This window comes from Oncorhynchus mykiss, chromosome 12, assembly GCF_013265735.2.
Source record: "Oncorhynchus mykiss isolate Arlee chromosome 12, USDA_OmykA_1.1, whole genome shotgun sequence".
In the NCBI taxonomy this organism is placed as follows: domain Eukaryota; kingdom Metazoa; phylum Chordata; class Actinopteri; order Salmoniformes; family Salmonidae; genus Oncorhynchus; species Oncorhynchus mykiss.
Window position 1 is genome coordinate 34,774,416 of NC_048576.1, and position 246,179 is coordinate 35,020,594.

Genomic DNA, 246,179 nt, shown 5'->3' on the forward strand with positions numbered 1-246,179 from the left:
TTAATGTGCATTACAAGTCATTGAAATTACTTGGAAACAACGTTGATTCAACCAGTGTGTGCCCAGTGGGTTCTCACAAGGGAATGACCATAGCAGGTTGCAAAGGTATTGTTTATTATTGTTCTTCAAATTATATACGGAAAATATTAATATTGTTTCCAACTACCAATCAGCAACTGCACTGTAAATTCAGCTGCATATTGAACGTTGAGATTGCTGGAATGCCAGTCTCTTTGCCAAATGACATTAAGTGGAAAATAATGGAATGTTAGCTAAAAAGACTTGTCCCAAACTAGCACACTCCAACACTCAGACACAATTTACAAATGCAGTATTTGTGTTTAGTGAGTCAGCCACATCAGAGGCAATGCGTTATATTAATAGGTTTGGAATTGGAACATATTCAAATCAAGTCAAATCAAACTTGATTTGTCACATGCGCCAAATACAAGTGTAGACCTTACCATGAAATGCTTACTTACAAGCCCTTAACCAACAGTGCAGTTCAAGAGTTAAGAAAATATTTATCAAATAAACTAAAGTAAAAAATAAGAATAATAAAAAGTAACACAATAACATAACAATAACGAGGCTATATACATGGGGAACCGGTACCGAGTCAGTGTGCTATTATTAGCTAGTGCTAGTACATGTTATTTTGTAACTTGTACATGTAGGTAGGGGTGAAGTGACTGCATATACAATAAATAGTGAGTAGCAGCAGTGTACAAAACAAATGGGGGGGTCAATGTAATAGTCCGGTGGCCATTTGATTAATTGTCAACAGTCTTATGGCTTGGGGGTAGAAGCTGTTAAGGAGCCTTTTGGTCCGAGACTTGGTGCTCCGGTACCGCTTGCCGTGCGGTAGCAGAGAAAACAGTCTATGACTTGGGGGACTGGAGTCTCTGACAATTTTATGGGCTTTCCTCAGACACCTCCTATTATATAGGTCCTGGATGGCAGGAAACTTGGCCCCAGTGATGTACTGGACAGTACGCACGACCCTCTGTAGTGACTTACGGTCAGATGCCGAGCAGTTGCCATACCAGGCGGTGATGCAACCGGTCAGGATTGCTGTCTTGCCTGAGCATTCTAAATGTAATGAGTGGGTGTCAGGAAAACTGTATGGTAAAAAGTATATATTTTCTTTAGGAATGTACACTCTTAGAAAAAGGGTTCCAAAAGTGTTCTTCGGATGAAGAACCCTTTTAGGTTCTAGATAGCACCCTTTTTTCTAAGAGTGTAGTGGAGTAAAAATAAAGATACCCCAAAAGACGACTTAAGTAGTACTTAAAAGTATTTTTACTTTGTCACTTTACACCAGACTAGGCTATGTGGTGTTTTTTGAAATACACTACATGGCCAAGAGTATGTGGACACCTGTTCATTGAACATCTCATTCTAAAATCATGGGTATTAATATGGAGTTGGTCCCCCTTTTGCTACTTTAACAGACTCCACTGTTCTGGGAAGGCTTTCCACTAGATGTTGGAGCATTGCTGCGGGGACTTGCATCCATTCAGTCACAAGAGCATTAGTGAGGTCGGGCACTGATGTTGGGTGATTAGGCCTGTCTCGCAGTCGGTGTTCCAATTCATCCAAAAGTGTTCCATGCGGTTGAGGTCAGGGCTCTGTGCAGGCCAGTCAAGTTTTTCCACGCCTATCTCGACAAACCACGTCTGTATGGACCTCACTTTGTGCACGGGGGCATTGTCATGCTGAAACAGGTAAGGGCCTACCATGAAAAACAGCCCCAGTGTCACACCCTGATCTTTTTCACCTGTCCTTGTGATTGTCTCCACCCCCCTCCAAGTGTCGCCCATCTTCCCCATTATCCCCTGTGTATATATTCCTGAATTCTCTGCTTGTCCTTTGCCAATTTGTCAAGTCAACCAGCTTTAGTTTCTCAGCGCCTGCTTTTTCCCAGTCTCTCTTTTCTGGCCCTCCTGGTTTTGACCCTTGCCTGTCCTGACTCCGAGCCCGCCTGCCTGACCACTCTGCCTGAGCCTACCTACAGACCTGTACCTTTGCCCTCCGCTGGATTTTTGACCTCTGCTTAACCTGACCCTGAGCCTGACTGCCGTCCGGTACCGTTGCCTCACCTCTGGTTACTGATCCCTGCCTGCCTTGACCTGTCTATTACCTGTCCCTGTTGGATCATTAAATTATTGTTTATTCAACACGGTCTGCATCTGGGTCTTACCTTAAACCTGATACCCAGACCATTATTCCGCAAGCTTTATACCACTCCAACCGACGCTTGGCATTGTGCATGGTGATCTTAGGCTTGTGTGCGGCTGCTCGGAAATGGAAACCCACTTCATGAAGCTCCCTACAAACAGTTATTGTGCTGATGTTGCTTCCAGAGGCAGTTTGGAACTCAGTGGTGAGTGTTGCAACCGAGGACATACGAATTTATGCGTTACGTGCTTCCGCACTCGGTGGTCCTGTTCTGTGAGCTTGTGTGGCCTACCACTTCACAGCTGAGCTATTGTTGCTCCTAGACGTTTCCACTTCACAATAACAGTACTTAAAGTTGACTGGGAAGAAATTTGATGAACTGACTTGTAGGAAAGGTGGCATCCCATGACGATGCCACATTTAAAGTTACTGAGCTCTTCAGTACGGGCCATACTACTGCCAATGTTTGTCTATGGAGATTGCATGGCTGTGTGCTCAATTTTTTTTTATACACCTGTCAGCCATGGGTGTGGCTGAAATAGCCGAATCCACTAATTTGAAGAGGTGTCCACATCATTTTGGCCTTGTAGTGTAGGACTGTATTATCTTACACTTGAATCTGAAATAGGATTGCCTAAACTTCCATTCCCCTCATAAAACAGGATTACTACCACACAGAAATTAGCTGACACAAGCAGCCTGTATAAAAGCTTTTCAACATATGCAGTGACCTTTCCAGCTAAAGTAATCAATACAGTGTTGGCAACCTGAGGAGGAGCCCACATAGTCCATACATACTACAGAATGAGAATTGAACTCCTTAAATGTCTGTAGTACACTCATGAACTGAACCTGACCTCAAAACCTTCGCCCACAGAGCATGAGAAGAGCAGCCTGTGACCCCTAACATCTCCAACGGTCTACAGTATCTTTCAACCCCAGTCTGTGGAAGTAGTTGATTCTGAAATTAGTGTGGGACTGTCTGGGAGATTTACAATAGTATTTTGTGTGAGAAATATTGTTGTGAAAAGGATTATAGCCTATAAATAAAATGAGACTGATCGAGATGGTACTGCAATTCAGGTGACCCAGTCCAGCAGTCTGCAATATCATATTACACACACACACACACACACACACACACATGGGCTAGGCCTAATGAGCACAATGTTTTTGTATTAATTAGACCTAACACCATATTGCTTGTTAGAATATACATAATTTAGGTTATTACCCAGACTGGGCCAGCCCTATCCTGGCCCACATTTCAATCCAAGGTGTGAGGAAATAACTCTCACAACCCCACTCCACTCTAACCAGTGTCGGGTAACCTACCCAGGATCTATTTTTACTTTCGCTCTTATTAGCTACTCCATTTAAAATTTTATTTTACCAGCCCAGACCAGCAGAGTGCTGCTCTTGTTAATATTTGATAGCTTGTAGGAATTAATGTTGTTTTAGTCTATACCTAGAGATATTCTAAATGCTTATTGACAGAAATAAAGTGCATTAAAACAGCACTCTTTTAGCGATGAAGTCTAGAGATAGTAGTGGGTCATAGAGGGTCATGTTTGAGATAGGCAGTCATGAAATATATTAATTCCTAGAATAACCTGTTAATGTTAGCTGATCTGAGATCAGACCTATGAATTATAATTATAAATTATTTTTGCAGAAAAAGCAGAAACTTAAACAGCTTTCATGGTAGGTTATCCTAGGGCTAGGTCATTGGAATGGCAGTAGCCTCTTATAAATTGACTAATGATAGCCCATGCAATTGCCACTGACTTCAGTGCTGTCATTCTCACACGCGCAGTCACCCGGCTGTCGAAGTCTGGTGACAGGAATATGGGCGAATTGACTTGGAGAATCTTTTTCCTCGGTTTCCTTAATTTTAAAACAGAAAAATATGTCATCGCTGAAAACAGAAAATTGGGAATCTCATTTAGAGTTTTTCAGATCTGTGTGCTGCTATACGTGATCGGGTGAGGTGCATGTTTTATTTTATTGTATTGCATGCTCGCGACGTAAAAATAATGTACTAAATCATGTATTAAAAGTGCCAATCATTATTTAGATACAAAGTCGCAACTACAGTAGATTTAATTGTACATCTTGGGTGTCTTTGAGGTCGTTCAAACTGTCATCATGAAACAGAGGGCTAGGGAGTACATCTTTTTTATTTAACTGGGCAAGTCAGTTAAGAACAAATTCTTATTTACAATGATAGCCTACACCGGACAGAGCCGAACGACGCTGGGCCAAATGTGCGCCGCATGGGACTCCCAATCACGGCCGGTTGTGATACAGCATGGATTCGAACCAGGGTGTCTGTAGTGACGACTCTAGCACTGAGATGCAGTGGCTTTGACCGCTGCGCCGCTGACTGACGATTTTGAAGCTGTAATTTTCATAGTCATGGCACGCGTTCTGTAAGAGCTATTGAAACTCGATATAGAAAAACAAAAAAAAGGAAAACAACTTTCAATAGAAAAACCTGTGGGTTTGTGTCGATTCTCCCCCAATTCAGAATATATCATTTTCATAGTCATGGTAAGAGCTATTGAAAATTGAAAGCAAAAATAAATAAAATACATCTAAAAAAATAAAAGGTATAGATTTTTGTCCATCCTCCCCGATTCAGAATATATAATGTTCAAAGTCTTACACAAAGTGTGTAAGAGCTATTGAAGATTGAATGCTACAAGCTCGTGTCACACCTGTATTTGGGGAGTTTCTCCCATTCTTCTCTGCAGACGCTCTCAAGCTCTGTCGAGTTGGATATACAGTTATTTTCAGGTCTCTCTAGAGATGTTTGATTGAGTTCAAGTCTGGGCTCCGGCTGGGCCACTCAAGGACATTCATAGACTTGACTTGAAGCCACTCCTGTGTTATCTTGGCTGTGTGCTTAGGGTCGTTGTCCTGTTGGAAGGTGAACCATCGCCCCAGAGGTCCTGAGCGCACTGGAGCAGGTTTTCGTCAACGATCTCTCTGTACTTTGCTCTGTTCATCTTTCCCTTGATCCTGACTAGTCTCTCAGTCCCTGCTGCTGAAAAACATCCCCACAGCATGATGCTGCCACCACCATGCTTCACCGTAGGAATGGTGCCAGGTCATCTTCAGACGTGATGCTTGGCATTCGGTCCAAATAGTTCAATCTTGGTTTCATTAGACCAGATAATCTTGTTTCTCATGGTCGGAGAGTCTTTTACGTGACTTTTGGCAAACTCCAAGAGGGCTGTCATGTTACTGAGGAGTGGCTTCCATCTGGCCACACTACCATAAAGGCCTGATTGGTGCAGAGATGGTTGTTCTTCTGGAAGGTTCTCCCATCTCCACAGAGGAAGTCTGGAGCTCTGACAGATTGACCAACAGGTTCTTGGTCACCTCCCTGACCAAGGCCCTTCTCCCCCCATTGCTCAGTTTGGCCGGGCGGCCAGCTCTATGAAGAGTCTTGGTGGTTTCAAACTTCTTCCATTTAATAACGATGGAGGCCACTGAGTTCTTGGGGACCTTCAATGCTGCAGAAATGTTTTGGTACCTTTCCCAAAATCTGTGCCTCAACACAATCCTGTCTCGTAGCTCTACGGGCAATTCCTTCGACCTCATGGCTTGGTTTTTGCTCTGATATGCACTGTCAACGGTGGGACCTTATATAGACAGGTGTGTGCCTTTCCAAATCATGTCCAATTAGTTTTTTATTTGTAGTAAATGTAACCTTTATTTAACTTTTTATTTAATACATTTTATAATAAGGCTGTAACATAACAAAATGTGGGAAAGTGAAATTTTATACAAATATCAAAGTAATTGCAATTTGGGTAAATGGAAATAGTTCATAGTAAGGACGAGGTATTTTCTGCATATCCATTGTTCTTTCAAAGGCCAACCCTACCATTGGATTGCTTGGCCGAAAAACTTTTTTTTTTCATGTCATCTGACCATAGCACCGCCTGGAGTTTGCAAAATGACATTGGCACAGTGCCGATTTTAGCATGTCAGCAAAGCCACTACACAACACAACACTAAACAGAATTGTACTATAACGGTGACAAACGGTGCCCACAAACAGTTAGGCCCTACATAAAGCTGTCCCAACAGCAGAGCTTTCTTTTCAGCACCATGGAGTAAATCCTTACCACCGCCACACCTGGCTGTCAGCGGAGCCTTATCTGGCAGTGAAACAGTTCATTCAGCCTCATTTCAGCCTCTAAAAGCATCCAAGATGGTGTAGCAGACAGACGTCTTTTGTCTTCGTCTTGTCTTCGTCTATATATCTTTTTATATCTTTTTTCTTCGCTTATATTTTTAATATTTTTCTTAACCTCAACTTCAACATACCCTTCTGCAATCCGCCTCACCCAATGTGGTATGGATCTGCTATTTTCTTTACTTCAGAACCGGAAACCCCAACAGAAGCTGGCCAGCTAACTAGCTACTAGCTACTAGTCAGCTAACCACTGCTAGCGGACATCAGCTAACCTTTAGCCCAGACAACTCTTGCCAGTCTACACAGCGCAATTCAAACCAGAGTATATCAGACTTATTTTTCTCCATATCTCCGGATTCCTACCGCAAGCTCTGAACCTTTTCACCTGGATCATCACAGCTAGCTAGCTGCTATCTGAGTGTAAACTCATGGCTAACGTCTCTGTCCCGAAGCAAGCACCAATTAGCCTGGAGCTAGCCTATGCTACCGACGTAATCTGCTTGAGGGGTTTTTTCAACAGGCACCCCAATTGCGACATCCCCTGAATAGTCCATCTGCTAGCCTGATAGCCGTGGACCGCTGGCTGTCTAGAGCATATCGGACTGTTAGCTCAAGAGGCCCATTGGAGAATTTCTTGGGCCACTATACCTATTTTGCCAATTGGCCTGGACCCTTTTACTACACGGAGCCCCGCTGATCCATCTCGGCTGGTCTGCCGACGTAACTGCATGAGGGGGCTACAACAGACTTCTTTCGTCGCAACGTCCCTCTAAGGCCCTTCTGCTAGCTTGCTATCCCTGGCCTGCTAGCTGTCTGAATCGCCGTGTCTCCAGCCTGCTTAGCTACTCACTGGACCATAATGATCACTCAGCTACGCATGGTTTGTGATTATTGTCTTATTTCACTGTGGAGCCTTTAGCCCTGCTCAGTATGCCTTAGCTAACCCTTTAGTTCCACCCCCCCCCCCGCCAAAGGGGGCGGAGTTGCAATCTACTACAGAGATAGCCTGCAGAGTTCTGTCCTACTATCCAGGTCTGTGCCCAAACAATTTTACAAATCCATCTTTCCAGAAACAAGTCTCTCAACGTTGCCACTTGCTATAGACCACCTTCTGCCCCACCATATGTGAATTGATTGCCCCCCCATCTATCTTCAGACCTCGTGCTGTTAACACTGCTCTTAAATGCAAGTAAAACTAAATGCATGCTCTTCAACCGATCGCTGCCCGCACCTGCCCGCCTGTCCAGCATCACTACTCTGGATGGTTCTGACTTAGAATATGTGGACAATTACAAATACCTAGGTGTCTGGTTAGACTGTAAACTCTCCTTCCAGACTCACATTAAGCATCTCTAATCCCAAATTAAATCTAGAATCGGCTTCATATTTCGCAACAAAGCATCCTCCACTCATGCTGCCAAACATACCCTCGTAAAACTGACTATCTTACCGATCCTTGACTTCGGCGATGTCATTTACAAAATAGCCTCCAACACTCTACTCAGCAATTGGATGCAGTCTATCACAGTGCCATCCGTTTTGTCACCAAAGCCCCATACACTACCCACCACTGTGACCTGTATGCTCTCGTTGGCTGGCCCTCGCTTCAGATTCGTCGCCAAACCCATTGGCTCCAGGTCATCTATAAGACTTTGCTCGGTAAAGCCCCGCCTTATCTCAGCTCACTGGTCACCATAGCAGCACCCACCCGTAGTTTGCGCTCCAGCAGGTATATTTCACTGGTCACCCCCAAAGCCAATTCCTCCTTTGGCCACCTTTCCTTCCAGTTCTCTGCTGCCAATGACTGGAACGAACTGCAAAAATCACTGAAGCTGGAGACTCATATGTCCCTCATTAACTTTAAGCATCAGCTGTCAGAGCAGCTCACAGATCACTGCACCTGTACATAGCCCATCTGTAAATTGCCCTTCCAACTACCTCATCCCCATACTGTTATTTATTTATTTTGCTCCTTTGCACCCCAGCATCTCTACTTGCACATTCATCTTCTGCACATCTATCACCCTAGTGTTTAATTTCTTTATTGTCATTATTTTGACACTATGACCTATTTTTTGCCTTACCTCCCTTATCCTACCTCATTTGCACACACTGTATATATAATTTTACATTTTTAATGTATTTATTATTATTAATATAATTGTTATTTATTTTTCTATTGTATTATTAACTGTATGTTTGTTTATTCCATGTGTAACTATGTGTTGCTGTTTGTGTCGCACTGCTTTGCTTTATCTTGGCCAGGTCGCAGTTGTAAATGAGAACTTATTCTCAACTAGTCTACCTGGTTAAATAAAGGTGAAATAAAAACATTTATTTTTATTTTTACTGCCTTTTTAAAAAATATAGCTGATATTGGTGACCAATAGGGTTTCTACTGACAATTTAGATGTACAAACTATGGCATAATGGAATGATGAGCAGGTAAGAGGCAATTCATAATTTTGATTAATTCATTAATGAGCAAGCTAAGATGGACGCAGTCAATATAACTATTTGTTCAGCACTTTTCAAAGGTACAGCGACAGAATTCATAACTTTGGGCTGTTCTGACAGTACTCTCCCTGTACACCAAGTAGGAACCGTAGGATAAATAAAGGGGGCAGATAAGCAGACAATGAAAGCTCTTACAATATTCGATGATGTAATTTCTATAAAACAGGCTATAGGCTACATGTGCACCACCAAGTCAGAACAGTAGGCTAAGTTATGTGGGGGAAAATGACCAAGTTATTAGGGTGAGGCACATGGGAAACTTACTATACAACATACACTTAGTATTACTTTCTTAGCTACAATATACATATCTCCCTGGCATATTACATAATTTATGCATCAGCATACAATATGTTTTTGAAATCACCTTGTTGTGCTGTGCTCACTTGAACAGGAAGGTGGTGCGGCAGTCTTTCTGTGGGCAAATTTTGTCATCAAACTTTGTCATCAAAGTCTGGCATTATTTTGATTTATGGTGCTTTCAAGACAACTGGGAACTCGAGAAAAAAAACAAGGTTGAATCATGACGTCAGTGATCTCCAGAAAGAGGCTAGAGTTCCCGACTTGGAACTCCGAGTTGGATTACTGTTCAAAACGTATTTTCCCTTTCGGAGCTCGTTTTTTTTTGTTCCCAGTTGTCTTGAACTCACTGAAGTCTGAGATTGCCAATTTCCGAGTTTCCTGTTGTTTTGAGCACGGCAGAAGTCATGCTGGATTGACAGCATAGCCAATGTATTCAACATTTTCTGGCCCATGGCGTTGAATGTGAATGTTTATCCTTTTAAGCTTGGAAAAGAGACCCCAGACTTGGACCACACACCCTCTCCACTGAATAGCAGGCTAGTGATTGCTTTGCAACACTTGCAGTTAGCCACTGATTCCTTCCTAACCACTCATTGTTGAATTAGCAATTTCAAACTTGTTGTGTAATGTTTATGTCCAATGGCCGATGAGTATATTTAATTTATAATTTCTCTTTATATGACAAGGTTTGAAAAGGATTTGCCGGTAGATTATCGACTTGATTCATGACGATGACTGCTTGTCTAGTTTGCTAGCTAAGATTGTGAAAGTATGATGTTGACATGTCCAATCAAAGCTACATAACGTGATTTGACATAATTTTATCTGTGGCCATTGACCTTGAGCCTTCTTGGATGGACACTTTTAATGTAAATCTATGGCAGCACCCAAGGGGCTTGAATTTTCGAGCTCTACCCGTAGATTTTGCCGTGATGAAGTGTCCCCATGAGTGACAGAACACTGAGCCAATCATGGCGCAACTAGAGAACATTATCAACCCCTTTGCTCTGTATTTTCTGCTGGCTGCCCCACCACTACAGAAAGCATTGAGCTAGGCTGAAACACCTGCATTTTGGAGCTTTCTTACAAAAAGAGACCATGTTTGTATGCAGCTTTATTGACTCAAATTTGTTTTTTATTACATTGTTTGCAAACAGATTTGTTTTCTTTTGCTAAACAGGTGGGGCTCAAAACTCCCTAAATGACGGGTTGCCACTGCATTGGCACTTTGATTGGAACCAGTGCTATGGTCATGTGACACGAATATCGAGCTCTTTGGCCACGCTTATCAGTGGTGGGTTTTTGCACACACCAGAAATCCACAAAAAAAAATTTTATTGACCACAAAATCAGCATTTTGCAATGGCCATCTCAGTCTCCCCAGCTAGCACATTTGGGTCCTTGGAAGTTGTCAGAAGGTCCATTTTTGGTTTCCCATTGGTTCTGGTAAAATACACCTCTTCTGGGAATGTACATCTTTAGGTAGCAGGGAGGTTCTGAGAATGTTTTACTATGATTCCCTGAAAGTTTTCCTGGGATGCTTAGGTTAACTGTTTTGAACAGATAGGACACATAAATTAATTTGCTCCATGGCATTAGTCCACTGCACCACCAGGATGGAGCAAGCATGCTATCTTTTTTAACTCATACAAAGCTGTTCATTTCAGTCTATTCAAATGGAAACTTCAAAAGGAAACAATCACTCATTAAGATCAAGTGTGGCCAATTAGTGTTTTTTTAACATGGATTTTTAAGGAACTCAGTCCGGCTTTCAACAGACTCTTGAAAGTTGTAATAGTAGATTGCATTTGGTGCAATTTAGAAATTGGGTAGTGCATCATCAGTTTTCCTCATGTAATGTCAGTCATTGCATACCAGATCATCTAGTCCATGTTAGCTAACATTTTTTAAGTGAGTTTTTAGCCCATAGATTTTGTTGTAGTGTTTGAGTCACTCAAATATCCCATGAATACACTTTAGACATGGTAAAATGTATAGAATTAAAAATGCAAGAAAATTAGCTTTGAAACTGCAAAATTGTCTCTGCCCCCATAACAAAATGTGTAGAATTGCAGGAAATAAACTTGAAATCTGATGATTCACAATTCTGAATGGGGGGGCTGAGTGAAAAAGTTAGAGAACCCCTGAGATAGAGAGAGTTTTGTTGACACTTTTAGCAGTTGATGTTATTCTTTAATAACACAGACCCCAAAGCAAAATAGGGGAGGAAAATAGGTTTATTCAAATAGGACAAATCATGATTGGAAGTAGATGGTCGTTCTCCCCTGTCCTCAGTGATGCTCTCCAGTGATCCTTTTAAAATGTTTTATTTAACCTTTATTTAACCAGGAAAAGCCTGGCCTGATAGCTTCTTTCTAGCCATTCTCTCCTGTGGTTCTTTCCTGTGATTATCTCCACAGAACAAAGGGACAGGATCTAGTTTTATAACCCAGCCCTAGCCTGTGGTTGACCAATTAGAAGTCAGTGCGACTGGGCCAATGGCCGTGCAGTGCGACTGGGCCAATGGCCAAATAACAAGTATCCTATTTCAGGTTCATTGTGTAGACAAATTCCTCCTATGTCTCTGACCCATTAAAAAATAATTCCCTATTGCAGAAAAAACACTATTTCCATTGATCGTTAATTCTATTGACTTCTCATCCTCTTGACCTCTCGTACTCTGTCTCTGCGTTGGGTATTTATCTTTAAAATATTCTTATAACGCTGAGAAAGGGGGATACCTAGTCAGTTGTCCAACTGTGTTTTCCACATTTAACCCAACCCCTCTGAATCAGAGAAGTGCAGGGGGCTGCCTTAATCAACATCCACATCTTCGACGCCTGGGGAACACTGGGTTAACTGCCTTGCCCAGGGGCAGAATGGCAGATTTTTACCTTGTCAGCTTAGGGATTCAGTCCAGCATCCTTCCGGTTACTGGCCCAATGCTCTAGCCACTAGGCTAGAACAGAATGTTTATGTTTTTAAATAACATTCTTAGGATGTTCTTTGAACGTTACTAATGTTTTATTGTGGTTTTTATGGAACATTTTCATAATGTTCTGAGAACTTGACTTTAAATAGAACCATTAGGAAACCTGCAGAAAAGGTTATGCGGAAGTACTGAAATTCCCACAGAAGAACATTGTTTCTTAATGTTCTGGGAACGTGACTTTAAATAGAACCATGAGGAAACCTGCGTAAAACATCACCTACTGGGCACAGATGTCAATTCATCGTCTATTTCACATTGGTACAATGTAATTTTATTGAAATTACGTGGATGTAACATTGATTGAATGAGTGTGTTCCCAGCAGGTATGCCTCAGTGTTGAAATCCCCACATCGTTTCTTAACGTTCTCTGAATATTCGGAGAAAATAACTTTAAATAAAACCATTAGGAAACCTACAGAAAACGGTATGCTGAAGTACTGAAATTCCCACAGAAGAACGTTGTTTCTTAACGTTCTCTTGATATTCAGAGAAAATTACTTTAAATAGAACCATTAGGAAACCTACAGAAAACGGTATGCTGAAGTACTGAAATTCCCACAGAAGAACATTGTTTCTTAACGTTCTCGGAACATTCTGAGAACTTGACTTTAAATAGAACCATGAGGAAACCTGTAGGAAACGTTATTCTGTAGTACTGAAATTCCCACAGAAGAACATTGTTTCTTAACATTCTCTGAATGTTCTGAGAACATGACTTTAAATAGAACCATGAGGAAACCTACAGAAAATCTTATGCTAAAGTAATGAAATTGTGGAAAGCTTGTATGCAAAATAACCCTGGGACAACCACGATCTGGCCATGCTTTAAGAAACATGGTTTCAGAATGTTATGGACTAACTGGGTCTGGACTTGAACCCCATTGTGTTTGAATTGAAGAGGACAGTCCATAAGGCTTAAGTGCAGATGAAGGATTTCAAGGATCTGGAAATATTCTGTATGGAGGAATGGTCTAAGACCCCTCCCAATGTGTTTTCTAATCTCATAAAACATTTTAGAAAAAGGCTCAGTGTCGTTATCCTCGCAAGGGCCCTGCTGGAGTATTTAAAACAGGGGATACTATCTTTTTGAGACTTCTTTTATATTATTTGTTAAACAAATACCCTTTCTCTGAACAATTGTATTAGTATAAAATAATATATTTATATATTTTTTTTTTTATCATACAATATAGACAGTGTTATAGAGTGCACTTGACATTTCTATGTCTTATGACTCAGCACATGAATGAAAGCTTTAATATTTCCAGGGCACTAGGCCCAAACTGTAATTTGTTCAAAGTTTGTTCAAATTACCATCAATGTAATTTCTATATGCGACTGACAACGGCTCAACATTTTCAAATGTGACCGAGTTAGAACGATATAAAAATATATATATTTTTAAAGTTGCGGCTTAGACTAAATGTAAGAAATCAATCAATCAATAACCGGTGCATTTAAATTCTCAGGTGGGTCTTAGTGTATAAGAAGGGGTACCAATCGAGGGAAGAGACCGTCCAGAGCTCTGTCATCACCAAGCTGAAAGGAGTGGTCATGACCAACAGCACAGAATCTGGACTTTACCTATGGGGGGCTGAGGATTATGTCATACCTCCAACGGTGAGATCCGGGAACTTTTGGGGAGATTTTAAAGCTGGCGCAGTACACAGCTTTACTGCTAGATGATTCATTCAATTCTATTTGTGTTGAAGCTGAAGCTCATCAGTGATACAGCAAGTCATTGGTTGTATATTTCAAGTACAATGAGTCACATTTTTACGGGGTCTTAACTCACTTTCATCAGTTTTCAATCACACCAAAATAGTTTTTTAAATAGCATGACACCACATGCAGATTTATATCACATCAATAGAGACAGTATATCTGACCATGCCATGAGAATAGTACACTTTTACAAACACTGGCATAAAGCATGTCTGTCAGCTATTTTGAACATACAGTTTTAGAATATGATAAGTTGCCATGTATTTAGTGTGCTCTTCAATTATTATCAAGAACACGTCTGATGTCTTTAAATAATGTGCATTTTGTAAGGTCATGGAAAAGGCAATGATTGGGGTCATTGGACATTATACTTTGCAGGCTATAGAGCAATAGGAAAATCACACCTTTCGCTATATACTGTACATTTTAACTACAAACTACTGAGTCTTTTTTTCTCCTCAAGGGACAAACCATTTCATCTGTCCTGTTAAATAAAAGAGAGAGGGTTGTTCCCCAAGTCTAATTCCTATAATTCTCTTAACCTTTAGCGACTCAGTGATAAACAGATTACATAGAAAGGTCTGCTCTTGTCCACATGGTGAGCCCAGTCAGATCTCCTTCATTTTGTAAGGCTATATTAATATGGAGTGAGAAGCTGTGCTATTTACATTTAAGCATGCGGCATTAAAAGCTTTGATAAATTAATATGTATTTAGGGCTTTGATTTTGTACAATTAATACACAGTCCCCTAACTAACCTGACCGAGGAAAGTATAGTGTCCAACATTTTAGCTTGTTGTTGATTTTCAGGGTGAACAAGTCTTCTTCATTGTTACAAACTACCTCGAGACTCCAAATCAGAGGCTTGGGTTCTGTGCTGAGGTGAGTGAAAGCAATATTGTATTACTGTAATCGAGACAAAAATCTTGTTAATTGACTTTATTTTGAAAGATCCTCCAATTCTGAGATAGAGATTGGATGACTGTGCAGCTGAGATAGGAATACTTTAATGATCCAATCGAACAAGGAAATTAAACTCTGCATTGATGATGCAAGTATTCTCACCATATATGGCAAAGTAAACAGAAAATCGACTGGTAATTTGGGGCGGATGTCAGAATCCAAACTGCTTATAGCAGGTAATTATGATGCCTTAGTAGGCCCAACAGTTTTTTCCCCAGAGAGAGATGGCTTGACCTTGACCTTGACCTTGCTTATTTGATATTATAGTAGGCTTTCGGTGCCGTTATGATGATTTTCAGAAAAGTTATGAAAAATGTATTAATTATATTTAAAATGATAAAAATGTTCATAGTATGAAGGGGGCGATGTGGCACTGTTCACTGGTCCAATAACATTGTGTATACTAAATAGCTTTAGTATTCAAATGATACTCCCTATTGTGTTCACCATGCTATTGTATGTTGCCGTCGTCTCTAGGCTCTTCAATACACAGCTTTGAATACAGGTTTGCATTTTGAACTACAGCAACGTGTCCTTTTTTTCTCCAGAGCCCTAAGGTGCCAGATGGCCAATGTGTAAACAATGAGGATTGTGCCGAGGGTGAAGTGGTAATAGCTGGCAATGGTAAGGACTAATATGGTCAACTGGGGCAGTCTATCTCATTTCAATTTCAATTTCCAAGATAACATTTATTTACAGATTAACACTGGTTATGGTCACATTTCTCTTAAATGCACATTACCACACATTTTTAGGAAGTGTATAAGAATCACCAGGGTTGGAATTGGACACGTCTCTCTTAAAAAATTCCTTGATATTGACATTTAAAAAAATCTATTTTGCATGTTAAAATGATTCAACTCTGGGATCTCCTACGTGTTACCATTCCCCTTAATTTCCACCCAGAATATTATGTCTTTCCAGGATGTTGACAGGGATCTTTGCTTTTCCCTGCAGGGGTAAAGACTGGATTGTGTTTAAACTCTACAGGGACCTGTGAGATACATGGCTGGTGTCCCGTTGAGACGGTCCGGAAACCCTCGTGAGAATTCATCCTCTTTTGCTTTGAAAATAATGAAATACTCACTTTTGCATTGACACTCCACTAAAGATTGAGGATCTTAATTTGAGCCAATTTGCTACAGCAGGAATATAATCCTGCAGCAACAGGACATGTGAATTATTATGTGGATTAGAACTAATGGACATTTTTGTAGTGGTTGATACATTATTTTGTAAGGGCAAATCAAGTCTGAAATTTCAAAGTAGAAATGACAAACTTTAGAAGCCTTTTTAAAACTCAAATACCCTACAAGTTTGCATTTCCTGCTTTGGAGGAAAATTCTCAGCAACAAAAGATTAAGATCCTATGTACTTCAGCATGAAGTACCTTGTCCTGATTATCTACCATTAGGTAGTCACTCTGGATTAACACTTTTCCACTTCATTTCCAGGGAGGCTTTATTAAGCAAGGCAGAAAACTTCACAATTTACATCAAGAACTTTGTCAGGTTTCCGAAGTTTGAATTCTCCAAGTAAGTGGTTATGAGTGGTGCTAAGTGGTGCTTGTTCATACAGACCTCAACGTAGTCCCTAGAGACTGTCTGTCTCTACAGACACAGTCAGTGTCAGTGACATAGATCAGTAAGTATGTGTGAGTTGGGCAGTGGGGGATACATGTCCTAGCACTGCTTTGAATAGCTATGAGGGTGCACAGTCCCTTCTATTTATATACCCCCAAAGCCATATATGTGTGTGTGTGTGTGTGTGTGTGTGTGTGTGTGTGTGTGTGTGTGTGTGTGTGTGTGTGTGTGTGTGTGTGGTGAGGTCATCTGAGACGTCCTTGACAGCAGAGCAGGACCCTGGACAGGTGTTAGAACAGATCTGATTGGCTCACTGGGCTCTCATGCCAATAAGGCTGTTGTAGAAGGTTTAATCAGCTAGAACATTGGTATTGTCTTTCTAAACCTAACCTGGAAATTACAGAGACGTCAGACCTCTGCCAATTGATAATTTCAGTTGTAGATATTTTGATTACGTTGTGTGTATTGAATGTAAAATGTCTAAACTATGAAGTAATTGATCTATAAAGTTACTTGATATGATATGTAGCTCTGTGCTATTCCTTATCTAAGTAAGGGTCAAAGAGAAAGCTTGTTATTTGAAGCTGATAAGATAACTTCACTGCTCAGTTTATTATGTTTTAGGCCTATGACCTTTTTGGGATTTAGACAAGGAGAAGTATGATACTGAACTACTAAGCACATAGCTAAAAGCTACATGTCCTGTTCTGTCTTCTTTCTCCTCAGGTCAAATGTTCTGGACACCGGTAATGACTCCTATCTAAAGAGATGTTCCTATGACAACGTCCTCCAACCCTACTGCCCCATCTTTCGTCTGGGAGACCTGGTCAGCAGGACTGGACACGACTTTCAGGACATGGCTGTAGTGGTACAGATTTACAATCTTTTTGTTTTGAAATGTACACTTTATTTAACCAAGTAGTCACATTGAGGTTAGGTGACCTTTTTCCCTGGCAGAGCTGGCATAGAGGGGCAGCAATGTTGTATAAAAACAAAGGTTTATCAGCATACAGTACGTTGCTACCCAGGAAAGACACTCAATACAATGCATTAAACAGTCAGTAATCAGGGTTGGGTTTCTAGTTTAACAGTGCATCCGAATGATGTTTTTCAGGCCTTCGTCATGCTATCCAAGCAGTGTGGGAGGGATGTAGGTCTCTCTTCCTTCAGTCCATTTCATAATGATGCTTGCTTTCAGGCAGTTAGGTAATTACCATTATTTTGAAGACCTTTAATTAGACTTTTGCCATGTAGGCTGCGGTCATTAGGCATGAAATTGAAATGAATAACAACTATGGTTGCATAATAACAACATTATGAAACATAACAGTTGTTAGATCTCTATTAAGTGGCTTGACACAGAGCCCTGTATAACGTACCCTCACCTCAACTTCCCAGCAAGGTCAGGTTAGACATTTACAAGTAAATACTACCTCTGGTTGTTAGTGTAGCAGGACACCCAGCATAGAAGAAAACAATAGTTAACCAGAGACATTCTTACCATATGTCAAATCAAATCTATTTGTCACATGTGTCGAATACAACAAGTGTAGACCTTACCGTGAAATGCTTAGTTACAAGCCCTTAACCAACAATGCAGTTCAAGAAGAGTTAAAGAAAATATTTACCAAATAAACTGAAGTAAAAAATAAAACACAAAAATAATACAAAGTAACACAATAACATAACAATAATGAGGCTATATACAGGGGTACCAGTACCGAGTCAGTGTGCGGGGGTACAGTTTAGTTGAGGTAATTTGTACATGTAGGTAGGGGTGAAGTGACTATGCATAGATAATAAACAGCGAGCAGAAGCAGTGTACAAAACAAATTGGGGGATGTCGATGTAAATAGTCAACATTAATTGTCAACAGTCTTATGGCTTGGTGGTAGAAGCTGTTAAGGAGCCTTTTGGTCCGAGACTTGGCACTCTGGTACCGCTTGCTGTACGGTAGCAGAGAAAACAGTCTATGACACCGCCTATTACATAGGTCCTGGATGGCAGGAAGCTTGGCCCTAGTGATGTACTGGGCCGTACGCACGACCCTCTGTAGCGCCTTACGGTCAGATGCCGAGCAGTTGCCATACCAGGCGGTGATACAACTGGTCAGGATGCTCTCAGTGGTGCAGCTGTATAACTTTTTGAGGATCTGGGGACCCATGCCAAATCTTTTCAGTCTCCTGAAGGGGAAAGGTTTTGTTGTGCCCTCTTCACGACTGTCTTAGTGTGTTTGGACCATGATAGTTTGTTGGTGATGTGGACACCAAGGAACTTGAAACTCTCGACCCGCTCCACTACAGCCCCTTTGATGTTATAATGGGGGCCTGTTCGGCCTGCCTTTTCCTGTGGTCCACGATCAGCTCCTTTGTCTTGCTCCCATTGAGGGAGAGGTTGTTGTCCTGGCACCACACTGACAGTTCTCTGACCACCTCCCTATAGGCTGTCTCATCGTTGTCGGTGATCAGGCCTACCGCTGTTGTGTCGTCAGAAAACTTAATGATAGTGTTTGAGTCGTGTTAGGCCACGCAGTCGTGGGTGAACAGGGAGTACAAGAGTGGACTAAGTACAAATCCCTGAGGGGCCCCAGTGTTGAGGATCAGCATGGCATACGTGTAGTTGCCTACCCTTACCACCTGCGGGCGGCCCGTCAGGAAGTCCAGGATTCAGTTGCAGAGGGATGTGTTTAGTCCTAGGGTCCTTAGCTTAGTGATGAGCTTCGTGGGCACTATGGTGTTGAATGCTGAGCTGTAGTCAATGAACAGCATTCTCACATAGGTGTTCCTTCTGTCCAGGCAGGAAAGGGAAGTGTGGAGTGCGATTGAGATTGTGTCATCTATGGATTTGTTGGGGCGGTATGCGAATTGGAGTGGGTCTAGGGTATCCGGGAGGATGCTGTTGATGTTTATTTAAATAATCGTAGATTAACAAGAAGTTTGTCTTTCATTTGGTGTATTGCACTTGTGAATGTATGAAAGTTACATATTTCCGCTAGCGGAACCCCTAGCCATAAGAAGATAAGGGGCTTGGTAACAAAACGGATGGCACTGTGATAGACTACATCCAGTTTGCTAAGTAGAGTATTGGAAGCTATTTTGTAGATGATATCGCCGAAGTCGAGGATCGGTAGGAGAGTCAGTTTTACTAGGGTAAGTGTTGTATAGCATTGAAGCTCGTTTGGAGGTTAGTTAAGACAGTGTCCAAAGAAGAGCCAGAAGTTTACAGAATGGTGTCGTCTGCGTAGAGGTGGATCAGGGAATTACCCGCCGCAAGAGTGACATCATGGATATATACAGAGAAGAGAGTCGGCCTGAGAATTGAACCCTGTGGCACCCCCATAGAGACTGCCAGAGGTCCGGACAACAGGCCCTCCGATTTGACATACTGAACTCTGTCTGCAAAGTAGTTGGTGAACCAGGCGAGGTAGTCATTTGACAAACCAAGGCTATTGAGTCTGCCGATAAGAATACGGTGATTGAAAGAGTCGAAAGCCTTGGCCAGGTTGAAGAAGACGGCTGCACAGTACTGTCTTCTATCGATGGTGGTTATGATATCGTTTAGTACCTTGAACGTGCCTGAGGTGCACCCGTGACCAGCTCGGAAACCAGATTGCACAGCGGAGAAGGTACTGTGGGATTCGAAATGGTCAGTGATCTGTTTATTAACGTGGCTTTCGAAGACTTTAGAAAGGCAGGGCAGGATGGATATAGGGAGGAGGCTTCTGATGTTAACATGCATGAATCCAAGGCCTTTTCGGTTACAGAAGTCAACAAATGAGAGTGCCTGGGGGCACGCAGGGCCTGGGTTAACCTCCACATCACCTGAGAAACAGAGGAGGAGTAGGATGAGGGTACGGCTAAAGGCTATCAAAACTGGCCGTCAAGTGCGTTGGTGACAGAGAATTAAAGGAGCAGATTTCTGGGCGTGGTAGAATAGATTCAGGGCATAATGTGCAGACAGGGGTATGGTGGGGTGTGGGTACAGTGGAGGTAAGTCCAGGCACTGAGTGATGATAAGAGAGGTTGTATCTCTGGACATGTGGTTATAATGGGTGAGGTCACCGCATGTGTGGGAGGTGGGACAAAGGAGGTATCTGAGGCATGTAAAGTGGGACTAGGGGCTCCGCAGTAAACTAAAACAATGATAACTATCCTAAACAACAGTATTCAAGGCATATTGACATTTGAGAGATTTAAAGCAAACACAGGTGTTGATTGGGAGAGCGAGCTAAGACATCAACGGGTAAGACAACAACAGCTAATCAGCTAAGACAACAACAACAGGTAAAATGGTGATGAATTGGCAGAGAGGGTAAGTTAACTACACACAGGGGCTGAGTTCGGGGCTAGGGCCGATAGATAACGGCGGGATGCCGTGTCGACAAAGGATCCGGGCCAGATGGCGAAAGAGGTATTGTAGTTGTAGTAATTTCGTTTGCTAGCCGGGAGATGCACCTGGCTCGCGGCTAACTGGTGCTAGCTTCGGGGCAGGAGCGTTAGCCACTATAGCCACTCGGTAGCAGCTAGCTTGCAGCAATGATCCGATGCAAAGGTCCAGCGCTTACGGCAAGTATACGGTGGAGTAGTGGATTCTAGCCGTGTTGAGTCCGGGAGGCAACGGCTGAGTAGCCGGGTGATCACAGAGTAGGCCGGGAGGTGGGCCTGTCTCAGGGCTAGCTTCGGGGCTGTGTCACTCGGTGGCAGCTAGCTAGCTGTGATGATCAGGAGTAATGGTTCAGGGTTTACGGCAGGAATCTGGCATTGTAGTGGAGAAAAACAGTCCGAGGCTGGCAGGTATTATCCAGGCTAAAAAAACGGCTGGTGCCTGTGCAGAAGGTAATGGCCGCTAGCAGTGGCTAACAATGACTAAATAGTTAGTAGCTAATTTGCTGGTTAGCTTCTGATGGCTAGCTTCTGAAGGAGGTTCTGGCTATAAGGTCTTAAAAAAATAGCGGATCCGTGTCACATTGAGTGTGGCGGGTTACCGGAAGGTATATTTAATTTAAAAATGGAAAAGGGATTGAAAAATAAATTGATATATTGATATAATTGATATATACAAAAAAAGACGAAAAACACAAAAAGTAAACGAGAGGACGACAAACCACGTCTGCATGTGAGCCAAGACTAGCCTTTCAAAGCACTTCATGGCTACCGACGTAGGCACTAATCATTTAGGCAGGTTACCTTCGCTTCCTTGGGCACAGGGACTATGGTGGTCTGCTTGAAACATGTAGACTCAGTAAGGGAGAGGTTGAAAATATCAGTGAAGACACTTGCCAGTTGGTCCGTGCATGCTTTGAATACACATCCTGGTAATCCATCTGGCCCTGCGGGTTTGTGAATGTTGACCTGTTTAAAGGTCTTGCTCAAATCGGCTACCGAGAGCGTTATCACACATCCAGAACAGCAGGTGCTCTCGTGCATGCTTCAGTGTTTCTTGCCTCCAAGCGAGCATAAAAGGCATTTAGCTCGTCTGGTAGGCTCGTGTCACTGGGCAGCTTGCGTCTGGGTTTCCCTTTGTAGTCCGTAATAGTTTTCAACCCCTACCACATCCGACGAGCGCCAGAGCCAGTGTAGTAGGATTCAATCTACTCCTGTATTGATGCTTTGCTTGTTTGATGGTTCGTCTGAGGGCATAGCGGGATTTCTTATAAACGTCCGGATTAGTGACCCGCTCCTTGAAAGCAGCAGCACTAGCCTTTAACTCGATGCGGATGTTGCCTGTAATCCATAGCTTCTGGTTGGGATATGTACGTACGGTCACTGTGGGGACGATGTCGTCGATGCACTTATTGATGAAGCCAATGACTGAGGTGGTATTCTCCTCAAAACCATTGGATGAATCCCGGAACATATTCCAGTCTGTGCTAGCAAAACAGTCCTGTAGCGTAGCATCCGCGTCATCTGACCACTTCCGTATTGAGCGAGTCCTTGGTACTTCCTGTTTAATGTTTGGTCGGTAGGGATCTCCTTGTCTCATCGCGCACCAGCGACTCCTGTGGCGGGCCGGGCACAGTGCGCGCTAGCCAAGGTTGCCAGGTGCACGGTGTAGCCTCCAACATTGGTGCGGCTGGCTTCCAGGTTGGATGCGTGTTAAGAAGCAGTAGGGCTGGTTGGGTTGTGTATCGGAGGACGCATGACATTCAGCCTTCGTCTCTCCCGAGCCCGTACGGGAGTTGTAGCAATGAGACAAGATAGTAGCTACTACAACAATTGGATACCACGAAATTGGGGAGAAAAAGGGGTAAGAAATTTTTAAAAAATTAAAAAATTAAGTACATCTTGGGGGGCGGAGTTAGCATGTTGGAGTGAACGGCTGTGCGTGAGAGGCTCCTGCAACTTTTTTGCGAAATAATCTAATTTAACCTACTTTATGGCACTTTTTACAACAAACGTTTCTTTCTAATTCAAGATTGTAACTTTTTATATGAAAATGCCGAGTAATAAGCGACCAAAGGACAATAAATCCACAGCGGAGCCCTACTCCCCACTAAACAACGAGACAGACATGGTCCTCGCCCAGTAATCATCTGTTGTCACAGTTTCAAGACCAAGGATCTTATCCTCCGTGAAGCTCGAATGAGGGGCAACCTGTCACATAAAGTGCACCCATTCCGTGTCTATGAGGATTATGTGCCCGATGTGGCAAAGCATCGCGCCGACTACAGAGATGTCATGACCAAACTCTACAAACTCCATCTTCACCCAGCCTTGCTCTTCCCTGCAAGACCAAGAATTACCCCGCCTTCCGGTGAGAAGATTTGGCTCTCCTCGGTTTTGGACACAGATAAGTTTATCCGGGGATGTACAACAATCCCCCGTACAGGTTAGAGTGCCTTGTCATTGTGTGTTAGGGTCTGCTCATGGACTCGAATCCATCCCGTATTAAACGGGCTCAACAAGGGCTACCGAACATGTAAGACGCTGAGCCGACCAATGGATGGCGGTCAGAGCTCTCATTTAACGTTAAATTCACTTTCATCCCGGCTGTGCTCAGAGCGATGCATATTTTTACTTCCAGGTTTGATCACTGACACCTTCGGATGGATATACTTACATTCCCCCATTTTTGTTTTGTTTCGTTATTTATTTTACAATCCTTACATTATTCTTACTACCATTCCATTTATTTATTGCTTGCAGGGGAATGGGGGTGATGGTTGGGAAGGGGCAGACGCAGACACCTGATTAGCAAGTTGATGTTTTGTGCCGTTCTGCCTTTGTCTAGCCGTAGGCCGCTCTCCCGACTAGAGTCCCACCAGCCCTCTGTAGTGCTTATGGCTGTGTAGGTGTGCGTACATATAATTACTTTTTGTACTTTATTACTATTTTCTCTTAGCATTTTAGTATTATGTATGTGTATATTTTAAATCAGTGTAGATTGTTATTCTGGGGTATGAATGTTTGTATGTGTATATGTGCATATGGATGTATATACATATTTTTATATATGATTTTTTTGTGTGGGTATGTATGTATTTATGTATGCATGTATGTGTGTGTATGTATGTGTATTTGTGTATGTATATGTATGTGTATGTATGTACAGTGCCTTGCGAAAGTATTCGGCCCCCTTGAACTTTGCGACCTTTTGCCACATTTCAGGCTTCAAACATAAAGATATAAAACTGTATTTTTTTGTGAAGAATCAACAACAAGTGGGACACAATCATGAAGTGGAACGACATTTATTGGATATTTCAAACTTTTTTAACAAATCAAAAACTGAAAAATTGGGCGTGCAAAATTATTATATATATATATATATATTTTAAATGTTTTATATTTTAAAAAAATAAAAAATATTGGGGGGAACGTTTAATTTAGCAAATCCTTGTTCCGATCTCCTGACCCACAGTATGTAAAGGTACGGCTGACTATGTCGGTTGCGGATGGTTTATTTTTTGACCGGCAGTGCTTAGAAATATAATCTTGTGAGGCTATATCTTGCTTATCTCTGGGATTGACCCAGGATGACGCTTAAATGCGCAATATGTTTAAGTTGCAACTTATTCTGTTTAGGTTTATTAGATGCTAACTGAACACTTTATTCGCGGGAGCCTCCTCAGTTCATATGTTAGTAGAAGTTCTAGGATAGTGAGAGGTGAACGTATAGTTGGGATTTTATTTATGTTTTACCTCTTGTTCGAGGTCGCGCCGTGCTTCTTTGGCCTGTTAAATGTGGGTTGATGGGGGGGGGGGGGTAAGTGTTGGGGAAATTAGGGGTACAGGGTGGGAAGTAAAGGTGCTTGCTGGGGGGGAGGGGTGGGTTGGATACTGCTCGGGTGTAGGTGCTACTTATGCTGATTGTGGTGGTTTGGTGCACTTTCTTACCTTTTTATCAAGTTACATGTTATGCAGGCCACCATAGGAACTACAAACGAAATGGAAGGCGGGGCTTACATTCACTTCCTGGAATGTCAAGGGTTTAAACGAACTAATTAAGAGAGGCAAGGTCCTAGCCCACTTGAAAGCACTCTCGTCTGATATTATATTTTTGCAAGAAACCCATCTGAAAAATAACTCTCATAGCAGACTTAAGTGTAGGTGGGTGGGGCAAGTGTATCACTCTAACTCTGCCAAAACGAGAGGCACAGTGATTCTGGTACGGAAAGGAATTCCCTTTCTACATAAAACCACTATTGCGGATAAAGAGGGTCGGTATGTGATCGTAATAGGAGAAATCCACTCTACCGCAGTAACTCTACTAAATATCTATGGGCCAAACATTTTATAACCCCTATTTTTTCAAAAGAGTCCTTGCCCTGATTCCAGATATCTCCCATACTAACCTGGTCATTGGAGGGGTCCTTAACTGTGTGCTAGACCAATATTTGGATAGATCCTCTACCCGGCGAACCCCTACCTCCTATTCAAGCGAATTCTTGAATACCTACATAAAAAATTCTAACTTATTTGATATATGGAGGATCGCTAACCCTACGGGTAGGGAATACTCCTTTTACTCTCATGTTCACAATGTTTACACTCGAATTGACTACTTTTTGTTGGATGCTAGACTACTCCCCTATACCTGTAATGTGAGGTATCATGATATTATAATCTCGGACCACAGTCCACTCACCTTCTCCCTGAGATTGGGTGACATTGTACCAAACGAGAGGGTCTGGAGGTTGAATCCTCAGCTCCTCACAGAACCAAAATTCTGTGAATATCTTAAAGACCAAATTAAATTTTTCTTTGATACCAACGACAACACAGAGACTTCCCCAGCATTATTGTGGAAAACACTGAAGGCTTATCTGAGAGGCTGTATCATCTCATTTCAGGCTGCCAGGAGTAGGCAAAACAGAGGAAAACTGGAAGAACTGGAGGGACAAATTCACTTACTGGATAGGGAGAATGCTAGCCATCCATCTATGGAGAAACATAAAAAAATCACCTCTTTAAAATTGGAATATAATCAGATTCTCTCAGCTAAAATTGCTAAATCTTTTATCTATGCCAAGCAAAAATATTTAGAGTTTGGTGACAAACCACACAAATTACTCGCCAGACAACTTCGAAAAAATGTGAGTGACCGAATGATTCACAAAGTTAAATCTGCATCTGGGGAATTACTCTCTTCCCCCAAAGACATCAATGACAGATTCCGGCAGTTTTATGAGACTCTATATACATCTAAAGCGGATCCTAACACCTTAATTATGCAAACATTTTTGGAGGACTGTAATCTTCCTGCCCTGAACCAGGAAGATTCTAACTTCCTGAATAAGGAAATATCTCTTGATGAAATTCGAGAAACAATTAAACCTCTAAAGAGTGGCAAGACCCCGGGCCCAGATGGATACCCTGGTGAATTCTATAAAACATTCAGCAACATGCTCTCTCCCTACCTGCACAAAATGTTGGTTCAGGCCAATGAGGATGGAGCTCTCCCTTCTACTTTGGACGAAGCGTTCATTACAGTTATACATAAGAAGGGTAAGGATCCAGAAGAGGTAGGGTCATACAGACCAATATCTCTCCTTAGTACAGACCAAAAGATTTTAGCAATAACTCTGGCTAACAGGCTTAGCACTTTAATTGGCAAATTGGTCCTTTTGGATCAGACCGTCTTTATCCCTAACAGAAACTCATTCTTCAATCTCAGGCGCCTCTTCAATATTATGTATTCTCAGAGGTTACCCAACGTGGACCTTGCCGTCATATCACTTGACGCCGAAAAGGCCTTTGACCAAGTTGAGTGGCCCTATCTATTCAAGGTCCTACAGAAATTTAATATTGGAGATGGGTTCATAAATTGGATCCAGCTTTTATATAGGAACCCCTGTGCCAGAATACTCACTAACCAATCATTGTCGCCCCGATTTAACCTTTACAGGGGGACAAGGCAGGGTTGTGCGCTGTTGCCTATGCTCTTCGCCCTAATTATCGAACCGCTCGCGCAGACGATTAGATCTCATGCAGCAATACACGGCTATAATACTAAAGATACTCTAAATAAGATTTCCCTATACGCAGATTACATCCTCCTCTATGTAACAGAACTCCAGGCTAGTATCCCAGCTATTCTTGATGTGATCAATTTGTTTGGTACCTTCTCGGGATACAGAATAAATTGGAACAAGAGTGAATTAATGCCCAAGAGTGAATTAATGTTGTATGCTCTTTTATGTTTAGATAAGAATTGTATACCTGTCTTGTATACCTATACACCATTCTTGTGTGTGTTTAATAAAACATATTTGAAACAAGAAAGTACATCTTGAATAGCACTGCAATAGAGTCATCCTCCATATTTAGAGCAACACTTATCTCTCTCTCTCTCTGTCTCTCTCTCTATCTCTAACTCTCTCTCTCTGTCTCTCTATCTCTAACCCTCTCTCTTTCTCTCAGGGTGGGTCAGTTGGAATTCTGATTGAGTGGAACTGTGATTTGGATAAGGACTACTCACAGTGTAACCCAAAGTACAGCTTTACTCGTTTGGATATCAACTTAAACAGCACTGTCACGTCAGGCTACAACTTCAGGTACATCTTGACATGCATTAATAAGCAGATTGTACTTCAAGCAGATATAATAATCCATGCCCTCATTCTGAAAAGGTATTAGCTTCAACTAATAAGGCTTGAGCTCTCTCCAACTACTGCATTTAATCTCAGATCTATCTCTACCAGGCAGTTGTTGACATTTCTGTTCCAAACAGCTGATTTGTTTGTTTTCCAGATATGCCCGGTATTACAAAGATGAAGCTGGAGAGAGCTTCCGGACTTTATATAAAGTCTATGGGATTCGCTTTGATATCATGGTGAATGGACGGGTATGAGAGTGATTCTTGCTACACTTACTTGAATGTGTTGATAGTTTTCATATTACAGTCTGTCAGATCAAATGTTCTTTATTGTGTTTTTCAGGCTGGAAAATTCAACATCATTCCCACAGTAATAGCTATTGGGACTGGGTTCGCTATTATGGGCATGGTAAGTTTTTTTAATAGATTTGTGTATTCATTTGTTTCCAATAGACATACTGGTCCCCCAAAATATATTCCTCTGGGATTCTATGTCATGTAGCATGGCCAGATTGGATGTTATCAAATTATTTTGATATATCACCATAAGAGAGCGATCCCCTGTCATTGTTCAATGAAAGAGTAATCTTCTTAATTCCAAATCGATCTCTAGCTCATATCCCCTTGCTTAGGCACTCCTGTAGATCTGAAACAATTGGGTAGGCCTAAGCAATATGCAGTGTTGGGGAGTAATGAACTACATGTAAATCAACTAGTAATTTAACTACATTTTGCAGTACCTTGGTGGTCGTTGAACTAAATCAAAGATTGCCTATTATATTGACAAGATATTCGGTGACCGCTCTAACAATAGAATACTCCTCAAAGATGGAAGTTATGCAGGAGGATGAGAGATCAGGTGGGACCATTCTAGCCGATGAGAGGGCAGATATGTGTGAATAACAGGTCATAGAGCTAGATAGAGGACTCATCTTTGTATCTGTGCCATTATAGCGTGACAGCATGGGCAGCGCCATTGAAGCTCTATTTTAAAGTAGTCAATTTTCTTCTTCATTGGCTCCTCGCTCCCAACTCATAGCAATCGCCACCCAGTTGTCTACTTTAAAATGGTGGAAGGCCTCAATAGCAATGTCCACGCTGAAATGGGTTATATCCATGATGAGTCCTCTATTTCTATAACAGGCACAACTCCGATATAGTCGTTTTATCAAAGTTGCCGAAATGCCATGTGCCTGCCTTCACTTATATTAGTGCATTTGTAACAACCTAACCATTACGAAACGTATATTCAATCAAATGAGCCCCACGTAACAAATCAGCAATACATTTTTTTTGTTGACCAAATTCGACACTGACTTCCATAAAAAATGTTGACAGATTTTGGGCCGAGTAAAACCAATCGCTTCGCCTTTTCCTCTCTGACTAAATTCAAATCTAAGTAGTGTTTTCAGTAGTTAATTACTTTTGTTATTGGAACTACACACCAAAAAATGGGTGAAGTAGGGAATCATTTCCTCTCGTTTTTGGCATTAGTCCTGCCTAATTCTCACTTGAGACATGTTTTTTTGTTTAATAGGCTAAATAACACATGTTAACAAAGTGATCTGTTCTTGCAATTTGTGGTCTATGAAATGTAAGATTTATATGAACATTTTTCACCAAGTAGTTTGGATGAAGTGAACTACTTTTAAAAATTAACTTAGTTAAGTAAACTATATTTATCTTAAGGGCTTTATTAAGGGGTTTATTTCTTAAGTAGCTTTATTGTATCTTAACTTCATCCAGTGTGAAGTAATTGGTAGTTTATTATGTTGTTAAAATATACTTTCAGAGTAGCTTCCCCAACACTGGCAAGATGACTACATTTTCTTTTGCCTATCTAATTCTGTCAGACCTACAGGAGTACCTTGGGTGTATAGGGGTTCATTTGGGATTCAGAAACCCTCTGCCCCCTTGTATAAGATTTTAGTGCCCTATTTTAGTCATATTATTTATCAGAGAAGACAGCTCTTTGAAGTCTGCTGTTTACATTCACAGGACACTTAGTGTTTTTTTGTTTTTGCTATGGCCTAAGAAGTTACCTCAAACCTTGTGTTTTTTAAAATTGTTATTTATATCATACTGATTACTGTGATCTATTGTATGTCTTGACCTAAACCTGGGCTTTGTGTTTGTTTTTCGTTTCAGGGAAAATTTGCGTGCGATATGATATTCATCTACATGATGAGCACGAGTTCCTACTTCCGAGACAGGAAATTTGAGATTCTCAAGTAAGACACCATGACATGGTATTACTATTAAATAGAGAATTTACACTTTGTAGTTTAATCAATTAAAGTATGTATTTGAAGTCTGGGATTGCTTGCTCTGTAAAACATACCTTTAACAGGAAAGAACGGATTAAGAAGCACAAAGAGAGTGCGAAGACAGTGGTGAACCGAGACACAAGAAAACACAGGACACATGCTGGGGAACAACATGAGCTCACCACACTCTCTACGAAAAAAGAGGAGAAACCAGAGCCCACCACTCAGGACACAGAGAAACAGGACCTTAAAACTGGGGAGAAAAAGGAGGTTCATATTCTCTCTCCGCGAACTGTGGGGCAACGGTATAATACTCACCCTCCACGACCACGACACTAACCAATTAATTCAGAGTGAGACACATTTTTATTTACCCTTTATTAACACAGGTTGGCCGATTGAGGTCAGAAGACTTGTTTTTCAAGGAAGACGTGAGACAAAGAAAGAGGTGCTGCTATCGTCAAGACGGCTAGACTGGGTCCTCTAGCAGGTGGAAAGGGAAACGAGGGTGGGTGAGGTGGTGATCCTGATGCCCACCCTCCTTCTTCTCTACCAGCGGAGGTTGCTGATGCTGACACTTGGCTTTGGTTTTCCAATGTCTCAAGAGTGATGTGTGTGCTGATTGGAAATGATGGTGACTGATAGGCTAGCAAAGAGAAATGGCAATGCTCTCCTCTCCTTACACTTTACTGGCGCAATGACAATGCAGATGTTCTATGTAGCGAGATATTTATCAAAGAGAAAAAGCACTATTGCATTTCTGTGGTATTATATTTGTTTAAGATGGAAGCATAATGCATCTGGTGTCAATTAGGCCATGCAATCATACCATGGTAGAGGAGGTTATGCTGGCTGTGGTGTTTCTTCACACCTAAAGAAACAGATTGTAGTATAATTAAATCCTTGTGAGTCATATTATGGAATTCCACATATTGTGAGATTAGGCCTACAATTGCTTTCTCACGTCATTGGAAAATACACTGGGTGTGAGGTTGTCTATCATAAATACTTTGCATTTAATGTGATTACTTGTAATTTCCATCATGTATTGACTGGGGACTTATTTGTGAAGGAATGTAACTGTTTTTCTGAGTGATTTGTGATGTTTTTTTTGTGCTTCCCATGACTGTGTTTTTGTATTAAAAAAAAAATATATATATATATATTAGTGCATATCTATGTTGTACTATACAGGGCGCATTTGAAAAAGAGACCTAGATCTCAAAATGTCTTCCCTGTTAAAATAAAGGTCAAATAAAATATAAATGTCCTGTGACTAAAGGAGTGGTTTGTAATGTATTGGCTTGATCCATTCAAAACATTTTTGTATTGGTAATGCATTTTTATGGGCAATAGCTATACAAATATTTAGTATCAGGCCCATCACTCTGTAGCCTACTACTTATCACAATGTTTATAACCTAGATATGCTTATTATAAAACATGTCAACTGCTAGATGAGAACTTGGAAAATTCAGTTATCCTATAGATGCAATAGAGCATAGAAACAATAACATACTGCAGCAGTTCAGTGCATGAGATATATTTTATTAGTATACAAATAGAGTTGCTGACTTATACACTACATGACCAAATTTATGTGGACACTTGCTTGTCCAACATCTCATTTCAAAAACATGGGCATTAATATGGAGTTGGTCCCCCCCCTTCGTGTCTATAACAGCCACCACTCTTCTGGGAAGGCTTTCCACTAGACGTTGGAACATTGCTGCGGGGACCTGCTTCCATTCAGCCACAAGAGCATTAGTAAGGTCAGGCACCGATGTCGGGTGATTAGATCTGACCTGCAGTCGGCATTCCAATTCATCCCAAAGGTGTTTGATTTGGTTGAGGTCAGGGCTCTGTGTAGGGCAGTCAAATTCAATCCACACCAATCTCAACAAACCATTTCTGTTTGGACCGTGCACAGGGGGCATTGTCAAGCTGAAACAGGAAAGGGCCTTTCCCAAACTGTTGCCACAAAGTTCAAAGCACAGAATCATTAAGATTTCCCTTCACTGGAACTAAGGGGCCTAGCCCGAACCCCCCCAAAAAAACCCAGACTATTATTACTCCTCCACCAAACTTTACAGTTGGCACTATGCCTGTGTGCAGCTGCTCGGCCATGGAAACCCATTTCATGAAGCTCCCGGCAAACAGTTTGTGCTGATGTTGCTTCCGGAGGCAGTCTGGAACTCTGTAGTGAGTGTTGCAACTGAGGGCACCTGATTTTTACATGTTACAGCACTCGACGGTCCCGTTCTGTGAGTTTGTGTGGCCTACCACTTCACAGCTGAGCAGTTGTTGCTCCTAGACGTTTCCACTTCACAAAAACAGCACTTACAGTTGACCGGGGCAGCGCTAGCAGGGCAGAAATTTGACTAACTGACTTGTTGGAAAGGAGGCATCCTATGACAGAGCTACATTTAAAGTCACAGAGCTCTTCAGTAAGGCTATTCTACTGCTAATGTTTGTCTATGGAGATTCCATGGCTGTGTGCTCAGTTGTATACCTGTCAGCAACGGGTGTGGCTGAAATTGCCAAATACACTAATTTGAAGGGGTGTCCACATACTTTTGCATATATATTGTACTTCACATAGCTGTATAAACAGTTAATCTAACATATTTCATCAATCACCTATATCTACAAACAGTGTGTGGGCAGTTAATATTAATTTCTCTGACATTAGGGTTAAAACCAAAATCATTCTGGTCAACTATATTAGTACACATGCACCATTCCGTAGAGGAAGGTCCAGAACAGGACGTAGGTAAAAAGACCTCCAACGAGCCCTCCTGTGAAGAGCATCCTCCGAGACTTGAAGCACTTGTTCCACCTGCGACTAGCCTTGAGGATTAGAAGAAGGGAGAGTAGAAACGAGGCGAGGAAATAGAAGATAAATCCGTACAGTCCTGTGAGCCCAAGGATGCCGGCTGTTGCCCCGGACAGAGCCGACACAGACGTCCGACAGTAGTCCAGCATGGCGGCGTTTCCCCTCACAGCGACCTCGCTGATGAACTGTGGTCCCTCTCGTTTTGCTACGATGACTGAGGACATGTCTGCACTTGATTTGATTGCCAACGTAAAAGCTGCTGCTGCTGCAAAAAAAATGCATTACTGATTACATGTTGCCTAATACTTTCATGATCTTGAACAAATTGTGAATCATTTGTCAATCTAGCCTATTTTGTTACTAACGAAAGTGCTAGCTAAATTGACATCTGGACTGTAGCTAGCTGGTAACTCACCGAATGAAAAAATAATATACAGTGCTTCGTTTACTTCACAAACACATCAAATGGACATCGTTTGTGACACGTAATATTCCTACAGAATGTATTTACTAACGGCTTCGCTGCTGGAATGTAATTACAGAAATAAAGAAAATTCAACCTAGCTAGCACAGCAGATGCGACCCGTCATTCTGAATCGGCCATTTTCTTGTTAAATGCATTCTGGGACATTTGTTTTTGTCTCAACTGCTCGCTTTTTATGAAGTCAGTGGACGAATGTGTTCAGTTATCTACTTTTAATCACCCAAATATTTTATTTTATTAAATTACCTTCACATTTTGTGATATTTTTAAGATGTATTTGTTGTGACCTTTGTAATGAACTTTGGTCTCTACGGTGACTGCCTGAGATCAAAATAGTAGAGCACTGTTTATAAACACTGCGCTCTGGATAAAACGTACAGTTATTAATTGGATAAGGAGCCTAATGCTATCCGGGGAGCAACCATGGCGAAATATGTACTCGGCATAGACATAGGAACTACTTCAATCAAGGTCGTGTTACTTGATATTAACTCAAAAACAGTAACGGATAGCTTCTCTTTGCCAACCAAGGCATATATCGTCAGCGACGAAACGCATGTATGTGACAGGTGACAGGCACCTCTCTCTGAATCACCGCACATAATGAGCTTTCACTCTTTCAAATGTACAGCCTTTTAAGCCTTTCAAGCTGTTGTGCATTTGTATCTCAAATTGGTCGTAATCCTGTAATTTATAGACCTCTTCTTAACTATATATTATATTATTGGTTTTCCTTTGCAGGCCAAAGAGCAGGACTCTGTACAAATCATAACGACTCTGAATGAGTGCATTGCCTCTCTGCCCATAGACAAGCTCCAGAATGTCAGTAGAATTGGGGTGTCTGGACAAATGCATGGGGTTGTATTCTGGAAAGCACAAACAGGTAAAACCATAAAGCGTGTCACCCACTATTATGTGGTATACATTTTTTATGTAGAAATCACAACACTTTATTCAAACAAGTCCTGTACCATCACTGTCTACCCTCAGGCTGTAATTGGTCAGGTGGAGACAGCCGCCACCACTTCAGCCCTAGAGACACCAGTCATCTAATCACCTGGCAGGATGGGCGCTGCAACAGTGATTTCCTGTCTACTCTTCCAAACCCAGACTCACATCTCAGCATAGCCACAGGCTTTGGTTGTGCCACTATCTTCTGGTACATGAAATACAGGTACATAGGCCTATTATATTATGCCTACATGACTTGGCTGATTTTGAGGAATAGGTTTACTTCATATACAGCCAGTCGACTCCTGATAAGTACACATGTAGGATAAGTGTATGTCTATTACACCCAGTTTACACTTATCCTATGTGCACTTATCAGCAGTTTACTCTATAGACTAATAGATTCAGAAAGCTTGTCATTATTCTTTTCACTGTGTGTTTGAATGCAGGCCGGAGTTCCTGTCTGACTTCATGGTGGCAGGAACCATCCATGACTATGTGGTGTCCATGCTGTGTGGCTTGGATAGCTGTGTCATGACTGGCCAGAATGCAGCCAGCTGGGGCTACTTCAACACTGCCACCAACCAGTGGAACATAGACATGTGAACACAATATCCTGGCCTTCTTCCTCTTCTAGCACCAATTGTTTGCTTTTTAGTACAAAATATGTTATTACTAACACACTACATACTGAACATAATATGAATGCATGTGTTGTGTTGTGTGTTAGCTAACATGTACAGGTAACTGCCAAAATAGAGGAAACACAAGCATAAAGTGTCTTAATAGGGCACCTTGGCATAGATTCTAAGTGTCTGGAACTCTATTGGAGAGGACACCATTCTTCTTCGACAAATCCATAATTTGCTGTTTTGTAGATGGTGGTGGAAATCCTTGTCTTAGGTGCCGCTCCAGAATCTCCCATAAGTGTTCAATTGGGTTTACATCGTTTTCATGTTCATCAAACCATTCAGTGACCACTCATGCCCTGTGGATGGGGCATTGTCATTGTATGGGGTCATAGCCATGGGAGCCAAAATAATGGCCTGCCCAGCATTTTATTTATCTAGGCAAGTCAGTTAAGAACAAATTCTTATTTACAATGACCGCCTACCCCGGCCAAACCCGGACAACGCTGGGCCAATTGTGCGCCGCCCTATGGGACTCCCAACCACGTCCGGTTGTGATACAGCCTGGAATCGAACCAGGGTCTGTAGCGACGCCTCAAACACTGAGATGCAGGGCCTTAGACCACTGCGCCATGATGGGATGTTAATTGCTTAAAGGCCCAGTGCAATCAAAATCTAGATTTTTCTGTGTTTTGTATATACTTCCACACTATGGTGTTGGAAGAATACTGTGAAATTGTGAAAATTATGATAATGCCCTTTTAGTGTAAGAGCTGTTTTAAAAGACAGCCTGTGGTGGGATGGAGTTTTGGCCTGCCTGGTGATATCACCATGCGATAAATTAGTCAATAGAACAAAAAGAAAGACTGTTCTAAACCTCTCTGCCAATAGCAGCTAGTTTTCAGTTTCCCCTCCCTACTCAGACCACTCCCAGACAGTCCTAGCAAAATTCTTGCTTGAGAAATTGCTCTTGCTAAAAAGCAATTTTTTGTTTCTTTTTGACCATTTTGATCGAAAACAATCACAGGAAATTATTTATTGTTACCTAGAAATTATTTGATATTGAGATAAAAACGTCTGCATAGGGACTTTAATCAACTCAAGTGTTTCCGTTATTTTGGCAGTTACCTGTATCTTTGTGTGTGTGTGTGTGTGTGTGTGTGTGTGTGTGTGTGTGTGTGTGTGTGTGTGTGTGTGTGTGTGTGTGTGTGTGTGTGTGTGTGTGTGTGTGCGTGCATGCTCTAGTCTGAAGGATGCTGGCTTTCCTGTGCACCTGCTCCCTGAGTGTGTGCCGTCTGGCTGCATGGCTGGTCAGACGTGCTGTGAGTGGCATGGCGTCCCTGCCAGCACACCTGTAGGGGCAGCCCTGGGGGACTTCCAGTGTTCTGTCTACTCCAGCATGACTGACAGGACGGAAGCAGGTGAAGTTTGGTGAAGAAGGGCAGTTTGACCTTTGAATGTCAATATTATTGCTGAATGAGGATTGAATAGGTGTAAGCTATATATGGTAACAGCTCGATTTTAAACTTTCCAATAGACTAGGTGGGAAATTCAGAATTCTGTGCTTACACCTATTCATCTTTCAGATCTACTGGAGTGCCTAAATGCTAATGATAGGAACTAGGGATTGATTAAGCTTTTGCTTTTGAAATTAAACTTTATCATTGATTATAATAAGGTAACTGTTTCTGTGCCTCTTTGCAGTTCTCAATATAAGCACTTCAGCCCAGCTGACCTATGCCATGCCACTTGACTTCACTCCGCCAAATATCCCTGATCCCACCTCTTCCATCTCCTACTTCCCTTACTTTGATGGCTCCTACTTGGCGGTGGCAGCATCACTCAACGGAGGGAACGTGATGGCCACTCTTGTAGGCATGCTGAGTGGCTGGATGAACGAGCTAGGTAAATTAATCCATAAACTTTAACCTACTGTCATTGACTTAGTCACAAACCCTGTACGTTTGTGTCACTTGCAGAAGGCATGTTAAGTCCATGAGAGCTACTTAGTCATTACACCTATTTCATCTTTTTACCTAATAGAGGTGGAAGTGAGCGACTCCAGCTTGTATGAGAAGCTGATCAGATGTGCCCTTGGAGTGGACAGTAGTGACCTGAGGGTTAGTCCTACCATCCTGGGGGAAAGACATGACCCGCTCAGCCTGGGCCAGGTGTCCAACATACACCCTTCCAACCTCTCCCTGGGCCACATGACCAGAGCGGTGTGCCGTGGTGTTCTGGACAATATCACCTGCATGATGCACCCGGTCTTCCTGCTGGAGGCCGGAGTGCAAAGGATCAAGGGCAGTGGGAGTGCCTTATCCCGTAACGCAGTACTCAGACAGGAAGCAGAAAGGGCGTTTCCTCTGCCTGTGGAATATGGACAGGATGTGGACTCAGCTGTGGGTGTGGCGATAGTCTTTCATGACAGAATGTGAGTTATGATTCACACAGAGGGACTATTTGTTTACTTGCATATTTGAATACTTGAATTGTAGTTTTTCTGAATGGCTAACAGAGACTATTACAATAAACATCATGCTTATTTTACATTCCAGGGATATCCTCAGACATGTTTATTAATGAATACTATTGGAAATTCATAGTGCAATCTCCAATCAAGATGATGTCTCACATTTATAGTATGAACTAAAAGTTTAATTAGGCCTATAGTAAGTGGTAATTGGTAATGTATAGTTAACTACAGTAAAAAAAAGTACTTTATTAATGTTTGCATTAGTGCACTTGAAATTTCAACTAAAACATTGTTCTGCTACTGCTAGCTTACATATCAGTGTTATTAGAAATAATTACTTAGGTACGATTTTAGTATTGATAATGATTACAACTGTTTTTACTTAATGATTCAATTGTTATGTTATAATGGCATGTAAATAAATCCTAAATCTTGTTGATGCCTCTAACTATATATCAGTCTATTCTAATCAGCAGAGGTTTTCTGACCACAATATTAGTCACAGGAACAGACTCACCAACAACAAAGCATGTTGGTAGAGCTGAGAAAAGGCAGACTCTCGGGAAGCTCTGCAAAGTGGTTCTGAAAGAAAGAAGAACTGAATGTTATATGTCATATGAAAGGAGAAGTAAACCCCCTGTGATGAGACATTCAAAACAATAAGTAAGTAATGATTTTTTTTTTAACCTTTATTTAACTAGGCAAGTCAGTTAAGAACAAATTCTTATTTTCAATGACAGGCTAGGAACAGTGGGTTAACTGCCTTGTTGAGGGGCAGAACGACAGATTTTGTACCTTGTCAACTCGGGGATTCGATCTTGCAACCTTTCGGTTACTTGTCCAACGCCCTAACCACTAGGCTACACTGCCACCGCTGTATAATTACACTGAACAAAAATATAAATGCAACATGCAATTTCATTTTTTTTTTACCGAGGTACAGTTCATATAAGAAAATCAGTCAATGGAAATCTGTGGATTTCACATGACTGGGAATACAGATATGCAGCTGTTGGTCACAGATACCTTAAAAAAAAGGTAGGGCCGTGGATCAGAAAACCAGTCTGTATCTGGTGTGATCAACATTTACCAACATGTTGGTGGATATTGGCGGGAACTGGAACACGCTGTCGTACACACGTTGATCCAGAGTATCCTCAATGATTGACATGTCTGGTGCGTACAGTATGCAGGCCATGGAAGAACTGGGAAATTCAGTTTACAGGAATTGTGTACAAATCCTTGCGACACGGGACTTTGTCTTGCTGAAACATGATATGATGGCGGTGGATGAATGGCATGACAATGGATCTCAGTATCTCATCATGGTGTCTTTGTGCATTACAATTGCCATCAATAAAATGAAATTGTGTTCGTTGTCCGTAGCTTATGCCTGCCTATACCCTAACCCCACCACCATCATGAGGTTCTCATCAGAAACCCTCTCATCCACACGACGCCATACATGCTGTCTGCCATCTGTCCAGTACAGTTGAAACGAGGATTCATCCGTGAAGGGCACGCTTCTCCAGCGTGTCAGTGGCCATTGAAGGTGAGCGTTTTCCCACTGAAGTCTATGCCGAACTGCAGTCAGGTCAAGACCCTGGTGAGGAGAACGAGCATACAGACGAGCTTCCCTGAGACAGTTTCTGACAGTTTGTGCAAATTTTGGTCTCAGACGATCGCGCAGGTGAAGAAGCCGGATGTGGAGGTCCTGGGTTGGTGGGGTTACATGTGGTCTGAGGTTGTGAGACCAGTTGGACGTACTGCCAAATTCTCTAAAACGACGTAGTAGAGAAATGAACATTAAATTCTCTGGCAACAGTTCTGGTGGACATTCCTGCAGTCATCATGTCAATTGCACGCGCCCTCAAAACTTGTGGCACATTTTAGAGTGGCCTTTTATTGTCCCCAGCACAAGGTGCATCTGTGCAATGATCATACTGTTTAATCAGCTTCTTGATATGCAACACCTAACAGGTGGATGGATTATTTTTTCAAAGAAGAAATGCTCACTAACTGGGATGTAAAACAGAGAAATAAGCTTTTTGTGTGTATGGAACATTTCTGGGATCTTTTATTTCAGTTCATGAAGCACTTTTACTTTTATGTTGCGTTTATATTTTTTGGTTCATTGTAGATTAATCATCTACTTTTGTGTTATTACATTGTTTTGACGTATACAAAGTATTCAAGAAGATAGATAGATGCCTGTGCCTCTAACTAACTAGACAGTACCATTAGGTCTTATAGGGACATTAGAAAACCTCTGGTCAGTTGTGCAAAATGTTGTAGGCTACTAAATGTGTGAAGTAATGAGAAGGGGATGATATTTTGGCTAAGCATTTGCAACATAATGTTGTACAACAAGGGGCAAATCAGGACACTGAAATTAACTTTTGAAGCAGAGATTGTGAAATGCTGAATTAGCTAATTTTACCTTGCCATCCAACTTTGAGGATTTACTAACAATGTTGGTCCAACACCTTATCAACTATCAAATCAAATCAAATTTATTTATATAGCCCTTCGTACATCAGCTGATATCTCAAAGTGCTGTACAGAAACCCAGCCTAAAACCCCAAACAGCAAGCAATGCAGGTGTAGAAGCACGGTGGCTAGGAAAAACTCCCTAGAAAGGCCAAAACCTAGGAAGAAACCTAGAGAGGAACCAGGCTATGTGGGGTGGCCAGTCCTCTTCTGGCTGTGCCGGGTGGAGATTATAACAGAACATGGCCAAGATGTTCAAATGTTCATAAATGACCAGCATGGTCAAATAATAATAATCACAGGCAGAACAGTTGAAACTGGAGCAGCAGCACGGCCAGGTCGACTGGGGACAGCAAGGAGTCATCATGTCAGGTAGTCCTGAGGCATGGTCCTAGGGCTCAGGTCCTCCGAGAGAGAGAAAGAAAGAGAGAATTAGAGAGAGAGCATACTTAAATTCACACAGGACACCGGATAGGACAGGAGAAGTACTCCAGATATAACAAACTGACCCTAGCCCCACGACACATAAACTACTGCAGCATAAATACTGGAGGCTGAGACAGGAGGGGTCAGGAGACACTGGGGCCCCATCCGATGACACCCCCGGACAGGGCCAAACAGGAAGGATATAACCCCACCCACTTTGCCAAAGCACAGCCCCCACACCACTAGAGGGATATCTTCAACTACCAACTTACCATCCTGAGACAAGGCTGAGTATAGCCCACAAAGACCTCCGCCACGGCACAACCCAAGGGGATGTGGTGTTCTATGTTTTTATCAATAGGGATACAGTATGTATACATATGGTGCTTATGCATAAACAAGAGCCAATGGCTAAGCTGATGTCCATTTACTTGTTAATATAATGTTAACAACATACCTTTACAATAAATCTGTTATTTGTCAACTTTCATAACAATTAGCTAAGATCCTTTGTGCATCTCCTGGTCACTATCATTGCTGTCGCAGCTGTGCTACAGAGGCCGGGTCAATAAACCCAAGGGTCAGCCATGTAGCCTTCTAAGCTCTCAGAGCAGAGCTCTCTCTGGTGGTAATGTACTCTTATACTCTCTGATACTCCCTGCGTGTGTGTATGAATCTCACTACTACTCACAGTTGTAGTGAGTAAGATTCATACACCCTCTGCTTGTAGAGGTTGAATTGTCTTGTGGTTGTGGATTTAAGACCTTTATTTAATATAAAGATGATATGATGGACAGAGACATAAGAGAAAATGTGATCCAACAGACCACTCAGTGAAATGCTCTTTATACTGGCACGGAAGGAATGAATTAATTTCTGTATAAGTACACAGTTATCTGTATGTTAGATCCCAGATGGTTTCATGTCCTTGTTTGAATGATTATGTGTTGATGATGGCTTTCATTTGTTTTGTTTATGTGAGAAGCTTTCAGTTCTTCTATTGCTTTAACTGAAATGTAGGAGAGTTTTTAAAACTGTAAACATTCACTTCAGTCAACATGTTGTGCATGAGATCACTGAGAGAAACTACTATGTAGGCTTCCAGTAGATACCATGAAGATAACCAAATCACAATTTCTCACTGTTTGGCATTGCATGCGCATTATTAATTACACGTGTCTGAAACTGCAATTCTAAAATGTATTGTTTCCATGACGATACATGATGTCATTGTCTACAAGTCTAGTCGTTTTTAAACAAGGCCTGCACAGGAGGACAATTCAAATGTACACAGTTACAGACAGACTGTATCAGAGCAGATTAAAAAGCACAACAACTAGATTACTTAGCCTGAATTTCAGCTATACTGCAGTTAATGTTATGTCTATTAAAATGAGAAAAACAATAATGTTTTCAAGTGAGAAACATAATATACATTGTGGTGAGGGAGATGTCATTGTAGATTTGTTTTTGTATATCTTTTTATTAGTAGGGAGGGGTTGGTAATCATATTTTTTTTGTCTGAGAGGAAGTCATCTTGAGCCCCAATGGGTCCAGCAGCATTATGAGACAAGTAGATGAGGATCCGAAAAGTAGATCAAGTGACAGAAAAATGGCCACATCAATTATGCATACAGACATGATCTCATAGAGTGGATAAGAGTCTTTGTTCACATGCACACTGTTTTACGCTGAGTGAGTGTGGTGCCATGCAAATGGACCCGAGGGACACATTAGTTTTACAATAATGTATCAGCAGAATAGCATTATGTTGCTCAAAAAACAAATGTGACTAATGTTGTGCATTATATGATTTGTTTTCAGAATGCTGTAGCCTCTAAAACACAGTTATGTTGATTTGTCTCAATTATGTGGTTTAATCAAGGGTATCAACCTGAAATATTTGATGAGAATGAGATGGATATAGATGTGCTGGGTTATAAATGGGGAAGGACACGTGGTTGAATTATGGTCCTGACTTCTTTCTGATCTTCCACATGTGATGTTCACCTCATTGTGGGCAGAGAAAAACTTTACAGTTTCACTCTGAATCATTGTCTACCCCTTCCTCTTTTTTAAGGCATGTTGAGGGAAATAATAACAAAACAAGTCGTTCACGCCATCCTCCCTGGGAGTGTCACGCCCTGACCTTAGAGAGCCTTGTTTATTCTCTATTTGGTTAGGTCAGGGTGTGACTTGGGTGGGCAAATCTATGTCTCTATTTCTTTGTTGGCCTAGTATGGTTCCCAATCAGAGGCAGCTGTTTATCGTTGTCTCTGATTGGGGATCATACTTAGGCAGCCCTTTTTCCCACCTTAGATTGTGGGATCTTGTTTTTGCATTGTTGCTGTCTAGCCCTGCAGAACGTTGAGTTCGGTTTTGTATTTTGTTGTTTTGTCGGTGTTCAGTATTTAAAATCATGAACACTTTCCACGCTGCGCTTTGGTCTCATTCATCTAACGACAGACGTAACAGGGAGAAATAATTTAAATCCCCATAGTAATTATTAATTCTGATCAATTTAATTTGGAGATGTACGAGATTATTAACCATGTGTCTCAGTACATGCTGTCCTAATTTTAAACTGAACTGGGAATATTTTTTCTGTCATTTGAGTAAAGAATGGGTTTAAGGCCTGGTTAAAGTTTTCTATTACAGTTGTAATGGGGAAGTACTAATAAATAACCAGCTTTGTTAGCCATCTGGGGGTGAAACATCACATATCTTAAAGCTGGTGTATTCAGAGGTCAACTCTCCTACCATGTTTCAGAGGATCTATGAACATTTTACGGCACCTTTTAGATAAATGTAAGAAATCACTTTTGGTCATATGTAAATTCAATGTCAAGTTATTAAAATGTGTATGACCAAACAATATTTGACCAGGTCAAAACTTAGGAAGAGAACCATGAATGCAGTCCCTCACTGCATTACAATGTAATTCAATTAGATTTGGTAAATCCTCTCAGGGGATTTATAACATACTGAACACACTGTATTTACATGAATGTGATGTGTTATCATTGTATCGTCTCTTCCAGACCATCGGTGTGAGGAGTCATTATGAGCAAGGCAATGGACCTAGAGTACCCTACCTTCTCTCTGGAGACAGTTGACAGGAAGAATGATGAGAGGGCACAGAGCAGACAGGTGAAGAAGCCTGACCACCATGGACTCAGACTAACAGGAGGAACTGGAGAAGGCCATACCAAAGATAAGATTCAATCTCAACTTTGACAAGTGAGACGTGCCATTCACTGAACATAATAACACACACTGTGCTGTATGGGGACAATTGGTGTTTATAGCCATATTGTAGTAACACTAATAACAGTTTTAACACTGTTTGAGAGGACACACCTGTCTTCCTCAGGGGGAAGGATTTGTTAATCAGAAGCTCATTTACGATATCATTAGAATAAGGCCTTTTGTTTTAAAGCTCTTTTGGGCAAGACCATGTGTATTTTGTTTTCTAATTGAAAGATAAATGCTTTCCCAATACTAAAGTCTAACATGTTTCTTTGTAGGAAAATAAAAGGTTTGGAGGAGAACAAAGAGGAGGGGGCGCTGTTTGAGGCTGTGTCCACTGGGAATGTCATGAAGCTTGAGGGTCTGGTTCAGTACCTGCATCAGTCCATGAAGAAGCTCTCCAACACTGAGTGTTAGGCAGACTGTGTATTATATTCTGTAGTATTGTATAATGTTTGCATTTTAGGATACCATTGTACATTAGTACTTTACAGCTTCATGTTCATGTCATGTAAATGGATAATATTTTTAGTCTGTGTATTCTTTTATACTCCATTCTTTCACCTCCGGCTCTCCTAGATCAATCGTATGGTAAAAACACCCTGCTGAAGGCTCTACTGAATCTGAGAGACGGCAGAAATAACGCAATTACATTTCTCCTTGACATCTCAAAGAAGATGGGGGACATCAAATCATTTATAAATGTAGCATACACCGACAGCTATTACAAAGGTGAACTTTCATATAACCAGAATTATCATTACTTGATGTTGTTCATCTATTCTACACCATGCTTCTGACAACTCAGTTTTATGTACACAGCCCTCAACAGCCCTCAATATAAAAATACAGACATGTTAGTTTATGTGTAAGGCCATGCATTTTCTGACTGTCTATCCTTTCTTTCTCTGTATCATTCAGGGCAAACAGCCCTTCATATTGCCATTGAGAGAAGGAGCGCCTATTCTGTTCAGCTATTGATCAAGGAAGGAGCAGAAGTCCATGCCGAAGCCTGTGGGAAATTCTTCCAGCCTCATGATCTACTCAGCTTCTACTGTAGTTTGGTGAGTGTGTCAGTATCACTGAGCCTTGAACAGTGCCCTCCTCTGGTAGGTTTGCAACAGACTTTCCTGCTTGTCAGACCTCTAGTCATTCCTCTGAGAGAATAATAATTCCCTTGTTTATGACTTAGGGAATTGCATGAAAGTGTTTTGTGAAACATTACAGAAAGTGTGTTTGCATATCCAGAAAATACAATTGTCACTGTTGTAGTGGGTAGAGTGATGGAAAATACATTAAAGTGAGGGAAATGTGTTTCCAGGTGAGCTGACTCTGCCCCTGGCTGTTTGCACCAACCAGTCTGAGGTAGATGACTTCCTGCTGGAGAACTCCTACCATTGGGTGGATGTGAGAGAGAGGGACTCCCTGGGTAACATGGTGCTGCATGCCCTGGTGGTGGTGTCAACTGATAACACACCAGAGAACACGGACTTCATCGCCTCCATGTACGACTACATCACCTCACCACTGCTGCTCGCCTGCACCCCAGGTGGAGGCTGGAGGACTTGGACAACAACCATGGCCTGACGCCTATAAAACTGTCTGCCAAGTTTGGCAAGATCAGGGTAAGGAACGTGTCTGATATGGAGTAATGTTGTATGGTTGTTCGGCCCACTACTCTATGTAGACCTACTGGAGAACAGATCAACAGTTTGTTGTTTACAAATTAAGCCATCTGATCTTTAATGTAATATTTTGTTCATGTTAGACATCAGAAGAAAATACATTGTTCCTCCATATGTGGTTATGATAATGTGCTACATCCTTCCATTAAGTGTTGGCCAATTGTTATATTCTTCCTCTAGCTGTTTGAGAACATGATGCATCATGAGTTTCATGAGAGGGAGACCAGACACCTGTCCCGATAATTCACTGAGTGGGTGTACAGACCTGTCCCTTCCTCCCTGGACGATTTGGCCTCACTGTGACTCCTAGGAGAAGAATTCTGCCCTGGAGATTGTCTACAGCGTTAATATAATAAGGATCAAATCATTAGCCCCATTTGGTGCTACAACGCATCCGTTGTCCTGATCTTGTTCACATGTATCTACACTGTGTCTGCATTTTGACCAGATTTCCTGATCCCTCCCTGTATGCAAATTATTTCAGAAATATTCTTTCAAAATAATATGTATTTATTTAAAGACACATATTGATGGCCTGAGAAAATGGTGCCTCCTGTCAATGATTTAAGAGGGCTGGATAATGATTATTTAAATGGTTTCACTGTTCAGCTCCGTCTACACACAATGTGCCTGACTACATTCGGAGGTGGTCAGGAAGATCAGATCACAATGCATCTTTTAATCGTCTAAACCTGTCTAGAAAAGTGGGTACAATCAGAATGTGTACAAGATTAAGGACATGTTAGCACCAGGTTTAAATGGGGCTCTAAATGCCATCTCCTGTCGTTGTGCCCTTGAGAAAGGCACTCAACCCTTATCTGCTCCAGGGGTGCTGCGTGGTGGTTGACCCTGTGCTCCAACCTCTCTGTGGGTGTGTCTCGGGGGTACGTGTACTGTAAGAAAATGCATTTCAAGAGAAAGAGAGACCAAAAGTAAGACCTACTTGCATCAAAGTGTGATTCTACCCACTGGGCACAGATGTCAATTCAACATCTATTCCACATTGGTTCAACTTAATTTAATTGAAATGATGCGGAAACAACGTTGATTCAACCAATGTGTGCCCAGTGGGTAGTAGTATCCATTTTATTTTAGAATCGCCATGCGATGCTCAAAATTGAGCCTCTGAACTGGAGGAGTGGGACAAGTTCGCTGCTCAGATGTTTTTCTTAACCGCCTACAAGAGGAAGAAGGGAACGGTGAGGTCTTTCTGCATGATCACAATAAGATACATTATTCTAGCATTATTCTAGCTGAAACTGAGCAACTCAGTTTGGATCCAGGCGAACATCATGTAGGAGATCAAATCAGTGTTGCCAAAGTGCTGTCCATAGAAACAATTTTCACTTCAGCTCAATTTCTCTCACTCTCTGATATCCAGCCACCTTTTACTCTGGAGCATACCAGACAGTAATTCCTGAGTCTAGCGGGTCAACTTTTTACAGCAGTAGAAGCCTGTCACTTATTCCCAGGAGGGGTGTGTGCATGTGTGATGTGTGATTTTACATACTGTATGTGTGAAAGCCATCCTAAGCCATGCCATGTGTGGCTAGGAAATTAGTGTTTCATACTGTAAGTGTCTGTAAGGGATTTCCTCCTCTTCTTCCGAAGAGGAGAGGTGAAAAGGATCGGAGGACCAATATGCGGCGTGGTAAGTGTCCATGGTTCTTTTAATAAGAAATAGTACACATGAACAACTGAATACAAAAAACAATAAACGTGGAATGACCGAAACCCAAAACAGTACCGTGTGGTGAAAAACACAGACACGGAAACAAACACCCACACACACACAGTGAAACCCAGGCTACCTAAGTATGATTCTCAATCAGAGACAACTAATGATACCTGCCTCTGATTGAGAACCATACTAGGCCAAAACATAGAAATCCCCAAATTATAGAAAAACAAACATAGACTGCCCACCCCAACTCACACCCTGACCATACTAAATAATGACAAAACAAAGGAATTAAAGGTCAGAACGTGACAGTGTCAGAGGTTATTTTTTGGACTGAGTGATAAAACTCGAGTTCAAGTTGACTTTGTATGTAGTTATCTACAGACGATCTTCCTGTCCTCTGTGCTGTACTGCTGTGGGAGGGTGGAGTACCTGGGGTTCTTTGTGCTGTGTCTGTCTCTCAGCCGGGTCACCCTGTGCTACTTCTCCAGGGGATATGGACACATAGGCATCTACAGTGTTATGATAAAGAAGGTATAATGGATACCAGGGCCTGTTTTCACAAAGACTCTCAGAGTAAGAGTGCTGAGTTAGGATCACTTGCCTTTTAGATCATATTGAATAAAATGATATGGACAGGGGGGGGACCTGATCCTAGATCAGCAGTCCTGGACAGGTCCTGGTCACACTCCTATAGAGAAGCTATAGGATTCATTGCCACAGGGTATTTACAATAAATGTATGATTGGGACAACATTGGTGTCGTGACCCAGCTGTAGTTATAATCCACAGTTCCTTTGATACTCTCTTTTTTACTATGTCTTCTTTTTCCTTTGCAGATGATCCTAAGTGATATCTTGCGCTTTCTCTTTGTCTACGTTGTCTTCTGCTTTGGTTTTTCAGCAGGTATTTCATTTCTCTTCTGTCACTTTTGTATGCAGGGACACAGAAACACAGCCCGTCAGTGGCTCATGAATTCAAAATGAATATGTTTATTCTTCCAACACCATCAAAGGACCTATCAAAATTGTAGATGACAGTTCCCTCGTACAATGACACTTCTAAAACACTGAAAACAAATGAGACAGTATAAACCAACAATATGATTTATATTAAAAAACAACTGTCAATGGACCGTAATAACGCATTCTCGGTCCCTCCACAGCAGTGGTGTTACAGACTTTGGTTTTTCCATTTATATTTTGAGGTTGGATGTGGTGTCACCTCATTAGCCAGTAGGTGTTACACCTGTGCTGGTTTGTCCATCTCATTAATCGGAAGGTGTTTCACCTGTGCTGGCCCATGTGAGATTTAAGAGTGACTGGCCCGGTGCTCCACTTGTCTTAAGAGATGTGGAGGGTTAACACCTTTAGTTGGCTCTCCCAATTTGATTTCTAGAAAAACAATCCTTTATCTGATTTCCCCTGTTTTCATTTTGCTCCACCTTTTGGTTTGCGTCCTGCCTTTAAGTTTGGTGTAGGTTTTTCATTTTGTTTGTCTCTGTAGCGTGCTTAATTCTTCATTTATGGGGATTTATTTGCCACCTGCAGAGAGTTGACAGACTGGTTGCAGTGTCAGCTCTTACGCACCTTCTCCCAAGCAGTGGCAATTTTAGCATGTACATCTTGGTGGGGTAAAAAAAAAAGTGGGATGCATGCCAGCAAAGCCACTGCACAACACTAAACAATACATTAATTGCACTATACCACTGCTACACCTGGCTATCAGCGGAACCTTGTCTGGTAGCGAAACAGTTCATTCAGCCTCATTGACTGCCTTTACAAAAACAGCTGATATGGCTGACTTGCTTAAACAAATGTGGTTTCTACTGACTATTGAGATGTACAAACTATGACATAAGGGGACAACAAGCGGAGAAGAGGCAATCCGTAATTTCCATTAACATTGAGTGAGCTAGGAAGGACGCAGTCAATATAACTATTTGTGAAGCACTTTTGAAATGTACAGCGACAGAATTCAGAACATGGGCCGTACTTAGTGTTCTCCCTGTACACCAGGTCAGAACCGTAAGATAAAAAAAGGGGGCACATAAGCAGACAATGAAAGCTCTTACAATATTCAATAACATTTCTCAAAAACAAATTATAGGCTACATGTGCACCACCAAGTCAGAACAGTAGGTGAAAATAGATCAAATTATTAGGGTGAGGCACTTGGGCTACTAACAGCTTACTACACAACATATACTTATGTATACTGTAGCTAAGAAAGTAATACTATCTCCCTGGCATATTACATAACTTATGCAGCAGCATACAAGACATGTTTGACTCACCTTGTTGTGCTGTGCTCACTTGAACAGGAAGGTGGCACAGCGGTCCTGGATTTATGGTGCTTTCAAGACAACTGGGAACTCGAAAAAAAAACAAGGTCGAATCATGATGTCAGTGATCTAAAGAAAGTGGCCAGAGTTCCCGACTTGGAACTCCAAGTTGGATTACCGCTTTTTCTCAAGTTCCCAGCTGTCTTGAACTCACTGAAGTCTGAGATTTCCCATTTCCGAGTTTCCTGTTGTTTTGAGCACCGCAAAAGTCAGGCTGGATTGACAGCATAGCCAATGTATTCAACATTTTCTGGCCCATGGTCTTGCATGTGGATGCTTATCCTTTTAAGCTTGGAAAAGAGACCCCAGACTTGGACCACACACCCTCTCCACTGAGTAGCAGGCTAGTGATTGCTTTGCAACACTTGCAGTTAGCCACGGATTCCTTCCTAACCACTCATTGTTGAATTAGCGACTTCAAACTTGTTGTGTAATGTTTATGTCCAATGGCCGATGAGAACTGGGAACTCAAAGAGAAAAATAATTTGAATCATGATGTGATCTTCAGGTCGTAGCTCTAGAAAGAGGCCCATGTTCCCAATTCCGAGTTGGATATAATACAATTCCGAGTTGGATGAAAGTTCAAAACTTATTTTCCCAGTCATAGCTCGATTTTCCCGAGTTCCCAGTTGTCTTCAACTCACTAAAGTCAGATTTTGCAGTTCCGAGTTAACAGTTGTTTTGAATGCGGCACAAATCATGCTTCAGTCCAATCAAAGCTACTGTAGATATAATGTGATTTGACGTAATTTTATCTGTGGCCAATGACCTTGAGCCTTCTTGGATGGGCACTTCTAAGGTAACTCTATGGCAGCACCCAAGGGGCTCGAACTTTAGAGCTCTACCCTTAGACTTGGAATGACGTAGTTTCCCTATGAGTGACAGAACACTGAACATTTTGGAGCTGCCTTACTCAAGAAAACAAAACAAAAAACATGTTTGTCGTGCACTCAGCCACACAATCTCCATAGACAAACATTGGCAGTAGAATGGCCTTACTGAAGAGATCAGTGACTTTCAATCTGGTACCGTCATAGGACGCCACCTTTCCAACAAGTCAGTTTGTCAAATTTCTGCCCTGCTAGAGCTGCCCCGGTCAACTGTAAGTGCTGATATTGTGAAGTGGAAACGTTTAGGATCAACATCGGCTTAGCCACGAAGTGGTAGGCCACACAAGCTCACAGAACGGAACTGGTGAGCGCTGTAGTGCGTACAGTGTCAAAAATTGTTTGGTTCGGCCTCCCGAGTGGCGCAGTGGTCTAAGGCACTGCATCGCAGTGATAGCTGTGCCACTAGAGATTCTGGGTTCGCGACCGGGAGACCCATAGGGCGTCGCACAATTGGACCAGCATTGTCCGGGTTAGGGGAGGGTTTGGCCGGCAGGGATGTCCTTGTCCTATTGCGCTCTAGCGACTCCTGTGGTGGGCCGGGGGGCAGTGCACACTGACACGGTCGCCAGATGGATGGTGTTTCCTCCGATACATTAGTGCGGCTGGCTTCCAGGTTAAGTGGGCATTGTACCAAGAAGCAGTACGGCTTGGTTGGGTTGTGTTGGTTGGTTGGAGGAAGCATTCCTCTCCCGAGTCCGTACGTGAGTTGCAGCATTGAGACAAGACTAACTATCAACTGGATACCACGAAATTGGGGAGAAAAAGGGGTAAAAAAAAACAAAGACAAAAAAATAAATACTTGAATGCTTAGCAGGACAGGAAAATGGTCCAATTCACACACTTATCAAGAAAACATCCCTGGTCATCCCTACTGCCTCTGATCTGGCGGACTCACTAAACAATTGCCTCATTTGTCAATTATGTCTGAGTGTTGGAGCGTGCCCCTGGCTATTCGATACATGTAAAAAACAACAAAATGGGGCCATATGGTTTGATTAATATAAGGAATTTGAAATTATTTATACTTTTACTTTTGATACTTAAGTATATTTTAGCAATTACATTAACTTTTATTACTTAAGTAGGATTGTACTGGGCGACTTTAACTTTTACTTGAGTCATTTTCTATTAAGGCATCTTTACTTTTACTAAAGTTTGACAATTGGGTACTTTTTCCACCACTGACTACCAAGTTCCAAACTGTCTCTGGAAGAAACGTCAGCACAATAACTGTTTGTCGAGAGCTTAATGAAATGGGTTTCCATGGCCAAGCAGCCGCACACAAACCTAAGAACTCCATGCGCAATGCCAAGCGTTGGCTGGAGTGGTGTAAAGCTTGTCACCATTGGACTCTGGAGCAGTGAAATGCATTATCTGGAGTGATGAATCTCGCTTTACTATCTGGCATTCTGACGGACGAATCTGTGATTGGCGGATGCCAGGAAAATGCTACAGTGTCTTGCAAAAGTATTCACCTCCCTTGGCATTTTTCCTATTTTGTTGCCTCTAAACCTGGAATTAAAATATAGCTTTTTGAGGGTTTGTATCATTTGATTCACACAAGATGCAAAGTATGTTTTATTGTGAAACAAACAAGAAATTTAACAAAAAAACAGAACTTGAGCGTGCATTCATCCCCCCAAAGTCAATACTTTGTAGCAATTACAGCTGCAAATCTAGCCACTGGGAATTTTGCACATTCTTCAAAAAAACTGCTGCACCAGGTTCCAACTTGAAACAATCTTTGTCATACCACACATTCTCTTTTATTTGTAATTATTTTACCCCCAATTTTGTGGTATCCAATTGGTAGTAGTTACTGTCTTGTCTCATCGCTGCAACTCCCGTACGGAGAGGCGAAGGTCGAGAGCCATGCATCCTCCGAAACACAACCCAACCAAGACGCACTGCTTCTTGACACAACGCACATCCAAACTGGAAGCCAGCCGCACCAATGTGTTGTAGGAAACACCGTACACCTACCGACCTGGTCAGCGTGCACTGCACCCGGCCCCGCCACAGGAGTCGCTAGTGCGCAATGAGACAAGGACATTTAAATGTTTACCCTTAAACCACTCGAGTGTTGCTTTAGCAGTATGCTTAGGGTCATTGTCCTGCTGGAAGGTGAACCTCCATCCTAGTCTCAAATCTCTGGAAGACTGAAACAGGTTTCCCTCAAGAATTTCCCTGTATTTAGCGCCATCCATCATTCCTTCAATTCTGACCAGTTTCCCAGTCCCTGTCGGTGAAAACATCCCACAGCATGATGCTGCTACCACCATGCTGCTTCACTGTGGGGATGTTGTTCTCGGAGTGATGAGAGGTGTTGGGTTTGCGTCAGACATAGCATTTTCCTTGATGACCAAAAAGCTCAATTTTAGTCTCATCTGACCAGAGTACCATATTCTATGTATTTGGGGAGTCTCCCACATCCCTTTTGGCAAACACCAAACGTGTTTGCTTATAATTTTCTTTAAGCAATGTCTTTTTTCTGGCCACTCTTCCGTAAAGCCCAGCTCGGTGGAGTGTATGGCATAAAGTGGTCCTATGGACAGATACTCCCATCTCCGCTGTGGAGCTTTGCAGCTCCTTCAGGGTAATCTTTGGTCTCTTGTTTACTCTCTGGTTAATGCCCTCCTTGCCTGGTCCGTGAGTTTTGGTGGGCGGCCCTCTCTTAGCAGGTTTGTTGTGGTGCCATATTCTTTCAATTTTTTGAAAATGGATTTAATGGTGCTCCGTGGGATGTTCAAAGTTTCAGGTATTTTTTTAGAACCCAACCCTGATCTGTACTCCTCCACAACTTTGTCCCTGACCTGTTTGGAGAGCTCCTTGGTCTTCATGGTGCCGCTTGCTTGGTGGTGCCCTTTGCTATGAGACTCAATTGTGCTTAGGTGCATCCTGTTTCCATTGATCATCCATGAGATGTTTCTACAACTTGATTGGACATGATTTGGAAAGGCACACACCTGTCTATACAAGGACACACAGTTGACAGTTCATGTCTTTGCAAAAACCAAGCTATGAGGTTGAAGGAATTGTCAGTAGAGCTTTGAGACAGAATTGTGTAGAGGCACATATCTGTGGAAGGGTACTAAAACATTTCTGCAACATTGAAGGTCACCAAGAACACAGTGGCCTCCATCATTCTTAAATGGAAGACCTCAGGGAGGTGACCAAGAACCCGATGGTCAATCTGACAGAGCTCCAGAGTTCCTCTGTGCAGAACATTCCAGAAGGACAACAATCCCTGCAGCACTCCACCAATCAGACCTTTATGGTAGAGTGGCCAGATGGAAACCCTCCTCAGTAAAAGGCACATGACAGCCCGCTTGGAGTTTGACAAAGGGCACGTAAAGGACTCTCAGACCATAAAGAACAAGATTTTCTGGTTTGATGAAACCAAGATTGAACTCTTTGGCCTAAACTGGTCACCTGATGGCTCCCAGAGTGACTCTCGCGTAAAATACAGAGGTAGCCATTATTCCAATCGGTCCTACTGAAAAACGAATTGTTCCGATGGATATATTATTGAATAGATATTTGAAAAACACCTTGAGGATTGATTATAAACAATGTTTGCCATGTTCCTGTCGATATTATGAAGCTAATTTGGAATATTTTTCGCCGTTTTTGTGACTGCAATTTCCGGGCGATTTCTCAGCCAAACGTGAAGAACAAACGGAGCTATTTCGCCTACAAAAATAATATTTTTGGAAAAAAGGAACATTTGCTATCTAACTTGGAGTCTCGTGAGTGAAAACATCCGAAGCTCATCAAAGGTAAACAATTTCATTTGATTGCTTTTCTGATTTCCGTGACCAAGTTACCTGCTGCTAGCTGGACAAAATGCTATGCTAGGCTATTAATAAACTTACACAAATGCTTGTCTAGCTTTGGCTGTAAAGCATATTTAGAAAATCTGAGATGACAGGGTGATTAACAAAAGGCTAAGTAAGCTGTGTCTCAATATATTTCACTTGTGATTTTGATGAATAGGAATATTTTCTAGAAATATTTATGTCCGTTGCGTTATGCTAATTAGTGTCAGTCGATGATTACGCTCCCGCATGCGGGATGGGGAGTTACTAGAGTGAAAACCTGCTCCAGAGCGCTCAGGACCTCAGACTGGGACGAATGTTCACCTTCCAACAGGACAACAACCCTATGCACACAGCTAATACAATGGAGGATTAACCTCGGGATAAGTCTCTGAATGTCATTGATTGGCCCAGCCAGAGCCTAGACTTGAACCCAATTGAACATCTCTGGAGAGACCTGGAAATAGCTGTGCAGTGACGCTCCCCATCCAACCTGACAGAGCTTGAGAGGATCTTCAAAGAACAATGGGAGAAACTCTCAAAATAGAAGTGTGCCAAGCTTGTAGCGTCATACCCTAGAAGATGCGAGGCTCTAATCGCTGCCAACGGTGCTTCAACAAAGTACTGAGTAAAGGGTCTGAATTCTTATTTAAATGTGATGTTTCGTTTTTTTTTGTATAAACTTGTAAAAAATGTAAAATAACTGTTTTTGCTTCGTCATTATGGGGTTTTGTGTGTGGATTTATGAAGGGAAATAAAAAAAAAAAATAGGGCTGTAACGTAAGAAAATGTGGAAAAAGTCAAGGGGTCTGAATCCTTTCCAAATGCACTATACTTCCTCCAAAGTAACCCCAATATGTACCTTAGCAGATATCTTCCCCAACAAGTCAGCTTTTACTTGATCAATTATGGCCGTTTTTTGATATTCCTATGTAAGCACTATTTCTTTATTGAATAGCCGCAGTGCACTCTTCAGTCCACCAATGAACCACCTTCCTTTACTCACCCACTTCACTCACTGGTACATATAAATTCTCAGCACTTAAAATCAGATGTCACAGAGGCAGCACATACATCAACCGGCCTTTCTAAAGACAACTCTCCAACTTACTTTAAGCAATGATCACCAAACTTTTCCTAGTCTGCTTTATGAAAGCCCCATCTTCTGAATGGTACCCTATCTGGAATAATAACATCAAAGTTCATGGTACTCGAAACCGGGAAATTATCCCTTCCAACAGTAGAATGTTTCATTCCATTCCATTCACACATAGATGCAATAGAGTTAGAAGCCATTGTGAGGTCCAGGCAGGACTAACTATCAACTTTTGTACCACATTCATCGTTAAGACATGCTAATGCTCTTGTTCCCATCATATCTTCCACAATAGTACCATTAGCATCTGTCTGTCTACTTCCCCATAAATTACTATGTGCATTAAAGTCGCCGCACAATATCTCTCTAGAGCTCAATTCTCCTGATATTTCATCAAAGATCACTACAGATAGTTGACGACAAGGGTTGTACAAATTTTATAACTTAATATTACTACATGCACTGTAGATTTCCACCATCACACATTCATATTCAGATGGGACAGGTATATTATATACAACCACCACCCTGTACAATTGATCTATCAGATCGGATTGAGCAATAACCAGGAAAAATAAAACAAGATGTGGTCCAAGTCATGTTTCTTGAACACATATCACATCATGTTTGATCTCTAAATCAATTTCACATACAGTTGAAGTCGGAAGTTTACATACACCAAATACATTTGAACTCAGTTTCTCAAAATTCCTGACATTTAATCCTAGTAAAAATTCCCTGTCTTAGGTCAGTTAGGATCACCACTTTATTTTAAGAATGTGAAATGTCAGAATAATAGTGGAGATAATTATTTATTTCAGCTTTTATTTCTTTCATCACATTCCCAGTGGGTCAGAAGTTTACATACACTCAATTAGTATTTGGTAGCATTGCCTTTACCATTGCCTTTAAATTGTTTAACTTGGGTCAAACGTTTTGGGTAGCCTTCCACAATCTTCCCATAATAAGTTGGGTGAATTTTGGCCCATTCCTCCTGACAGAGCTGGTGTAACTGAGTCAGGTTTGTAGGCCTCCTTGCTTGCACATTCAGTTCTGCCCACAAATTTTATATGGGATTGAGGTCAGGGCTTTGTGATGGCCCCTCCAATAACTTGACTTTGTTGTCCTTAAGCCATTTTTCTACAACTTTGGAAGTATGCTTGGGGTCACTGTCCATTTGGAAGACCCATTTGCGACCAATCTTTAACTTCCTGACTGATGTCTTGAAATGTTGCTTCAATATATCCATATACTTTTCCTCCTCATGAAGACATCTATTTTGTGAAGTGCACCAGTCCTTCTTGCAGCAAAGCACCCCCACAACATGATGCTGCCACCCCCGTGCTTCACGGATTAAATGGTGTTCTTCGACTTGCAAACATCCCACTTTTTCCTCCAAACATAACAATGGTCATTATGGCCGAACAGTTCTATTTTTGTTTCATCAGACCAGAGGACATTTCTCCAAAAAGTACGATCTTTGTCCCCATGTGCAGTTGCAAACCGTAGTCTGGCTTTTTTTATGGCGGTTTTGGAGCAGTGGCTTCTTCCTTGCTTAGCAACCTTTCAGGTTATGTCGATATAGTACTCGTTTTACTGTGGATATAGATACTTTTGTACCTGTTTCCTCCAGCTTCTTCACAAGGTCCTTTGCTGTTGTTCTGGGATAGATTTGCACTTTTCGCACCAAAGTACGTTCATCTAAAGGAGACAGAACGCGTCTCCTTCCTGAGCTGTATAACAGCTGCGTGGTCCCATGGTGTTTATACTTGAGTACTATTGTTTGAACAGATGAATGTGGTACCTTCAGGTGTTTGGAAATTGCTCCCAAGGATGAACCAGACTTGTGGAGGTCTATAATGTTTTTCTGAGGTCTTGGCTTTTATTTTCCCATGATGTCAAGCAAAGAGGCACTGCGTTTGAAGGTAGGCCTTGAAATACATCCACAGGTCCACCTCCAATTGACCCAAATTATGTCAATTAGCCTATCACAAGCTTCTAAAGCCATGACGTCATTTTCTGGAATTTTCCAAGCTGTTTAAAGGCACAGTCAACTTAGTGTATGTAAACTTCTGACCCACTGGAATTGTGATACAGTGAATTATAAGTGAAATAATCCGTCTGTAAACAATTGTTGGAAAAATTACTTGTGTCATGCACAAAGTAGATGTCCTAACTGACTTGCCAAAACTATAGTTTGTACATACAGTGCCTTGCGAAAGTATTTGGCCCCCTTGAACTTTGCGACCTTTTGCCACATTTCAGGCTTCAAACATAAAGATATAAAACTGTATTTTTTTGTGAAGAATCAACAACAAGTGGGACACAATCATGAAGTGGAACGACATTTATTGGATTTTTATAACTTTTTTAACAAATCAAAAACTGAAAAATTGGGCGTGCAAAATTATTCAGCCCCTTTACTTTCAGTGCAGCAAACTCTCTCCAGAAGTTCAGTGAGGATCTCTGAATGATCCAATGTTGACCTAAATGACTAATGATGATAAATACAATCCACCTGTGTGTAATCAAGTCTCCGTATAAATGCACCTGCACTGTGATAGTCTCAGAGGTCCGTTAAAAGCGCAGAGAGCATCATGAAGAACAAGGAACACACCAGGCAGGTCCGAGATACTGTTGTGAAGAAGTTTAAAGCCAGATTTTGATACAAAAAGATTTCCCAAGCTTTAAACATCCCAAGGAGCACTGTGCAAGCGATAATATTGAAATGGAAGGAGTATCAGACCACTGCAAATCTACCAAGACTTGGCCGTCCCTCTAAACTTTCAGCTCATACAAGGAGAAGACTGATCAGAGATGCAGCCAAGAGGCCCATGATCACTCTGGATGAACTGCAGAGATCTACAGCTGAGGTGGGAGACTCTGTCCATAGGACAACAATCAGTCGTATATTGCACAAATCTGGCCTTTATGGAAGAGTGACAAGAAGAAAGCCATTTCTTAAAGATATCCATAAAAAGTGTTGTTTAAAGTTTGCCACAAGCCACCTGGGAGACACACCAAACATGTGGAAGAAGGTGCTCTGGTCAGATGAAACCAAAATTGAACTTTTTGGCAACAATGCAAAACGTTATGTTTGGCGTAAAAGCAACACACCATCCCCACTGTCAAACATGGTGGTGGCAGCATCATGGTTTGGGCCTGCTTTTCTTCAGCAGGGACAGGGAAGATGGTTAAAATTGATGAGAAGATGGATGGAGCCAAATACAGGACCATTCTGGAAGAAAACCTGATGGAGTCTGCAAAAGACCTGAGACTGGGACAGAGATTTGTCTTCCAACAAGACAATGATCCAAAACATAAAGCAAAATCTACAATGGAATGGTTAAAAAATAAACATATCCAGGTGTTAGAATGGCCAAGTCAAAGTCCAGACCTGAATCAAATTGAGAATCTGTGGAAAGAACTGAAAACTGCTGTTCACAAATGCTCTCCATCCAACCTCACTGAGCTCGAGCTGTTTTGCAAGGAGGAATGGGAAAAAATGTCAGTCTCTCGATGTGTAAAACTGATAGAGACATACCCCAAGCGACTTACAGCTGTAATCGCAGCAAAAGGTGGCGCTACAAAGTATTAACTTAAGGGGGCTGAATAATTTTGCACGCCCAATTTTTCAGTTTTTGATTTGTTAAAAAAGTTTGAAATATCCAATAAATGTCGTTCCACTTCATGATTGTGTCCCACTTGTTGTTGATTCTTCACAAAAAAATACAGTTTTATATCTTTATGTTTGAAGCCTGAAATGTGGCAAAAGGTCTCAAAGTTCAAGGGGGCCGAATACTTTCGCAAGGCACTGTAATAAATTTGAAAAACAAGTTTTAATGACTCCAACCTAGTATATATAAACTTCCGACTTCAACTGTATCTTAAACTCCTGACCGTTAGCAACAAGGTTTCTGGCATTCCACTGAAGGAAAAACAAAAACCATAACTCTAATTATCATCAAACTGAGACTTTACATCATTAGTATTATTAGGAGTCAACATGTCAACAATCATGGCGACAGTAACACCTGTTACTCCTGAAAACTCGGTTGCTGCTTCCACAATGATCTTCAACTTGGCTGTACTTCTTTCCACAAACACAGTCAGGTTGATAACCCTTCTAATGAAGGATAGAAAGTAAATCTGACTAACTATTAAGGTGTCCTTTCACACTACACATTTGTGAGAACAATTATTATATGTATATATTTAGGTGTATTTTACTCCCCTTTTCTGCCAATTTCAATTACGATCTTGTCTAATTTCTGCAACTCATGCGTCCTCCAATACATGACCCGCCCGCTTAACCCGGAAGCCAGCTGCACCAATGTGTCAGAAGAAACACCCTTCAACTGAAGACAGAAGTCAGCCAGCAGGCACCCGCCCCGCCACAAAATAAGCAGCATTTCCTACAGTAGGTCCACTTATTCCAGGAGTAACCCTATTATCTCCATCATTCTGCTTGTTCCACCAATCTGCCTTGCAGCCTCTGCATGAGACATTATGAGTGATTTTATATCTTTGGGCCTCTGTAGCCTATTTCTGCACCTGGCATCCACCAATGCTGCAATGTGTTCCCCCCCACAATTACAACAGCTAACCTTGACATTGTTCCCACATTCACCATAATCATGTTCCCCTTCACACTTGGCACATCTTTTTTTTCCTTTGCACAGAGCCACTACATGTCCCATTCTTTGGCATTTAACACACCTTAATGGAGTAGGAACAAACTCTCTAACAGTGAAAGCCAGAAAGTCCATCTGTAATTTATTAGGTAAAAGCTTCTCAAACATTAATATTAATGACAGGCTTTCACTTCTCTGCACCTCTTTCTTACTGAAAAGCATTTTGGCTTCAACCACAATGCCCCCCTCTACATTTGATTTGACATAATCTATGGATACATTGGAACCCCAGAAAGGACCCCCCTCCAGGGACATGACTTGTGGTTTTCTTCCCATTCAGAGTTTTCATTTTCAGAATCTTCCCTTGCTGAACATGGTCAGCACAGAATATTAACAGTCTACCACTACCAATGAACCGAACTTTGTAATCTATTTCACTTCCTAGTTTCTGTCACGTTCGTTATAAGGGTCGGACCAAGGTGCAGCGTGGTATGTGTACATTCTTATTTATTTAAAGAATGAACACTGAAAAAACTAACAAAAAACTAAATGTGAAGCAGTTTTTTTGTATCAGCCAATTTGTCATTACTGCCAGAGAAAGGACACATTGTCTCTCAGTGTCCTAAGTTGAAAAAGAAAAATGAGAGAGAGAAAAAGCTGTTTCTTCTTGTGGGAGCACTCCAACCAACTAAGTCTCTGGTTGGGTCAGGTGTTTCTCCTAAACAATATTTTGGATCAGATGTGTATGAACCCTTTGTTTCAGACGGGTTCGTGTCTCTGCAGAGTGGCGATGCTGTTAACCTCTCTGCGCACCGAACCCGTTAGCGGGATGAAATTCGACAACATACGGTGATCGCTACATAAATAGTCATATTAAACATTAATGAAAACACAAGTGTCTCACATGGGTCGAAAGCCTAGAATCTTGCTAATCCAACTGCGTTGTCAGATTTGAAAAAGGATTTACTGCGAAAGAATACGATGCAATTATCTGAGAACAAAGCCCCATAAAAAAAACTATTTCAACCAGCACAGGCGTAACATCACAAATTGCAATAAAATAAATTGTTTACCGTTGACGATCTTTCTCTGTTTGCAATCCCAATGCTCATTGTTACACAATATATGGTCTGATGTTTGATAAAATCCATTTTTATAGCCTAACACTAAACATTTTGTGAACCGCTTGTGTCGTAAATTCAGTCTCATTCCATTTTCGACGACACATTCGAGGTAAATACACACATGTTTGGTTTCATTGCAATCAACTGGTTTGTTTGTAACACAACCAAACCTGATGGGTCATTTCGCGGGACATATTGACTGAAATAAACCGATTTGAAGACAACAAGTAATGACATCATTATGCACCAATGATATGACCGCTGTTTCGTTGATTGACTGTATTTTAACCCAATGACCACTGATCATCTTGAAATCTAGCTGGGTAGATAGTCAATGAGCTGAGGTAAACGGCAATATGTAATGTTTATGTGTTGGAAGACCAACCCATGTAGTAAACTCCGGCGTAAAGAGGGTCATTCGCCATTGAAGATTCACACCGGAAGGAGCCACGCATGTTACGCAAAGCATTGTTTTGGTAAAGCGCATCTTCAGCTGTTTATAGATCAATCATTATGGTGACTAAGTCAGGGAAAGCTAAATCTAAGTCTAGATATACAGATGTACACACAATTTTAGAAGAAATTGATCGGGAAAGTGAGACAGAGATTGTTGGAGGACGATTCATGTAGCGATTCCCAAATGGAGGAATATTTTTGAACGGAGAGGACATTGTTTTGGACTGGTAAATTCTTCTCATGCTAATGCCGTTGTTGGAAATCAATAATATAAAATATTATTTGTGATTTAAAAAATTTTTTAGTAGCAATATATAAAAATGTAATGAAATGTGTAAAGTACACGTTGGCTATACATTGTGGGTGGGAGTATGTTTGTATGTATGTTTATGACCCATAGCCTATGTTTGTGTGTGTATATATACATATTGTGGATTAGAGGGAGCATGGCCGAGATACGTGTGTCTGCCACTCCACCACACCCTCACATGAAATAGCCTATTTGAGGCTGTTGAGGGGAGGGCAGGCCCACAACAATGGCCAAAGTGAAATGGAGACAGTAGATGTAGCTGGTCTGTTGTAATATAATAGAGACAGTAGATCTAGCTGAAATGCCATAATATAAAATAGACAGTAGATCTAGCTGGTCTGTCATAATATACATGAGACAGTAGATCTAGTAGGTCTATAACAATATATTCAACCTTATGTTCCCTGTACTCTATATATATCTGTTAATTATACCTGTTGATACAGGGCTCATATGTGAAACTATTCTAACTGAACATTTTCTTTCACAGTGACACTGACTCCGAATGGGAGCCCCCAGTGCCAAGGTGTCCATCCCCCACTGAAGCTGGTTCATCCAGCTCCTCCCACAAGTGGTGTTCATCTGCCCAAATGTATTTCTGCAGGCATGGATGTGCCTCAGGGCCAAAAGGGCACAGCATGGAGGCGTCGCTGTGTTCTTTGTAAAATGAAGTCCCCCATCTCCTGCACCACATGCTTGGTGACCCTCTGCTTTACAGCAGAAAGAGACTGCTATGGCACCTGGCATCAGCAGCACAATATTGTGTAAATGTATATATATATATATATATATTTTTCATGTTTTTTCTCCATTTTTTTGAGGGGGGGGGTGTGTGTACTGTTGCCCTCTTATGTTTTTCACTGAAATTGTCCCCATCATCCTATCTGAATGCTTGTTTTGTATTGTTCATTTTAAAGATGATGATACAACAATAAAAATGAAAAAACGTATGTTTTTTTCATTCTATTTTCTAAACCAGATCTATTGTGTTATTTCTCCTACATTAAATTCACATTTACACAAACTTCAGATTGTTTTCTTTCAAATTAAACAAAGAATATGCATATCCTTGGTCCTGGGTCTGAGCTACAGGCAGTTAGAATTGGGTATGTCTTCAGGCGGAAATTGAAAAAAGTAGGGGGGTAGCTGTAAGAGGTTTTAAGCAGCAGGTGAAAATACTGCCAGACACCGTGCCTTTTTACGGTTACAGTGAACTGATTACGGTGTGTTAGTACAAGGAGTGGAGATGGGCTGCATGTAAGTTCCTTTGTATAATGTGGAACTCGAGTCTGATCTTATTTCTGGTTCCGTTGTCGTTGGAGTGAGGCCTAGTGAAGGGGGTCTCAATCACTTTCGGGAACGATTTGGCTGGAGGGAAGTTCGTGCCAAATCCTGTTGTTTGTAAGGAACCCAGAGTAGAACCCTAGAGTGTTCCCAGAGTGTGCCATTACATGTGCTATGTCTAAGAAAGTCACCAGGAGCAACTCTAGTGTTGAGGATGTCAGTGATCCCACCACAATCGATCTGTCTGAGATGTTTATGGGTGACCCTGATTTCAGTAAACCTGAGTTGACCTCTCCTTTGAAAACCCCAAAGGTGAGCAAGTTTGTAGGACCGCTGAAGAAAGAGAGGTTCCCTATAGTTGACACTTCAATGTCTAGGAAGCATCTGATTGCTGAATAGAGTAAAGATGTTTCCCTCTCCACTCCAGCCGGTGGTGGATTGTTTTGCTCCTTTGCCCAAAACCAAAAGTGGCAACCAGTTTCTCTTGACCATCATGTGCGCTGCTACTTGTTTCCCTGAGACCATTCCACTGAGGAAAATCTTGGCTCCCAGTATTGTTAAGGCACTGGTAAAATTATTTTCAACATTTGGACTTCCGCAAGTAGTGCAATTGGACCAAAATTTGAATTTCATGTCAAAGGTCTTCCAGCAAGTGCTACAGTAGTTGGGTGTTACCCATTGCCACTCTCGTGCATACCTCCCAGAGTTTCAAGGTGCATTTGAGCAATTTCATGAGACTTTGAAGTCTATGTTGAGATCTTACTGCTATGAGTTTGGGAATAACTGGGACTGTTTGCAGCGCTAGAGGTTGTTCAGGAATCTCTTGGTTTTATTTCGAATGAGCTCGTGTTTGGACATGATGTCAGAGGACTTTTGAGCTTGCTGAGAGAGCGGTTGCAAGAAGACACCTTAAACACAAAAAACAATCTGTTGGAAAACGTTAGTGCTTTCGATACAGTTTGCCAGTGAGAATCTGGAGAAGGTGCAAATGAAAATGAAAGCTTGGTACAATTGAAAGGCCCGATCCTTCACTTTCGATGTTGGTGACCATGTCTTGGTTTTGTTACCTGTTCTGGTGTCACCGTTGCAAGCTCGTTATTTTCAGGCCCTTACCCCATAGTGAAAAAACATAGTAATCTGGAATACATCATCATCATTTTCCACTACAAGACCATGGTCCTTACCTACGAAACAGCAAGAGGAACTGCCCCTCCCTACCTTCAGGCTATGCTCAAACCCTATATCCCAACTCGAGCACTCCGTTATGCCACCTCAGGTCTCTTGGCCCTCCCACCAATACGGGAGGGCAGCTCCCTCTCAGCCCAGTCCAAGCTCTTCGCTGTCCTGGCACCCCAATGGTGGAACCAGCTTCCCCCTGAAGTTAGGATAGTAGAGTCCCTGCCCATCTTCCGAAAACATCTGAAACCCTACCTCTTCAAACAGTATCTTAAATAATCCCCCCCCCCCCCAATTTTTTTTTAATAAGAATTATTTAGCAGTACATGCACTTGACCCCACCCCTTCTAGCTCGGACTCTTATGATATTATTGAGGAAAAATGTACTTTCTATGCCTGTGATATGTGGTTGTCCCACCTAGCTATCTTAAGATGAATGCACTAACTGTAAGTCGCTCTGGATAAAAGTGTCTGCTAAGTGACTAAAATGTAAATCATCACCTCACCAGAGCGCAGGAAAAAAACATGGCTGTGTCAGCATGTTGAAATCATACTTCACCCGTTACGTTTGGACGGAGATGTCGGTGGAATCTGGTAGTGATGTTCTGCCTTTGGCCACTGCTGTCACATTTGACTATAGTCTTCCTCAAGAGCATGAGGAAAGCCCAATATACCCTGTGTCTGTGGGATGGCTGAGTAACTCAGAGATTCTAGAAAACCTTGCTGTCTTTTTGACACACTTGTCTACAGAGGAAAAAGGCAACTTTCTTTTAGAATATCAGGGTTTATTCTCAGATGAGCCAACTCAGACAAATGTACTAGGGTATGACATTGACGTTGGGGACTCTGCCCCAATCAAACAACATGCCTATCGAGTGAATACTGAAAAGAGAAAGAAACTCTGCAGTGAGGTGGTTCATGCTTGAGCATGGCATTGCACAACATGACAACAGTCCATGGAGTTCACCCTGTATATAAGTACCTAATGTGAATAGGTCTCTGTGGTTTTGTTTAGATTTTCGGAAACTCAGTGCAGTTACTAAGTCAGACTTGTACCCTTTGCCCCGGGTCGACGATTGTGTGGACCGTGCAGGCACTGCTAAGTACATTAGCAAGTTCGATTTCCTGAAGGGATATAGGCAGGTTTCGCTCTAAATGAGCGCGCCAGAGTTGTCTGCTTTTGTCACTCCTGATGAAGTGTTTTCCTACCTTCGTCCCCCATTGCTGATTGCCTTTCAAGTGTGTATCCCTGCCTCAAATATTTTTTGACTGCACGTTTTGCTGTTAAAAAAAAATTATGTTTTGTTTTGGTTGCGTTTGTTCCAAGGGGATGAGAGTCATAGAAACCTATATGATTTTATCTCTGTTTCTCAAAAACTTCTGAGTTTTAGGCAGAGGAAAAAAACATAAAAAAGGTGACTGTCTTGTATTTAATTGTTGACAGCCAGTAGACATCATGTTTATATTGGAAAAGGTGATGCATTTAAGTAGTGATGCATTTAAATTGATCATATTGTGAGATGGAAGTTGTTTTCTGTTGGTTGTGAGCAAACTTGTACAACAAAAATATTGTATGTATTTGTTGTCTTAAGGGTGAAGGTATTACAGTCTTTGGGGTTTCCATTTGTATTTAGAGGTTGGATGTTAGCATGTGGGACACACTGATTGGTATCACCACGTTAGTCAGGTTTTACACCTGTGCTGGTTTGTCCATCTCGTCAGTTGGAAGGTTTTGGCCAATAAAACAGCACATTCAATAAACAACACAGCTGAAAAAGGTATTACCTTTTTCCCTCACATTAAAGAGGATTCATTTTGGAAACGTCTCTCACAACACCATGGAGCTGTTCAAGTTCACCATCGGCATGGGAGACCTCGAGAGTTCACAGAGGGGTTATAATTTATTTTCCAGATGAAGGCTCTTTGAAAAGAAAGGAGGGGCACTCTCCTTGACCTCATCCACTAATGTCTAGCACCCACCTAGGTGATGCCAAAGCAGCCATTATATATGACATATACAGTTGAAGTCGGAAGATTACATACACCTTAGCCAAATACAATTAAACTCAGTTTCTCACAATTCCTGACATTTAATCCTAGTAGAGAATGATTTATTTCAACTTTCATCACATTCCCAGTGGGTCAGTAGTTAACAAACACTCAATTAGTATTTGGTAGCATTGCCTTTAAATTGTTTAACTTGGGTCAAATGTTTTGGGTAGTCTTCCACAGTCTTCCCACAATAAGTTGGGTGAATGTTGGCCTATTCCTCCTGACAGAGCTGGTGTAACTGAGTCAGGTTTGTAGGACTCCTTGCTCGGACACACTCTTCCAGTTCTGCCCACAAATCTTCTATAGGATGGAGTGGAGGTCAGGGCTTTGTGATGGCCACTCCAATAACTTGAATTTGTTGTTCTTAAGCCATTTTGCCACAACTTTGGAAGTATCATTGTACATTTGGTAGAAACATTTGCGACCAAGCTTTAACTTCCTGACTGATGTCTTGAGATGTTGCTTCAATATATCCACATAATTTTCCTTCCACATGATGCCATCTATTTTGTGAAGTGCACCAGTCCCTCCTGCAGCAAAGCACCCCCACAACATGATGCTGCCACCCCCGTGCTTCACATTTGGGATGGTGTTCTTCGGCTTGCAAGCCTTCCCCTTGTTCCTCCAAACATAACGATGGTCATTATGGCCAAACAGTTCTATTTTTGTTTCATCAGACCAGAGGACATTTCTCCAAAAAGTACAAGAGTTCAGTGTGCCAAATCGGAGGGCCTGTTGTCTGGACCTCTGGCAGTCTCTATGGGGGTGCCACAGGGTTCAATTCTCAGGCCAAGTCTCTTCTCTGTATACATCAATGATTTTTTTTATTTTTATTTTACCTTTATTTAACCAGGCAAGTCAGTTAAGAACAAATTCTTATTTTCAATGACGGCCTGGGAACAGTGGGTTAACTGCCTGTTCAGGGGCAGAACGACAGATTTGTACCTTGTCAGCTCGGGGGTTTGAACTCGCAACCTTCCGGTTACTAGTCCAACGCTCTAACCACTAGGCTACCCTGCCGCCCCAAATGATGTCGCTCTTGCTGCTGGTGATTTTCTAATCCACCTCTACTCAGACGACACCATTCTGTATACTGCTAGCCCTTCTTTGGACACTGTGTTAACTAACCTCCAGATGAGTTACAATGCCATACATGGCATTGGAGGCCTTCCGTGGCCTCTAACTACTCTTAAATGCAAATAAAACTAAATGCATGCTCTTCAACCAACCGCTGCCCGCACCTGCCCCTCCATGCAGCATCACTACTCTGACTTAGAATATGTGTGTCAGGGGTGCGTAACCGGTGGCAGGGAAGTCAGACGCAGGAGAGCAGAACTAGGTAATAGCCGGAGAAGTTTAATACCAAAACCAACGGCATAAAGAATTACAAGACATGGGTACAAAACCCGTCGCGCACCAGTCAACATGTGCACCAGCATTTACAATAAACAATTCCACACAAAGACACGGGGAGAACAGAGGGTTAAATACACAAAACTTAATGAGGGAAATGAGAACCAGGTGTGTAGGAAAACAAGACAAAACAAATGGAAAATTAAAAGTGGATCGACAATGGCTAGAATACCGGTGACGCCGACCGCCGAACGCCACCCGAACAAGGAGAGGAACCGACTTCGGTGGAAGTCGTGACAATGTGGACAATTACAAATACCTAGGTGTCTGGTTAGGCTGCAAACTCTCCTTCCAGACTTACATTAAGCATCTCCAACCCAAAATTAAATCTAGAATCGGATTCCTATCGCAACAAAGCATCCTTCACTCATGCTGCCAAACATACCCTCGTAAAACTGACTATCCTACCGATCCTCGACTTCGGTGATGTCATATATAAAATAGCCTCCAACACTATACTCAGCAAATTGGATGCAGTCTATCACAGTGCCATCCGTTACGTCACCAAATCCCCATATACTACCCACCACTGTGACCTGTATGCTCTCGTTGGCTGGCCTTCGCTTCATATTCATCGCCAAACCCACTGGCTCCAGGTCATCTATAAGTCGTTGCTCGGTAAAGCCCCGCCTTATCTCAGCTCACTGGTCACCATTGCAGCACCCACCCGTAGCACGCGCTCCAGCAGGTATATTTCATTGGTCACCCCCAAAACCTATTCTTCCTTTGGCCGCCTTTCTTTACAGTTCTCTGCTGCCAATGACTGGAACGAATTTCAAAAATTACTGAAGCTGGAGACTCACATCTCCCTCACTAACTTTAAGCATCAGCTGTTAGAGCAGCTCACAGATCACTGCACCTGTACATAGCCCATCTGTAAATAGCCCATCCAACTACCTCATCTCCATATTGTTATTATATATATATATATATATATATATATATATATATATATATATATATATATATATATATATATATTGCTCCTTTGCACCCCAGTATCTCTACTTGCATATTCATCTTCTGCACATCTATCACTCCAGTGTTTAATTGCTGAATTGTAATTACTTCGCCACTACGGCCTATTTATTGCCTTTACCTCCCCAATCTTACCTAATTTGCACAAACTGTATATAGATGTTTTTCCTATTGTGTTATTGACTGTACGTTTGCTTATTCCATGTGTAACTCTGTGTTGTTGTTTGTGTCGCACTTGCTTTATCTTTGCCAGGTTGCAGTTGTAAATGAGAACTGTTCTGAACTGGCCTACCTGGTTAAATAAAGGTGAAATAAAAATAATAAAAAACATGTCAAGCAAAGAGCCACTGAGTTTGAAGGTAGGCCTTGAAATACATCCACACTCAAATGTCAATTAGCCTATCAGAAGCTTCTAAAGTCATGACATAATTTTCTGCATTTTCCAAACTGTTTAAAGGCACAGTCAACTTAGTGTATGTAAACTTCTGACCCGCTTGAATTGTGATACAGTGAATTATAAATGAAATCATCTGTCTGTAAACAATTGTTGGAAAAATGACTTGTGTCATGCATGAAGTAGATGTCCTAAACGACTTGCCGAAACTATAGTTTGTTGTGGTTGAAAAACAAGTTTTATTAATGACTCCAGCCTAAGTGTATGTAAACGTCCGACTTCAACTATACTAGCTATCACGGTGGAAAAGTGGGGAGTTATTTATGGCAATAAGGAATATGTTTTTTCTAGGTACCATTACAAGGAGGTGTTCTGCTGCTAATCTCCTACATCATGCCCACATACATCCTGCTGCTCAACATGCTCATCGCCGTCATGAGCCGCACTGTGGAGAAGATGTCCCTGGAGAGCACCAGCATCTGGAAACTACAGGTGATCCACCACGGACTGACGGACAAACGGCCGGACTGACTGATGCAAGGAAATGGCACTGTGCTGCTTGTTTTGGTGGACAGTTTGATCATAGCTCATTCATTGTTATAAACACATGTGCCTACAGCGGGCGATCACCATCCTGGACCTGGAGAGGAGCCTGCCCTGCTGCCTGAGTAGGCAGCTTTGTTCTGGGGTGGACAAGGACCTGAGAACCAGGGCTGGAGAGATGGACCGCCGATGGTGTTTCAGGTTGCCAATATACAGTGTATTCGGAAAGTATTCAGACACCTTCCCTTTTTCCACATTTTGTTACATCACAGCCTCATTCTAAAATGTATTAAATACATTTTCCTCCTCATCAATCTACACACAATACCCCATAATGACAAAGAGAAAACAGGTTTTTTGATTTTTTTGCAAATTTATTACAAATAAAAACCAGAAATACCTTATTTACGTAAGTATTCAGACCCTTAGCTGTGAGACTCAAAATTGAACTCAGGTGCATCCTGTTTCCATTGATCATCATTGGGATGTTTCTACAACTTGAGTGGAGTCCACCTGTGGTAAATTCAATCGATTGGACATGATTTGGAAAGGCACACACCCGTCTATATAAGGTCCCACAGTTGACAGTGCATGTCTTTGCAAAAACCAAGCCACGAGGTTGAAGCAATTGTCCATCTGGGGAAGGGTACCAAAAAATGTATGCAGCATTGAAGGTCCCCAAGAACACAGTGGCCTCCATCATTCTTAAATGGAAGAAGTTTGGAACCACCAAGACTCTTCCTAGAGCTGGCCGCCCGGCCAAAGTGAGAAATCGGGAGAGAAGGGCCTTGGTCAGGGAGGTGACCTAGAATCTGATTTAAATATGACAGAGCTCCAGAGTTCCTCTGTGGAGATGGGAGCACCTTCCAGAAGGACAACAATCTCTGCAGCACCCCACCAATCAGGTCTTTATGGTAGAGTGGCCAGACGGAAGCCAAAAAGGCACCTAAAGGACTCTGACTATGAGAAACAAGATTCTCTGGTCTGATGAAATCAAGATTGAACACTTTGTCCTGAATGTCAAGCGTCACATCTGGATGAAACCTGGCACCATCCCTACGGTGTAGCCGGGGGGGCAGGTATGCTAGTGGTTAGAGTGTTGGACTAGTAACCGAAAGATTGCAAGATCGAATCCCCGAGCTGACAAAGTAAAAATCTGTCATTCTGCCCCTGAACAAGGCAGTTAACCCACTATTCCTAAGCCATCATTGAAATTAGGAATGTGTCCTTAACTGACTTACCTAGTTAAATAAAGGTAAAAAAATAAATAAAAAGCAAGTCTTCTTATAGGTGTCCTTTAGTAGTGTTTTTTTTTAAAGCAATTCAACCTTGAAGGCTGAATCACAGTCTCCACTGAACAGTTGATGTTGAGATTTGTCTGTTACTTGAACTCTCTGAAGCATTTATTTGGGCTGTAATTTCTGATGCTGGTAACTAATGAATTTATCCTCTGCAGCAGATGTAACTCTGGGTCTTCCTTTCCTGTGGCGGTCCTCATGAGAGCCAGTTTCATCACAGCACTTGATGGTTTTTGGGACTGCACTTGAAGAAACTTTCAAAGTTCTTGAAATTTTCTGGATTGACTGAATTAAAGTAATTATTGCCTGTTTCTCTTTGCTTATTTGAGATGATCTTGCCATAATATGGACTTGATCTTTTACCAAATTGGGCTAACTTCTGAATACTACCCCTACCTTGTCACAACACAGCTGATTGGTTCAAAGGGAAAAAAAATCCACAAATGAACTTTCAACAAGGCACACCTGTTAGTTGAAATCCATTCATGAAGCTAGTTGAGAGAATGCAAAGAGTGTGCAAAGCTGTCATCAACGCAAGGGGTGGCTACTTTGAAGAATCTCAAATATATATATATTTTTTTGATTTGGATAACAGTTTTTAGGTTACTACATGTTTCCATATGTGTTTCATAGTTTTGATGTCTCCACTATTATTCTGCAATGTAGAAAATAGCAAGAATAAAGAAAAACCCTGGAATGAGTAGGTGTGTCCACATTTTTGACTGGTACTGTACCTGTACATTCCTACTGGATAACATACAAAATAAATAATGAACTCCATAGTTTTGATTGCATGCAATATCAATAACAGGACAATCATCCCAACACAAACCCATTTCAACAAGAACCCATCACATCAGGGAAATAAAATATAAAGCCCCTCATTCAACTTTAGCTGTGAGAGTGTGTGTCTAGAATTGAATGACTGATTGCACTGCTGTCGTGCACAGCAGCAGCTGGTACACAGTGTGCTGCATCATTCATCTGCTGTCTGTGACAGCTGATGGATGTCATACACTCAGGGACAGTAATTGGTGCATGTGTCCTCTGGACTTGAACCTGTCATCTCAGAGTGGAGGAAGTCAACTGGAATAAATGGAGCACCAACCTGGGCATAATCAATGTGGTTCTAGGGAGCGGAGATACGGCAATGGGGTCTCCTACACACCATACCAGAGGTAGTGCAGGGGGGCTGAAGAGAAACTATTTGAGTTTATGGTTTGAAGGCATTTTCACCCCTATTGGATCACATTCTAATATTATTCTGTCCAAATTAGTACTATTCAAATGCTATGAGCAGTATATTTATGAGCAGTATAAATTTGCTTCCTGCAACACAAACTCAAAAACGTTCTGGGACACTGTAAAGTCCATGGAGAATAAGAACACCTCCTCCCAGCTGCCCACTGCACTGAAGATAGGAAACACTGTCACCACCGATAAATCCACTATAATTGAGAATTTCAACAAGCATGTTTCTACGGCTGGCCATGCTTTCCAACTGGCTACCCCTACCCCGGTCAACAGCACTGTACCCCTCACAGCAACTCGCCCAAGCCTTCCCCATTTCTCCTTCTCCCAAATCCAGTCAGCTGATGTTCTGGGCTGCCTCTCCTTCCAGTTCTCTGCTGCCAATGACTGGAACGAACTACAAAAATCTCTGAAACTGGAAACACTTATCTCCCTCACTAGCTTTAAGCACCAGCTGTCAGAGCAGCTCACAGATTACTGCACCTGTACATAGCCCATCTATAATTTAGCCCAAACAACTACCTCTCCCCCTACTGTATTTATTTATTTTGCTCCCTATTATTTCTATCTCAACCTTGCACATTCTTCCACTGCAAATCTACCATTCCAGTGTTTTACTTGCTATAATGTATTTACTTCGCCACAATGGCATTTTTTTTGTTGCCTTTACCTCCTTTATCTTACCTCATCTGCTCACATTGTATATATACTTATTTTTCTACTGTATTATTGTAAATGAGAACTTGTTCTCAACTTGCCTACCTGGTTAAATAAAGGTGAAATAATAAATAAATAAATAAAATAAATATATCGCCATTAAAACACTTTATCAGTCATCTTGGCGTGCATTCAGCTGAAACTTTTTCTCCACAGAGAAGAGCTGGAGGGGGTTCCTGGGGACTGGTAGCCAGAGTGATAACGATGGGGAGCAGGTGTGCGCAATGATGGTTGCCATAATGTGGGTTGTCAGGACTGGTGGTTAGTAGACTGACGATGTTGAGCGCCAGAGTGGGAGTGACAGCCTTGGGGAGGTGGAGGAGTGTTGCTAGGGATGGCAACAGCCAGGGGACCAGGAACCATTGGCCTGAGGAGGGAAACCTTGTTGACCCTCCGGAGGACCTTGAAGAGGCTGACTAGAAGTGAGGCTGACTGTGACCATTTGTCCTCCGCGAAACACTTCTTCTTCACATTGCTCACTTAACCCAGAAGCCAGCCACTCCAATGTGTCGGACGAAAGACCGTACAACTGGTGACCATGTCAGCGTGCATGCGCCCGGCCCACCACAGGAGTCGCTAGAGCACTATGGCACTAGGACATCCCGGCCGGCCAAACCCTCCCCTAACATAGACAATGCTGTGTCAATTGTTTGTCACCTCATGGGTCTCCCAGTTGCTGCAACACAGCCGGGATCGTAGTGATGCATCAAGCACTGCAGTGCCTTAGACCCCTGTGCCACTTGGGAGGCCCACGGAAGTTTTTGAGTAGTATGCACATGGATACAATTTCTGTGGGTTACCATGACGTTGGGACAGGACGGCCCCAACGCCCACTTCTGAAGCATCCACCTACACCATGAAGGGTGACGTAGGATCTGGGTGTTTCGGCAACGGGGTGGAGGTGAAACGTCCATTCAGTATACGGAAGGCCTTATCGGCTGCTGGACTCCACACCAACTTATGGGGACCACCCTTGAGGAGAGAGGTGAGAGGAGAAGCGATAGAGCTGAAGTTCCTAATGAAGCGGCAGTAGAAGTTGGCAATCCTCAAAACATTTTGTAGCCCCTTTATGGTGGTTGGGACTGGCCATGACCTGATTGTATCGACCTTCCTCTCCTTCATCGTCACTCCCTGTGGACTGATCTGGTATCCTAAGAAGTAGAAAGCGGCCTGATAGAACTGCCACTTCTCCGCTTTCACACACAGATGATTCTCCAGGAGGTGTACCAGGACTACTCTGACGTGGGTGACGTGATCCTCCAAGGTGGCCCTCTTGACCACAAAGAAGAAGCCTGCTAATGCAGGGGAGGTGGACATAAAACCCTTTTGTTGAACCTCCTGGATGTGCTCCTCCATAGCCTTGATTTCAGCTTCCGACAAAGGGTAGATGTGGCTGCACGGAGGCGCAGAGCCTGCAAGCAGGTCGATGGCACAGTCCCAAGGGCGATGAGGAGGGTGAATGTGTCAAGGACTTGGGGCTGGATCTAATCCATATAGCGGAAGATCCGTGTTTAAATTGAAGGTTGTTTATGATTGAGCTGACAAATGCAGCATTTACAGTGAATCAGTGAGGAAGAGGCGAAGTCTGTTCACGTGGTATTACAGCGATAAGCAGACTTTTTTTTACAAGCATGCCTTTGGGATGACGTCTCCCACTGTTGGGGCGGAGACAAGACCATCTCATCATTATATACAGTATCTCTGCGTGAATGTGGTCTCCACGAGCTCGGGAACAACTCTCCCTTAGAACCAACTTCTCTGGTTTTAAACGGCCTACGGTATGTGGCATCGATAAGTCAGAAACATCAATTCTAGTGTCAAAATTGACTACAAAGTGTAAATAGGATATTATTGGTCATAAAGTAAGTCTTGTCCAAAACAGTTTTGTGAGCAAGTTCATCACGACTTACTGGAGGGTTGGGTATGGATTACAATCATGCCCACTTGCCCAGTACCCACTGACACGAGAGAAGCAGCTGTGCTGATTGTGCTCTACACCATAGTCCTCTCCAAGCTCATCACCAAGCTGGGGACCTTTTAAAAAATATAGCTGATATGGCTGACTTGCTTAAGCAAATGTGATTTCTACTGACAATCGAGATGTACAAATTATGGCATAAGGGGACGACAAGCGGATAGGAGGCAATCCGTAATTTCGCTTAAGACATTAATGAGCGGGCTAGGACGGACGTAGTCAATATAACTATTTGTTCAGCACTTTTGAAATGTATAGTGACAGAATTCAGAACATGGGCCGTTCTTACAGTATTCTCCCTGCACACAAAGTCAGAACCATAGAATAAAAAAAGGGAGCATATAAGCAGACAATGAAAGCTTTTACAATATTAGATTAATACATTTCTCTAAAACAGGCTATAGGCTACATATGCACCAACAAATCAGAACAGTATGCTAAGTTATGAGGGGGAAAGGGACCAAATTATTAGGGTGAGGCACATGGGCTACTAACAGCTTACTACACAACATACACATAGTATTACTTTCTTAGCTACAGTATACATATCTCCCTAGCATATTACATAATTTATGCAGCAGCATACAAGCCCTTTTTGGACTCACCTTGTGCTGTTCTCACTTGAACAGGAAGGTGGCGCTGCGGTCCATCTTGTGGGAAAATTTTGTCATCTAAATTTGTCTTCAAAGTCTGGCATTCACTTGATTTATGGTGCTTTCAAGACAACTGGGAACTCTGGGAAAAAATAAAGGTTGAATCATGATATCAGTGATCTTCAGTTCTAGAAAGAGGACCGTATTCCCGACTTGGAATTTCGAGTTTGATTACAGTTCAAAACATATTTTCCTATTAGGAGCTCGTTTTTTCCCCGAGATCCCAGTTGTCTTGAACTCACTGAAGTCTGAGACTTCCCAGTTCCGAGTTTCCAGTTGTTTTGAACACAGCAGAAGTAATGCTGTATTGATAGCATGGCCAATGTATTCACCCTTTTAGGCTAATAATAGCCTAAACAAACCGCTATAGCTCCGTCTTTACATGCTTGAGCCAACAATATCTTTGCATATATTGTTGAGTATTTGACACTATAGGAAACGCACTACAATGCAAAACCCAAACTCTTTTACCAAACTAATTTGATCCAAATCAACTTCCACTGCAGTGCTGACCTCCTCTGTCCTGCGTTTTTCCCTGTGTTGAAATGGCCAGCTATCTTATTCCCTGTCCTTGAGCTGACATAACTGCAGCGCATCAGTTCCCCCTTTCAAACAGGGAACCCATCCACACTGAATGAAAACGTTTTTTTTACTGTAAATTAACAAAGATGTAAACAACTCATTCACTCATAATGTATTCAACATTTTCTGGCCAATGGTGTTGCATGTGTATGTTTATCCTTTTAAGCTTGGAAAAGAGACCCTTAAACCCAGACTTGGACCACACACTCACTCCACTGAATAGCAGGCTTGTGATTGCTTTGCAACGCTTTCAGTTAGCCACTGATTCCATCCAAACCACTCATTGTTGAATTTGCGATTTCCAACTTGTTGTGTAAGGTTTATGTACAATGGCCGATGAGCACCGCTACGTTTTATCTATAATTTATCTTCATATGACAAGGGTTAAAAAGGATTTGCCTGTAGATTGTCGACTTGATTCAAAATGATGACTGCTTGTCTAGCTTGCTAGCTAAGATTTTTAAATTAAGATGTTGACATGTTCAATCCAATCATAGCTATGGTAGATATAAAGTGATTTGACGTCATTTTATCTGTGGCCAATGACCTTGAGCCTTCTTGGATGGACACTTCTAATGTAACTCTATGGTAGCAACAAAGCGGCTTAATTTCAAATAAAATAAAATAAATGTTTTTGGTCACATACATATATTTAACTGATGTTATTGCGGGTGTAGCGAAATGCTTGTGTTGCTACCTGCCAACAGTGCAGTAATATCTAACAATTCACAATAATACACACAAATGTAAAAGTAAAATAATGAAATTAAGAAATATATAAATATTAGGACGAGCAATGTCAGAGTGGCACTGACTAAAATACAGTATAATAGAATAAAGTTTAAACTGTACATGTCAAATGAGGAAAACAGTATGTAAACATTATTAAAGTGACTAGTGTCCATTATTAAAGTGAGCAGTAATTATATGTCTATGTATATAGGGCAGCTGGCTAGTGATGGCTATTTAACAGTCTGATGGCCTTGAGACAGAAGCTGTTTTTCAGTCTTTTGGTCCCAGCTTTGATGCACCTGTACTGACCTTGCCTTCTGGATGACAGGGGGGTGAACAGGCCGTGGCTTAGATGGTTGATGTCCGTGATGAACTTTTGACCTTCCTGTGACATCGGGTGTTGTAGGTGTCATGGAGGGCAGGCAGTGTGCCCCCGGTGATGCGTTGGGCAGACCGCACCACCCTCTGGAGAGCCATGCAGTTGCGGGTGGTGCAGTTGCCGTATCTGTACAGAAAGACTCATGTGAAGGCCAAATTACAGAGGAGGAACTGCTTGAGGCAATTGGGGCATTTTAAGGATGGGAAAACTCCAGGGCTGGATGGCATACCAGTGGAAGTATTCAAAACTTTTTTTGGTATACTCAAAGATCCATTATTTGCTTGTTTTAACCACTCCTATATAAATGGTGGATTATCAGACACACAACAAGAAGGCCTTGCGAAAGTATTCGGCCCCCTTGAACTTTGCGACCTTTTGCCACATTTCAGGCTTCAAACATAAAGATATAAAACTGTATTTTTTTGTGAAGAATCAACAACAAGTGGGACACAATCATGAAGTGGAACGACATTTATTGGATAATTCAAACTTTTTTAACAAATCAAAAACAGAAAAATTGGTCGTGCAAAATTATTCAGCCCCTTTACTTTCAGTGCAGCAAACTCTCTCCAGAAGTTCAGTGAGGATCTCTGAATGATCCAATGTTGACCTAAATGACTAATGATGATAAATACAATCCACCTGTGTGTAATCAAGTCTCCGTATAAATGCACCTGCACTGTGATAGTCTCAGAGGTCCGTTAAAAGCGCAGAGAGCATCATGAAGAACAAGGAACACACCAGGCAGGTCCGAGATACTGTTGTAAAGAAGTTTAAAGCCGGATTTGGATACAAAAAGATTTCCCAAGCTTTAAACATCCCAAGGAGCACTGTGCGAGCGATACTATTGAAATGGAAGGAGTATCAGACCACTGCAAATCTACCAAGACCTGGCCGTCCCTCTAAACTTTCAGCTCATACAAGGAGAAGACTGATCAGAGATGCAGCCAAGAGGCCCATGATCACTCTGGATGAACTGCAGAGATCTACAGCTGAGGTGGGAGACTCTGTCCATAGGACAACAATTAGTCGTATATTGCACAAATCTGGCCTTTATGGAAGAGTGGCAAGAAGAAAGCCATTTCTTAAAGATATCCATAAAAAGTGTCGTTTAAAGTTTGCCACAAGCCACCTGGGAGACACACCAAACATGTGGAAGAAGGTGCTCTGGTCAGATGAAACCAAAATTGAACTTTTTGGCAACAATGCAAAACGTTATGTTTGGCGTAAAAGCAACACAGCTCATCACAGCTGAACACACCATCCCCACTGTCAAACATCGTGGTGGCAGCATCATGGTTTGGGCCTGCTTTTCTTCAGCGGGGACAGGGAAGATGGTTAAAATTGATAAGAAGATGGATGGAGCCAAATACAGGACCATTCTGGAAGAAAACCTGATGGAGTCTGCAAAAGACCTGAGACTGGGACGGAGATTTGTCTTAAATCAAGACAATGATCCAAAACATAAAGCAAAATCTACAATGGAATGGTTCAAAAATAAACATATCCAGGTGTTAGAATGGCCAAGTCAAAGTCCAGACCTAAATCCAATCGAGAATCTGTGGAAAGAACTGAAAACTGCTGTTCACAAATGCTCTCCATCCAACCTCACTGAGCTCGAGCTGTTTTGCAAGGAGGAATGGGAAAAAATTTCAGTCTCTCGATGTGTAAAACTGATAGAGACATACCCCAAGCGACTTACAGCTGTAATCGCAGCAAAAGGTGGCGCTACAAAGTATTAACTTAAGGGGGCTGAATAATTTTGCACGGCCAATTTTTCAGTTTTTGATTTGTTAAAAAAGTTTGAAATATCCAATAAATGTCGTTCCACTTCATGATTGTGTCCCACTTGTTGTTGATTCTTCACAAAAAAATACAGTTTTAAATCTTTATGTTTGAAGCCTGAAATGTGGCAAAAGGTCGCAAAGTTCAAGGGGGCCGAATACTTTCGCAAGGCACTGTATGTCACACATGCAGCTAACACAGACATATGGAAATGTCTGCTCTTCCCAAAATTACAACCAATTAATTGCAGCATTACCACAAAAATGGAAGAGGCAAGTAGAAGGGGGGAAAAGTAAGGAACTTGTATGTCGGCCCTGTATTAAAGAACATAAATGGTTAAAGAAAAGTGTGATAAATAAAGACATATACCAATTTCATTTAAGTACCAAAAAACTTACAGCTGTGCCATATAAATTGCAAAATAGTTAGGATGAGATTTTCAATGTACCCATTCCATGTCACATGGTTTATGAATTGATACGCAAATTTCTCAATATAAATTACTATACAACATTCTTGCAACTCATAGAATGTTATATATATATGGGGGATACAATCTTCCCAGCTCTGCCGATTCTGCTGTGAGGAGGCAGAGTCATTATTTTGGTATTGTCCATATGTAGCTCGTTTTTGGTCTTAGGTCCAGGAATGGCTGAAGAATTGCAACATTTGTCTAGAACTAACACTACAGATAGCAATACTGGGTGATTTGAAAAGCCGTAGTCAATCAATCAATAATATAATAATTATTTTAGCAAAAACATGTATTGTTAATTTACAATCTGTAGAAGCTATAAGAATAGGAAGGTTCAATTATTTTGTGAAGCATCACAGCACAGTTGAAAAATATATGGCAAATAGAAATCTGAAATGGCCGATGTTGAGAGATAGATGGGAGGGGTTGAATGGAGCTGAAGGGTGGGACTAATAACAAGATAAACAATGTAAAGCATACGGGATCTGTAAAATGTATATAGGTTTGGAACTTTTGTGAAATAACATAGTTACAAATAGAAATCAAACTGGATGGACATCAGAAATAGAGGAAGAACTAAGAACAAACAAGAGAGAACTATTGTAAAGTAGACTGTCTGTAAAATGTGTATAAGATGTATAAATTGAAGGTAAAAGCAGAAGTGTTTATTAGTTTACTCCAATTGGGGGATCGGTGGTAGGGTTTGCGGGGAATAATATTAAAGGTATCATCTTTAAAAAAAGTATGTATGTCTATATAGGTATGTGTATATATGTATAGGTATGTGTATATATGTGTATATGTATGCATGCGTGTATGGATATATATATTTACCCCAAAAATATGGGGGATTGGAAATGATGCAGACAATTACATTGGAAGCAACATTCTTTCCGCAATATTATGCTGATCCACCCCTTAAAAAACAAAACAAAAAAACAGTCTGATGGCCTTGAGACAGAAGCTGTTTTTCAGTCTCTTGGTCCCAGCTTTGATGCACCTGTACTGACCTTGCCTTCTAGATGATAGGGGGGTGAACAGGCCGTGGCTTGGATAGTTGATGTCCGTGATGAACTTTTGACCTTCCTGTGACATCGGGTGCTGTAGGTGTCCTGGAGGGCAGGCAGTGTGCCCCCGGTGATGCGTTGGGCAGAACGCACCACCCTCTGGAGAGCCATGCGGTTGCGAGCGTTGCAATTGCTGTACCAGGCGGTGATACAGCCCGACAGGATGCTCTCAATTGTGCATCTGTAAAAGTTTGTGAGGGTCTTTAGCCTCCTGAGGTTGAAGAGGCGCTGTTCCGCCTTCTTCACCGCACTGTCTGTGTGGGTGGACCATTTCAGATCATCAGTGATGTGTATGCCGAGTAACCTGAAGCTTTCAATTTTCTCCACTGCGGTCCTGTCAGTGTGTATAGGGTGGTGCTCGCTCTGCTTTTTCCTGAAGTCCATGATCAGCTCCTTCGTTTTGTCGATGTTGAGAGGTTATTTTCCTGGCACGACTCCGCTAGGGCCCTCACCTCCTCCCTGTAGGCTGTCTCGTCATTGCTGGTTATCAGGCCTACTATGGTTGTGTCATCTGCATACTTGATGATTGAGTTGGAGGTGTGTGTGATCGCGCAGCCATGGGTGAACAGGGAGTGACACTACACTTACAATCTCACACAAACACTGACACTCTCATACAAAACCCACTCATGTACACCACACACACACACACACACACACACACACACACACACACACATCCTGCTGCTACTCTGTTCTTTTACTTATTATCTATTCTGATGCCTAGTCACTTTACCCTACGTTCATGGACATACAGTTGAAGTCGAAAGTTTACATACACCTTAGTCAAATACATTTAAACTGTCTCGTCATTGCTGGTTATCAGGCCTACTATGGTTGTGTCATCTGCATACTTGATGATTGAGTTGGAGGTGTGTGTGATCGCGCAGCCATGGGTGAACAGGGAGTGACACTACACTTACAATCTCACACAAACACTGACACTCTCATACAAAACCCACTCATGTACACCACACACACACACACACACACACACACACACACACACACACACATCCTGCTGCTACTCTGTTCTTTTACTTATTATCTATTCTGATGCCTAGTCACTTTACCCTACGTTCATGGACATACAGTTGAAGTCGAAAGTTTACATACACCTTAGTCAAATACATTTAAACTCAGTTTTTCACAATTGCTGACATTTAATTCTAGTAAACATTCCCTGTCTTAGGTCAGTTAGGATCACCACTTTATTTTAAGAAAGTGAAATGTCAGAATAATAGTAGGGGGAATGATTTTTTCAGCTTTTATTTCTTTCATCACATTCCCAGTGGGTCAGAAGTTTACAAACACTCAATTAGTATATGGTAGCATTGCCTTTAAATTGTTTCACTTGGGTCAAACGTTTTGGGTAGCCTTCCACAAGCTTCCCACAATAAGTTGGGTGAATGTTGGCCATTCCTCCTTGCTCACATATGCTTTTTCAGTTCTGCCCACACATTTTCTATAGGATTGAGGTCAGGGCTTTGTGATGGCCACTCCAATACCTTGACTTTGTTGTCCTTAAGCCATTTTGCAGCAACTTTGGAAGTATGCTTGGGGTCATTGTCCATTTGGAAGACCCATTTGCGACCAAGCTATAACTTCCTGACTGATGTCTTGAGTTGTTGCTTCAATATATCCACATGCATTTCCTTCCTCATGACATCTATTTTGTGAATTGCACAATGAAAGTCAATATATATAAAAAATATTAAAAAAAATAAAAAAAGAGTTCTTAACAGGGCGTGTTTTTTTTTTACCCTCGCAGGTGTCGTCTCCTTCAGACATGAGCACGTCGTCAGAGTACCTCCTGCAGCAAAGCACCCCCACCACATGATGCTGCCATCCCCGTGCTTCACGGTTGGGATGGTGTTCTTCGGCTTGCAAGCCTCCCCCTTTTTCCTCCAAACATAAAGATGGTTATTATGGCCAAACAGTTCTATTTTTGTTTCATCAGACCAGAGGACATTTCTCCAAAAAGTACAATCTTTGTCCTCATGTGCAGTTGCAAACTGCAGTCTGGCTTTTTTATGGGGGTTTTGGAGCAGTGGCTTCTAACTTGCTGTGCGGCCTTTTAGTTTATGTTGATATAAGACTCGTTTAACTGTGGATATAGATATTTTGTACCTGTTTCCTCTAGCATCTTCACAAGGTCCTTTGCTGTTGTTCTGGGATTCATTTGCACTTTTCGCACCACAGTAAGTTGGAGGTCTACAATGTTTTTTCTGAGGTCTTCGCTGATTTCTTTTGATTTTCCCATGATGTCAAGCAAAGAGGCACTGAGTTTGAAGGTAGGCCTTGAAATACATCCACAGGTTCACCTCCAATTGACTCAAATGATGTCAATTAGCCTATCAGAAGCTTCTAAAGCCATGGCATAATTTTCTGGAATTTTCCAAGCTGTTTAAAGGCACAGTCAACTTAGTGTGTGCAAACTTCTGACCCACTGGAATTTTGATACAGTGAAATAATCTGTCTGTAAACAATTGTTTGGAAAAATTACTTTTATGTCATGGACAAAGTAGATGCCCTAACCAACATGCCAAAATTAGTTTGTTAACAAGAAATTTGTGGAGTGGTTGAAAAACGAGTTTTAATGACTCCAACCTAGTGTTTGTAAACTTCCAACTTCAACTGGATCTACCTCAAATGCCTTGTACCCCAGCATATTAATCTGGTAATGGTACTCACTGTATATAGTGCCATTCAAATATTGTATTCCTTGTGTTACTATTTTTATTCAATGTTTTACCTCTGCATTGTTGAGAAGGGTTCGTAAGCATTTCACGGTTGAGTCTACACCCGTTGTATTCAGCGCATGTGACAAGTAAAGTTTGATTTGATATCAGCTGCGTACGCGTCTATCCAATCATAGTAAGAAGTTTGCAACTGCAGCCCTCATTTCGGGGTGTGGCTGCATTCCTGCACATGCAGGAACGCCCCGAACTGCAGTTGCACTCTACTGAACATAGCAGCCAGAACCTCCAGACAGTGAGACAGACCTGCCCATTGCTTAGTGCCTCAGAGTTGTTTACATGAGACAATACGTTGCCAATGTCATGTTCAAATAATCATTGGCCCTAAGCCCTTCATGGAGAGGTCATGTGATAGTGTCAATCACTCAAGTCACTTTTTGGGGCAAAATTATAATTGAGACAGAGTGCATTGAGACAGAGTGCACTTGTATTCCAGCTGCAACTTGTCAATATTCCAAAACTCATTTGTGAGAATCTTATTTCCCCCGCAACCTGTTTTATAACAGGATTCCCTATGAAACAATGCCAGACAAACGCATATTCTGGTAATCGATAGTGAGAAAGTTGTAAAAAACTAAACGGCACTTAAGCTTATTGTAGCCTGGCTGTTCTAAACTCAGCAAAAAAATAAACACTGTTTCCAATGCTTGTTCAATAAAATATAAACGATTAATGAACATGCACCTATGGAACGGTCATTAAGACACTAACAGCTTACAGACGGTAGGCAATTAAGGTCACAGTTATGAAAACTTAGGACACTAAAGAGGCCTTTCTACGGACTCTGAAAAACACTAAAAGAAAGATGCCCAGGGTCCCTGCTCATCTCTGTGAATGTGCCTTCGGGATGCTACAAGGAGACATGAGAACTGCAGATGTGGACGGGGCATCTGGCCACATAAATTGCAATGTCCGTACTGTGAGACGCCTAAGACCGCGCTACAGGGAGACAGGACGGGCAGCTGATCGTTCTCGCAGTGGCAGACCACGTGTAACAAGGATGTAACACCTGCACAGGATCGGTACACCCGAACATCACATCTGCGGGACACATACAGGATGGCAACAACAACTGAGTTACACCAGGAACGCACAATCTCCACATCAGTGCTCAGACTGTCTGCAATAGGCTAAGAGAGGCTGGACTGAGGGCTTGTAGGCCTGTTGTAAGGCAGGTCCTCACCAGACATCACTGGAAACATTGTCGCCTATGGGCACAAACCCACTGTCGCTGGACTAGACAGGACTGGCAAAAAGTGCTCTTCACTGACGAGTCGCGGTTTTGTCTCACCAGGGGTGATGGTCAGATTCACGTTTATCGTCGAGTGTTATACCGAGGCCTGTACTCTGGAGGGGATCGATTTGGAGGTGGAGGGTCCGTCATGGTCTGGGGCTGTGTGTCACAACATCATCAGACTGAGCTTGTTGTCATTGCAGGCAATCTCAACGCTGTGCGTTACAGGGAAGACATCCTCCTCTCTCATGTGGTACCCTTCCTGCAGGCTCATCCTGACATGACAATGCCACCAGCCATACTGCTCGTTCTGTGCGTGATTTCCTGCAAGACAGGAATGTCAGTGTTCTGCCATGGCCAGCGAAGAGCCCAGATCTCAATCCTATTGAGCACATCTGGGACCTGTTGGATCGGAGGGCTAGGGCCATTCCCCACAGAAATGTCCGGGAACTTGCAGGTGCTTTGGTGGAAGAGTGAGGTAACTTCTCACAGCAAGAACTGGCACATCTGGTGCAGTCCATGAGGAGGAGATGCACTGCAGTACTTAATGCAGCTGGTGGCCACACCAAATACTGACTGTTACTTTTGATTTTGACCCCCCTTTGCTCAGGGACACATTGTTCCATTTCTAGTTAGTCACATGTCTGTGGAACTTGTTCAGTTTATGTCTCAGTTGTTTAATCTTAAATTCATACAAATATTTACACATGTTAAGTTTGCTGAAAATATACGCAGTTGACAGTGAGAGGACATTTCTTTTTTTGCTGCGTTTATGTGCCTGCTAGCTACTACTTGCTAGCATCATTGACAAAAAGAGTTGGAACAAAGGACTCTTTTCAATCTGCTGAAGCGTTACAGATTCCACTATATAAATGTAAAGGTAATTTCCCATTGAACCGACATATGCAGCGTTTACCGTGAATGCAGTCTCTGCCAAAGCAGAGACTGCATGCAGCCTTTTAAATTTCAATCATGCAGTAAAGCTGAACTTCATTTTTCTACTTGAGAATTACTGCATCAAACACCTTAGCTAAATGTAAAATAGCACGACTAAGACTTCCTCGGCAAAAACGTCAAAATGAATTACACATTTCTTGATTTATCTTAGCCACTTCCTTAAAATAGTGAGAATGAATCTATGTTGTTGCAACGGCGACTCAGGAGGGACAAACAACAGTACCTGCCAGGGTTCGATATGTGAACATAACACACATTGACATCAAACCACACCCCTAAGACAACTCTTGGTTTCAGTCATCACCGCTAGCATTTCTTAATGAGTAATCTTCAAAACGAGGCCAAATCAGGAAGTGCAGTTTCACTTTAAATTTCAATGGAGTTATAATGCCGATCTTCTGTGAAACCTCGGCGATATGGATTGAATATAACCCTTTGTGATACCTTATCCATAGCATTTCACACCTGAATCTAGAATTCTGTGAGCAAAGCATAACTTAATATTTTAACAGCATACAACTTGCTTATGATTACTGTAAATCATGGACTCATTCTGACCGGTATGGTGGACTGCCGTTCTCCATGAAAATTGTGCATAAATACCCATTCACAAAGTTAATTGAAAGGTCACAGAATAATATCCCTTTGCCGCCGTCGATGAATCAACCCCTGCATTGCTCAAATGTCTCTCGATAGAGCGATACTGAACTGAACCCAGACCCCCCCCACCGTGCGCTCTTTATATAACTTCCAATTTCCATCCCTGCCAGACGGATCAAATCCAGCCAGTCCTGCAGATTTCACAGCTTGCTTTGGCTGTGTGATTTCCTGTCACTATTTTGCACCGGATTGCTTTGATACAATCAAAAGCACTGAATGTAATTGGTGCAATCACCGTACACCAGATGTTGCCGTTAAACGACAATGTGAGGCACAAGGGATGTACACTACATGACCAAACGTATGTGGACATCTGCACAGGGGCATTGTCATGCTGAAACAGGAAAGGGCCTTCCCCAAACTGTTGCCACGAAGTTGGAAGCATAGAATTGTCTAGAATGTAATTATATCATGTAGCATTTAGATTTCTCGTCACTGGAACTAAGGGGCATGGAACACTGGAACATTATTCCTCCTCCACCAAACTTTACAGTAGGCACCATGCATTGAGTAAGTAGCATTCTCCTGGCATCCTCCAAACTCAAATTCGTCCGCCGGACTGCCAGATAGTGAAGCGTGATTCATCACTCCAGAGAACTGTTCCAGTCCAATGGCGGCAAGCTTTACACCACTCCAGCTAACACTTGATATTGCGCATGGTGATCTTAGGCTTGTGGTGCAGCTGCTCGACCATGGAAACCCATTTCATGAAACTCTCGATGAACAGTTCTTGTGCTGACGTTTCTTCCAGAGGCAGTTTGGAACTCGGTGAGTGTGGCAACTGAGGACAGATGATTTTTACACGCTACGCGCTTCAGCACTTGCCGGTCCTATTCTGTGAGCTTGTGTGGCCTACCACTTCACGGTGGAGCGGTTGTTGCGCCTAGACTTTTCCACTTCACAATAACAGCAGTTACAGTTGATCGGGGCAGCTCTAGCAGGATATAAATTTGACAAACTGACTTGTTGGAAAGGTGGCATCCTATGACGGTGCCATGTTGAAAGTCACTGAGCTCTTCAGTAAGGCCATTCTGCCGACAATGTTTGTCTATGGAGATTGCATGGCGGTGTGCTCGATTTTATACACCAATCAGCAATGGATGTGGCTGAAATAGCCAAATCCACTAATTTGAAGGGGTGTCCACATACTTTTGTGTATGTAGAGCGAGCCTAAAATCATTCATCGATTGTTGACTTCCTAACTGGGTCCAAATGCAGCAACTGTTCTGAGGTTTCTGTACCTGATTGATAGAGGCAAGGTGCTATCTAAAAATCAATGACTATGTGATGATGATGCAGGTAAATCTTTATTTCACACAGTAACCTACTATTGAAATGAAATCTGAGGGACTAAAATGGAAAAAGACATGGAATACAGTCTTATCTAAGGAAATCATTCAAGCAATCAGGGGGTAACACTATAAACCTCAATGGGGGAGGGGGGGGGGGGGGTAACCCATGCAGATCTACTAGGCAGTGAGCAGACAGGTATATGGTCTGGACACAAACAAGGTTAAAAAGATTCCAATTTGTTCCATCTGTTCTCACTGAATGAAGGGTAGTAAACTTATACATACAAATAGGCCTACTCATATTTTTGTAAGTTCTGTACGGCTCATCAAATAGGAGAACAGGCATCAAAAGAACATGACATCCATAGAACACTAATTTCAAAGCATAAATTAGAACTTTATTTAATTATTACAATATTACAAAAAGAGTAGCACAACTCTCACGCTTTTGCGTCTTATCTGTCGTACAGCCAGAGTGATTCGTAAAAGAAAGGCTTATTGGGCCTTCTTCCATTTCACAGCAATAGTAAAAGGAACAAAGAGGAAAAATAAGATTTAAATAACAAGAAAATCAAGTATTATAAATAGTCACAAGTGAAGCTTTGAAACTTTGATTTTTTTTGTTACAACCCAGTAACTACACATAGATTTAAAATATACTTACAAAATATTACTCCATTTCTTGTTTTCATAAAAAAAAAAGAATCTAAGGAATTGCTTTTTCTATTCAACAAAAACGGTATAAAAAAAAAATGTTTAACAGAAATTGCTGTTCCTCTGTATGTATCCTTGCAATCTTCCAATCATCATTTTTGATTTTCATTATAACCATGCTTGTTTTCAAAGGAAAGTCCAAGGACCAAATACTTAAGGCTTTTTAAGGGCTGTTTGGGAGGGAGGTGAACAGAATGTGGATGTCAGTGTCCACCCACTCTCACATACAGACACACACTAGCACATACAAAACACACGTTTACACTCAACCCACGTCAGCAGGCATCATTCTCACAGACACACACACACTACACTTTAAAGTTAGAGTAGTATAGTAGGTAAGCCAGTGTACAATAAAATAAACAATGCATTTGCTGTTTAACTCCAAGTGATCTTGCAAGTGATCAATTTGGTCTCTTCAAGCACACTTCATATCAGAATCAGTAGCAACTAGACCTAACTTAATGATAAATAAAACATTAAAAAAAACTCGGGATCAAAACTCTGCTTTTGGTTCATCGTTAGTTTCTAATATAATATTAGTAACAATTATATTTCTTCCACTCCAGTAGTAAGGTTTAGTCCTGATAACTAGCCCCCTCCCTTCACTAAACAACTGCCAAACAGAACTTTGCATCTCAACAATTCAAGTAATAGTTTTCGGGTTTACCAAAATTATAGGAAAAAATGTAACCAACATAAAATGGCACATATTTTAAAAGGTGTTTTTCCTTGTCAATTATGTGACTTTGGCCATTTCAGGATTCAGACAGAATGAACAGATTAGATTTTTTTCCCACTCCATTTAAATAAAAATGTTATTCCACAATCATGTTGCCAACCTCAATTGGCAATGGTGACAAAATGGATTGTAACAGACACCTGAATTCATTGCAGCATTTTGAGCAAGAGAGCATCGGTTGGTTGGCTCCCCCAGTCAGTCCCAACATTAAATTGCTCCCTGCAGGATCTAGATGTCAATACAGTATATATCTATACTCTGTACAAACATCAACCTGATTAGATACTTCGATGATAGACAGGAATCAACCTTGAACAGTGGGTGACCTGATTCATAAGACAGTCCTATTACACAAATAAATAAACACGTTAAAAGAAAAAGAAGCCTCTTTGTACATGTGCATATGGCAAGTCTCTCCGTCTGTACTTTGTAGTGTCCAGTGACTGACAGTTCCACACTGAACCATTCACTAATTATCTCGTCTCTGTGGTGATTTCAAGAGGAATATATATATATATATATATATGCTTTTAATTTCGATGTCACAATGAGATTCACATGTAAACATAATAAGTGAAAATTAGCCACTTGTCCAATAAAACTAGTCGGAGCGGAGAAATCCCCACTCGACCCTGCAAAAACATCAAGATCCTTATGAGAATGTGTTTTCTTTCCTCCATCAACGATCAGTGCATTTTCATCCATTGTCTGCAGGAGACATCTTTTATGCTTAAAAAGAAAAAAACTCTTAGGACAGATCTGAAGTAAAAATAACTCTGTATCCTCAGATCCAGGCACACTGACAGACAGGTAGGATGGGAAAAAAAGGTAGGGAATGACGACAATCACATACATAGGAAACGTTCCCTAGAGGGTGCCTACTGAAAGCACCCATTTACAAAATCAATTGATCACTTGCAAGATTGACTACAAAAAAAGAAAACACTGCTCTTTATTAAATATATTTGTCTTTTTTTTTAATGTCAGTGTTCATTTTTACTTAATTTTATTGTATTTCATATTTTTCCATTCTTAAGACTAAAAGAAGAAGGTTCTTGTTTTTGATAACGGCTGTATAGACAATGCCGGCCATAGCTTATCTTATCTGTACCCTGGGTGCTGGATCTGAGTGGTTCTGCCGTCCCCTGGTCCAACCTCGGGCCCCACCCTGTTCATTGGTGGCCTATGCATCTTGCCTATCAGCCCAAGATTCTGATCTCGGAAGCAGGGCGTCTGAAAGTCCCCGCCCAAGTAATCTGCTGTTTTCATCAGACTAGTCTGGCTGGAGGAGGAGGAAGAGGAGGTGGAGCCGCCGCCCCCTGGCCTGTAATGGCCTCCCCCAGGGGGCCCGCCGCAGTCTAGCGTGGTGGTGCCCCCTGAGGCCCCCCCATGGAACGGCATGGCCAGGTCCTGAGACCCAGAGCTGTCGCTGTTGGGCGTGGGCAGGATGCTGCTGTTCCACACAGCGTGTGGCTGGAAGTAGTGGCCACCATTGGTGTAGTGGGTCAGTGGACCCCCAGGCATGCCGTTGTTGTTGATGGGAGGAGAGGGGGTGGGCTTCTCTATAGGAGGCTTCAGGCTGTATGACTGGCCCCCACACAGCTCCGGGGGGTAGCCCATTCGAGAAGGGTGCTTGCAGGGGTGGCCCCCACCGTCCTGCTGCATGTGCTGTAGATAAGCCAACTGGTGTTGGTTCCAGCGCATCTGCTGCTGCTGTTGGTGATTATGTTGTTGTTGTTGATGCTGCTGCTGTTGTAAATGCCGTTGGTGTTGCTGTTGTAAATGCTGTTGGTGTTGCTGTTGTAAATGCTGTTGGTGCTGCTGTTGTAAATTATGTTGGTGTTGCTGCTGTTTGAGATCATTGTGGTAAACATGCATCCTGTTCATGGCAGCCATGTTGTTTTGGGGGTTAGCGGGGACAGCAGCCTTGTCTGCAGGACACATGATGCAGTTGGGGTGTGGGGGCAGGCCGGGGGGGCAGGCGTTGGTGTGCGGGTTGCTGTGCATGGAAACCCTGGAGCAGGCGTTGTTGAAGAGGTTGCGGCTGATGGGGCTGGGGTTGGCAATCTGGCCCTCACACATGGAGGTGGCTCCAGCCCCCTGGGCCCGGGCTTGGCAGAACTGGTTGATCTGGTGCACGATGCTGCTCAAGTCTGGCTGGCGACTCTGGTTCAGGCCAGCAGCCATGGTGAGCGGAATGGTTGAGGTAGAGACTGTAACGTTAGGCGGTGCGTCGGCATCGGGCAGCTTCCGGCCACCCTGCAGTCCAGGAGGTGGCTGCCCCTGCTGCTGAAGGTGCTGTTGCTGCTGCTGTTGGAGCAAGAGGGTGAGACCAGAAGGAGGCTGGGGATGGCCTAGTGCTTGGGGGTGGGACAGTGTCTGGGGCCGGGGCAGCCCCTGTTGCGGGTGCTGCTGTTGGGGCATGCAGGGTGGGTGTCTGAGGCCCTGCTGCTGCTGGGGGTGGGTCTGTTGTAGAGTCTGTGGGTGAGTCTGGCACGCAAGTTGAGGGTTCAGGCTCTGCTGAGACTGGGACCCGCCCTGGCCTTGGGAAGGGGGTTGGTGAAGGTTTAAAGTGCTGGCCGAGACAGCTGCTGTAAAGGGCCCCCGAGGACCAGGGGGGTTCATGAGGACCCCAGAGGGGTGCAGGCGCGACCGGCTGCCGTCAAAGTCTTTGAGGATGCCCTTGACGACAGGCACCTTGACGATGGCAAGGAGGCCGGCCTTGGCGTTGGCCTGAGAGGGGGGGTAGGGGCTGTAGCGCTGGCCTGAAGTATCCAGCCCGTTGACTGTGCGGCGCACGTGGTTCCTCTGGGGGACCTTGACACTGTTGGGGAAGATCTTGATGGTCAGGGGGTTGTTGGCAATCTTCTTAGCATAAGCATCCAATTCCGCAGGGGTTGGATACTGAGCGGATCTCATCCTCTGTGTAGTGTCCCCTGGGGTGACAGAGACAGAAAGATAGAGAGGTGGGTGGAGAGAGGGAGAGAGCACAGGGGGGAATGACAAAGGGGGGGAGAGAGAGAAATGTTAACGCAGGTAAAAAGCTAAATGTCAGGTTTCTCGTCAGAGGAGCAGATGTGTGGTAATCTGACCGGAGGTTCTAAGGTTCTCTTCTGAGAAGAACGGAACCGGACTGACTTCAACAACATTCTCACATTCCAAATCTCAGCACTTCCCCTAATATCAAAAACAGCACAGTGCTCTCAACTCATATCTCACAAGGACACAATAGAAGCTGAACCCCAAATGGCACCCTATTCTCTTTATAGTGCACTACTTTTGGTCAAAAGTATTGCAGTATATAGGGAATAATGTGACATTTTGGACGCATACAGAGAGTTTGATCTTGACTGGATTCCCCGAAGCAACCAACACATTCCAATCTCTGTTCCTATTCTGAAGTGCCGTAGTTGAGGTTTACATTCAGTCAGTAATGGGTCATTATAAATTGTAGCTAACAATAAGTGTGTGAGATGTGAATCAGAGAGTGACAAGGAAGAAAGGACTTACTCTACTGATTCCCAGACTAAACAAGGCAACAGTAAATATGTCGTCCCCCACGAATGATGCAGCCCCCCCCCCCCCCCCCCCCTGGGCCAATTGAGATATCGCGTGTGACTAACATATTTCAGTGGATTACTATAGCTCCTGCCTTGGGCCAATCAGTGTAATTTTGTAAATTCTGGATCTCGATGGTAAGACACATCATTCACCCAAGTTTCGAAAAAATCTGGTCAGAGTTGTACGAGATCTTGCATGCGACTAACGTATGAACGAATGGACGGACAAGACAGATCCACAGTCCCCTCCCCAATTTCATTGTGGGAGAAAACAAAGAGGAGTGAGGCAGAAAGGGAGAGGAGGCAGTGTTGGTCCCCTGTGTCTGCCAGGGGGATAGTTCTCCTCTGTGTCAAATAGGGAGGGAGAAGGGTAGGGAGGGAATGAGGGAGCGCAAGAGGCAGAGAGAGAGAGGCAAAGAGAGAGAAAGTGCGAGAGAGGTAGAGAAAGAGCGGAGCAGGTCCATGACAGCAGACAGTAATCACACAGCGTCTCTCTGATCTCTGGAACACCACTGAGCCCTCAGCCCTCTGACTGAGACATTTGTTACAGCTACTAAGCACCTCACTGGCTATATTTAACAATGCCCCAGTGTGTCTGAAGATGCTGTAGTTTGGAGTGTGTGTATGTTTGTGTTTGGGGGAGTGTAAGACTGATAAGGTGTGTGTTTGACATGTGCATTCAGGTGCCCGTGAGTATGTCGTGTGTGTGTTCAGCATGTGCTAAGGTGATGGCGTGTTTCTGTCACTCGGTGAGACTCATTTTCTTTCCCCAACTGTAAAAGTCAGTTATAATGTAATATGAGAGAGAGGGGCCTGCCTCCAGCCATTGTGATCTGGGTTGAGGAGAGCAGAGGTTCTGTATGCAACCTCACCAAGCCTCCCCTCCTCAGGCTGAGCCCTGGGTCTCAAACCCGGTCACCTTCCCTGCCCCAGCCAGCCAGCCTGACCTACATACATACACATGCAGTCACGTCCCAAATGACAACCTATTCCCTACATAGTGCACTACTTTTGACCAGGGCCCAAAGTGCCATTTTGGATACACCAGGCAGTCCCACAGTGATGCTTTTTTAAAACACTGTCTGAACCAAAGTGAACCCTCATCTTTTAACATCCAAGCCATACATTCTTATATTTAGTTATTCTATTCAATTACTATATCTAGTACAACATCATTCTATTAAATACGTGGGTAAAAAAAATAAAAAATAAAAAAATAAATAAAATAAAAACTCTTAGAGGGTGGCTAGATCTGTCTTTTACTGGGGACGAAATGTCTAAAATGTCAAGTAATGCTACCAGGTTCCATCGCAGACTCATCTCCTAATGTGGACGTGAATGGGTTTTAGTCTTTCCACAAGCTGTAATTCTCTCTCCATCTACCTCTCCTCTCCTCAGCCTCACAGGCAGCATGCAGTGAGTGGGCTAGGCAGAGTGGCACTAGGCAGAGAGCTGAGCTGTGAAGACTGGCACGGTGGTGTCACAATGCTAAGGGGCTAATTAATCCGCTCTCTTTTTTTAAATGCACAGGAAAAAAAGGGTGGCAATGAGATGGGCCCCATCGATGAGGATGGGGGCGTGCTCTCTCTTCTGTCTCCTGTTGTACACGATAAGCTGTTTATTTTTGTTGACGTTGAGGGAGAGGTTATTTTCTGGGCACCTCCCTCTAGTCTCGTTGCGGTCAGTAATCAGGCCTACCACTGTCGTGTCGTCAGCAAACTTGACGTTTGAGTTGGAGTTGTGCGTGGCCACACAGTAATGGGTGAACAGGGAGCACAGGAGGGGGCTGAGCACACCCCTGGAGGCTCCAGTGTTGAAGATCAGTGTGGTGGAAGTCTTGTTGCCTACCCTCACCACCTGGCGTCAGCCCGTTAGGAAATCTAGGATCTAGTTGCACAGGGAGCATTTCAGACCCAAGGCCCGAGCTTAGTGACGAGAATGGAGCGCACTACGGTGTTAAAATCTGAGTTCCTCAAAAAAAAAAAATCTGAGTTCCTCAAGTTCCTCTTGCTGGGTGGGATAGGGAGGTGTGCAGTGCAACGGCGGGTGAGCTGTTGAATTGAGACTGTTTGGAATCATCCATGTTTCCAGTTACTTTACTGTGGTTAAATGCGGAGGTTCACGCTTAAAGTTTTGCGTGAATGCTGCCATCTATCCACGGTTTCTGATTAGGGTATGTTCTAATCGTCACTGTAAGAATAACATCCTCTATGCACTTCCTGATGAACCCAGAGACAGTCAGTGTATTCGTCAATGTTATTGCCAGAGGGGCCCAGTCCGTGATCAAAATAGTCCTGTAGCATGGATTCCAAAATTAATAATTCTTGCCCGCAAAAATCACAAAAAAAACCTAACGAAATCCTGGAGGGACTGCCCAATGGAGGAACACATAGGAAAAGTATTTCACAGTCAGTAACACACACAACTGTTTTTACCAAACAATATTTAAACTGTAGGGGGGCCAAATGCTAGCTGGCTCATTCATTTCTCTCTCAAGACAAGAGTGACTTAACGAATCTCTTACTGTTTAAATTATGTGGACATAGGGAATGTAGTTGTGATCTACTTCAGATCTCCGTATCTTTCCATGTAGCCCCTTCGGTAAAGTAGCTGCGTGTATAGAGTAAAATTGTTCTGCCTGCTCCATTTGTTGTACTTCTCTATACATGCTTCCTTCTCTGTGCTGTGGAGGAATCGTGGGGCCATTTCCACTTTCCAAGCTGCTGAGGTTAACGATCGCTCTCCCAACAGCATCAGACTCAGTCTGAGAGCAGGTATCGTGTGTGTGTGTGTGTGTTCTCATCTATTTAAAGTCGCTCTTCAGTCTCTCTCCCCAATAATAAATAAAGCTGCTGCCCTGAGCCCTATACTACGAGTGTAGTTTGAGGAGTTAACTTTGGTCAACTCGGAGTTCAAACGGTACCACAGAAGTGGCTCACCTTTCAGCCAGCTACATTTGTATTTCAACGAATCCTTCAGATCTAACCTGCTCCAGGCAGGCTAACTCAGGGCTTATTACATTGAACCGGAATTAAATGTCTGAGCTGTGAGTTGAAGACCAATGAAGTCAGATTCCCTCCCTCTCAAAGATTGAGTCAACATAAACTTCATTTGCGGAAGACAACTGATTAAATATTGTATTCATCAAATGTGTTTTTGTGTGTTAAAAAATAGTAAATGGTCAAATACCTATCACATTACAGATTTAGAAATGACAAATGCATTTGAAACTTCCCGCACAGTTAAACTTTTGTATGACTTAATATAATTATTTTATTGATAGGAATGGGAAAAAAGGTACTCGTTCATTGATAAACCAAATCAAACTTTTACTTTCAGCCCCTACTGCTTTGATGTGCATTACATAGCAGTGCAGCAAGCGACAGACATTATTACAGAGTGGACCTTTTTAAAACCAAGCTTGTTCCACTGTACTCTGTCACATGCCTGCCAGAGGAGAGGAGGAACAGAACAACATGGCGGACTTTGGCACTTAGTGAGACTCCCCCTCGCTTGGCACTGTGCTCCTGGGGGTAGGCGGATTACAGTGATTCTGAAATTACAGTCTTGATGAGCCATAGATGGAGAGAGAGTGTTTTATAACACACAAACCTGCTGCAGGAACTAGCTAGAGGGAGATCTCTGTGCCTCAGGGAGAGGGAGAACAGAGGGGAGGGGGAGATCTAAATCAAGCTGGTCTGTTGGGGTATGCCCTGGGTTGGGTCTGATCAATAATGCACAGGGAACGTAATCTAAAAGCTTTCCCACACTGATCTTTGGATTCAGTCTTTTAAGATAATTAGATGTCACACTGTGCGATGTTACCAAATACAATTTTTTGATATCAACCTAGACAGATTGTACGACTTGCTTGTTCTGTAGAGACATTGTGCGATTGGCTTGTGAGGCTATGTAAGCCGACGTAGGCTACGTCAAGTGCAGCGGTGTATTAGATCTGCGCATGTGCCAGCACCAGCCAGTATGCATCTTAGAAATAGTTTTCACATACAAACTTTATATGTCCGAACTCAGAATTAAATAGGCTTCCCAAAAATAACATGGTCGCTATGGTAAAAAGTTTATTTTGATTGGCGATTGTCCATTTATCAAAATCCCATCAGGTGGCCTGATTTCAGATATGTTATGTAAACAAGATTATTAGGGAAATCATTCGTCTTGCAAAGCATGTAAACGTTTAGATCATACTATTATATTAAATCGGACTATTCAAAATCGTATTATTGTGCGCATACTCAGTGTAGGTTGTGTTCCTATTGGTCAGTCACCAGGATCGGCTCGTAACACCAGCCACACTACACGATTAAGGCTACATGTTTTTGCCAGAACTTTGTCAGAGCCTACGGCCGCACGTAGTGCTACTTAAAATCGGCAGACCTCGACCCTGTCACAATGAGAGTGCCAAGACACTCCACAATCTTTTACGGCCAAAGAATTTGCACACGACGTGAACATTATGCCTGGACTGCAAAATCGTGGCATAAGATGGCCAACATCGTACAGTCGGAGAGCTTGGATAGGAGATTTGAGAAGCTTTCTACATGGCACCAGTTCTGAGGGACCAAAAAGAAAGGAGAAAACATTAATGGGTGTCCATTGTTCAAAACAACATGCATCTGTTACTCCTGTTTGGTTGTACATTTTAGGCATTGTAACCATCATGTGATCGTAAACCATAGGAATCTCAGAAATGAATTCAATAACAGCAAATACCGAAAATATTTAGGACTATCGACTGAAGTGTGCGTGAGAGAGATATGTCACCTGGGGTTGGGAGAGAGGGGGTGGGGGTGAGGTGGTATCACACGTTGAGACAGGTGAGACTGTGCGAGAAGGGTGTGTTGCTCACAGATGGGGAGAGGATGTTCACAGCTTTCTGTAAGTATACTTTTTATTTCTCAACTCAATTTTGAGCTCAATAGCAACTATTTTACAAACAAGATATTTGATATGGCTTTGACATACAGTGCCTTGCGAAAGTATTCGGCCCCCTTGAACTTTGCGACCTTTTGCCACATTTCAGGCTTCAAACATAAAGATATAAAACTGTATTTTTTTGTGAAGAATCAACAACAAGTGGGACACAATCATGAAGTGGAACGACATTTATTGGATATTTCAAACTTTTTTAACAAATCAAAAACTGAAAAATTGGGCGTGCAAAATTATTCAGCCCCTTTACTTTCAGTGCAGCAAACTCTCTCCAGAAGTTCAGTGAGGATCTCTGAATGATCCAATGTTGACCTAAATGACTAATGATGATAAATACAATCCACCTGTGTGCAATCAAGTCTCCGTATAAATGCACCTGCACTGTGATAGTCTCAGAGGTCCGTTAAAAGCGCAGAGAGCATCATGAAGAACAAGGAACACACCAGGCAGGTCCGAGATACTGTTGTGAAGAAGTTTAAAGCCGGATTTGGATACAAAAAGATTTCCCAAGCTTTAAACATCCCAAGGAGCACTGTGCAAGCGATAATATTGAAATGGAAGGAGTATCAGACCACTGCAAATCTACCAAGACCTGGCAGTCCCTCTAAACTTTCAGCTCATACAAGGAGAAGACTGATCAGAGATGCAGCCAAGAGGCCCATGATCACTCTGGATGAACTGCAGAGATCTACAGCTGAGGTGGGAGACTCTGTCCATAGGACAACAATCAGTCGTATATTGCACAAATCTGGCCTTTATGGAAGAGTGGCAAGAAGAAAGCCATTTCTTAAAGATATCCATAAAAAGTGTCGTTTAAAGTTTGCCACAAGCCACCTGGGAGACACACCAAAGATGTGGAAGAAGGTTGAAATTGAACTTTTTGGCAACAATGCAAAACGTTATGTTTGGCGTAAAAGCAACACAGCTGAACACACCATCCCCACTGTCAAACATGGTGGTGGCAGCATCATGGTTTGGGCCTGCTTTTCTTCAGCAGGGACAGGGAAGATGGTTAAAATTGATGGGAAGATGGATGGAGCCAAATACCGGACCATTCTGGAAGAATGGAAAGAACTGAAAACTGTGGAAAGAACTGAAAACTGCTGTTCACAAATGCTCTCCATCCAACCTCACTGAGCTTGAGCTGTTTTGCAAGGAGGAATGGGAAAAAATGTCAGTCTCTCGATGTGCAAAACTGATAGAGACATACCCCAAGCGACTTACAGCTGTAATCGCAGCGAAAGGTGGCGCTACAAAGTATTAACTTAAGGGGGCTGAATAATTTTGCACGCCCAAATTTTCAGTTTTTGAATTGTTCAAAAAGTTTGAAATATCCAATAAATGTCGTTCCACTTCATGATTGTGTCCCACTTGTTGTTGATTCTTCACAAAAAAATACAGTTTTATATCTTTATGTTTGAAGCCTGAAATGTGGCAAAAGGTCGCAAAGTTCAAGGGGGCCGAATACTTTCGCAAGGCACTGTACATAAAGTGCGAAATGCACATTGGCCATTGCATAGGCCTCATTGGGTGCTAGGCTACAACTGCAAAATGTGTTTGTTTTTTACATTACATGTGCTGTTAAGATTAAGACATGGCTACTAGCAGCGGGTATTATCTTTAGGAGTTAGTGATATAGCTAATGTGCTTTGAGTTTCCCCAAAAATTTGCTCCAAATAAATTAGCCTACGATATTAGAGCACAAAGATTTTAGATTGTAGTGGACAAAGACGAAAAGAACATTGACGGGGCCAAATGCAGGGCAACACGCTATTTAGGTAGGACGCAATTTTGGAACTTTTATTTGTTTATTTTTCCGTATTAATAATCATTCGTTTTATTATCATAATTATTATCGTTTTCATTATTATTGTAGGCCTGTTTATTCATCTAAACCAGTTCTTTAAAATATGGAACATGTGTTTTGTTTCATTCTGTTCAGACATTTGTTTGCTAAATTAAGTTTAATCTGTCTTTAATTGTGTCCCCGTATTTACACTGAATAAAAACAAAACTATTTCAAAGGTTACTGAGTTACAGTTCATATAAGGAACTCAGTGAATTTGAATACATGCATTAGGTGCAAGTCTATGGATTTCACCTCATGCAGCACAACACCTTCGCATAGAGTTGATCAGGCTGTTGATTATGACCTGTGGAATGTTGTCCCGCTCCTCTTCAATGGCTGTGCGAAGTTGCTGGATATTAGCGGGAACTGGAACACGCTGTCGTACACGTCGATCCAGAGCATCCCAAACATGCTCAATGGGTGACATGTCTAGTGAGTATGCAGGCCATGGAAAAACTGGGACACAACTTATAGAAATTGTTCCCAACATTGACAACAGAAAACCCGCCCGCCAAACACGACGCCATACACGCTTGTCTGCCATTTGCCCGGCACAGTTAAAACCGAGATTCATCTGTGAAGAGCACACTTCTCCAGTATGCCAGAGGCCATCGAAGTGGAGCATTTGCCCACTGAAGTCGGTTACGACGCCAAGCTGCAGTTTTCAAGATCCTGGTGAGACCGTTTCTGACATCTTGTACAGAAATGACTCGGTTGTGCAAACCCACAGCTTCCTCAGCTGTCTGGGTGGCTGGTCTCAGACGATCCTACAGGTGAAGAAGCTGGATGTGGAGGTCCTGGGCTGGCGTGGTTACACGTGGTCAGCGGTTGTAAGGCCGGTTGGATGTACTGCCAAATTCCCTAAAACAACATCAGACTCGACTTATGGAAGACAAATTCATATGAAATTATCTGGCAACAGCTCTGGTGGACATTTCTGCAGTCTGCATGCTAATTGCGCGCTCCCTCAAAACTTGAGACATCTGTGGCATTGTGTTGTGTGACAAAACTGCACATTTTACAGTGGCCTTTTATTGTCCCCAGCACAAGGTAAACCTGTGTAATGATCATGCTATTTAATCAGCTTCTTGATATGCCACACCTGTCAGGTGGATGGATTATCTTGGCAAAAGAGAAATGCTCACTAACTGGGATGTAAACAAATTTGTGCATTTTAGAGAAATAAGCTTTTTGTGCATATGGAATATGAGAACCTATTTCAGTTCATGAAACATGGGACCAACAGTTGTTGCATTTATATTTTTTGTTCAGGATAGCTTATAAGTAGGACTGTTGTAAAATAAATATCATTAGCCTATTGCTGTCATTTGTTGGGTATGGTAGGCACTAGCCTTTGTAATTGCTGCAATATAGCCCATTCAAAACTTTTGTGACGGTTTAAACCAGTTCGCAATTGGATTTTTTTCTTCTGTTGAGCCATTTTCTTGCACAAAATGAAGTTACAACTGCAATGTTGTGTTTGCCACAACATAATATCCTGCTCATATTTTCCCTATAAACAATGGTTTGACTTACTTCTGATATTACCCTAATAAAGTTGGGAAACTTTTGTTAAGTTTTGGTGTGGTTATTAGCCTATTATACTGCAGGCTTATGTTATGAATCAAATCAAATCTTATTTGTCACATACACATGGTTAGCAGATGTTAATGCGAGTGTAGCGAAATGCTTGTGCTTCTAGTTCCGACAATGCAGTAATAACCAACAAGTAATCTAGCTAACAATTCCAAAACTACTGTCTTATACACAGTGTAAGGGGATAAAGAATATGTACATAAAGATATATGGATGAGTGATGGTACAGAGCGGCATAGGCAAGATACAGTAGATGGTATTGAGTGCAGTATATACATATGAGATGAGTATGTAAACAAAGTGGCATAGTTAAAGTGGCTAGTGATACATGTATTACATAAAGATGCAGTAGATGATATAGAGTACAGTGTATACATATGAGATGAATAATGTAGGGTATGTAAACATTATATTAGGTATCATTGTTTAAAGTGGCTAGTGATATATTTTACATAATTTCCCATCAATTCCCATTATTAAAGTGGCTGGAGTTGAGTCAGTGTGTTGGCAGCAGCCACTCAATGTTAGTGGTGGCTGTTTAACAGTCTGATGGCCTTGAGATAGAAGCTGTTTTTCAGTCTCTCGGTCCCAGCTTTGTACTGTACTGTACTGACCTCGCCTTCTGGATGATAGCGGGGTGAACAGGCAGTGGCTCGGGTGGTTGTTGTTCTTGATGATCTTTATGGCCTTCCTGTGACATCGGGTGGTGTAGGTGTCCTGGAGGGCAGGTAGTTTGCCCCCGGTGATGCGTTGTGCAGACCTCACTACCCGCTGGAGAGCCTTACGGTTGTGGGCGGAGCAGTTGCCGTACCAGGCGGTGATACAGCCCGACAGGATGCTCTCGATTGTGCATCTGTAGAAGTTTGTGAGTGAATTTGGTGACAAGCCGAATTTCTTCAGCCTCCTGAGGTTGAAGAGGCGCTGCTGCGCCTTCTTCACGATGCTGTCTGTGTGGGTGGACCAATTCAGTTTGTCTGTGATGTGTACGCCGAGGAACTTACTACCCTCTCCACTACTGTTCCATCGATGTGGATAGGGGGGTGTTCCCTCTGCTGTTTCCTGAAGTCCACAATCATCTCCTTAGTTTTGTTGACGTTGAGTGTGAGGTTATGAGCATCGGTGCGCATCGGTGCGCCAACTGACTCAGAGGAAGAAAGTTTTAGGACTACCATAATTACTCCTATAATCTAACAATGCTTATCTTTATAAAAAATATTTGGATTGAAAATGTACGAATTAGCCTCCTTTCGTACACCAATATCTGTATTGCAAGGTGGTATAACGCCGCTGCTACATGTATACTGCCTTTAAAAGACCTTGGGTCTTGTAAACGGAATGAATGACTTGTGTGTGTGTGTGTGTGTGTGAGTGAATGAGTGAATGAGTGAGTGAGTGAGTGAGTGAGTGGGAATGAATGACGAGTGAGTGAGTGGGAATGAATGACTTGTGTGTGTGTGTGTGTGTGTGTGTGTGTGTGTGTGTGTGTGTGTGTGAATGAGTGAATGAGTGAATGAGTGAGTGAGTGGGAATGAATGACGAGTGAGTGAGTGGGAATGAATGACTTGTAAGTGTGAGTGAGTGAGTGAGTGAGTGAGTGTGTGTGTGTGTGTGAGAGAGAGGGAATGAATGACTTGTAAGTGTGAGTGAGTGAGTGAGTGAGTGAGTGAGTGTGTGTGTGTGTAGGAGAGTAGAGTAGAGACCCTTACATTTCTGAAGTCCAGTGTTCATCTGCGTGTGGGAAAGAAGCTGGAGGGAGAGGTCACCTGGCCCTGGCAGGCAGGCCAGCATTTCACACAGACACTAATGCAACATGGGACATTCGTTGCTACTCACACTGCAGAGAGAGAGGGAGGAAGAGAGAGGACAGGAGAGAGGTCATAACTCAAACATAACTGCAGGGACACATATGCTACATAGAGATAGTTCAGGGAGGACACAGCTACCTTTCAATTAGAAAGTGTTTCACACCTGGAGCATCAGGTAGAGGTGACATTTGATGTGAATAACAACTTAAATTAAAACATCAAACAGCCAAGGTAAAACGTGGGGCAGACTCTTCCCCCAGGCCTTGGGAGGTTTAGAATTACTATGTCACAGAGTCAACCCCGCCCCACCCCTTCAAAAGCAAGTGAAATCGCAAAAAAGCGTCACCACCCTTCTACAACACACCATTTGCATATACTTTTTTAGTTGTAAAAAAGCAAACTTCTCCTTTAATGACAGATATGAACTCCACTCACAAAGAACCCACTCCAGAGAGCAATAGTAGGAACATGGCAGTAAGTAACACATCAATACTACGGTCTAGGGCTGGGCGGTATACTGTATTTTACTATACACACACACCGGTATTTATGCACGGACCGGGTTTTTAACTTTACCTTCTATAACGGTATTTGAATGTTTGGTTTGTTAAATGTGATATACCGTGTGTAACGTCCATTTATATAGGTTACTCCGCTACTGTAGTCACCCATCTCTGCTCTCTCTCCATGCCTCTTTCCACAGAACTAGTCCCACCCTGTTGCTTGACCACGAGCCACGTTCGTTCAGTCTGCATGGTCAATGCAGCACATGTAACATTGATCTTAATATAAATCCACAAGCGCTCTATAATTACAATATTAGTTTGTGTTTCTTACATCTGCAAACAGCCAGTTTGTATTTTCTTAGCAAGTTAAGCTAAAGTGTTAGCCACTAATGCTAATCTCTAGTTAGCGATTAGTTATCTTCTAAATCAAAAGAGGAATAGGCGAAGCATGAATATTTTGGTTATATGAAAAATATATAAATGTAGACAAAGATTATAGGGTCCCCTAGGAAACACTGAACATCACTTTGGTGCCTACCATATCACAAAACTCTTCCATGGCATTTTCATTCGTTATGTCAAACACTGCATTCAAAGTGCCCACTATTATTTATATTCTATCTATATAATTATAATAAACATATTTCCATGATTCCAAAAGTTAATCCAAGTGTTTTGATCTAAATCGCAATATTTGGTTAAAAATAAGGTCTAGAATTTTTGCCTATATTGTGGCAGTGTGGAAATGATCTGAAATGAGTGCAGGAAATACAGAAATTTATGGAAATGCAATAAATTATTTTAGGCTGAATTGAACAGTATAAAACAATCCGAATGAAGAAAGACCCATTGAAATAATTTAGAATGTGTTTCCAATCTAGGGTCACACACTACTCAAAGAAAATGCAGAACTTTTATTAATCAAAAACATAAAATACCATCATAAATTTGAAAAATACCATGATATGCTATTTTGGCCATATCGCCCAGCCCTACTACAGTCCAACAGCCACAACAGGAGTACATTTAGGGGATATCAAACAATGGAGTAGAGAGACCGTATAAAATTAAATAAATAACAAGGTACTTTAATAATGAGAGGCTGTATGTGTGTGAGAGCTTGCCACCCAGTAACATCAGCAGAGAGAACAGATTTAATTGCAGACTGCTTCACTTAGTTACAGTATTAAAAACACCACAGATGCTTGTACTGAAGAACAGTCAGGGAGCAAATTAAGTCGACAGAGTGTGTTGCCCCGTGCCCTTCTCCTTTGCTGCTGTGTGGCATCAGAACAAACACCGGAGCACAGACAAACACACACACACCGCGTTGTTATGAGGAAGGAAATTACCCACAAAACAACCTTGGCATGGCCGTCTGCCGCAGGGTGCCAGCTTAAAAGTGTCTGTCCCCTGTAGGAGAGAGGGGGTGAGATGAACTCCCTTTAAAAACACAGGAGCTGAAAAAGGTCAGGATGACAGCTCATTTAAAATCTTCCCTGGGAGGGGAAACAAAACACGCCTTAATGAAGCTGGCAGTTACACACACACACACACACACACACACACACACACACACACACACACACACACACACACACACACAGAGAGGTGGAAGGGAGGTTAGGGCTGGGGGAGGCTTGACGGGGGTAATGGGCGGTAGAGGGAGTGCACTTTCTTCACACCACCAGACAGATCATGGATTTGCTGCTGTTCCGTTCTATGTGGAAAGGGGTGATGCTGCGTCATCCTCCCTGACACCCCCCCCCTCTCCTCCCTCAGTCCTGCACACTCTTCTTCCTGATTTACAGCCTGACCAGTGGCCAACCATATGGCAGCAATCCCTGCCCTTGATTCAATGTGTCACCACGCATTAACTTTAATTGGCCTGATAGGTTGGTTTTTCCTCCCGGTAAGGATTTGAGGAATAGAAGATTTCAGCACCGGTCTTACAGCTGCAAGGAAGATCCCCCCCCCCCCCCCTCTTTCCATTCATTCATCTTAGTGCCAATATTTTTCTGCAAGGATGACAATCTTTTCAAGAACACAAAAGGCATTGGGGTGGAGGTAGTCAACCTCACATCAACTGCAGACGTGTGGTTGCAGGTGTTTCAAGAAGAATATAGATAGACGAGGATGGGAGGGTTCAGTCAAAACAAGATCTCAATTTATTGGTTTGTTGCATACACACCCAGAGGAATGCATCAACACACACACACACCAGGGCTTGACATGAACTTTTTTAGCCACGTGTTCAGACAAGTAGGACAGATTTTTTTGCAAAAAACCATGGGACAAAAACGTGACTTTACATTTTGCTGTATGATGCAAGGAACCACTTCACAAAATAAAATGCATGTTAAATCACTGGTATTGACAATGGAAGGCTGCTGGTCTGATCCCATATATTATATATGCTACAATTGTGGCTTTGAGCAAGGCACTTAACAAAACGAAGAAGTGGATCGTGGACTTCAGGAGACAGCAGAGGGAGCACGCCCCCATCCACATCGATGGGGCCGCAGTGGAGAATGTGAAAAGCTTCAAGATCCTTGGCGTACACATCATTGAAAATCTGAAATGGTCCACCCACACAGCTAGTGTGGTGAAGGTGGCTCAACAGCACCTCTTCAATCTCAGGAGGCTGAGGAAATTTGGCTTGGCCCTTAAGACACTTCTTGGCCCTCAATCTTTTACAGATGCACCATTGAAAGAATCCTGTTGGGCTCTCCAGAGGGTGGTGTGGTCTGCCCAATGCATCACCAGGGGCACACTGCCGGCCCTCCAAGACATCTATAGGACCCGGTGTCACAGGAAGGCCAAGAAAATCAAGGACCTCAGCCACCCGAGCCACGGCCTGTTCACCCCGCTATCATCCAGAAGGCGAGGTTAGTTCAGGGGCATCAAAGCTTGGACTGAGAGACTGAAAAACAGCTTCTATTTCAAGGCCATCAGACTGTTAAATAGTTACTACTGGCTGTCCTCCACCCAGTACCCTGCCCTGAACTTTTGTCACTGTTACTAGCCGGCTACCACCCGGTTACTGAACCCTGCACCTTAGCGCTTTATGTTTTTTGCAACTGCAAATGTTCCAGATTGACTGACCTTCATGTCTAAAAGTAATGATGGACTGTCGTTTCTCTTTGCTTATTTGAGCTGTTCTTGTCCAAATACGGACTTGGTCTTTTACCAAATAGGGCTATCTTTTGTATACCACCCCTACCTTGTCACAACACAACTGATTGGCTGAAACACATTAAGAAGGAAAGAAATTCCACAAATTAACCTGTAACAAGGCACACCTGTTAATTGAAATGCATTCCAGGTGACTACCTCATGAAGCTGGTTGACAGAATGCCAAGAGTGTGCAAAGCTGTCATCAAGGCAAAGGGTGGCTACTTTGAAGAATCTGTAGGTGTGTCCAAACTATCTACAGTGCCTTGCGAAAGTATTCGGCCCCCTTGAACTTTGCGACCTTTTGCCACATTTCAGGCTTCAAACATAAAGATGTGAAGAATCAACAACAAGTGGGACACAATCATGAAGTGGAACGACATTTATTGGATATTTCAAACTTTTTTAACAAATCAAAAACTGAAAAATTGGGCGTGCAAAATTATTCAGCCCCCTTAAGTTAATACTTTGTAGCGCCACCTTTTGCTGCGATTACAGCTGTAAGTCGCATGGGGTATGTCTCTATCAGTTTTGCACATCGAGAGACTGACATTTTTTCCCATTCCTCCTTGCAAAACAGCTCGAGCTCAGTGAGGTTGGATGGAGAGCATTTGTGAACAGCAGTTTTCAGTTCTTTCCACAGATTCTCGATTGGATTCAGGTCTGGACTTTGACTTGGCCATTCTAACACCTGGATATGTTTATTTTTGAACCATTCCATTGTAGATGTTGCTTTATGTTTTGGATCATTGTCTTGTTGGAAGACAAATCTCCGTCCCAGTCTCAGGTCTTTTGCAGACTCCATCAGGTTTTCTTCCAGAATGGTCCTGTATTTGGCTCCATCCATCTTCCCATCAATTTTAACCATCTTCCCTGTCCCTGCTGAAGAAAAGCAGGCCCAAACCATGATGCTGCCACCACCATGTTTGACAGTGGGGATGGTGTGTTGCTTTTACGCCAAACATAACATTTTGCATTGTTGCCAAAAAGTTCAATTTTGGTTTCATCTGACCAGAGCACCTTCTTCCACATGTTTGGTGTGTCTCCCAGGTGGCTTGTGGCAAACTTTAAATGACACTTTTTATGGATATCTTTAAGAAATGGCTTTCTTCTTGCCACTCTTCCATAAAGGCCAGATTTGTGTAATATACGACTGATTGTTGTCCTATGGACAGAGTCTCCCACCTCAGCTGTAGATCTCTGCAGTTCATCCAGAGTGATCATGGGCCTCTTGGCTGCATCTCTGATCAGTCTTCTCATTGTATGAGCTGAAAGTTTAGAGGGACGGCCAGGTCTTGGTAGATTTGCAGTGGTCTAATACTCCTTCCATTTCAATATTATCGCTTGCACAGTGCTCCTTGGGATGTTTAAAGCTTGGGAAATCTTTTTGTATCCAAATCCGGCTTTAAACTTCTTATATATATATATATATATATATATATATATATATATATATATATATATATATATATATATATATATATATATATATATATATATATATATATATATATATATATATATATATATATATACACACACACCCACACAGTACCAATCAAAAGTTCGGACACAACTACTCAATCAAGGGTTTCTTTATTTTTACTATTTTCTACTTTGTAGAATAATAGTGAAGACATCACAATGATGAAATAACACATATGGAATCATGTAGTAACCAAAAAACTATTAAACAAATTATATTTTAGATTCTTCAAAGTAGCTACCCTTTGCCTTGATGACAGCTTTGCACACTCTTGGGATTCTCTCAACCACCTTCATGAGCTAGTCACCTGGAATGCATTTCAATTAACAGGTGTGCCTTGTTTAAAGTTCATTTTTGGAATTTCTTTCCTTCTTAATGCATTTGAGCCAATCAGTTACCTTGTTGAGCCAATGCCTACCTTGTTGTAGGGGTGGAAAAAAGAGAAAAGACAGTCCATCATTACTAAGACATGAAGGTTAGTCAATCCCGAAAATTTGAAGAACTTTGAAAGTTTCTTCAAGTGAAGTCACAAAAACCATCAAGCACTATGATGAAACTGGCTCTCATGAGGACGAGGACCACATCAGGAAAGGAAGACCCAGAGTTACCTCTGCTGCAGAGGATAAGTTCATTAGAGTTAACTGCACCTCAGATTGCGGCCCAAGTAACAGACAACTGTTCAGAGGAGACTGCATGAATTAGGCCTTCATGGTGAATTGCTGCAAAGAAACTAATACTAAAAGGACACTAATAATAATAAGAGACTTGCTTGGGCCAAGAAACACAAGCAATGGACATTAGACTGGTGAAAATCTGTTATTTGGTCTGCTGAGTCCAAATTTGAGAATTTTGGTTCTAACCGCCGTGTCTTTGTGAGAAGCAGAGTAGGTGAACAGATGATCTCCACATGTGTGATTCCCACCGTGATGCATGGAGGAGGAGGTGTGATGGTGTGGGGGTGCTTTGCTGGTGACACTGTCAGGGATGTTTAGAATTCAAGGCACACTTAACCAGCATGGCTACCACAGTATTCTGCAGCGATACGCCATCCCACCTGGTTTGCGCTTAATGAGACTATTATTTGTTTTTCAACCCGACAATAACCCAACACACCTCCAGGCTGTGTAAGGGCTAATTGACTGAGGAGAGTGATGGAGTGCTGCATCAGATGACCTGGCCTCCACAATCACCCAATCTCAACCCAATTAAGATGGTTTGGGATGAGTTGGACCGCAGAGTGAAGGAAAAGCAGCCAAGTGCTCAGCATATGTGGGAACTCCTTCATGAATGTTGGAAAAGCATTCCAAGTGAAGCTGGTTGAAAGAATGCCAAGTGTGTGCAAAGCTATCATCAAGGCAAAGGGTGGCTACTTTGAAGAATCTAAAATATGCGTTATTTCATAGTTTGACGTCGTCCATATTATTCTACAATGTAGAAAATAGTAAAAATAAAGAAAAACCCTTGAATGAGTGCACACACCTACACTTTTGACTGGTACTGTATGTGAGAACACATAGTCAGATGGAGAGAGAGCAGCTGGAGTAGCAGTGTTCTCTGGGGTGTTCCATGTCTCCATCATCGCCAAAAAGTCAAGGGACTGAAGGGTAGCATAGGCTGAAATGAACTCTGCGTTCTTGACCGCAGATCGGCATTTCCAAACGCTGCCGGAGACCAGGAATTCTTAAGGATAAAATATTTTCCGTGGAGCTCCTTGTCATTTAGGATATTCTAAGAATATCTTTGAGAGGGGGGAATATTGTCAGAAGTACTGAATAGAGGAGAATACCAGCGTTCCAACGGTGTCAGAATTACACCCAATTCTGAGCACTTGAGACAGTTTTATAACTTGAGTGTGCAGCATTGGTTTCATCAACTGTGCACCCGTATCAACTGCATGTCAGCCATTTGTGGTTATAGGCGAGTGCTGGTGGAACGTCTTTTAGTACATCGGAATGACAATTACATGCAACTAGCTAAATATTTAACTAGCGAGGTAGCCAATTTAAAGCATACTGTGTCGTTTTGCTGGTTATCTAGTTAGTTTGCTGTAGGCTTGGGTGACATACTATTATACCGCATACCAGGGTATTTGGATATAGCCATGGGATGTTTTACAACACCATTGAAACTATTTTATGTTCTTTTTTATGAATTTGAATATTTGTAGCTACTTTTAAGTAAATACCTGCAGTGAACTTGTGCAATACGCTAGACGATAAAGATTGTGTTCTTCATTCTACGTCACATAATTTGTCATTATAAAGTTTACTGGTTGTCCCCAGTCACTTAGTGTTTGTTTGTAAGCACACAATGACAAGAGACTGGAGCCTTTAGTAGCTAGTTAGCCATGACTCTGTCAATCACCATATTCTTATCGGCAGACTCAGTAGCCTCGGTTTTTTCGGATGACTGCCTTGCCTGGTTCACCAATTACTTTGCAGACAGAGTTCAGTGTGTCAAATCGGAGGGCATGCTGTCCGGTCCTCTGGCAGTCTCTATGGGGGTGCCACAGGGTTCAATTCTCGGGCCGACTCTTTTCTCTGTATACATCAATGATGTTGCTCTTGCTGCGGGCGATTCCCTGATCCACCTCTACGCAGACGACACCATTCTATATACTTTCGGCCCGTCATTGGACACTGTGCTATCTAACCTCCAAACAAGCTTCAATGCCATACAACACTCCTTCCGTGGCCTCCGACTGCTCTTAAACGCTAGTAAAACCAAATGCATGCTTTTCAACCGATCGCTGCCTGCACCCGCATGCCCGCCTAGCATCACCACCCTGGATGATTCCGACCTAGAATATGTGGACATCTATAAGTACCTAGGTGTCTGGCTAGACTGCAAACTCTCCTTCCAGACTCATATCAAACATCTCCAATCGAAAATCAAATCAAGAGTCGGCTTTCTATTCCGCAACAAAGCCTCCTTCACTCACGCCGCCAAGCTTACCCTAGTAAAACTGACTATCCTACCGATCCTCGACTTCGGCGATGTCATCTACAAAATGGCTTCCAACACTCTACTCAGCAAACTGGATGCAGTCTATCACAGTGCCATCCGTTTTGTCACTAAAGCACCTTATACCACCCACCACTGCGACTTGTATGCGCTAGTCGGCTGGCCCTCGCTACATATTCGTCGCCAGACCCACTGGCTCCAGGTCATCTACAAGTCCATGCTAGGTAAAGCTCCGCCTTATCTCAGCTCACTGGTCACGATGGCAACACCCATCCGTAGCACGCGCTCCAGCAGGTGTATCTCACTGATCATCCCTAAAGCCAACACCTCATTTGGCCGCCTTTCGTTCCAGTACTCTGTTGCCTGTGACTGGAACGAATTGCAAAAATCGCTGAAGTTGGAGACTTTTATCTCCCTCACCAACTTCAAACATCAGCTATCTGAGCAGCTAACCGATCGCTGCAGCTGTACATAGTCTATTGGTAAATAGCCCACCCATTTTCACCTACCTCATCCCCATTCTGTTTTTATTTATTTATTTTTCTGCTCTTTTGCACACCAATATCTCTACCTGTACATGACCATCTGATCATTTATCACTCCAGTGTTAATCTGCAAAATTGTAATTATTCGCCTACCTCATGCCTTTTGCACACATTGTATATAGACTCCCCCTTTGTTTTCTACTGTGTTATTGACTTGTTAATTGTTTACTCCATGTGTAACTCTGTGTTGTCTGCTCATACTGCTATGCTTTATCTTGGCCAGGTCGCAGTTGCAAATGAGAACTTGTTCTCAACTAGCCTACTTGGTTAAATAAAGGTGAAATAAAAAATAAATAAAAAAGAATAAAATAAAATGTAGCTCAGTGGTTACGGTCACTTGGTAACAGCAGAGAATCGCCCCTGGATCAAGTCTTGCTGTCTAATATTTGTTTTCTGCATGCAGCACACTGAGTATTTTGTTACTTGAATAACTTTAAGAGTCTGTCCTGCAAATACTTTCGGTCAGAGACACAAAATGTTTGCAATGTGCTCATTAGCATTTAGTTAGCATTCTCTATTGGATTTTACATGCATCTGTTTGTTTTGCTAACCTTTGGATTACAGAGGATCAGTGAGGTTTGAAAATGGTGCCCCTTGTGTTCAGTGCCGGTATTACTGAATATCCCGACATGGCAATCTGGATAACACCCAAGTGCACTGGCACACGCAGGGGATGCATAACACTATGCCTTTTTCAGGATTTTCATGACTAACAATTAGCTATAACTGGGCAAATAACTCACTAACTAGCAATGAATATCAACCACAGTAGGCTGACTTTGATCAAGAAAATGCAGGCCTCCAATAATTCTACTCCGAAGCGCTCTGCAGAGATTGGTAGGACAGTGCACAACACATGGCAACTGGAGGACACTTTGAACCCATTTTGATTGGAGTAGCCTAGTTGTTTGACATTGTGATTTTTGTGGGAATTTATTTTACTTGTCCATTCAGACAACTTAAATCTATAATCTGCTTGTCCAATTGTTTTGGGGGGGGGGACTTCCCTTGCACACAAACACCACCACAGCGCCCCTGAATGTCAGAAAACTGGGGAGCGCAGAAGCAAAGGTCAGTCTATGGTAATGCTCCAGCTGACACTCTGCTCTATAGTGGTAGAGAGACTACAGCAAGAGATGATGAAACCAGATAGACAGGCAGACAGAAAGACAGACAGGGCATTGGTCTCCTACCCAGTGACTAGGCCACATCAACTTGAAATACATCTATCAGACAGAAAAAAAACACACAGGGTCTTTCAACAACACAAACACTCAGAAAGTGCAGTAAGACTGTTGCTGACAGTCAGGCTCTCTCTAGCACAGCTTTGAGTTATCAGATGCTGCAGCTTCCTAAGATCAGGGCTCCTCCTCACCACACCCCTGTTCCCCGTGTGTGTGCGTGGCCTCTGCTACGCCAACGGATTCCTAATTGCCCACATGGTATAACCCAGGTGGGTTAGATTGGTATGATATGGACTTTACTCTGCAGTGACCCAGGCAGGCACCTGTATCCAGATGGATTACAAGCCTTACTAGCTGCAATTGACTGTGTCAACATCCCTACATAGCTAACCTTGCAGAACATACGGCAAACCATATTGAATACCATTTTATGCACAGTGTACACAATCAGCCTGCAAAAGTGACTTTATTGTGGGAATTACAATGCCGTTAGCTAGCTTACTGGCTAATACAGTACTATCCGTTGCCCATTTCAAAACTACTGTAATGTTTAACACAGCTAGACTTTGCTCGCTGAATGAACACAAAATGTGGAAGTGGGATTTTGACTGGACTATACAAGCTTATTCGATGCTAGCTATCTGATTTGTCAATGTGGACATCATGCATTTAGATCTGATGCCCCGGACAATGTGAAAATCACTGTGATATAGCCTACAGCTGAATGAGCTGGAAAACATATGCAAGTGGATGTTTGACCAGACTATACAGCTTGTTAATAATGATTTAGTATTTTATTGTTTTTCCCCTTTCAAATTGGTAGTTTTAGCTTTTACTTTATTCACTTCTAGATCAAAAAGCCATGAATAAAGCAGGTGTGCTCTACCATTCCTATGATGTTTTCATCTCTCTAATCTTGTGCTAGGAACTCAAACGTCTAATATGTTCTAAAAGCATTTTCATAACATCACTTTCGACAACGTTACATAACATCAACATGCGTTAGAGACCCATGACACGATGACGCAGCAAGTGACTCTTCAGTCTCCACCACAACAACTCATACATCTATAATAGTTGTCTATTTGAGTGAGCCTCTTTTTATAAGAGTTTAGTGATGAGACAATGCTGTACTTGAAAACTGATGCATGCAAGGTCACAAGCACAACTTGAAGGCATTTAGAGACGCCATGACATGTCATGTCAAATTGCTCCAATAATTTGACGCGACACAAGCCTATATCTTTCCTCCATTTCTCAGGGGCGTTAGAAAGACAGGCAGAACAACTCACCCATCTAAAAAAAACAGTGTGAGAGGCGAGGGCCATTTAGAAAATTACACCAGCCAGCTATAATTGCATTAGTCAATATCTCCCCACGTCAGGGCAATCTGCATTGGTTAAACATTCAGGCGGAAGTGTTAGGAAATGGATCATAGGGATAATTGCAGAGAAAAACAACCCAACGCTTTCGGGGCAGGAAGAGACCGGGGTTCAGCTGTAGTGTAGCCTATGTAAGGGGAAAACTAGTGCGTTTAAGTATGTGTGTATGAAAACTAAGAGTGCAGCATCAAAATAAGTAGCATTAGAATAGATGGTTCCCGAAAAATGCCTACTTGCTATATAAAAAGGGGAGAAAACCCTGTTTGGTTGGTTGTGAGTATTAACCACTAGTCCTTAGCAGTCTTTCCCAAATGAAGGTGAAAGCAATTAAGAGAGCTAAGCCTCTGTGTTGTGATAATGTTTGTGATAATGACTGAGGGAGAAGGAGAGGAGAAAGCAGAACAGGCTGTGTGCTGCTGTTATTTAATTGCGTGTTTACCCTGAGGTCATAGGGTCAGTAATAGAGCCAAGGAAAAAGCTTGTTGGGAGAAATTCATTGTATCCTAGAGTGTGCGTGAGTGTGTGTGCATACTCCCAGGGACATAGAATTAAATTACTTTTCTTTTGCAAGCGAGGAGAGCTGAATGCCGGGGTAAAAGAAAGAGAAAGGGGAACAGAAAGAAAATAGCTTTTTATCCTTGAATTCCGAACCGGAGCATTCTAAATGAAAAAAGCCCTCGCCTGCTCTTGTGCGTACTGTTCACATCAGTGTGGCCTTCATTAGCCCATCTGGGATGTACAAACAGCAGAGGCGGAACAGGATTTGCTGAAACAGTGCTGTTGCTAGCCCGGGGCCCACAGGCATGTAAGCTGTCGCCGTTCTGTTCCACTGTGTGTGTATACACATGGCGTGTACATGTGGTATGTGTGTGGATACATGGCGTGTGAGTGTAGTATATGTGTGTATACATGGCGTGTGTGCGCATGTTCGACATTCTCACAAGAGATCCTGATGACTGTAGCAGATTCTGAGGTGTGTAGTCCAAGGCTGGGCTGGCTGACATTTTTATTTTTCAACCATAGAGATGCCAGCCCTCATCAACACAGACTGCTTTTTACAACAAAAAAGAATGTGTGTGTAATACTGTGTACAGTATATGTTTAAAATGAGTGAGGGAGGGGGGAGACACAGAGAATGGAAAAAGGAGAAACGGTCAGTCAGTATGGCACTGTTTCCAAACAAGCAACAGAAAAGTTCAGAAATCAAACAAAGAAATTGCTGCTGTGGTGATGAGGGAGAGAGAAGGGAGACTAGAGCAACTCAGAGCTGGTTTAGACAATAAGAGCCTCTTCACACTTAGACTTTTCGTAAAAATACCGTCAGCTACACATATTATTAAAACGTAAACCTGCATACTTGCTACATCTTGACCGCTACCTCCGGAATTGAAGCACGACACTCGCCCGACAGTTGCCCCCTTTGAAGCAGGGCTGTGTAAACAGAACTGCCTCGTTGAGCCAACACTCCTACAGTATAAATGGTAATAGCAGAGCAATGTTTTTGTAACAGCTAAAATGTATAGACATTTTCCTAATATTTAATACTTGTTTTTGAGTTTTTACCTGAAATTGCAGTAACAGCCTGTTACAATATGAGACACACACACACACAGTGGCAAGAAAGAGTTACCTAGATTTCTGCATAAATTGGTAATTCAATTTGATCTGATCTTCATCTAGGTCAAAACAATAGACACACAGTGTGCTTCAACTTATAACACACAGATTGTATTTTTCTTGTCTATATTGAATACATAATTTAAACATTCACAGTGTAGGTTGGAAAAAGTAAGTGAACCCCTACGCTAATGACTTCTCCAAAAGCTAATTGGAGTCAGGAGTCAGCTAACCTGAAGTCCAATCACAGAGACAATATTGAAGATGTTGGTTAGAGCTGCCTTACCCAATAAAAAACACACCAAAAAAATTGAGTTTGCTATTCACAAGAAGCATTGCCTGATGTCAACCATGCCTCGAATAAAAGAGATCTCAGAAGACCTAAGATTAAGAATGGTTGACTTGCATAAAGCTGGTAAGGGTCACAAAAGGATCTCTAAAAGCCTTGATGTTCATCATTCCACGGTTAGACAAATTGTCTATAAATGGAAAGTTCAGCACTGTTGCTACTCTCCCTAAGAGTGGTCGTCCTGCAAAGATGACTGCAAGATCACAGCGCAGAATGCTCAATGCGGTTAAGAAGAATCCTAGAGTGTCAGCTAAAGACTTACAGATATCTCTGGAACATGCTAACATCTCTGTTGACGAGTCTACGATACGTAAAACACTAAACAAGAATGGTGTTCATGGGAGGACACCACGGAAGAAGCCACTGCTGTCGAAAAAAAACATTTCTGCATGTCTGAAGTTTGCAAAAGTGCACCTGGATGTTCCACAGTGCTACTGGCAAAATATTCTGTGGACAGATGAAACTACAGTTGAGTTGTTTAGAAGGAACACACAACACTGTGCAGAAAAAAAAAGTCACAGCACACCAACATCAAAACCTCATCCCACTTGTAAAGTATGGTGTAGGGAGCATCATGGTTTGGGGCTGCTTTGCTGCCTCAGGGCCTGGACAGCTTGCCATCATTGACGTAAAACTGAATTCCCAAATTTATCAAGACATTTTGCAGGAGAATGTTAGGCTATCTGTCCGCCAATTTTAAGCTCAATAGACGTTGGGTGATGGAACAGGACGACCCAAAACACAAAGGCTTCAACAGAAGAAAATTTGCCTTCTGAAATGGTCCAGTCCGAGTCCTGACCTCAACATGATTGAGATGCTGTGGCATGACCTCGAGAGTAGTTCACCCCTGACATCCCAAGAATATTGCTGAACTGAAACAGTTATGTAAAGAGGAATGGTAAAAAATTCCTCCAGACCGTTGTGCAGTTCTGATCCGCAGAAAACGTTTCGTTGAGGTTATCGCTGCCAAAGGAGGGTCAACCAGTTATTAAATCCAAGGGTTCACATACTTTTTCCACCCTGCACTGTGAATGTTCACACAATGTGTTCAATAGAGACATGAAAACTTAGAATTGTGTGTGTGTTATTAGTTTAAGCAGACCGTTTGTCTATTGTTGTGACCTAGATGAAGATCAGATCAAATTTTATGACCAATTAATGCAGAAATCCAGGTATTTCCAGAGGGTTCACACACTTTTTCTTGCCACCACCCATCCACACACGTTCAAAAGTTTGGGGTCACTTACAAATGTCCTTGTTTTTGAAAGAAAGACTACTTTTTTTGCACAGTAAAATAACATCAAATTGATCAGAAATTCAGTGTAGACATTGTTAATGTTGTAAATTACTATTGTAGCTGGAAACAGCTGATTTTTTATGGAATATCTACATAGGCATACAGATGCCCATTATCAGCAACCATCACTCCCGTGTTTCAATGGCACATTGTGTTAGCCAATCCAAATTGGTCATTTTAAAAGGCTAATTGATCATTAGAAAACCATTTTGCACTTATGTTAGCACAGCTGAAAACTGTTGTACTGATTTAAAGAAGCAATAAAACTGGCCTTCTTTAGACTACTTGAGAATCTGGAGCATCAGCATTTGTGGGTTCGATTACAGGCTCAAAATGTCCAGGAGCAAAGTACTTTCTTCTCAGTCAATTCTTGTTCTGAGAAATAAAGTCTATTCCATGTGAGAAATTGCCAAGAAACTGAAGATCTCGTACAACAGTGTACTAATCCCTTCACAGAACAGCGCAAACTGTCTCTAACCAGAATAGAAAGAGGAGTATGAGGCCCCGGTGCACAACTGAGCAAGAGGACAAGTACATTAGTGTCTAGTTTGAGAAACAGACACGTCACAAGTCCTCAACTGGCAGCTTCATTAAAATAGTACCCGCAAGAACACTAGTCTCAACGTCAACAGTGAAGAGGCGACCCCGGGATGCTGAACTTCTAGGCTCGTCAAGGTGAATTCATTTATACCCATGTTTCCAATCGCAATTTGCTTTTACCACATGATTTTCATGATATCGATACAAATTAAGCCTGGTTTGTTGTAATGTTCTAAGTTAGGCCTACTTTACTTTTTATATTGGTGAGAGAGGGTTAAAAATACATTTGATAGGCTAACATTACTTCATGAAGACATTCTGTTACAGTAACTTTGCTTTTGTCTTGAAGATAAAATGTAATGAGTGTAGCCTACAGACGAGAAAACAAACCCTTTGTCTGCAAAAAATGCCTGTAAATTGTTACATTATTCAAGAGAGCAATATGGCATGGTTGCATTATGTTTTAGAACATTTTCATTGATGAATAGTTTGTGCTTACTGGCTAGCGGCTACGGTGATCACTTATCACCCCATTGGCCTCATCCCTAATCCGTTGTGTTCTGTCGGTCATTAACCATCAGTGGCTCTCATTTTAAAAAGTGTTGCTCGGCTAGGCGAACTAACGTTTATTTATATTTAACCTTTATTTAAATAGGGAGTCACATTGAGATAAAACATTTAATTTTACAAGAGAGCCCTGTATACATTACAATAAAAACAGAGTTTCCTGGGCCCCCACTTGGTGTTTGCCCTAGCACTACACAGCTGAATCAAATAATCAAAGCTTGATAATGAGTTGGTTATTTGACTCAGCTGTGCAGTGCTAGGGCAAAAAACAAAACGTGCACCAAGGTGGGGCCCCAAGAACAAAAACCCTGCCTTAAAAAGCCCTTCGCTTGAAAAATGAGAAAAAAAGCAGCAATTTACAGGTTTGCCCATCGTAGTCAGAATAACTCAAGAAACCTGTCATTCATTTTGACGTTTTTGCAGATCTTAGTCGCACAACTTTACATGTAAGATTCTAGGTACAGTATTTGTGAAAACCTTTGCCATTCAATGAGAGAAATAGTTTTTATGCAAACAGTTCATTGAAGAATCCCTACTGTTGACCAATCACCGACAAATGTGCGTAGACTTTGGCTAGCCTCGAGAAAAAAAGTGCGCACGAACAGCCGAAGACCAAAAATTTCACAAAATATGCACGAATGGTTCCAAACTGTTTCGGATGGGAAGCATGAGGATGCTTTTAGCCTGAATGAGAGCCACTGAGCCCGCTCAGCCAGTTAGACAACAAAGTACTGATTGGCTCCTCATCCTCTAGCTGGGGGAGGAAACTAGGGGAGTGTCTGAAATGGGATCCTACCTCTTATAAGTCAAACTTACGTACCTACATACGTATTAGACACAGGGCTTCTAGGACTGAGTGAGTGAGTGTATGAGTCAGGAGATATGAACTGGAGGCGTCCTGACCTGATCTCATCCTGTGGCCAGTCATTACAACACACACCAACTAATTACCACTCACCCACTTGACTCCTTAACCTGTTGAGTGTAGGGGGCAGTATTTTGATGTTTGGATGAAAAACGTACCCAAATGAAACTGCCTATTTCTCAGGCCCAGAATCTAGAATATGCATATAATTGTCAGATTAGGATAGAAAACACTCTAAAGTTTCCAAAACTGTCAAAATATTGTCTGTGTATAACAGAACTGATATTGCAGGCGAAAACCTGAGGAAAATCCAACCCGGAAGTGCTGTTTTTCCTGAAAGCTCTCTGTTCCTTTGCCTGCCTTTGCTCCATTTAAAGGGATATCAACCAGATTCCTTTTCCTATGGCTTACACATGTTGTGAACAGTCTTCAGACATAGTTTCAGGCTTTTATTTTGAAAAATGAGCAAGAAAGATCACATCGCGTTATTGGATGGCTGGGTGCCAGCAGCGTTTTGCATGCGCAACAGAGTGGAGCAGACATTTTCTCTCTCTCTCCTATTGAAGAAGCTATCGTCCGGTTGAAATATTATCTATTATATATTGTAAAAACAACCTGAGGATTGATTATAAAAAACGTTTGACATGTTTCTACGAACTTTACGGATACAATTTGGAATTTGTCTGCCCGGTCATGACCGCTCGAGCCTGTGGATTTCTGAACATAACACGCCAACCAAATGTATTTTGTATATAAAAATAATCTTTATGGAACGAAAAGGAACATTTGTGTAACTGGGTATTATCGTGAGTGCAAACATCCAAAGATCAAAGGTAAGCGATTCATTTTATTGCTTTTCTGACTTTCATGACCAATCTACTTGGCTGCTAGCTGTTCGTAATGTTTTGTCTGCTGAGAGAGTTGTCCTTACATAAACGCTTGGTATGCTTTCGCTGAAAAGCTTTTTTGAAATCTGACACGCCAGGTGGATTAACAACAAGCTAAGCTGTGTTTTTCTATTTGCACTTGTGATTTCATGAAAATAAATTATTTTTAGTAATTTAAATTTGGCGCTCTGCAATTCAGCGGATGTTGACGAAAATGATCCCGCTAACGGGATGGGTGCATCAAGAAGTTAATGTGGAAAGTGCGAGACAGGAGTGTGAGTGTGGGGCTACTTATTAACTTATCTTTCAACTCTACATCCATTCACAGTGCAGACAGAGGGCTGGAGAGGACATGCCTCAGTGAGGAAAAAACCAACTGCTTTCAGAGATGTGATTGTCTAAAAACCAACCACACAGGGAGAGAATCCCCAATGGCTGACATGCATTAAAAACCATATTGAGATCTCTGGGCAGCAATTCAGAGCTGTAGGTTTTAAAACACACAATTTAAAAGTCCTACATTTGATTTTAGTCACACTCTAAATACACCTAGTGTTAAAAACACCTAGCGCTAGCCTTTATAATTAATCAGTCAGGGGATATTAATAAAAACAGCCGTGGCAAGGATCTGTGGTAGCCATTACGCTTCCTGCTTTGCAATTAAGAGTGACACTTGACAGTTAGGTTTGGAGCAGTCCTGGCCTGCATCTGTTCAAACACAGATTGGTACATGGCGGATGACTGATAACTGAGGGAGAGCGACTTGCACGCCACATTAGAGGAGAGACCCTACTCTGCAGTACACCCTCAGGGGTAGGCTAACCATACTACAGCCCTGAGATAGGCCTTATCGTCTTCATACAAGAGCATCATTGTCCCTTTTGTCTTTTCTAAATCCCACATCAATGTAATCTAAGAGCTTTACTCTTTATCAAAGGAGACAACAATGCAGCCAGTCAATCACGTGGAGATGTCTGACACCAAGCTATGTAGTGTTTGTAAAAGGGCAATTCCACGATAACGGAATTGAGCTGAAAAATAATGTTTGCTAAACGAAAACCAATGATTTCAAAGTTTAACAAACCATACAAGTCCATGCACAGGACTACCTATAACAATTTACACTGAAGATTTTACAAAAACACATTTCCTGGCAGAATTGTGCAGATCCAAAGTTCAGTAACAGAATTTCTGTAAAATCTCCTTGTTTTTTTGTGTCCACATTTTCAAAAAACTCATATCTGGTCCAATTTAAGATTAAACGATGTCTGCAGAAAGAATGGGGTGTCAGCTACGACATGACATATTGACGTTGATTTAAAAAAAAAAAAAAAAGGTTATTGAACTACAGTAAGTGAAGTGGATTTACACCCGATAACTGAATTTCATCATATGTCCCTGATCTGTACTACAAATAAATGCATAATTATGGATATGAATGTCTTTATGGTGATGTTTCCCAAATAGGTACACAAAAGTTACAAATATGCTTTTTTGTATATTGGGGTATGATTCTACACACTGGCTATTATTTTAATGAGCTCTGCCCCAACAATATAACATTTGGTTGGTCAAATCTGAACCAATCATAGACATATGTTTCATAAGTTTTGACATCAAAGTACAGAACAGTAGAGCGCCGTAGAGTACAGTACAGCACAGAGCAGTAGAGTTCAGTTCAGTACTAGGGATGTTCACGGTTAACCATTGATCGGTTAGCTGCAGAAAACACATTTAACAGGTCATGCTTATCAGTCTATAGGTTAATCAGCATAATTTACTGGAATTAAATTAAATATATTTTCATTAGTCATCATGTATCACACGCGCACAGCATACAGCTACCCCATAATGACAAAGAGAAAACTGTCTAAACAGTTTAGCACGTTTATTTTTTTTAAACAACAGAAATACCTTATTTACATAAGTATTCAGACCCTTTGTTATGAGACTCGAAATTGAGCTCAGGTAGATTCTGTTTCCATTGACCATCCTTGAGATGTTTCTACAACTTGATTGGAGTCCACCTGTGGTAAATTCAATTGATTGGACATGATTTGAAAAGGCACACAACTGTCTATATAAGGTCCCACAGTTGACAGTGCATGTCAGAGCAAAAACCAAGCTATGAGGTTGAAAGAAATTGTACGTAGAGCTTCAAGACTGGATTGTGTTGAGGCACATATCTGGGGAAAGGGACAAAAAAAAAAAAAAAAAAAAAAAAAAAAACTTATGCAACATTGAAGGTCCCCGAGAACACATTCATCATTCTTAAATTGAAGACGTTTGGAACCACCAAGACACGATGGTCACTGACAGAGCTTCAAAGTTCCTCTGTGGAGATGTGAGAACCTTCCAGGAACGCAATCTCTGCAGTACTCCACCAATAAGGCCTTTATGGGAGAGTGGCCAGATGGAAGCCACGCCACAGTATTAGGCACATAACAGCGTGCTTGGATTCAGGCCAAAGAGTTCCATCTTGGTTTCATCAGACCAGAGAATCTTGTTCCTCATAGTCCGAGTCTTTTAGGTGCCTATTTCCAAACTCCAAGCGGGCTTTCATGTGCCTTTTTGGATTCCGTCTGGCCACTCTACCATAAAAGCCATATTTGTGGAGTGCTGCAGAGATGGTTGTCCTTCTGGAAGGTTATCCCATCTCCACAGAGGAACACTAGAGCTCTGTCAGAGTAACCATCAGGTTCTTGGTCACCTCCGTGACCAAGGCCCTTCTCCCCCGATTCCTCAGTTTGGCCGGGCGGCCAGCTCTAGGAAGAACCTTGGTGGTTCCAACCTTCTTCCATTGAAGAATGGAGGCCACTGTGTTCTTGGGGACCATTGCTGCAGAAATGTTTTGGTACCCTATTCCAGATCTGTGCCTCGACACAATCCTGTCTCTGAGCTTTACGGACAATTCCTTCGAGCTCATGGCTTGGTTTTGCTCTGACATGCACTGTCAACTGTGGGACCTTATATAGACTTGTGTGCCTTTCCAAATCATGTCCAATCAATTTAAATTTACCTCAGGTGGACTCCAATCAAGTTGTAGAAACATGTCAAGGATGATGAATTGAAACAGGATGCACCTGAGCTCAATTTCGAGTCTAATAGCAAAGGGTCTGAAGACTTACGTAAATAAGATATGTTTTTATTTTTTAAGACATTTGCACAAATTTCTAAACACCCGTTTTCACTTTGTTATTATGGGGTATTATGAGTAAATTGCTGAAGATGAGTATTTTTTAAATCCATTTTAGATTAAGGTTGTAACGTAACAAAATGTGGAAAAAGTTAATGGGTCTGAATATATATATATATTTTTTTTTTACTTGTTTCAGCAGGAGGGTTGGTAAGGGGCAAGAGAGGAGCAGGGACCGGTGTGTGTGAAAGTCTATGTACGTGGCATGGAATGAGAGAGAGCGCGAGAGCGAGAGAGCGAGAGAGGGAGAGAAGCCAGACTCACGCTAGTTAGATAACAGCAACAAGTTTGTCTATCACAGGCCTCCTGAGTGGTGCAGTGGTCTAAGGCAGTGCTAGTTGTGCCACTAGAGATTCTGGGTTCGAGTCCAGGTCCTGTCACTGACAGCCGCGACTGGGAGACCCATGGGGCGGTGCACAATTGGCCCAGCGTCGTCCAGATTAGGGGAGGGTTTGGCTGGCAGGGATGTCCTTGTCCCATCCCGCACTAGCAACTCCTGTGGCGGGCCGGATGCAGTGCACGCCGAAACAGTCGCCAGGTGGACAGCGTTTCCTCCAACACATTGGTGCAGCTGGCTTCTGGGTTAAGTGGGCATTGTGTCAAGAAGCAGTGAGGCTTGTGTTTAGGATGACCTTCACCTCTCCCGAGTCCGTACGGGAGTTGCAGCGATGAGACTAACTACCAATTGTATACCACGAAATTGGGGAGAAAAAAGGGGTAATACTTTAAAATAAACTTTTGTGCCTCTTGACTGAATTAAATTGTTGTAAAGAAGCTAGCTAGAAAGGCTAATTGAGGCTATTTTGCTGTGCTCTACATCCAATGTCTACAACAACTCTATATGAAACAAGAACCTACCTGTTGCGAATTGTCTTTCCGTAGGAAAGCGAGGGCAATGTCGACATAGCCCCAGTCGGGTGATGTCACACAGATGCTCCACAGAGCCATCTGTTTAGCTAGCTCATGCCGTTTGGGAAACCCAGCTTAAGCTTGATCACCAAATAATAAATAAAAGCATCACCAGCTAGCTACCAATCTATTTTACTTTCACTGTCCGATCATTCACAAAAACGAGCCCACTAATTGTTATTTTTCCATTCCACAAATGGTCTGTGTTGCTTGATATGACCAAGTTAATCCAAATGTATCAAAGAATAGGTCATGTGTCCACGATTAGTTAGTGGCTACTGCCTGGCCGGTGATCTAGCCAGCTAGATTTCAGTAATTAGCTATCCTCCTAAAAGCAGTGGCCAGTGGATAAACTAGGTTGATGAGTTGAAAATATGTCTGAAAACAAACTAGTAGCCAGTTGTTGCATTATGGTGCAATCATATCTAAACAGCTGGCTGGCTCCTGAAGCCTACAGTATGTCCACATGAGCTCCCGAGTCTAGCTAACGGTAGCTAGCTAGCATTGCAAATGATCATTTCACTAGCTAGCTGAGCTGTTCAATAAGAAAGCGGCTGATATGAATCAAATACTGTAGCTAGCTAGCAAGCCGTTCTCGGAGACAATGTTATTGGGGAGCGGGAATGTCAGATTCGTATTTAAATTTTAACTGTCATTGAATTTGGTGGGTACTACTAGTTTCATATCCGAGGCGAGAGAAATTGTCTGCCATGTTTTGTGTTTTGTCAAGGGCTCAGAGTGAAGTCATGCACTCAAGTCTCAACCGAATCACCCAAATGGCTTCTATGTTGAGATGCATCAATATTTATGTAATTGCCCCCCGCCTTCCGTAGGTTGATCATTGTAGCCTACTCTACATTTAGCCAACTTAATTCTGCTATTTCTGTTCCATTTTTGCATTGATTAGAAAAATCCCACTTCACTTCCTACACATGGAGACTAGAGGTCAACCGATTATGATTTTTCGATACCGATTATTGGAGGACCAAAAAAAGCCGATACCAATTAAAATCGGCCTATTTTATAATTTTTTATTTGTAGTAATGACAATTACAACAATACTGAATGAACACTTATTTTAACTTAATATAATACATCAATAAAAATAAATTTAGCCTCAAATAAATAATGAAACATGTTCAATTTGGTTTAAATAATGCAAAAACAAAGTTTTGGAGAAGTAAAAGTGCAATATGTGCCACGTTTGAGTTCCTTGCTCAGAACATGAGAACATATGAAAGTTGGTGGTTCCTTTTAACATGAGACTTCAATATTCCAAGGTAAGAGGTTTTAGGTTGTAGTTACAGTGCCTTGCGAAAGTATTCGGCCCCCTTGAACTTTGCGACCTTTTGCCACATTTCAGGCTTCAAACATAAAGATATAAAACTGTATTTTTTTGTGAAGAATCAACAAGTGGGACACAATCATGAAGTGGAACGACATTTATTGGATATTTCAAAGTTTTTTTAACAAATCAAAAACGGAAAAATTGGGCGTGCAAAATTATTCAGCCCCTTTACTTTCAGTGCAGCAAACTCTCCAGAAGTTCAGTGAGGATCTCTGAATGATCCAATGTTGACCTAAATGACTAATGATGATAAATACAATCCACCTGTGTGTAATCAAGTCTCCGTATAAATGCACCTGCACTGTGATAGTCTCAGAGGTCCGTTAAAAGCGCAGAGAGCATCATGAAGAACAAGGAACACACCAGGCAGGTCCGAGATACTGTTGTGAAGAAGTTTAAAGCTGGATTTGGATACAAAAAGATTTCCCAAGCTTTAAACATCCCAAGGAGCACTGTGCAAGCGATAATATTGAAATGGACGGAGTATCAGACCACTGCAAATCTACCAAGACCTGGCCGCCCCTCTAAACTTTCAGCTCATACAAGGAGAAGACTGATCAGAGATGCAGCCAAGAGGCCCATGATCACTCTGGATGAACTGCAGAGATCTACAGCTGAGGTGGGAGACTCTGTCCATAGGACAACAATCAGTCGTATATTCCACAAATCTGGCCTTTATGGAAGAGTGGCAAGAAGAAAGCCATTTCTTAAAGATATCCATAAAAAGTGTCGTTTAAAGTTTGCCACAAGCCACCTGGGAGACACACCAAACATGTGGAAGAAGGTGCTCTGGTCAGATGAAACCAAAATTGAACTTTTTGGCAACAATGCAAGACGTTATGTTTGGCGTAAAAGCAACACAGCTCATCACCCTGAACACACCATCCCCACTGTCAAACATGGTGGTGGCAGCATCATGGTTTGGGCCTGCTTTTCTTCAGCAGGGACAGGGAAGATGGTTAAAATTGATGGGAAGATGGATGGAGCCAAATACAGGACCATTCTGGAAGAAAACCTGATGGAGTCTGCAAAAGACCTGAGACTGGGACGGAGATTTGTCTTCCAACAAGACAATGATCCAAAACATAAAGCAAAATCTACAATGGAATGGTTCAAAAATAAACATATCCAGGTGTTAGAATGGCCAAGTCAAAGTCCAGACCTGAATCCAATCGAGAATCTGTGGAAAGAACTGAAAACTGCTGTTCACAAATGCTCTCCATCCAACCTCACTGAGCTCGAGCTGTTTGGCAAGGAGGAATGGGAAAAAATGTCAGTCTCTCGATGTGCAAAACTGATAGAGACATACCCCAAGCAACTTACAGCTTCAATCGCAGCAAAAGGTGGCGCTACAAATTATTAACTTAAGGGGGCTGAATAATTTTGCACGCCCAATTTTTCAGTTTTTGATTTGTTAAAAAAGTTTGAAATATCCAATAAATGTCGTTCCACTTCATGATTGTGTCCCACTTGTTGTTGATTCTTCCCAAAAAAATACAGTTTTATATCTTTATGTTTGAAGCCTGAAATGTGGCAAAAGGTCGCAAAGTTCAAGGGGGCCGAATACTTTCGCAAGGCACTGTAATATAGTATTTATAGGACTATTTCTCTATACCATTTGTATTTCATATACCTTTGACTATTAGATGTTCTTATAGGCACTACAGTATTGCCAGTGTAAGTATAGCTTCCGTCCCTCTCCTCGCCCTACGTGGGCTCGAAACAGGACTTTATTTTATTTATTTTTTTTAAATCGGCAAAATCGGCGCCCCAAAATACCGGCACCCTAATTAAAATTGCCCATTCTGATTAATCGGTCGACCCCTAATGGAGGCTGACTGTAGCGTCACTTTGATTGACCGACAACAACATTGTTTTTTTTTTTAATGGGGCACACTCAAACTCATAAAACTGTTGTTTTATTAAAATATTGAATGTAATGGTCTATTAAAAAATGAATACTCTCCCAAGTAAATCGAATACTAACGTCCGTTCGGATACTGGAATAACCGTGCCCATCCCTGGTACTGTGCTGTCCAAATTTGTGAACCCAACTGTGGTTTGTGACTACTATGATTTCCCATTGTAGCCAATCAAGATTGTAGAAATTCCGTTACCGATTTGGTATCAGTAAAAACACTAATTAATCGATAGGCCCATCTTAACTTGTTACTTCTGTGAACTTTCATTATTCTCCCTTCTCATGAGGGAGAGAAATGAGAAAATATCTTGAGGTGTTTTTTGTAATGGAATTTCAAGGCACAAAGCAATGTTTCTTCAATTTCTCCAAAATGAAACATAAGTGTTTATTAGTTGGCAGGTGTCTTTACTTCAACATGATTTTGTTTTGATGCATTTCTAAGACATTTTCTGGTAGATGTGTTCTAAGACCCATCTTCTAACTGTTTGACCAGAAATCAAAGCCTTGGCTTCTTCCACATTTTTAGTGACAGAAAAGGGTTGAAAAACATATATATGCCTTAATTTCCCAGAAATATAGGCTCAGCTTTCATTTGACACCCAATTTAACATGCTCCTATGAATTCACATGTTGGTGCACATGGATCCTTTTACATGGAAATGACCAAAAGCACAACTGCAGATAGAGAAATACTACATCTGTAGATTGCACATGTACAAGCCAGACAACAGGAGTATAATTGCAATTTTCCAGAAATCCTGGTTGGAGGATTCACAGATTTCCTGCTTAATCCCTCCCGATTCCATGAATCTTGACACTGGGATTTCTAGAAAACCTGGGAATTTTGCAACCCTATACATTTATCGACCAATACTACAGGACAGAGAGAGAGAGGGAGTGTGCATGGTTGGCAGGCTGGGTTAAATGTGAGAATCATGTGGGTTGTAAAGCAGCAGGAAGCTGTGATGCACCCCGAAGGGACACTAGGGTTTCAGAAGCCCTAATGTGTCACATAGCTGTGGTGTGGTCTTACATCAGAGAAACCTACCCCACAGCCACTTACGTATGGAATTATAGGTATGCCCAAGGTAACATTCCCAGCAAAAATTTGTGTATGAGCTGTGAGTGCTTCGAAGGGTGGGTGTGAGATACTGTATGAGTGAGTCAAAATGTGACATAAAAGGTGTGCGTACTGTGTAGCGTGATTCAAAATGTGGACGTGTACTTCAAAATGTGTGTGATTGAGTGCATACTGCACAAGCAGGCAGGCAGAGAGAGGAGAGCAGGACAGATGCCAGTGTTGTGTGTTATCTGACTGGTCAAACTAGTGAAAAACAGTTTAATGCCTGTCAGCAGCCCAAACACATGACTGCGCACTCCATTTTGGTTTAGTCTCAAATGGGCTTGACTCAGTGTCTGTAGAAATGGCATCATGTTTCCTATATAGTGCACTATATGGGCCCTGGTCAAATGTAGTGCACTATATAGGGAAGAGGGTGCCATTTCAGACCCAGCCTGTGTTTGTGTGTGGACAGAGCCGAGCTAATGCGCAACAGCATTGTTCCAGGCAGGCTAGCGTAGCAGCATAGGGAAATGAAGATGGAGTGGCTTGATTTCATTTATGAGCAGGTGCATCCATTTTGTGCTGCTCTTCCCCTGCCTCGCTTGCTCACATTCAAGCGCTTATCAGAAATTGGACACGCTGGTGACAAATTGAGCCTGTGATTAAAGGGAGAAAGAGGAAAGCTTTTAAAGTGCTGCTGATTGGCATCCCAGACTGTCCTCACATAGGAATCAGAGGTGGGGTTGTGTGTGTACACATGTGGGACAGTGGTTCCCGACACCCCCCTCTCCAGGTGTTTCAACGGCTATAATTTCTCCTCTGAGTGCTCAGCAAACAGATCCAAATCAATGCAGCTGTTCCTCACTCTGAGGACAGACACAATCGCGAGAGGAGACTCCAGCATAGGTCAGCAGCAGCAGCACCAGGGTGTAAGGCAGCTTGATTTAGGAGGAGGCTCACTGCAGCTCCAGTAGTCTGAGCTGTGGGAGAGCTAAGGCCATTAAATCATCCTAAAAGGGCTTAACACACACAAACCACCATGCAGACAGGCAGTGTTACACAACCAGCCACAGAACTGAGCAGAGCAACGCCGCACTCAGTCTGGCTTGGAACATTTATCCACAGCGCCATTAAACTATCCTGATCTCTTATACATATAGCCTAAATACACACAGACAGAGATACACACCAAAATGTGGTGAGAGACTAAGCCTTCCCTGCCCTCCCTGTATGCCAGGCCCCTTTCCCTCCATGTGCTGGATTTCCTGGTCGATACAACCCGAAAGCCCAAACAATTATATTTTCTATCCATGTACAGCAGCAGGTAAGGTCAGCTCAATGTCAATGTTGACATCAACACAGGGCCTGTCTGGGATAAAAGAGATCCTTCTCTGTGAGCCAGGGTGTCTAAAGGTGTGTTGCCAGGGGAAGAAAGTGGCAGACATTTGGGATCCCTTCATGTCCTTTGTGCGTTTGTGCGTATGCATGCGTGCCCCCACTGCAGAGTGCGCTATCTCCCGGCCCTTATCCTGCATGGCGAACATCTCACCCGTGTGTCTGCATGGGAACATCTGGCCCTCACAGGCTCACAGAGCAGCAGCCCCGGCCAAAGCACACCGCACAGCCCGCCCATCCATCTGTCCAAAGCCAAAGCATACCACACAGTCTATTTATTCACTACATCCGTCTGTCTGTCATAGCCAAAGCATACCAGTCTGTCTGTCTCCCAAAGACAGCACCTCTCTGCCCTTGCCACTCACTGGGAGAGGAGGAAGCATGGTCTGCATTGCAAATACCCGATTGTCACAAAAGTATTCATATTTATTGAGATATTATTCCCAAAAGAACTAGGAGTATACCAGTTATGGTTAAAATGAGCCACACACACTCTTGCATCATGCCTTCTCAAACTACCTAACTCACATAGCCATCTTTCCCCTAGCTGTCCAATGTTTAAAGACTGATGAGGCCCGCTCAAAAGGTTTATGCAATTGAACGCAACATTAACGCACCCGACAGCACATTCTTCGACATTGACCCTCTTTCTCCTGCAATAAGGCCCGGAGGCAACAGTCAGGCTGAGATAGCCGACTTGAGCTGATGAAGGAGGGGACTTTGGATGGAGCAGCCTAATGATAAATTAGTCTCTCAGTTATGGCTTGGCTAGAACAGCCCAGACCCAACCAGGGCAGCTCAGAGGACAAATTACCTTTATCCAAGTTGACATGAACTGAACACCACCACCACCTCAATATCACATCAACACTACACCAACATCATCATATCAACACAGCTTATATAGTACACACTGCCTACAGGACAGTGTGTACTAGGTCTATATAAAGTAAATCTGCTGTTGATGTGCACAAGTGGTTATTTCATGTGAACTATTTAGCAGAAATGAGAGACGTGGCTTGCGCTAATCATCCCATCACTATTCCAGCTGCCATGACATAGCTGCACTTCCTCTGCACCTTCAGGAGGTCTGCTAGTCAGGGATAATTGGGGTCTCTAAAGAGCAGACCCATCGGCCCCCCACACACTGCAGAGAGACAGAGAAAGAGAGAGATGGGTGGTACTGGGTAAAGGAATCCTCAGGGCAGGGTGTGGATGGCTGAGCTGCTATACCCTGTTCTGCTCCCTCTCTGTCACATGGGAGAGGCAGGCAGCAGGCAGTGACACAGGTGATTTAGTGAGGAGTCAGGCAGGGTGCAGGGTGGCTTAACACAGCCTGCTGGCCTTAGCAACAGACTAGACATCCATATGGAGTGCCACTGATAAGGCCCAGCTAGTATGTTCGTTCAGCTAGAGCACTGAATAATGGGGGAGGAAAAAACAATGGTGATAGGGAAACTGCACAGTTAAATACATACAAAAACAACTTATACAATGTGTAGGTCGAGGTATGAGATCGTTTTTGACCGTAATAAAAGATGGCATTTGATAAGTTAAAGTTGTTTGAAAAAACATGCAGGGACTCAAACTCAAAGCGTGCGAATTACAGATGCAGACTGAATGACAAATGAGTTTGAGGGGGTCTTTAGAGGGGTCTGCAATTCATTTGCTAATCCATCCATCTAACTGTGCGTGCCTCATCTAACAAGAAGAGAGGTGAGTGGAGTGCTGCTGGTATTAAAAATCTTGTTGTTCTGGGTGTGTGGGAATCTCGTAGGAAGCATGGCCCTTTGCCCTAAAAGCCTGGCCCAGGCTGTTGAATGGGTTCAGCACTTCACACAATTTTTAACTACGTTTGATTAACCCCAAAACTCAAATTGTGCATTTAAATCTATTAGTTCATTATGCAGCCGTATGTGGGTGGTGATATGGCGATAAAGTGTATGTGTGTTTGAGAGAGAGAGCACTGTAAAACAGTCCATTCGGGGGAATTAAAGAAGCCAAAAAGGACAGGTTTGTTGTTCTTTCAAAACCAGCTGTCACTAGCAATCAAATCAAAATGTATTTGTCACATGTGCCAAATACAACAGGTGTAGAACTGAAAGTGAAATGCTTACCTATAAGCCCTTAACCAACAATAAATAAAACCAATTTAACTAAATAAAAAAGCAACAAAATAAGAATAATGAGGCTATATACAGAGGGTACTAGCACTGAGTTAATGTGCAGGGGTATGGGTTAGTCGAGGTAATATGTACATGGGTGTCATTCAGGTCATTCGTTGAAAGAAGAGCAACAGACAGTAGCAATAGAAAGTCAGTAGTACCTTCATTTTATTAGCTCATACATACCACAGTGGTATGATGGTTCCTGTCAGCTTCATGGGAGTAGTACGGAATTTAAGGCAGGCACTCCTCCCTGAGTGGAAAGAAGATTTCCAGAAAGATTAACCCAGCTTCCTTTAATAGCCCCTGACAAGAGGTAAAATCAGACATTACAGGAAGCTATGCTAAACTGCCTCCTCACTATAGTTAGTCATTTTCCTGATCTGTCTTCCCCCCCCCCCCCCCCCCCCGTGTTCGCACTGCTGTTGATCAAAACCCTAATGATGGCGTCAGTGGTGTGGGTTGGCAAAAATCGAGATCTCCCTATAGGACAGGAGCCTGTCAGGCCCAATTCCTTGTTCTATACAAAAGGGGAAAAAAAGAGACAGTGGAATGGGACTAACAATGCTTTACACAAAGTAGGCCTAACAAAAGACAAAATAAAACACTCAGGAGAAAAAGTGATCTATGAACTGCACATTGTGAAAATAAGAGATTGTTTGGTATTTTTGACGGTAGGCCTAACAGATCATTTCACATCTTTTTATCTGCCTGAGGACTGGGCCTATATCATGTCGTACGAGAGCGAGATACAAAAAGTTGACGTCGGAAGTTTACATACACTTATGTTGGAGTCATTAAAACTCGTTTTTCTAAAACTCCACAAATTTCTTGTTAACAAACTATAGTTTTGGCAAGTCGGTTAGGATATCTACTTTGTGCATGACACAAAAGTTATTTTTCCAAACAATTGTTTACAGACAGATTATTTCACTGTATCACAATTCCAGTGGGTCAGACGTTTACATACACTAAGTTGACTGTGCCTTTAAATAGCTTGGAAAATTCCAGAAAATTATGTCATGGCTTCTGATAGGCTAATTGACATAATTGGAGGTGTACCTGTGGATGTATTTCAAGGCCTACCTTCAAACTCAGTGCCTCGTCACTTGACATCATGGGAAAATCTAAAGAAAGCAGCCAAGACCTCAGAAAAAAAATTGTAGACCTCCACAAGTCTGGTTCATCCTTGGGAGCAATTTCCAAATGCCTGAAGGTACCACGTTCATCTGTACAAACAATAGTACGCAAGTATAAACACCATGGGACCACGCAGCCGTCATGCCGCTCAGGAAGGAGACGTTTTTTCTCTCCTAGAGATGAACTTACTTTGGTGCGAAAAGTGCAAATCAATCCCAGAACAGCAGCAAAAGACCTTGTGAGGATGCTGGAGGAAGCCGGTACAAAAGTATCTATATCCATAGTAAAACGAGTCCTATATCGACGTAACCTGAAAGGCCACTCAGCAAAACCGCCATAAAAAAGCCAGACTACGGTTTGGAACTGCACATGGGGACAAAGATTGTACTTTTTTAGAGAAATGTCCTCTGGTCTGATGAATCAAAAATAGAACTGTTTGGCCATAATGACCATTGTTATGTTTGGATGAAACGGGGGGAGGCTTGCAAGCCGAATAACACCATCCCACCACGAATTGAGTGCATGTAAACTTCTAACCAACTGGGAATGTGGTGAAAGAAATAAAAGCTGAAATAAATCACTCTCTCTACTATTATTCTGACATGTCACATTCTTAAAATAAAGGTGGTGATCCTAACTGACCTAAAACATATCATTTTTACTAGGATTAAAATGTCAGGAATTATGAGAAACTGAGTTTAAATGTATTTGGCTAAGGTATATGTAATCTTCCAACTTCAACTGTATGCACATACACACTATTTTTTTATTTTCTTTATTTGTATTATTTTCTACATTGTAGAATAACAGTGACAACATCAAAACTATGAAATTACAAATATGGAATCATGTAATAACCAAAAATATATTTTATATTCTTCAAAGTAGCCACCCTTTGCCTTGACAGCTTTGCACACTCCTGGCATTCTCTCAACCAGCTTCATGAGGCAGTCACCTGGAATTATTTTCCAGCAGTCTTGAAGGAGTTCCCACATATACTGAGCACTTGTTGGCTGCTTTTCCTTCACTCTGCGGTCCAAAGCATCCCAAACCATCTCAATTGGGTTGAGGTCGGGGGATTGTTGAGGCCAGGTCATCTGATGCAGCACTCTATCACTCTCCTTCTTGGTCATATAGCCCTTACACAGCCTGGAGGTGTGTTTTGGGCAGAGGCGTAAAGTACTTAAGTAGTTTTTTGGGGTCTGTCCTATACTTTAGTATTTATCTTTTTTACAACATTTACCTATACTCCACTTACATTCCTAAATAAAAAATAAAAAAAACTACTTTTTACTCCCATTCATTTTCCCTGACACCAAAAAGTACTCAAGCAGGACAAAGTTATGGTCCAATTCACACACACCCTTCAATACAACGCATTGTCCTACCTAGTGTCTCCGATCTGGCGGACTCATTGAACACAAATATTGCATTCGGAAATGATGTGCCCCTATCTGTCCGTAATTGTTTTTAAATAAAAACAAAAATGAGCAGTCTGATTTGCTTAATATGAGGAATTTGCTATATAGCATTTACTTTGTACTTTTACACAAGTATGAAAATGTTGTACTTTTTTCACCACTGTACTTATTAAGTATATTTAAAACGAGATATTTTTAAACTTTTACTCAAGTAGTATTTTACTGGGTGACTGAGTTCAGTCATTTGTTATTAAAATGTATCTTTACTTTGACTCAAGTATGACAATTTAATACTTTATACATCACTAGTTTGAGGTCTTGGTCCTTTTGAAAAACGAATGATAATCCCACGAAGCGCAAACCAGATGGGATGGCGTATCGCTGCAGAATGCTGTGGTAGCCATGCTGGTTAAGTGTGCCTTAAATTCGAAATAAATTGCCAATGTCACCAGCAAAGGTCCTACCTTGGGCTTGCTCATACCCATCTTTCCGATTTGGTCCTGCAGTACATACCTACACGTACGCTACGGTCACAAGATGCAGGCCTCCTAATTGTCCCTAGAATTTCTAAGCAAACAGCTGGAGGCAGGGCTTTCTCCTATAGAGCTCCATTTTTATGGAATGGTCTGCCTACCCATGTGAGAGACGCAGACTCGGTCTCAACCTTTAAGTCTTTACTGAAGACTCATCTCTTCAGTGGGTCATATGATTGAGTGTAGTCTGGCCCAGGAGTGTGAAGGTGAACGGAAAAGCACTGGAGCAACGAACCGCCCTTGCTGTCTCTGCGTGGCCGGTTCCCCTCTCTCCACTGGGATTCTCTGCCTCTAACCCTATTGCAGGGGCTGAGTCACTGGCTTACTGGTGCTCTTCCATGCCGTCCCTAGGAGGGGTGCTTCACTTGAGTGGGTTGAGTCACTGACGTGGTCTTCCTGTCTGGGTTGGCGCCCCCCCTTGGGTTGTGTTGTGGCGGAGATCCTTGTGGGCTATACTCGGCCTTGTCAGGATGGTAAGTTGGTGGTTCAAGATAGTGGTGTGGGGGCTGTGCTTTGGCAAAGTTGATGGGGTTATATCCTGCCTGTTTGGCCCTGGCCGGGGGTATCATCGGATGAGGCTACAGTGTCTCCTGACCCCTCGTCTCAGCCTTCAGTATTTATGCTGCAGTAATTTGTGTGTCGGGGGACTAGGGTCCGTCTGTTATATCTGGAGTATTTATCCTGTCTTATCCGGTGTCCTGTGTGAATTTAAGTATGCTCTCTCTAATTCTCTCTTTCTCTCTCTGAGGATCTGAGCCCTAGGACCATGCCTCAGGACTACCTGGCATGATGACTCCTTATTGTCCCCAGTCCACCTGGCCGTGCTGCTGCTCCAGTTTCAACTGTTCTGCCCGTGGCTATGGAACCCTGACCTGTTCACTGTAATTAAAATTATTTATGAACATCTTGGCCATGTTCTGTTATAATCCCCACCCAGCACAGCCAGAAGAGGACACCCCTCATAGCCTGGTTCCTCTCTAGGTTTCTTCCTCGGTTTTGGCCTTTCTGGGGGAGTTTTTCCTAGCCGCCGTGCTTCTACACCTGCATTGCTTGCTGTTTGGGGTTTTAAGCTGGGTTTCTGTACAGCACTTTGATATATCAGCTGATGTAAGAAGGGCTAAATAAATACATTTGATTTGAAAGCACCCCCACATCATGGGAACCACACATGGGGAGATCATCCGTTCACCTACTCTGCGTCTCACAAAGACACGGTGGTTGGAACCAAAAATCTCACATTTTGACTCATCAGACCAAAGGACAGATTTCCACCGGTCTAATGTCCATTGCTCGTGTTTCTTGGCCAAGCAAGTCTCTTCTTATTATTGGTGTCCTTTAGTAGTGGTTTCTCTGCAGCAATTCAACCATAAAGGCCTGATTCAAGCAGTTGAACGCCGAAGCATTTATTGGGGCTGCAATTTCTGAGGCTGGTAACTCTAATGAACTTATCCTCTGCAGCAGAGGTAACTCTGGGTCTTCCTTTCCCGTGGCGGTCCTCATGAGAGCAAGTTTTATCATAGCACTTGATGATTTTTGCGACTGCACTTGAAGAAACGTTCCTAGTTCTTGAAATATTCCAGATGGACTAACCTTCATGTCTTAAAGTAATGATGGACTGTCGTTTCTCTTTGCTTATTTGAGCTGTTCTTGCCATAATATGGACTTGGTCAATTACCAAATAGGGCTATCTTCTATATTCCACCCCTACCTTGTCAAAACACAACTGATTGGCTCAAACGCATTAAGGAAAGAAATTCCACAAATTAACCTTTAACAAGGCACACATGCATTCCAGGTGACTACCTCAAGAAGCTGGTTGAGAGAATGCCAAGAGTGTGCAAAGCTGTCATCAAGGCAAAGGGTGGCTACTTTGAAGATTCTAAAATATTATTTGTTTAATACCTTTTGTTACTACATGATTCCATGTGTTATTTCCTAGTTTTGATGTCTTCACAATTATTCTACAATGTAGAAAAAGGCAAAAATAAATAAACTCCCTCGATTGAGTATGTGTGTCCAACATTTTGACTGGTAAGATGTTATATTTAATATATATAAGGGATGCACAATATATCGGTGATCATATCGGAATCGGCCGATATTAGCTAAAAATGCTAACATCGGTGTCTAGTTTAATGTTTCGATGTGTAAAACCGATGTCAAAGCTGACGTGCATACCTATATAACATAGGTACATGACGCCTCATAAAATGTTGCACTACACATGCAACACAGCATTCCTAACCTAGCCCGCAATGTCTGCTGTGTGAAAAGAGAAGTCAACAAGTCAAGCAGTCATTTGAAAGAGTAAGAACATTTCAGCGAGACAACTCAAAGTCAAAATCCATTAAAGCCAAGATAATGGAATTCATTGCCCTTGACATTCAACCGTTCTCTGTCGTGGGTGATGTTGGCTTTCGCAACTGGTCGAGCACCGGTACACACTACCAAGTGTGCCATTTTTCAGATGAAGCCCTATCGGAGTTACACAGTAATAGCGTCACTGCTATTAGCTTCACGACATACATACATACTATGGAATGCCGTTTGGGCCTTTGCGTGTCAAAAAACATACAGTAGCACTGTCAAAGCTGTACAAAAAAGTCTGCAAACAAGCAAACACCGGCCACGAACGATGTGCTTACAACACCATGTTGGTAATAAAGCATTATTTGGTTCAACCGCAACTTCTGGGGTAGCTAGTTAACTTTAGCTTGCTACATAGCTAGCACCAATACAAATCAGCCTGAAAACAATGACCAGTAGAAACTGCAGTCATTTTCATTATTCTTAGCAATGATTTTGGAATCCTTGAGAGTAATTATTAGCTAGGTAGCCACTTGTTGTTCGCCTATTGAAATTGAACTGCAGTTCATGAAAATAAATAGGTAGCCAGCTACTTAACCCTGTTGCCCAAAGCTAACGTTATAAGCAGCCAGCTAGCTTAATCTGGCTAGTGAGGCTCGACCGAACAGGGCTGTGTGTTGTGAAGCTAGCGACAATAAGGATTTGGCACAATAGTTGACTTTGCGGTTTGCCTTTAAAATAAAACAACCTCTGATGCAGACAGTTACAATTGGTGGAATCATGCCATATTTAGACTAGATAATGTTAAACAAGGTTGGAATGTGAAGCAATGAAATGGGGTATCAGTCTTCTCAGTGACACCCACAGAACACAACTGTGAAGAGATTATGCAAATATTAGCGTAGTAGCTCTTATCGTGGGACTGTGAGAAATCACCTCCCCAGTCAGCCTATTGTGTGTATTGACATTCACATTGCACTGTACAGCTTTACCGAAGGATTGGGGATCAATTAAATGGGGTATCAGTCTACTCAATACCCAAGATATTTCTTCCCAATGTCCTCAGAGTTAGCAAACATCCACGCAGTATTGTTTTTCCTCTGGAAAAGTGTTCAATAAACATAGGTTGACAATAAATGTGGCTCAATTCACAGTTGTTTCAGAGTCCAGCAATAAGAGCTATGATGCTAATGTTCTCTGGGTGTCACAGAGTAGACTGATACCTATGGATTGTGGATCAATAACATGGGGCAAGGCTGTACAGTGAAATAAGTACGCCCCCAATGCAATTATAAAGTATAATACAGCCAGTGTGATTTCAGATTTGTCAAATTAACAAATTGTTTTTATATAACATTCCAACCTCGTTTAGCATGATCTATTGAATTATGGAAAAATTATACTATTTGGATTCATTTGCATCACTGTCAATGACATACTTTTATTTTGAAGGCTAACAGCAAAGTCCACTTTTGTGGCTAATCCTTTTTGTGGCTAGGTTCACATAGATGGGTCTGACCACCATTAATACAAATAAGAACTGTCTTATAAATTAGGGTAATTTTAGATAGCTAACTATAGCCACTAAAACAGATTGCCGTTTTGCTGTTTCTGGGGAAGAAAATTGTTTGCATCCATGAGCAACCTAGCTTTATTTAAGACCAGCACTGAAGGTGCGCAAGACAACTTTACCAGCATCATAGCATACGTATCGATGGATCGTTGTGACATTACACGATCACTCGTATTTCATATAACTATGTAAAACAATGTGTTTAAAATATGTAACATGCAGTCATATTCAAGTCCTGATTGGTCAACAAGCCCATTTGATGTGCATATTTTTTGACACACAAAGACCCAAACAGCGTTCCATAGAAATCCTGGTAGAGAATGAAACGACTGAACAACAAAACACAGCAAATAAGTGAAAGAAATAGGTTTTGTCTATGTTTTACTGGTAATAGGGACATACGTAAATTCCCCAAAAAATAACTTTTTGGTCAGTGTGGGGTGTGTGTAACCTTTATTTAACTAGGCAAGTTAGTTAAGAACAAATTATTATCTACAATGACGGCCTACCCTGGCCTCACCCAGACGACGCTGGGCCAAACGTGCACCGCTCTATGGGACTCCCAATCACGGCCAGATGTGACACAGCCTGGATTCGAACCAGGGACTGTAGTGACACCTCTTGCACTGAGATGCAGTGCCATGTGCGTGTGTTAACAATTTAACTGTACTAGAATGCTTAAAAAGGCCGCAAAAATTGTAAATATGTTATCATCGGCAAGGAAAACAATGGATATCGGTATCGGCCAAAAACCTAATATCGGTGCATGACACACAGACAGGCAGACAGGCAGTTGAAGTCGGAAATTTACAAACACCTTAGCCAAATACATTTAAACTCAGTTTCTCACAATTCCTGACATTTAATCCTAGTAAAAATCACCACTTTATTTTAAGAATGTGAAATGGCAGAATAACAGCAGAGAGAATGATTTATTTAAGATTTTATTTCTTTCATCACACCCCCAGTGGATCAGTAGTTTACATACACTCAATTAGTATTTGGTAGCATTGCATTTAAATTGTTTAACTTGGGTCAAACGTTTTGGGTAGGCTTCCACAAGCTTCCCACAATAAATTGGGTATATTGTGGCCCATTAATCCTGACAGAGCTGGTGTAACTGAGTCAGACCTTGCTTGCACACGCCTTTTCAGTTCTGCCCACAAATTTTCTATAGGATTGAGGGTCAGGGCATTGTGATGGCCACCCCAATCCCTTGACTTTGTTGTCCTTAAGCCATTTTGCCACAACTTTGGAAGTATGATTGGGGTCATTGTCCATTTGGAAGACCCATTTGCGACCAAGCTTCCACTTCCTGACTGATGTCTTGAGATGTTGCTTCAAAATATACACATCATTTTCCTGCCTCAAGATAACATCCATTTTGTGACGTGCACCAGTCCCTCCTGCAGCAAAGTGCCACCACAAATTGATGCTGCCACCCCCGTGCTTCACGGTTGAGATGGTGTTCTTCGGCTTGCAAACGTCCCCCTTTTTCCTCCAAACATAACGATGGTCATTATGGCCAAACAGTTCTATTTCTCCAAAATGTACGATCTTTGTCCCCATGTGCAGTTGCAAACCGTAGTCTGGCTTTTTTATGGCGGTTTTGGAGCAGTGGCTTCTTCCTTGCTGAGCAGGCTTTCAGGTTGTGTTGATATAGGACTCGTTTTACTGTGGATATAGATACTTTTGTATCAGTTTCCTCCAGCATCTTCACAAGGTCCCTTTCTGTTCTGGGATTGATTTGCACTTTTCACACCAAAGTACATTCATCTCTAGGAGACAGAACGCATCTCTTTCCTGAGCGGTATGACAGCTGAGCGGTCCCATGGTGTTTATATTCGCATACTATTGTTTGTACAGATGACCCTAGTACCTTCAGGCATTTGGAAATTGCTCCAAAGGATGAACCAGACTTGTGGAGGTCTACAATTATTTTCTGAGGTCTTGGCTGATTTCTTTTGATTTTCCCATGATGTCAAGCGACGAGGCACTGAGTTTGAAGGTAGGCCTTGAAATACATCCACAGGTCCACCTGAAATTGACTCAAATGATGTCAATTAGCCTATCAGAAGCTTCTAAAGCTATGACATCATTTTCGGAAAAATTCCAAGCTGTTTAAAGGCACAGTCAACTTAGTGTATGCAAACTTCTGACCCACTGGAATTGTGATGCAGTGAATTATAAGTGAAATAATCTGTCTGTAAACAATTGTTGGAAAAATTACTTGTGTCATGCACAAAGTAGATGTCCTAACCGACTTGCCAAAACCACAGTTTGTTACAAGAAATTTGTGGAGTGGTTGAAAAACAAGTTAATGACTCCAACCTAAGTGTATGTAAACGTCAACTGTATGTATATATACACACACTCAGCAAAAAAATAAACCTATTTTCAGGACCTCGTCTTTCAAAGATTATTTGTAAAAATCCAAATAACTTCACAGATCTTCATTGTAAAGGGTTTAAACACTGTTTCCCATGCTTGTTCAATGAACCATAAACAATTAATGAACATGCACCTGTGGAACGGTCATTAAGACACTAACAGCTTACAGACGGTAGGCAATTAAGGTCACAGTTATGAAAACTTAGGACACTAAAGAGGCCTTTCTACTGACTCTGGAAAAACACCAAAAGAAAGATGCCCATGGTCCCTGCTCATCTGCGTGAACGTGCCTTAGGCATGCTGCAAGGTGGCATGGGGACTGCAGATGTGGCCAGGGCAATAAATTGCAATGTCCGTACTGTGAGACGCCTAAGACAAGCGCTACAGGGAGACAGGACGGACAGCTGATCAACCTCGCAGTGGCAGACCACGTGTAACAACACCTTCACAGGATCGACACATCTGCGGGACAGGTACAGGATGGCAACAACTGCCCGAGTTACACCATAGAACGCACAATCCCTCCTTTAGTGCTCAGACTGTCCACAATAGGCTGAGAGAGGCTGGATTGAGGGCTTGTAGGCCTGTTGTAAGTCAGGTCCTCACCAGACATCACCGGCAACAACATTGCCTATGGGCACAAACCCACCATCGCTGGACCAGAGAGGACTGGCAAAAAGTGTTCTTCACTGACGAGTCACGGTGGTCGGATTTGCGTTTATCGTCTGAAGGAATGAGCGTTACACCGAGGCCTGTACTCTGGAGCGGGATCGATTTGGAGGTGGAGGGTCCGTCATGGTCTGGGGTGTGTGTGTGACAGCATCATTGGACTGAGCTTGTTGTCATTGCAGGCAATCTCAACGCTGTGCGTTACAGGGAAGACATCCTCCTTCCTCATGTGGTACCCTTCCTGCAGGCTCATCCTGACATGACCCTCCAGCATGACAAGGCCACCAGCCATACTGCTCCTTCTGTGCGTGATTTGCTGCAAGACAAGAATGTCAGTGTTCTGCCATGGCCAGCGAAGAGCCCAGATCTCAATCCCATTGAGCACTGGGACCTGTTGGATCAGAGGGTGAGGGCTAGGGCCATTCCCCCCAGAAATGTCCGGGAACTTGCAGGTGCCTTGGTGGAAGAGTGGGGTAACATCTCACAGCAAGAACTGGCAAATCTGGTGCAGTCCATGAGGAGGCGATGCACTGCAGTACTTAATGCAGCTGGTGGCCATACCAGATACTGACTGTTACTTTTGATTTTGACCCCCCCCCTTTTTTTTCAGGGACACATTATTCCATTTCCCGTTAGTCACATGTCTGTGGAACTTGTTTTGTTTATGTCTCAGTTGTTGAATCTTAATGTTCATACAAATATTTACATGTTAAGTTGGCTGAAAATAAATGCAGTTGACAGTGAGAGGACGTTTATTTTTTTTGCTGAGTTTATACACACACAACCATTCAAAAGTTTGGGGGTCGCATAGAAATGTCATTGTCTTCCAAGAAAACATACATGAAATGGGTTGCGAAATGAATAGGCAATAGTGTTGACAATGTTATAAATAATGGTGTCCATCAAACTTTGCTCAAAGAATCCTCCATTTACAGCAATTACAGACCAATTGCAGACCTTTCGCATTTTCGATGTCCATTTGTTGAGGTAATCTGAAGCGATTTTTACCCCATGCTTCCTGAAGCACCTCCCACAAGTTGGATTGGCTTGATGGGCACTTATGTACCATACTGCTCCCACAACAGCTCAATAGGGATGAGATCCGGTGACTGTGCTGGCCACTCCATTATAGACAGAATACCAGCTGACTGCTTCCCTAAATAGTTTGTGCATAGTTTGGAGCTGTGCTTTGGATCATTGTCCTGTTGTAGGAGGAAATTGGCTCCAATTAAGCACCATCCACAGGGTATGGCATGGCGTTGCAAAATGGAGTAATCGCCTTCCTTCAAGATCACTTTTACCCTGTACAAATCTCCCACTTTACCACCACCAAAGCACCCCCAGACCATCACATTGCCTCCACCATGCTTGACAGATGGCGTAAAGCACTCCTCTGGCCTCCTTTCATTTTTTCTGCGTCTCACCAATGTTCTTCTTTGTGATCCAAACACCTCAAACTTAGATTTGTCTGTCCTTAACACTTTTTTTCCTCTGTCCAGTGTCTGTGTTATTTTGCCCATCTTAATCTTTACTTTTTATATGGCAGTCTAAGATATGGCTTTTTCTTTGCAACTCTGCCTAGAAGGCCTGCATCCTGAAGTCACCTCTTCACTGTTAACATTTAGACTGTTGTTTTGTGGGTACTATTTAATGAAGCTGCCAATTGAGGACTTCTGAGGTGTCTGTTTCTCGAACTAGACACACTAATGTACTTGGCCTCTTGCTCAGTTGTGCACCGGGTCCTCCCACTCCTCTTTCTATTCTGCTTAGAGCCAGTTTGCGCTGTTCTGTGAAGGGACTAGTACAGAGCGTTGTACGAGACCTTCAGTTTCTTGGCAATTTCTCTCATGGAATAGCCTTCATTTCTCAGAACAATAATAGACTGATGAGTTTCAGAAGTAAGGTCTTTGTTTCTGGCCATTTTGAGCCTGTAATTGAACTAATAAATGCTGAAGCTTTAGATACTCAACTAGTCTAAAAAAATGTTTGCTTTTCTTTCAAAAACATTTCTAAGTGAACCCAAACTTTTGAACGGTTGTGTGTGTGTATATATATATATAAATAATATCTATATATCTATCCATCCTACACAGTAATGGAGATAGGTGACAGCAATTAACAGTTTGAATGTTTTCCGGTATCCACTCTCCTCCATTCCTGGTCAGCTGGTGGTGTTGATGTTGCTAGACCCTAGCAGCACCTGGGACCTCATTTATCAACCGTGCGTAAATGTCTTACTAAATTCTGGCGTATGTGGAGATTCTAGGATGTGGAGATACAATTATTTGGATGTATCAAACTGTTGCACACACACTGATAAATCAGAGCCTTATTATATTTGTGTGGTCGTGAACGAGCGCTACAATCCCGCAAACGTTGGCCGCGTATTCTGCAAGATTGGTTGTCCTTTCAAACAATTGAAAAGTAAATGCTACAGCCCCCACGTCAATGCAAAAGACTAATTGTCCAATATTTTGTTTATCAATACATGGTTGTGCATCCATCTCTTGCCTTCATATAGGTTCTGAAATTAAATAGGCTATGTCACGCTCCTAATACACACAGCAATAGGCTACTGTAGCTTATCCACTGTCAAGGCTACCTACCGGTCTATTGATAAAAACTGATAAAAATGGTACTATTTGTTGTGTAGCGGTAATAATTTAAAAGCAGTTATGTCAGAAAAGGACATTTCCTTCAATATGATTATGATTTAAGCCTTTATTATAAAAGTTAAATATACATTAAATGACATGCTGCTGTGCGATTCCCTTACCAATGGCAAATGCATCCGTTTTATCATTAGGCCTACGTTTTGATGATTTTATTAGCTTACCATTGTTATAATTCCTGTGCATCAAACACCTGCCATTTCCCTCAAAGTAAGAATAAGCATATTTGCTTGCAATACAGTTGATCAACCTACTAGAAGTTTTGTGCGGGCACAGTTTGAGATTTGGTGAAGATACACACTTTCTAGTAAAGTTCAAAATAGTATTTATCCAACCTGGAGCACACAATGTTTAGAGTATTTTTTGTACGCACGCACCTTGATAAATGAGGGCCAGGCCCTGGTTCCTGATGGGGTGAGAGCAGGAGGGTAATTTATGATTCATTACAGAAAGCTGACACGATGGCCTGGCCAACCCATGCAATGAAACCCTGGATTGTCAAATACTGGAAGATGGGTGATTCCCTTTGACTGAGCACACACACACAAACTGAGCACAGTATACACTCAGTCAGGCTTGCACAAGCACTTTAAAATGTGGCTCCAGCCTTTCAAATTCCAGCAAGCCTTCATCTCAATCCATGGCAATCTGCAGCTGAATGAAGTGAAAGTACTTCTGTTCTGGGGCCATTTTTCACAATGTGAGTAATACAAAGAGGATGTGCAGCAGCCGCTACACAACTACATGATAAAAGTTAACATTCTTGCTTCAATTCAATGTATCCTTTGTAAACCCCCCCCCCACCCCTGTAATAGAAATACATGGAGGCTATACACACACACACACACACACACACACACATTAGCCGGACGTAATGGACAATTTCATAATTCACTCCAGAGCTCGACAACCGCAGACAAAAGGAGGGAAATGGCAAGAGATCCGCCAATCATTGATCACTGAAAGATTTCAGACAAAGGGAGTCCAAACAAAACGAGGATGCTGCTTTTCTTCCCTGTGGCATGATCTGTGTCACTCAGCAGCTCCATTGCAACCAAATCCTCACAATAAAGGAGGTCACTGACAAGAGACTCTCATACAAGAGCACTGACCCCATTTTAACCCTATACAGGTGGCATTGTGCTGCTAAAACAGGAAGCAAACGCCCTTTTCAAAAGATGTAGGACCAAGCTAGGAGGTTAAAACTATTAGGGACGATTTCAAGTTTTCATAACAATCGGAAATCTATATTTTGCAGATTTATTTTTATTTTATTTTTATAAAATACATTTTATACTTTTATTTAACTAGGCAAGTCAGTTAACCAGTTAGAGCTCTAGGGGCGCTATTTCATTTTTGGATAAAAAACGTTCCCGTTTTAAGCGCGATATTTTGTCACGAAAAGATGCTCGACTATGCATATTCTTGACAGTTTTGGAAAGAAAACACTCTGAAGTTTCAGAATCTGCAAAGATTTTGTCTGTAAGTGCCCCAGAACTCATTCTACAGGCGAAACCAAGATGATGCATCACCCAGGAATTAGCAGAATTTCTGAAGCTCTGTTTTCCATTCTCTCCTTATATGGCTGTGATTGCGCAAGGAACGAGCCTACACTTTCTGTCGTTCGCCCAAGGTCTTAGCAGCATTGTGACGTATTTGTAGGCATATCATTGGAAGATTGGCCATAAGAGACTACATTTTCCAGAGGTCCGCCCGGTGTCCTTTGTCTAAATTTGTGCGTAATCTTCAGGTGCGGTCATTTTCTCCTGGGATTCAGGAGAGAAAGCATGTATCCAAGAACGATGTATCAATGAAGAGATATGTGAAAAACACCTTGAGGCTTGATTCTAAAAAACGTTTGCCATGTTTTCAGTCGATATTATGGAGTTAATTTGGAAAAAAGTTTGCGTTTTGAGGACTGAATTTATGGATTTTTTTTGGTAGCCAAATGTGATGTATAAAACGGAGCTATTTCTAATACACAAGGAATCTTTTTGGAAAAACTGAGCATCTGCTATCTAACTGAGAGTATCCTCATTGAAAACATCAGAAGTTCTTCAAAGGTAAATGATTTTATTTGAAGGCTTTTATGTTTTTGTTAATGTTGCGTGCTGGATGCTAACGCTAATGCTAACGCTAAATGCTAACGCGAAATGCTAACTCTAGCTAGCTACTTTTACACAAATGATTGTTTTCCTATGGTTGAGAAGCATATTTTGAAAATCTGAGATGACAGTGTTGTTTACAAAAGGCTAAGCTTGAGAGATGGCATATTTATTTCATTTCATTTGCGATTTTCATAAATAGTTAACGTTGTGTTATGCTAATGAGCTTGCTGATAGATTTACACAATCCTGGATACAGGGGTTTTTTCATAGCTAAACGTGACGCAGAAAACGGAGCGATTTGTCCTAAACAAATAATCTTTCAGGAAAAACTGAACATTTGCTATCTGAGAGTCTCCTCATTGAAAACATCTGAAGTTCTTCAAAGGTAAATGATTTTTTTGAATGCTTTTCTGTTTTTTTGTGTAAATGTTGCCAGCTGAATGTTAATGCTAAATGCTACGTTAGCCATCAATACTGTTACACAAATGCTTGTTTTGCAATGGTTGAGAAGCATATTTTGAAAATCTGAGATGACAGTGTTGTTAACAAAAGGCTAAGCTTGAGAGATGGCATATTTATTTCATTTCATTTGCGATTTTCATGAATAGTTAACGTTGCGTTATGGTAATGAGCTTGAGTCTGTATTCACGAACCCGGATCCGGGATGGGGAGATCAGAAAGGTTAAGAACACATTCTTATTTTCAATGACGGCCTAGGAACAGTGGATTAACTGTCTTGTTCAGGGGCAGAATGACAGATTTTCACCTTGTCAGCTCGGGTTATCCAATCTTGCAACCTTACAGTTAACTAGTCCAATGCTCGTAACCACCTGATTACATTGCACTCCACGAGGAGCCTGCCTGTTACGCGAATGCAACAGTTTGGGCAGCCTGCCTCATTGTGAACTAATTTGCCAGAATTTTACGTAATTATGACATAACATTGAAGGTTGTGCAATGTAACAAGAATATTTAGACTTAGGGATGCCACCTGTTAGATAAAATACCGAACGGTTCCGTATTTCACTGAAATAAACGTTTTGTTTTCGAAATGATAGTTTGCGGATTCGACCATATTAATGACCAAAGGCTCGTATTTCTGTGTGTTATTATGTTATAATTAAGTCTGATTTGATAGAGCAGTCTGACTGAGCGATGGTAAACAGCAGCAGGCTCGTAAGCATTCTTTCAAACAGCACTTTCGCCAGCAGCTCTTCGCAAGCACAGCGCTGTTTATGACTTCAAGCCTATGGCTGGTGTAACCGATGTTAAATGGCTAGCTAATTAGCTGGGTGTGCGCTAATAGCGTTTCAAACGTCACGCGCTCTGTAATTTGGAGTAGAAATTCCCCTTGCTCTGCAAGGGCCGCGGCTTTTGTGTGATGGGTAACGCTGCTTCGAGTGTGGCTGTTGTCGGTGTGTTCCTGGTTCGAGCGAGGAGAGGGACGGAAGCTATACGGTTACACTTGCAATACTATAGTGCCTATAAGAACATCGAATAGTCAAAGGTATATGAAATACAAATGGTATAGAGAGAAATAGTCTTATAAATACTATATTAACTACAACCTAAAACCTCTTACCTTGGAATATTGAAGTCTCATGTTAAAAGGAACCACCAACTTTCATATGTTCTCAAGTTCTGAGCAAGGAACTCAAACGTGGCACATATTGCACTTTTACTTCTCCTTTGTTTTTGCATTATTTAAACCAAATTGAACATGTTTCATTATTTATTTGAGACTAAATTGATTTTTATTGATGTATTATATTAAGTTAAAGTAAGTGTTCATCCAGTATTGTTGTAATTGTCATTATTACAAATTTAAAACATTTTTTTTTAAATCGTCCGATTAATCGGCATCGGCTTTTTTGGTCCTCCAATATTCGGTATCGGTGTTGAAAAATCATAATCGGTTGACCTCTAGTTAAAACAGTGCTCTTTATAGTCCTATCTGTAAAGATAATTCATTGATAAAAAAAAGCTCATAGGTGTGGTGGTTAGTGAGGAACATGCAATCTTCTCATAAGCAAAACAACTCCAGTAAAATACTAAAATAGCGTGGCAGATTGAGACTTCACATAATGCATTTTTATGCTCAACTCCTGGGAAGAGAAAGCGTATGACCTGAACACTTTCTAATATGGAAATGACAATACTTGAACACATCCGATTGCTTGCCGTGACTTGATTCAGAATAAATTGAATATTGACTGCCGTAGTTCCCTGGGTGATTTCCCTGGCTGGATTCTCTGGTATTCATGTCATACTGCCTAACCTAGTGGACTAAATCAACACTGACCACCTATGAACTGTGATTACAGCCAGCCAAACTCCCTCCTGCAGAAACACCATCATCAGCCCTGCACTGTACACACACACACACTCCAGGAAATGCAGCCAGCTGAGGAGGACAAAAACAGGGGACTAGAGGAGACATAAACAACATATGCTAAACTGGATTGAGCTGTGCACTACCCTTGTTTACTACCTCTATAGCAGGGGTGTCAAACTCATTCCATGGAGGGCCAAGGTTTTTTTTCTTTCAATTGAGACCTAGACCAGGGGTTCTTTTTCAACTTGGGCCCCTATTCCAGCATTGGGGAACATCCCGCACCCCACCCCACCAAGCTCGCACGCCACGTCTATTTCTATGGGTACAAGCACTGTTCATGACACAAACTGTTCACACCACTCTTATTGGCGGAGAGAATTTTGCAGGTTTAAAGCTTAATTCCTGCAATTCTACCCATTTTCTCATGGAGTGCAAAGAAAATGTAGCAGTTTTAAAGCACTTCTATACAAGTGACACAAAAAATACAACAGTATCTATGGGCTAAAAAACATTAGCTGACATGGGCTAGTTGATCTGGACATTTTTGACAAGTTATATATAGCTCTAAGATATGCAATGACTAACATGACAAGAGGAACTGATGATAAACTACCCAATTTCGAAATTGTACCTTGTGCATTACAACTTTCAAGAGTAAGTTTAAAGCCAGACTAAGTTCCTTTAAAAACATTTTTTTTAATTATGGGAACCACTGACCTACACAACCAGGTGAGGGGAGTTCCTTACTAATTAGTGACCTTATTTCATCAATCAAGTACAAGGGTGAAGTGAAAACCCGCAGACACACGGCCCTCCGTGGAATGAGTTTTACACGTACACGTTTTACACTACGAGTGTAGTGCATTTCACCCCGGTGCTGATTTCAGGCAGTAGCCCAATTCAGCATGCAGTGCAGAGCAGACAGGCGCTGGCTGCTAAATCCACCAGTCTGTGTACAGAGGGCTCAGTTACTGGTTACTGGCGTTTGGACAATGCAGGTGTCAGACAGAACACAACGCCTGTCTGGAATAGCAATTCAGCTCAGTGCATCTGCGGAGGGACTTGTTTAAAGTGGAGGTCGAACAAGAAGTGACAGTTGGATTTTACTGCTCTGACTGAGTGACAACCATTGCTAATACTGCAAGTTTTATATTGCTGTATTTCCTCCAGCCTGGCTCCTATGGCTGCTGTCCGCAAGCCTCTCTGACTGTCGCGATCAGCAAAAATAGAGAAAGGATCTGCCACTTTTTCTGACTTGGAAACAAACAGCCATTGACTGACATGCAAAGAGATTACCCTGTGAAGGTCACAGTTTATCCTAGTCTTCAGGCACCCTTTCACAACAAAAACCCAAGCCCTTTTTACGACAAAACGTCATCTGGCCATTTCCAAATCTCAAGGCATGGTGGTACCATTCACTATCAGCAACAATGATCTCTAACAGGACCAGAGGGTTAGGCTGTATAAAGGTCTATATTCTGATTGGCTCTCTCGAACACAAGAACACACATTTTTTGTCATTTAACGCTTATCCAGAGATGCATAGATGCTCTTACTTTTTCATACTGGTCCCCTGTGGGAATTGAACCAACAATCCTGGCGTTGCATGCGCCATGCTCTACCAACCGAGCCACATGGGACCCACACATGCCATTGAGAGGTGCTGCTGATGATAAACTAAGCAGGTTACGGCAAGTAAAAAAAAATAAAAAATAAAAAATATAAAAAATAAAGTGCAATAGCACCGACCACCACTCACATCACTAGACTAGCTCGCTCTCTCTCTCTCTCTGCCAAGTTTGCCTCTGCTGCACCCTCACCCAGCCCTGCAGTCAGTGCTGGGTCAGCACTGCTCTGATCTGAGGCTCAGGCTGAGCCACTGACTGCTCAATCAGGCCCACAGAAACACTAGCTCCCTGTCGGCTCAGATAACCAACAGCTTTATCACTTGAGAACACGACAGCCATGACATACTAAGCTCTTTCATACTTCTCATTACATCCAGGGATAAGATTACAAAGGGCAAAAATAAATTATATTCTTCTCATGCAAAACTTTCCACAGCCAGCGCCTTATCTTCAAACAAGAGTAAACAAAAACATTGACCTCGAAAAACCAGAAGAATGTTGTTTTGGTCACGCTCAGTTTATGTTCTTGTTAAGAAATTATAGTGGATAGGATTTAGCTCAATAGTGGAACAGTACCTCAGTCTCTCACCCCGGGAGTGATGACCAATGGACATGTGGTATTTGATATATGGCACACCAAAATTAGCATTCCTCAATGTCCAGGATACGGATTTGAGACCAGGAAAGCAAAAAGGCTGGTGAAATTCAACTAAAGACACCCTTTGACCCAACCACATCTAAGCAAGTGTCACATTTCAGTAACTAAGCAGGGCCTACAACAAATCACCTGCTGTTTTCTCAGACTTTCACAGTTGTCAGAAAACAAATTCTCAGACATTGAACTCACAACCATGATCACAGCCAGCCAGTCTTGTGATTAATTAAAAATAAATAAAAAATCTATATTGTAATATATCCATCTTGTGTCTCAACCCCGCCAGCTTGATGTTCATGGTGCGTCAGGTAGCCTAGTGGTTAGAGCGTTGGACTAGTAACCAAAAGATTGCAAGATTCGAATCCCTGAGCTGACAAGGTAAAAATCTGTCGTTCTGCCCCTAAACAAGGCAGTTAACCCACCTTTCCTAGGCCGTCATTGAAAATAAGAATTTGTTCTTAACTGACTTGCCTAAAATAAAAGGTAAAGTAAAAAAAAAAAATGTAATGTCAAGTATCACTTTCTTCCAGCTCAATTCCCTTATTTCTCCGTCATCACTTGATCTCCACCTTTACTGTAATAGCTGGCATGATCCTGTCTAACCTAGGGCTGGGGGATGTGGCCTAAAAATAATCTAGATTTTGTTCCAATTTATTGGCGATTCACGGTATATACAGTACCATTCAAAAGTTTGGACACCTACTCATTCCAGGGTTTTTCTTTTCTTTTTACTATTTTCTACATTGTAGAATAATATTGAAGACATCAAAACTAAGAAATAACACATATGGAATCATGTAGTAACCAAAAAAAAGAAGTGTTCAACAAATCAAAATATATTTTATGTTTTAGATTCTTCAAAGCAGCCACCCTTTAACTTGATTGACAGCTTTGCACACTCTTGGCATTCTCTCAACCAACTTGATGAGGTAGTCACATGGAATGCATTTCAATTAACAGGTGTGCCTTGTTTAAAGTTCATCTGTAGAATTTCTTTCCTTCTTCATGCGTTTGAGAGTTGCAGTGAAAAGAAAGACAAGACAGATGTGTGCTGTGTTATACTTTGAAGCCTGAAGGTTAATTAGATTTTTTTTTTTTAAAAAGCAGTTGTGTGTACCGTTCACGTGAACGGGGCATGTTGAATCCCAACTAATCAATCCTGGATGCTCGCGTTGCAAAAAGCAAAGAATAAAAAAAGAGCAGTGACAGCCATGGAGCTAGCGGAGGAGCTGAAGAACTGGAAAAGCCTCCTGCTTTATTTACAGTGCCTTGCGAAAGTATTCGGCCCCCTTGAACTTTGCGACCTTTTGCCACATTTCAGGCTTCAAACATAAAGATATAAAACTGTATTTTTTGTGAAGAATCAACAACAAGTGGGACACAATCATGAAGTGGAACGACATTTATTGGATATTTCAAACTTTTTTAACAAATCAAAAACTGAAAAATTGGGCGTGCAAAATTATTCAGCCCCCTTAAGTTAATACTTTGTAGCGCCACCTTTTGCTGCGATTATAGCTGTAAGTCGCTTGGGGTATGTCTATCAGTTTTGCACATCGAGAGACTGACATTTTTTCCCATTCCTCCTTGCAAAACAGCTCAAGCTCAGTGAGGTTGGATGGAGAGCATTTGTGAACAGCAGTTTTCAGTTCTTTCCACAGATTCTCGATTGGATTCAGGTCTGGACTTTGACTTGGCCATTCTAACACCTGGATATGTTTATTTTTGAACCATTCCATTGTAGATTTTGCTTTATGTTTTGGATCATTGTCTTGTTGGAAGACAAATCTCCGTCCCAGTCTCAGGTCTTTTGCAGAATGGTTCTGTATTTGGCTCCATCCATCTTCTCATCAATTTTAACCATCTTCCCTGTCCCTGCTGAAGAAAAGCAGGCCCAAACCATGATGCTGCCACCACCATGTTTGACAGTGGGGATGGTGTGTTGCTTTTACGCCAAACATAACGTTTAGCATTGTTGCCAAAAAGTTCAATTTTGGTTTCATCTGACCAGAGCACCTTCTTCCACATGTTTGGTGTGTCTCCCAGGTGGCTTGTGGCAAACTTTAAACACTTTTTATGGCTATCTTTAAGAAATGGCTTTCTTCTTGCCACTCTTCCATAATGGCCAGATTTGTGCAATATACGACTGATTGTTGTCCTATTGTGACGACCCTCCCACTCTGTCTGCTGTATTCTGTCTTTGTTCTTGTTTCCTTATTAGGATGCCGGTGGGCGGAGTTGGGAGGGTCGTCAGCTTCATGGGAAACACCTGGGCCAGGTGTCTCCCAGGATAACTCTTCCACATTCATGGAAGAGACTCTCTCCATGCAGACACCTTTGTAGATTGTGTTGTGGTTCTTGGTGGCCTTTTGTTTGTTTGTTTGCTTTGGCACCTTTCAACACCCTGCATTATCACATTCATGCACGCAAAACTCACTTACACTACTGATTACACACATCATTGTATATTTTCCTTAGTTGCTTTAGTTAATAAATATATATTTTGTTACTCCTTATCTTCACGTTGTCTCCCTTTGTTACGGGCTTTGAGCCGGTTCGTGACACTATGGACAGAGTCTCCCACCTCAGCTGTAGATCTCTGCAGTTCATCCAGAGTGATCATGGGCCTCTTGGCTGCATCTCTGATCAGTCTTCTCCTTGTATGAGCTGAAAGTTTAGAGGGACGGCCAGGTCTTGGTAGATTTGCAGTGGTCTGATACTCCGTCCATTTCAATATTATCGCTTGCACAGTGCTCCTTGGGATGTTTAAAGCTTGGGAAATCTTTTTGTATCCAAATCTGGCTTTAAACTTCTTCACAACAGTATCTCGGACCTGCCTGGTGTGTTCCTTGTTCTTCATGATGCTCTCTGCGCTTTTAACGGACCTCTGAGACTATCACAGTGCAGGTGCATTTATACGGAGACTTAATTACACACAGGTGGATTGTATTTATCATCATTAGTCATTTAGGTCAACATTGGATCATTCAGAGATCCTCACTGAACTTCTGGAGAGAGTTTGCTGCACTGAAAGTAAAAGGGCTGAATAATTTTGCACGCCCAATTTTTCAGTTTTTGATTTGTTAAAAAAGTTTGAAATATCCAATAAATGTCGTTCCACTTCATGATTGTGTCCCACTTGTTGTTGATTCTTCACAAAAAAATACAGTTTTATATCTTTATGTTTGAAGCCTGAAATGTGGCAAAAGGTCGCAAAGTTCAAGGGGGCCGAATACTTTCGCAAGGCACTGTACATTGAGCATGGCCACACATTTAAAGCGTCATCACCCTGGTGTGTCAGTGACGGGAGCCAACTCAGTCAAGAGACAAACTTCTCACTGCGGCATTTAAGCAGCCCTTTGCTGCAGAATCAGACCGGACTAAAGCCATCACCAAATCTATTGGGACGTTTATCGCTGCAGACATGAGGCCATATTCTGTTGTGGAAAACAAAGGGTTCAAAAATATGGTGAAAGTGCTTGAGCCATGCTACAAAATCCCCTCGCACACCCACCTCAGTATGAAGATCATGCCAGATCTTTATGAACAGGAAAATATCTAAATTGTCGACAAATTGTCCAAGGCATCCTCTGTTGCCCTCACCACAGACGGGTGGACCTCCAGGGCAACGGAAAGCTACGTGACTGTGACTGCTCACTACACCAGGAGTGGGAGATGGAGGAGTGGGAGATGGAGGAGTGGGAGATGAAGTCCGGTGCTACAGACACGCCCCTTCTATGAGAGTCACACAGGCACAAATCCGGCGCAGGTACTGCTAGGAGCAGTAGCAGAGTGGGAGCTAGAGAGGCCCAATAGCAATGTCCCAAACACCACAGATAATGCCAAGAACAAAGTAAATGCAGTGATAGAAGCTGGACTGGGGCCACAGATAGCTTGCTTTGCACATGTGATCAATTTAGCATCCCAAAGGGGAATCACAGTGAACTAGATGGACTGCCTCCTTGGGAAGATCAGGAAGGTGGTTTCCTTTTTCCACCAAAGCACAACAAAACGCTCATGTACTTAACACTCATGTACTAGCAAGAAATGCTATAGCTACCGACCCACAAGCTCATACACCATGTCACAACAAGATGGAACTCCACTTAAGACATGTTGAGGCGCCATCTTGAGCAGCAGGCAACTGTATACTCTGCCCTGACAGACAATACCCTGAAAAAAATTATAAAAGACATCCTCACCTTGTCTGATGATGATGTGAAAGTGCAGAGGAGGTCCTCCAGGTTCTCAAACCCCTCAAACACGGTTACAACCCTATTTAGCACTGAAACTGCACCATCTGTGTCCATGATCCTACCTCTGAAAACAAGAATTCTACAATCCATGGCCCCAAGTGAGGAAGACAGTACCATCACTAGAGATGTCAAGGCTGCCATTAGAGAGGACCTGAACCCCTGATACCCCCCCTAATGTACAGGACTACATTCATAGATCTACTGCACTGGATCCAAGGTTCAAGTCCCTGTGTCACCTAGACCCTACCCTACACTGGAGGACATACAGTGATCTCACCACTGAGATCGTTGCCACTGAAGAGGTAAAAAAATAAATAAATCAATGAGTGAATTACTTAATAAATATACTGTACTCTAATCTTAGTCGATGCTATTGCTATTAGAATCAACCATTTTTTTAAAATTTGGAATAATAATAGCTTTTATTAAATGTTATAGCTCACAATTATAGTTCTATGAAATATGAAAATAAATAATTAGTTAGTTTAATAGATCAGGTCATTTTTTTCTACAGGGTCAAGCCACAGAGTTCAATTCCCAGGCCGACTCTCTTCTCTGTATACATCAATGATGTCGCTCTATCTGCTGGTGATCCTCGGATCCACCTCTACGCAGAAGACACCATTCTGTATACTTCTGGCCCTTCTTTGGACACTGTGTTAACTAACCTCCAGACAAGCTTCAATGCCATACAACTCTCCTTCCATGGCCTCCAACTGCTCTTAAATGCAAGTAAAACTAAATGCATGCTCTTCAACCGATCACTGCCCGCACCCACCCGCATCACTACTCTGGACGGTTCGGACTATGTGGACGGTTCTGAATATGTGGACAACTATAAATACCTAGGTGTCTGGTTAGACTGTCAACTCTCCTTCCAGACTCACATTAAGCATCTCCAATCCAAAATTAAATCTAGAATCGGCTTCCTATTTCGCAACAAAGCATCCTTCACTCATGCTGCCAAACATACCCTCGTAAAACTGACCATCCTACCGATCCTCGACTTCGGCGATGTAATTTACAAAATAGCCTCCAACACTCTACTCATCAAATTGGATGCAGTCTATCACAGTGCCATCAGTTTTGTCACCAAAGCCCCATATACTACCCACCACTGCGACCTGTACGCTCTCGTTGGCTGGCCCTCGCTTCATACAGTTCCTAACGAGAGGGTGTTCTCCACGGCAGGGGACATAGTGACTGCAAAGAGGTCTACCCTCTCCCCAGACAATGTAGACATCCTAATCTGTTTGAAAAATAATTTGAAGTTATAAGCTCAGGTCTGCTTTACTTTCTTTAACTTAAAAAAAAAAGTTTAAAAGTTATTTTTTCATTCACTATTGTTCAAAGGAAGAAGGTATCATGCCTCATATTGCTTTAATTTAACAATTGAGTATTCAATATTTTAGTTTAAGATTTTATTTAAACATTGAAAAGGTCCTTACTTTAAGTGTTCTTTAAGTAATAAATGGAAAGCAAAGTTGTCTCCTTTTTCTTTGCTGATCGGTAAAATGATACGATCCTCGACTCAAAACCGTAATCCGATCCTTGAGTTTTGTGATCCGTTGCACCACTAACATTCACTCATAACGACCAACTTCTTGTCGCAGGCATGATAGAAAATTAACACCACAAGGTCTCAAACAATCTCACGTGCTAGTGAGTAGCCAGCAAATTGTTAGCTGGCAAATAGATCCAATATAACAAGGTAGAAAAGTTTAATTGTTAGGCTAAATATTAAGGATGCACAATATAAAAAAAGAGTAGGTGAACATATCGGAATAGGCCGATATTAGCTAAAAATGCCAACGTCGGTATTGGCCAATGTCTAGTTTAACGTCGATGCTAAAAACCGATGTCAAAGCCACCGTGCATACCTATATAAATGTAGGTACATGACGTCATGACGCCACGTAACATTGTGTGTGGATCGAGCAGTCAACAAGTCGAGCAGTCATTTGAAAGAGTAAGAACATTTCAGCGAGACAACTCAAGGGCGAAATCCATTAAAGCCAAGCTAATGGAATTCATTGCCCTTGACATTCAACCGTTCTCTGTCATGGGTGATATGGGCTTTCGCGACTGGTCGAAGCCCTACCGGAGTTACACAGTAATAGCGTGACTGCTATTAGCTTCACGACATACATACTATTGAACGCCGTTTGGGTCTTTGCATGTCAAAAAACATACAGTAGCACTGTCAAAGCTGTACAAAGAAGTCTGCAAAGAAGCAAACACCGGCCACGAACGATGTGTTTACAATACCGCGTTGGTAATAAAGCATCATTTGTTCGACTGCAACTTCTGGGGTAGCTAGCTAGCACCAATACAACCAGCCTGAAAACAATGACCAGTAGAAACTGCAGCCATTTTCATTATTCTTAGCAAAGATTTCAGAATCCTTGAGTTTAAGTATTAGCTAGGTAGCCACTTGTTGTTCGCTTATAGAAATTGATCTTCAGTTCAAGAAAATAAATAGCTAGCCAGCAACTTAACCCTGTTGCCCAAAGCTAACGTTATAAGCAGCCAGATAGCTTCATATGGCTAGTGAGGCTCGACTGGACCTTGTTATATGTTTTGAAGTTAGCCACAATAATGATTAGGCACAATAGTGGACTTTGCGGGTTGCCTTCAGCAGACACATCGATGGCTCTGAAAAAACTTTATTTGACTCTTTGCAAACTGGAATCCATATATCCTGAGGCTGCATTCATTGTAGCTGGGGATTTTAACAAGGCTAATCTGAAAACAAGACTCCCTAAATTTTATCAGCATATCGATTGCGCAACCAGGGCTGGAAAACCTTGGATCATTGCTATTCCGTGACGCATAAAAGGCCCTGCCCCGCTCTCCTTTCGGAAAAGCTGACCACGACTCCATTTTGTTGATCCCTGCCTACAGACAGAAACTAAAACAAGAAGCTCCCGCGCTGAGGTCTGTTCAACGCTGGTCCGACCAATCTGATTCCACACTCCAAGACTGCTTCCATCACGTGGACTGGGATATGTTTCGTATTGCATCAAACAACAACATTGACGAATACGCTGATTCGGTGAGCGAGTTCATTAGAACGTGCGTTGAAGATGTCGTTCCCATAGCAACGACTAAAACATTCCCAAACCAGAAACCGTGGATTGATGGCAGCATTCGCGTGAAACTGAAAGCGCGAACCACTGCTTTTAATCAGGGCAAGGTGACCGGAAACATGACCGAATACAAATAGTGTAGCTATTCCCTCCGCAAGGCAATCAAACAAGCTAAGCGTCAATATAGAGACAAAGTAGAATCTCAATTCAACGGCTCAGACACAAGAGGTATGTGGCAGGGTCTACAGTCAATCACGGATTACAAAAAGAAAACCAGCCCCGTCACGGACCAGGATGTCTTGCTCCCAGGCAGACTAAATAACTTTTTTGCCCGCTTTGAGGACAATACAGTGCCACTGACATGGCCCGCAACCAAAACATGCGGACTCTCCTTCACTGCAGCCGACGTGAGGAAAACATTTAAACGTGTCAACCCTCGCAAGGCTGCAGGCCCAGACGGCATCCCCAGCCGCGCCCTCAGAGCATGCACAGACCAGCTGGCTGGTGTGTTTACGGACATATTCAATCAATCCCTATCCCAGTCTGTTGTTCCCACATGCTTCAAGGAGGGCCACCATTGTTCCTGTTCCCAAGAAAGCTAAGGTAACTGAGCTAAACGACTACCGCCCCGTAGCACTCACTTCCGTCATCATGAAGTGCTTTGAGAGACTAGTCAAGGACCATATCACCTCCACCCTACCTGACACCCTAGACCCACTCCAATTTGCTTACTGCCCAAATAGGTCCACAGACGGATGCAATCTCAACCACACTGCCCTAACCCATCTGGACAAGAGGAATACCTATGTGAGAATGCTGTTCATCGACTACAGCTCTGCATTTAACACTATAGTGCCCTCCAAGCTCGTCATCAAGCTCGAGACCCTGGGTCTCGACCCCGCCCTGTGCAACTGGGTACTGGACTTCCTGACGGGCCGCCCCCAGGTGGTGAGGGTAGGCAACAACATCTCCACCCCGCTGATCCTCAACACTGGGGCCCCACAAGGGTGCGTTCTGAGCCCTCTCCTGTACTCCCTGTTCACCCACGACTGCGTGGCCACGCACGCCTCCAACTCAATCATCAAGTTTTCGGACGATACAACAGTGGTAGGCTTGATTACCAACAACGACGAGACGGCCTACAGGGAGGAGGTGAGGGCCCTCGGAGTGTGGTGTCAGGAAAATAACCTCACACTCAACGTCAACAAAACTAAGGAGATGATTGTGGACTTCAGGAAACAGCAGAGGGAACACCCCCCTATCCACATCGATGGAACAGTAGTGGAGAGGGTAGCAAGTTTTAAGTTCCTCGGCGTACACATCACAGACAAACTGAATTGGTCCACCCACACAGACAGCATCGTGAAGAAGGCGCTGCTGCGCCTCTTCAACCTCAGGAGGCTGAAGAAATTCAGCTTGTCACCAAAAGCACTCACAAACTTCTACAGATGCACAATCGAGAGCATCCTGTCGGGCTGTATCACCGCCTGGTACGGCAACTGCTCCGCCCACAACCGTAAGGCTCTCCAGAGGATAGTGAGGTCTGCGCAACGCATCACCGGGGGCAAACTACCTGCCCTCCAGGACACCTACACCACCCGATGTCACAGGAAGGCCATAAAGATCATCAAGGACAACAACCACCCGAGCCACTGCCTGTTCACCCCGCTATCATCCAGAAGGCGAGGTCAGTACAGGTGCATCAAAGCTGGGACCGAGAGACTGAAAAACAGCTTCTATCTCAAGGCCATCAGACTGTTAAACAGCCACCACTAGCACATTGAGTGGCTGCTGCCAACACACTGACTCAACTCCAGCCACTTTAATAATGGGAATTGATGGGAAATGTAAAATATATCACTAGCCACTTTAAACAATGCTACCTAATATAATGTTTACATACCCTACATTATTCATCTCATATGTATACGTATATACTGTACTCTATATCATCTACTGCATCTTTATGTAATACATGTATCACTAGCCACTTTAACTATGCCACTTTGTTTACATACTCATCTCATATGTATATACTGTACTCAATACCATCTACTGTATCTTGCCTATGCCGCTCTGTACCATCACTCATTCATATATCTTTATGGACATATTCTTTATCCCCTTACACTTGTGTCTATAAGGTAGTAGTTTTGGAATTGTTAGCTAGATTACTTGTTGGTTATTACTGCATTGTCGGAACTAGAAGCACAAGCATTTCGCTACACTCGCATTAACATCTGCTAACCATGTGTATGTGACAAATAAAATTGGATTAGATTTAATTTGATTTGAAAATAAAATTATGTCATTGACAGTGATGCAAATGATTACAAATAGAATTATGCCATACCTTTATTTTGAAGGCTAACCACAAAGTCCACTATTGTGCCTAATCCTTATTGTGGCTAGCTTCACATAGATGGGTCCGACCACCATTAATCAAATAAGAACTGTCTTATAAATTAGGATTATTTTAGATGATGAAACCTAGATTGTCGTTTTGCTATGTTTTGGGGGAAGAACATTGTTTGCAACCATGAACTAGCTAGCTTTTTTTATGACCAGCACTGTAGATGCTAGACAACTTTACCAGCATCATAGCATACGTATGGATGGATCGTTCTGACATATGAAATATGAGTAAAATTGTAATCAATGTGTAATAACTATATGAATGCGTTAAATTATGTGATGTGCAGTCATATTCAGGTCCCGGTTGGTTAACAAGTTTATTTGACACATCAAAGTGTTGTGTTGACATGCAAAGACCCAAAAGGCGTTCCATAGAAATCCTGGTTGAACAACGAAACAGCACAGCAAATAAGTGAAATAAATAGATTTTGATTATGTTTTACTGGTAATGGGAACATGCGTAAATGCCAACAAAATAACTTTTTGGTCAGTGTGGGGTTTGTGTAACCTTTATTTAACTAGGCAAGTCAGTTACGAACAAATTCTTATTTACAATGACGGCCTACCCCAGCCAAACCCGGACGACACTTGGCCAATTGTGCGCCACCCTATGGGACTCCCAATCACAGCCGGATATGATACAGCCTGGATTCGAACCAGGGACTGTAATGACGCCTCTTGCACTGAGATGCAGTGCCTTAGACTGCTGTATCCATGTGTGTGTGTTAACTATTTAACTGTACTAGAATGCTTAAAACGCTGTTAAAAATTTTGCAGGGAAAATAACGGATATTGGTATCGGCCATGTGTGTCCATATGAGCGATTCTGTTGGACAAAACCTAAAATACATATAGTGAATTGAAACCGAAAAAGTAATCTTTCATCTTTGTTGTTCTGAGTGGCAGGGACTGGGAGGAGCTTGGTGTGTGTAAATAGAAACGTGCAAAGTCACAGCGGAAGGAGAGGAGACAAGACCAAAAAACAACATGAGAACAAGTGGACAAATACAAATAAAAACTTGATTTGAGCGATACAGGCATTTGGAATATCGTTCTAAAACATACATTAAAATTAATTATACGAACCAGATCACACTAAAAAAACATTTATGCGTTGCAATAAATTGCCAGATTTGTTCTTACTTTGTACAGTTGCTGGAAAACCCGTGTTGCAGAAGTACAGACCTGCTAATGGTATCTTTTAGGATTACTCAGAATGATATGTGACTCGCCTGGCAACCTCTTGTTAGGAGGAGGTCCTGTTGTGGGTGAGAGGTGGGTCAGTGTTCCGATTCGGGCAGCCTTATCTCATGCCATAAACAGATAGCCGTATCAGACTGGCCTCATCCTCTAACTGTTCCTGTCAGATAGAGGAAGGGGCACAAACAACCCTCATGTCCCCAGTGCCTCTACTGGGAAACCTACCCAGGCCAGATCAGCCACTCTGATCATGTCGCCCTGCCCTGTGCTAGTTTAGTAAGAACTGTCACTCCTGCTACTGCATTGCTGTTGAACAAATAGGTAGGAGGCAATGAAGTGTAGTGTGGCTGTGTGGGTCTAGATTCCTGTGATTGCCCTGAAGCCAAAACAACTTCATAGTACAAAGTTATGCAACTGGAGGCCATTGGGCCTGGTGTGGGGTGGAGTGGGGATGATTATGCAGGCTTTACCAGCTAGACAAGGAGTTTTTGACTTAATTTCACCTGCTGGCTAACATACAAATCCCCATGAAAAACAGAACACACTACGAAGATATAGCCTGGTCCCAGATCTGGTTGTGCTGTCTTGCCAACTCCTATGGCCAGATCTGGGGCCAGGCTAACTAAGATACTGAACCTGGAAGAGAGTTGTAATTGGGCTTATTCCCTCTGCTGTCCTAATGGGACAACATCAACATGACACCGTCCATGTGAATTATCAAACAAAACACCATGTAACAGCAGACGCACAACCTCTGCCCTGTAAGCAGATCATCTGCTCTGAAAACCATGTCATGACACTACAGGCACCAACCCTCTGACTGGAATTTAAAGGAGCTGAATGAAACATCCCACTTATAAAACCCAACCATATTCTTTCTTTACCCCCAACCGGACCGCTCCTGTTAATTGGGATGTTTCATAAAACTACATTCTTCCTTTACCCCCTACCGGACCCTTGTTCTTGTTCCTAAGCCCTTCCATGTGACTCACTGCCCAGTAAGAGACAACAAAACACCTACCCCAACCTTTCTTAAAGTATGGGTCACGACATTGGGTAGGTAAGTTGAGATCCCGAGAGTTAGAATATTCAAATACAATTAGCAATTTCGACATGTGGTTGTGCCTCGGTCAGTGACTGACATAACAAGAGAAACTGAAGTCATAAAAGAATTAGCCATGTCAGCTAAAAAAACAACAACTGATTGGTAAATTAGTCTAGCCAGCTATCTAAACTTGAAGTAATCATGGTGAATACCGAACGGGCAAGCAGGGCACGAGCCCAGGGGCACTGACTTCGAGGGGGCCACAAACTTCCAGGGGGCCACCATTGATTTGGTTAGTCACTCATCACACAAATATCATTAATATGGCATAAGTCATGACTAAATGTGTAGAATTGCAGGCAATTATCTGTAAAGCTGAAAATGTTTTCCTCTATGCCCCCATGGCAAAATAGGTAGAATTGCATAATTTATTTTATAAAATTGCATCATTTCGTCTCTGCCCCGTCGCAAAATGTGTAGAAACTTGCTTTAAGAGCATTATTTTCTCTATATACCATGGCAAAATGTGTAGAATTACAGGAAATTAAAAAGGATACTTCAGGATTTTGGCAATGAGGGAAGTTAGAGGTAGTTACACTAACGCTAGTTAGCATTGGCTCCTGGAACTACAGTGCATTCGGAAAGTATTCAGACCCCTTGACTTAGTCCACATTGTTACGTTCCAACCTTACTCTAAAACTGATTAAATGTATATCAATCTACACACAATAAATACCCCATAATGACAAAGCGAAAACAGGTTTAGATATTTTTGCAAATGTTTATATAAAAAAACCCAGAAATACCTTGTTTACATAAGTATTCAGACCCTTTGCTAAGATACTCAAAACTGAGCTCAGGTGCATCCTGTTTCCATTGATCATTGATCAAGTTGTTTCTACAACTTGGAGTCCACCTGTGGTAAATTCAATTGATTGGACATGATTTGGAAAGACACGCACCTGTCTAAAAACCAAGCCATGAGGTTGAGCGAATTGTCCGTAGAGCTCCGAGAGAGGATTGTATCAAGGCACAGATCTTGGGAAGGGTACCAAAACATTTCTGCAGCATTGAAGGTCCCCAAGAGCACAGTGGCCTCCATCATTCTTAAATGGAAGAAGTTTGGAACCATCAAGACTCTTCCTAGAGCTGGCCGCCCGGCCAAACTGAGCAATCGAGGGAGAAGGGCCTTGGTCAGGGAAGTGACCAAGAACCCGATGGTCACTCTGACAGAGCTCCAGAGTTCCTCTGTTGAGAGGGGAGAACCTTCCAGAAGGACAACCATCTCTGCAACACTCCACCAATCAGGCCTTGATTGTAGAGTGGCCAGACAAGCCACTCCTCAGTAAAAGGCACATGACAGCCCGCTTGGAGTTTGCACATAAACTAAAACAATGATAACTAAGCTAAATAACAGTATACAAGGCATATTGACATTTCTCAGACCATGAGAAACAAGATTCTCTGGTTTGACGAAACTAAGATTGAACTATTTGGCCTGAATGCCAAGCATCACGCCTGGAGGAAACCTGCCACCATCCCTATGGTGAAGCATGGTGGCAGCATCATGCTGTGGGGATGTTTTTCAGCAGCAGGGACTGGGAGACTAGTCAGGATTGAGGGAAAGATGAACGGAGCAAAGTACAGAGAGATCCTTGATAACCTACTCCAGAGCCTTCAGGACCTCAAACTGGGGCGAAGGTTCACCTTACAACAGGACAATTTTTTATTTCACCTTTTTTTAACCAGGTAGGCTAGTTGAGAACAAGTTCTCATTTGAAACTGCGACCTGGCCAAGATAAAGCAAAGCAGTTCGACACATACAGCAACAGAGTTACACATGGAATAAAAAAACATACAGTCAATAATACAGTAGAAAAAGTCTATATACAGTATGTGCAAATGAGGTAGGATAAGGGAGGTAAGGCAATAAATAGGGCATGGAGGCGAAGTAATTACAATATAGCAATTAAACACTGGAATGGTAGATGTGCAGAAATATATATATATATATATAGACAGATAGATATCGATTTATATAAATGCGCAAGTAGAGATACTGGGGTGCAAAGGAGCAAGATAAATAAATAAAGTATGGGGATGAGGTAGTTGGATGGGCTATTTACAGATGGGCTATGTACAGGTGCAGTGATCTGTGAGCTGCTCAGACAGCTTGTGCTTAAAGTTAGTGAGGGAGATACTGTATGAGTCTCCAGTTTCACTGTATGAGCATTGCAGTTCGTTCCAGTCATTGGCAGCAGTTTTGCCTGGTCTTTTTTTCCTCAAGATGGTGTAGCAGTGCAGACGTGTTTTGTTTGTTCGTCCTCTCGTGTACCTTTGTATTTTTCATATATCTCTTTTCCATTTTAATTCAATTATACCTTCCGGTAACCTGCATCACCAAATGTGAGACGGAACAGCTATTACCACCTAGCCATCAGAAGCTAACCAGTTAATTAGCTACACGCTATTTAGTCATTGTTAGAGGCCTTCATCTTCTGCACAGATACCAGACTTTTTTTTAGCCTGGATAATACCCGCCAGCCTACCAGTATCGGACTGTTTCTCCACTACAACGCCGGATTCCTGCCGTAATCCCTGGACCATTACTCCTGATATTCAACGCTAGCTAGCACTCACCGAGTTACCCAGCACAGAAGCTATCCCTGAGGCCCACCTCCCTGCCTACTCAGTTGTTCACCTGGACTCCACCCAAACACGTCTAGAATCCACTACTCCAACGGATCCTTGCCGTAAGCTCTGGACCTTGGCACCGGATCACCGCAGCTACCAAGTGGCTATAGTGGGCCGTGAGCCAGACGCATCTCCAGGCTAGCAAACTAAATTACTACAATACCTCTTTCGCCATCTGGCTTGGATCCTTTGTCGACACGGCGCCCTGCGCACCACTACGACTGGTCTGCTGACGAATACTCCATCCGCTGTGCCTTCAACCGGCCTCCGTCAGACGTCAGAGCAGACTCTCCTACTAGCCCCGGGCTACTAACTTTAAACGCCGTGTCGCCCGTGTGCTAGCGAGGTAGCGACTACTCCGCGGCTTCCCTGTTCCATCTATTGCTGTACCCAGGACCCTATGATCACTTGGCTACATAGCTGATGCCTGCCGGACTGTCCATTAATGAATTAATTGTTTCTCTGTCGGCCCCAGCCCCGAACTCAGGCTCTGTGTGTAGTTAACCGAACCTCTCTCCCCAATCATCGCCATTTTACCTGTTGTTGTTGTTTTAGCTGATTAGCTTTTGTTGTCTGCCCGTTATTGTCTTAGCTAGCTCTCCCAATCAACACCTGTGATTACTTAAGCCTCGCTGTATGTCTCTCTCAAATGTCAATATGCCTTGTATACTGTTGTTTACCTTAGTTATCATTGTTTTAGTTTACAATGGTGCCCCTAGTTCCACTCATCAGACCTCTGATACCTCCTTTGTCCCACCTCCCACACACGCAGTAACCTCACCCATTATAACCAGCATGTCCAGAGATACAACCTCTCTTATCATCACTTAGTGCCTGGACTTACCTCCGCTGTACCCGCACCCCACCATACCCGTCTGCACATTATTCCCTGAATCTATTCTACCACGCCCAGCAATCTGCTCCTTTTATTCTTTGTCCCCAACGCTCTGGGCGACCAGTTTTGATAGCCTTTAGCCGTACCCTCATCCTACTCCTCCTCTGTTCCTCGGGTGATGTGGAGGTAAACCCAGGCCCTGCGTGTCCCCAGGCATACTCATTTGTTGACTGATCAAAAAAGCCTTGGTTTCAAGCATGTTAACATCAGAAGCCTCCTCCCTAAGTTTGTTTTACTCACTGCTTTAGCACACTCCGCCAACCTTGAAGTACTTGCCGTGTCTGAATCCTGGCTTAGGAAGGCCACCAAAAATTCTGAGATTTCCATACCCAACCAACATTTTCAGTCAAGATAGAACTGCCAAAGTGGGAGGAGTAGCAATCTACTGCAGAGAGAGCCTGCAAAGTTCTGTCATACTTTCCAGGTCTATAACCAAACAGTTCGAACTTCTAATTTAAAAAATGAATCTCTCCAGAAATAAGTCTCTCACTGTTGCCGCCTGCTATCGACCTCCCTCCGCTTACTTCTGTGCCCTGGACACCATATGTGAATTGATCGTCCCCCATCTAGCTTCAGAGTTCGTTCTGTTAGGTGAACGAAACTGGGATATGCTTAACACCCCGGCAGTCCTACAATCTAAGCTAGATACCCTCAATCTCACACAAATCATCAAGGAACCCACCAGGTACAACCCTAAATCCATAAACATGGGCACCCTCATAGACATTATCCTGACCAACTTGCCCTCCAAATACACCTCTGCTGTTTTCAATCAGGATCTCAGAAATCACTGCCTCATTGCCTGTATCCGCAGTCAAACGACCACCCCTCATCACAGTCAAACGCTCCCTAAAACACTTCTGCGAGCAGGCCTTTCTAATCGACCTGGCCCGGGTATCCTGGAAGGATATTGACCTCATCCCGTCAGTCGAGGATGCCTGGTCGTTATTTAAAAGTAATTTCCTCACCCTCTTAAATAAGCATGCCCCGTTCAAAAAATGCAGAACTAAGAACCCTTGATAGCCCTTGATTCACTCCAGACCTGACTGCAATAGTATTTTTCTCCCCAATTTCGTGGTATCCAATTGTTGTAGTAGCTACTATCTTGTCTCATTGCTACAACTCCCGTACAGGCTCAGGAGAGACGAAGGTTGAATGTCATGCGTCCTGCGATACACAACCAAACCAGCAGTACTGCTACTTAACACAGCGCGCGTCCAACCCGGAAGCCAGACGCACCAATGTGTCGGAGGCTACACCGTGCACCCGGCAACCTTGGCTAGCGCGCACTGCGCCCGGCCCGCCACAGGAGTCGCTGGTGCGCGATGAGACAAGGAGATCCCTACCGACCAATCCCTCCCTAACCCGGACGACGCTAGGCCAATTGTGCGTCGCCCCACGGACCTCCCGGTCGCGGCCGGTTACGACAGAGCCTGGGCGCGAACCCAGGGACTCTGATGGCACAGCTGGCACTGCAGTACAGCGCCCTTAACCACTGCGCCACCCGGGAGGCCAAGGCTAGCTTTTTCAAGCAGAAATTTGCATCCTGTAGCTCCAACTCCAAAAAAAGTTTTGGGACACTAAAGTCCATGGAGAACAAGAGCACCTCCTCCCAGTTGCCCACTGCACTGAGGCTAGGTAACAAGGTCACCGTGATAAATCCATGATAATCAAAAATTGCCTTCCTCCTGGCTACTACAACCCCGGACAACAGCAGTCTTCATCGACCTGGCCAAGGCTTTCGACTATGTCAATCACCTTATTCTTATCGGCAGACTCAATAGCCTTGGTTTCTCTAATGACTACCTCGCCTGGTTCACCAACTACTTTGCAGACAGAGTTCAGTGTGTCAAATCGGAGGGCATGTTGTCCGGACTTCTGGCAGTCTCTATGGGGGTGACACAGGGTTCAATTCTCGGGCCCACTCTTTTCTCTGTATATATCAATGATGTCGCTCTTGCTGCGGGCGATTCCCTGATCCACCTCTACGCAGACGACACCATTCTGTATACTTCTGGCCCTTCTTTGGACACTGTGTTAACAACCCTCCAGGCAAGCTTCAATGCCATACAACTCTCCTTCCGTGGCCTCCAACTGCTCATAAAACGCTAGTAACATCAAATGCATGCTTTTCAACCGTTCGCTGCCCGCACTCGCCCACCCGACTAGCATCACCACCCTAGACGGTTCCGACCTAGAATATGTGGACAACTATAAATACCTAGCTGTCTGGCTAGACTGTAAACTCTCCTTCCAGACTCATATTAAACATCTCCAATCCAAAATCAAATCTAGAATCGGCTTTCTATTTCACAACAAAGCCTCCTTCACTCACGCCGCCAAACTTACCCTAGTAAAACTGACTATCCTACCGATCCTCGACTTCAGCGATGTCATTTACAAAATAGCCTCCAACACTCTACTCAGCAAACTGGATGCAGTTTATCACAGTGCCATCCTTTTTTCTTATCAAATCACCTTATACTACCCACCACTGCGACCTGTATGCTCTAGTAGGCTGGCCCTCGCTACATATTTGTCACCAGGCCCACTGGCTCCAGGTCATCTATAAGCCTATGCTAGGTAAAGCTCCGCCTTATCTCTGTTCACTGGTCACGATAACAACACCCACCCATAGGACACGTTCCAGCAGGTATATCTCACATATATCATTCCTAAAGCCAACACCTCATTTGGGCGCCTTTCCTTCCAGTTCTGAGCTGCCAGTGACTGGAACAAATTGCACAAAACAAAAAAACTAAAAATGTTGCTGAAGTTGGAGACTTTATTCTCCCTCACCAACTTTAAACATCAGCTATCTGAGCAGCTAACCGATCACAGCAGCTGTACATAGTCCATCTGTAAATAGCCCACCCAATCTACCTACCTCATTCCCATACTGTTTTTGTTTACTTTTCTGCTCTTTTGCACACCAGTATCTCCACTTGCACATCATTATCTGCTCATTTATCACTCCAGTGTTAATCTGCTAAATTGTAATTATTCGCTCCTATGGCCTATTTATCACCTACCTCCTCATGCCTTTTGCACACACTATATATATATATATAGACTTTCTTTTTTCCCCCCTAATGTGTCATTGACATGTTTATTGTGTTATAGGCTTGTTTGTTTATTCCATGTGTAACTCTGTGTTGTTGTCTGTGTCACACTGCTTTGCTTTATCTTGGCTAGATCGCAGTTGTAAATGAGAACTTGTTCTCAACTAGCCTACCTGGTTAAATAAAGCTGAAATAAAAAATAAAAAGGAAAGGCGGCCAAAGGAAGAATTGGCTTTGGGGGTGACCAGTGAGATGTACCTGCTGAAGCTCATGCTACGGGTGGGTGCTGCTATGGTGACCAGTGAGCTGAGATTATTTTAGAATAAGGCTGTATAGTAAAAAAAAAAAATGGAAAAAGACAAGTGGTCTTAATACTTTCCGAATGCACTGTAACTCAAACTTCCTTCATACTGGACACAAATGGTATCCACGAGATCATATGACTCTGGGGAAGTAGATAAACGTCCTCCTTGCACAATTTCCCTAAGTAGGCCTTTAACTTTAATTTCTCTTTCCTCCGTCAAGAGGGTGGGCCACTAAAACGCTTTGCCTGTGAGGTTGACCCCCAGAAAGGAGCATGTTTTCATGTGCTTGGGTCCCAGGAAAACACAGAATTTCTCATTTGGGTCCCAGGCTGAAAAAGTTTAAGAAACCCTGACCTACCCCCGTTCCCAGTCTGGTACAGATGAGAAAACACAGTGTGGCTTGACAGCTAGTCTTTCTCCAAAAGCGCAGGGACTCAAGTGTGGTGAATGTGGGGTACAGTGGTTTGACAGCTGTGCTGGAGATCTGAGCTCAACAGAGGTGGGTTAATAATGACACTAGCTAGTAGCCACCTCAGAGATCAGATTCGTAATACCTTCCTGTACAGGAAAAGAGGGTGGCCTGTAGCCTCGCTGTGCAAATGGATGATAATTCCAAAAATGTTAGTCATGTAAGACAAGACAAGTCACCTGAGGCCATCTGCTATGCAAACAGAAAATATCTTATGAGCACAAAACCAAAACAGACACCTGTAAGTGATTTAACATTCAAAACCTCTCCTAGAATTTTGAAAGGATGATAAAATGTGATTGTGTTGGTAGCGTACATTGTTTCGGAGAAAATGTTAATTTGCCTCTAAAACGCAACATCAAATGACTGGCTTAAAATAAAACAAAATGATAAGCAGCCAAGTGGCTCATTCCACACAGAAAATTCTTGCAACATAAAAATCTGTTTTTTTGCTACTGTATTTCACAGTAAACTGGCGGGTGCTGAATGCTAATTGCCACTAATCAATGCATCTTAATCAGCTGAAACATCAGAAAAGTGACTCAAGTTGTCTGTGATCTGTTTTTCATTGCCTAGAACTCGGAGGTCTCAGAAAAATTAAGCATGGCTTTGATGTAATCCGGTGTTCCATTGCCACCGCTTAAAATGAGTATGCATGAAGATTCTATAGGCCTTGCCTACATTTTGACCTCAGTACAGAATCTTTTGAAGCATAAAATGTTCACAGATGTAGTGTACCTGATTCACACTCTGAAGGCAACAATCATCTTCACTTACAATTACCTATTATTAAATACATTAGCAACAGCTGAATATTAGGTCAGATCTAGAGCAGGGATGGGCAACTGGCGGCCCGCATGAGCCCCTTTTGAAGGCCCTCGGATTAATCCCCCCCCCCGGGTCTCAACTTACTGTTGAAAGAGTATGACATGAAAGAATACATTCACGAGGAGCAATTTCGAAAGTTGGTTGTACATCGCAGTCTCTCTTGTTATGTCATTCACTGATAGAAATCTGAAAACAAAATCGGTATATGGGCTAATTGACTATCTAAAATTGTTATCGTGGTCGAATTACCAGCCGGGGGGCCCCCCCAAAGATTTTTTTTGTCAGTCTCAATCAGCGATCATATTAAAAACGGCAAATATTTCTCTCCACCCTATGGCAAAATTTATAGAATTGCAGGAAATGTGCTGTAAAACAGCACATTTTCCTCTCCGCTCCATGGCAAAATGAGTATGATTGCATGAAATGAGTTACGAAATTGGTAAATCTTCTCTTCACCATGGGAAAATGTGAAGAATTGAAGCAAACTGCTTTAAAACTTGCTTTAAAACTGCAACATTTTCTCTACACCCCCATGGCAAAGTGTAGAATTGCATGAAATGAACAAACTTTTATTTGTATTATTTATTCTCTCCTCTGTCAAGAGGGGGGCCACTAAATAAGTGTTTGGGGGGGTAAGCAAGCAAGCAGAACCGTGAGTAACTGCAGCCTCTCATGATGAGTTCAGATTTTTTTGTGGCGACAACCAAATGTGCCCATCCCTGATCTAGAGCTAAGTATCATGGCAAATTAATCCCATTGGATGCTTGAAGTTTCTCATTTTCAAAATTAGCCTCATTGTCAAATATCTCACCAATTGCTTTCAAGTTTCCTTAAAACTTATTTGACACTAAAACCATGTAGACTTTATATGGGAATATGTCAGTCAAATTCATTAACAAAAGTTTAGGCTACATGGTTTGAGATTTTAGCCAATCATTTCTGCCCTCTTATTTAAACCACTCTACACACTTTGATTAATATCCACTATATTGCTCCGCCAGGCTGAAGTGGATTAATGAAAAAAAACCATTGACAAACATGCTTTCCTCTTTATTTGCTCTCAGCTAAAGTCATGTTGCACTTGCAGGTCAATTAAACATGAACATTAGATAACACTTATAAAGCCAGTATGGTGTCTTCTTGCATTGGCTAATTAGTACATGCATAGGTCCCCATGCATTGTGGTGCTTTGCACTTGAGAACAATGCCTTTTCGAAATGAGAGACCATTTATCTAGCCACCCTCTCTTCACAATGAATGCATTGTTACAAAGCAATGTTATTTGAAAGAGCAGAGCCTGTAAAGAAAATAATATGATGAATGATATGCTCAATAATATGATAATGTATATGAGTGGGGAAAATAATATTTTCATTTTCTCATCAAGATGTTTTAATACATTAAAGCAAATTTAGACCACATTTCCATTCTATACGTGTCCTAGTCCAACCATTGAGCCGTCATCATTCTAAACTTGAAATGAGAACAAACGGAGTAGTACAGCATCACGAATGTAATAGTCTTGACTCTTGAGCATCAAGACAAAACTGTCTGGGATTCATTGAAGAACGTTAAATCACTTTAATGGCTCTTCATTGTGATGGAAACATAGCACCCAGACAACAAAATTATCCCTTACAATACTCGATAATTGCACTGAGTCAAGGAGCCTGCGTTTCTCAGGAAACAAGGGTCTGAAATGTAATTATTCACCCTTTGGAAAATGTAGGGCAACTGCGCAATGATGTAAAGCAGCACTCTCGGGCGAACTAATGTCAAGCTCTCATTTTTGACAGAGTAAGCAGAAGATATCAGAGAGCAGAATGATTAGATCTTCTCTGTCGTAAATTAAATAACCACTCTGGCAGTCGGCAAAGGAAATTAACTTTAAAGAAGTGCCAGACTCCACGAGTAAGGACAGGACATAACACGGCTACATTATACAACCTCTTGGAGGACACTGACATTTTAATTTGTGATCAGCAACTGTACATTAGTGACAAATCACACCCCATGTCATCACCACTGACATTAAATCACAGATGTATTACACTATTATAAACTGCAGTGGTTCTGCAACATTGCATAAAAGACAACCGTTAATCAGAATAATGACGCAACAGCAATTGGCCTACATCCCATTACACAAGACAGTGCAAAACTGAGATGTTATTTTGACAGCACAAGTAGCTGAGCAGTAACAGAATAAAACTGACCATTTGACAAAAACGTAACGTTACTCCAGGCTCCAATTGATCATGGGTGGTATTTGATGAATCCGCACAAATACAGCAAAGATCCCATCTGCTAACAATGCATCGTAATAGATTTTCAGAATTGCAGCAAAATAAAATCCACACTTTGTAAGGAGGAGCCACCTAAACCAGATCTGCCGAGGCACACAGGCTGAAACATCCCCCTTTCTCTCCCTCAACTCTGCCCATATATATGTACCATTTTTTCCCTCATCAACCCGGAAGTCACAATTTGGTTCATCCCGATTGGATCTCGTCGAATCAGTAAGACTGCCAGCATGTTTACCAATCAAATAGCTTTCTCCAATGTAAAAAGAGTAGGGATTCCGTGCGCAAGGTCGTGTGGCTGCCAGATGAGCATGATGTAAACCTTTTGTTACCTTACCAAACCTCTCACTGGTTTGTGCAAGATGAGGTGGAGATTTCACTTAACGACCAATGGAACTGTCTAAAATGTACAAACTCCATCCACCCAGGGCACCATGCCTTGCAAAACGAACTCCACCAGTGTTTACCTTGGACTCATCCTGCACAAACTAATAATATGCTGATGTGTAAAGAGATACAACTAAAAAGCTGCGTTGTCGAGGTAGATTTTAGTCGGGCTGAACAGCAAGAATGCAACAATACTGAGAGTCTGTCTATGAAAGAGGCATAGTAGCCATTATAGAACATAGGAAAAAAAGCCATACAAAATGATAACACTTGCTGACATGTCCAAACCGCTTGTTGATTGTCAGATCAATCGCGATATGGTGTCATTGACGCATACCCGCCCCCTGTCTTGTTTCAAAGGCCACTGTTATTAGCCAAGTCAGGTGCTTCTCCAGTCTCTCGCTCAGCCTCCACCCCACAGAAACAGACCCCACATAAAAGGTTTACTAATTTCTCTCTTGGATGGCTACTGGATGATTCGGAGTCTGATCAAAGGAGCACAGCAATGGGGCCCCACACTGCCTACTATACGCACAACAAATTCGATCTGGACCACCCACCAGCGGCAGGTTGTCCAAATGTAGAAAGCTGGCAATCAATTCAATATCCATCCCCCACAATAGAACAACACAACCGCTATTCACCCCTCGCCGAGATGATAATATTTGAAGGAGGTGGCAGGCTTGTAAACTACATAGTTGACTCGTTAATCAGCGAAATGAAAATCAACCTGCGTCTAATTGAAAGCAATTAGCTAGTGGCACAATAAAGAAAGGCAAAGTAAAGACATTCCTGATATTCTAGTTAACCAATTGATTACGCTGGATAGTTAGATGGCACATGTAACACAAAATTGTTAGGTAACGTAAGATAATGCATAATTAATTTAGTTAGAATATAATGTAAAAGGTAACAGTTTAGCCTCATTGTATAGCCATCTTACAGTCCATTCAATTATGATTGACATATCATCAACATTAGTTAACTGACATAATGCGGGCTAGTTGACACATTCAATAGTGAAAACTGAAGTCTCTCGTTATGCCAAAACCTTAAATTCAGAGTTATTTGAACAAAGGAGAGGCTTTTAATCAAATGAATTGCTATTGCAATAGCATGCTAACTGCTGGCTATTGATAACTCGCAGCTAGCTAATGTTAACTAATGAAACACAGCTAGCGGATTGATAGCTAACGTTAGAATGACTCCTTTGTTGCCGTCTCGGCTTTGCACACATTTATGACAAGTAATTACCTTCCAATGATGAATGAAATCTCATATTAGATAGAAATACTTACTCTCCATGTACCTCCTCGAAAGGCATTGCTTAAAAAATCATCATGGTTTACAAATTCAAAAACAGATTTTTTTGCTGTTGGACTGCTGCTGTCTGCGGCAGCAACTTCCGGCGCATGCGCAACTTTCTCAGCACCCAGCCAAGTCAATATGGTGTAATTGCAGACCACAATTGTGGGCGTTTCTTGATATGAGTGTTCCCTGATATCAGGAAACGCCCATTGATACCTGCCATTGGTCAGTTCCGGTGTTATGAGTAACCGGAAGGTTGCAAGTTCAAACCCCTGAGTTGAGAAGGTACACATCTGTCGTTCTGCCCCTGAACAGGCAGTTAACCCACTGTTCCTAAGCCGTCATTGAAAATAAGAATTTGTTCTTAACTGACTTGCCTAGTTAAATAAAAATAAAAAATAAATAAAAAAGGTGCCAGGTTAGGATAATTAACATATAACAGGTTAGGTGAATTTTGTTTACATAGCTAGCAGATTAGGATAACTAAGGTGCCAGGTTAGGATAATTAACGTAACAGGTTAGGTGAATTAGCCATGGCAGATTAGGAGACTGAGGTTAAGTTTAGGAAAAGGGTCAGGGTTAGGCTAAATATTATGGATATACTGACAAGATACATGTCTCTCCGCCCTAACAATGGGAGTCTTTGTCCACAAAGCGGTTCCGCCGAGTTGGGCCTTTCTTTTCCTGTTCCTCTTTGGTTAGACTAAACTACAATCGATGACATATATAAAACACTGGATTGCTGAGGCTATGTATTGGCCATTGAGAACTTTTAAGCCCCGGTCGGCCATATTGGAACTCCTTAGTAGGAGCAGTCCTCCATAGGAATGAATGTAATTCTACAGTATTTGAATTAAATGTTTAAAGGAAAACATTACATGTATTTAAGTCCTTTTTTGTAGTGGGGACAGCAACATTTGTACTCTAAAAAAATACTATGAGAAAAAAAAATGTGAGCATACTAATGTGCATACAATGTGCATATAATTATATAAGCTCACATAATATAATTTCAAAGTATGCATTAAGGTGTCTGTATTAGAATATACATGTCAAAAAACAGAATGTAGATATTAATAAATGCATTTCTATAGCTTCCAATAGTACCAAGATGGCTATGCGGTGGCTTCAATACAATGCCTCCTGTCAATCATCCAAGGTTTATACACATCATTAGCTACAATACCTCGGTTGTCAAAAACTGTTGTCACCGCGAAAAAAATGGCCACTGACTAATGGCGAGCATCAATGGGTGTAACTTAATATCAAGAAACGCCTATATCAGAAAACACCCCTAATTGCGATCTGCAATTACACCCTTCTCAGCCAAGTCAGTCTTCTGGCTGGAAGTTTTTCCCAGGCACTGATCTAAGATCAGTTAGGTTTATTTTCCAAATAATGGATTAAGGTTTTGATAGGGTTAGGCTTAGTTGGTTCTAGAACTGTGATTAGGGACATCTTCTACCTGAAACAAGTCCCAAGAAAAGAATAGGATGTGTGGTTCCCCCTGTGAAGCATGGAGGAGGTGTGATGGTGTGGGGGTGCTTTGCTGGTGAAACTGTCTGTGACTTATTTAGAATTCAAGGCACCCTTAACAAGCATGGCTACCACAGCATTCTGCAGCGATACGCCATCCCATCTGGTTTGCGCTTTAGTGGGATTATCATTTGTTTTTCAACAGGACAATGACCCAACACACCTCTAGGCTATTTAAGGGCTATTTGACCAAGAAGGAGAGTGATAGTGCTGCATCAGATGACCTGGCCTCCACAATCCCCTGACCTCAACCAAATTGAGATGGTTTGGGATGAGGTTTGGGCATAGTGAAGGAAAAGCAGCCAACAAGTGCTCAGCATATGTGGGAACTCATTCAAGACTGTTGGAAATCATTCCTCATGAAGCTGGTTGAGTGAATGCCAAGAGTGTGCAATGAAGTCATCAAGGCAAAGGGTGGCTACTTTGAAAAATCTAAAATATATTTTGATTTGTTTCACACTTTTTTGGTTACTACATGATTCCATATGTGTTATTTCATAGTTTTGATGTCTTCACTATTATTCTACAATGTAGAAAATAGTAAAAATAAAGAAAAACCCTTGAATGAGTAGGTGTGTCCAAACTTTTGACTGGTACTGTATATCTGAAACAAATAAATTACCCCTTTACATCCACCCACCTGCCTGCTGCTCCCCCATTATTGATACCATTTTGAAGCTTGGAGAAAATGGCATACATTGAGAGAATGTATCATTCCATTGTATAGTATATATACCATCATGCCTGCCATCATGCCTGTTGAGAGGCAGGTAATGATACATTTGTGATATAGGAATTATTATCTTTCCGCTGGGGGAAAGACAACAACAAAACAAGTTACATAGGCAACATTTTTTAAATATTGAATGGTGATTTGAATCAGCAATACTTCTTTACCATAAATGATAATAATTAGCAAGTATATGATATAATTGATTGTATGTGTCTATTTAGGATCCATATAGATTCTATGAGACATGGAAATGCCTTGGTTATCATCCAGACCAGACTATTACAATGCCCCAAGCCAAATCCTGCCTAGCCTGCAAGCCTTACTACATCCACACACCACCTCCATCAAGTGAGAAGGGCCCAGGGGGGAGAGCTCTGTCTGAAAGCCCAATCACAGTGGCGTCAGCTGGGGATGGAGAAGTAGCAGCACAGCAGTGGGCACCATCAGGCCATAGTAAAGTTAATGATGCAGAATGGTGTCTTTTCTCCTGCCCCAGAAGAATGTCAATACAGGATGTTTAAGAACACTGTACCTAATTACGCTTTTTAAATTCACAGCCGACATGATTGATGATTTTTGAAAGGGGGGCATTATCGATCCACCTCACAGACAAGTCCTATTGATTGCAAGTCTAGATTGACTATTACTTTTTTCTTTAGGCCGTCATTGTAAATAAGAATTTGATCTTAACTGACTTGACTAGTTAAATAAAGGTTAAATAAAAACTTTTTAAAAATCTGAGCATCTACAGTATGTGACCTGGTGGGTGTTTTTTTCAGTGGTGGTGGGGGCTAAATCATTACTTTAAAAGTATTTTGATGAAGGCCTTATAGAGGATGTGGCAGTTGCAGCTGCTGTGTTGTGTTACTGACTGCAATCATCTGTAATGGATTGGTGAATGCGCGGTTGCATTGGCAGCTCCCTACCTGCCTTCTCCTACAGCTCCCTCTTGACATGCTCATGTCGCAAGCTTATTTTATCATCAACTTTGTTATTCCTCACCAGCAGCAAGGTTGACAGCATCACTCTAGCACCTGCCTGTTACTTCACATCTAATGCTAGTCTGACTGCTATAGGAGATTCTGGGTAAATTTGATGTGACATAAGTTACTTTCCGCCTGGAGTCAACATAGGAGGAATGGAATTCCCTGTATGTTTTGGGGAAGGTTCCAGGCTCCATTGTCAATGACAATTAAGAAACATTACTGCTATCAAACATTACAGATGCAAGATAGATAGTTTGAATGAATTGGAAAATGAACCAGAACAGAAAATAGATAATCAAGGACAATAACCACCCAAGCCACTGCTTGTTCACCCCGTTATCATCCAGAAGGCAAGGTGAGTACAGGTGCATCAAAGCTGGGACTGAGAGACTGAAAAACATCTCAAGGCCATCAGACTGTTAAATTATGTTAAATAGCCACCACTAGCACATTAGAGGTTAATGCCTCTAATGGAACACTAGTCACTTTAATAATGTTTACATATTTTGCATTACTCATTTCATATGTATATACTTTATTATATCCCTATACTACTGTATCTAAGTCTATGCCACTTTGACATTGCTCGCTCAATATTTATATATTCTTAATTCCATTCCTTTACTTTAGATTTGTGTTTATTGTTGTGAAATTGTTAGATATAACCGTTAGATATTACTGCACTGTTAGAGCTAGAAACACAAGCATTTTTGCTACACACGCAATAACATCTGCTAAACACGTGTATGTGACAAATAACATTTGATTTGATTTGATCTTCTATGACATTATTCCAAGTGCACTTTAAATGGCAACATGGGCTCTACAATTGATAATGAAATTGTTTGCAGGCACAGTCATTTTGTTATTTTTGGAGGGAGCCCTTTCCCTTTGTGTAAATGTTTTGCAGGCACAGTCATTTAGTTATTTTTGGAGAGAGCCCTTTCCCCTTTTGAAGGCCAAAGTTAATGCAGTCATAGAAAGAACTTTGATGGCCATGTGAGGAAAGCCCTGAGGGAGCAATGGCCTTGAATGAATGTGTGGCTGTGCGTGCATGTATGCGTGTGTGCGTGTTTGAAAGCGAGAGAGAGAGAGAGAGAGAGAGAGCTCAGCTCAAACATACTGATCCTCAAATATCCTTTAGTTTCTAGTTCCATTAAAAGTATATTCTACAGTGAGTGTCTGCTAAAGGCTCTATTTTTGCTGCTCCCTCTTTTTCGGCAGAGCTTTCAGTTAAATGATGACAGATTGTGAGCTACCTGATATCCTTCATCATTCTTCCCAGTGGAGGTGTTTGTTCCACCCTGAGTGGGTCCTGGAGGACTAACAAGCAGCCGGCATGTTTAAAGGACTATGGAGAAACATCTGCTCTCTCTTGCTTTACTTGCGATGAGAATGAAAACAACATAATAAAATAGAACAAATCAAATCTATCAACAACAAATACACTCCCCTATTCTCAAATTAACCTCAGTGCAGAATTTTGGATGATCAAATCTCCTTTTTGTCAATTTCTTGTGGTAAATTGAGTTTGCAAGAAAGGAATTTCACTGTATGCCACATGTGACATTAAAAACTTGAAATTAGTAAGCAAGGCCATTTTGGCAGCTTTGCTGCATATTCCCCAGGATAACGCATTGCTTTAAGTCCTAACGCCCAGGGTGTTTCGACTACAGTGTTTTTCCAAACTGTGGTGCATACATACATAGCCCACTTGGACTGACAATCTGTAATGGCAGACTTGTCTGTTGCTATATTTTTCATGTATATTATCAAGCCATTTTTATCTGTTTGATGATCCATAGGCCTATATTATCATTAAAAGTTTAAGTTAATTTACTTTCAGTTGTATTATTTTACCAGAGTTAATTAGCAGAGAGATTGCTATTGTGGCCAATTGCAATGGCTCAGTAGATACATTATTTATCATGGATGTAATGTGGTCCTTCTCTATGTTATGTGGTTTTCTATATTGTGTTCCAAAATTGCTTTAACCATTTTCGATTGGGGTTGAGAGCATTTGATAGATGGCCTCAGAAGCCAAGCAAGAAAGATCACTGGCGTTTCTTCCTCTTGTTCGCTAGGGGGCAGTAAAGCCAATGCTCGCCACAATCACCAAGCAGACACTCTTCCAAGACAAAACCACTCTTTGGTTTGTCCATCATGGCTGCGCCCCTAGTTCAATGTGAAAGTAAGCGATCATGCTGCCATGAAGTAACCTTGCGCTTCGTATAGAGTCACCGAAGTATGTTGGAATTTCAGCGATAGCTCGGCCAGATAAGTTTATATCATAAATGGCTTTCCGTGTGAGCATCTCGATTTTCGGGAAATCTTTACGTGTCCCGAGAGTTGCTAACGTGTCTGCGCCACTGGAAAATGCGTCACCGTTTCTCAGAACGGGTCAGTCATCTACCTTAATCTGCTAAACAAGATTTAATATCTCAAATTAATAAGCGATGATGCAAATGTAATAGCCTTTCCCCTATCCAGAAATATACTTAATATTGTCCGAAACAAATGTCTTATTATATTTTCTTGTCAGGCATGACAGCCATACCTTATAGTTGGCTGACTAGCTAATCAGATATAGTCAGCCAACGTTAGTTATTTCATTTTGAAGAAATTGATCTATTGATGTCAGGTTACATACATGTAATTTAGCTATAATTCATTTGGAGAAAAAAAAGTCAGATTCGTGCGTCATTGTAAACTAACGTTAGGCATAACAGTTGCATAAATTACCTGGCAAGTCTACGCAGTGATGGTGATAATCTCGATGTCTCTGTTGCTTTGGTTTAGGATGGGCTGCCCGTCGTCCAGGGACCAATAATGGACACGGTTTTCGCTTCACTCCTGCCTGTTTTATTACATCGGATGCGTTTTTGAGCAGACTGGAGAAAGGCAAAGCGGCGGAGACAGATGACACTCTTTATCACTATCCAGCCTCAGTTCTGCCCGACAGCGGTAATCACAACTGCTGCCTCTGAAAATTAAAGAGTTGGTTAACTCCGGGTTTAGGGCATCGCAGTAGTTTCGCCTTATCGAAATACTGCGCACTGAATGAATGTCTAAGATTATTATATATATATGCCCTTGTATTCTGTAGATCTGTATTATGTATTTCATATTTTACTCATACATCTGATAAGTCAACCCCTAAACTCTTGTTTCAGCTGAACAATTATCATTGCTGGTGAAGGATCCAGATCAACCAGAGAACTCAAAGGTTTTAAGAGTGGCCATCATTGGTGCCCCAAATGCTGGGAAGTCCACACTGTCCAACCAACTGCTTGGCAGAAAGGTACTTTACTTTATTGTAATGGCCAGTTTCTTCACTTTAAGTTGTACACATATGCATCATGAGTCACTCTTAAGTCAGTCAGGAGTGTATTTCCATGAACACCAGTTTCTCTGAACATGATCATAGGTGTTTGCTGTTTCCAAGAAAGTGCACACCACACGGTCCCGTGCCCTTGGCGTTCTCACAGAAGACGACACACAAATTGTGAGAATCAGCTCACAGACCATGCATTTAGAATAGCAGCAATTTGACAAGTGTTTGTTTGTTTTTCAGGGCAGTCTTACATTATGTACAGTATCTGCCCAATATACAAACTTTAGATGTATTAGATTAGAACCAAACTTGTACATGCTTACTTATACATTGTCTCTCTAGATTTTACTGGACACTCCTGGACTCACTACACCTACAAAAGTCAAGAGGTGATTTGTTACACATGTTTCATTACTGTGGTATTATAGTGATAAAATGAAATAAATGAATTTCCAACGGTGCTATTTATCTTCTCCACAGGCACCAGCTGGAGAAGTCTCTCCTCGAGGATCCTTGGAATACAGTCAAGGAAGCTAGTCTTGGTACTGTGTGACTCTTCACTTTTTGCAACTTTTCGGGCACTCAGATGATCGGCCATAACTCGCCCATTGCTTTAAAGCCAGTCTAGTCTATGCTTTTTAAACAGTATGTTGTCCCATACATTTTCACAATTCATTTGAAATAAATAATTTTGTGGGCAAATGTCAATGCACTGCATTGATTTTTCATGTATATAGGATTATGCGTGAGTGTCACTGGCCTATGCCATCATGTTAATGTCCTCTTCTTGTTGTTATTGCTTCAGTGGTGGTAATGGTAGATGTGTCAGACAAGTGGGCCTGCAACAAGCTAGACTTTGAGGTCCTGAAATGCCTGACCCAATACCCAGATGTCCCAGCAGTCCTAGTTCTCAATAAGGTACAACTTATTTATCACATGCATGCAAACCTCATCCTCTCCATGGCCTTGTCAATAATAACTGATCATATGTGCTGAGGTGAGATCATGGTTGTCATATGATATTATGCATTATTATGATGTAATAAATTAGGAACTGTCTACTACATGAATTGGCACATGAACTGTGTAATGTGTATGGCACAGGTTGACATGCTGAAGAGCAAGAGCAGGTTGCTGGAGATCACAGCAGATCTGACGTGTGGAGTGGTGAACGGCCGGAAGCTGCAGGTCCGCAGGGTGATCAAACCACCCTGGGCTGAGAGGAGGACAGACAGGGAGGCTAGGACATCAGGGTCTGGAGATGAGGACAAGCCGGGTGGTGATGTGGCTCATGGTGAGGGCAGTGAGGCCCAGTCAGGGCTGAGTAAGGAGCAGCTTAGGGCTCTGAAGACCCAACAAGGCTGGGCTCACTTCAAGGACGTCTTCATGCTCTCTGCTGTGGATGGAGAGGATGTGGAGACACTGAAGGTAATGTTAGCATATGGTGATATAGGGACTTATGAAGCAATGTATCTAATACTAAGTTGACAAGTACATTCAATGTAGAATTATTTGAGTTATTTGAAAGCCATGGACATCAATTGTAGCTATGTTGATGTATAACACTTAACTAACAATTAACCATTTCTGTTGACATCTGTCTGTCTGCTCTACAGAGATACCTAGTAGTGGGGGCAAAGCCTGGGTCTTGGCAATACCACAGTGATGTCCTGACAGATCAGACTCCTGAGGAGATCTGCACCAACACTGTCAGAGAGAAGCTTCTGGAATATCTGCCCAAAGAAGTCCCTTACACAATGACGCAGGTGACTCGTCATTACAGACACACACAGACTGCAGAGCCAGACAATGCACTGCACTCATATGCCGATATAGTGCGTGTGCATGTGTCAACCATCTTAACTGTCAAGCACTATCTCCCATCCCAGCTTGAGATGTATTGTAGGGCCAGTGTCCAATCACAATGATTTTTGACTCTTTAGTCCCTAATATCTATCTGTATGCCGGATATAGATGTAGCACATATAGAGAAATACTCATGGTAGTACTACTTTTGAAATTATATTAACTTTTTATTTCTCGCAATTGCAGGCCATTGACTTGTGGCACGACAGGGAGAATGGAGAGCTGGATATAGCAGTAAAACTGTATGTGAAGAAAGAAAGTCACATGGTAAGTGTGCTGCATTTCTCAGTACTATTTTCAATGTAGATTTTGATATGTCCCCTGTTGTGAAACATGTCAAAGAGCACCACTCTCACAACACGTGAGAAGCCATCAGTGGAAGGAGATAAAGACGAGGAGAAAAGCTACTGGAACTTTCTTGTAGACGGAGCGAGGCTCCACGCTCTATGGTTTGGCCCTTCACAAAGACCTGTCAATGTGTCGATAGATAGTTCATCTGAACCGTCTCTTTGACTTATTTTCCTCCTCCCTTAAAATCACATCCCCATTGTGAGTCTACAGCTTGATTCTACGTGATATCTCTATCAGGGTTGGGGTCAATTCCACTTCAATTTAGTCAATTCCAGGAAGTAAATTGAAATTGCAAATTGAAATTGCGAGCAATGAGTAAAATTTGAATTTCAGTTTACTTTCTGAGTTGAATTGGAGTTCAGGCCAACTGATCTGTGTCCCGTCACACCCATCTCCACCTAATGTTGGAGATATGAAGCTGCTCTACCATGTGTTCTCATACTGATAGTTACATGTGTAGATAAACTGTGTCCTCAGACTCATGAGTTTCAAGTCACGATGCCCGGAGTCTTCTTTAGCCTGTAATACCTTGTAAATATTTGAGCACTCCTTTTTAAACCATACATTTTTAATGGCAGACAGACTGGATGGATGTGAGCCTACATCTGCGTTGGTGCAGCAGTGCTCAAAGTGATTCAAACCTGACCCCTGCACCAGACTGCTCTCTAGGTTTTTATTCAGCTAAGGGAATGGCGACAAAGTTGAAAATCATTGATTTACTGTATATTTAGTTGTTAGGACCTAGTGATTATTACAGTATACATTCTTCATATCTGCTGTGGTAACTGTGGCCCTCTTGTGGACTTAAAACATTGACATATTGAAATGCATGCTCATATTATTGTACTGTATTTCCTCTGTCCTTCATTTCTCCTGATGACAGAAAATGGTGATTGGCCAGGCTGGTCAGATGGTTGCCAGGATAGCCAGAGAGGCTGGAGACGACCTGAGCACAGTGTTCCTCAGGGAGGTCAAGCTGAGGCTCTCTGTGAAGGTGAAGAACTGACGAGGATTATGATGAACTGGGTGTTATGATCATCTGGGGGACAGTTTTATGGTGGCCTTGTGAATAGGAAATGAACACTGTTGGACTCACTATTTTCAAGGAAAGATCTGACTGGTTTCTACTTCTTGACTATCAAATCAAAGTTTATTTGTCACATGCGCCGAGTACAACAGGTGTAGTAGACCTTACAATGAAATGCTTACTTACATGCTCTAACCAATAGTGCAAAAAAGGTATTAGGGGAACAATAGGTAAGTAAAGAAATAAAACAACAGTGAAAAATAACAGTAGCGAGGCTATATTCAGTAGCGAGGCTATATACAGACACCGGTTAGTCAGGCTGATTGAGGTAGTATATACATGTAGATATGGTTCAAGTGACTATGCATATATGATGAACAGAGAGTAGCAGTAGCGTAAAAGAGGGGTTGGTGGGTAGTGGGACACAATGCTGATAGCCCGGTTAGCCAATGTGCGGGAGCACTGGTTGGTTGGGCCAATTGAGGTAGTATGTACATGAATATATAGTTAAAGTGACTGCATATATGATAAACAGAGAGTAGCAGCAGTGTAAAGGGGGGGGCACACAATGCAAATAGTCTGGGTAGCCATTTGATTACCTGTTCAGGAGTCTTATGGCTTGGGGGTAAACACTGTTGAGAAGCCTTTTGGTCCTAGACCTGGCACTCCGGTACCGCTTGCGGTAGTAGAGAGAACAGTCTATGATTGGGGTGGCTGGGGTCTTTGACAATTTTTAGGGCCTTCCTCTGACACCGCCTGGTGTAGAGGTCCTGGATGGCAGGCTACTTAGCCTGATGTACTGGGCCGTACGCACTACCCTCTGTAGTGCCTTGCGGTCAGAGGCCGAGCAATTGCCGTACCAGGCAGTGATGCAACCAGTCAGGATGCTCTCGATGTTGCAGCTGTAGAACCTTTTGAGGATCTCAGGAACCATGCCAAATCTTTTTAGTTTCCTGAGGGGAAATAGGCTTTGGACAGACCTGTAGCTAAAATGTGCTGCTGAGAGCTTGTAAAGGCTCATCATGAGTCAGCTAGTGAGATAGCTATCAGAAACAGAGAGACAGCACTCTCTCCCCCGGAACTTGGTCCCAGCCTCATCTACAGTCACTTCTCTCAAGGGTCAGAATACTGTGTTCTTGCATAAGCATTCTTCTTATGTAAAAGATGACTTGCAGATATTTTGTTTTTCCTTTCAGAGCTTCTGTAAGATTTTCTTTTAATTTCAATTTTGACCTCTTAATTAAACAGCTATATTTTGATGTGGAGTGTGTGTGTGTCTGTGTGTGTGGTGGGGGTTGGGCCGAGCTGTGAAAAGGTTTCTGGTTTATCTTGGGCTTCCAGAAGCTTCCCCTTGGTAGTAGACCTCTGCTAGCCTGGCCTGCTGATAATTGAACTGGGAGTAGCACAGTCATGTTCTGTCTGTCGAATGTCCCTGTTGTTCTATCCAGCCCCTGCCTATCTCCGTCTCGCACTCTCTTGCTCAGCTGCCCATAGCATTGCAGTCCCCTCAAGCCTCCATTTCTATCACTCTTTCTTTTGTCTCTCTCATAGCAAAACTCAGCCCGAGAACTGAATTGTCAACTCTTTAATGGAAGGCAAAATGGAGCGCTAACCTGCTTGTAAAATGGGTCAGATAATAGTGATTAGGTTCATTTCTCCCCCTCCCTGTGAGTTTGCTCTGAGCTTCTTTCTCTATCCAGGCTACCTTGATGAATAACAAGTGTGTGCCCTCTGTGGCCTAAAGGAAGGGCAAAGAGCGAAAAAGAGAGGAAAGGCTGGAGTGTCTCAATGAAGAGACAGAGAGGGCTGTGATGTCTTGTTTACTGTGTACAGAAACAGCTGCTCTCCATTGATTACTGACATTTACACTGCTAACTTGTGTAGAATGCTAGACTTGATCTCAGATTAGACTAACCAACTGCTTTTTAAAGCTGTACACTGTGTATATGAAATTGAATAAATAAACAACATTCATACAATTGTATGTATAAACTGCAAATGCATTAAGGTGGTAACCTTGGTAACAGTATTCCACCTTTAGAGTAAGATGTACACCCAGACATTGATAGTCATTTGGTTTTGAATTAAAACATTTATTTCACAAGTCAAAAAACACCTTACAATTAAAATATCTAAATCAGTTCTTATACACAATTCTGGTTCTTGGTATTACTAATCTGTTGTAAACAAATGCTCCTTGTTGCAAGGAAGAAAAGTCCAGTCCACCCGTTTTTAGTTTCCTTTATCGCAACTCCAGATGACATTGAGAAGCAGCAATAGAACCCTTACCATTGCTAAAACTCAGTAATGGTAACGGTTTGATCGCCACCCTCTAGCTTCCAGCAGCGTCTGTCCATCCGTTCGTGTGTGTACTACTGTAGCTATTACATTGAGAGGTGTCAATAGAACCCTTACCATTGCTAAAACTCAGTAATGGTAACGGTTTGATCGCCACCCTCTAGCTTCCAACCGCCAGCAGCGTCTGTCCATCCGTTCGTGTGTGTACTACTGTAGCTATGACATTGAGAGGCGTCAATAGAACCCTTACCATTGCTAAAACTCAGTAATGGTAACGGTTTGATCGCCACCCTCTAGCTTCCAACCATCGACAGTGTGTGTGGGTGCTGATAGTGGCTAGAAGGGGGAATGAGACCCTGGATAGTACATCATCTATACTGTAGTGTCACCATAACGAACTTACAGTATATGATGATATCCTGTCCAGGGTACAAGACCAACATACAATGTCCCATGATGACTTCACCTAAATGAATACACCTGTTGGAAAAAAAGAGAATGGATATTACATGTTAAACACACACAAACCAATGTAGAGAAAGCGGTTTGAGTCAATATGTTGTTAACGTGTTAACATTGAGAAGTCAACCACCCTGGGTATGAATAATATGCATGCTATATTCTAGAATTATATTATATTTTCCCAGACATAAAATGCATGCGTGATCCACAGAAATGTAAGGTGTCCAAATCTTTTTGAGGAGTCCTATTACAAGTGCAGGTCCCACATTGCATTATATCGATAGCGTGTACATGCGTTCCTTTGATGCAATTGCTTGTGGTTAACTAAAAAACAACATTTGCAGATCCTCATAATAGAGGACCTTCTCTAAACATCAGCTCTCTCCCCTAATTATCCACCTTCTAATGAAGCACAACCGACAGCGGTAGATGTTTCGTGACTTGGTTAGGTGATCAAAAACGTCTGTAAATATCACAGAATTGGCCTTTAAGTGCTCACCTCCACATCTGTTCTGTCTGCGTTGTCCTCAGTCTCCTCTTGAAGAACAAAGTGTTATTTAAGGGTGTTGATGGGGCTCTTAACACGCTGCTCTGGTTTACAACCACCAGCACATCTCCAACAGCACCAGGTTGTTCACAGACCCCTGACAGCTTGGAATGGTCTCCTTTAAGGCCACCAGCTCATTTACATATGGTGATGACATCACAGCTCTGGTCCCCTTATCTATCATGTTCTGGGTCTGGTCCAGTTTGTCTCTGACCAATGACATGCCCCCACCCCTTCTAATCAGACCCCAAACAGTTTTGCAACAACAGGTGTTTGACATCTCGCCTCGACGCCCCTCCATGCCCCCATACAAAGTACGTTTTTTGGAAAGAGATACTAGGGCCTTATTTTGGCATGTTTATTTGACCTACACCATATACAGTACATTCGGGAAAGTATTCAGACCCATGACTTTTTACAAATTTTGTTACGTTACAGCCTTATTCTAAAATTGATTTTTTTAAAATTCCCCCTCATTAATCTACACACAATACCCCATTATGACAACGCAGAAACAGGTTTTTAGAAATGTGTATAAAAACCCCCACCCCGGAAATATCACATTTACATAAATATTCAGACCCTTTACTCAGTACTTTGTTGAAGCACCTTTGGCAGCGATTACAGCCTTGAGTCTTCTTGGGTATGACGCTACAAGCTTTGCACATTTGGGGAGTTTCTCCCACTCTCAAGCTCTGTCAGGATGGATGGGGAGCGTCGCTGCACAGCTATTTTCAGGTCTCCAGAGATGTTGGATCGGGTTCAAGTCCGGGCTCTGCCTGGGCCACTCACATTCAGAGACTTGTTCCGAAGCCACTCCTGTGTTATCTTGGCTGTGTGCTTAGGATCATTGTCCTGTTGGGAGGTGAATCTTCACCCCAGTCTGAGGTCCTGAGCACTCTGGAGCAGGTTATCATCAAGGATCTCTGTACTTCGTTCCGTTCATCTTTCCCTCGATCCTGACTAGTCTCCCAGTCCCTGCCACTGAAAAAATGTAATGTATTAAAAAAACTCCAAGTGGGCTGTCATGTGCCTTTTACTCAGGAGTGGCTTCCGTCTGGCCACTCTACCATAAAGGCATGATTGGTGGAGTGTTGCAGAGATGGTTATCCTTCTGGAAGGCGCTCCCATCTCCACAGAGGAACTCTGGAGCTCTGTCAGTGACCATCAGATTCTTGGTCACCTCCCTGAGAAAGGCCTTTCTCCCCCGATTGCTCAGTTTGGCCGGGAAACCAGCTCTGGCAAGTCTTGGTGGTTCCAAACTTCTTCCATTTAAGAATGATGGAGGCCAATGTGTTCTTGGGGACCTTCAATGCTGCAGAAATGTTTTGGTAACCTTCCCCAGATCTGTGCCTCGACACAATCCTGTCTTGGAGCTCTACGGACAATTCCTTTGACCTCGAGGCTTGGTTTTTGCTCTGACATGCACTGTCAACTGTGGATATAGACAGGTGTGTACCTTTCCAAATCATGTGCAATCAATTGAATTTACCACAGGTGGACTTCAAGTTGTAGAAACATTTCAAGGATGATCAATGGAAACAGGATGCACCTGAGCTCAATTTTGGGTTTGAATACTTATGTAAATAAGGTATCTGTTTTTTGTTTTTTATAAATTAGCGAAAATGTATCAACCTGTTTTCGCTTTGTCATTATGTTGTTTTGTGTGTAGATTGAGGGAAACATGAATCCATTTTAGGTTAAGGCTGTAACGTAACAAAATGTGGTAAAAGAGAAGTGGTCTGAATACTTTCCAAATGCACTGTATACACATACAAGTATGTGGACACCCTTCAAAATGGTGAATTTGGCTATTCCAGCCACACTCGTTGCTGACATAAAATGACATAAAATCGAGCACACAGCCATGCAGTCCCCATAGACAAACATTGGCTGTAGAATGGCCTTGCTGGCAGGATGCCACCTTTCTAACAAGTCAGTTCGTCAAATTTCTCTCTTCGTCAACTGTAAGTGCTGTTATTATGAAGTGGAAAAATCTAGGAGTAACAACGGCTCACCTGCGAAGTGGTAGGCCACACAAGCTCACAGAACTGGACTGCTGAGTGCTGAAGTGCGCAAAAATCGTCTGTCCCAGGTTGCAAAACTCACTAGCGAGTTCCAAACTGCCTCTGGAAGCAACGTCAGCACAAGAACCTTTTGGTTGGGAGCTTCATGAAATCGGTTTCCATGGCCGAGAGCCGCACACTAGCCTAAGATCATCATGCACAATGCCAAGCGTCGGCTGGAGTGGTGTAAAGTTCGCTGCCATTGGACTCTGGAGCAGTGTAAACGCATTCTCTGGAGTGATGAATCACACTTCACCATCTGGAAGTCTGACTTACAAATCTGGGTTTGGCGGATGCCAGGAGAACACTACAGTGCCTTGCAAAACTATTAATCCACCTTGCCCTTTTTCCTATTTTGTTGCGTTACAACTTGTAATTAAAATGATTTTTAATTTGATTTAATATAATGGACATACACAAAATAGTATAAATAGGAAATAGAAAAAATATCTTGTTTAAAAAATTCCCCAAATATTTTCCTTTTAAAAAGATCTGAAACTTTGAACATCCCACGGAGAACCATTAAATCCATTATTAAACAATGTAAAGAATATGGCACCACAAAAAAACTGCCAAGAGAGGGCTGCCCACCAAAACTCACAGACCAGGCAAGGAGGTTATTATTCAGAGAGGCAACAAAGAGACCAAAGATAACCCTGAAGGAGCTGCAAAGCTCCGTAGCGAAGATTGGAGTATCTGCCCATAGGACCACTTTAAGCCGTACACTCCACAGAGCTGGGCTTTACGGAAGAGTGTCCAGAAAAAAGACACCTCTTTGAAAAATAAAATAAGCAAACACGTTTGGTGTTCACCAAAAGGCAGGTGGGAGACTCCCCAAACATATGAAAGAAGGTACTCTGGTCAGATGAGACTAAAATTTTGCTTTTTGGCCATAAAGGAAAACGCTATTTCTGACGCAAACCTGACACCTCTCATCACCCTGAGAACACCAACACAATGATGTTTTTCATCAGCAGGGACTGGGAAACTGGTCAGAATTTAAGGAATGATAGATGGTGCTAAATACAGGGAAATTATTGAAGGGAAACCTGTTTCAGTCTTCCAGAGATTTGAGACTGGGATGGATGTTCACCGTCCAACAGAACAATGACCCTAAACATACTGCTAAAGCAACACTTGAGTGGTTTAAGGAAATACATTTAAATGTCTTGGAATGGCCAAGTCAAAGCCCAGACCTCAATCCAATTGAGAATCTGTGGTATGACTTAAAGATTGCTGTACTCCAGCAGAACCCATCCAACTTGAAGGAGCTGGAGCAGTTTTGCCTTGAAGAATGGGCAAACATCCTAGTGGCTAGATGTACCAAGCTTATAGAGACATACCCCAAGAGACTTGCAGCTGAAATTGCTGCAAAAGGTGGCTCTACAAAGTATTGACTTTGGGGGGTGAATAGTTATGCACGCTCAAGTTTCCCGTTCTTTTGTCTTATTTCTTGTTTGTTTCACCCCAAAAATATTTTGTGTCTTCAAAGTGGTAGGCATGTTAGGTAAATGAAATGATACAATCCCCCCACCCAAATATATTTTAATTCCAGGTTGTAAGGCAACAAAATAGCAACAACTGTAAAGTTTGGTGGAGGGGGAATAATGGTCTGGAGCTGCTTTTCATGGTTCGGGCTAGGTCCCTTAGTTCCAGCGAAGGGAAATATTAACGCTACAGCATACAATGACATTCTAGACGATTCTGTGGTTTCCAACTTTGTGGCAACAGTTTGGGGAAGGCCCTTTCCTGTTTCAGCATGACAATGCCCCCTTGCACAAAGCGAGGTCCATAAAGAAATGGTTTGTCGAGATCGGTGTGGCCTTGACTGGCCTGCACAGAGCCCTGACCTCAACCCCATCAAAAACCTTTCGGATGAATCGGAATGCCAACTGCGAGCCTGGCCCAACATCAGTGCCCGACCTCACTAAAGCTTGTGTCTGAATGGAAGCAAGTACCCGCAGCAATGTTCCAACATCTAGTGGAAAGCCTTCCCAGAAGAGTGGAGACTGTTATAGCAGCAAAGGGGGAGTGACCAACTCCATATTAATGGCCATGATTTTGGAATGAGATGTTTGACGAACAGGTGTCCACATACTTTTGGTCATGTAGTGTATCTTTCCACCATCGCATTTTAAGAGGTGTTTTGTTTTACATCTTGTCTAATTATTTTCAAACATGACGTGAACTTAACTGGTTATTGAAGTAACTGAATAATTTAACATTATGACTTGAAGAGAACCACCTAAGAAACAGACAACTGAGATGATTCCTCTTGAAACTTTCAAAAATGTGTTGCAACAGCACATCCATACAGTTTTTCCCTACCACACAGACTTTATAGTTCATGCCATGGAAATGCAATCAACTGTGGCTTAGATCTTGACTACAAAGGAAAGGGTACCCAAGCATCAGCAGCTCATTTCAACTGAATATGATGCAATGACTCTTCTTGATGTAGATGCTTGTGGTTTGAATCATCCACATATCAAATATAACTGCAACCATCTTCCAGGAGCTTTCATTGTGGGTGGCATTATATGGCACCATATTTGTATAATATTTCAACAAAATTAAATGTATGGATGATGCACGTGGGAGGAGTCAGGTGACACGGTTTAGGGTGAGGGCTGGGTGAGGGTGACAACTTTGCCCAGTCACAGTGGAGACTGACTCTCCAGTTTGGGTGCGGACCAAGGGTGTTTGATTGGTCGGGTTGAGCCTAAAGATAAAGACGTTAGCAGGCCTATCTGGGCGGCACCAGACTATGGGCTAGGGAAATAGATTTCCGTGAATTTTACATCGCATTATTTTCTGTGGCCAGGCAGACATGAATGAGCACGAGGACATGCATTTATTTGAGTGTTGAATGATTTTTACAAAATGTAGTAATACACATTGCTTTACTCTGTAGGGATTGTTTGACATTTCACATGTGATAAGTGAAATTAAATTAGCTATTAACACAATTAATTATCAGATGCAAGTATTGGAAAAATAAAAAATGACCTAAAATATCCCCAAAAGAAAATGATCATGCAGGTCTCTTGGGTAATAAGCCTGATGCAGTGAATTTTGTAGTGTAGTAACTTGAAGGAAAGTAAGTTGCTATTTATATACATTTATAGAACTGTTCTGTAATGTTCTGTTTTACCTCTGCATAACATGAGTCTCCAGTCCATATATGTTCTTTGAGGGCTCTGTATCTTCTTATGCTGGGATAAGATATTTGTAAGCTCTATGAAATGTGCATTTAATATGTAGAATGACATATCCATTCCTAATTATCATCAGGGAAGCTACTCTGAAAAGATAGTTAACCAAGCTACCAAATACTTCACACTGAAAGTATTCTTCTTACTGGTAGCTTATCTAAAAAGGTACTTTGAAAAAGTATACTGAACAAAATTATAACGCAACATGCAAACGTTTTAACAATTTTACTGAGTTACAGTTCATATAAGGAAATCAGTTAATTGAAATAAATTAATCAGGCCCTAATCTATGGATTTCACATGACTGGGCAGGGGCGCAGCCATGGGTGGGCCTGGGAGGGCATAGGCTCACCCACTGGGGAGCCAGGCCCACCCAATCAGAATGAGTTCTTCCCCACAAATGGGCTTTACTGAATGTGTAAGTTGTCACTCTAAACCAGGGGTAGGCAACTAGATTCAGCTTTCTTTTTTTCGGTGAGGATGGTTTGGAACATCTTTTTGTACACTTCAAATTGACCATGTCACTCTGTATAAAGATAGGCGACAAGCGAGGAATACGAAATAGGGTTTTTTATTTTCTCCACCAAAACAAAAGAGCGAGGTGTAAACCTCTAAATAATACAAGGGACGAGACCTGTAAAACAACTGCAGAATAACACGTAGCATGGAAACCGATGACAACAGCACAGGTGCTCACAAGACCAACGGACATGGTAACAATAACCAACAAGGACAATGGGGAACAGAGGGCATATATACACAGGTGGAATGGGAGCCAGGTGTGCGTAATTAGACAAGACAGTCCAGGGTTGATGGTAATGAATCTAGTTCAGTGACGTCTAGAAGGCCGGTGACGTAGACCTCAGAAGCTGGTGAACGGAATGAGCAGCAGCACCAAGGGGATCCGTGACAGACCACAATAAGAGATTATTTTCAATTATAATAATTTCATACCTTGATTACATTGAGAATTTTTTAAAACTTATTCTTAGGAATACAGATTTCCTAAATTAAATTCATTTTTAGCTGAATTTCTGGTGATTTTACCGTCTTTTTTTAACCTAACCCCATTTAAACACAAAAACATCCTATGGCGTTCTGCATTAGCATCGAACAGCCCCTGTGATATGCAGCTGTTTAGGGAAGCTAGAAACCATTATACACAGGCAGTTAGAAAAGCCAAGGCTAGCTTTTTCAAGCAGAAATTTGCTTCCTGCAACACTAACTCAAAAAAGTTCTGGGACACTGTAAAGTCCATGGAGAATAAGAACACCTCTTCCCAGCTGCCCACTGCACTGAAGATAGGAAACACTGTCACCACTGACACCACTCAGTTAACCCACTGTTCCCAGGCCGTCATTGAAAATAAGAATTTGTTCTTAACTGACTTGCCTGGTTAAATAAAGGTAAAATAAAAAAAATAAAAAAATAAATCCACTATAATTGAGAATTTCAATAAGCATTTTTCTACGGCTGGCCATGCTTTCCACCTGGCTACTCCTACCCCGGTCAACAGCACTGCACCCCCCACAGCAACTCGCCCAAGCCTTCCCCATTTCTCCTTCTCCCAAATCCAGTCAGCTGATGTTCTGAAAGAGCTGCAAAATCTGAACCCCTACAAATCAGCCGGGCTAGACAATCTGGACCCTTTCTTTCTAAAATTATATGCCGAAATGGTTGCCCCCCTATTACTAGCCTGTTCAACCTCTCTTTCGTGTCGTCTGAGATTCCCAAAGATTGGAAAGCAGCTGCGGTCATCCCCCTCTTCAAAGGGGGGGACACTCTTGACCCAAACTGCTACAGACCTATATCTATCCAACCCTGCCTTTCTAAGGTCTTCGAAAGCCAAGTCAACAAACAGATTACCGACCATTTCGAATCTCACCAAACCTTCTCTGCTATGCAATCTGGTTTCAGAGCTGGTCATGGGTGCACCTCAGCCACGCTCAAGGTCCTAAACGATATCTTAACCGCCATCGATAAGAAACATTACTGTGCAGCCGTATTCATTGATCTGGCTAAGGCTTTCGACTCTGTCAATCACCACATCCTCATCGGCAGACTCGACAGCCTTGGTTTCTCAAATGATTGCCTTGCCTGGTTCACCAACTACTTCTCTGATAGAGTTCAGTGTGTCAAATCGGAGGGTCTACTGTCCGGACCTCTGGCAGTCTCTATGGGGGTGCCACAGGGTTCAATTATTGGACCGACTCTCTTCTCTGTATACATCAATGATGTCGCTCTTGCTGCTGGTGAGTCTCTGATCCACCTCTACACAGACGACACCATTCTGTATACTTCTGGCCCTTCTTTGGACACTGTGTTAACAACCCTCCAGGCAAGCTTCAATGCCATACAACTCTCCTTCCATGGCCTCCAATTGCTCTTAAATACAAGTAAAACTAAATGCATGCTCTTCAACCGATCGCTGCCTGCACCTGCTCGCCTGTCCAACATCACTACTCTGGACGGCTCTGACTTAGAATACGTGGACAACTACAAATACCTAGGTGTCTGGTTAGACTATAAACTCTCCTTCCAGACCCACATCAAACATCTCCAATCCAAAGTTAAATCTAGAATTGGCTTCCTATTTCGCAACAAAGCATCCTTCACTCATGCTGCCAAACATACCCTTGTAAAACTGACCATCCTACCAATCCTCGACTTCGGCAATGTAATTTACAAAATAGCCTCCAACACCCTACTCAACAAATTGGATGCAGTCTATCACAGTGCAATCCGTTTTGTCACCAAAGCCCCATATACTACCGACCATTGCGACCTGTACGCTCTCGTTAGCTGGCCCTCGCTTCATACTCGTCGCCAAACCCACTGGCTCCATGTCATCTACAAGACCCTGCTAGGTAAAGTCCCCCCTTATCTCAGCTCGCTGGTCACCATAGCATCACCCACCTGTAGCACGCGCTCCAGCAGGTATATCTCTCTGGTCACCCCCAAAAACAATTATTTCTTTGGCCGCCTCTCCTTCCAGTTCTCTGCTGCCAATGACTGGAACGAACTACAAAAATCTATGAAACTGGAAACACTTATCTCCCTCACTAGCTTTAAGCACCAACTGTCAGAGCAGCTCACGGATTACTGCACCTGTACATAGCCCACCTATAATTTAGCTCAAACAACTACCTCTTTCCCTACTGTATTTATTTTATTTATTTATTTATTTTGCTCCTTTGCACCCCATTATTTTTATTTCTACTTTGCACATTCTTCCACTGCAAATCTACCATTCCAGTGTTTTACTTGCTATATTGTATTTACTTTGCCACCATGTCCTTTTTGCCTTTACCTCCCTTATCTCACCTAATTTGCTCACATCGTATATAGACTTGTTTATACTGTATTATTGACTGTATGTTTGTTTTACTCCATGTGTAACTCTGTGTCGTTGTATGTGTCGAACTGCTTTGCTTTATCTTGGCCAGGTCGCAATTGTAGATGAGAACTTGTTCTCAACTTGCCTACCTGGTTAAATAAAGGTGAAATAAAATAAATAAATAAAAATGAATTTGAATGATTCTTTAATTTCCTCTCAGGTCTACAGTACCTTAGGCAAACTGCATTTCCTAACATTTTGGAGGGATATTGCACATGCTTGCCTGGGTAGATGAACAGACAATCGTGTATAGACTTGTTTATACTGTATTATTGTTTGTTTTACTCCATGTGTAACTCTGTGTCGTTGTATGTTGTCGAACTGCTTTGCTTTATCTTGGCCAGGTCGCAATTGTAAATGAGAACTTGTTCTCAACTTGCCTACCTGGTTAAATAAAGGTGAAATAACTAAATACATAAATAAAATAAACACACCATTTTTTTTTGGGGGGGGGGGGGGCAAAAAACACTTGCGGACTGGTTTTGGCTCGCAGGCCGCTTGTTGCCGACCCCTGCTCTAAACACATCTCTGCATTGACACTCCCCTGTCTTCTTTGCTTTTAATAAAAGAACACAGGACTTGTTATAATTGGCAGGTGAACCTGCCCAGGTGATTAGCGCAGTAGCGGTGCGTGGGTAAAATCACTGGGGAAGTCAAGCCCCCCCCCCTAAAAAAAACATATGTGTTGTGATAATTGCGTTGTTTGCTCTATAACCTGTTAATTCATAATCCTTGCGACCTTGATATATAGGCCTAAAGGCCGAGACAATAAGACAGTGGCAGTATAAATTCAACCACACCTTTGTTTTATCATAAAACCGCATAGCAACTTCTGTTCAGTAAAGTCCAAAGAGCATATTGCATGTACAGTAAGACAGTTACATGACCTACAGCATGGTCAAGCAACTTAATGCAACATTTTCGAACCACTAAACTATTGATTTAGAACCACAGAGAGTTACCGCAAGTCGCAAAGAAAACAGGAGCTGCTTCCACTATTCCAGCACCATTTCAACTTCACCATCAAGTCACCTTTGCTTAGTCTAATACAGTGACAACTAAACGATACCAAAAACTATTTAGTCCAGTCAATGTAAGCTAAATATGATGGCCCTTTCCATGGATCTGATTTTGTGTGTGTGTGTGTGTGTGTGTGTGTGTGTGTGTGTGTGTGTGTGTGTGTGTGTGTGTGTGTGTGTGTGTGTGTGTGTGTGTGTGTGTGTGTGTGTGTGTGTGTGTGTGTGTGTGTGTGTGTGTGTGTGTGTGTGTGTGTGTGTGTGTGTGTGTGTGTGTGTGTGTGTGTGTGTGTGTGCAAGTATAAAAACATGTTGACTCACTGTATTTGTAGAAAAACGCCAATGCTATCCTCATCTCTTTCATGTTGACAAAATGGTCTATCACTGTGTCATACAGTACACAGTTGATTTTTTGTTGTCCTAGGCTACCTGGCTAAAATGCTTGCTTGCTAGCTTAACTTCCATTTATGGGCTATGTTCGCTAGTTAACATTAGCCTTTTCGCTACATATTGAACTTCCATCCTCTCAGGCCAGGGGCACAATGTATGAATTAATGGTTGGATCAGAATCGCCGTTATAATCATTGGCCAGTACGGAGAATTAAGTAAAACCACAAATCCAAATCTCCATCCATGGCTAATTTTGCAAAGGGACAATTTTGCTAGCTGGCTAGCTAGCCACCGCAGGACAACAACACAATGAGATGCAAAAATGTACGTTCTGTCAATGATGTGTGCTCTCAATGGGATTTGATAGGAGTGATGCCAAATCCAAGCTGGCTTCCCTTGACACTTTTTTTTGGTGCACCAATACCATTCACAGTTGAGCGCACTCAGTTTAGCTCAATGCTGATTGGCTAATTATTTATATCCTTTTTGTCAAGGAGGCCAGATGCTCGCTGGCTTCTCATTTGCCTTCAATGTTACAGGCGGCAACAATGTCATACTCGTTTGGACCAGACAGCATCAGATAGATGGCCTACACATAGAGAGACAGAGGGGCGCTGTTTTGTTTGGATGCTTTCTCCTGTGAGATACATTCAGTATCTTGCAAATTGAAAGGGAAAGGGAAAGGGGGATACCTAGTCAGTTGTACAACTGAATGAGTTCAACTGAAATGTGTCTTCCGCATTAACCCAACCCCTCTGAATCAGAGAGGTGCGGGGGGCTGCCATAATCGATATCCACGTCTTAGGTGCCCGGGAACAGTGGGTTAACTGCCTTGCTCAGGGCAAAGGACAATTATGAAACGCAAAGAGATTAAATATTATTTATTTATTTTTTGTCAATTTTTTGGGGAAGCCTGGCTTCCCACACCACAGGATTAGCACCTTGCCAGGGAGTTGGGGGTTTTGAAGTTGGGGAACCCCAATGTCACTGACTATACAGAACACCCCCCCCACCCTGCTCCCCTCTTTTCACACACTAACATTTAGGCTACTCTAAACTGAAAGATCAAAGTGAGGTTCCGATTGATGTCCCAACACCTCACACACCTCTGTCTTGTCTTCCATATGGGAGGGAAAAGTATAGGGGATTGCTGTCTGCCAAAAGACAAAAGGCCTCCTGTGGGGATGGGGGCTGGGATTAAAAAGAAAAATAAATTAAATAAAATATAGGACAAAACACACATCACGACAAGAGAAACAACACTACATAAAGAGAGACCTAAGACAACAACATAGCATCGCAGCAACACATGACAACACAGCATGGTAGCAACACAACATGACAACAACATGGTAGCAACACAAAATGGCAGCAGCACAACATGGTAGCAGCACAAAAAAGGGTACAAACATTATTGGGTACAGACAACAGCACAAAGGGTAAGAATGTAGAGACAACAATACATCATGTGACGCAGCCACAACTGTCAGTAAGAGTGTCCATGATTGAGTCTTTGAATGAAGTTAAAACTGTCCAGTTTGAGTGTTTGTTGCAGCTCATTCCAGACGCTAGCTGCAGCGAACTGAAAAGATGAGCGACCCAAGGATGTGTGTGCTTTGGGATCTTTAACAGAATGTGACTGGCAGAATGGGTGTTGTATGTGGAGGATGAGGGCTGCAGTAGATTTCTCAGATAGGGGTGAGTGAGGCCTAAGAGGGGTTTTATAAATAAGCATCAACCAGTGGGTCTTGCGAGGGGTATACAGAGATGACCAGTTTACAGAAGAGTATAGAGTGCAGTGATGTGTCCTATAAGGAGCATTGGTTGCAAATCTGATGGCCGAATTATAAAGAACATCTAGCCGCTCGAGAGCACCGTTATCTGCCGATCTATAAATTACGTCTCTGTAATCCAGCATGGTCATCTGAATCAGGGTTAGTTTGGCAGCTGGGGTGAAAGAGGAGTGATTACGATAGAGGAAACCAAGTTTAGATTTAACTTTAGCCTGCAGCTTTGATATGTGCTGAGAGAAGGACAGTGTACCGTTTAGCCATACTCCCAAGTACTCGTATGAGGTGACTACTTCAAGCTCTAAACCCTCAGAGGTAGTAATCATACCTGTGGGAAGAGGGCCATTCTTCTTACCAAACCACATGACCTTTGTTTTGGAGGTGTTGAGATGAAGGTTAAAGACAGAGAAAGCTTGTTGGACACTAAGAAAGCTTTGTTGTGGAGCATTTAACCCAACATCCAGCTTAGTATAAGACTGCATCTGCATATAAATTGATGAGAGAGCTTCCTACTACCTGAGCTATGTTGTTGATGTAAATTGAGAAGAGCGCGTGGCCTAGGATCGAGCCTTGGGGTACACCCTTGGTGACAGGCAATGGCTGAGACAGCATATGTTCTGACTTTATACACTGCACTCTTTGAGAGAGGTAGTTAGCAAATCAGGCCAAAGACTCCTCAGAGACACCAATACACCTTAGCCGGCCCACAATAATGGAATGGTTTATCGTATCAAATGCTTTGGCCAAGTCAATAAAAATAGCAGCACCACATTGCATAGAATCAAGGGCAATGGTGACATCATTGAGGACCTTTAAGGTTGCAGTGACACATCCATAACCTCAGCGGAAACCAGAATGCATAACATTGAGAATACTATAGACATCAAGAAAGCCAGTCAGTTGATTATTGACAAGTTTTTCCAACACTTTTGATAAACAGGGCAAAATAGAAATAGGCCTATAACAGCTAGGATCAGCTTGATCTCTGCCTTTAAATAAAGGATGGACTGTGACCCAGATGGTTTTTTGGGGTCAAGTTTAGCACCTCAGACTCAGTGACCGCCTGCAGGGAGAAACTTTATAGGGTAAAAAAGAGCGAGGAGCATCGGGGCTACTAGTCGCATTAGAAGGGGTGCGAGATGAGGAAATGTTGAACAGGTAAGAAGGCATGGCTGAGTCAAATGGGAATCCTGACTTAATGAAGTGATGATTAAAAAGCTACGCCATGTGCTTCTTGTCAGTAACAACCACCTCATCAACTTTAAGGGACACGGGCAGCTGTGAGGAGGAGGGTTTATTCTCCAGGTATTTAACCATTTTCCAGAACTGCTCCTTAAAGTAATTAACTTTGGCCTTCCGGATAGGCTGAGTGCACTTATTTCTCATTTGCCTCTATGAGAGCCAGTCAGCCTGAGTATGCGTGTGCCAAGCCTTTTGCCAAATGCAATTCTTGAGGTGGAGTAACTCTGCAAGATCACGGTCGAACCAGGGGCTGAACCTGTTTTTAATTCTCATTTTATTTATTGGGGCATGTTTGTTCTTAAGGATCCGCCCATTTTTTTCAATTTTTGCCTAAAATGATATACCCAAATCTAACTGCCTGTAGCTCTGGCCCTGAAGCAAGGATATGCATATTCTTGAAGGATATGCATATTCTTGGTACCATTTGAAAGGAAACACTTAAGTTTGTGGAAATGTGAAAGGGATGTAGGAGAATATAACACAATAGATCTGGTAAAAGATAATACAAAGAAAAAACAACAGTTATTTTGTATTTTTTTGTACCATCATCTTTGAAACGCAAGAGAAAGGCCATCACTATGGCTCAGACGTGCCAGCAAATACATGGACAGTTAGCTAAAAAGTGCAATTAAAGGAACAGTAAACTAAGTGTGATTAAAAGACTATGAAAAATGATTGCTTTTTCTACACTGCTAGCACAGGAGGTTGGTCGCACGTTAATTGGGGAGAAGGTGCTCATGGTAATGGCTGGAGTGGAATAAGAGGAATGATATCAAATACATCAAACACATGGTTTCCATGTTTGATGCCATTCCATTAGCTCTGTTCCAGCCATTATTAAGAGCCGCTCTTCCCTCAGCAGCCTCCACTGAATACGAGTAACAGGTATCATATGTTTTGCAGGTGGTTCTCCACTCCATGCATAAGTACCAGCCCCGCCTGCACATTGTCCTGTCTCCAGACCCCCACAGCCCCCTGCGCTTCACCTTCCCTGAGGCAGCCTTCATCGCTGTCACTGCCTACCAGAACTCAGAGGTAAGGCCACGACACCTTTAGCATCTCACAGGAGATACTGGAACAACTGTATTCTGATTGTGTTGATGAGAGTGCCCTCTGGAGGGTGAATATGGACAGTGCATGTACAATCTGGGAAGTCAAATGCTTCCGCTACAAAAGAGCATAATAAGAGATGTGTAAAACCATAATTAATGAGGCGTGCTAATTTACCCAACAGATAACAAAACTCAAGATAGACAACAACCCCTTTGCAAAAGGCTTTTGTGACAACGGGCTGAACAGAAAAAAGTGAGAGACCTTCAGATAGCCTTCTAGTAGCTTGAAACATGAACAGCAACTCTCACTTGAAAGTGATGAAATAATGACTCAGAATAACATCATCATATTTGTTGGTCAATCATCTATTCACCAATATGTTCCTCTTGGTAAACCTGTTAGCGCAGTGGGAAATATGATGATTGTGCAGAATTGAAATGGTACTTAGATGACTCACTGATCAATTAAGTGCCATGTTCTTTCACTCTTTACTGGTACACATCACTATCATGTTACTAAGAAACTTTGAATAATGTGAATTCTTTCTCTCTGTAGGTTCAGAGAAAAGGAAGGACAGAGCTCTGACAAACTAAATGTAAGAACGCCTGACGGAATCAAAACCTTCAAATGGTAGTCACATAGGCCTACAGAATTTATCATGTTTGAAACATCTGTAAGGGAAATTGTAAACATTACACCTAATTTCTAAATGAGGGATTTCTGTTTTATACAATGAAAAGTCTAGCCATGATAGTCAAGCCAGCTGTCTATTGATCTTGCCAGACATGGAAAAGAACTGCTCACGAAAATAGCCAGCAGGTGTCATTATTTCCCTTTGAGACAATCCACTAGTAGGCTATGTACAGTACGTAGTCATTGTTCTGTAACTATCCTCTAAAGTTTATATCAGATCATTTTAAAGAGTTGGTCAAAGTGAAAGGTGAAGGAATTTCCATGCGTAATCTCTGTTCTAGCATTCTGGGCCTGTATTCATAAAGTAAAATCTAAATCAAATCAAGTTGTATTCAGTGCATGTGACATACAATAGGTGAACATGCTTACTGTGAAATGCTCACAAGTCCTTAACCATCAATGCAAGTTTTAAAAAAGTAAGAAAAATTTGCTGTTGGAGTGCTGATCTAGGATCCATGTAGTCATATTCATTGTTATCTAAAAGTTAAACTGATCCTAGATCAATACCCCTTCTCTGAGACACTTTATGAATACAGGCCCTCTTCTGTCCTGTCCTTATTGTCTCAGTAAGATCCAGACCAGTGGAGTCAAATGATGAGGTTGATGTTACCGTCTCCTGCTCTAGCTCAGTGGATTCCCATGGTGCAGTAGGATACAGGACTGATGACATCACATCTCTCTCTGCTGTCCCTGACCCATTCATCTCTGCCTTCATGAACTGGGGAGATGCAGCTGCAACCCTGCCCTGTGGCCAAGAGTGATGGAGGGTCCCGGACCAAAGGACCCACAACAACCACAAACACAACACACTTCGTACCTGGGCCTATGACCGGTAGGGTGATGATTGTTAGTTGCAGAAACGTCAATTTTTTTTCAATCTTAAAAGTGTATTACATCGTCAGCTTTTAATAGTGAACGAGAATCATAAGTATTCTTCTTATCAATCCAGTATTTTCATAGGATGTTGATTTGTTAATGATTATGATAATAGTTTGTACTTATGATGAATAAACTAGGCTAATATTCTGAAACGGTACACTGTTCTATTTCAGCCCTGGGCAGCATAAGGAGGCCAGGATACTGGTTTACAAAATGTTGCCTCTCCTCTCTTCCTCACACACCCTCCACTGGGCCAGACTCAGTTGGCTTCAGGAGGCCCCTGGCACAGAGCAGCAGACCAGTGGGGCCTCACCCACCTCACCACAGAAGACCTGGTGCCACACCTCTCCCACAGCCACACAGCAGACCACTACCAGGTGCACCAGAAACAACCCCAGCAGGCTGAGTACCCCAGCAGGCTGAGTACCCCTGTTAACATTAGCCCATCCGTTAGTGTCTGTATCGTCATGCCAGAAGAGTTGGCTACATCCACTACAGCACTACACGGTATGGAAGGAGGATAATGTAACAGGCCACTGGTAACAAATTCTCTGAAAGAATACTGAGAAAACTGTATGAGGCAGACATTTATTATAGGGCAGCACATAATACTTTGCCACAGAGTCGAGGATATGAGTGTGATGTTCACATGCTGAAATATCCATGCTAGACCAGTTTTCCAGTATTATTTAACAGTCTAGAAAATGGACGAATTCACACAAACATTTGAGTCTGAATAGATACATTTCAATAATGGGTGATCAATCTAAACATGTTTCATTACAGATACTCTATAGATAAAGATACAAGTTAAAAGGCATACAATGTTTGGTCTTCCACCTACATTCTAGATCCGAAAGGTATATTTTCTGATCTGAAAGTTGCTTCTACCTTGCTGAAATTACACCATCCATTCATAGTAATACATGAGACATTTTTGAAAGAGCATTGACACAAAAATTAGATGCCAAAAAAGAACATACAACGGGAGTTTTTCAGCTGAACAAAAACACAATTTGACCAGGGAAAGCCATCAGTATGTCCAGATGGAAATGTTGATGTGTTCTGACTTTATATAATTCAAATCAGCCATTTCATGAAACACAATACAGGTTCCCATCTATATTTACAGTACTGTATCACACTGTTTATCAATCAAATTTTACAGTCTAGTCTACTACTATGTAAATCTTACAAACTGAGATTATAATAAAATAAATACAGTATTCTTTTGGTGATCAGTAGGGATTAGATAATGACATTTCTCCCCCATACCAGAGATATACCACAGTTGGCAGCAGGTTGACATTACTGTAAAAAAATGACATATTAGAAAAAATGATGCTGAGGTCACGGATTCAGAAAGTGGTTAGATTTCCCCTAAAACAAGTTTTCATAAAATGAAGCCAACATAAAATGAACTCCACAACAAGACAGTCCAACTCAAATGTGTGGCAAAACAAACTGAAATGTATTCTTGTGTTTGAAGCACATTGGGTAAGGAATGTGAAGAAAGCTGATACATGATTGGATGGTCAACAGGTCGTGGCAGCATTGCATTCCTAGAAAAAGATCATAGGCAGCAAGCACCATGTAAAAACGTTAAAGTAATTAGTCAGGTAAACTGTAGTTAAGTTACATAATAGTTTATAAAGAATTTAACAGAATGTAACCAAAAGATGATATAACACAACATTGGCTACCCTAAGAGACTGAAATGCATATCATGCCATATGATGTCTCAATAGTTGGAAAGAACAAGTATTAAAGCTTAGATTGATTGAGGTAATCCAGATGATCAGGAAAGCTAGCAGGAATCCTGGGTCTCTATATTAAGGCTAACTTTGACAGTATATGGCTTCATACAGACTTGTAGATCCATGCACATGTGTTAATGTCTATGTTTTCTGTGTGTTGTCTACCTAAGAATGCACACCTCTCCCATACCTAAGATGAAGAATGAAATGAAAGATTCTACTGCAGAACAAGATAGAATGCCAATGTTTCTGTTTTCAAGGCAGATGGCACGAGGATGGGGAGGACAATATTTCTACATCTCTCATTGAGATGGTAAATGGAGGTTTACTGTAGTATCACTACACTATAGAATTGCCAAACCATTACTTTTCCAGAGGTTTAGCCACTTGGTTGGTAACCAGGCACTGACTGCACATTAGAATGAAAAAAGTAACATTTGAGACGAAATATCTGAAATACTTTCCATAACTATACAAAACCACAGGCACATCCAAAGCATTTTGTAACACAATGAACAAAAGAATAACAATGAAGACACAAGGTGAAGACCTGGCGAGACCTTTAAGACCAGAATAAGGCCTGCACAGAACAACCATGATGAATGTCCCTTTTCTACAATGTAGACAAGTGTTAGTACAACAGAATGGGGTAACTACAAAAAATACTAACATGTTTAACAAAAAAGCAGTGGTACATACAGATGATCTGGCCCTATAGAGCTAAGGCACCAGGGATTTAGGAAAATGAAAACATCTAGACTCTTGTAGTAAAAAAAAAACTATACTTGTTTTCAAGTGTTTCTAGGTGAAGGCAGTTGATTTAAAGAGTGCATAAAGAAATGTACTGAGTCAAGGTGCACAAGATTGTTTTTATGCTTGAGGGTTGATCATCTTCTGAAGCAAAGGGATCTGTGAGATGATAAGAGAGAGACTGGGTTAGCTGCAGGCTTAGCTAGAACAATGTAGAGCCCTTTGACGTAGTCACAATCAACAAGAGTTGGCCCATTGCCATCACCTGGATATCTGCACATAACTCTGGCTTTGTACCAAATGGCACCCAATTCCCCATTTAGAGCACTACTTTTAACCAGAGCCCATTGCAAAAGTAGAGCACTACATAGCGAGATATTCGGGACGCAACCACAGATAGTGATAGTCAGACTCAGTGTAGTCAGAGACTAAACATGGTGGGGATCTGTAGGGAGTATGCTCTGGAATGACTGCAATTCGACTTGAACTTCACAGCAACATTTTATTTCTGTGGTGTGCAAATGTTTATGCATAGTGTAGATTCAGTGTTATAAACATAGCTAACGGAGGCTGGATTTATGGGATGTGTTCACACCTGCAGTGCTTGTGAGTATGGGCTATCTCTCTCTACATTCTACTGAACCCCTCCCCCCTCTCTCACCTTCATCAGGTCCACCCCTGTGAGTGCGTTGACGGACACAGGGAGCTCAGCTAATAGGCGGTTCACCTCGCCGGTCACACGGCCACCGTCCCCGCTCAGGATGACGATCTCATTGGTCCGGGCCAGGGGTGCCGCAACCTTGGCAGCAATCTGTACCAACACAATGACACAAACCTTCTTCACCTGGGTGTTCTTCAGAGAGAACTCATCTAACACAGCCTCTAGTTGTCATGTTTAAACCAAATCAAATGATAAGTTGCAATAAAAATAAAAAAACATTTATATATTGATCAAATCTTGTATTTTTTCATGTCCAAAAGTAGACACAAACTATATCAAATGCTTGTGTGCTGCTCTGTGACAACTTCCCCTTACCACACAACGCTAAATGCCAGTGTCGTGACACACTGACCTTAGGCAGGGCCTCTAGGACCAGAGCAGTCTTTGCAGCATCTCCATAATGCTGGTAGGCCTCAGCCTTCAGCCTCATCTTCTCAGCCTCAGCCTTCCCTATAGCCTCTATGGAACCGGCCTCTGCCTCACCGATACGACGGATCTTCTCTGCCTCTGCCTGGGCAGTCAGCACCTTCTTCATCCTGTTCAGGGGTTGGCAGGAGGGCACATGAAGGGTTAAACTAATAATATCATTGGATTGCAGACTGGATTGCTTTAAACTACAGTATGACAAGCTTCTACACACCAAACCATTCAAGTAGCTACTAGTGTAAGTGTGAGATGAAGTTGCCCTAGACACTGATCGGTTTTTCAATTTTGGGTAGGATTTTGAAGAGGCTAAGCTGATCCTAGACCTGTGCCTGAGTGTAACTTACACCCAGCATGCTGCATATGTTGACTTGAATGGCAGACACTCTAGGCTCAGGTGGTTCACTCACTTCCTATAGTATGACACCTTCCTTTGCATCCAGAATTCCAACAAGCATACACATTGCCCTTATTTTCCATGCACTCAGTGATTGGTCACTCACTTCTGTCCCTCGGCCAGCTGCTGCATCTTGTAGGCCTCAGCCTCAGCCGGCCTCTTGACTGTGGCGATGAGCTCCTTTTCTGTGCGGTCAATCTCCTTCTCCTCGATGGTGATCTGCTTCTTCCTCTGAACCACCTCGATCTCAATCTCCTCCAAACGGATCTTCTGCTGCTCCTTGGCAGCCTGCAGCTCGTAGGCCAGCTGGGCTTCTGCTTTCTGGGGGGAGAAGAGGCATGGGTCATATTCACCAAGAATTAAATGGAATCAAACGGGCTGAAACGAAAAGGGAATAACTGAACTTGTGTAGGTAGTGCTTTATCCGTTGTAAAACTTTTTGCTTTGGTGTGCACTAATGAATATGACCAGGGTGATAAGGAGATTTCACATTAGGCCTAGATTTGACGTCATCGGTTAACTGCTAATGGTGAACCTAATCTAGAGCAATGATGACCATGTCTGATACCTTCGTGTTGACTTCTTGATTGAAAGCAGCCTTCTGCATCTCCAGCCCTCGTTTCGAATCGGCCATCTTGGTGTCTGCTTGGAACTTGACGTCCATCATCTCTTTCTTACAATCTGCTTCCTGTAGAGGGCAGAGACAACATGGTGAGAAGAGGAGGACAGGGAACATTCAGAGTAAATGCTGCAATGTCCTGCAAAGCATTAAAGGAATCTAATTTCTTACCCTGATTCCCGCGTCTCTCTCTGCCTCGGCCACTCCAATATCGGCATCTCTCTGTACTGCGGCCGTCTGACTCTTCCCCAGGGAACTCAGGTACTCCACTTTATCATACACATCCTGACAGGCACAAAACACAGAGGCACTCGATCATTGTGTGGCTAGTGGTGTCACTATAAGAGTGTATAGCTGTAATGAGTGTATATAAAACTACAAGTGTATAAAGCTGCACTAAGAGTATTTACATTTCAAAAGGCCAGACCTGTGCCCAAATAGGACCTGACTGTGCCCCTGTCTATTACCTTGATGGTGAAGCTGAGGATCTCGATGCCCATGCGACCCACATCAGGCGCTGCCACCTCCCGCACAAGAGCAGCAAACCTGTCTCTGTCCTGGTAGATCTGCTCTACCGTCAGAGTACCTGGAACACAGAGCTGGGGTCAGTATCTGGGTGGGTCATGAACCACAGATGCTCTGATATGGATTCATCTGAATTGGTGATTTTTTTTATATCTGTTAAACATTGTTAAATAGTTAGTATCCTATATCATAGCATGACCTAATAGTAATAAAGTAATCAGAGACGCAAAAGTACTGAACAGCAGCCTGTGTCTCTGTCAGAAGGTCCCTACCGAGGATAGAGCGTAGATGACCCTCCAGGGTCTGCAGAATGACACTCTTTATCTCAATCACAGATTTCCCCAGGAACTGTTCACAGGCATAGCCCAGCAGCTCATTGTCTACCATCACCTTCACCTGGAGCCAGGGTAATAGACAAAATTGTCAGCTGATAGCATGATGATATTGTTAGCACTTCAGAGACACAACTACGGTGGTTATTCTAAGTCAGGGATGGGCAACTGTAGAATTGAATGAAGCAAACTTACTTTAAAACAGTGGGCCCTCATGACGAGTTCAGATTTGTGGCCCCACCCCCATCAAAGTTGCTAAGTGATTATTGGTTATTTCTTAAAAAGTAACTGTCCAGTGAAAATCTTACTTTTAAAAGTTAATAGTCTATACTCATGTGGCCAAAGCACAGTGAGATCCTATTGGCACGTTCTAGCATTTATTTTCATACTTCCGTTACTCTGTGAAGTGTGCGTGTGCAATAACTCAATTTGCCCTTGCACTCCTAAACAACTCCATTTTTTGAAGACTTTGGCAAAGGCTAAAGTCTACAAAACGCAGACCACTCTGTTACAGATTCTAGTTTTGGAAACAGAAAACTGTATGGAGATAAATGTTTCATCAATGAGAAAATTTGCAGAATCTCTGCAAAAATCCATCTCATTCCATCTCCTCCCACTGGGCTTCCTCTCATCACCATATTTGTTAGTGAGTGGAAACACCAACCGGATGAGTCACATTTATACATCCGGTGAAATATCTGGCTCATTGTTCTATCTGTTATATAATCGTGTAACTGACAGTTATGGATGAAGACTATCATGAAAATAAAATATATACACAGTACCAGTCAAAAGTTCGGAGTTCTTTATTTGTACTATTTTCTACATTGTAACACATAACACATATGAAATCATGTAGTAACTTTTAAAAAGTGTTAAACAAATCAGAATATATTTAATATTTTAGATTCTTCAAAGTAGCCACCTTTTGCCTTGATGACAGCTTTGCACACTCTTGGCATTCTCTCAACCAGCTTCACCTGGAATGCTTTTCCAACAGTCATGAAGGAGTTCCCACATATGCTGAGCACTTGTTGGCTGCTTTTCCTTCACTCCTTCCACAAATTAACAAGGCACACCTGTTAATTGAAATGCATTCCAGGTGACTACCTCATGAATCTGGTTGAGAGAATGCCCAGTGTGCAAAGCTGTCATCAAGGCAAAGGGTTGCTACTTTGAAGAATTAGTTTAACACTTTTTTGGTTACTACATGATTCCATATATGTTATTTCAAAGTTGACTTCTTCACTATTATTCTGCAATGTCAAAAATAGTCAAATAAAAAATAAAAAAACCCTGGAATGAGTACGTGTGTCCAAACTTTTGCCTGGTACTAATATATATATATATATATAAAATTGTGACTAACAGCCGACTGAAGATGGCAGGGCATTCCTGTGGTTGAGTCCGTTTCTGAGATAACATGAACTCTAAACAACGTAATGAAACTTTGTTGCCCCTTGCTGAAACAAGAAAGGTGTTGTAGTAAATGATGGAATGGGCTTGGAACTGCTAACTCTGGCAATTTGACTGGTAAACTCATGGGTACACTTGCAATGGCTGCCTGGTATTGTGATGCATTCATTTTCATGGTAATGTAGAATGTTCATTCAAATTACGTTAACTGATATGGCTAATGCAATGGAATGCATTTTTTGTAATGTTTTTTTGACTCAACAAAATCACAGCACCATTGATGTGCACCAAAACCATGTTAGTCAACAAATTTAGCTAAACACTCTCACCGGCTCTATCCCATACGCTTGCTGGCACAGACACAGTAACGTTGTTGGCTGAAATACAGTGGAAGTCCAAAGTCCACTTCCTGCTTTTCTCCTATGGGTACACTAGCAATGGCCACCAGTCATGCCATCAGACTTGAATGGGGACAAATTTTCTATTCATTTGGCAGCAAATTCAGTTAGGAGTGGAGGAAAGGAGAAAATGTGTCTAAAAATTGTAAATATTTATTTGGTCATTTGAAGGTTATTACAGAGACTGCAGTCATTTGGCTGCTGGACAGTTACTTTAAAATGCCATGTATGCCAATAATACTTATTTTATTTCCCAAAATATGTACATACTCTGCAGTTCTATTTCTAAAACAGCACATCATTATAACCACTCATTTATAAATTCTCCCTACATAGGCCTGCAGGAATAAAACACAACCCTTCCATAAGCGATCCCCTTACCTACCTCCCTACCAATTCATCATATCGTCCAGGGTCAGGTAACATGTTATGGATAGTATTAACAAACAGAACCACACCTAAATGACTGGCCTTAGTAAGACAACCCTGCCATGATTCACAAGGCTGGTTAGAAATAAAGAGATGTTTACCCTAGATCTCTTACTCTTAGTGACTTATTTTTCTTACGTCAGGCAACAGTTTGCGGTCTTACTCTCCTCAAGGCTAAACTCCACTCAGAAACATCTATTCATACTGAGGACTGGAGTCATTAGTCATGTTGTGGAAATGTTGTCCTGCGCAAAACACTGATCTGGAGTGAATCTCAAAAGTATTTTCCTTGATTCCTCTCTGCTCGCCTCCTTCTCAAAACATCACGACGCGAGGAAAACTTGAGGACAAAGTAGAAGATCTCCTCCAATAATACGCTGTTTCCCTCTGATGTTTTGACAAGGAGAGGACATTTGGAATCGAAGGAAAATACTCCACCCTGGTCTTCGTGAGGACCGAGTGAGACTGTCCTGTTATGAAGCGGCTATGTGGGGGACATCACTTATTTTATTTTCAGGTTTACCAATAAAAAAAAACAGTAGTGCTAAAGTTGAGGATAAATCGATTCACCAGATGAAATATCCTCAGATTGGCCCTATTCAACCAATCTTTGAATCAATGGCGGTTGTGTTGTCCGCTGCAGCTGAAAGGGAAGAGAGTGAGCTGGTCCCTGAGGCGAGAGATGTAACTGGACATAGACTCCAATGAGACATGCACTCAGAAATGGTCTGTGAGCAATCACAGTATAATTGGAGGGGAGTTGGCAATCATTCCATGATAAACACTGATTATAAAACGACCACAGATAGACAGACAAACAACCAACCAACGCATCAGCAGGCCACCTGACAGAGACAGCAGGGGGAGCTGTGCCAAGGAAAGGTCAGCACAGAGATGAGGACCCGTGCAAATGTGCCCTACGCCACCCTTACATCCCCTCCCCCCCGCTAACACCACGGTCTCTCCAGCATGCTCTAAAAAGGGTGGGCAGAGTACCTAAGCAAAAAATAGAACAAAAAAATACAGAAACACAGAAAATATGAGCCTGATGATCGGAAATAATACAAATGTTTCTTGAATGCAGTGCTTATTGAAACAACCTAATTTCACATTAATGACTTTAGTGGGAAACTACTTTCGTTGTGTTATGTTTTATGTGGGAGGGACCTGTTATCTGGTTAAGATAGAAGCCGCCCATTTAGGAGGTTGCCAAGAGACAGAACTCACTCTTCCAGTTTCACAAACATGTGGACACCTGTTTAGAGCTCTCAATATTGTAGTAAAAGGTCATTTAATGAGAAATAAGAGACATCTTATGGGTGTGTTAAAGGTCAAAAGGAAGGTGGGTATATCCACATATGTACTGAGCCAATCCTATTACTTTGAGCAGGGACAGTCTCATTGAAAAACACATTTCAAAGACTAATCTTCCACATAACTCCTGTTACCATAGAAACCAGGACAGGAGGCTTGTTTAAGCTCATCCAATCATTTAGACCTCATTAGGGAAGTGCAGCGTTAAAGCTTCCTCTGCATCAGTGGGCACATTGTAGTCATGCCTACTGCACAGACTAGGAAAGTAAGAAAATGGAACATCACACAACTTGTGGCTACTGAAGTTTAGAAATTAAATTACTTCTGAAGTATAGAAGTAATTGAATTGGTTGTAATAAATTACGCATGATATACTAGATTAGTAATAAATAAGACAAATGTCCAGTGAGAATTAATAAATAAAATGCAGGGAAACTTGAACTTGCATACTCACATTGAATTAACATTTGCTAGTTATAACTTTGAAAATGACTGTTAATCAGACTTTCACTGCAGATTGGCACTAGGGGGGTTAACACAATGAATCAGGCTTTTGGCACAGAGAAAAGGTTACAATACAAAAAGGAAATTAGTGTAAACACAAAATAATGTAAATGTTGGGAGTCAAAAGAAACTTGTCAGACTTTATTCAGCTCCCTTGTACCCCTTTCAAGGAAGACTCAAAGGCAGAAATTTACAAGCAATCACTAGACTGTTTCTGCCTTGATACGAAGGTCAATAATTCTCCACAAACAACTAGTTCCACCTGATATTCATGGACATTAGATTCATCCCTATAATTCCTGCTTGAGCAATATATAGGGTATATTTAAGCAATAAGGCCCGAGAAGGTGTAGTATATGGCCAATATACCACGGCTAAGGGCTGTTCTTATGCATGACGCACTACAGAGGGCCTGGACACAGCCTTTAGCCATGGTACATTGGCCATTTATCACAAACCCGAGGTGCCTTATTGCTATTATAAACTGGTTACCAACGTAACTAGAGCAGTAAAAATAAATGTTTTGTCATATCCGTGGTATACAGTCTGATATACCAGCCAATCAGCATTCAGGGCTTGAACCACCCAGTTTATAATTAGTAATATACATGGGCCAAATCATTTGCAGCAAGGAGATTATCCTTTTTTTTTTAAAGAAATCTATCACAAATCCTGTTTGCAAAATGACGTATCCAGCCAGGGATGAGAGACTACATGAAGTATGGTGTTCACTCCATTACACTTGACCACGGACACATTTCTTACATTCCACCATATCGGTTTACACAGGCTTTCTTGTTTAGTGTAAAGTAAACAGGGCTGAAATAACTGAACTCTTGCAACAAAGAACCATACATCTCCATTTTGGAAAATGTTGTTGACTTTACATATATTTCTAGTTGTATAGTCAATTAGGTTTTTAAAAAATGTTATATATAGACTTGTACAATATACTTCCACAAGTTTGAAACCATGGATATTGCAGTAATTTTATAAAAATGAAATGTTAATAATTGATGAAGGTATTTCTTCTGTCATAACTTCTATCAGGAGAATGATTGACCCTCCGTCACGGCCATGGCACCAATTCCCCTTGGGGACGGCAGGTAGCCTGGCAGTTAAGAGTTAGGCCAGTAACTGAAAGGTCACTGGTTCGAATCCCTGAGCAGACTAGGTGAAAAATCTGTCAATGTGCTCAAACAAGACACTTAATCCTCATTGCTCCAGTAAGTTGCACTGGATAAGAACTTCTGCTAAATGACTAAAATGTAAAGATGTATGGAGGCTGAACCCAACCCGCCTTGAGCTGAAAGAGGCATTCCAGTCCATTCTCAGAAGGTAGGTGTGGTACAGTAGGTAGGTGCTTTACCTGTGCCACCCCAGTGACAGTAATAGCTACACCCTCCGCTGTCTCTACATCCTCACACTTGGGCTGCAGGGTCATAATCTCAAGGGTTATCCTGTGGAGAATGTGGAAAAAATAAAAATAGGCATGTTCTGGAGGGAAGTGATAGCAAATTAATATAAGGGGAGTAAAAACACAAAAAGTGAAGGAAATAAAATATTAACATTCACTCAAAGGACTCCTCCAGGGATGTGACAACAGGATGTAATAGAATGCTTTTTTCCCCAGAGCTCAAAATATCATTGGATTCTCAAATGTAGTTGTGATGTGAATTGAATCACCATATTGAAATAAATATCAAGTCATGTTAACTTGTTAATCAACAGTGTAATAGCTAGCAATGGTGGGACCCTTCTGTACATCCCTTTCTCAGAGCATTCATTATGGGGACCTTGTTGCCAAAGCCCATAGGAGTGAGTTAACGAACACAGAGGTTAGCTGTGTAGCAAAGCCCATAGAACAGGTTAATGACAGACCGCTGACTCTCTCTCCCTTTCAGTGCAAAGGGAGAGAACAACATGACATGGAGAAAGAAGGAAAAACGGAGAGAGACAGTAGTTAGCCAGTTAGTCCACACGTTTGTTTGCCATTGACGTTTTGTTTGGTTCTTGACCAGTCACTCCGTGCCCGACTGTCTTTCTTTCTGGTCTTTGTAGTCTATTCGTGGCTGTCTGAAGAATTACCTGAGCCACCCCTGTCACATCCAGGGGGACACCCTCCAAGGTTTCGATATTCTCACAGCGACAGAGGATGGTCATTATCTCCAGAGACATCCTAGGCAGGTGATAGAGTTGTAGGAATAGGAGAGGCAGGACAGTGAGTGTAGTATATGCTTACAGTAGCTGTTAGGGATGTCAGTAGAGTAGGGTCAGGGGTGAGAGGGGAGGGATTAGAACGAGAAGATACTCTTGGAGGAAGTGGCATCGGTAGCTCTAGTCTGGGCCTACGCCATAGACCAGACTCTACAGCAAAAAAGGAACCATTGTGTAACCTGAACACCAGTCAGAGAGCTTCAGATGGAACCAAAGGCTTTTCCAGTCTATCAATGATCTAATAATGCTAGTGTTTACATTACAAGCATGAACACTGCACAGCCAGTCAGTTCTCTCCACAACACAACAGACAGAAACAACTAGGACAAAGGGCAGGAGTCACGGGGAAGGATTGGTCAACACAGCAGCATTCTTAAAACCACATCTGAGATTAAGGCACAAGAGATTACTCAAAAATGCAAGTCCCTAATGACAATCTCTACTGCTTTGTTGAGGCTCGCTAAACAAGTCTAGAGCAGGGTTTCTTAAACTATGGGTCGGGACCCAAAGTGGGTCCTGGGCATGTGAGTTATGAGAATACATATATAAAATCACACACTAATTCTTCTTAATTTGGGTCGTTGGAGGACCGTTAATCTCTCATTTGGATCTCAAGCTGAAAAGGTTTAAGAACCCCTGGTCTAGAGAGTATTGACAACCAAGCAATTGATTGAGTAGTAATAATAATACAATGTGAATATTCAGCCCAAAATGAGTTTCACTGCTCTCACACACACACTATGTCTACAACATGGCTAAGAACACTAACATCAAATCAATGTTAGATCCACTGACTGACAGAGCTAAAGTGCATTTAGAAGCTGGCTGAGTCCTCAGAAGCTCCACATCAACAAGGGTTAAGGTTAGCAGTCTTTCAGCTTCAGTGTCCATGTCTGAGAGAGACCGAGTCAGGGCAGGGGCTGGCTGCAGCATCACTTCCCCAGGCCTCTGACTCCTTCTCTGTCTGTGTTATGGGAGAAAGGGATCAAAGTCTCATTGGGCCAGAGACACTAATAAGATTGCTGCATCACTAAACGGGAAGAGGCTGGGAGCTATGGTTACCCCCTTCAGGGCCCGGCCCATTCTCCAGCTGGTAACAGCTAAATGCAGGTGGGGATGGAAAAAAAATAAAAACGCTGCACCAGAGAAAAACTATACGTGGATGTCCTTTCTCATATTTAAATCATCCAAAATTATAGGAAAGGTGTTAAAAATATATTAGTACCATCGATGGGAAATATGTGAGGTCCAACTAGAGGCTGGAAATCGGTGTGTGCTGTAAAGCCAACTTCTATGGTCATTGTTGGCATGCCAAACAGAACAAACAGATCAGGGACCAGGCTAGATTAGGATATCTTCTTTCTTAGGGTGTTTTCACATATAGTCCTCTTCAAAAGAACCGATCTCAGTATTTTTGAAGTGAACTCTGGGGGAAACCCCCCCCCCAAAAAACAAAAGAACTCAGTCCTCTTTGTATTCACACTGCCCTTGAATGAGGCCTCAACTCTTTTGCCAATTCAATTAACCTATTTTGTGGTCCAAGTCCTCTTTGCATCAACACTGCTATGTTTAGAAAAGGAACCCACAACTTTTTCCAACATTCACTTAATGCACTCTGGGTTTTAACAAAGTGCAGGACAAGCCATTCTATCAAGAAGTGTTATCAGACAGCTAGATATACAGTGCCTTCAGAAAGTACTCGCACCCCTTAACTTTAAAAAAAAATATTGCTGTGTTAGCCTGAATTTAAAATGGACTAAATTGACATTGTTACACAATACCCCATAACGTCAAAGTGGAATTGTGTTTTGATTTTTAAAAAACGAATTATTAAAAATGAAAAGATGAAATGTTGAGTAAATAATTATTCAACCCCTTTGTTATGGCAAGCCAAAACACAGATTCAACCACAAAGACCAGGGAGGTTTTCCAATGCCTCGCAAAGGGCAACTATAGGTAGAAAAATAAAATAAAGCAAGGCACTAAAGTAATACTGCAAAAACTGTGGAAAAGCTATTAACATTTTGTCCTGAATACAAGTTTCAAAGTGTTCTGTTATATTTGGGGCAAATCCAAGACAACACATTACTGAGTACCACTCCATATTTTCAAGCATAGTAGTGGCTGCATCATGTTATGGGTATGCTTGTAATCCTTAAAGACACTTTTTTTATCCTGAAAAAACAAACAAACACACTAAACAGAATAGAGCTAAGCACTAGAAAACCTTGCTCAGTCTGCCTTCCACCAGACCCTGGGTGATGAATTCACCTTTCAGCAGGATAATAATTATACAAAAATAAGGCCAAATCTACACTGAGTATACAAACATTAAGAAAACCTGTTCTTTCCATGACGTAGACTGACCAGGTAAACCCAGGTGAAAGCTATGATCCCTTATTGAGGTCACTTGTTAAATCCACTTTAAAAATCAGTGTTGATGAAGGGGAGGAGACAGGTTAAATAATGATTTAAGCCTCAAGACAATTGGATTGTGTATGTATGCCATTCAGAGGGTGAATGGCAAGACAAAATATTTAAGTGCCTTTGAATAGGATATGGCAGGTGCCAGGCGCACCAGTTTGTCTCAAGAACAGCAACACTGCTGGGTTTTTCACTCTCAACAGTTTCCTGTGTGTGTGTGTGTGTCTGTGTGTGTGTCAAGAATGGTACAACTCCCAAAGGACATCCAGACAATTTGGCATAACTGTGGGAAGCATTGGAATCAACCTGGGCCAGCATCTCTGTGGAAAGCTTCCGACACAATGTTCCCTCTAAGCTGTGCGCGTACTAGCCGAGACTACTGCTCAGCTCAAAAATATCAGCCCACAGAGAGAAGCACGAGATTGAACACTTCTGTAAAAGTTTAAAAAAATATATATGATAAAAGCCTTGTTCCTATTTTACATTTTTTGTCAAGGGCTGTTGGCGGTAGGTGCACCCAATTCAGCTGCTCTGCGTGCCGAGTAGGCGAACTGTTGCCATTTTGAACCAATTCTGTTTCTAAAGGAAAACGGTGGCTTCCCTGCAGGCCCAGAGAGCAAATCAAGTGCACTATAGGCCTACCAGATGGCTCAGATGACCGTGTCTGCAGTAACGTAGCAGGCATAAAAGAAAGCTACAGCAAAGTTGATACTGTAAGATTTTAACATGACTAGAGTGAGTTCATGTTTAAGTTCTTACTCAGCACTGTCAACACTTTGTATAAGCCATAAAATGCTTGTTCTTCCCTTCTTGTTCTTCCATTTCCACTCAGAGCTACAACAACTACTGCAGCAGTAATGAATGAGTAGGGAAGTGTATCTACAGGCTTGCATTGTTATTTTTAGCGGCTTGGGCTCTTTTTTATAACGAGGAATATTTCACTCTGTTCATAGGAGTAACAACAATTTGTACACAAGGCAGAAATAATGCGGTGCGACTCGAGATTCACCATCAGCTGGAGAATGAGTCCCTTTTTGGTCAGTGTCAGTGGAGGAAAAGGAGAGAGAAGGGATGTTGAGAGTCGGACCCTCAGTCTACTGCTCTCCCTCCGCTAAGACTGACCATCAGATGCAGGCACCCTCAGCCCAGTAAAATAAAAAAGCAAATGTAAATGCATGCTCACTCAACTTTGCTTCACAAGTAATACAACAACGGATCTATTACCGGGGTGATCATATAGCCTAGCTCAAATTGTGAAAAATATACATATTTTTTAAATGGCCCAAACAATGCATTGGCAGGGCAACTCAAGCAAAGCCAATATGCGGTGCTAATGTATTAACAATATCAACGTTTCACTTTACTGTGGCAATTGTGACACGCAATATTAGCCACTTTCAATGCAACATACCGAAACAAACTATGTAACAGATTTTATTGTAGGCAGAACGCGTCAGAGTAGGATTTTACTGAATTCACACACACTATTCAGCCTGTACTCTACACAGCCCGGTGCAGCATAAACAGTCAGAGCTGCAGTAGGCCTATATGCAAACTGACCATTGCCATTTTTGGATCTGTGAAATTTACTTTGAACTGGACTGTGTTTACAGCACTAGCGGTCGTAAGTAGATGTGCATGTTTTGAGATCAAAAGCGAGAGCTGCATGTAGCCACGAGCGCACATTTTGTTCATATTATTAGCCCAGTTATAGGTCATTTGTAGTCGGCAATAGGGGAGCGATTGCTTCCTACAAGAGCACAAAACATATACATTTCTAGACATCTTTGAAAAGTGAGTCAGGTAAAGAGCTTTGTCTTAAAAAGGGTAGTTTTGTATTTTGAGACAGGCTTGAATAAGCTAAGTAGTCAAAACGCAAAGGGTAGCATAATTTGTATGATTCTCTGTAATATATGGTATGGGAATAATAATGCATTTTATTTTGTAAAGTGGTTTCTTGCATAAAACACAACATTTTCAGTCACCTTGTATGAAGGACTAATGGCTACTCTAATGGACTAATGGCTACTCTGGTAGGCCACAGTTGAAGTCGGAAGTTTACATACACCTTAGCCAAATACATTTAGCTTTTCACAATTCCTGACATTTAATCTTAGTAAAAATTCTCTGTCCTAGGTCAGTTAGGATCACCACTTTATTTTAAGAATGTGAAAATGTCAGAATAATATTAGAGAAAATGATTTTATCACATTCCCAGTGAGTCAGAAGTTTACATACACTCAATTAGTATTTGGTAGCATTGCCTTTCAATTGTCTAACTTGGGTCAAACGTTTTGGGTAGCCTTCCACAAGCTTCCTCAATAAGTTGGGTGAATTTTGACACAATCCTCCTGACAGAGCTGGTGTAACTGAGTCAGGTTTGTGGCCTCCTTGCTCGCACACGCTTTTTCAGTTCTGCCCACAAATGTTCTATAGGATTGAGGTCAGGGCTATGTGATGGTCACTCCAATACCTTGACGGTTGTCCTTAAGTCATTTTTCCACAACTTTGGAAGTATGCTTGGGGTCATTGTCCATTTGGAAGAACCATTTGCGACCAAGCTTTAGCTTCCTGACTGATGTCTTGAGATGTTGCTTCAATATCCACATAATTTTCCTGCCTCATGATAACATCTATTTTGTGAAGTGCACCAGTCCCTCCTGCAGCAAAGTGGCGTCACAAATTGATGCTGCCACCCCCGTGCTTCATGGTTGAGATGGTGTTCTTCGGCTTGCAAGCCATCCCCTTTTTCCTCCAAACATAACGATGGTCATTATGGCAAAACAGTTATATTTTTGTTTCATCAGACCAGAGGACATTTCTCCAAAATGTACGATCTTTGTCCCCATGTGCAGTTGCAAACCGTAGTCTGGCTTTTTTTATGGCAGTTTTAGAGCAGTGGCTTCTTCCTTGATGAGCAGCCTTTCAGGTTATGTCGATATAGGACTCGTTTTACTGTGGATATAGATACTTTGGTACCCGTTTCCTCCAGCATCTTCACAAGGTCCTTTGCTGTTGTTCTGAGGTTGATTTGCACTTTTCGCACCAAAGTACGTTAATTTCTAGCAGACAGAACGCATCTCCTTCCTGAGCGGTATGACGGCTGCGTGGTACCATGGTGTTTATACTTGCATACTATTCTTTGTACAGATGAACGTGGTACTTTCAGTCATTTGGAAATTGCCTGAATGAATCAGACTTGTGGAGGTCTACAATTATTTGAGGTCTTGGCTGATTTCTTTTGATTTTCCCATGATGTCAAGCAAAGAGGCACTGAGTTTGAAGGTAGGCCTTGAAAAACAGCCACACCTCCAATTGACTCAAATGAAGCTTGAAGCTTCTAAAACCATGACATCATTTCCTGGAATTTTCCAAGCTGTTTAAAAGGCACAGTCAACTTAGTGCATGTAAACTTCTGACCCACTGGAAATGTGAGAGATTATTCACTGTCTGTAAAAAATTGTTTGAAAAATGACTTGTGTCATGCACAAAGTAGATGTCCTAACAGACTTGCCAAAACTAGTTTGTTAACAAGAAATTTGTGGAGTGGTTGAAAAACTAGTTTTAATGACGCCAACCTAAGTGTATGTAAACTTTGACTTCAACTGTACATTATGATGAATGTAGGCAACTGTGGCTATTGCAAGGTGTGGAAAGCTCTTAGAGACTTACCCAGAGATACTCAAAGCAGTAATCGCTGCCAAAGGTGCTTCTACAAAGTATTGACTTTTATTGACTGATGTTTTCACTTTGTCATTATGGGGTGTTGTGTGTAGATGAGGTGAATTTGTTTAATCTATTTTGAATTCAGGCTGTAACAACAAAATGTGGAATAAATCAAGTGGTATGAATACTTTCTCAAGGCATTGTACCTACTTACATTTTGGAAGCTAATAGATTGCATTTAGTTAAAAGATAGACAAAATTATTCTAATCAAGTCGCTTTGGGTAAGAGCGTCTGCTAGATGACTAAAATGTAAAATACTATTAACATGTAAATATGTTAACAATAATATTTAACAATAAATAGCAGAAGAATAACTGCAGATGAAATACTGCAATTGAAAATTGTACACCCAATGAGAAAACATATTTGATGAGAATCACAACTAAAATCAATTCTAGTTCTTAAAGCTTAGGCAGCTTGCCTCTAAGAGCAATAATTGATTTTTGTGATTCTCAAATATATTCTCATTGGGTGTACAATTTTCAATTACAGCATTATTTAATCTGCAGTTATTCTTCTGCTATAAGTAAATATTATTGTTAACATATTTTTACATTTTAGTCATTTAGCAGACGCTCTTATCCAAAGCGACTTGAGTACAATGATTTAGTCTTATCTTTTTAGTGCTTCACACTATCCAAACCCCACAATCGAATAAAGTTTGAAACTCTTAGCTTATAGATCACAATGCAAAAAATAAATAAAATCGGAACTAACTTCGTGCATCCTTGACAATCACTAATCAATATCCAAATATAGCACAAGTTGTCTGAAAGGGACCAAGTGTGAAAACAACTGTAAAAGAGCACCACAGGCAACAAACACTTGAGCCATCCCATGCCTCTACTTCACTTTATTTAGAGCCTTAATGGCAGGTATCCTAGCAACTACTAGACAAAAGCCCTTGGCTGAATCCCAAATCACCTCCCCTCCCTTTGCACGTTTACACACACCTCCTCCATTTGTGTCCCAAAGCTGAGGGAGTGAAAATTATTGAAGGTGTAGGGTGTAATTAGACCTTCAGATAGCCATTTTGACCGAGCCAGCCAGGTTGCAAGCATCAGAGTGAAGTGCTATCCCAACATGCACTGCAAAATGTTTGAATTTCATACAAAAGAGGTGTGCCTAATTATACTGATTTCGAGACTTGACACATCTAACAGACGAAATACCTCCCAAATGAAACATTTAACTGTTACGGAGGTTTATTAATTTGAATTTCATGCTCGTTTTATCATTTAAAAGTGGAACATGAATCGCATCAGTCAAGTCAAGAGTGTGTCCCGCAGTTGATGGGTTTATTGAGCCCATCGCCACTCTGGAAGTCACCCTCGAAGTTGTCAGCAACACGTGATAACGGAGGGCCCTCTGAGCGAGTTGGTAGGAGAGAGAGGGGGTGGTTTGGGACTCACAACTTGTCTTTATAGCTTGAAGCTAGTTCGGACATCATCCCCAAGACACGGCAGGGCAGAGACAGAGACACATACCAGGCAAGGCAGGTTAGTTAGCATGGCAGAAACAAAGAGGGAACAAACATACACATAATACATTAAATGTATAACATTAACAATACTGTATATGTAGTTAAGGGAAAATGCATCAAATAAATTGTAATGGGATTTGTTGTGTTCAGAGATATAAAAACAATCACCGCAAATGTTTTAATCTTTTCGACTTGATTTCACAACTATCATATGCGCTGTGGAAAATAAAATGTTTATTTGTTAAATACAGGCCAACTGTAATATTATCTGTCTGTAGCAGGAGAACATAATTTAGTGAGAATGAACTGCACCTGACCTTCCCTAACCTCTGTCAGTGTTTGTCTTTCCATTTCAATGCTGTGCTGTAGTGTGTACAGGGGTTGTTAGCTGCAATGTTGTGTTCGAGAGCAGCTGAGTAGTGGGTGCTGTGATGCGCTGTGTTTACACACACACACACACAAACCACTCATTTTCTTTTGTGTTGGTGAAGAGACTATAATATCTAACGTAGCTTGTAAATATGTTTAAATGTGTGGTGTAGATGTCAGGATAAATGGGCACAGTTTTAAATATGGCGTTGAGGTTTAAAAATACTCATTTGTCTACCAACAAACAATAGGCACAAATGGAGGCCTTTTGGAGGTAAATAATGGCTGGATGTTAGGGCAGTGTAGAGTGATTTCAGTGCCAACAGAAACTGTACTTGAATTCAATATTTCTGAATTTGTAATGCACAAATGTAATCATTGAATTCATAAAGTGAACTTGTATTTTATGATTTGAAACTAAAGATTGCATTCAGTTTTACAATTAAATTTAATATTTAAATTCAACATTTATCAAGTCTAGTTTCAAGCAGACAATGAATGCAATATTGAAATAAATATTGAATTTTAAAACTGAATGCAATATTTATTCAAGTTCAATTTATTAATTCAATGGTTCACTTTGTTCATTACAAACCCACAAATATTGAATTCAAATTCAATAGGCATATCTAAATACAAATTCAGAAATATTGAAATCAATTACAGTTTTTGTTGGCACTGAAATCACTCCATTGCATTGGTGTATATTTCCAAACTGTGGGCTACCTAAATCCTGTGAATGGGTTACACCTTTTCCTTACCTCTGGATGTCTGTGATGAGCCACCAGGCCCATGACCAGCCTCCCACCACATAAGTCTTCCCATCGGAGCCACAGCAACCACCTGTTGGCCAACACAGACAACATGAATATGACATTGTAACCACTATCACTGATGATAACACCATAGAAATAGTACTGTATTTTACACTGAACACATTGCTAGTCATTGTCATTGCACTGCAGTATCATTATCAGAGTATTACACTATTATTAGACCACAGTAAACCAGACCAGTATCATGGTATCAGACCAGTTTGAAGAGCTGAGGTACCAGGGAGGAGTGGGTGGTAGTGGTTGGAATATAGGTCAATAACTCAATCTAACTGAATGTAGATTGGGATTGAAATTCTTTGCTACAGTACTATAACAATGAACCATAAAGTCATAGGGTATCAAGTCAACCAAAGCTGTACCACCCCTCCACATGTCTACAAACAAACCCAATTTAGTGTTAACCTATTACAGTGTCATATTGTATGTAGTGTTATTCCCCTCTTAGTTCAGTGTATTTGTGAGTGTTTTAGGCCTCATGTAGAAACAAGTTATTTAACTGGATTTACAGTCACAACAAGCCTCCTGTAGACCACAAATGAAACTCTCACTAAGAACTTCCCCTGGCACTTACACTTCAACACTTGCTCCACATACACCAACAAACCCCAATTGATGGTGGTGACACTACTGCAGGAAAGTTAGCGCACACGCAAATGAGAAATCAAGTTCTGGAAAACACAATTGTGCTAACAAATGGCAGTTATCAAAAGGGTTTTTACTGGTATGGTTGTCGCCCCCCAGGCTATGATAAGGCCTAGAGAAAATAAACTAACAAAGACAGCTATGACATTAAGGGGATTATTTGGCCACTCCATTCTTCCGACAGGTTAGATTACTTCACGAAAGCGATGCACGGCGCATTGACGGGGCAGAACTCGGTGTTGTTATGATTGACGGTCAAATAGTTGCTAGCTATGACAAGGAAGCTGCCATGTGGGGAATCGTAGGCAGCTCATATCTTATTGATACCATGTCTTGAGGTGTTTTGACTCATCACGTCTATGCTAATATAACATTTGCTAGCTAGCTAACCAACAAGTAACAATGTATTTGAGAGAAAAGTGCTCATTGAGCAAATGTACACTGCTCAAAAAAATAAAGGGAACACTAAAATAACACATCCTAGATCTGAATGAATGAAATATTTCTTTACATAGTTGAATGTGCTGACAACAAAATCACACAAAAATGATCAATGGAAATCAAATTTATCAACCCATGGAGGTCTGGATTTGGAGTCACACTCAAAATTAAAGTGGAAAACCACACTACAGGCTGATCCAACTTTGATGTAATGTTCTTAAAACAAGTCAAAATGACGCTCAGTAGTGTGTGTGGCCTCCACGTGCCTGTATGACCTCCCTACAACGCCTGGGCATGCTCCTGATGAGGTGGCGGATGGTCTCCTGAGGGAACTCCTCCCAGACCTGGACTAAAGCATCCGTCAACTCCTGGACAGTCTGTGGTGCAACTGTTGGTGGATGGAGCGAGACATGTCCAAGATGTGCTCAATTGGATTCAGGTCTGGGGAACGGGCGGGCCAGTCCATAGCATCAATGTCTTCCTCTTACAGGAACTGCTGACACTCCAGCCACACGAGGTCTAGTATTGTCTTGCATTAGGAGGAACCCAGGGCCAACCACACCAGCATATGGTCTCACAAGGGGTCTGAGGATCTCATCTCGGTACCTAATGGCAGTCAGGCTACCTCTGGCGAGCACATGGAGGGCTGTGCGGCCCCCCAAAGAAATGCCACCCCACACCATGACTGACCCACCGCCAAACCGGTCATGCTGGAGGATGTTGCAGGCAGCAGAACGTTCTCCACGGCGTTTCCAGACTGTCACATGTGCTCAGTGTGAACCTGCTTTCATCTGTGTATATACGCTCTGAAATCTATGCCCACCGTGATGTATAGCACCGCCCACTGGGTGAAAAGGGTGTGTCCCAATATTGTCTAGGTAGGTAGCTAGGTAACTTGGTTCTTTGCAAACAATTTGCTTAGCATTCATGGAACATTGAAAATATTTGACTGCATAAATAAGCATAAATGCATAAATATTATTTAAATAAATTATGGAACAGTAAATGAAATTGTTCAACATATCTTTTGTTTTGGGTCAAGGTAGCCAGCTTGCTAGCTGACAGCAAAGGTGTCAGCTAGAGATAAAGTGCAGGAGCTTGCAGGGATTTGTAGTCTTGCATGATGTCTACTTTGATGCTAAGCACAGGGCGCCAGTGGCGAATTTGCCAATCTTGGTGTTCTCTGGCAAATGCCAAACGTCCTGCACGGTGTTGGGCTGTAAGCACAACCCCCACCTGTGGACGTCGGGCCCTCATACCACCCTCATGGAGTCTGTTTTTGACAGTTTGAGCAGACACATGCACATTTGTGGCCTGCTGGAGGTCATTTTGCAGGGCTCTGGCAGTGCTCCTCCTTGCAAAGGCGGAGGTAGTGGTCCTGCTGCTGGGTTGTTGCCCTCCTACGGCCTCCTCCACATCTCCTGATGTACTGGCCTGTCTCCTGGTAGCGCCTCCATGCTCTGGACACTACACTGACAGACGCAAGCTGTGGCAAGGTTTGCTGTATTGATGTGGCATCCTGGATGAGCTGCACTACCTGAGCCACTTGTGTGGGTTGTAGACTCCGTCTCATGCTACCACTAGAGTGAAAGCACCGCCAGCATTCAAAAGTGACCAAAACATCAGCCAGGAAGCATAGGAACTGAGAAGTGGTCTGTGGTCACCACCTGCAGAACCACTCCTTTATTGGGGGTGTCTTGCTAATTGCCTATAATTTCCACCTGTTGTCTATTCCATTTGCACAACAGCATGTGAAATTTATTGTCAGTGTTGCTTCCTAAGTGGACAGTTTGATTTCACAGAAGTGTGATTGACTTAGAGTTACATTGTGTTGTTTAAGTGTTCCCTTTATTTTTTTGAGCAGTGTATTTAGGTTTTCAATAAAATGTAGAGGAAATATAATTTAAAATGTTGTCAATCTTTTGTTTCTAAGTTAATTGGTGGGGTTTTGCTCCACGGTTGTGCACACCTCGGGTTTGTTGCGCAACAACCCACCAGTCTATTATAGCTGCCTTTCAGAAGGAGAAAATTCAGTTGAGGAGTGTTGAGAATGACTGTCAGCTGTAAGGGCAACAAGGGTCATGTAGATAAATGTTTCATGCCAAAGGAACATTGTCTGTTCATCTACCCAGACAAGCATGTGCAATATCCCTCCAAAATGTTAGGAAATGCAGTTTGCCTAAGGTACTGTAGACCTGAGAGGAAATTAAAGAATCATTCAAATTCATTTTTATTTATTTATTTTATTTCACCTTTATTTAACCAGGTAGGCAAGTTGAGAACAAGTTCTCATTTACAATTGCGACCTGGCCAAGATAAAGCAAAGCAGTTCGACACATACAACGACACAGAGTTACACATGGAGTAAAACAAACATACAGTCAATAATACAGTATAAACAAGTCTATACACGATGTGAGCAAATGAGGTGAGATAAGGGAGGTAAAGGCAAAAAGGCCATGGTGGCAAAGTAAATACAATATAGCAAGTAAAACACTGGAATGGTAGATTTGCAATGGGAGAATGTGCAAAGTAGAAATAAAAATAATGGGGTGCAAAGGAGCAAAATAACTAAATTAAATACAGTAGGGAAAGAGGTAGTTGTTTGGGCTAAATTATAGGTGGGCTATGTACAGGTGCAGTAATCTGTGAGCTGCTCTGACAGTTGGTGCTTAAAGCTAGTGAGGGAGATAAGTGTTTCCAGTTTCAGAGATTTTTGTAGTTCGTTCCAGTCATTGGCAGCAGAGAACTGGAAGGAGAGGCGGCCAAAGAAAGAATTGGTTTTGGGGGTGACTAGAGAGATATACCTGCTGGAGCGTGTGCTACAGGTGGGAGATGCAATGGTGACCAGCGAGCTGAGATAAGGGGGAACTTTACCCAGCAGGGTCTTGTAGATGACATGGAGCCAGTGGGTTTGGCGACGAGTATGAAGCGAGGGCCAGCCAACGAGAGCGTACAGGTCGCAATGGTGGGTAGTATATGGGGCTTTGGTGACAAAACGGATTGCACTGTGATAGACTGCATCCAATTTGTTGAGTAGGGTATTGGAGGCTATTTTGTAAATTACATCGCCAAAGTCGAGGATTGGTAGGATGGTCAGTTTTACAAGGGTATGTTTGGCAGCATGAGTGAAGGATGCTTTGTTGCGAAATAGGAAGCCAATTCTAGATTTAACTTTGGATTGGAGATGTTTGATATGGGTCTGGAAGGAGAGTTTACAGTCTAACCAGACACCTAAGTATTTGTAGTTGTCCACGTATTCTAAGTCAGAGCCGTCCAGAGTAGTAATGTTGGACAGGCGGGTAGGTACAGGTAGCGATCGGTTGAAGAGCATGCATTTAGTTTTACTTGTATTTAAGAGCAATTGGAGGCCACGGAAGGAGAGTTGTATGGCATTGAAGCTTGCCTGGAGGGTTGTTAACACAGTGTCCAAAGAAGGGCCAGAAGTATACAGAATGGTGTCGTCTGCGTAGAGGTGGATCAGAGACTCACCAGCAGCAAGAGCGACCTCATTGATGTATACAGAGAAGAGAGTCGGTCCAAGAATTGAACTCTGTGGCACCCCCATAGAGACTGCCAGAGGTCCGGACAGCAGACCCTCCGATTTGACACACTGAACTCTATCAGAGAAGTAGTTGGTGAACCAGGCGAGGCAATCATTTGAGAAACCAAGGCTGTCGAGTCTGCCGATGAGGATGTGGTGATTGACAGAGTCGAAAGCCTTGGCCAGATCAATGAATACGGCTGCACAGTAATGTTTCTTATCGATGGCGGTTAAGATATCATTTAGGACCTTGAGCGTGGCTGAGGTGCACCCATGACCAGCTCTGAAACCAGATTGCATAGCAGAGAAGGTATGGTGAGATTCGAAATGGTCGGTAATCTGTTTGTTGACTTGGCTTTCGAAGACCTTAGAAAGGCATGGTAGGATAGATATAGGTCTGTAGCAGTTTGGGTCAAGAGTGTCACCCCCTTTGAAGAGGGGGATGACCGCAGCTGCTTTCCAATCTTTGGGAATCTCAGACGACACGAAAGAGAGGTTGAACAGGCTAGTAATAGGGGTGGCAACAATTTTGGCAGATCATTTTAGAAAGAAAGGGTCCAGATTGTTTAGCCCGGCTGATTTGTAGGGGTCCAGATTTTGCAGCTCATTCAGAACATCAGCTGAGCAGATTTGGGAGAAGGAGAAATGGGGAAGGCTTGGGCGAATTGTTGTGGGGGGTGCAGTGCTGTTGACCGGGGTAGGAGTAGCCACGTGGAAAGCATGGCCAGCCGTAGAAAAATGCTTATTGAAATTCTCAATTATGGTGGATTTATCAGTGGTGACAGTGTTTCCTATCTTCAGTGCAGTGGGCAGCTGGGAGGAGGTGTTCTTATTCTCCATGGACTTTACAGTTGCATGAACCACCACCATAATAAATAGCCTAGAATTTTCTTGACTAAACACGAGTTTCTAAGCTTCCTTGCGGATCATGAGGACATTGTTTCATGTCACATGAATAACATTTCTGCCTTTGGGGGCCTCCCGGGTGGCGCAGTGGCTAAGGGCACTGCAGCGCCAGCTGTGCCACCAGAGACTCTGGGCTCGCGCCCAGGCTCCATCGTAACCGGCCGCAACCGGGAGGTCCGTGGGGCGACACACAATTGGCCTAGCGTCATCCGGGTTTGGTAGGTAGGGATATCCTTGTCTCATCGCGCACCAGCGACTCCTGTGGTGGGCCAGGCGTAGTGCACACTAACCAAGATTGCCAGGTGTTTCCTCCGACACATTGGTGCGGCTGGCTTCCGGGTTGAATGCACGCTGTGTTAAGAAGCAGTGCGGCTTGGTTGGGTTGTGTATCGGAGGATGCATGACTTTCGACCTTCGTCTCTCCCGAGCCCGTACAGGAGTTGTAGCGATGAGACAAGATGGTAGCTACTAACAATAGGATACCATGAAATTGGGGAGAAAAAGGGGGTAAAAATTCAACAAAAAAAATGTCTGCTGTTGTTTCTCACATGATTTGTGTGATTCAATCCTTTTATAGTGTGAGTGAGAGAAAGAAAAAAAAAGGTAAGGTATTCTGGCTCTGATAAACCACTAGCAATACAGGTTTAAAACTCACAGCAAGCAGTACCATCTAAGGGCGTCAAGCATTTCTGGCTGTTGACCAGAAATGTCCAGCTTTCACGACACCCCCACACACGAGGGGGAGACCCTGGCTTGTCTTGACTGCAAACAAACTTATTATTAGGCCTACAGAATTACATTTTATCTGCAAGGGCATCACGCTCAGAGGCTATTTACAGTGCCTTCAGAAAGTATTCACACTAGAGGTCGACCAATTAATCGGCATGGCCAATTTCAAGTTCTCATAACAATCGGAAATCAGTCATTTTGGACGCCGATTTTGCAGATTTTTTTTACACCTTTATTCAACTAGGCAAGTCAGTTAAGAACACATTCTTATTTTCAATGACAGCCTAGGAATGGTGGGTTAACTGCCTTGTTCAGGGGCAGAACGACAGCTTTTACCTTGTCAGCTCTGGGATTCAATCTTGCAACCTTACGGTTAACTAGTCCAACGCTCTAACCACCTGCCTCTCATTGCACTCCACGAGGAGCCTGCCTGTTACGCAAATGCAGTAGAAGCCAAGGTAAGTTGCTAGCCAGCATTAAAAACGTATCTTATAAAAAAACAATCATAATCACTAGTTAACTACACATGGTTGATGATATTACTAGTTTATCTAGCGTGTCCTGCGTTGCATATAATCGATGCAACGCTGGGGGATGATTTAACAAAAGCGCCTTTGCGAAAAAAAGCACAATCGTTCCACGATTGTACCTAACCATAACCACCAATGCCTTTGTTAAAATCAATACACAGAAGCATATATTTTTAAACCTGCATATTTAGCTAAAAGAAATCCAGGTTAGCAGGCAATATTAACCAGGTGAAATTGTGTCACTTCTCTTGCATTCATTGCACGCAGAGTCAGGGTATATGCAACAGTTTGGGCCGCCTGGCTCATTGCGAACGAATTTGCCAGAATTTTACATAATTATGAGGTTGTACAACGTAACAAGAATATTTAGACTTAGGGATGTTAGATAAAATACCGAACGGTTCCATATTTCACTGAAATAAACGTTTTGTTGTTGAAATGATAGTTTCCGGATTCGACCATATTAATGACCAAAAGCTTGTATTTCATGTTATAATTAAGTCTATGATTTGATATTTGATAGAGCAGTCTGACTGAGCGATGGTAGGCAGCAGCAGGCTCGTAAGCATTCATTCAAACAGCACTTTTGTGCGTTTTTCCAGCAGCTCTTCACAAGCACAGCGCTGTTTATGACTTCAAGCCTATCAGCCTAATGGCTGGTGTAACCGATGTAAAATGGCTAGCTAGTTAGCGGGGTGCGCGCTAATAGCGTTTCAAAGGTCACTCGCTTTGAGATTTGTAGTAGTTATACCCCTTGCTCCGCAAGGGCTGCGGCTTTTGTGGAGCAATGGGTAACGCTGCTTCGAGTGTGGCTGTTGTCGATGTGTTCCTGGTTCGAGCCCAGGTAGGGGCGAGGAGAGGGACGGAAGCTATACTGTTACACTGGCAATACTATAGTGCTTATAAGAACATCCAAAGTATATGAAATGCAAATGGTATAGAGAGAAATATTCCTATAATAACTACAACCTAAAACTTCTTACCTGGGAATATTGAAGACTCGCGTTAAAAGGAACCACCAGCTTTCATATGTTCTCATGTCCTGAGCAAGGAACTTAAACATCAGCTTTCTTACATGGCACATATTGCACGAGCCTTAGTTTCTGGATTTGACCATATTAATGATCTATCATCTCGAAAACAAGACCTTTATTCTTTCAGTGAAATACGGAACCGTTCCGTATTTTATCTAACGGGTGGCATCCATCAGTCTAAATATTATTGTTACATTGCACAACCTTCAATGTTATGTCATAATTATGTAAAATTCTGGCAAATTAGTTCACAATGAGCCAGGCGGCCCAAACTGTTGCATATACCCTGACTCTGCGTGCAATGAACATAAGAGATGTGACACAATTTCATCTGGTTAATATTGCCTGCTAACCTGGATTTCTTTTAGTTAAATATGCAGGTTTAAAAATGATATACTTATATAATTATATACTGCATATTGATTTTAAGAAAGGCATTGGTGTTCATGGTTAGGTACACGTTGGAGTAACGACAGTCCTTTTTTGCAAATGCGCACTGCATCGATGATATGCAACGCAGGACACGCTAGATAAACTAGTAATATCATCAACCATGTGTAGTTAACTAGTGATTGATTAAGTTTAATGCTAACTAGCATCTTACCTTGGCTTCTTACTGCATTCGCGTAACAGGCAGGCTTCTCATGAGGCAGGTGGTTAGAGCTTTGGACTAGTTAACCGTAAGGTTGCAAGATTGAATCCGAGCTGACAAGGTAAAAATCTGTCGTTCTGCCCCTGAACAAGGCAGTTAACCCACCGTTCCAAGGCATTCATTGAAAATAAGAATGTGTCCTTAACTGACTTGCCTAGTTAAAGATTAAATAAAAGGTGTAAAAAAAATATAAAAAATAGGCAAAAATCAGCGTCCAAAATGACTGATTTCCGATTGTTATGAAAACTTGAAATCGGCCCTAATTAATCGGCCATTCAGATTAATTGGTCAACCTCTAATACGTACGTATGTATTGTATGGTGAAATGCCACTCAATTAAAAAATCTAGATGACTTTTTATGCAATATTGCCCAGCCCTCGTGCTGGTCAGAGACTCCCAGTACCATTCAGCACTCATTGCATACTGAAATTTTGCAATGAGGGGTGTGGGCCATATTACAAGATGGACGTCTTAATGCAGGTCTCCAAAGTGGAAAGGACCAATGCTGAAACGGACCCTGGAAGGATGGATTATTTCAGTGACTGACTTGTAGTCACAGCTGCTGCTCTGCTTCCCTCAGAATACTTCAGATGCCAGACAGACTCCACATACTAGAGGCCACCATGGGAGTGAGAATTTACCCCTTAAAAAGCATGGCATCACATTTTGGCTCGCTTCATGCCTGGTTGATTCATGCGCTATGGCTAGGACTTTGTTTCTTAGAAGAAGAAAAAGGTCCTATTTTACTAAACTTTTTTATTCTAAGAGAAAATCACAAGTGTTACTAGTGGGTGGTCTGTTCATAATGGACAGTTATCAAATTGTATTTGTCACATGCACCAAACACAATAGGTGCAGACCTTATTGAAATGTTTAGCTTCAAGCCCTTATTAAACAACAATGCAGTAAAGAAAAAGTGTTGAGTAAAAAAAAAAAAAAAGGGTCTATGCTACGTTCTCAAATAATCGTAAGGTATGCTTTCACCGTAAAGCATTTTAAATCTGACACCGTGGTTGGATTCACAAGAAGTTCATCTTTAAACCTATGTAAAATATGTTTTGTTTTCTGAATTTTTATGAGTATTTCTGTATTTGGCACTCTGCAATCTCACTGGATGTTGGCCAGGTGGGATGCTAGCGTCCCACATACCCTAGAGAGGTTAAAAGGCTGCTAAAATTGTAAATATCGGTATTGTTTTTGGCAAGGAAAATATTGGATATCAGCCAAAAATGTCATATCGGTGCATCCCTAGTTTAAATGTCTTACTCACATCGGCTACGGAGAGCGTGATCACACAGTCTTCCGGAACATCTGATGCTCTCATGCATGCTTCAGTGTTGCTTGCCTCGAAGCGAGCATAGAAGTGATTTAGCTCATCTGGTAGGCTCGTGTCACTGGGCAGCGCATGGCTGTGCTTCCCTTTGTAGTCTAATAGTTTTCAAGCCCTGCCACATCCGACGAACGTCGGAGCCGGTGTTGTACAATTCAATCCTAGTCCTGTATTGATCGTGTGATGGTTCGTTGGAGGGCACAGCAGGATTCCTTATAAGCTTCCGGGTTAGAGTCCCACTCCTTGAATGAGGCAGTTCTACCCTTTAGCTCAGTGCGAATGTTAACTGTAATCCATGGCCTCTGGTTGGAGTATGTACGTAGAGTTACTGTGGAGACGATGTTGTCGATGCACTTATTGATGAAGCCAATGACTGATGTGGTGTACTCCTCAATGCCATCAGAAGAATCCTGGAACATATTCCAGTCTGTGCTAGCAAAACAGTCCTGTAGCTTAGCATCTGCGTCATCTGACCACTTCTATATTGACCGAGCCACTGGTGCTTCCTGCTTTAGTTTTTGCATGCAAACAGGAATCAGGAGGATAGAATTATGGTCAGATTTGCCAAATGCAGGGAGAGCTTTGTACGCGCCTGTGTGTGGAGTAAAGGTGGTCTAGAGTTTTTTTCCCCCTCTGGTTGCACATTTATCATACAAGTAAAACGGATTTACGTTTCCCTGCATTAAAGTCTCCAGCCACCAAAAGCATCGCCTCTGGATGAGCGTTTTCCTGTTTGCTTATGGCCGTATACAGCTCGTTGACTGCAGTCTTAGTGACAGCATTGGTTTGTGGTGGTAAATAGACAGTTATGAAGACTATAGATAAACTCTTTGTAAATAGCGTGGTGTCTTTACTATCATTAAATTTAAGACTTAGTTTATCAAAGACTCTATGTAATTAGTGTTACGCGATTAAACTGATTAATCATGTAACTGTAATTAACTAGGAAGTCGGGGCACTAAGGACAATATTCCGATTAAAGTTGTAATTTCCTAAAATAACTTTTCAGATATTTTATATCTGAACAAATAGTCTGATTAATGAATTATTTATTTTACCTCACTTTAGTCTCATTCCAAACGTCATAAATTATTGGTTATCTGCACAAACCCAGTCTTCACTATGAGTCATCCATACATCAATTGTCTTAAATAATTTATTTATTACTAACTAACTAAGTAATTCACAGAAATGCATAAACAAACAAAGTCAATATGGTTACAAGAAATGTACAAGAAAGTGCCCTAGTGGGCTAAACCAGCATCGCGGCTTGTTAGACAAAAGGGAAGTGGTGGTCGACCAAGAAGTCACTACAGAGTTAATAATTATAACAATTGAAATGCTAATCCTTTACACATGAACGCTCACTCATTCGGGAACAATTGCAATCAATATATATTTACGCTCAGTGTGTAGTCTTGATCGCTGGTGAAAAGTTTGTTTCTTTTGTAGAATTATCAGTCTCTCTCCCTCTCTCTCTGTGTGTGGTTAGAGTGGATTGTTCAGTGACATTCATTAATTCGTTATAGAATGGATGTTTCAGCGGTTGTCGTTCTTCGCATTCAATGATACCGAATTCCTAGCTGCAGACTAGTAATTAATATCAAAGACTTGTTCTTATTCTGTCGCTATCGATAGTCTAAGAGTTTACCACGTGGTATGGTTAAAAGATTCAGCAATGGTCTACAACAGGGGTGTCAAACTCAAATACCCAGTGGGCCAAAATGTAAAACCTGAACAAAGTCACGGGCCAACATTGAACAAATTAACCTTTTAATATGGACCCAAACAAGTTTTGCTTTAACATTGAATATGGAACAAGCATCGCTTATTACCATACAATATATAATGTAATAGTGGAGACATGCGAAATCGAATTTCAAATGAAAAAACACAATGGCATTAATTTATTAAATAAATAAAATTTAAATAAAAATTGTATGCCTCTTTTCTATTTGCAGCCTTCTGATTTAAATACCAAAATAAACTTTTTCCACTGGCTAATAATTTTACAAATAAAATGATAATAAATCAACCAACCATTCAAGCCCATGCCTTGTAGCAAGAAAAAGTGCATAAAGAAAACGTTAATTATTGCACACTGGTCTAATCTGATGTGCCCAAGCCAGATACCTGGCATCTCTTAATGGATGCTAGTTCATCAATGTCTGGGCTCAAGCTCTGAGCTGAAGAAATCCTCAGTATCGAGCGAAGATGTTCATCAGTCAGACGTCTCCTGTGAGTTGTTTTGGTCATCTTCATCGAGGAGAAAAGTTGCTCGCATAGATAAGTGCTGCCGAACATGGAGAGCATCTGAGCAGCTTGGGTGCGGAGCTGAGGCATTGTGTCAGGGAAACTGGAAACTGTGCGGCGCCCACAGCATCATACTTTGACTTCAGCGTGTCATTGCACTGGAGTTCAATCAGCTCCATTTGGATGTTGGTTGGTGCATTTTCCACATCAACTGCGAAGGGATTACTAAGCAGTTCAAACTTGCATTTCTGGGCATCGAAGTCCGCAAATCGCCGGCTAAACTCAGCGGCGAGAACACTGAGTTTTTCAGCAAACTGTGCGCATGGGAACACGGCAGTAGAGATCTGCGCTTTTATGGATTGGCAGCAGGGAAAATGGCAAGGGTTTCCTTGCAGCATCTGATTCTCCCACAGGCACAGTTTAGTTTTGAAGGCCCTCACTGCAGCGTACATGTCTGTGATGATGCGCCCCCGCCCCTGAAGCTGCAGGTTCAGCGCATCGAGATGGCTCGAGATGTCACAGAGAAATGCCAGCTCACACAGGAACTTTTGCTCCCGGAGCTCTGCTGTATCCTTCCCTTTGGTTTCCAGGAATTGACATATTTCCTCACGCAGCTCGAAACATCTGTTCAGTACTTTTCCTCTGCTTAGCCATCTCACCTCTGTGTGATACGGCACGTCTGCGTATTCCGAACCACACTCCTCCAGAAAATATTTAAACTGGCGGTGATTTAGACCTTTGGCTCTTATAAAGTTAACTACCTGTGTTACTGTGGTCATAACATGTTCCATCTTTAGGGCTTTGGCACACAGTGCTTCCTGATGTATGATGCAGTGGTAAACAGTTAGCTCACCTTCACAGTTCTCTTCCCGCATCTTCTCCCGAACCATGCCCACCGCTGATTGTGGACTACAGGAAAAGGAGGGCCGAACACACCCTCATTCACATCAACAGGGCTGTAGTGGAACGGGTTGAGAGTGTCCACATCACCAACAAACTATCACGGTCAGAGGAAGGCCCAAAAAATTGTCAAAGACTCCATTCACCCAAGTCATAAACTGTTCTCTGTTACCGCACAGCAAGCGGTACCGGAGTGCCAAGTCTAGATCCAAAAGGATCCTTAACAAAATATGTCAAGAAGACCCCCAAGCCATAAGACTGTTGAACAATTAATCAAATGGCCACCCAGACTATTTACATTGACACCCCCCCTTTGTTTTTACACTGCTGCTACTCGCTGTTTATTATCTATGCAGCCACTTTACCCTTACCTACATGTACAACTTACCTTGACTAACCTGTACCCCCGGTCCCTGTACCCCCTGTATATAGCCTTAAATATTTTCCTAGTAAATATTTTCTTAACTTTATTTCTTGAACTGCATTGTTGGTTAAGGGCTTGTAAGTAAGCATTTCACGTTAAGGTCTACCTACACCTGTTGTATTCGGCCCATGTGGCAAATAAAATATTAGACAGGAAAATGGTTTCTCAAAGAGGTTATGATGAAAACAAACTACTCTGCACTGTAGTAGGCTACACCCCAAACCACAGTCAAACTACTGCAATCTGTACAAGACGGAGTACAAATCTGATTCTTTCTTCTCTAACCAACCTTACATAAACAATCAAATCGGATTTTGCTGAGTGATTTGTAATCCTCATACAGACTATCTGTCTCAATAATAAAACACAATCAAAAGGGTTGATTATGATATCATGCCTAATTTGTGTAACTTTCTACAAAAGACTAAGATAACATAGCCTAGCTACTCACGTATCCTAGTGGACCAAGGGAAGTCTGTCCTTGAAACTGCCTGAAAATGACATTGTAATCTTTCAAGGCAGTTCTCCAGTGCTGCTACAGATCAGGGTCTGTAAAGATGGAGTCAGTTTCCAGACCTTAAAAGACCTCACGCTACATCTAATGTCTCTCTCCCCTCTCCCCCCCCTTATCATGTTCCCTCCCCTCACGACTCGGAGACGGTCATTCATAATCACAACGTTCCAACGCCCCCAAACTTGAAATGCGCATCAATTACTTGATTCATAACGACATAAGTGCGATTGTGATGCTGTTGACAATCACCTGGGTGTGGCATCTGGAGAAAAAAGTGATACGTACCTCCTGCCCAGAGGAACACATAACTGCAGCGTTTAAAATAACTGGAAAGTCGGAGCACTAGAAAAGAGGCCCGAGTCCCCGAGTTGTAATTCCGAGTTGTGGGTGACTGACCGTTCAAATCGATTTGTCCCAGTCCGAGCCCGTTTTTTCCCCGAGTTCCCAGTTGTTTTGAACGCAGTGAAGTCGGAGATTCCGAGTACCCAGTTGTTTTGAACGCGGCAACTGTGAGTCAGCTATCTGTGATCTAGCTAGCTAGCTAACGTCAGAGGAATATAGTAACGGTCTACATTTTCAGAATTGGTAATGACACAATGACGAGGTTATCCATTGGGATAATCACGCGCCAATGTGCATGTCACTGTGTAAATAACAAGTGAAAGTAACATTAACTTAATATTTACAAAGTTGAAGATTAATGTAACGGTACGTACCTGAGACAACAAGGGCCTCATTTGGTCCAACAGTATGACAATTACCCATGTTATTTCAAAACGCGTATCCCAAACCAAGTGCGTCTGTAGCCTAAAAATCTTCTTCTATTGTATTATGTCAGTCCACAAGCACACGTTTGGCGCGTGCCGGTCCTCAAATGTACTTGCGTAACCCCTGCTTTAGTATACAGTTTTATAGACACTGTGCTGATTCAATCATACTGAACCGCGGGGCACCGGTCTATGGCGCGTGACGTATCTGTGCAAAAATGGTGAGGGAGGAGCGCCATCTCAAATGAAGGGAATGCGATGAACTTTCAACCAGTGCAAAACACGTCTACCCGGGCGCCCGAGACAGATTAATCGAATCTCCTCATTGATTATTTGTACGGCTAATCGATCCGAGAAAGAATAACAAAAGCGCCTTTAGCGCTTTCTGTTTTCCCCTTTTAAAGTGGCTTAGTCTTCGTCCGATTGTAATGCACATTTGGGCGTCAGCACATCGCCCACCACACTTCTTTATGCACATACAGACAAGTGTAGAATTTCACCAGCAGGCGACACTACACTACAATAAATGGTGATGGGGTCGGGGACTCATGGAATGAACGTGTTCCATAGTGGTTGTGGGCTGTTTATCGCTGAAGTAGGCCTACTGTGTACAGTATGTCAAGTGTTTGACCAGCAGGTTGATTTATTTTGCATCATTGTGCCTAGGAATAAGTATTACCAATTAATCACAGTTCAAACGTGTAGTGTGTTATTGTAGTTTTTACCTGCATTTTGAAGGAACCATCAACATACAATAAATGTAGCGGTCTTTATATGTACCACAGAGCAACCAAGAAATTAAGAGCGACACTACGGCTGACTTTTTAGCTCGACACCACGTATGTCTTTTGGGGCTTTTATGTTGATCTGCAATAATATTATGAAAAGACAGGACAGGAATAGATCAGTCTCCAACGCACCATCTGACAAGTTGTTCTTTCTCTCAGTGTTTTCTCGGACTGATGAGAACGGGAGCTAGGGATGTTAGTAGGTGACGTAAGCACCCAGATTAAATAAAAATACATTTAACTAAATAAAAACCGAAGATGTTAATATTATCCAGCTACTGTAGCTGCCTACGTAACATCAACAGGCAGTACTAGTAGCGCAACAATTGAAAATAGAAAACCCCAAAAAAGTTCCTGTCGATCATAGCGATCTGACTCCCACCCTTCTGTCTGAACTTGGAATATTCCTTTTCGCGGGCTTGGGCCACTGACCCTTAACCTGGATATTATGTTCTGCGTTGTGTACTATTCTAATAAGAAGTTTGATGGAATAACCATTTTAACTCTTTTACACTCACCCCTTCCTAATTTCATCAAACTTTAAGACATAAGGTATGCGTTCTTCCTCCACAGTGGTACCTTGACCAAAAGTCATCCAGAACGACAGCAAAGAGACTAGAAATACGCTGTTATACATATAACCTATGACGCTCTAATTAAGTATTTCTCATACCCTTATTGATTCTTTCTTGAGATCTATTTCTCTATTAATCTATCCTCTGGGCCTCTATATTTCACTGGGGTACTGTCACATCAACAAAAGTTGATAGGACTTGAATCAGGGCATTTAGATGCTCTCTTTTGTCAGGCTCAGCAGCAATCACTTGACTCACTGACTCTGAAAGTCTTCTGACAGGCTTCACAACTCTTCCAGTTCGAGTTCTCAAGGTGCCTTCACTGGGTCTCAGGACTGTATCTGTGAACTAAGACATCTGGCTGTTTCTGCACTCTTCCTCTCTCTGGTTACTCGTTCACTTCTTCGTAGATCTTATGCATCCAGAGCCGCTGACTGATGCATGTCTACTAATGATGCCATCTAGATTGCTCACTGACCTCTCTTTTCTACTTGTGTCATCTTCGGAAGGATCACTTGAATCATCACTAGGCATCCTTGAGGAGCTTCTTGTGCTTGAGATAACTGCTTCTCCAGAGAACATGTCCTCCCGTGGGCTTCGAGGATCAGATTCTCTCATGTTTACTCCATCTTCCAGTCCCGAAGATTTTTGGCCATTGAGAATCCAGGCAGCAGTCCTTCGATCCTCTGAATCCTCATCCATATCAAATACCAGTCTTTGGTCACCGCTGTCGGTGTGTCTTTCCATGTGATCACATGGACCGTTGAATCCCACAAGTCGGCAAGTTTTCCTTTTCCTATTTTCTTTCGGTTTGCCAAGAGAACTCAGTCTCCAATCTCCCGGGCAGTACCTTTCACTCTCTTGTTATACTGCCTTGCTGGCTTTTTCTGAGCTTCAGTGGTGTTGGCCTTGGTGATCCTACCAGCCTCTCACAGGTATTTTTGGAACGAGTCGACATACTCGTCATGAGTCAACACGTCTTCGTTTTTCAAGGAGCCGTGGACTAGCAGCCGTGGAACTCGGCCAAACAGCAAATAGAATGGCGTGAATCCTGTCATTTCGTGTGTGGTAGAGTTGTACGAGAAGGTGAGCATCTGTATCATCTGGGGCCATCTTTCTTTTGTTCTCACTGGCAACGATCGGACCATGTCACCGTTTGTGCATTTGAATCTTTCAGTCTGACCTTTGCCCATAGGATGATATGGAGTGGTATGGGACTTTTTGACTCCTGACACTTGTAGCAATCCTGCGATTAAGTGACTCTCAAAGTTTGCTCCTTTGTCTGAGTGTATCCGCTGGCGAAAACCATAGACACAAAAGAACTGGTTCCATAACTTCTGGGAAACCACTTTTGCTGGCTGATTCGGGCAAGGAAACACATGTTCCAGCTTCGTAAAATGGTCTGTGATGACGATTACATCAACGCTCTCTCCATCCCTTCCTTCTGCTGACCAGAAGTCTATGCACACCAGTTCCAATGTAGTGCTGGTCTGTAAAGATTCTAATGGTGCCCTAGCCTCTGGCTCCATTGTCTTGCCAACCACACAGCACTTACAGTAGGAGACATACTTATTCACTTCCCTGTCCATCCCAGTCCAGAAGATCCTTTGATGTACCAGATGGAGGGTTCTAGTCTGGCTTTGGTGGCCAGCTTCGTCATAGGTTCCCCTCAGAATGATGCCAACTCTGTCCTTAGATCTTCAGTAGAGGATCACGTCCTTGATTTTGAATTTATCCCAATGCTTCAGCATTCTCAAAACTTGGGCAGTCTCATGAGCTCTCTCTCTCTCCGTGAAGGTCTCCTCCTTCTCTCAACAAAGTGTGCCACTCGGGCCAGCATCTGATCTGCCTTCTGTGTTCTCCATTTCACGTCAGAAGAAAGGACTGGAAGAGTAGCCGCTCCCCCTTCATGCTGAAGGATGCTGGCAGAATACTGGGCCAATTGGAAGCTGCGCACTGGCACACTCACATCCCACTCCAGACAGGATTCCAAAACTGCTTTCACTCCTTCAGAAGAGACTTGAACTAGGATCTTGCCACCTTGGATGTTGACTGACAGTTTGAATGCTTCCTGGATGGACTCTGAAATCACATACTCTGCTCCATATTCTGGGAACTCACTTGCCTTCCTAGTTCCAATGAATGGCTGTTGACTAAGCAGGTCTGCCGGGACATTCTGAGGCCCAGGGATGTACTTCAAGTGAAAGTCAAAGGGGGCCAGTTTAGAGATCCACCGTTGCTCACAGGTGTCTAGCTTTGGTGTCATCATTATATAGGTCAGGGGGTTGTTATCTGTTAGGACTGTGAATCTATTCCCCTTCAGCCAATGGGTGAACTTATCACACACAGCCCACTTAAGAGTGAAGAACTCTAATCTGTGTGCGGGGTAATGGGACTGGGACCTCGACAGAGTCTTCAAATCAAATCAAAGTTTATTTGTGACGTTCACCGAATACAACAGGTGCAAACCTTACAGTGAAATGCTTACTTACAGGCTCGAACCAATAGGTGTCACACCCTGACCTTAGTATTCTTTGTTTTCTTTATTATTTTGGTTAGGTCAGGGTGTGACATGGGTGATATGTGTGTTTTTTGTCTCATCTAGGGTGTTTGCATTGTCTAGTTTTTTTTGGTAGATTTATGGGGTTGTTTCCATCTAGGCTGATTGAGGTAGATTGTACATGTAGTACATGTAGATATGGTTAAAGTGACTATGCATATATGATGAACAGAGAGTAGCAGTAGCGTAAAGAGGGGTTGGTGGGTAGTGGGACACAATGCTGATAGCCCGGTTAGCCAATGTGCGGGAGCACTGGTTGGTCGGCCCAATTGAGGTAGTGAATGTATACTTAAAGTGACTATGCATATATGATAAACAGAGAGTAGCAACAGCGTAAAAGAGGGGTTTGGGGGGGACACAATGCAAATAGTCCGGGTAGCCATTTGATTACCTGTTCAGAAGTCTTATGGCTTGGGGGTTAAAGCTGTTTAGAAGCCTTTTGGTCCTAGACTTGGCGCTCCGGTACCGCTTGCCATGCGGTAGAAGAGAGAACAGTCTATGGCTGGGGTCTTTGACAATTTGTAGGGCCTTCCTCTGACACCGCCTGGTGTAGAGGTACTGGATGGCAGGCAGCTTAGCCCCAGTGATGTACTGGGCCGTACGCACTACCCTCTGTCGTGCCTTGTGGTCGGAGGCAAAGCAGTTGCCGTATCAGGCAGTGATGCAACCAGGATGCCAGTAGAACGCTACTTACCCCAATGCATAGTGCCAACTGTAAAGTTTGGTGGAGGAGTAATAATAGTTGGGGCTGTTTTTCATGTTTCGGGCTAGAGATCAGTGTGGAAGAACTTTACTGGCCTACACAGAGCCCTTACCTCAACCCCATCGAACACCTGAATTGGAATGCCAACTGCGAGCCAGGCCTAACCGCCCAACATCAGTGCCCGACCCCACTAACGCTCTTGTGACTGAATGGAAACAACACCCTGCAGAAATGTTCCAACATCTAGTTAATTGCCATCCCAGAAGAGCGGAAGCTGTTATAGAAAAGGTGGAACAACTCCATATTAATGCCCATGATTGTGGAATGGGATGTTCAACGAGCAGGTGTCCACATACTTTTGGTCATGTAGTGTATATACTGTATACAGAGTATATAGATATATAATAAATAGACAGGTCTGCGACTCTTGGAAAAGAGTGCTAGCCCCTTTTGCACGGTCTCTGTTTTACAGTTGTTGCTTTTTTCTTGGAGAAGTCGCATGACTAAACAGAGTGTTCCTTACTACACTCTGTTTTCCATGGTCCTATGCTTCTTATAGGATTTTTGGGATGGCGAGAAGTTTCATCGTTGTTAAGGTCCTTTAGCCGATTTCTCTGCCTATCAAAGCCCCAACAGTGATACAGTTTGTCCATAACTGTTGTGTCATCTCTAAGGGAGTCTCGTCCTTACTCCCAGTCGCTAAGCCTTTAGCTCGTCCTGGGTTGTGGCTATTGTGCTTATGATCCTTTCACAGCAGCTACTGGCCGTTGAAAAGTGTGGAGAGGTAATATTCCTCCATCTTTTGCTTTACTACTGCCCTTGGTGTCCCTAAGCGTATGTGTGGTCTACCAGCTGCTGTTAGATTCTGCCGCCTATTCATTTTTTTTTTTTTTAGGTTAATGTATCTAACCACATCTTTGACCTGGATGGGCTTTTTTCCCATTGTAGCACCTTGGAGCTTATAGTTTTTCGCCGACTGTAAGGTTGTGCGCTACTGGCAAGAAGATAGGTGCAGGGGATAACTTCCGGCGCCGACAGAGATGGCCGCCTCGCTTTGCGTTCCCAGGAAACTATGCAGTTTTTTGTTTTTTTACGTGTTATTTCTTACATTGGTACCCCAGGTCATCTTAGGTTTCATTACATACAGTCGAGAAGAACTACTGAACATAAGAGCAGCGTCAACTCACCATCAGTACAACCAAGAATATGACTTTCGCGAAGCGGATCCTGTGTTCTGCCTTTCACCCAGGACAACGGAATGGATCCCAGCCGGCGACCCAAAAAAACGACTTCGTAAAAGGGGGAAACGGAGCGGTCTTCTGGTCAGACTCCGGAAACGGGCACATCGTGCACCACTCCCTAGCATTCTTCTCCAATGTCCAGTCTCTTAACAACAAGGTTGATGAAATCCGAGCAAGGGTAGCATTCCAGAGGGACATCAGAGACTGTAACGTTCTTTGCTTCACGGAAACATGGCTCACTGGAGAGACGCTGTCGGAGTCTGTGCAGCCAGCTGGTTTCTCCACGCATCGCGCCAACAGAAACAAACATCTTTCTGGTAAGAAGAGGGGCGGGGGCATAAGCTTCATGGTTAACGTGACGTGGTGTGGCCACAACAACATACAGGAACTCAAGTCCTTCTGTTCACCTGATTTAGAATTCCTCACAATCAAATGTCGACCGCATTATCTACCAAGGGAATTCTCTTCGATTATAATCACAGCCGTATATATTCCCCCCCAAGCAGACACATCGATGGCTCTGAACAAACTTTATTTGACTCTTTGCAAACTGGAATCCATATATCCGGAGGCTGCATTCATTGTAGCTGGGGATTTTAACAAGGCTAATCTGAAAACAAGACTCCCTAAATTTTATCAGCATATCGATTGCGCAACCAGGGCTGGAAAAACCTTGGATCATTGCTATTCTAACTTCCGCGACGCATATAAGGCCCTGCCCCGCTCTCCTTTCGGAAAAGCTGATCACGACTCCATTTTGTTGATCCCTGCCTACAGACAGAAACTAAAACAAGAAGCTCCCGCGCTGAGGTCTGTTCAACGCTGGTCCGACCAATCTGATTCCAC

At 42.2% G+C, this 246,179-nt stretch overlaps 6 protein-coding genes and 2 long non-coding RNA genes across 35 annotated transcripts; 4 read left to right on the plus strand and 4 right to left on the minus strand.

Moving 5' to 3' along the window:
* Positions 1 to 3,589: 3,589 nt before the first annotated feature.
* Positions 3,590 to 31,054, plus strand: LOC110537497 (P2X purinoceptor 5). Its single transcript, XM_021623573.2, has 13 exons — positions 3,590 to 4,166; positions 13,673 to 13,823; positions 14,739 to 14,810; positions 15,440 to 15,515; positions 15,849 to 15,933; positions 16,346 to 16,426; positions 17,201 to 17,342; positions 27,337 to 27,470; positions 27,667 to 27,760; positions 27,855 to 27,920; positions 29,660 to 29,742; positions 29,862 to 30,083; positions 30,168 to 31,054. Exons 1-13 carry the CDS (start codon positions 3,943 to 3,945, stop codon positions 30,178 to 30,180), a joined length of 1,443 nt encoding a protein of 480 aa, XP_021479248.1. The 5' UTR covers positions 3,590 to 3,942; the 3' UTR covers positions 30,181 to 31,054.
* Positions 31,055 to 31,305: 251 nt separating this feature from the next.
* LOC110537499 (ER membrane protein complex subunit 6) lies at positions 31,306 to 33,260 on the minus strand. Of its 4 annotated transcripts, none has more exons than XR_002475637.2 (2): positions 33,030 to 33,247; positions 31,306 to 32,879 (listed from the first exon to the last, which is right to left on the minus strand). XR_002475637.2 is itself a non-coding variant. In XM_021623581.2 (2 exons), exon 2 carries the CDS (start codon positions 32,836 to 32,838, stop codon positions 32,503 to 32,505), a length of 336 nt encoding a protein of 111 aa, XP_021479256.1. In that variant the 5' UTR covers positions 32,839 to 32,876; positions 33,030 to 33,260; the 3' UTR covers positions 31,306 to 32,502. The 4 variants fall into 4 exon arrangements, 3 of the variants coding, with proteins under 3 accessions (XP_021479256.1, XP_021479257.1, XP_036793360.1); XM_021623581.2 differs by having other exon boundaries at positions 31,306 to 32,876; positions 33,030 to 33,260; XM_021623582.2 differs by having other exon boundaries at positions 33,175 to 33,243.
* On the plus strand, positions 33,234 to 46,666 carry shpk (sedoheptulokinase). 7 transcript variants are annotated; one of them, XM_036937464.1, is made up of 13 exons: positions 33,234 to 33,656; positions 33,840 to 33,981; positions 34,062 to 34,272; positions 34,499 to 34,651; positions 35,924 to 36,099; positions 36,383 to 36,583; positions 36,722 to 37,112; positions 37,237 to 37,817; positions 43,112 to 43,310; positions 43,598 to 44,051; positions 44,241 to 44,383; positions 44,641 to 44,944; positions 45,185 to 46,664. In XM_036937464.1, the coding sequence occupies exons 1-8, from the start codon at positions 33,522 to 33,524 to the stop codon at positions 37,259 to 37,261; spliced, it is 1,434 nt and encodes a 477-aa protein (XP_036793359.1). In that variant the 5' UTR covers positions 33,234 to 33,521; the 3' UTR covers positions 37,262 to 37,817; positions 43,112 to 43,310; positions 43,598 to 44,051; positions 44,241 to 44,383; positions 44,641 to 44,944; positions 45,185 to 46,664. The 7 variants fall into 7 exon arrangements, with proteins under 7 accessions (XP_036793359.1, XP_021479250.1, XP_021479249.1 ...); XM_021623575.2 differs by having other exon boundaries at positions 34,089 to 34,272; XM_021623579.2 differs by having other exon boundaries at positions 33,475 to 33,667; positions 34,089 to 34,272; positions 45,185 to 46,665.
* A 40,343-nt stretch (positions 46,667 to 87,009) lies between these two features.
* Positions 87,010 to 181,408, minus strand: LOC110537500 (protein FAM222B). Of its 10 annotated transcripts, none has more exons than XM_021623588.2 (5): positions 181,275 to 181,408; positions 131,776 to 131,842; positions 102,131 to 102,258; positions 89,581 to 91,405; positions 87,010 to 89,198 (listed from the first exon to the last, which is right to left on the minus strand). In XM_021623588.2, exons 3-5 carry the CDS (start codon positions 102,210 to 102,212, stop codon positions 89,156 to 89,158), a joined length of 1,950 nt encoding a protein of 649 aa, XP_021479263.2. In that variant the 5' UTR covers positions 102,213 to 102,258; positions 131,776 to 131,842; positions 181,275 to 181,408; the 3' UTR covers positions 87,010 to 89,155. The 10 variants fall into 10 exon arrangements, with proteins under 10 accessions (XP_021479263.2, XP_021479259.2, XP_021479262.2 ...); XM_021623584.2 differs by having other exon boundaries at positions 131,751 to 131,842; XM_021623587.2 differs by lacking the exon at positions 181,275 to 181,408 and adding an exon at positions 175,268 to 175,516.
* Positions 180,574 to 185,189, plus strand: eral1 (Era-like 12S mitochondrial rRNA chaperone 1). Of its 2 annotated transcripts, XM_021623593.2 has the most exons (11): positions 180,640 to 180,932; positions 181,332 to 181,496; positions 181,706 to 181,833; positions 181,960 to 182,037; positions 182,209 to 182,255; positions 182,347 to 182,408; positions 182,672 to 182,784; positions 182,971 to 183,294; positions 183,483 to 183,632; positions 183,919 to 183,999; positions 184,967 to 185,189. In XM_021623593.2, the coding sequence occupies exons 1-11, from the start codon at positions 180,827 to 180,829 to the stop codon at positions 185,087 to 185,089; spliced, it is 1,377 nt and encodes a 458-aa protein (XP_021479268.1). In that variant the 5' UTR covers positions 180,640 to 180,826; the 3' UTR covers positions 185,090 to 185,189. The 2 variants fall into 2 exon arrangements, with proteins under 2 accessions (XP_021479269.1, XP_021479268.1); XM_021623594.2 differs by lacking the exon at positions 181,960 to 182,037 and having other exon boundaries at positions 180,574 to 180,932.
* Positions 185,190 to 187,179: 1,990 nt separating this feature from the next.
* LOC110537503 lies at positions 187,180 to 188,544 on the minus strand. Its single transcript, XR_002475639.2, has 2 exons — positions 188,370 to 188,544; positions 187,180 to 187,888 (listed from the first exon to the last, which is right to left on the minus strand). It is a non-coding gene; the product is annotated as an uncharacterized LOC110537503 (long non-coding RNA).
* Positions 188,545 to 189,806: 1,262 nt separating this feature from the next.
* Positions 189,807 to 207,613, plus strand: LOC110537506. 4 transcript variants are annotated; one of them, XR_005034953.1, is made up of 7 exons: positions 189,807 to 189,868; positions 202,437 to 202,568; positions 202,768 to 202,838; positions 203,142 to 203,181; positions 203,847 to 204,111; positions 204,332 to 204,535; positions 207,336 to 207,613. It is a non-coding gene; the product is annotated as an uncharacterized LOC110537506 (long non-coding RNA). The 4 variants fall into 4 exon arrangements; XR_002475641.2 differs by having other exon boundaries at positions 203,905 to 204,111; XR_005034955.1 differs by lacking the exon at positions 189,807 to 189,868 and adding an exon at positions 192,503 to 193,583.
* LOC110537504 (flotillin-2a) lies at positions 204,731 to 239,858 on the minus strand. Of its 6 annotated transcripts, none has more exons than XM_021623596.2 (11): positions 239,416 to 239,858; positions 224,725 to 224,806; positions 215,832 to 215,922; positions 209,623 to 209,746; positions 209,293 to 209,411; positions 208,997 to 209,110; positions 208,775 to 208,894; positions 208,313 to 208,527; positions 207,739 to 207,922; positions 207,327 to 207,476; positions 204,731 to 206,824 (listed from the first exon to the last, which is right to left on the minus strand). In XM_021623596.2, the coding sequence occupies exons 1-11, from the start codon at positions 239,462 to 239,464 to the stop codon at positions 206,786 to 206,788; spliced, it is 1,287 nt and encodes a 428-aa protein (XP_021479271.1). In that variant the 5' UTR covers positions 239,465 to 239,858; the 3' UTR covers positions 204,731 to 206,785. The 6 variants fall into 6 exon arrangements, with proteins under 6 accessions (XP_021479271.1, XP_021479270.1, XP_021479273.1 ...); XM_021623595.2 differs by lacking the exon at positions 215,832 to 215,922 and adding an exon at positions 215,113 to 215,203 and having other exon boundaries at positions 239,416 to 239,857; XM_021623598.2 differs by lacking the exons at positions 215,832 to 215,922; positions 239,416 to 239,858 and adding exons at positions 215,113 to 215,203; positions 238,637 to 238,727.
* Positions 239,859 to 246,179: the final 6,321 nt, after the last annotated feature.

Coding starts and splice junctions, on each gene's coding strand:
- eral1 (XM_021623593.2), top strand. CDS start 180,827: ATGGCTTTCCGTGTGAGCATCTCGATTTTCGGGAAATCTTTACGTGTC. Junction 182,256..182,346: donor ACACCTACAAAAGTCAAGAG/GTGATTTGTTAC, acceptor TCTTCTCCACAG/GCACCAGCTGGAGAAGTCTC. Junction 183,295..183,482: donor AGGATGTGGAGACACTGAAG/GTAATGTTAGCA, acceptor TCTGCTCTACAG/AGATACCTAGTAGTGGGGGC.
- LOC110537499 (XM_021623581.2), bottom strand. CDS start 32,838: ATGTCCTCAGTCATCGTAGCAAAACGAGAGGGACCACAGTTCATCAGC.
- LOC110537504 (XM_021623596.2), bottom strand. CDS start 239,464: ATGGGTAATTGTCATACTGTTGGACCAAATGAGGCCCTTGTTGTCTCA. Junction 209,747..215,831: donor ATGTGACAGGGGTGGCTCAG/GTAATTCTTCAG, acceptor CCCTGGCTCCAG/GTGAAGGTGATGGTAGACAA. Junction 208,895..208,996: donor AGAGAGACGCGGGAATCAGG/GTAAGAAATTAG, acceptor TGCCCTCTACAG/GAAGCAGATTGTAAGAAAGA.
- shpk (XM_036937464.1), top strand. CDS start 33,522: ATGGCGAAATATGTACTCGGCATAGACATAGGAACTACTTCAATCAAG. Junction 34,652..35,923: donor AACCAGTGGAACATAGACAT/GTGAACACAATA, acceptor TGCATGCTCTAG/TCTGAAGGATGCTGGCTTTC. Junction 37,113..37,236: donor ATAGTCTTTCATGACAGAAT/GTGAGTTATGAT, acceptor TTTACATTCCAG/GGATATCCTCAGACATGTTT.
- LOC110537497 (XM_021623573.2), top strand. CDS start 3,943: ATGATAGCCCATGCAATTGCCACTGACTTCAGTGCTGTCATTCTCACA. Junction 13,824..14,738: donor ATTATGTCATACCTCCAACG/GTGAGATCCGGG, acceptor GTTGATTTTCAG/GGTGAACAAGTCTTCTTCAT. Junction 17,343..27,336: donor TTCAGGACATGGCTGTAGTG/GTACAGATTTAC, acceptor TCTTTCTCTCAG/GGTGGGTCAGTTGGAATTCT.
- LOC110537500 (XM_021623588.2), bottom strand. CDS start 102,212: ATGCTGGCCTGCCTGCCAGGGCCAGGTGACCTCTCCCTCCAGCTTCTT. Junction 91,406..102,130: donor GAACACTGGACTTCAGAAAT/GTAAGGGTCTCT, acceptor CTGTCACCCCAG/GGGACACTACACAGAGGATG. Junction 89,199..89,580: donor ACTCAGATCCAGCACCCAGG/GTACAGATAAGA, acceptor TTTCTTTTTAAG/CATAAAAGATGTCTCCTGCA.